Source organism: Nyctereutes procyonoides, unplaced genomic scaffold (assembly GCF_905146905.1).
Source record: "Nyctereutes procyonoides isolate TBG_1078 unplaced genomic scaffold, NYPRO_anot_genome, whole genome shotgun sequence".
Lineage (NCBI taxonomy): Eukaryota > Metazoa > Chordata > Mammalia > Carnivora > Canidae > Nyctereutes > Nyctereutes procyonoides.
Genome location: NW_026575040.1, coordinates 16,271,494 through 16,514,401, shown reverse-complemented (window position 1 = coordinate 16,514,401; position 242,908 = coordinate 16,271,494). Strand labels below are relative to the sequence as shown.

At 42.9% G+C, this 242,908-nt stretch overlaps 2 protein-coding genes across 6 annotated transcripts; one reads left to right on the top strand and one right to left on the bottom strand.

The window, feature by feature from the left end:
* Positions 1 to 7,673: 7,673 nt before the first annotated feature.
* On the top strand, positions 7,674 to 30,085 carry CCNB2 (cyclin B2). Of its 4 annotated transcripts, none has more exons than XM_055319959.1 (9): positions 7,674 to 7,822; positions 10,599 to 10,727; positions 10,832 to 10,942; positions 20,356 to 20,526; positions 20,844 to 21,002; positions 22,462 to 22,698; positions 23,005 to 23,145; positions 28,129 to 28,239; positions 29,953 to 30,085. In XM_055319959.1, the coding sequence occupies exons 1-9, from the start codon at positions 7,799 to 7,801 to the stop codon at positions 29,968 to 29,970; spliced, it is 1,101 nt and encodes a 366-aa protein (XP_055175934.1). In that variant the 5' UTR covers positions 7,674 to 7,798; the 3' UTR covers positions 29,971 to 30,085. The 4 variants fall into 4 exon arrangements, with proteins under 4 accessions (XP_055175934.1, XP_055175932.1, XP_055175931.1 ...); XM_055319957.1 differs by lacking the exon at positions 29,953 to 30,085 and adding an exon at positions 29,730 to 29,930; XM_055319956.1 differs by lacking the exon at positions 29,953 to 30,085 and adding an exon at positions 29,292 to 29,698.
* A 3,852-nt stretch (positions 30,086 to 33,937) lies between these two features.
* On the bottom strand, positions 33,938 to 235,899 carry MYO1E (myosin IE). Of its 2 annotated transcripts, XM_055320041.1 has the most exons (29): positions 235,565 to 235,899; positions 186,730 to 186,841; positions 157,692 to 157,835; positions 150,046 to 150,135; positions 147,778 to 147,872; positions 121,634 to 121,721; positions 117,778 to 117,867; positions 113,436 to 113,567; positions 111,014 to 111,148; positions 109,516 to 109,648; positions 104,007 to 104,203; positions 101,022 to 101,102; positions 100,634 to 100,720; positions 97,737 to 97,823; positions 96,571 to 96,738; positions 95,312 to 95,397; positions 92,799 to 92,880; positions 87,475 to 87,581; positions 78,858 to 78,956; positions 70,809 to 70,953; positions 67,184 to 67,298; positions 66,809 to 66,978; positions 66,581 to 66,726; positions 59,540 to 59,686; positions 58,450 to 58,607; positions 55,819 to 55,911; positions 53,041 to 53,242; positions 40,234 to 40,403; positions 33,938 to 35,033 (listed from the first exon to the last, which is right to left on the bottom strand). In XM_055320041.1, the coding sequence occupies exons 3-29, from the start codon at positions 157,767 to 157,769 to the stop codon at positions 34,957 to 34,959; spliced, it is 3,258 nt and encodes a 1,085-aa protein (XP_055176016.1). In that variant the 5' UTR covers positions 157,770 to 157,835; positions 186,730 to 186,841; positions 235,565 to 235,899; the 3' UTR covers positions 33,938 to 34,956. The 2 variants fall into 2 exon arrangements, with proteins under 2 accessions (XP_055176016.1, XP_055176015.1); XM_055320040.1 differs by lacking the exon at positions 186,730 to 186,841.
* Positions 235,900 to 242,908: the final 7,009 nt, after the last annotated feature.

The window sequence follows — 242,908 nt, the reverse complement described above, 5'->3', positions numbered from 1 at the left end:
ATCCAAAGGCCTGCCCCTCGCCTCTTAGTATGTGGAAATTCTTCCATAATATGGGATACTCCAAACTTGCTATCCTAGGGATTGTATTCTTTGGATTTTCAAGAGCTTTTATAAGAGGAGATAAAGGAATCAGAAGAGATGTGGTAAGTCTCCCACCCAAGGCATCCCAACGTGCCTTTAAAAGGAATAAATGTCTTTACTGAACTGCTATCTAGACTACCATACTGTTAGCATTTGCTCAGAGAATAAGTTGTTACGGTATACCTGGTTTCCTAGAACCTAACAATAAGCCACATACTCCCCAGAGGTTTGTGTTATCTATTGCTGTGAAATAATTATTTATTTCTAACTCTAAAACTTAGTGGCTGAAATACCAAACATCTTAGTTTCTGTGGGTCCAGAATTTGGAAGCATCTTAGGTGGTGGTTCTGGCTCAGGGTCTCTCATGAGGTTACAGTCAAGATGATAGTGGAGGCCTGCAGTCATCTGAAGCCTTTATTCAGTCTGGATGATCTGCTTCTGACCTCACTCACAGGGCTGTTGATAGCCAGCTTTGGTTCCGTGTTGCCTTTTGGCCAAGAGACGGCTCTTCCCCCTGTCGACAGCCATGTGAGTGAACCATCTTGGACCTAGTCCAGATTCAAGGGGAGGGGAGATAGCTTGTTAATAGAAGTGGTAGCAAAAAAATTATCACCATATTTAACCTACCCTAGTTAGGTAAAAACAAAGCCTATTGCTTTGTTAGAATTAGTACTATAACTTCCTGGGCCTATTTAGTTCCCCCTCCCCCCCTAAATCAAAGTTTAGCATATGGAAAAGCGATGTGCACAAAATGATATTTATATTCTCAAGCATAATCATCAGGGGAATCAGTAGCAAAGAACTTTAACTTCTCTGGGCTGATATTTGAGTAAAAGAAACCTACAGGACAGAGATAGCCAGGTATTTCTGTAATTTAGAAATTCTTTTCTGCAGTATTCTTGATAAATGATTATTGTGACGGTTAATTTTATGTGACAACTTGACTGCGCTATAGAGTGCCTAGACACTTGGTCAAACATTGTTCTGGGTATACCTGTGGAGGTCATTCTAGTTGAGATTAACATTTGAATATCTGTAGACTATAAGGCAGATTGCCATCCATAATGTGGGTGGGCCTGTCCAATCAGTTGAAGGGCTGAATTTAAAACAACAAAAAAACCTTGCCTCCTATGCCTCCCACATTACTCCATGAATAAGGGAGAATTCCTCTTGCCTGATTCATCTTTTCTTGCCTTTAGACTCGAACTGAAACATGGGCTTTTCCTGGATCTCTAGCCTACCAGCCTTTGGATTTGGAACTATACTAATGGCTTTTCTGGGTCTCTAGCTTACAGACTAGAGAGTGTAAGACTTGTCAATTTCCATCATTGTGTGAGCCAATACCATATAATCAATCTTTCTTCTGTGTCTCCCTCCTCCCTCCTTCCATTCTCCACCCCCCACCCCTTTCTCTTGACCCCTAAGGCAATTATCATGCCTCTGGTTATATTCTTCCAGTGATAATGACGTCACTACTTATTGAAGAAGCACATTTCTTTTATACACAGTTACAATTATTCTTTATTTTTTTGGTAAATGTTCCTATAACTTCGGTCATGAGGTCCTATTCTACACTCTAGAGCAATGCGAAAATAAATTTGGTGTCTTTCTATATGCTACTACCCCTTCAGATAAAGGGATAGCTATTTTGATTTTTTAAGTCTTCCCCAAGTGAACTATCCTTACTACCCATGACTTTGTTTAACCTGGATCTTATGCATCTTAGCTATTCTTGTCACCATTTTCTGGATACTTCTGGTTTATTAATGGTTCTTCAAAGTGTGGTACCTATAAATAATCATTACTCCAGATGTGATCTGAGCATTTAAAAAATATGGAATTACCTGAATTTAGCTCATGCGAAGTCTTGGAATGGTGGTATTTTCTAAGGGAGCACAGATTTTCTGAAAGACAAGTGTGCACATAGAAGGAATAACAATGAACTGGAGGGGCATCTGGGTGGCATGCAACTCTTGATCTTGGTGTCATGAGTTTGAGCCCCACGTTGGGTGTAGAGATTAAAGATCTTTTTAAAAAATTGGAAAAGGATTACAAACTAAAGGGAAATGAGACATAATCTTTATTCTATCATCTATGTGAGACTGGGATTAGCTCTCATGTCCAAGTAGGCCTGCACACCCCCAGGTGCAGGTAGTCTAGGATTGAGGCTGTTACTGATAAGTCAACTTGATATTCTGACTGGAACACTCCATTCTGCAGCTCCTCAGGATTCTACCAAAGCTGATAGGATATGATACAAAAATTAGAGTTCCTTACTCTAATTAAGAGTTGTAATTGAGAGAATAAGAAATGCATGTTGTAATTAAGAGAATAGGAAATGCATGAATAATTGAACAGCATAATTTTACAACTCTTGAGTCAATGGTTTATTATCCTTAACAGAACTTGTACCTGTTCTAAGGAGGTTTGAATTAGATTTTTATCCTTTCATATATGTTATCTCTATATTTTAAGCACCATGAAGGTAGGGACCCAGCTTTTATGCCTTTTTTCCTGTCCAGTATGTACAGTGCCTTGCTTATAGAACACATTAAGTTTATTTAAAAACAAAGGGTGTGCCTGGTTGTCTCAGGCAATTGACTCCTGGTTTCAGCTCAGGTCATGATCTCAGGGCCATGGAATCAAGCCCCGCTTTGCACTGGATTCCATGCTCAGTGGGGAGTCTGCTTGAGAGTCTCTTCCTCTTCCTCTACCTCTGGTCTTCCCTCCTTGTGCCCTCTCTCTCTCTCTCCCTCAAATAAATAAGTCTTAAAAAAAAAAAAAAAAACTTGGATAATTCACAAGCCCGGAGGTCTAGATTTTAAAGAATCATTTTAAGTGGAGGCCCACGGAGGCACTAGAAAGGTGTTTGTTTCTACCTCTCCGGGTCATTTTGCTTCTGAGCAAGCACACAGGCCCTAGACTGGGACATATCAATGCACTCTGCTCAGCCAGTAATAGGTTACCTGGTTACCTGCATGGGATAGATTATATTAAGGTGAAGGATATCAAGATGGTTGCAAGCAAGGCAGAGGAAAAGGCTTTCTTTTTGTAAGAAAAATGACCTATCCTCCCCCCCCCAAAGAAATTAGCAATGGAAGTTACTATCTTTTTTTTTCTTAGATTTTATTTACTTACTTGAGAGCACGAGCGGGGATGGGGAGGGGCAGAAGGAGAGGGAGAAGCAGACTTGTTTTTCCACAGATTTCTTCCCATTGCTCCCACTTCTTGAACCCTTTGCCATCCCTGCCTGCTAAATTATAACCCTTTCTTCTAAGCTCAGCCCAGATATTTCCTTTTTAGTAAGCCTTCCTTTATCTACCCAGAATTAGTCTTCTCCTTTGTGCTCAGTCTTTTATAGTTCTGCCTCTTATAGTAAGTTTGTTCTAATACGTCTCCCCTTCATTGTTTTGAACTTGAGGCCGTGGTTTCATACTTTATTTTTCCCTGTGCCTTGCATAAACTGATATTTCAATGTTAATATAGCAAATATATTTTGTCTTCCAGCTAGTTGAAAGAAAAGAAATCAGAGATAGGCAGAAATGGGTGAGGATGGGTAAGAGAAATGGGATAAAGGCAACTGAGGGGGAGAACATCATAGTATATTGGAAAGATTGCTGAATTCTGACAAAAATCTGCTGTGAAGGGGGATCCCTGGGTGGCTCAACGGTTTAGCGCCTGCCTTCAGCCCAGGGCGTGGTCCTGGAGACCGGAATCGAGTCCCACATCAGGCTCCCTGCATGGTGCCTGCTTCTCCCTCTGCCTGTGTCTCTTCCTCTCTCTCTCTGTCTCTCTCATGAAGAAATAAATTAAATCTTAAAAATACAAAAAAATATGTGAAAATAGCAATTTTGTCAATGATCTCATTCACAAATTAATGATATATAAATTAAACCAGGCCCTTGATGCCCTATGGTCTGGAATAATAGCCCTGAAACTCACCAAGGACATTAGTGGAAAAGCATTCTTCAAGGATGTAGAAACTATAAACATGAGCTGAGCTTTTGGACTTATATGATATACTAGTAGGTAGCCCAAATGAGAGTCCTAATAAAAATTCAACAATAAATAAGCACCTTATTTATTCCAGGCACTAGAGGTAGAATAGTGCACCAAACCCATATCCCTGTCCTCATGGAGCTTACATTCTAGTGCATTTGTTGAAATTAGCCCCTGAGTTAAGCTTCAGAGGGTCCTAGTGGCCTGCCTTTGGGACTTCTAGAAGGGCTGTTAGATTTCCAGCCCAGAACTAACCTAGGGCAATTTTTGCTGCCTGAAGTTCTTGAGTTCTGCAACAGTGGCTGTGAAGTATTCCCAATGAGGAAAGGTCCTGGAAATCTGAGAAAAAGACTCCTAGGCCAGGAGAAAGAGGTGAGTATGTACCTAAATAAGAAATTGGAAGCAAGGATTGTCTGACAAACAGCAGGCAAATCTTTGACCATTCAGAACAGTCCTGATAGCCAAGGCAGTAAGTTTCTACCCCAAATTGGGGGATTTTGGTGTCAGGAAAGAGTTCCCATCTGCACTCCAGTACTTAAACATTTGTGCGAGATTCTCAGAATCTCTGTCTCTGACTCCCTTTCATGGTATTTGAAGTTACAAGGCAACAGCTACCTTGAAGCCCCGTAGTTCCTGCCAAGCCAAGCCACTCACCTTGTCTCCAGTTATGCCAGTTCGGTACCCATAGTCCGTACTTTTGCTTGGGGTGCTCCATCTGTCTGCAATAATCTCCCTTCACTCTATAAACACTGGAGTTCATGTGTACATCTTTCAAAGCAGTACTTGACCAAGAAATTAAAGTGAATTGATCATGTGGAATTTTACCATACTCTAAAGGACACTGGCCTTGAAGAAATTTAGTTTTGGTTAATATTTGATTTCCTTCAATGACTGTTTTAATCTTTTCCCACTCTTTCTGCCAAATGTAAATACTGTGACAATGGTAAATACAGTGGAAAGAGCACAGTCTTTGGAATCAGATTGGAATAGAAATCCCAGCTTTGAAACTCAGAAGCACTATGATTGCACCCAAGACATTTAACCATTCTGAGCCTTAGTTTCTTCATCTGTCAAGTTGGGATAATACATGATGGATGTTAGATTTATTTGATCAATTTGCAATATATACAAATATCTAATCATTATGTTGTGTATCTGAAACTAATGTTATATGTCAATTAAACCTCAATAAGGGATGCCTGGGTGGCTCAGCGGTTAAGTGTCTGCCTTTGGCTCAGATCGTGATCCTGGGGTCCCAGGATTGAGTCCCCACATCAGGCTCCTCGCATGGAGCCTGCTTCTCCCTCTGCCTGTGTCTCTGCCTCTCTCTCGGTGTCTCTCATGAATATAAATAAAATCTTAAAAAAAAAAACAATTATACCTCTAAAAAAATGACAAACATTTGGATAATACTACCTACTTTATAAAGATTGTTGAGGATTCAACAAGAATATTTATGTAAATTAGTATATAGGAAGTGTGATCAATAAATGTTACCTGAGACAGAATAGAACAGGAAATGGAGAACTAGGGGCATCTGACTGGCTCAGTTGGTAGAGTTTTGACTCTTTATCTCCAGGTCCTGAGTTCAAGCCCCACAATGAGTGTAGAGATTGCTTGAAAAAAAAGAAAAAAAAAAAAAAGACTACAATGCATTAAACAAAAGGTTGAATCAAAAAGTTTATTTGTAAAGTTTCAGGTTAGTTGCAGTGAAGGATACAAAAGAAATATTCCATTTTTAATGAAAATACAATCTAATATGGATTAAATTATTCAATTTTGATAATGTCAAGTCAGTTAATAAAAGCACTTTGCCATTCACAACATTCCTATTTACAAAGCCCTGTGAGTGGGTGAGGATTGTTACTTTCATAGCTTTTTTTTTTTACTTTCATAGCTTTTAATAACAATATTTTAACAAAAATACAATTTTACTCACAACCTCAGTGCACTAAACATCTGTTTTTCCTTCCTAAGACGTTTTCACTGGATACCTAATTTTCAGTAATCAATGGATAAACTGAAATCTTTCCAAGCCAGATAGTAGCTGCAAATATTAAGGTTTTACAGAAGAGGAAACAGGTTTAGAGACGTCAGATGGAAGAGCAAGGGCAGAGTTTAACCCAGATTACTTAACATCCTTCAAGGCCCTTTAGTATCCCCACTAACAGTGCTAAAAATTGGTAGAAATGGGAAAGCTTGCTCAAATTATTAGGCGGAGGCTGATAGCCACTGTCATGCCACTGCCTCTACTGGAGGAGTTGGACCTTTCCTCTCCCTTGTTTTCCTTTCCTCTTTTCCAGCCTTGACCCTGATCTTCCCACTCTTCTGCCCAAGTCCGGATCACACCTTCTTTCTCATTTTAAAGTCTCTACACGTCATAGGGTCGTTTATTCGAGGAGTATTTATTGAGCACCGACCATAATACACACGGGAAAATGTGCGAGTCGCAGGTAATACCCTGGAGGGCTTACATGAATCATGAACCACACAAAGCACATTTACCTTTTTATTAATTCCTCTCCTTGGGAGCCTTAGCTTTTGAGTAAACGCCTCAATTCCCACTCCTCTGGCACACGTTTGAGTCTCAACCACCTAACGGGGTTGCCCCAGAACCGCTCAGAGGCGTCTCCCCCCCCCCCCCACACACACACCCAAGCTGACCCAACCCAAACCCCAACCCACAGTTTCCGGAAGAGGAATAAAGGTCAGAAGTGGCTTTTCCGAGATCCCCGGGGGGGGGGGGGGGGCTCAGCGGTTCAGGGCCTGCCTTTGGCCCAGGGTGTGATCCTGGGGACCCGGGATCGAGTCCCACGTCGGGCTCCCTGCATGGAGCCTGCTTCTCCCTCTGCCTGTGTCTCTGCCTCTCTCTCTCTGGGTCTCTCGTGAATAAATTAAATTAAATTAAATTAAAAATACAATTAAACTAAAAGAAGTGGCATTTCCAAGGTGTTCCTTTCCAAGGTGCTCCCTAGAAGCAACTTCCGTCCAGCCTGTACAAACGTGGAGACACCTTCTTAGGTGAGACCTACTCAAAATTCAGAGAATGCGTCCTACGTCTGATTCCTCGGGGAGACATTTCATTTTTGCTGATCTTAGAGGCCGAGATTTAAAAAAATAAAAAATAAAAAATAAAAAGAAAGGAAAGATAGGAAAGAAAGAAAGAAGAAAGAAAGAAAAAGAAAAAGAAAAAGATAAAAGAAAAGAAAAAGAAAAAGAAAAAGAAAAAGAAAGAAAAAGAAAAAGAAAAAAATTGGGGCAGCCCGGGTGGCCCAGCGGTTTAGCGCCGCCTTCAGCCCAGGGCGTGATCCTGGAGACCCAGGATCGAGTCCCACGTCGGGCTCCCTGCATGGAGCCTCTTTCCCTCTGTCTCTCTGTCCCTGTCTCTCTCGTGAATAAATAAATAAAATCCTAAGAAAAAACGAAGAAACAGTAGGCGGAAAAAAAAACAACACAGCTCGTTGTCATGACAACCAAACGGGTCTTGAAAACCCCGCCAATCCGCCCGCGGGGCTGCCCGCCGCCTGGCCAATAGGAAGAGCACGCCGCGCGGCCGGCCGCCCAATGGGGGCGCGAGCGGCGCGGCATTTGAATCCCGTCACGCGGCGACCTCGCGAAGGTCCCCAGCGGTGCGGGCAGGAGTGCGGGCCGGCGGCGGCGCGGCAGCTGGTGACCTCCCGGGCCGGGCTGGCCTTCCTGCCTGCCCCTTCCTTCGCACATGGCGCTGCTCCGACGCCCGACGGTGAGTGCGCCCGGCCGGGGCGCGGGGGGCGCGGGCCGCGCCTCCAGCCTCCTCCTCCCTTCTGCGCGGGGCCTCTTGGTCCCAACGGGCCCCGCTCTCGGCTTCTGCCCGCCTCCCCTGCGCCCCAGTCGGCCTGCCCTCCTTGCGGCGTCCGCGCCGGGGCCCCGCTTCCTCCCGGCCGCTCCCAGCGGGGGGCGGGGGGTGAGGACGGTGTAGGAAGTCCCTGCGAGGTGGCACCTGTCAAGTGAGCCTCTGCAGCGCTGCACTTGGGCCCCGCGAGCGATCCCCGAGCGCTCTTTGTTGCTAGAGGGCTCTGCGGGACTCCTGGCCAGCTAAGGGATGGCGCGGGGCGGGGGTGGGTGGGGGGGGGAGGGGGGAGGGGAGGGGAGAGGGGAGGGGAGGGGAGGGGCGAAAGGCCTGGAAGAGACTCTTAAGTAGTAAACGGTTCTGATTGGGCAACAGGCGTGGCTGCTTTTCCGATTTTTCACATTTCGCCTTGCCCACGTTTCCCGTTTATTTCTGCCCACGAAGTCTTCCAGGCTAAGTTCACTAACATATGCGTTTGTCACTTTAAAAAAAAATAATTTCTTTAATCAAGGGTAATAGAGATTTTGCATATAATTGGGGACAGTAGGGCAGAGATAAAGAAGGGTCCAGATTAGTTTGTTTCTTCCTTTTTTGCATATAATTGATTTGCATATGATATTTTGCATATAATTGATATTTTGCATATAATTGGGGACAGTAGGGCAGAGATAAAGAAGAGTCCAGATTAGTCTGTTTCTTCTTTTTTTTTTAATAATAAATTTATTTTTTATTGGTGTTCAATCTACCAACATACAGAATAACACCCAGTGCTCATCCCGTCAAGTGCCCCGCTCAGTGCCCGCCACCCAGTCACCCCCACCCCCCGCCCTCCTCCCCTTCCACCACTCCTACCTAGTTCGTTTCTCAGAGTTAGGAGTCTTCCATGTTCTGTAGTTTGTTTCATTTTTGCAAAAACTCCCAAGTGTTAATGGTGTTTTGAATGTTTTTGTTTTTTTCCTGTGGGCTTGATTTGTATCTAAGTCTACTTTTCCTTTGCTGAAAAAAATAGAGGGCCCTGACACACCTGAGTTCCATCCTCCTAGCTGTAAGGCTAGTTTAAAAGCTGCCAGTTTTCCTCTCCAGATGGCTTTAAACTAAGATTACCAGGCTTCAACCCATAAGCATTAAAATTTCAAACACTTTTTATTTTTTAAATTTTATTTATTTATTCATGAGAGACACACAGAGTGGGAGAGGAGGCTCCATGCAGGGAGCACCATGTGGGACTCGATCCCAGGTCTCCAGGATCACGCCCTGGGCGGAAAGCGGTGCTAAACCGCTGGTCCACCCGGGCTGCCCCAAACACTTTCTAAAATTGGCAGTTACTGCTGGAAAAAAAACCTCAACAGTGTGCTTTTGAGAATCCTAATACGTTGTACACATTCAGTATTTAATTCCTGTCCTTTTGTGGATCTAAGTTGAACTGACAAGTAATTTTTGTCTCATCCATCCCATAAAGTTATTTCATTGTGAAATTCTTTCTGTTCAGGGAAGGCTTGAATTTTCCCCTGCCCCTCGGCCTACCCTGGTAGGTCCATTCTGTCTATCCCTGTAGATCCACTCACACCCTACTGGGAGATTGTTTTTTTTTTTTTAGGATTAGGACCCACAGTTCTCAGGGATAGGACATGCAGTTTTTTTCCTCATGAAATGTTTATCACCGCTATAATAAACTTTTTTTATATGATTTTTTTTTTCTAGCAGGCTTTGTTTCTAAGCATATTCTGTCTAAAGTATGTTAAGGACAACTTATAATTTTTTTTATTTCATATCATTTCAACTTTCTGAATTTGAGAGTAAAACTATTTTACCTGTGAAAACGATAACAGCACAATATTATAACAAATAAAAATATGATTTTACACACAACCTCAGTGCCCTAAACATCTACTTATAAGAGAATCCATGCAATGGCAACCTCATTTTAAAAGGCATTATCTCTAAATATCATGTCTCTAGGAGCACTTCTTCTTTGTAGAATGGCATAAGAATCAAAGCTAGTTTAGGTTTTAAACATCTGGACCTACTATAGGATTAGCATTTAAATAGTGTATTAATTGTACTTGTTATTAATCTCTCTAATGAAAAGTTTTGCTGTTAGTGAGAGCTTGCATGTAAGGTAGAGGAGAGGCAGAGGGAGAGAGAATCTTAAGCAGCAGAATCTACCCAGCTCAGAGTGGGGCAGTCTGGCTGGATCTCACAACCCAAGAGAGCCGACATGAGGTGAAATCATGAGTAGGATTCTTTTTTTTAAGATTTTATCTATTCATGAGAGAGAGAGAGGGAGAGAGTCAGAGACACAGGCAGAGGGAGAAGCAGGTTCCATGCGGGAAGTCCGACGTGGGACTTGATCCCGGGTCTCCAGGATCATGCCCTTGGCTGAAGGCGGCACCAAACCGCTGAGCCACCCGGGCTGAGTAGGATTCTTAACTGACTGAGCCACTCTAAAGGATGGGATTATTTATTTTACAGATAAAGTAGATAAGTGATTTGCCTAATTTCAAGTGACATGATCAATCACAAATAGTATTTTTAAACTTTGTAAAAAATGTATCTTTTCTCTCTCACAAATAGGTCACTGCATATTCACCTTCCCAAATTCTACATTTGGGTATCAGACATTAGCAGAGTAGTGTATGTTGTCTCAATTCGTCATTAACTCTCTGTTTTTTTTTTTTTTTTTTTTTAGGTGTCCACTGATTTGGAGAATGTTGACACTGGAGTTAATTCTAAAGCTAAGAGTCATGTGACAATAAGACGGGCAGTTTTAGAAGAAATTGGAAATAGAGTTACAACCAGAGCCACACAAGTAGCTAAGGTAACAGCCATGAGGACCGTACATGTGCACACTAGGCTGATTGTGTATAGCTCTGAAGAGCGACACTGGCTGTCTTGCCCTATTTACATTTCTTTTCCTTGTAGAAAGCTCAGAACACCAAAATACCTGTTCAACTCACCAAAACAAATGTCAACAAACAACTGAAACCTACTGCTTCTGTGAAACCAGTACAGATGGAAATGTTGGCTCCAAAGGTAGGATGCTTTGTATTTACAAACGTACAAAGTAGCTTGTTTTTGGCTAGACTGCAGGGGTGCCTTTATCATTGCTGCAACTTTTTTTTTTTTTAAGATTTTATTAATTTATTTGAGAGACAGAGAAATTGTGAACAGGGGGAGGGGCAGAGGGAGAGAGAGAGGCAAACTCCCTGTTGAACAGGGGACCCAGCACAGGGCTCGATCCCAGGACCTGATTGCATGGGATCCCAGGACCTGATAGCTCATGACCTGAGCTAAAAGCATCCATTTAACTGAATGAACCACCCAGGTGCCCAATCACCTCAACTTTTGTAGAACATTCATAACTAGAGCTCTACTTTGAAAACAGCAGTGTACAAATTGAACATACGCATCCTTTTAATGATGGTACCTTACTATAATGTTTTAACTTTGAATAACAAAGTTAATCACCTTGGTACTCAAATAAATTTAGTGTTCTCAGAGTGAAATTTGGTAGGTTTTATGATCCATTATAAGAATGAACTTGCCAATGAAGGCTGGGGAATCTTACAGTTCATGTAGTATAGGTAAGGTAATGCCAAAATTCTGTGTTGATAAATTGTGGGTCTGTGACTGGTTAGCTCAACTGGAATTAGAATGTTAATGGACCTAATGGCCTGTAATTATAGGACAGGCACTATTGTGCTGAGAATATAATAATAACTACCTTGATCTTTCCAGCTCTTTCTCTGTGTGTGTATGTGTGTGTGTTTGTGTATGTACATTTATTTATTTAATACATATAATGTACATTAATAATATCCATAACATAGTATGAAAATTTTCAAAATAGCACATTGGACATATTCAAGAAATATATATATTGAACACTTACTATACACACCCAGTAGTGTTAAGGCTGCTGAAGAGATTTCTTGCCTTGAGGAGACTATACAGAAGGGGCCTCTGTACCTGAAATTAGTAGTTCCGGGGAATGATGCCAGATGCCCCTGGGCAATGGATGATTGAGCATCAAATGTCTGGAGTAGATGGAAGCACCATCCTTCAGAACATGCTTCTATGGGAGGAGAGAACACTAAGGGATGGAGTGGTTGGGGGAAACTTCATGGAATGAGTAGGATTTTTAAGGTTAGAGATGATGCTGACAGGAAAGAGCACTTTTTTGGTGGAACAAAGCACAATAGGAATCAAGGCACCAAAGCAGAAATAAGCTTTTTTTTTTTTTTAAGATTTTATTTACTTATTCATGAGAGACTACACAGAGAGAGAGAGGGAGAGAGAGAGAGAGAAAGGCAGAGACACAGGCAGAGGGAGAAGCAGGCTCCATGCAGGGAGCCCAATGTGGAACTCGATCCCGGGTCTCCAGGATCACACCCTGGGCCCAAGGCAGGAGCTAAACCGCTGAGCCACCCAGGGATGCCCCAGAAATAAGCTTATAATCTTGTCCTCTGGAGAAGGAGTCAGAACACCTAAGCTGGATCAGAAGGTTTGTGTGAATGAATAAGCAGAACATAGAAGTCGAGAAGGTCACTGTTGGATTTGAAGGCTTTGGAATTCGGATTTTATCCCATTAGGCAATGAGGAGCCTGTAGAAAGTTTGAGAAGGTGGGAAATGATGAAAGCTGTGTAGGCTGGCCATGGGAGGGCCATAAATTAGGAGGTATAGCAGTTGTCCAAGCAGGAGCTGAACTAGCCTGGATCTCCCCTAAGCACTCATCCATATACCCCTATCTATAAAGGTGCTAGAAACAACATGGAATGTGTTGGGGTGTACCACCTCCTTCCAGGGACAGCCTCCTGTATTATAAGGAATTATTGGGTTGTGTTATTTGCAGAGGAAGAAGAAGACCCTTAAGCACTTGTATATTTAAGAAACCATTTATTCAGTAAGGTAAAGAAATGGTTTCTTAAATATACAAGTGCTTAAGTCAGGAAAGGGGGGTGGTTCTGGGGACAGCATCTCACTTGGCTTTAGATTTGTTGAGGTAACAAACATCCACAGGGAATGGCAGTCAGAAATACGCCAACAACATCTGAAGGAGAGGGCGGACTTGGGAGCCTTCTACTTACAGGTGATGGTTGCACGCATGTTGCTGTTCTAAAGCCAGGACAGAGCGCGTCCAATGAAGAACTAAAGCTAAAGCTCACAATCCTGAAGATTGACCTTCCTTTCACGAGCCTTTCCTTGGAGGTTTCTAGTGGTATCCTGAATGCCAAACCCAAAGCAGCTTTTCAGCTCTGACCTCTTGTATGTTTGTTTGTTTTTTTAAGATTTTATTATTTATTCATGAGAGGGAGAGACACAGGCAGACAGAGAAGCACAGCTCTGACCTCTTGACCCTTATGCAACATTTGATACCGCTGACTGTGGTTCCTGCTACATGTCCGGAAAGTGATTTGGCAGTGTATTTCAAAAGGTTATTCTCCATACCCAGCAAATCTGGTTTTAAAATTTATCCTGAGAAAATTATTAGAGGCACACCAGGGGTTTTTAAATAGTGCTGCAATGAATATCTCTTATATAATAGAGAAATATTAGAAAATTGGTTAAAGCTATCTATTTAAATTCAAGTATAATTAACATACAGTGTTATGTTTCATGTGTTCCACATAGTACAGCAATCCTGTCCATCAATCACTGCTCACCATGATAAGTATACCCTTAGTCCCCTTAACCAAATTCAGGGTTCCCTCTACCCAACTCCCCTATGGCAACCACTGGTTCTCTATATTTAAGAGCCTGATTTTTGGGGGGGTTTGTCTCCTCTTCTTCTTCTTCTTCTTCTTCTTTTTTTTAAGTTTGTTTGTTTAGGTATGTAATCTCTACACCCAACATAGGGCTTGAACTCACAACCCTGAGGTCAAGAGTCACATGCTTTTCTGACTGAGCCAGCCAGGTGCCCCTCTCTTTTTTTTAATTGTTTGTTTCGTAAAATCTGCTTGTGAAATTGTATGATGTTTGTCTTTGTCTGGCTTATTTTGTTTAGCATTAGACCCTCTAGATCCATCCATGTTGTTGCAAATGGCAAGATTTCATTCTTTTTTTAGAGGCTAAGTAATATTCCATTATATACACACACACACACACACACACACCACATCTATCATCTGTGGATGGATGCTTGGGTTGCTTCCATATCTTGGCCATTGTAAATGATGTTGCAGTAAACATAGGGGTGCATATATCTTCTCAAATTAGTATTTTCATCTTCTTTGAGTAAATGCCCAGTAGTGGAATTATCAGAGCAGCTTAAATCCATTTAATGAAATGCATTGACTATTAATATCATGCTTTAGTAGAAAGATGTCAAAATGCATGTTAAATTAGTGGAAAAATCAGATTATAACACAATAGATGCAGTACAACCCCAAATTTCCTTTTGTTTTCTTTTTTTAAAGATTATTTGTTTATTAATTTTTCTGAGAGAGATTGTGTGTATGTGGGGTGGGAGGGGGCAGGGGATGGAGGAGGGAGGGCAGAGAGAGAGGGAGAATCTTAAGCAGACTCCATGCCCAGTGCAGAGCTTGATTCCTTGATCCTGAGATCTCACGACCTGAGCCGAAATCAAGAGTTAGATGCTGACCGAGCCACCCAGGCTCCTCCGATTTGCTTTTAAAAATGTTTAAAGTGTGCATTTTCTTTGAGGGGAGGAGGGGCAGAGGAAGAGAGGATCTTAAGCAGGCTCCACACCCATTGTAGAGCTTGATCTTACAACCCTGAGATTCTGACCTGGCCGAAATCAAGAGTCGAAATCAAGAGTCGGATACTTACCCAGGTGTCCCTAAAAGTGTGTGTTTATATGCAAAATTTGATGGTAGTTATTTTTGAGTATTATGTTGGGCATAAGATTCATTTTCATTTTCTTCTTTAAAATTTTCGGATTTTTCACTCTAAGTATATATTACCCTTCCTATCAGAGAGGAAGGGAAAAAGACATATTAGAAGAAAAAAACCCCAAAAAATAAAAAAGAACCAAAAATGTTATGAACAAAACAAAGGAGAGATTTCCTCCTGTGACTTCTGCAACTCCACTGTTTCTGAATTAACTCTGCATTTCCTTGGTAACTCTTTGCTTTGGCTTCCTGATAAAATTGAGGCCACAGTGTTTGAGATAAAGAGTTATGGACCTGTAACTCCGTTCATATAAATATCACTTCCATGGCTGAACTGTGCTGCTCATTTTAGAAGACATCAGGGATTAATGAACAATAATTACTTCCAATTCAAATATGCTTTTCTGGGGGATCCCTGGCTGGCTCAGCGGTTTGGCGCCTGCCTTCGGCCCAGGGCGTGGTCCTGGAGTCTCAGGCTCGAGTCCTGTGCTGGGTTTCCTGCATGGAGCCTACTTCTCCCTCTGCCTGTGTCTCTGCCTCTCTCTCTCTCTTTCTCTCTCTGTGTCTCTCATGAATAAATAAATAAAATCTTAAAAAAAAAAAAAACAAATATTCTTTTCTCTGAGAAATGCAGGACAGAAGAGATCCACAGTTTAGGGAGAGCTCCTCATCCTGGTAGATGAGACCCTCTGCTTGCCTGGCTCTGCTCAGCCATGTGGCTTTTACTTTGTCATCTGCTCTATCTGCAGTCATTGCTGCTCCTTTAGAGCTGGTCCCTGGAGATGTAGAAATGCCAGTTGAGCACAGGGTTCTAGCGGCAGTGAGCCCTGGAAAATTTATAAGCCCTGTGCTCATGAAAGCAGATGTTCCCAGCCAAATCCACTTACTATACTCTGCAAAACTAGGGGCAAGTCTTATTCTTTGTACTGTATGTAGCAACTGAATCACAAAGGGCTCTGGCTGAGAACTTGAAATGGTTTCAGCCATTCACAGATGTTTGCAGAAGCAGATTATCCTGCAATTTTTGGAGAAAACAGTGTTTTTGTTATTTTTTGCTGACCAGTTTGGTTTTGGCAAACACTGAGTTTTTGTGGGAAAGGAAGGAGAAGGCTTTTTTTACTAGTCCCCTTGTTTCCTGGGCACTGGAGAAATCAGGTGAATGAACTACCAACTCTTTCCTCAAGGAGCCCCCAGTCAAATGGAGAAATGTCATCATATGCATTATAATAGGCTGTAGCAGAGATGGATGTAGACTTAGGAGAGGTGCTGGGGAGTCAGAGCTAGAAATTCAGATGAAGTTTTAGATTTACAGATTTAATCTAAGCACTAAATTCAGTGATAGTTGTGGGGGCGCTCTGATTAAATGGGGGCCCACCAAACGTGTGGTGTCCCAATTGGGTGGAGGCCAGCGGTGTGAGTGGTAAAAGAATTCACCCACAGCAGAACAAGAGAGAAGGTCATTGAATACACCACTAGGGAGCAGTGGGCGGGACAGCAAAGGAGAGACTGTCTGCCAGAAGATTGTGGTGAGGGGACACAGTTCATAGGGTGAAATGAAGGAGTATGGGAATGTATGGAATCTTCCCATTTTGGGTAATCTTCAAAACTATGCATGGATGTAATTGGTCAGTTAGGGCCTGTGCCTATTTCGAGGTGGTTTGCTTAATGAGCCTGTTGGCATTCAGCTGGGTAGTCACTGTGGGCCCCTTTCCTTTGATCAAGTTTCACTGCTCAAGCGTGTTGCCTAAAAGTGCCTCAACAGTAGTCATTATTCAACTAGGAGAATGTTTTATGGCTAACCATCCCTAATACAAAAACTACATATAAAGGGGAAATAAGCACACCTCGTCACATATTTTTTTAAAAAAGAGTGCCTTTTATTTTTAATCACCCAAGAAACAGTCATAACAAAGCAAAATACCCAGAAATACATGTTGGGGGAGTGCCTGCCACTGAGTATCTGCCTTTGGCTCAGGTCCTGGGATGAGTCCTGCATTGGGCTCCCCATGGGGAGCCTGCTTCTCCCTCTGTCTGTGTCTCTGCCTCTCTCTCTGTGCCTCTCATGAGTAAATAAATAAAATCTTAAAAAAAAAAAAAAAAAACACCCTCAAGTACATAGAATAGAAAGTCATTTTATTTTTACTACTCTTTCTACCTTCCAAATTACATTTCACTGTGTTCCCTAAAGCTATTCCCAGTGAATGATTTTGCCTTTCTACAATTGTGTATGTTCCTCTGTATGTACAAGTATGCATTTATTGCTACAAATCATGAGCTATCTAATTGGAAGCAACCGTTTTTCTGGGAGTCCTTTCTTGTTGCACTTAATTGACATTATTATAAACTTAGTAAAAAAAAAAAAAAGGAACTCTGGTTGCGAAAAACTTGCGCAAATGCTTACATGTTTGCATATTAATAGTAGTATATTCTATCAACAAACCCAACTTAGTAGTAGGAGAATTTCAGTAGCTTATGCTCAGAGACTCCACCCTGCTCCTGACCAAACAAGAGCTCTCAAGTTCAGCAAAAACTCACATCTTTGTTATTTCTGATATGACTTTTCAGTTGTCTCTGACAACCAACAGAACTCATTCATTAATCTAACTTGAAGGTTTTTATTCTCAGATCACTTTTGTCATTCAAAAGTTTGTGATGGTTAATAGCTGATGAAGCTTTTAGCATGCAGCAGGTACTGGACAGAGGATTGCATAATTGTCCCGTAGGGCTTAGGCTACTACCTGCACAGACAGTGGGGTCTTAGGAAGGATTTTATAATAATTAAATTATTTTGGAGCCCAAAAGGAATGCTTTTAAGAAATTCTAAATTAGGGGCGCCTGGCTGGGTCATTCAGTTAAGCATCTGCCTTGGGCTCAGGTCATGATCTCAGGGTCCTGGGATCAAGCCCCTTACCAGGCTCCCTGCTCCTCGGGGAGTATGTTTATCCTTCTCCCTCCCCCATCCCCAAACCCCCCTCCATCACCACTCCTGCTTTCACTCTTGCTCTCTTTCTGTCTCAAATAAATAAATAAATAAATAAATAAATAAATAAATAAATAAATAAATAAAATCTTTAAAAAATAATTCTAAATTAAGGGCCAGAGCAATTATCCATGTCTTTTCCTGCTGGCTTTGGGATATGGCTAAACTCAGGTATACTTCAGAATAGACACGGGTAAACATTTCAAGCTACTAAGGCAGCACACATGGCACATGACCGTAACTTCTGCCTCTTTAAACCAGGCTACCCAGTACTGACTGTACTTCCGGGGGACAGTGATGATGTTTATCCTTGAAATAAACTTATCCTTGAACTTAACCTAGCTGTATGTGCTCATTAAAATACACATCTGACTCTAGTCACTCTTTTTTAAAAAAAAAGATCTAGGTGATTTCTATACCCAACATGGGGCTCAAACCCACAACCCCGAGATCAAGAGTTGCTTGCTCTACCAGCTGAGCCAGCCAGGTGCCTCTGATTCTCGCCACTCTTGCTCATTTCCTTTAGTGGGTTCACGTCCCTTCGGGTAAAATTTAAACTCCTCACTTGGGTTTTCACTTACCTTTCCAGCCCATCTTCTCACACATCATGCACTAGTGCCTGCCATCCCAAATCACATACGCTTCCCAGAATGGCCTTTATCTCTTGGCTTCCTCTGGGACTTTGTACATGCATACCTTTTGCCTACTCATTTTCCTTGAGAGCCTATCCTCTGTGGTAACCTTACTAGGTTTTTCCCTGGTGCCCTAAGTAGCTCATATTCATTCGAGTTTGTTGAGGTTCTTAAGTTGTTGAATAAATGGCATGTATACCAGTATGACTCTTGCTCCGCTGGCCCTCCCTCAGTTGGAGAACTCTGATGTAGGAGGGAAGGGTTGGTTTTGAACTACTATACATATTTTGCTGCTGCTGTTTCATCCTTCTCTAAGCCTGGAAACTATCATCACAGAGCTTTAATGTTAATTAAAATTGTTGTTTATGGGATCCCTGGGTGGCGCAGCAGTTTGGCGCCTACCTTTGGCCCAGGGCGCAATCCTGGAGATCCGGGATCGAATCCCACTTCGGGCTTCCGGTGCATGGAGCCTGCTTCTCCCTCTGCCTGTGTCTCTGCCTCTCTCTCTCTCTCTCTCTCTCTCTCTCTTTCATAAATAATAAATAAATAAATTAAAAAAATTGTTGTTTATTATACAGCCTTCTCTTTCTGTATTTTATTTCTTTAATCCATAGTCTTTATAGTCTTGCAGTCTTGTTAGGTTTTACTTTGAGAAGTACCTCTTATTCTTTTAAAAAGTAATGGGTTATTTATACTTCATTATTAAACACTTGTTTTAACTTACTTTATACATTTTTAATTTGTGTGATTTTTTTTATAGTCACCCAGTGAGCATAAGAAAATACTGGGTGTGTACTTCCTTGGTCTCTGCTTCCTTCTATTTTATTCATAGGCCAGAATGTGCTTTCCTGCTTTTAAATTGCCAGTTTTTCAGTTTAGAATAAATTAGTTTGTGAGAGGAAATCTGCATACTCCGAGAAGAGGCTCCAGCTGAAGTGAACTATTAGCTCTAAGAGTTTCTGCACCCAGGTGTCTAAGTTTCTTTGACTCAAATATTTACTGAGTGCCTACTATGTGTGAGGGATGATATAGGTATTTCAGAGGCTGAAGGGGACAAAATCAGTTTAAATAAATGTATTACTTATTTATAAAGGTATTGGTAAATTTATTTATTTATTTTAAAATATTTTATTTATTCATGAGGGACAGAGAGAGAGAGAGAGAGAGGCAGAGACACACAGGCAGAGGGAGAAGCAGACTCCATGCAGGGAGCCCGATGTGGGACTCAATCCCAGGACTCTGGGATCACGCCTTGGGCCAAAGGCAGCCGCTCAACTGCTGAGCCACCCAGGCGTCCCGTAAATGTATTTATTTATAAATATCATTTCCTACCTCTTCTATCTCTATAAGCTCTATAGAGCTGACAGTCTAGCAGAGATAGAAAATAATACACGTCATACATAGTAAACTCTGTAATATGTTAGAAGGTTATAGGTTCTATGGGGAAAAACACAGAGAAATGACATGTGTGAAGTGGGGAAATAGGTGGCAGATGGTAATTTGAAAGAGGGGTCAGGATAGACCTAACTGAGAAGGTAACATTTAAACAAAACTTGAAGATGGTGAGAGAATTGCCTATGAGGGTGCAGGGACAAAAATGCGAGCATTGTTGGAAGAGGGAGCACTCTTGCAGTTAGGGAGGCTGCTGTGAGGCAAACCGAGGGGAGAGAAATAGGAGACAGGTGAGTAGAGGAAGAGGGCCAAGCTAGATCATGCAGGCCCTCAGGCCACCTTGAGGACTTCGGTTTTCTCTTGGAGTAAAATCTGAGGATTGTATACAGAGGAGTATATCTCTAAAAACTTCATCTACTACATCTTGAATTCCTCATGTCTTACTGTGAAATTTATTGTTTTGGCTTTCACATATTTTAAAAATGCATATGATACTCTTAAACCTGTTGACTCTGTGCATATGTGGCCATGATTAACGATTCAGGCTCCTGCCGACGTAGTGGTATGTGCACTTTAATTCGTTCATGTAGGGTCCTCCGCCGGCCCTGGAGGAGATCTCCATGAAGGAAGAGAACCTCTGCCAAGCTTTCTCTGATGCCTTGCTCTGCAAAATTGAGGACATTGATCACGAGGACTGGGAAAACCCTCAGCTCTGCAGTGACTATGTTAAGGATATCTACCAGTATCTACGGCAGCTTGAGGTGAGCGCACCTTTTGTGCTTTGACTGTGCAACCAATGTGGAATCTACCACGCTTCCCATTTCTGGGAAGGAAATGAGGTCTGCTTTTTTTTTTTTTTTTTTTTTTTTTAAGATTTTATTTATTTATTCATGAGAGAGAGAGAGAGAGAGAGGCAGAGACACAGGCAGAGGGAGAAGCAGGCTCCATGCAGGGAGCCTGACGTGGGACTCGATCCCGGGACTCCAGGATCTCGCCCTGGGCTGAAGGCGGCACCAAACCGCTGAGTCACCCCGGCTGCCCTGAGGTCAGCTTTTTAAACTTTTAATTCTGCCAACAGGTTCTGCAGTCCATAAATCCACACTTCTTAGATGGAAGAGAGATAAACGGACGCATGCGCGCCATCCTGGTGGACTGGCTGGTGCAAGTCCACTCCAAGTTTAGGCTGCTGCAGGAGACTCTGTACATGTGCATCGCTGTCATGGACCGATTTTTACAGGTAAGTGTGGCTTTGGGGACATTGTACCAGTGGCTCACTGTAATTGCATTTATGCAACACCAGAGGGTGATAACTTGGAAGAAAAGATCAAAAGCCACTTTGTGAGAAACTGAGGAACTTGAGGTGCTAGAAGAGGAAGGAGCCAGGTGTGTCCAAACTCTGATGACGCTGACCAGTGCTAGGCATTTCTGCTGGGTCAGCCTCCCATGGAGTGCTGGGGGCGGGAGGTCAACGCTACATGGCCAGTCATTCTTCAAAGGAAACATAGCAGCAAGAGGTCTGAAAGTCGACTGGAAGCCTGTGGTGCCTGCGGGCACTGGTTTCTCAGGCCTGCTTACGGGATTTCCCTGTAGCTTCTAGTTTGGTACTCCTTGGTGTTAAGTTTCCTCATCTGAAAAATGAGGATTTTAGCTAGAGAATATTGCAGTTTCCAGGCAACTGTGACATGAATCACTGGGAAAAAGAGGACGCAGAATTATTTAAGAAGGATATGTGTGGGGAGTGTACTGAGAACGGAAGTTCTGAAGTGGAGGAATGTCAGAAATTAAGCTGAGAGGTGGAAGTGATCATCGAAATAGTTATCAAATGCAGACACAAAACACTGATCAAAAACAAAACAAAACAAAACAAAAACTACTGATCAGTTAGAAGAAATGCCAGACATTAAGCACACTAGTGTGCTATCCACCAGCCAGTAGCCCTGCAGATAAGGATTTATTAAAGTCAACATTTAGGATACAGTTCAGATATAAATTCACAGTAATAATTGTGTTTATTATAATAATGACTCTGAGATACTACAAAATCCTACGAAAGCATAGATTCAGTGGTTTACATTATACATTCCTCATTGGGTAGGAGAGTAGTTAATTTTAGGTAGATGTTCAATAAGAGTTGAAGCAAGGAAAGCAAAGTCCCCTTAAAAAAAAAAAAAATTAAGGGAAACACTTATACCATGAATTGTGATTTTCCCCGACTCTGAATCTTCTTCCAATGTTCTTTAGGTTGAATAATGAGTGCACTTTTGGTAAGGATTAAGAAAGTGTTTGAGAGATCCCCTTCCTCATCCCTAGGTATCCATTATTTTATCCTGCTTTGGGGCTTGGCCTCATCTTGATGCAGACATGTTGAATGCCAGGTGGGGCTTCACCCAGACTCAAGCTGGGATGATGGGGCTGGAGCACAGACCAGGAGATTGGTTCTCAGGCATAATCTATATACCTAATGTGGGGCTCAAACCCACAACCCCGAGATCAAGTCACACACTCCACCGACTGAGCCAGCCAAGTGCCCCTGATGGTACTTGCTATTAACGTATAGGTTACCTCTGCTTGTAAGAGGGATGCAAGCAGAGACGATGTGTGCTTCTCTGGGATGTGGTCCCCTCTCACTTTCCAGAGCCCCAGAGGCCCAAGTCCTCTTGTTAGATAGGACTTTTGACACGTTCATCTTCAATTAGGTTCAGCTGGTTTCTCGTAAGAAGCTTCAGCTGGTTGGGATTACAGCTCTGCTCTTGGCTTCCAAGTATGAGGAGATGTTTTCTCCAAATATTGAAGACTTCGTTTACATCACAGACAATGCTTATACCAGTTCCCAGATCCGAGAAATGGAAACACTGATTTTGAAAGAACTGAAATTTGAGCTGGGTCGACCTTTGCCACTGCATTTCTTAAGACGGGCATCAAAAGCTGGGGAGGTAAGTGCCTCCAGTCCATACCAGACTTTATTTTGCTGCTTGTTGTCTTATCCTAGAAACATTGATCCAATTAAAAGACAACTTAGGCATTTATAGGAAACATCTTTTCAATAAGTCCTAATGCATATCTCTCAGTTCTTAAGAGAAAAGACCTCATGCTCTGTGTTAGTAACACTGTGGAATTAGGGCAGTTGCTGAGCAGGACTGGTGAGCTGAGTGGATTTGAACTCCTAGGCCTTCACCCAGGATTTTGCAAGAGGATCATAGTAGCCATGCTTCTCATTGTCCTTGGCTGTTCTTTTGTAGGTTGATGTGGAACAGCATACTTTAGCCAAATATCTCATGGAGCTGACTCTCATCGACTATGACATGGTGCATTATCACCCTTCAAAGGTGGCAGCGGCTGCTTCCTGCCTGTCCCAAAAGATTCTGGGCCAAGGAAAATGGGTAAGTGTTGGGTTAAGAAATTAGGTTATATTTCCCGCACTCTTGATATGAAAGGCCTTAGCATTTTCACAACACTATCCTTGAAGCAGTTGTTAAAACTCAGAGGCCTAAAAGAAGGCTGCTTGGAATGCTTCAGATGGAGACTGAGTAACCACGCCATGGCACCAAGTGTGCTTAGAGTTGTGAAGACTGAGGAAGACCACCAACGACTTGTGTGCTAACATTTCTGGGATCTTTGGTTAAGTGAAACAAACAAGTTGTCAAGCATATAAGACAAAGCAAGGCCAAGGCCTGACTGATTTCACCAGTAAAGATAAAAGGAGCCACTTTTAGATTCATATAAGTAGCCAAAGCTGCCAGCAATCTGGGTCCTTATTTCACACACCGAAAAAGGGACCAGATGACTGCAGTGTGAGTCCTGGGATACCCTTCTGTGGTCGAGCAAATTCTAGACTGCCACTAAGCAGTCTTATAGTCTGTAGATGTACCCCAAGAGCGACAGGACGGAAGCCTCATCAGAAGCCAGGTGTTAAGAAACAGTTTTGTAATAGCCTCTTGGCGGGGAGATCCGGAAGGGAATGGGAGCAGCTCCTCCCACGCCTCCATCCTCTGCTGTTCCAGGAGGATCACAAAACATTTTGCGAAGACAATATAAGCTGTGGTTCAGGCCTTTGCCTGGGTGGCTCTATGTGGATACACGCAAGATTGCCAGGGCACCGTAGCAGAGCTGTTCCTCTACACAAGTGTATACGTTTGACATTTTATATAAGATAGAAGGGGAATAAGAGAGAGAGTGTATGTGTGCTTATGTATTTTCTAATTTTTCAAAAACTACATGTAGACCAGAAACTAATGAAAATCATACCTGTGGGATTGAGAGGGAACAGTGTAGTAGGCTGATGATGAGAACAGGACTTCTGGTTGTAACTTTTTATTAATTGGGTACAATATAATGTAACTTTTTTGGGTTTTGAACAATATGAGTGTTGATGCAAAACTCTAAATGGAATTAAGCAGAAACAACAATGTCACTATATATCAAATTGGTAACAGAACACAGGGAAGAATTAATTCACGTAACTTTTAATTTTATTTATTTATTTATTTATTTATGACAGTCACAGAGAGAGAGAGAGAGGCAGAGACACAGGCAGAGGGAGAAGCAGGCTCCATGCACCGGGAGCCTGATGTGGGATTCGATCCCGGGTCTCCAGGATCGCGCCCTGGGCCAAAGACCGGCGCTAAACCACTGCGCCACCCAGGGATCCCTAATTCACGTAACTTTTAAAGGCAATATTCTAACTGTGCATCCTTAGTGGTATGTGGTTAGGCAAATCAAAGAACTAAAAAATGTAACATGTTTAAAGTTTACTTAGGAGATATATTGTTAGTAGTAATCTTATAATTATGAAACTTTTTATGAATATTACAGGATAAAGCAAACATTCAGGTTACCAAAGACTAAAATTTTCACCATAAGAAGAGAGGTAATATATTATTAACAATTGAAAACAAAAGGAAAACCCTGTAACATTAAATCTGTTTTGGAAATATGAGTAAACTAGTAATGACAGGGACCGGAAACAATGATAGCCACGTAGCAATGAACATATGTAGTGCCCACATCTTGGATACTAAATGCCATAACCCACTAGGAACTAGGCCTCCCTGGAGAAACACTAATATCAGGCCTGTGGCAGAGGAAGCACAAGGTGAGCCTAGGTCAATTTGTGTGTGTGTGTGTGTGTTTTGTTTTGTTTTCTTGTTTTTTGCCTAGATCAATTTGTAATAGATACCAAGCAAATTCTCAAAGATCAATGGGGCACATCAAAAGGACATTAGGAAAAAAAAAAGGATATTAGGAACTGGCTTGAAAGAGCTCTTACTAAATCTGAGGTTTTTTCTTTTTAAATTTAATTTAATTTTTTAAGATTTTATTTATTCATGAAAGATTCACAGAGAGAGGGAGAGACGTAAGTAGACGAAGAAGCAGACTCCCCACAGGGAGCCTGGTATGGGACTCAATCCTGGGACCCTGCGATCACAACCTGAGCTGAAGGCAGATGCTCAACCAGTGAGTCACGCAGGTGCTCCTAAATCTGAACTTTAAAAAGAACAGGGACAGTAATAGATTGTAACGCATTTCTAAAAATCCATGTGTTTATAATGTTACAAAAGAAAGAACGGAAGAGGGGGCCTTTTTTTTTTTCTTAAATCAGTAGAATAACAGCTAATTAAGGCAGAAAGAATGGTAGAGTTAGAAATCAAATTGTAGGGGTGCCTGGGTGGCTCAGTCGATTAAGGTCTAGTCTTGATCTCAGGGTCCCGGGATTGAGCCCCATATCGGGGTCTCTGCTCCATGGGGCGTCTGCTTCTCCCTTTCCCCTACTTGCTCTCTCTCCCCCCCCCTTTTTTTTAAACATTTTATTATTTATTCATGAGAGACACCCCCCCACACACACACACACAGAGAAAGAGAGAGAGAGAGAGTCAGAGACACATCCATGGGAGGGAGAAGCAGGCTCCATGCAGGGAGCCTGACATGGGACTCGATCCTGGGTCTCCAGGATCACACCCTGGGCTGAAGGCGGCGCTAAATCGCTGAGCCACCTGGGCTGCCCTCCCTTTCAAATAAATAAATAAAATAAAAAATCGAATTGTAACTCCTAATGCAATAACCAATTCAAGCAAGAATCAACTGATGCTTATATCATAAGGTGAAATAGTTTTGGAGAACAAGATTCACATGGTCTCAAAATATCCCCCCCACAGATCTATAGTAATTCTGAAGAAAAACCATGCCTCTGTGATAGAGCGGTCTGGCACTTACCACCTTAACCTGGTAATCAAGCTTGGCATCACCGGTGGTAGGACCTCTTGATTTGACCGGTCTTCTGGTGCAGTAGGATGTATACATGATCGCCTATGTGAAATTCATACCCAAAATGTTTGACATGAATCCAATTGTCAGGAAACACTGAGATTTAAAATATGGGACACTTTTTTTTTTTTTTAAGATTGTTTGATTGATTAGAGAGAGAGAGATGAAGAGTGAGCATGAGGAGGGGAGAGGGGCAAATGGAAAGGGAGAAGCAGACTACCCCCCTAAGAAGGGAGCCTGACTTGGGGCTCGATTCTAGGACCCTGAGATCACACTCAAGCCAAAGGCAGCCACTCAACTGACTGAGCCACCCAGGTATACCAAAATGTGGGACATTCTAAAAGTAACTGGCCTGGATCCTTCAAACAAGTTGTCATGTAAAGCCAAGAAAATAGGAGTCATTTTTTTAAATTAAAAAAAAAAATTCAGATACACTGCATGTACCTTGGTTGGCCTGGATTCAGAAAGGAAAATCTGTAGAAGATATTTTTGGAACTATGGGAGAAATTTGAGTATGGACTATGTACTAGATGATAGTGTGGAAATGTTGATGTTTTTTCTGTGATAATGATTTGTGGCTAGATAGGAAAATACTTTTTTTTTTTTTTGAAGATTTTATTTATTTATTCATGACAGACACACACAGAGAGAGAGGCAGAGACCCAGGCAGAGGGAGAAGCAGGCCCCATACAGGGAGCCCGATGTGGGACTCTATCCCAGGACTCCAGGATCACGCCCTGGGCTGAAGGCAGGCGTTAAACCGCTAAGCCACCCAGGGATCCCCGGAAAATACTTCTTAGGGATGTTTCTGAAACATTTAGAAGTGATGTGTCATGGTGTCTGCAACTCCTCTTCAAATGGTTCAAAAATTGTATGTGAATACATACATACACAATATTTGCTGAACCATTTGCAATTTAGTTGCAGACACCATGAGAAAGTGGCAAAATGTTAAATATAAATGAATCTACACAAAGGATATACAGACATTCATTATAATATTTCAGTTTTTCTGTGCATTTGAAATTTTTTGAAATTAAAAACAAAGCTGCTGGTACATGAATGATACATGGTCCTGATAACAGTGACTCATTTTAGCTCAATTACTTTACTCTTAGACCTGCCTTCCTTGGGCTCTAAACCTATTAACTATAGGTCTCCCTGTTTTCTGGGAATTGATTTCAAAAGACCAGTAGTTGTGTTATTTGAGAATTACTCATACTACTACTACTACTACTACTACTACTTCTTCTTCTTCTTCTTCTTAAGATTTTATTTATTAGAGAGAGTGAGTGAGAGAGAGGAGTAGAGGGAAAAGCAGAAGCAGACTCTTCACTAAGCAGGGAACCCAACGTGGAGCTGGATCCCTGGACCCTGGGGTCATGACCTGAGCCAAAGGCAGAGGCTTAACTGAATGAACCATTCAGGCGCCCCTATTCTTGCTTCATTCTTTTTCTTTAAACTATTTAAGATTAAATTGTGATTTATTTTCCCAATTACATTGTGCATATGACACAGATGTACTTTAGCCTTTAGAATTTTATCACAGAACTGAAATAAAGTCAGGCTACATACACTTACACACTGACAGTATGGATATCTGGACTCTTGAGCTCCCCACCAGCCACTGCCCAGTAGGGCTTTGATGAGGGGTGGGTAACACGTGAGAACTGCTAGTCCCAGGTCTCTGCCATTCCTGTGAAGCAGGCATTCCTTTGTTGGGTTTTTTTTTTTACTCTGTCCTACTTTCCATCCCTTTTCAGTGTGGTGATAGAGGTTAGCATGAAAGTTTTGTTACTTGGAGGAGCCTACATACCTGTGCAATTTTCTTTAAAAAATGATACAGGACCTTTGACACTTGATTTAGCTGAAGCTGTACATCGTCTTCCTTTAGTCTTGCTCAGAGCCAAAGTCATCTGGCATTTACTGGCTGCTTTGCTGGCAGCATGATAGTGTTTAGGGCTGTTACTGAATTTTCAAAAGGTAAGAATATAGTTTTACAGCTTTTATGTAAGTGATAAGTGATGTCAGCATGTATAAGCCGTGCTTTTCTAAACAAGTGAAGCCTTTATCTTGCCCCTACTCTTTGCATTGTGTTCCAGAACTTAAAGCAGCAGTATTATACTGGATACACAGAGAATGAACTATTGGAAGTCATGCAGCACATGGCCAAAAATGTAGTGAAAGTTAATGAAAACTTAACGAAATTCATCGTAAGTACTCCTTCCTAAACTGTGGAAAGCATTAGATTATGGGTTTTGTGAATGAGGGTATGTGTATGTATGTGTTTGTGTTTTCATGTAATACTGGCATATGTGAGAATCTGTTTTAGCACACTCTTTTTCAGTATAGCAGGGGATGGAGCATACTGATATACCCCAAAAGCGACTTTCTTTAAAACACGGTAGCTAGGCTGTGTCCAGGCCCAGTGTAGGCAGCCAGCCAGGCATTCGGTGCGTTTAGCCATGCTCATCCCTGCATCCTGGGGACAGCACTCAGGAGTCAGGGGAGGTGCTCACCATGACATCTGGAACACCACAAAGGGCCCTGTGGAAGGCTGGGGGTATTCAGGACCCCTGTCCGGGACCTTTTGGGACAATGACCAGAAGGCACCTGAATTGCAAGCATGATGAAGGAGGAGGAGGGGCAAGAAACCCATTGAGAGAGCTTCCCGGGAGGCTGGTATCTGTGGAGTCAGAGCAGATTGGGTGCCGTCCTGTGCTTGTGTGACAGAAAATCACTAGGGATCTGGTGACAAAGAGGCAGCATCTGTGCCAGGTGTCCTCACAACCTGATTCACTTCCTTGCGTGAGCTTTCTGCATAGCTCAGCACACCGTGGAAGTGGGACATGTTTTCAGGCCTGAGGGTATTGTCTGGGATCTGCTGAGCACTGGTTGCCACTTGCTTTTATTGCCAGTTACTGCTCCCATCCTGGCAGACCTGTTATGTCCTGATGGTACTTAGGTATGACAAACACGGCTCCCACCTCCCACCCCTCTGGCCACATAGGAGAGAAAGCCTCCTCCTTGGACCTTGACATCGTTTATGCCTCCACCTACCAGCTGGGCTCTATCTGTTGCTGGGCACAGAAGGAAATTGTCAGGTGCCACACATTATGACCTCAGACTATTTGCTGGCTTCAGTGATGCGGCATCTTCAATTGGAGATTGTGGGTCTGGCCCTTACGTACTCGGGAGTTAGACTAGGAACGAGGTATAAGGTGGGGGTCCTGATGTGTGACCTAATCACAGATGACTTCTGCAGGCCATCAAGAATAAGTATGCAAGCAGCAAACTCCTGAAGATCAGCACAATTCCTCAGCTGAACTCAAAAGCCATCCAAGAGCTTGCCTCGCCTCTGATGGGACGGTCGTAGTCTGCCGTGGCCCTGGGGGGAGAATGCTTCGTCCATGCACTTTGTCTTACTGATTTGGAATTCTTCACTTTGTATATAGTCCTCTGGTCTATTTCATGAAACCTTTTCTTAGACCTGTTTTCTAAGTGTATATTGAGGAAAAATAAAGGTATTAATTTTTCTTAAGGTATCCTGGGTGTATTTATTTGTGTTTTATACTGAATAAAGTCAGCAGAAGCTTAGTCTAACTTCTTTTTTGAGATATTATGAATAGCATGAATTGAAAATGGGAGGCTAACCATGACAATTGTCTTTCTAGAACCTACTCAACTATCTTATCCTATACAGGAACACCTGGCTCACTGGAGTGAGGGCAACCTGAATTGCAAGGAGGAACCCTCATAATGTGTCTCTGTCTCAAAGGCACAGTGGGGACCAGGAACGTCGTCCTAAAGGCCAACATTGGATAACGAAAATGGCCTGCAACACCTTGTTAGAGTTGAAGGTTGGAATGCATTTTCCTATTTAAGCTAATGTCATAGGTTACTGTTTGTTATTTATTTTTTGGCAGGCAGTCAATCACATTTGACATTCTCCGGCAGCCCGGGTGGCTCAGAGGTTTAGCGCCGCCTTCAGCCCAGGGTGTGATCCTGGAGACCTGGGATCAAGTCCCACGTCAGGCTCCCTGCATGGAGCCTGCTTCTCCCTCTGCCTGTGTCTCTGCCTCTCTCTCTCTCTCTCTCTCTCTCTCTCTCTCGGACTCTCTCATGAATAAATAAATAAAATCTTAAAAAAAAAAAAAAACCCCATTATTCTCTAAGGGGGAATGCATTCTCAGTCATAAATGAGTGCCTTATGGCAACAACTTCCCAGGCTCTGAAGCTTTGCAGTAAACTCTAACTCCGCCTTCCCCCAAGGGAGAGTGTGATAAAAGCTGCCTTCTGTGTGACAGTGAGGTCTGCAGGTGCTGGTTCTGTGACTCACCTGTGGCTTGTGACTGCCCCGGGAGGAGAGCCTGGGTGGCTCCAGCGAGGGCTCGCTCCCCACCTCTCTCCCTAGGCAGGTCTGGGCCACCTATGCAAGTCTTTAGGTGCTGAGCACTTAGAGGAACCAGGAGTCTGTATGTATTGAAGTCATGGTGTAAGGTTTTCTAAGTATCCCTTGTTGAGTGAGGCTTGTTCCCATGGCACCCTTACACTGACTTGGGTCACACATGTCAATAGTAATGAAGTGAGACCACGCAGGGAGCTTTCCTGGCTCTGAAAAGCAAAGTTATTTCCCAGGGATGAGTGTGCTCCAACTTCTCATCAAGAAGGGGATGGCTTTTGTGGGAATATTTTATAGCTTATTGCATATTTTGCTTAGTTAAATATTAAATACCCTGACTCAGGAAATTCATACTTCCAGGATGTCATAAAAAAAAGACCTTTAAGATACTTCCTTATGTGCCACGGCAGGCACCCAAAACTAAAGTGTTATAAATGTGAGAGAAGCTGTAAAACTAGGAATCATAATATAAAAACACCGAATTCGAAAATGAGATGATGTAACCACAGTTTGAAGAGCACACATCCTGAAGCTGGATTTCATGGGTTTGAGTCAACTTGACGGCTGTGTGGAGCTGTTTCTGTAAAATGGGGCTAAGAGCGTCTCCCTCATAGTGCTGGAGTACTGGGTAAGATATGGCCAGCCCTGAGCAGTGTCTGGATATGCCCCAGTGTTAGTGGCTATTAGTTGAAGGATCTTGGAAAGAGACGCACTCTGGGCATTCAAAGATATGTTAGACACCATGCTTGCCCATCAAAGGAGTTTGCAAATTTAAAGCTATTGAGTCCTATTTGTGAGGTTTTCTTCCTTTTTAAAAAAAATTTTGATTCTTGCTTTTTGAGAAAAAGAGAATTGGAAGTTGAAAGGTTGACATTAGCCTATCAAACTCCTTGATACTAGCTGGATTGAAGACAAAAATGAAAAGCATGGGCCTCGGGGTCAGATCAACGGTCAAATGATGGTTCCTCTACTTACAAACTACGTGACCTTGGGCAAGGTAGTGAACTGTACTGAGCCTTTCATTGCAAAGTGGTTTTAGCCTAGGCCATGCCTGTCAGAGGGGACAGGTACAGGACTGGAGGACAGAAAGGTGTGAAGTAACTGGTAAGAGTGAAACTCCTAAGTTCAGGAGCAGCTGTGAAGGCCAGCTAGGCCTCGGGAGAGACCCAACACGAGTCAGGAAAGGGAACGAGCAGATGTTGCAGAATGGCTTCCGCTCTCTGACCATAAAAGTGAAGGGTACCAGGAACATCATTAGGTTCTCCACTGAAGATGTGTCCTGTGCGTACTGCATTCCTGAGACCATGCTAAAAGCAGCAAGTAGAGGCAGGGGCCCTTAGTCTGCCCAGCTCCACTCGGGAAGTCTGCGGAGTCTGGAGGGAGTCCAGAAGAGAAAAAATTGGGATTTTCTGTAATCCTCGCTCTGTGGCACACAAGCCAGTGATCATCAGTTATGTGGGCAGTTACAGGATTACATGGTGGCTGGGTTGTCTCGCTCTTGTTCTTGTGGACATTGCTGCTTGGAAGGAGACATGCCTGAAGGGGAAGCTCTCTCCCTGGTGCCCTGGCAAGCTGCTCTCTGCACTGAGGCTAATTCTCCCAGCAAGAGACTCCCAGCTTCCCTGGCAGTGAGGCCACGTGAGTAAGTTCTGGCCACTAGAATATGAGTGGACATGGTGTGTGGACTTTGCAAGGAATGTTCTTTGTTTTTTTTGTTTTTGTTTTTTTTTTTTTAATTTTTTCAGATCTGAGAGAGAACGAGTTTGGGGAGGGGCTGAGGGAGAGGGAGAAGCAGACTTCCTGCCTGGCTGTAGGTGGGGCACATGGGGGCAGGACTGGGGCTGTTCTTGCTGCCTTTGTGGATGTTAGACTCAGTGTCTGTGCTGTTACCTAGAGCCTGAGGGGTCCCAGTTACACGTCAGATTAAAGGCCAGTCATTAAAAGCAGCCGAGACTGATTTTTTCCCTCAGGGAGTTTTTTTTTTTTTTAATGCATAACATTAGGAAAACTAGGTAAAGCCAATAATTTTTGTTCTGAGTGTAGCTGGCACACAATGCCTCAGTAGTTTCAGGCATATAACTCAGTGATTTGACAATTTGATACATTCTGCTGTGTTCACAAGTGGAGCTACCCTCTGTCTCGTCACATCACTGTTACAGTGTCACTGACTGTATTCCCTACACTGTGCCTTCTATTCCGATAAGGGACTCATTCCATGACCAGAAGCCTGGATCTCCCTCGCGCCCTCACCCATTTTGCCCTTCCCCCCCACCCCCCTCCCCTCTGCCAACCACCAGTTCTCTGTATTTATAAATTTGATTCTGTTTTTTGTTCATTCTTTTTTTTCCTAGATTGTACTTACGAATGGGTTCACATGGTATTTGTCTTTCTCAGCCTTATTTCACTTAGCATCGTACCCTCTAGGTCTATCCCTGTTGTCTCAAGTGGCATGATCTCATCCTTTTTTATGAACACATTTTTATTTAAGGAATTTCACAAGTGATTCCTTCCACTGCCCAAGGCCACCATGGTTCCTCCATAGCTTGAGTTAACAACCTCAAGGGAGACCTTTTCAAAATAACCTATGCTTAATTCAGGTTGTCCTGTCATTCGGCCCCAAATTGTTTTATTTTTTTCTTAAATTTTATTTAGAGAAAGAGTTTGGGGGAGGGCAGGGGCAGCAGAGGGGGAGGGACAAGCAGACTCTGTGCTCAGCACAGAGCCCGACATGGGGCTCGATCTCACCACTCTGAGATCATGACCTGAAACGAAATCAAGAGTCGGCTGGCTGTGCACCCGACTCAGCCACCCAGGCGCCTTGGAACCAAAACAGGCTTTAAACATTGGGTGTTACTGTTCTGTTCTTGAACACACACAATTAAGTGGCTTACTGTGTTCCAAGTTCAGATACTATTTTTCCCTCATTTGTAACCCTTGATGATTTTTCCCCTTGGGCTCGGGAATCTTGGAATGACTAAAAGGGTCAAACCCTACTTTCCCAATAGCTTCAGAAAGGCTAAGGCAAGGAGGAGAAGAGGCAGAGAAGTGACAGTCTCCCTCCGAGGACCACTGCCTCACCGACAGTCCCGTTTCCAACTTCTCCCTATTTCTGTCCTAAACGCTGCACTGGCCTGCCAGGCTCCCTTCACAAAGTGCCACACACTGGGGGGCTAGCAACAGAGACGTGTCGTCTCCCAGCTGTGGAAGCCTGAAGTTCAAGATCTGCGTTCCTTCTGAGGGCTGCGAGGGAAGCTCATCTTGGCTGCAGGTGGCTATCCCTTCACGTCCTCTTTCCTCTGTCCGTCCGAGTCCAAGTGCCTTCACCAGAACACCAGGTATGTTGGAGGAGGGCCTACCCCAATGACTTCATTTTATCTCTGTAAAGACTGTATTTCCAAATAAGGTCATATTGCGGGTGCCTAGGGGTTAGGGCTTCAACGTATCTTTTTTTTGGGGAGGGGGGTCGAGAGACACAATTCAACCTGTAACAAATGTCACAAAGGAGCAGGTGGTTCACTGATTCCTTTATTTATTTAGGAGGTAGGGGGAGGGACACAGGGGACAGAGGAAATTACCTACAGGGAAAGAGCTGGGGAGGGTCTGCAGGGGCTGGGCTAGAAAGCAGTAACACTGATTCTATAGTTGAAAAGGAGTAGTGCACATTTGTAAGTACCTGGTGGGAGTCTTGTAATAAAACCTACATTATGAATAAGTACAGTGGAATACTACTTAGTACATTCATACATGTTTCTACCATCTTAAGATTTTTATATATACAGTATATGATCTGTTTTTATAAATGTACAGCTTGAAAAAAAGAGATCCTTCTTGTAATAGGTACAGCACGAAACACAAAACCAACATGGGCCAGCCACATTCCAACTGAAGACCCAGAGTAAGCAAGGCCAACAGCCCAGCCCCCGGCCCCCGCTCAGCCCGGCAACGCGACGGTCCTGGCGAAGTGGGGACCAGCGCCCCTCTACACCCGTGGGCTCCGCCGGCCATGCCGGCCCTCGGCATGTGCATGGCAAGTGCCCGCTCACGCCAAGCCCAGCCTGCAGAGGGCAGGTCCTCCCTGAGGGAAAGTGGCAGAGAGGAATGTGTGTGTCGGGGAAGGAAAAGAAGGATGGGAGAAATGTGCTCTTTGACTAAAGGCACTTGTCAGCGGCCGCCTCCAGCCGTTCCCTGGGCCTGGTGAGCGAGCGGGCTGCTGCTGTGACAGAGCCAACAAGGTCTGGGTGGCCCTCGCCTGTCCTCTCACCAGGTTTAAATACAATAAATAAATCTTAGTACGTGGTTGTTTTGCCCTCCTGGGCTCCTAGGAATAGGCTACCTTTTAGGATCGTTTATGGAGTGACACTCCTTGTCCCCAGCCCAGCTTTTCAATGTCCTCCATGGGGAAGGTGCCAGAAAAACTCTAGGCCTTGGAGAAGGAAGCAACTGCTCGCTATGGATCAGAGAGAGAGCCCCGAATGTCCCCTTCCCTGCCTGGAGCTCCTTCACCCGTGCGTTAGAGTCTCTGCGCGCCTCAGATCTTGGTCACATAGTTGTTGGGGAACAGGCCCTGCTTGCCTCGTAGTCGACCCGTCCACCAGCCAGAAGGATCTGCGGGAGACAGATGGTGAGAGTGAGGGTGGGCAAGGCAGTTTCGCCTGAGCTGCACACCCTGCTCCCGCGGGTGTGTCACATGGGCAAAGGTGATTTGGCTCCATCTCCGTCCTTTTTCCTTCTTCTTTTCTTTTTTTTTTAAGATTTTACTTATTCATGAGAGACACAGAGAATAGAGAGAGAGAGAGAGACAGACAGGCAGAGGGAGAAGCAGGCTCTATGCAGGGAGTCCGATGTGGGACTCAATCCCGGGTCCCCAGAATCACCCTGGGTTGAAGGCAGCGCTAAACCGCTGAGCCACTCAGGCTGCCCTATTTTCTTTTTTGCATGAGAAGCATGGAGCCTGCTTCTCCCTCTGTCTCTGTGTCCCTGCCTCTCTGTTTCTCTCTCTGTGTCTCTCATGGATAAATAAATAAAATCTTCAAAAAAAATAAAAATAAAAAGATTTTTCTTCATTTGAGAGTGAGCGAGAGCATGAGTGGCGGGGAGGGGAGAAGCAGACGCTCCACTGAGCAGGGACCCCGGGATCATGAGCTGAGCCAAAGACAGACATTTAACCCACTGAGCCACCCAGGTGTCCCCTTTATTTTCTTTTACATGAAAGAGTTTGTTGTAAAAAGTAACCCCTCCCCGACAGCAGACACAGACCTCGCACTCAGGGCCCAGTTCAAGGAAGAACTTGCTGCTCCCATGTGCGGCTTTGCTGTCAGCTGGAGGCTGTTGGCTCCCTTGGGGCCCAGGGTGGTGGGGGATGGCCCCCAGCCCTGTCCCCACTTTTCCCCACCACACCCTTCCCTCGCCTTCCTCCAGCGCCAAAGTTGCTGGGAGAACCTGATTCGCAACATCTCCCAGGCCCTCCCTCCACCAGTAATGAGTATGGGGTCTTCATCCTCCCAGACCCTCTGCTGTGATTATAACCACACTCAGGTTCATTTTAAACAGAAACCGGCCACTCTTACTATTCTGCATCATGCTTTTCAATACTTACTGTCTTTCCATGTCTATCTCATTTTTAATTTTTTTTATATTTTATTTTTTTAAAAGAGTTTATTTATATTTATAAATCATATAAAAAGATTTGGATAAGGGAACATGGGCTGTGTCTTCATGAGAGACACACACACACACACACACACAGAGAGAGAGAGAGAGAGAGAGAGAGAGAGAGAGAGAGAGAGAGGCAGAGACACAGGCAGAGGGAGAAGCAGGCTCCATGCAGGGAGCCCGATGTGGGACTCGATCCCAGGACCCCAGACGCTTAACTGCTGAGCCACCAAGGCGTCCCTATTTTTAACCTTAATAATACATACTATAGATCATTTCATATCAGTATATAGTTTCCATATGCTCTTCCAATAGCTGCATGAATTCCTGTCATTTGCCTATTTCTCTACCAGCTATTGGGCTTTATCTTACTGATTAGGAATTCTTTATATATTAGTGAATTTGTCCTATGGGTTGCAAATATTCCTTTGACCCCATAGGTGCCCCTCCTCCCATTTTTAATTATATCTTAACATGTAAGTATTGAATCAAATGATCTATTATCTTACAGCTTCTTGATTTTTCTATCAGTTTTGTACATCCTTTACCACATTGATATTATTAAAAAAAGAAACTTCCCCCATACTTAGGTCTAGAACTCCTATTTTATATATTTACATATTTATGTATTTGGGATTTATCTTGGTGGAAGGGATTAAATATAAAACCCAAGTAATTATTTTGACATGGGGATTTTAAAATTTTGATACATAACTGTTATATTTCCTCCACAAAAGTCGATTCTAGCAGTAAACTCTGAAAGAAGGTATCTTTCTCCTGGACTTACCACAGATATTATAGTTCACCCTTTATTTGCAATGACAAAATCCAGAAAGTTCTGAAAAAGTTCTTAAAAGGTCTGTAAATTCACTGGATGGCAACACTTGACCTGAACTGATGTGAGTTTATGAGATCTCCTCCCACAGAGTGTGAATGCTCATCATGTTGCTCAGCAGAGATACTGAGTTTGACGCAGGACATTGCCCTGGGAACCATAAGGGGTGTTCTAATTTATGATATGATGTATATATTACACATACACACCCTATTATTGTCTATCTAACCATCTCTGATCTCTCAAACTCATTTACCTTAAAGATTTGGATAAGGGGGGACACCTGGGTGGCTCAGCGGTGGAGCATCTGCCTTCAGCCTAGGGCATGATCCTGGAGTCCTGGGATCGAGTCTCACATCAGGCTCCCTGCTAATAGAGCCTGCTTCTCTCTGCCTCTGCCTCTCTGTGTCTCTCATGAATAAATAAACAAAATCTTAAAAAAAAAAAAAAAGTTTTGGATAAGGGAACGTGGGCTGAATCATATCTTAGTCTTTTGCTGGAGCCCCAGGTGGAGTCTTTTTCCATCCCCCTGATGAGCAGGGAGGCTCTGGCCTGCATTGCCTCAGTAGCCTTGGTCCACTTTCAGACCAGACTGTTTCTCACTGTTCATGTGCAGGAGCTATTTAGATGTGGAAAACATTTCCTCCCAGTCTGTTTTTTATCATTTAACTTGGTGTCTGGTGCAAGTCACCATACAGAAGATTTTGATTTCACCTTTTGATGAGGTTTAAATCTTCTATGGTTTGGGGGTTTAATGTCCTCCACAGGAAGACTTTCCCTCCTCAAAGATTAACACAATATTCTAGGTTTCCTTCTAGGATTTTTATAATTCAGTTATATATCTTTAATTCATCTGATATTTATTTTGTGTATGAGATAGAGCTCTAACTTTATTTTCTTTTCCAAATGGAAAGTCACTGTCTCTTCTTTCCCCTGATTTCAAATGCCACATTTATCCTGTATTAAACACCTGTATACACATGGGTCTGTTTCTGGATTCTGTTCTGTCCCATTTATCTATATGTCTATTCATATACTCACACTGCACTGCATAAATTACAGTGACAATTTATAGCATTTTCTGAGAACTTCAAGGACTCGGCATTTCACACAAATATGTAATTACTTTGATTTATAACCAAAATACATATATTTCTGGAAAAATCTGAAATATTGAGAAATAAAGCAATACTCAAAATTCAACACTCAAGGAGACCACATGTGAATATGTGTATACATACACTCAGCCATTTGTTTTATATTTTTATAAAAATGAGACTAAAGTCCACAGTCTATAGCCTTTTTCCCATGAACATTTTTCTATGTCAATAAGCATATTACACTACTGCATCATTATCTACAATAAAAATGTCTGTCACTGAGGTTCAGTGAATGCATATTGTAAAGCTTCTTTAGCTAACCTCAGCTACTGGGTAATTGGTCATCTCCAATATTTTTGCTGAACAGAGCTGGTGATAAAAACTCATTTGTGTTTACTAAGCATTTATTCCAACTTTTATTTTTACTCCAACACTTTCTAGGAAGGATACTAAATGGCTAAAATAGGGGATCCCTGAGTGGCTCAGTGGTTTAGCGCCTGCTTTCAGCCCAGGGCATGATCCTGGAGTCCCGGGATCGAGTCCCACATTGGGCTCCCTGCATGGAGCCTGCTTCTCCCTCTGCCTGTGTCTCTGCCTGCCTCTCTCTCTCTCTCTCTCTCTCTCTCTCTCTCTCTCTCTCTCAGTGTCTCTCATGAATAAATAAATAAAATCTTAAAAAAAAACACTAAATGGCTAAAATATTAAGCCTATAGCAAACTAGATGGCTAAAGGAGGTCAAAATAATCCCTAGAGGCCGATTAGAAGGATGTCGGTCCAGGGACATATACGTCTCCTGAGTGAGCCCAGGTGATGACGGAATTGGTTAAAAACACCATTCTCAGGACTGTCTGTCCTTGGCACCTCTTCTTGAAGGGTAAACTCACCAAGGCCCACTTCCCTCACATGCTGTCCTTGTTCTGCTCATGATGGATGGCTCCGCACTGTCCACGAGTCCTCTCGAGCCTAACATTCAGGGCCACTCCTAGCTTCATCTCGCCTCCTGTGACATCACCTGGGGGATCCTGCCACAAGGCTGAGTTGAGCATCGGCTCATCTTCCTAAAATGACCTGCTTTCTCTAGCCTCTGGCTTATCTGTCTCTCTCCCCATTCCTCACCACAAATGTCATTTCCTTCATGGTGCTTTTTTAACATTCTAAGGAGTTTATTATTGTTATTATTATTATTTTTTAAGATTTTATTTATTTATTCATGAGAGACACACACACACACAGAGAGAGAGAGAGGCAGAGACACAGGCAGAGGGAGAAGCAGGCTCCATGCAGGGAGCCTGATGTGGGACTCGATCATGGGTCTCCAGGATCACACCCTGGGCTGAAGGCAGGGGCTCAACCGCTGAGCCACCCAGGGATCCCTATTATTATTATTATTTAAAGTTTTATTTACTTTAGAGAGAGAGAGCGTGGCAGGGAGGGGGAGAGGGAGAGAGAGACTCCCAAGCAGACTCCCCGCTGAGCCCAACATGAGGCTCGATCCCATGACCCTGAGATCATGATGAGAAGAAACCAAGAGTCAACACTCAAACGACTATGCCACTCAGGCATTCCAGAAGTCATCTTTTAAAAAATACTTCAAAAGGACAAATGTTTGGTCATATGTTTATTACATTCTAACTTATCTTCTCTACCAAATTAGTAAAGCATTCAGCCAAGCTCACAGATTGCTATTATAACAGATGTCGTAGGTCCTCCCCGGCTTCCATTCCATCTACCTTCCGTGTGAAGAGCACATTAAGTTTGGGTGGGATAGTCCTAACTCTTTCCTACAGAAGTCCCTGCCACACCTAACCTACTTCAGGTATAGCCTTATCTTTCTACAGAGATTCAGGGATAGGCACATGGCTAATTTCGTCTAATCAGAGTGAAACCTAGGACTTTTGTCTAATGGCCAATAGAAACTTCAAAGACAAAGTAGATTTCAGACAGTTTGATCTGTTTGCTGGAACTGATGCAGCCATTTTGCTGCATAAGGGAAAACAGCCCAAGAAAGGAGCAAACACAAAGAAGGCAGAGCTGAAAGAAGTATTAAAAAAAAAAAAAGTTAGAGCCTTGATCAAACTGAGCCTGAAGGCCAGACTCCTGCTACAAGTTTCAGTTAGAGGAGCCTATAACTGAACTCTTTGTGTTTAAACTAGTTCTTATAGCAATGTGACCGAATGTTTTTTAGGAGGCTCTCTGAGCCAGCCAGCCACGCACTTACCTTCTTTGATAATATCGATAATGTCATTGGCATTGAAGCTGAGTTCATCTGTGTCCTGAGCATCATAGGCATACAGAGCCTTGCACTGTGGCACCTGAGGCTTAGGCTTGGGCTGGGGCTTGGGTCTGCCCCCTGCTGGGGGAGGCCGGCTGGTCGTTTGTCTCCGGACGCTGTGGAGAGAGTGGAGGCAGATGAGAGACGGGACCTAGCAGAAGGCAGCACCATGTAGTGGTCTGGGGCACGGGGCCAGCTCCGACCTGCTCCGGGTCACATCCGGCTCCATCCTTAGATGATACACCACTCCCCAAACTTTGAGAATAAAAGTAGTCCCACCCCAAACTTCAGAAACAGAACCTTTACCAGGGCCACAGAAGCCTGTAGGTGCCTCTCCCCAACAGCAAGCCTTCCCAGAATCAAACACCACCCTGCATTTTGTATTAATAATTCCGCTTTTGTGGGTTTACCACACACACACAAGTATCCCTAAACAGTACACATAATTTGCCTGTTTTTTTTTTTAAAGAATTTATTTATTATTTATTTATTTATTTATTATTTATTTGAGAGAGTGTACAAGCTGGGGGGAGCAGCTGGCAGAGGGGGAGGGAGAAGCAGGCTCCCCAGGCAGCAGGGAGCCAGATGCAGGACTCCATCCCAGGACTCTGGGATCGTGACCTGAGCCAAAGGCAGACGCTCAACCCACTGAGCTGCCTAGGCGCCCCAGTTTGCCTGTTTTTTTAATTGTATAAAAAGAATCACGTTCTTTTTTTTTTTTTTTTTAAGAAGGACAGGGGTGGGGAGAGGGAGAGAAAGAATCGTCAGCTAGCTCAACGCCCAGCGCAGAACCCGATGTGGGTGGGGCTGGATCTCACAACCCTGAGCTCATGACCTGAGCCAAAATCGAGAGTTGGAGGTTTAGCCTGCTGAGCCCCCCAGGTGCCATGTGTCCTCATGGCCTTACACTCTTCCAGGGCATGACTATGTTACAGTTTACTTACGCAGTCCACTGTTGATGCTCATTTGGGAGGATTTCAGTCTCTAGCATATTTGCAAAAAAATAAAAAGGCTGCTTTGAATATTCTTGTGCGAGAGTTTAACCACAGCAATTTCTCATCTCAGCACTACTGGCCCCCAGGGTCAGCAGTGCTGATAATTCCCTGTGGAGGGGCTGTCCTACACACCGCAGGGTGTCGAGCAGCATCCCTGGCCTCTACCCTCTGGATGCCCAGTAGCACCTCCCCGTCCTCATCGTGGTCATCAAAACCATCTCCAGCACTAGGCCCCTCATCCTAGTCTTCGAGCTCTCAATGTACTCTTTCCACACACTATACTGCCTCCAGGATCCATTCAGACGTTGTCTCAAAAGCACAGAACTGCAGCTTGAGAGATCCTTCCTCTTTCTTACTTTTTAAGATTTTATTTATTTGAGAGTGAAAGCTAGCGAGCGAGAGCACAAGCAGGGGGGAGAGGGAGAAGCAGGAAGCCTGATCTGGGACTCTATCCCAGGACCCCGGGATCGTGACCCAAGCCAAAAGCAGATGCCCAACCGACTGAGCCACCTCAAGAGATCTTTAAACTTGTATCTGAAACAACTGTTTGTTAAATATGTTCTCATACAAGGCATTTAGGAAAAAAAAAAGGGAATAGAAAACATTTTCTTTCCCACTTTGCTTAAGAACAAAACAAGGAAAAGCCTACATTCATTTGCTCACAAAAGAAACAGGCTTACGATTTCTCTAGGAAAAACTGGGCTATACTCAACTCGGTGGGGCTGGCTGTTAGGCCAGGTCTGTTCACACCTGTGGCAGGAAGAGGGGACGGGAGGATCTTTCTTCCAGCCTGAGTTCTGGAGGGGAAATACATACCCAGCTTTGAGCTGTGGTCTCAGGAGGCCAGAGCCAATCCGTCTTTGCTGAGGTCCCATGATAAGAGATGCTAACTGGGTGCTGATGAGCAACTTAGATCAGAGTATCTTTTGGGGGGGGGTTAGGTACTGGCTGCCAGCTGGGGGGTGGGTAGGACTGTTCCTGTCAGGGGTGGGGTTTCAGAGGGCTGCCTGGGGGATGGGGTAGCAAATCCCAAGGTTCCTCAGGCTCCATTCTTCTTAGGTCAGCCCCTGTCCCCACCTTCCCACCCACCACCAAGCACTTTTCTTTCATCATAGAGGAAAGGCATCTTATAGATCATTAGCATGACATCATTTCCTCCCTAGTCTATTGGAAATCCCCACTCCCTGCTCAAGAAGTGCTTGCTTCTCTGAAAGCTGGCCAGGCAAGCAGGCTTTTAATTAAGCAACCTATATATTAGGGATGTGTCAGCATTTGGTTAATAAGAGCCATTAGCCTGGATACCAGAAGTCATCTGATTTCCCAGCAACAAGGAAGGGGAGTGTGGAGAGGAGGGGTGTGCATCAGAATACCCTGGGAGTGAGGAAAGCCTCCAGCCTGGTAATTCCAGGGTACAGGGTTGGGAGGGTACACACACACTCTCCCCAAATACTCACAGGTGGAGATCTGGCCTCTCTGGTAGGGGGGGGGGGGAGACCTACCAACATTAGTGCAGGTTGATGAGGCATCTGGGCCCAAGAGTATTGGGGCTTAGGTGTAGTCTCCAGGGAAAGGGGCCAGGAGGGCCTCTTAATGGGGAGAAGATAGATGACCCTCGGAAATGTAGGACTGTCCTTCCTACAGCAATCCTGGGAGTCACCCCCTGGCTCTTTTCCCCATCGCCCCTGGCTGTTCTTCCTCCTTCCTGTCTTTGCTGCCAGTTGCTTCTTTTCTGGGCTCCCCCACCTCAATGTCTATTAGTTCACTTCACTCTGCATTAAAGATCCTAACAGCTTCTTCCCTGCTCTTGGGAAATGGACCAAGAGCCTTCATGGGTCCTGTCCGGTGTGGCCCCAACTGGCTTCCAGCCTCAGGTCCTGCCACAGGCCACACTGGTACTTTCCTACCTTTCTTTATGAGCCCTGGTTGGGGTTAAGACACCCACCCCCTTCAAGTACCCCTAGCTTACATCTTTAGAGGATAATGCTTGCCCCTAAGATCAGCAACGAAACAGGGATGTTAGCTCTCACCGCTTCTGTTCAATACTGCACTGGGAGCTGTAGCCAGTCAAGAAGAATAAAAGGCATTCAGACTGGAAAAGAAGTAAAAATACCTCTGTCTGCAGATGAGATGATCCTGCATATAGAAAAACCTAAGAAGTACACTAAATAACTATGAGAACCAATAAACAAGTCCAGCAAGATTAGAGAAAACAATTCTATGTACAGTACATACAAAAGAATATACTACATAGGAGTAAATTTAACAAAAGGATAATTCTATTTATACGAAATATCCAGAGAAAGCTAGTCTATAATGAAAGAAAGTAGATTAGTGGTTCCCTAGGGCTGGGGCTGAGGGTTAGGAGAAGGAGGTCTTTTTTGGAGATGATGAAAATTCTAAATTTAGATTATGATGGGCGTGCCTGGCTGGCTCAGTCAGTAGAGCATGCGACTCTTAATCTCGGGGTCATGAATGTGAGTCCCATGTTGGGTGTAGAGTTTACTTAAAAACAGATTTAAAAAATAGATTACAGGCATGATCTCGGGGTCCTGGGATCAAGTCCTCCATGAGGCTCCCTGCAGGGAGCCTGCCTCTCCCTCTGCCTATGTCTCCACCTCTCTCTTTCTCTCTGTGTCTCATGAATAAATAAATAGAATCTTTAAAAAATTAGATTATAAACATGGTTGTACAACTCTGCACTAGAAACTATTGAATGGGGGCAGCCCGGGTGGCTCAGCGATTTGGCACGGCCTTTGGCCCAGGGTATGATCCTGGACACCCGGAATCAAGTCGGATGTCGGGCTCCCTGCATGGAGCCTGCTTGTGTCTCTGTCTCTCTCTGTGTCTCTCATGAATAAATAAATAAAATCTTAAAAAAAAAAAAAAAGAAAAGAAACTATTAAATGGTACTTTAAATGGGTTGATTTAATAGTATATAAATTCTCAAAAAGAGCTGCTTAAAAAAAAAAAAAAGTAAATGACGTAGACCCCTGTGGCTCGGCAGCTCACTGCTGTTACTCTGAGTGACCTCAGGCTGTCTGCATGCTGCAGGTGCTGGATGTCCGGAACCAGGGCAGGTGGAGGAGGACACGGAGGGGGTAGGGACTATTTAAACACCTGTGAGAACACAACCATTGCACGGTGTTTGGTCCCAACGCATCAGAGGATACCTCCTTAGGGTAAATCAGAGTCAAGCCAATCAAAATAAAATCTCAGGGATTACTGGGGGATGTGGGTTTCCTTGTAGGCCCTGGTCGTCCCAGCCCCGGACAGCTGCCACCAATGTAAAGCCATCTGGTGACTTATCACTTGGCTAAACAGGGTTCCCAGTTCTCCATGTTTCGGAGCAGGGAAAGCCCAGGCACCTTTGAGATGAGGCTGTTTGCCAGGGAGCAGCTCTGCATGTTTTTTTTTTTTTTTAAAGATTTTATTTATTTATTCATGAGAGACACAGAGAGAGAAGCAGAGACACAGGCAGAGGGAGAAGCAGGCTCCATGCAGGGAGTCCGATGCGGGACTCGATCCCAGGACTCCAGGATCACCTCTGGGCCGAAGGCAGGCGCTAAACTGCTGAGCCACCCAGGGATCCCCAGCTCTGCGTCTTGCATTAGAGAACCGTCTGTTTAGACACCCAACCCCGAGGTCACCGCGATCTGGCTCTTCCCTGTTTACTTTAAGATTTGATTTATTTATATATTTGAGAGAGAGAGAGAGAGAGAGTGAAAGAGAGCAGCAGGGAAGCGGGGCAGAGGGAGAGGGAGAAGCAGACTCCGCACCGAGCGGGGAGCCCGACGGGGGATCTCCGGACTCCCAGACCATGACCTGAGTAGAAGGCAGCTGTGTCATTGACTGAACCCCCAGGCGCCCCGGCTCCTCCTTGTTTAAACGTCCCCTGTGACCCGACAGGAGTGCAACTGCCCCAAGAGGGCAGCCGGTTAGAGTGAAGTCGCTACTGCCTCGTTCCCACGCTGGGCCGGCTTCCCCCCTTCTGGCGTGTGCCGACAGAGGGAGGTCATCGGGGACCCCTCGCTGGTGCCTAGGGCGGTGGCTGCCCGGGCAAGGCGGTGCACGAGGCGTGTTCACCGGCGCTGCTTCATTTCAGCTCCCAACACTCCAGAAGTGACTGTCGCACGATCCTGGGGCTTCCTGCCGGTCTCCTCCTAGATGGCGCAGTGGCAGGTGCACGAGGCTCCCGGAGCTCCAGCCGCGCTGACCTTGCCTGCCCTTGGCCTGGCCTGTGCTCCGCCGCCAGTGGACACTCATCCCTGCTCAGCCTCCGGTTTGCCTTTCAACCCCCGGCCACGTCCCGGGCGGCCCCCAGCTGCTCAGAGCGGGGGAGCGGTGCGCGGCGTGGAGACTTGGGCATCATCCAGCCGACACCCTCTTGGGACAGCAGGTGCCACGGGGCAGGGCCTGGGCCTCGTTGTGCTCAGCACTGTAGCCCTGGATCTGGCACCAGGCCCGGGGACACTGTGCGGCCTCAGTCTGCACCTTCTCGTGGAGAGACGGTGCGCAGCAGGGAAGGGCCGCTGCACTGGCTTAGGAGTCAGCGCACTGGGTTCGAGCCCCAGCTCGGCCACCCGCTGGCAGGCGACTTGGGTAGGTCGCTTCCCCTTACTTTAAAGATCATGTCTCCATCTGTTCAAAAAGGAGATTCAGGCAATGGTCCAGGTCCTTTTTCGAATTCTTAGGACGCTTTACAGCGCGCTCTCCGCAAACGCCCGCCCTACTGTCAGATGTGGCACGGAGCACAGGAAGCCTGTGCCGAGGACAAGATTGCTGCCTCTACGCTCTACCGCAGTGTAGACGAGATTGCTGCCTCTACGCTCTCTACCGCAGTGTAGACGAGATTGCTGCTTCTACTCTCTACCACAGTGTAGACGAGATTGCTGCCTCTACGCTCTACCGCAGTGTAGACGAGATTGCTGCCTCTACTCTCTACCACAGTGTAGACGAGATTGCTGCCTCTACACTCTCTACCGCAGTGTAGACGAGATTGCTGCCTTTACACTCTACCGCAGTGTAGACGAGATTGCTGCCTCTACGTTCTACCGCAGTGTAGACGAGATTGCTGCCTCTACACTCTACTGCAGTGTAGACGAGATTGCTGCCTCTACGCTCTACCACAGTGTAGACTCGAAAACCATCACAGAAGAACAGTCAGGAGCAACAGCCATTTTCCCGACTCTATCTTAGCCTCAGCCTTAAACCCACACAATCTCCTTTGCATCACTAGGTGGCAATCCTGTGTAATCCATAATGAGGAAAGAGCCTACTCGCTGCCAGAAATGGATTAATGAGGCCTTTTAGGTGCCTGGAGCCTTCCACATGCAGCCCCTGTGCAGCCAGTGCAGTGAAGACAGCCCGCCCAGCAAACAAGACCCTCATGCTCAGGGACTCAGTCCAGCCCAGGAGACAGGGTTGTTACACCTCAGGAATTTTGTGAGTCAGTTGTTAAAACACAGCCATTGTTACAGATGAAATGGATGATACAATTGAATGAATTAAAAGCAAAGGCAGTAAATACTCATCACTCAACCCTTCCTAATTATCTCACTACCTTTTCCTTCTGTCTACATGCTTGACATTATACATAAAGGTCTGGTTGCTCAAGGATGGCGGAAACACTATTATACAGTGGCACGTGGCTACGCATCTCCTTCCAAGTCTGAGGCCAGTGGGGTCATGCTGGTAGCTTGCCCTTGGCCATGGTGAGTGGAAACGGAGTACAACTTAGGCCCTTCTATGTCCAGAGAGCTGGACACACTGTTGCCCCCACACTGTCGTGGTGCCTAAATTTGCCTTGTAACGCACATGTAGGAGTCAGGTCATTTTGGTACCTCTGATATTTTAGGACATGTGCACTCCTAATAAGCTTTACATGATTGAAAACTGTTATAAAAACAATTATTTCATTAGGATAATGGAGGTTGGAGCAAGAATTTCATTCTCACAATAAATTGTTTCCTGTTGCCATTTTGATAATACATGTTCACTTTATACATGTTAACATAGAGTTCTAAAGCTCCATGTCACTGAGCATTCAGTGTTTCCTTCTGTGTAACTTCAGCACAGTATATTTTTTTCTTTTCAAAAAAAGATTTTATTTATTTATTTATTCATGAGAGACACCGAGAGAGAGAGGCAGAGACATAAGCAGAGAAGCAGGCTCCCTGTGGGGAGCCCAGTGTAGGACTTGATCCCAGGACCCCTGGATCACGACCCAAGTCAAAGGCAGATGCTGAACCACTGAGCCACCCAGGTGGCCCTAATCCAGTTTCCCTACGACAACATGACCCATCATATCAGGGGAATTTGTACACACCTACCACGTGAGTGTATCTGTTCCCCACGAAGAGGGCGAGCTACAGCAACCTGCTTTCACAGCAGATCGTTTTTCTACGTAGGGCATTGGACCTCCTGCGCAATCACACCTGACCCACACCGCAAGGTGTCCGGGGAAATCAGGCGCCCCACCTCCAGGTCACTCTGTGCAAATCCGCTCTGCTGGAGAAGTCGTGTCAGTGGCTAGGGCCACAGGTGCTGCCCGTGCCCTGAGACCTCAGGATGCCAAGCGACCGCTGAACCCTCACGGACAGCCGCCCAACCTCATGAGATGCCAAGAGCCCATAAGGAAGCAGAACCCCAAATGACGTCCATCATGACAAGGCTCTCAAAAGGGAGCATTCATGCATTTGCTCTCTTCTAGTAACGTCACTGTCCCTGGGATGTGAGCTGCTCCGGGGAAAGGAGCTAAGGATGTATCACTAGGAAAAGATTGGGGGTGTGGGCCAGCACAGGTGGAGGGAAGTTTGGGGCTTCACTGACATGGTCCAGATGGAGCTAGTGTCTGTCGTACTGTTACCTCGTAGCTCTGCACCCCCAGAGAGCAGCATGCAGGGCACACGTGTGTGAGGGGCAAGGTGCCTCCCGGACCGGTCCCCGTGTCTGGTTTCTGCAGACCGCCCGTCCGCCTCAGTAGAGCCTGCGATGCCTGAAGCTGAGACCTGCGTGGAGTCCAGAGCTCTATGCAGGCCAGAGATTTTTCTCGAGAGAAAAGCCACCTTTCAATCCTGGTGGGATATTACTCTTTCCCCATAAGACAGAAGCACACAGATCACAGTCATAAAACCGATACAAATAAACTTTCCAGGTGCCCAATGCTCACCCCCTACCAAGCCCTGACTTTGGGAAGCCCTGAGGAGTGGGCCTGCACCTCCCTACTACTCAGGCAAGGACACCAAGGTGCAGAAGGATTGTGTGACGCACACGAGTGGGCACAGCTGGTGCTCAGGGAAGCGAGCCAGGAGTCCAGCCCGCCGCGCAGAGAAGGCATGTGGCTCAGCAAATACCTGATGAGCGAATCGACGAAGGAACCAAGAAAGGAAACGGGACAGACACCCAGTCCCTGCATCTGTGATCCTCAGCTCTCTGCACACCACCAGGCCACCTTCCGTGAGCTTCTCTGCAGCTCCCACACCTCTGGGGCAGCGGGCTGTACCAAGTCCATGCCAGGGGGAGCTGGGATTAAGCTTTCTACTATCACCTCTTTGCTCTGCAGATGTGAAATTTAGGTCTTGAAATTCCAAGAAGGAAAATAATGGCATTTTGTTTCATTGGCTCTTTAAAATATGCTCTGTTCCAAAAGGTTGAATCTATAAACATTACTGGAAATGTGGGAAAGGATGCCAGGAATTCCTAAGCCTCATGTCTGCCTGGGCCTGGATACGGCTGCTGCTCCTGTAGATTATGGGTTGAGAAATATTGCTATTGGACACTTGTTGGAAATTTTAAGCCCCTTGAAAATATGGCTCCATTAGGAGAATCTTGTCAAGAGACATAGAGGCAGCATTTGAATTTTTCTATCGATCCCCTCCGCCCTTTGTGGCATGGCCAGAAGCCCTAGCACTGAACACTTTCAATATTTTTCTGTTTCTCCAACTTCTAGTTGGATTAATCTCTAGAGTATCTCAAAATTTCCTAAAGTTGCCCTCCCATGAAATAGACCATAGGATTAAAGAGGCCAACAGAAAAAGACATTTCCAGTCTAGATTTTAATGCTTCCAGTAATGAACTGGAGATTATGTGCACCTCAGATATAGGAGGGATAACATAAAGCATATTTGATTAGCAAATCAAGTGTTCCTGCGAAAAGGCTGATGAATGAACTGTCTGTGTGGTTCTTGCTTAACCTGTTCTCTTTCCTGACGATCAGGAAAGATCTTGAACCTGCAGCAGACATTTCAAAAGGTATGCTAAGAGACTGCAGGATAATGATTCCCTGTATATCTCTCTTAGTCTCCTTGGACAGAAACAATGAGGATGACGCTAAGAATAGCTCCAATGTCACAAACACGGCAAGGCAAGCATCAAGAACCCAGTTGGGATGGTAACTTATGGCGGCTTCTTCTTCTTCTTCTTCTTCTTCTTCTTCTTCTTCTTCTTCTTCTTCTTCTTTAAAGATTTTATTTATTTATTCATGAGAGACACACACACAGAGAGACAGAGACACAGGCAGAGGGAGAAGCAGGCTCCATCCAGGGAGCTCGATGTGGGACTCGATCCTGGGACCCCTGGATCACGCCCTGAGCCAAATGCAGATTCTCAACCACTGAGCCATCCAGGTGTCTCTCTCTCTCTCTCTCTTTTTTTAAAGATTTTATTTATTTATTCATGGGAGACACAGAGAGAGGCAGAGCCACAGGCAGAGGGAGCAGCAGGCTCCACGCAGGGAGCCCGATGTGCAAAGGCTTCTTGCTCTCTCCAAAAAACCTGGCTGAACCTAAAATGAACTGACCAAGACTTCCTTGAATTAACTTGAGGTGCTAATTACACCATTTGATTTTATCCACATTACACGATCCAAAAGAAATGATCGCTTATGTTACATATGTCTATATGGAAAAGTGCACTGGGTTGGGAGAAGGAAAAGAAAGATCTGCCCAAGGGTGTGAAAGCCCAAGCAGCAAAAGACGGCGGTATTCTTGTTTTTATGGATCGGCACATTCAAGGTCACCATTTGGAGCTGTGACACATATAGGAGTTCTCGTGTTTGTGGAAAGGTTTGGGACGCCAAAGTCCACTGTTTATGCCACCAAGCTCCTGTGAAATTAATGCAATTTGTGTTTTCTTGGAGAAGAGGAGCTATTAAACACAGCTAACCTCGAGGCTCCTGAAATGCCTTGGGCATGTCTAAGGTCTCTGACCACATGAAAAATTATTTTAATTTTCACTTTATGTGTTTTAGAAAATAAATACTAAGAAAAAACTCAGCCCTTTGACCGGGTATGATTTTTTTTAAAGGGATATTTGCATCACAGCAGATGTAAGTGTACAACGAAGAGGCTGGCTGAGATTCTCGTAGCTAGCGGGCTCCGTGCACCTCGAAAGAGCACATGCACAACAGGAGGTCAATAACTGCTTACTGCCTGGGAGATGGCCGTGGAGGAGCCCTCCACGCCCAGCCCCATGGCCCTCGCCACGGCAGCACCATGTAGGCTTCATGCATCGACTCAGAGGTAGCAAAGGGCGTGATAAGACTTACATAGGGAGGGAGCCACGCAGCCGAGGGCTGGAAGGGAGCAGCCTCAGTTAAGACACAATGTTCCTAAATTGCCTGCTTTTGGCTGACAGATGCTCCCAGTTGGCTGGTGTGCAAGTCTGTAACTTGCAAAGCAGGGCTGGAAAGATGGTCTTGCTTGCCAAAGCCAAAGCAAGTAGGAAGCTAACAGACAGAGCTAAGAGATTCGGTGCATTTTGTTGGTTGATTTTAATCCCCCTGCCTGCTTTGGGACATCACCCCGGGCCCAGAAAGGCTGTTTGATTATTTTCACTGTGTCTATCCATCTGAATAGCGTAGGTCTCGGTTATAGAGTAAAAATCCTATCTCCTCCTCAACAGCACCCTTTCAATTCACTTGTACACAGAACCTTTTTTGGCTTAATCAATTAGACACCAGATGCCTTCAGACGATTGGGTTTCAAAATGTGGTCCCTGGATCAGCAGCAGCAGCATCTGAGAACTTGGTAGAAATGTAAATTCTAGGGCACCGCTCTAGACCTACTGAATCAGAAACTCTGGAAGTGGTCCAGGAAGTTCTCCAGGTGATTCTGTGCACACTGAAGTCTGAGAAGCAGCACTGTCTTTGACCAAACCAATCAGGTAGGCCGTGATCGTTAGAGCTGGTGGGAGGTGCGAGTGTGGGGGTGGGTGGGGAGAGAGACCCAGTGAAGAGCAGAGACCCCTCGACAGACAGCCATCTGCACAAAACTGAGGTGCTTTCATATCTGAAGCCCAAATGAGGTGCGATTTACAAGACGGAAAGGCACCCCAGGAGAACGTGGTTAAGTTTGTAAGAGCTTTGTGGTCTTTAGAAGGGGGCTGACAAGGCAGGAAAATCGCCCTGCAAGGGGGCCAAGATGTGAGCCAGAGGAGCTGTTGTTTCTCTCCCAGCACGGCTCGATTTCATACACAAGTCCCCTGAGGATGCACAAAACTTCATCATTCTAGAGACACGGAGAGAATGGGAAATGGAGGTGGGCCCCAGGGAGGGGAAGAATGGGCTGCAGCAGGCCCATTCTGGAGTTCAGCAGGGGAAGGTGCTCCACTGCTGAGGATCATGAGGCTTGGACGGCTCCTTACAAGTCACTAGTTCAACCACCATGAGATAATGGCTGGACCACCGTCACCCCCACTGCCAACATCATCATCAGGCCTCGGCTGACCGAGTAGCCTCTTACATGCCCAGTTCCATGCCGGGTATCCTATGTATGTTATTTCGAGTCCTCCCAACAGCCCTGCCAGCCTGTTGGTATTACATCAGTGTGTGAATGAGAAGATGAAGCTCAGAGAGGGTAAGCAGCAGGTCCAATGTTAGATGGGTAACAGGGACTGAAACGAGATCCTCATCTTTATCTGATATTTGACAACATCCCTCCACAGTATTTCTGCCTGGTTATTTCCACCCACCTTTAACTGGATACCTCCAGGGACAAGGTGCTCCTTACATCCCAGCTCATCTTTGGGCTTCTAGGATGCTCTTTTGTTTACTGAAGCCAAAATCTACCACCTGGCAGTAGAATTCACTGACTTGTCTTAAAGCTGGACCGTTTTATGCCTGGTGATTCCACAGGACGTGTCCAACCCCGATCCACAAGGATGACTCTTTGAATACCAATATAGAGTTCCAGAAGTTTTTACTTCCTCCAGCTAAAAACCCGGGTTTCTTTTTTACCAGTCTCCACTTTCAGTTCTAGAAAGGCAGAGAGGCTCTCATTTGGAAGGCCTGAAGATCTGTATTCATAAAAACATCCATACCTCACAGAAGGCTGAGGTGTTCTCCTTAACGTTCCTAATGATTCTTTGAGCTACAGTGTTTATGCAACTGCAGTCAAGGACAGAGATCAAAACCCCAACATTAAAAAAATAATATAAACAAACAAACAAACAAACAAACCCAACATTCCTCAGCCATGCCAGCCAGCAAGACAGGTTACCGAGTAACTGAATCTCAGGGCTGAAGGGGACCCTCTTTGGAGGTTCAAAATAAGCCATCTCCAGAGAATGAGTCATGTGCTATCAACTGGCTGTACTTTTAGAAATGTCAACCAAGGGCCTCATGGTTTTGGGTTCTGGATCACAACATGCAGGTGGTAAAGCAACTTGAGAATCACGTAGAGACTACTCAGAGAAAGCCCTGGACCTTGCTGTGATCAAGAGGGAGGTCACCAGCCTCATCTGTCAGAGGTGGGACTCTTACCCGGCGGCACCCTGGTCTGGGACCTTAAGGAAATCCAAGCTCTCCGGAGTCTGTGATACTCGGTCTGAACCGGTGGACTGCTGTCGTGGCAAGGGCGGGCGGGCCATGGAGGTGGACAGACTTTTCTGATTTAACCTCTGATTTCCAGGAGCATGTGGATGTGGCACAAACTGGTTTTTGATGACTCCATTCTGATGGTATCCTAGAGAGAGGAAAAGGGGAGAAAACAACTCTTAAATGTTCTGAGCTGCCAAAAGGCTCTCCAAATTCCTTCCAGCTTTCAGCCAAGAGCAAGCCACTCAGCTTCTCTGGGCCCCTGTTTTCCCATCTGAAGATACAGAGGGCCTGACTGCAACTGTACGGTGAGGAACAGAGCTAATACACTGCGGGCGGCCTAGCAAGTGCCTGGAACAGAGCAGACACTCACACGTGCTTGTTGAATTTGACATTAGAATCACCAGATGTTCAGGGTTTCAGAGCCCACATGCAAGGAAAGGTAAGCTTGCAACGAGTTGGCAGGCGCATTCTTAGATCTAAGAAAAATTATGAGGTTATGATTCAGGAGGGCTGGCAGGCAGCTGTTTAAACAGTTAGACATCATTTCAAGGGGTCAGCCTTAGGTGTCCTCTGCAGGAGCCCGCTGTGGGAGGTAGAGGGAGCACTCCACACAGGCAAGGGGAAATGTGGTCACTGGTTGGATCAATCCGCAGAGGGCAAGTTCTCTTCGCCAAACAACTGTTCCTAGTCAGGATCACATTATCTGGTAAGTAATGGAATATGGCGATGCGCTCCAAACCACAGGCCCTGGCTGAATGGGGCATTATCATTCCATTGTGTGTATGATCTCTTCTCCTCCCTTATCTCTTCTCCCACCGACAGATCTGGGCAAGAATGCAGGAGAACAAGACCCCCCGAGGCACATTTTGGTGAACCTACCGTAAAACCGCTTCCAGTGGAATTAAGAAAAGCACTCTTTGGTACTGATGGGACAACCCCTCCTTTATAAGAGGGAGTAGTTGGTCAGTTTTGGCTCTGCCTCCATTAGCTCTGTTGACCTTGAGCAAGATATGGGACCCTCGGGTGTGTCAGTTGCATGAAGGAGATGAGGAGTGTGGTGAGCGCCTACTTGCTGCCAGGGTTGCCAAGGAGAAGGCCATACCAGAGAGGGTGAGCCCTAGGGCTGCAATAGTGGAAGTGGGAGGTTCATGGATGGGCCACTCCATGCTGCTCAGGACCCACTCACCCTTCATAAGTTCAGAAATTAATAATAAGCACTTAGAAACATTCAGTGCAGCTTCATAGACATTTTTCATGTCTTTTGAATCCAGCAAGAAATTTGGGCTTTTATATCTTGAATGCTTTTAAAATTCCATTCTTTGAGTAATTTTTATTACTTGCAAAATTATGGTTTGTGATGGGTTGAAAAAGAAAGAAATAAATTAAGAAATGAAAGAGAGAGAGAGAGAAAAAAAACCCACCAACCAACCTTGTTCCTTCACCACAAATAGTGTGAGAAAGGCTGATATAAGGGATTTGGGTCCAACGGCCTCATTTTATTGATGGAGAAACGGTCACGTAGAGAGGCTGGGAGCAGAGCTCAAGGTCAGGTATTTGGTCTAAGGCAACTTTGGCCAACCTAGCTGAGGCAAACGAGCTTTCCAGGTGGTCTGGCCAGGATCTTGCACAGGGGAGGGGTGGGGGGCCAGCAAATAAGTAGTAACACAATCCTACAGTGGTTCTATTAGGTTCCTTTGTGCTTGGATTTTCTTCAAGGGTGAGAGCAGAGGGGAGGAGAGAGAGCTCGGCCAGGCAGCATGGGGACTCCAAGAGAGATGAGAATTACTTTCTTACTTCTAGGCATGGGCGCTCATATTTTAGCATGCCAACGGTGAGATTCCAGAGCAGGAGACAAAAGAAATGCTTTTCACTGCTTACTTCAGACACAGCTACAGATAGGATTCCCTGGTTTGGGATGATTTGTGTTAAGTGTAGTCCTAAGATAACCCTCTCAGACCTAGACTCCTAAACTTATGACCACGAAATATTCTGGGGGCAGTTTTTTATTGGCTGAATTTTGTGAGTGATGGAAAAACATTTTGTGAATTTTGAGAGCACTCTTAAAGCACTAAATGGATTTTTACAGGCCAAAAGGCTCGCCTTTACTCAGGTTTGGATTTGACTGACCTGCATGCTATATTTTTATCATAAAAAATGTGAAATATGAAACGTAAGGTCTAAAAGAATGTTTGTATCAATTTTGTAATTCTTTTAATTACTTTAGTTTTTGGAGCTGTTGTCCTAGAGCCAATCTGACTGAAAGTAAAAGTTTTCTACTTGTTCATTAAGGAATTAACTAGTTGCAAAATATCACTGATATTTGGCTGGAGCAGAATGGTGGTGTCAGGGTTATAGCTGGCAAACTCCTGGCTCTGCAAAGGATGCATCCTACAGCCGAAAAGCTGATAATACTCTGGTTGCCAGGGACAAGGAGCACCTTTTTCTCTTACTAATGTAAGAAGCCTCTCCTAAGGGAGTAGTACTGCTAGGTAATGAAATCCAGATCGTTAACTCAGTCACAGTTCAGTCTCACTAGCTCATCCTTCTGCATTTCGGAGTCCCAAGCAGAGCCATTGTGTTGGTAGAGGTACATCTGGCACTGATGGCTCTTGGCTGGCTGATATGTGTGCATTCATTTGCTCATGGGTTTCTTCCCAAATACATTTTGCAAGTCATGGGTTGTGATTAGTGGTCCTGTTCTACGGCATATGCTCGGTTTACCTGGAGGCGGGGGTGCAGCTCTCATTGGGTAGTTGGCATTTTGCGTCCCACTGGGATAACCTCTGTTTTGAATTGTGTTTCTTCTGGTAGGACCTGAAATAAACAAGTGAGGCAGAGTTAAAATCAGTACCACAGGTTGGTTTTATGGCTTCTGATGGGCTTTTTTTTTTGCTGATAGAAAACTTCTGAGAAGTGTGGAATCGGGTTCCAGCAGGATCTGCAGGAGGTTGCAGTGGAGGAGGGATATTTGGAGGAAGTACTGTCGTGGTGGCTATTGGATGGGAGGGGCTGGAAAATATGTCCATAGACTCATGGTTTTGAATTATTAGAGAGGATGGCTTTAAAAAGAGATATTAACAATATTACAAAAGCGTTTCTATCTTTGCAGGCTTTTGGAAGAGATACAGGGGGCATTTTAATGTTTGCACTTGTGTTCTTCACACAGCACAGAAGCTGCGCACATGGGTGACGTGGGTGCTGTGCATCACAGTCAGTGGCATGAAGCACATTTCAGCACTCACTGCACCTCTGCTTAAGTCAAGAGCCTTTCATGCAAGAGCGTGCATTTTGCAGTCTCCCGATTAAACAAAGGCTGCAAGCAGACTGTGCCCTTGACACAGACACGAGGAGTTAGAAAACAAGCTGGTGCTACACGGAACATCGCTGTGGGCCAGAATTAGGGCTGGGACGGCAGGAACTCTGTGAGGCGGATGACGTCGCTGCAGAGGCATACATACTGGCAAAGGAAACAGATGACTAAGGCCTCAGGTAGGACATGAAGGAGGGTAGGATTAATCCAGCTGGAAGAGAGGTGCAGAGGGAATTCCTTGTAAAGAGAAGGGCTGAGGAATTAAGAGCAGAAAGTGACAATGTGTGAATCACACAAAACAAAGGAGGTGGGTCTGGTGGCCCGGGGGTCTAGGGGCAAGAGAAAGCAGCCTGACGGGGGTTTCCCACTCAGCAGCCAGATTCCTTCCCCCGCATGAAGATATAACAAAACACCGTATTAGACAACATTCCGTTCTGGGGCCTCCTGCACATTGTTCACACACACCCTGCTGGTTATCCCTGCTCTGAGCCCAGTGGACTGCTTCTCACTCGGGCCACGAGGCCTCTGCCTTCTAGTTGGGTTGGGCCAGCGGGAGGTACTGACAGGAGACCCGAGTGGGAGAGGACAGAGGGGTTGGGGTATCTCTTCCACCTGTTTCCCGCCTGTGTTTCAGCTCCACTCTTTCCTCCCTCTGCCCCTTGAGGCTTAGGGGTAATAATGGGGTCCTGCTGTTCTTTGTTGCTAGTTACCTAACCCAGCCCCCTCTATACTTAAAAGGCTCTTCCAAACACTGCCCTCTGTTTTCGGCAAGTACCAGTGGATACGGATACGCAGACTTACACAAACGTTTTCGGAGTGGCCGTTTGTCTGTGTTGTGTTAATGAGCTATAGTACCTGCCAGTGTGTACCTTCGCGGATAGATTTCATAAAGGCCTGTTTTATACCTAGCACACTCTTCTCTCACCATATATATAAAGTCTTTTTTTTTTTAAGATTTTTAAAAATTTATTTATTCATGAGAGACAGAGGCAGAGAGAGAGAGAGAGAGAGAGAGAGAGAGAGAGAGAGAGAGAGAGAATGGCAGAGACACAGGCAAAGGGAGAAGCAGGGTCCATGCAGGGAGCCTGATGCGGGATTTGATCCCCAGTCTCCAGGATCAAGCCCTGGGCGGAAGGCAGGTGCTAAACTGCTGAGCCCCCCGGGGATCCCTCTCTCACCATATACATGGCAAAGGTTTATAAGGATACCTACAGTTTCCGAAAACACAGTATATATGATTATGCTGTGCATTATAAATTTAATTTTACAAATGCCACTAATAAATAGAAAAGGAATCAAAGGTTCTTTGAAATAGAAAGGAATTAGAGCAGGGGAGGGGAGGGGGTTCTAGCGCTCACTCTCCGGTGTGGGTGGGAGCCACTGGCTTCCGGGCACAGTCACGTAGTGAAACCAGGCAGAGGGTTGGTGAGCATGGTCAGTTTCTTTTCATCGATAGAAAAGATAAGGTTTGGGCAGCCCCAGTGGCCCAGCAGTTTAGCGCCGCCTTCAGCCCAGGGCCTCCCTGATCCTGGAGACCTGGGATCGAGTCCCACCTCGGGCTTCCTGCATGGAGCCTGCTTCTCCCTCTGCCTGTGCCTCTGCCTCTCTCTCTGTGTCTCTCATGAATAAATAAACAAAATCTTTAAAAAATAATAAAAGAAAAAAAAGAAAAGATAAGGTTTGCATTGCTGACAAGATCTGACTGGCATGGATGGGCTGGAACTCTGAAGCCGACCAACAGAAATATTTCAAACACAACAAATTCTGTAATGCCAAGGATCCTATAAGGAACTATCAAGTCATTCAGAGAGGCGTAACCTGCCCATTTGCCTCGGTGTTAGGTCAGTTGGAAATGCTTCCGTCGGGGGTTGAGCCCCGCGTGGGGAAGCGCTGGTGGTCTACCCCACCGATCCGCCACCCGCCACCCAGTGATCCGGGCACCCACCACCCACGGTGAGCGCTGGTGAGCAGGGCGGGGAGGGCTGGGCAGGGAGAGCCGGGAAGCCAAGCAGCCGGCGGCCGCGGGGCCTGGGAACACTTACGGGAGTTCTTGGGCAGCCCCGGTCCGATGCTGACCTGCAGCACCTTGTTACTGGGCTTGAGGATGGCCAGGTCACCGAAGCCTTGGTGGAACTGCACTTGCCGGGAGCCCCCGGCACTCCAGGGACCCCAGTTCTCCTTTTTCAACTTGAGTTCAAGCCTGCGACAAGGACATTTGTTGGTAACGGGCAGGAGGGCACCAGGGAGGAACTGGTGCTCGCCCACCCCAGCATGGACTTCTGCTGCCGGGCAAGTGTGCTGTAGAAGGTGGCCATCCCGGAGCCTGGGAGCTGACGCGGGGCCCTGGGAGGGGGACAACATCCGTGGCCTTGGCACAGCGGCATGGTGAGCCCCTGACCAGGGGCAGGAGCCTCTGGGCCCGGCCCCTGAGAGGAGCCGGCTGGCGAGGGAGGACCCCCAAGACAGGTGCCAGTGTCATTCTACCAGGTGACCTCAGGAGCACCTGCCCAGGGGACAGAAGGAAGGGGACACTTTCCAGGTCACACCTACTGTGGAGTGTCCTGTGTCTCTCTGATTTCGCACAGTCTGTGTTTGTAGAGAATTGAGAGAAGCCAGACATGAGATAGCCCGCATCTCGCCGGCATAGAAAGTGGTTATTATTAAATTATAATTATAATTAAATTAAATTATAAATTATAATTAAATTCTGTTCAACACTAGCAACCAAAATCCACATAGAAGGGAAGGTTACTCACAGCTCCAAAACTACCCAGCCAGTTTTTATTGGTCATACTGCCTATATGCCTACATGACACAATTCCATATTCTGCTCTTCTGACTTATTTTCTTAGGCCGTAAGACCAAAAAAAATCTTCATTTTAAGTAGCTGTCCATATGACTTCACAGAAATGCAGAAGTGGCCTTTCAAGGTCTGTAACAGCCATCATGACTATCTTATGCAGGCCCTGGGACTGTCTGGGGGTAAGTGGAGGCAGGCAGGGCTGGGCTTCTCTGAAGCCACTGCAGCCAGTCAGATCCCTGCCACCTCACAGGCCTCCCCTCCTCTCAGTCTGAACCCCAGTGGGGAGATCAAGTTTGACTCAGAATTTTGGGCCTTAGGTCCCCACTTACGTGTTGCTAAATTTCAGAGGTAGTTGTTTCTGGGTTTTTTCCTCATAACGCTTTGCTAAGAGGCTCAAGAATTCAGTTTTGAAGACGGACTCAAGCAAACTGTCATACTCTTGCTCATGAAGAATGAAAATGTCATCCTGCATAGTACTGAAAAGAAATTGGGAAGATTTAATGAAAGTTGCACTTTTATATCCCATTTTTCACATCCTGTGAGATACTACTACATTTCTACAGTCTTTCTATAAGTGATCGTCTTTAAAACAAAACACAACAATGTATTACAGTAATAAAATTGCCGGAATCCATTTATAACCCACCAAAAGCATAGTCAAAATAAATCTCCCATGTGACTTTTTAAAATTGGGAATTTAAGGATAATTTAGTCCATATTAAAAAAATAACTCACTTTTCAAATTCAACTTCTACATTCTTAAGACCCTAAAAATCCAAACATTACAAATAGAATGTGGCTGGAAATGAACGATCCCACCTAAGTGCCAAGTTAGTAGAATTTACAATATACTTGTAGCTGTTATAATATATGCTAACTTGAAGAATTGCAGCTCACTTATCAACAGGGAAGCCACCATCCTGGGCTTTGTATGTACTTATTAGGAATCTTTGGGTATTCAGGGCTCTGCTTAAACTGTGTGCTACATGCTGCTGAAAGTGCAAACACAGAAAATTGGCTACAGAGATGTTGTACAAGGCAGGTGGACCAACAGAAAGCAAGCGGAAGCTTCACCGTCAAGCTGATGAACTTCTCGGGGCAGGGAAAGAACACAGCGTTGCGGAAACTGTGTGTTTGGCTAGGGTAGGGCTGGTGACAAACTTGGGGCTGGAGGGAAGGGCATGTGAGGAGCCACAAAAACAACGGAAGAGGCTAAGGCAAACCCAGTCCTGGGAGAAATGCCTCGTGGAACAGTAGAGGGGACTGATTAGACTCAGTTCCATGTCCAGGCCCAGCTAGACTTCATGGAAACAACACACATATAATTGAGGCTTCTTATTCCCTATTTGATGTACAGCTCAGTTGAAGGAGGCCACCAATCCCAAAGGCTTCATAATATACACACTTACAACTATCTCCAAGCACCACCATCAAATATGGACAACAACCCTCTGAAGAATGACATTTCATTAGGGATGGTGTTTTTCCAGGTATGAAAAACAAAGTAAACCTGCTTCAATGAGTTGGCCACAGTAACATTTTAATCCCCCCCCAAGTGCAGGAAATGCCAACAGCATGGCTTTTTTTTTTTTAAGATTTTATTTATTTATTCCTGAGAGACACAAAGAGAGAGGCAGAGACAGGCAGAGGGAGAAGCAGGAATCTGATGTGGGACTCAATCCCAGGACCCCCGGAACACGACCTGAGCCAAAGGCAGACGTTCAATCACTGAGCCTCCCAGGTGCCCCACGAGTTTGTTTTCAAACTTCCCTACATCACAACTAGTTTTCTGTATACTCTTGTTATAGTTGGGATATAGGTTTTTCTGTCACAATGAAGACGCTGGCAACTGGTGGTTTAAACAACACTGAGTTTTTATCTCTTGTTACTCCATAGCATGTGTAAAAGCAATTCAGGGCCGACATGACCATGCTACGCTGGCTGGGAGCCAGGCATCCATGGAGTCCTTTTACACATGTGACCAGGAAGTTGTACAAGTCACTTCTGCTCACACCCCATTGGCCAGTGTCCTGTCCCATGGTTACTCCTACCTTGCAAGGAAGCCTGGGAAATGCAGTCTTTGGGCAAGCCATCAACCTCTTTGCATGGAAAGGACACAGTTGGTCCTGTAGGACAACTCACAGTGTCTACTACACCTCCTTGTTCATAACCTTTTCCAAATTAGGAATTGGAATATTTTCTTAAAAGTCCAAGAAGGTACCTCAGAGGGTATAGCCACAAAGCTATTATCAGCTTCCTATTTCTAGGCAGATGAAAACTCTGGAACTGTCTCAATCACTTCAATTGTAGTAAGTCAGAACTCTGAACAAAGGTACTTACATAAAAGATATTTGGAATTAATGAAATAACATCCGAGCATCCCAGCATCCTAACCCAGGGGTAAGAAGACTGTTGCATGACAAAGAAAGTGCATGCAACAGGGAGAGAGTAAAACAAGAAGCCCCACTTTTCGGTGTGTGGAGTGAGGAACGAAACTCTTGTTTTAGTTGCTCGATGCAGAGTGCTCTGGGGCAGGTCTGGATGTGTCTGTTTGTCTGGCTGTACTTGAGGCGGGACAGTGCTTATCCAACAGGGCTGAATGAACCCAACACAAGTAACCTTCAGTAGTTTAATGTACTGAGATTTATTAGGAGTTTCATTACCATAAAGAAGAAAAGCAAGCAGGCCAAATCTTTAGGGTCAATTATCAGCAGGAGTCTGGAAATGAGAAAGTGTCTGGACACTTTGACTTCACCCATCAAATTCAAAATCCCCTCCCCTCCGGTGACCCAGGCACGGGAGTCAGTGAAACCGTCTTCAGCCAGGCCTCTTTCCTCAGCCCACGCTCCAGGGTCTGAACACAAAGCTTTTACATTTATTTATTCTAAAAACTCAGACTTATCTTTGGACCTCACCCCTGTCTTATTCATATGCTCAAGCTCCAATTCCTTACAGATGTTTGATGTAGTACCCCGTGTTGAAAGATTCTTTACTAGTCCTTGGGTTTGGCTCTCCACTCAAATTTTATCCCCTCATCTTTGTGGCTTATTGTTGTACTGCTGACAACACTAGAAAAATCTTGTTTCACTCCCTTAACCAATGTCTTTTTCACAAAAAGGTTAGTTACAAAATACTGAGTAAAGACTTAGAGTCTTTTTTTTTTTTCTCCTTAAGCTGAAAGGGCAATTTCTTAGGCCAGCCCTGCCTTTATTTAAACCTTTTTAAAATGTTTTCCTAATTATGAAATATGCTCCTGTTAGCAAACTGGAAAGGACAGTGGTGGTTAAAGAAGAAAATAAACCTTACCCAGAAGTCTACCATTTAGAGAAACCAGGGGCACCAGTTTGGGTCCTACTTGATTTCTCTGAGAGTGTAGACATGTGCTGTGCCAGGTCTAAATAAGGGCCTCCTTGGGAAGGAGGTGAGAAGGCTCATTCCCACCTGTATCCTGTGTGGCACATGTCTACTTAGGTGTCTGCTCCCCTTTCCAGAATGAGAGGGAGCTCCCTGTGGTGGTGACTATGTTCTGAGTCACCTTCAAACCTCAGAGCTGAACAGAAAGCAGGTGGTCAGTCCAAAAATGTTGGGCTTGCAGCTTCCCAAAGCTCAAAGGTCCCTTCAGGTAAAGATTTCAGTAACGCTTCAGGACAGCCAAGTAGTAGTGAAGTAGGTTGTTCTTATTGCCAAGTTTAGGCAATTAGGCAGTGAAACATTCTGGGCAGGTAGGAGACTAGATGGTACCAATCTCATGACCTACAATGCGAGAGCAAAGAACACAGGCTCTCTCACCTATGGCCACTGCTCCAGCAAACTGAGTTTCTCAAACAGGAGTGAAGCTAGCTCACTACTTGGTTAAGAAGCAGCTTTTGAAGGATCTTTCAAAAACTAATGGTCATCAGCCTTCGTGAGCAGACACTCCAAGCCCCGGAAATCCAACATCTCAACTACTTGTTGGTATGGCATCTCCTGATATTCTTGCCAACTCCCCCATAAAGGCAGAAATGCAGGCATTGGTGTTTGATTGAAGTTGCATTCAGATAGGATTTTCCCTTTTCAAATTATTCTAGAGCTCCTTTGAGAAACTGTAGTCTTCCTATCATCCTGAGCTATTGGGCCTATCCTATACTTTTATTGTTAACTAAATTTTTAAGAAAAAGTTCAACGACAATTGAAAAGATTTTATTTATTTAAGGGAGAGAGACAGAGAGTATGTGTGTGTGTGTGTGTGAGAGAGAGAGAGAGCACGAGCAAGGGGAAGAGCAGAGGGAGAGAGAGAAGCAGACACCCACTAAGCAGGGAACTCAACTCAGGACTTGATACCAGGACTCTGGGATCATGACCTGAGCCAAAGGTAGCAACTTAACCCACTGAGCCACGTAGGTACCCTGAAATTTCAATGATAATTTGGTTAGATATATTTCAATCTATTTCTATAAAGGTAGAAACTTCTAAAACTATGTCTACTAGGAGGATTAGGAAAAACTTTTACTATGGAAAATCTCAAATATTTTTTAAAAGTAGAACAGCAGAATGAACCTCCACTCGTTGGGAGGTTTTAACAATTATCAATCTACAGACAATCATATTTGTCTATACTCCTACTACCCCATTTCCACACACAAACTCGTTATGTAAGAGCAAAGTATAAATATTATTTCATCCTTAGATGTTTTTTATTGTGTATCAAAGAAAGGCAAAGCCTCTTTATTTTATTTATTTTTTTAAAGCCTCTTTACTTTTTTTAAGATTTTATTTTTAAGTAATCTCTACACCCAACGTGGGACTCAAACATACAACCCCAAGATCGAGAGTAGCATGTTCTACCAACTGAGCCAGTCAGGTGCCCCAGACAAAGCCTCTTTCGACAAAAATAACCACCATACCATGATCACACCTAAAGAAAGCAGCACTAAATCCTTCATATTAAAATAGTCATGCTCTCATTTCCCAAAATGGCAGTTGGTTGTTTTCACATGGTTGGTTGGTGTGATCGGGAGCTGTGAGCCCATTCAGTTTTCACAGTGGTTGTAAGAGTTAGAGGTGGTCCAGAAGCCCGAGCTTGCAGGCACTGTGATGGTCTTCACTAGAAGAAGCCACTGGGTGATCATTCCAGCCAGTAGTCAAGCACTAAGCCTCAGTTTTCAGCAAACATATACACGATGCAACTTTTTCCCTGAATTACCAGACAAATATTAGAATCCTTCTCTATGCCAGTACTGAAATATTTTGAGAAGACACACACACACACACACACACACACACACACATTTGGTGGTCTGGTACCACAATCAATTTCTACTCTGGGTTTGATTCTGCGCATACCATCACCCATCTGGTTACATTCTTCACTTGGTTTAGATTACTGGCCTAACCCAGTGGATGAAGGAAACGAGGGAGCGGCATTAAATTCTGTGAGTGTGAGGCTCAGTAACTATAACATGCACAGATCACAAGTTACAATGACTCAGACTCTTTTCTTTCCAGAGAGAGCCAGAACAACTTTTAGCCTAAGTACCTCCTTTGATTACATCGTCTCGTAGGAAAGGCCATAAGGGAGCAAATGTCCAGACCATGAATACTCAAGAGGAAGCAAGAGGAAGGTGGTTTTACCAAGAGACACTGTATCCCCAGAGGCTGTGAGAGAAGACAAGACAAAAGGAAAAGATTTGAGTGGGGATATCCCACACCTTGATAAATCGCAAAGACTAGACAAAAAAGATAGCATCAGAGTGGCTGATACAAATGCAGACATAGGATTATTTATGATCAAGCACTGCTTGAGTGGTCTGAAGGTTACACACAGGCCTGGGCATTAATAACACGGGAAGAATAATAACCACTCTCAGAGCAATGAGCACATATGCCCGGGAGCTACGATTCCCTGGCACTCAGCCACAGCTTCCTGTCAAGAGTACGCAGCGTGTTTCGGCTAACCCCGCTTAGCTCAGGTATAGCTGGTCCCCATGCAAGAAAAAAGGAAGCTTTCGGTTGGGTTCCTGGGAACAAGGGCAGCCTCGGAACCCGGCTAGCCAGGAAGTGTGGCCAGCACCTGCCCAGCTCCGGTTGTGACCCAGATGGTGAGCTGAATGCTCAGGAAGACTTCCTGAAACGTGACAGGGCCTAGAGCTCTTCCTTGAAATCCAGGGCATGGGCATTGAGGCCCATCTGAGGTGAGGCTACGAAAAGGCTGCGGATGGACTCATCTGCTTACAAGTTTTACCACATCCTCAGCTGAAATGTTTTAAACACTTAACCTCACAGTACCACCTGGCCCTTTATCAGGAAAACTGGGAACAGAGAGAATCAGAAACCACAGGGACACAGGCAAGAATGGACACAACTCACAATCTGTTTTGGATTAGACACTGGAGCCAGGATTCCCGGCCTGGTAGGTCGGACGCCTGAGCACACAAAACCCTGGCTTTTTCCTGAGAGCAGCAGTTTTGTCTTCCATGTGGAATAAGAGTTGAGAGGTGTTCCAATTCCAGAAAGACATGTTCATAAGCGACCAGAACATCACTAGCTACCTTTGAGACAACGGCGGCCTGCAGCTTGCCCCGATAGAAGCAACAATCTCCTCAGAAGGATCCAGGGATGCAACTAACTCAGCGGGAAGCTACTGAGCTCAACAGGGCCTTTCTTCCTCTTTCCTCAGCCTTCTGTGGACTGGGAGGATTTCCTCTCATCAGAGGGAAATTAGTCTGGAAGATCTGAGCATGGGAGGATTTAGGAAGTCTCCTCACACATACAAGCCCCTCTGCCAAAAGAAAGCCAGAGTGTTGACAGGAAGAGGCAGGGCCGCTGCCTGTGAACTTGGGGTTGAAGGGAGCATTTGGCAATGACTCCAGGGCTACAAATTATGGGGACCATTTGTACTCTCTCCATGCACGAATAGGCCAAAAGGAACTTAAGGCGTCCAAAGAAACCTCCCCCTCAGCACAATCCATGGTCACCACAAACTAAAAAGCAATACTGATGAGCGAATAGCTACCTCTGCTTGGGCCTTTGCTGGTGAAATGGGTCAGGTCTTCGACATGGGTGAGGTGGGCTTGGGGGTCAGGACTGTGGGACAGGACAGGACCCCAGTCAGAGCCGGTATACTCAGTTTCAAATAACAGGTTTTCCCCTCACACTTTATGAGAATAAGGGATCCCAGCACCCCCTTGACTAGTGGAGCTGACCAGGAGGCCACTGCTTGGAATCTCACTCCTGAGACCTATGAAGGTCTATGAAGCAGAAGCGTGGTTCTCTTCACCATGATTTTGACAACTGGGGAAGCCAGCCAGGCCTTTATCCAGCCTGCGTTTGGAAGGGCGGATGGTGATGACGAGGAGAGTCGGGCAGCCCCGCCTCCGACACTTGTCACGCACCTGAGGGACACAGACAAGATTCTCTCCATCTCGATTCTCCGCTTCAGCACCTCCTTCACCAGGCCTTTGTCTGGGCCCTGTTTGACCTTCTCTCGTCCAATTAAGTACAAGCACTTTGGAGTAAGAAGCAAGTCTCGCTTTACACCCTGTAAGGAGAGGGGCTGTAAGAAGGTGCATAGACGTGTCAAAGTGCAACTGTCTCCACGGTGCGCCGTGCCCAGTGTGTACCTTGAACCTCCTGTCATACTTGGTCACCGTGTCTGCAAAATCGATCTTCTCCCTCTTCCCCACAAACTGCTGGAGTTCCGGGTGCTCTTCCATCCCGATATAATCCCCAATGAAGTTCCTGTTAATACTGTTTCTCCTTCTCTCCTTCTTGTTCAACAGGAGGTCTGAGGCTAGGATAACCGGAAGGATAGAGAAGACAGGAAGGTCAGGTACCCCAAAAAGAGGAGGGAAAGTATGTGGGAATACACAGAGAAACGCATGCAAGCTTTTTAACATGTGACATTATATGCAGAGTAGGGTGAACTGTCACTTCATCCACGCTCAAAATTATTCTCGAGATTTGTTAAATGCATGAAACAAAAACAACCAAAATACCTTCTTCTCTCATTTGCACGTATTTCTTCCGGGCCACAAACTTTCTCCATGATTTCTGTATCACCCGAGCATACCCATCATACTTCCTCTCTCTCATTTCTTCTAGAAGAAATAGCTGTGAATGTAAAGAAGGCAAATGTGAGCCAATACCTAAGACCCGGACATCATTTTCTTTGGTTATTTCAAGACATTCAGTTTTTAGTCAAAGACATAACATGGGAAGCAGCTTCTCAGACTCATGAACAAATGTGAAAACATGATTCCTGGGGCATATTGTTTATAATCACTAGAACGTCCTTATCTCTCTGTTTTCTTCCTTTAATAAAAAACATAATGGGAAATAGCTGTATCTGAGCGTCAGTTGGACCCTGATAATGTCTGCCTGCCTTGCTCATAATCTGTGCAAATCAAATGAATGATTCACCATTTATCCACTGGTTCCCTGCCTCGATCCCAAGAGGATATTAGCTAGCTAGATGAAACGAGTTGGAGGAGGCTGTTGTTTACTGCTGCATGTCGCCTCTTAACAGGGTTTCCAGCTTCTGTAGGAGCAGAGCTTGTGCTGCTGTGGAAAGAGGGCTGCCCTACTTTCAGTTCCGTAAAACCATAGACGTCCTGCTGCACAGATTCTCCAAGGACTCATTGGGCCAGAGGATAATAACCAGAGCAATTGGAGCTGGACTTAAGATGTGCAATTAACAGACGTGGGTTCACCAAGAGGGACTCAGACTGTTTTGTTTAAGGGTCCATATCAGACACTGGCAGGTCTTGAGACCCAGGCCATTTTGATAGTCCTGACCGCTCCGCCCAACTCAATGGAGCTCTGAAAGAATGAAGATGATAGCAAATAGCTGTCACGTGCCAAGTGCCCGCAATGGCTCAAGAATCATTCTAGAATACATTATTTCATTCAGCACATCAGCAACACACAGGCCACATATTCCTGTTATCTCCATTTCACAGATGAGAAGATTGGAACTAGGGTTGGGTGGGTCCAGAAAGTGAACTAAGGTCTTCCAGGCCCTGCCAGGCTCTTCTCACTTTGACACACAAATCTTTCTCTGTCAATCTGCATTTGATCAACTCATGAAACGGTGGGAAACTTTCTCGTCCACCTAGGAAGTGGTTTTCGTGTCTGTCTAGGAAACAAAATAAAATGTACTAATAAAAACAAGTAAAGATGATGACAAGTCAGTGCAGAAATGTTTCAGAAGTAAACAAGTGAATTTGGTTTGAAGGAAGCCAGGCTTGATCTGTTGTCTCTGTTTATCTGGGTCTGTTCTCAGAAGCCACATCTGTCCCTTCCTGTCACTCAACTCCTGCTTCTCACAGCCCCAGCTGTGCAAAAACATCTCAAATTCAAAAGGGAAGGGGCTGCTTCATTCTGCAACCTTCAGTGCCATACACAACAGGCTCAAGGACCGTATTTCTAAAACCAAGAGGAATACATGGTTTCACATTTGGACAGAATGTTTCAAATCTCAGCCCTGCGGTTGCCTGTTTGAAGAATATTCGTTGGTCTTTCTTATCTTGTGTGTTGGGTTTCTGAGTAAGCCTTGTTTTCCTTGTTCCCAGAACTATTTTGGGAGTGTCACAGAAAATACACTTGTGACTCAGAAAGCAGGAGGCAACCAATTCCCAACTTCCTATAGATTATCAAAGATTAGCTGAGGTTCAGCTTTTTTTCCCAAAAGCCATGGGGGTTCAAAATCAGGGGGGTTCAAGACCAAAAGGAAGAGAAAGAGAGAAAGGAAAAAAAAATCTAGATCATAGACACATGTAACAAGCAAACACAAACCTTTTGGTGTCTGATGTCTAAAGTGGGTTCTTAAAACAAATGGGTTATTTTGTGTAGTCAGCACATTTACCATAAAAGTCAAGACAAAGTCACAATGTAGATTTTTTAAAAGCCAGTTTTTGTAAAAGTATTTGCAGTGTCAGGGCTCGATGTGGACGGAGAAATGATGGGGAGGGGAGAGTGTATGTGAAGGCACGTGCACGTGTTTGCATGCGTGCATGTGTAAAAAGATGGGGAAAAGGAAAATCAAGTAATGGTAATAAAACATTTGGGAGGAAGACAAGGAAAAGCAAAACCCAAAATAAACCTTGGTTTTGGAAGTAAAACCCCACAGCTCAACTAAATCAGAAAAAAAAAAAAAGTATGAAAAATATTGAGGCTGTTCTAATTATATGTGAAAATCAGGCAAGACAAAAAAGTAAAAACGGGTATAAAACAACAGAGGAGTTCTGCATTGTACTGATAAATCACTCCATCCCATTTTAGAAAGAACAGGAACTGCTCTGTGGGTTGCTTAATGGTGTATGACACAACATTTTCATTTTATATTTGGAAATGAAATTGCTGTGAAGCTACAAATAACTCCAAGTGGAAAATGCTACCACAAACTTTTCATAAACGGGTTCTATTGATGTGTGCCACTTATTTATTTAATAATTTTTATGGTTCTTAAAGCCATTCAGTGACAGCCATTAACAGTTGTAGGTCTCAGGCTGATCCTCGGAGGCAGAACAGTGGCCGAGGGGCCCATTCTAGAGGAGAGAACTCACTGCAAGACCAGGATTTGCCTCAAGTTCAAGTGTTTCCACTATCACCCACGCTGTCAGTTCTCATGTTATTTCCCCTTGATCTGATGACTAATTTTGCTAAGTGCACCATAGACTCTTGAAATGGAGTCTTGTGATTGTTCAAGGAACCTCAGAAAATGATGATGCAGAAAATGATGTTCAAGGAACCTCAGAAAATAACCTTGGTTAATTCCAGAAGTTTCTCCATCTTAAAAAGTAATGTCTCCATTCCATAGCCCCATAGCCCCATTTATAATGGGGCAGAAGGACTGACAGGTTCTGCTCTAAGGAATTCAACTTAGAAACTGAGAGAAATTCCTACAGACATTCGTTAGGCTCATAGAGACCCCCCTCCCCATCAGGAAAAGATAAAGAAGTTCCTCCGATTAATCTGTGGAGGTCTAATAAGTTTGTGAATCGTAAAATGTATGTGTGACTCTCTTACTGGGAAATATTTGTGTTCCATGAACCCAGAGATTTCTCCTCCTCCCTCCAAAATTATTTCCAGGCTCCTTCACGGTCTTCAAGATATAGTTCTGAGACTTCCCACCCCGAACTCTGTTCTACATGCAAGGAGGAAGCCTGTGCCCGTGTGTAAGTGGCCTGTTAGTGTCACCCAAGTGACGATGTGAGGTTACCCAAGCCTTCTTTATGAGACAAAGAAGTCGTTTTAGCTTAGACTCCACTGGACACTATAAATACCTGGAGGCTCCTGCTTTGAGCCACTTTCTGTGCAAGGCTCTGAGTACATAATGGCATATTAAAGGGACGGGAGTCCCTGACCTTGAAAGCATGACCATGTAATGAGAGAGAGACAAGAAGAAAGAAAAGAAAACTATTCTGTGATGACTTCTTTTCATACTCCCTGAGCAATCGGAAGGCCATAAGGAGCAGGGATGTGGGGAGTGACCTATATGGGGGCAGGGGACAGGAACTCAAGGTGGGAAAAGGAAGCCAGCTGCATGGGGAAGGGGCAGCAGAGGTGCTGCAGGGAGACGGGGAGGCACCCAGGAAACGAGCGGGGCAGCCGTGCACTCACAGACTCCGGGGCTTTGATGAACACTTTGCTCCTCCCAAGCTGGAACTGGTCGCTGTCCATGTTGACGGACTGCAGCAAGTGGAGGACACCCTGTTTCTCGTCCCCTCGCCACGAGGGCCAGGTGGCTTTGGTCAGAATGGCATACCTGTGAGGACAACAGGGGAGAGAAGGATCAGACTCACTCTGGACTACCCACCAGAGGCACCTGGAGCTGCTGGGTCCCAGAGATCTGCTCACCTCTGTTCTAGGGCTGAGGGACGGAGCCCAACAGTGGCAAAACCCCACTGGGCCTGGTATTCCCATTTCGGAGCATCCCTACTCTCTTTACCCCATTCGACTGCTTCCATGTCAACATCCCATGAAAATCTGCTTTTCCTTTCTATCGCCATCTAAAAATAGCACTCCTGAAGGTGGCCAATGACAATCTTTGGGCAAAACCAAACATTCTTTTCTCCATAGTGATTTCCCTTGATTTCTTTAGCACGCTTAAGTTAATGCAAAGAGTTTTATAACACTCCCTAAAAGCAGCGGATATTTTTTGTTTGTTTGTTTAAGATTTTATTTATTTACTCATGAGAGACACGGAGAGAGGGAGGCAGAGACAAAGGAAGAGGGAGAGGCAGGCTCCCCTGCAGGGAGCCCAATGTGGGACTCGATCCCAGGACCCCAGGATCACAACCTGAGCTGAAGGCAGATGCTCAACCACTGAGCCACCGAGGCGCCCCAAGCAGCAGTTATTACTAAGCATCAACTTTCACCTTTGGAATTCTGTGCAATTTTGAGTCATGAGGCCCCGGTGATGCGGTCCTTGGCTCTTCTCTCTACATTCTCTCCTGTTCCCTGTGTTCCTGGAAGGACGGCCTCTTCTTCATGCCCACTAAACCTTCCAACTTCACAGCCTTGCCCATGCCGTTCCCTCTACTGGGTGTGCCATTCTGCAAATGCCTCATGTGGCTGGCTCCAGTACAGGCGGACTGCCCTTCAGTGACACTTCCAGAGGGACAATTTTGGACTACCCAAGCAAAAATTGCTGCCCCTCTTCTATTTTCTCTCATAGAAAATAATATTTTTCCTTGAGAGCATATATCATCACTCGTAATTATATTCATATTTGCATTTACTTAATTTGTGCCTCCTCCATGAGGCCAAGAGCTCCACACGTGGATGCCACACCCGTGTAGTTCATATTACCCATCTAGCACCTTCCCAATGTCTGGGGCTCAGTGGTAATGAGCAATCGTCCTACATCTATGGGATGCTCTCTCTGCATCGAGTGTTGTTCCTGGAGCTTCAGATGTATGGTCTCATTTTCTCCTTACAGCCACCTGATTAGGTTGGTCTTAGCATTTTGCTGAGTTGGACACAGAGGCAAATAGAGACTCACCTAGGGTTACTTAGCTGGCAACTGTCAGAGCTGAGATTTGAACCCCAGTCTGCTTCTTTAATCATAACACTACATAGGAGCCATGGATTGGCTTACCCGTAAGCATTTCTTTTAAAGACCATATGGTTGGGTGGCTCAGTGGTTGAGCGTCTGCCTTGGGCTCAGGTCATGGTCCTGGGGTCTGGGGATCGAGTCCCGCATTGGTTCCCCCTGGGGAGCCTGCTTCTCCCTCCGCCTATGTCTCTGCCTCTTTCTGTGTCTCTCATGAATAAATAAATAAAACCTTTTTTTAAAAAAAAAAGACCACACAGTCTACTACACATCTATACTACAAACATTGTAATAACGCAAGAGACTGACCTACGACGAACGGGAAGCACACTAAAGATGTCAAATACAGAAGGTCCCAAAGACTCAAGGTGGCAGGAAGGAGAGGGAGGGAGGAGAAATCAGAGAAGAGTATAGAAGAGAAATTGGAGGGCAAAGCCTCTGCACAGGCACATCCAGAACACAGTCAATGAATGGGCTCCCGGCCTCTAGAGAAGCCAAGCCCTTTGTTCCCAGAAGCTACTATCAGGGTTAGACTGACTTATGGTATCTAAGGAAGAAAAGAGAAGGGAATCTTGGTAAGAAAAGCGGCCATGTCTTCAGGATCCAGAGCTCACTGAGAGGACAGGAACAGGTTATTGCCCTTAGGGTTGGCTGTATGGAACTAAAGTGATTCTAGGGACTCTCTCTGTTCTTCCCAAATACCCACATCTTGCCTGATAATGTCTTTAAATGTCTTGAAGAAGCAAATCCTCCCATTCCTTAATTAGAGATAAAAAGCTTAAAAATGAAAATACCTAGTTGAAGCCACACATCTGCATGAATATATTTCATATGTGGTAAAATGAAGTCAAACAAATGAAGCCACATACCCATGACTGATAGCAGAGCCTTTCTAGATGCCACTCTGGAACCCAGTGAGTAAGCAGGAATGTACTGGGAATCTAAGTGGATGAGGGAATGACCCAGCAATTACACTACAGGGTATTTACCCCAAAGACACAGATGTAGTGAAATGACGGGACACCTGCACCCCAACGTTATAGCAGTAATGTCCACAATAGCTAAACTGTGGCAGGAACTGAGATGTCCTTCTACAGATGAAAGGATAAGGAAGATGTAGTCCGTTTATACACAATGGAATATTACTTAGCCATCAAAAATACCTACTGTTTACATCAATGTGGATGGAACTGGAGGGTATTACACTGAGTGAAATAAGTCAATCGGAGAAAGATAATCCTCATATGGTTTCACTTGTATGTGGAATATAAGAAATAGTGAAAGGGACTGTAAGGGAAGAGGGGAAACTGAGTGGGAAGTGGGGAAATTAGACAGGAAGACGAACCATGAGAGACTCCTAACTCTGGGAGGCAAAGGTTGCAGAGGGGGTGGAAGGTGGGGAGATGGGGTGACTGGGTGATGGGCACTAAGGAGGGCACTTGATGGGATGAGCACTGGGTGTTATACTGTATGTTCGCAAACCGAATTTAAATAAAATAAATACAAATAAAAATAAAATAAATGGATGAGGGAGAAAAATTCCTGCAGGCTATGGGAGAGAAAGAAAAACCCAGGCCCCCAAGGTGACAAGTCTCTAAGAGTCCAAATCTGCCTGGCGCCATCTAATCAAAGTTCTAAAGGGAAGTATCCATATTGTGCAACCGCAAACGGGTAGCTCTTTGCAATTCACATGCCCCCACCCCTATTAAAATAATGCTGCCTTTCTCATTTGATTTTTTTATAGTAAGGAAATTGCTTTGCAGAGACTTTCTCTCCCTTTTCCTGATAGGGCTTCTAACATTTCTGGGCAAGACATGGGGTTTGCGTGGCATTTCCAGGGCCCTCTGTGGACCATGGCAGTGGTCACCTAGCTTTCAAGAAGCCTGATGTGCCCTCCTCACTTCCTTTTGTTTGTTGGAGTTTGTTGGAGAGACCAGGGCACGATTCTAGCATAAGGCTCTCCTACTAAGTAAGCATCCCCAGTTTACTCGTCCTTCTCTGGGATACGGTGCTGGTAACAGGTGGCATGAGGCCATGGTATGCTGCCTAAGTGGTGCCTGCGATAATTTTGGAGAGCTGAGGATCAGAGCTTACATTCCTCTCATCAAGCATTTTCAGTTTAAGACCAAGCTATGCCAATATTTCATCTCAAGGCCTGTGCACTGGCTGCTCTCTTCGGCTCTGACTGCGGGCTGTTTGTTATCTCAGATGACCAATCAATGTTTCCTCCTCAGAGGAAATGCCACCCAGACCCCAGTGACCTCTAGCTGCTGGCACTGGAGTTGAGGATGTTTCCAACATCCAAGGACACCAAAGTCTTGGCAGCTAGTAGGACACCCTTGACACCCCACAGTTTCCTGAACCTCCTTTTCTTTCTTTTCCCTTGCCCAGGATATGGCTTGACTTTCCTCACAAATGTCCCTTTACCCCTGCCCCTACCATTCTGAGAGGCTGGGTCAAGGTCAAAGGAAGGATGTTTGTGAGGAGTATAAATGGTGCCCTAAGATAAATTTCAGAAAGCACTTATGTTCCTACCAGATTTTTTTTCTTAAGAATCAGAACCCACATTTGGGCTTATTTTTCCAGCCATGATAAGGGGCACATGCTACTTAGCTCAAAAAGTTGTTTTCTAAGAATTAGCAGATATTCTCTCATTCCAAGACCCACGTGGCTGCCATTTCTAATAGCTTTTTAGCACTTTCTAAAGATAGGAAAGGTGTAGTGGGGGTGGTGAATAGGGTGTTCTTCTGAAGGTGGGGCAGGGTTTACTTCAGGAGCACATGGCCCACCAGGAGGGATATTAAGGCATCTTTTGATTTTTAGTCTCCAATTCTTAGTCAAGAGGGATGGTTTTGATGAACATAGAGGATTTTTCACAGAGGAAATGAACACACACAAAGGCCCATTTCCCATTTGCTAGGCCCACCCTTTAAGCTCTAGGTTGTGTGTGAACCACCACTGTTAGACCTGTGGGCTTCCCTCACAGGGTGGGGTGTAGGAGGCATGCACACTAGTCATGGTGGGTATGAATACATCCTTTTCCTTCAGGGTAGGTACTTTCTTACTCTACAGGCTTTGTACAGATATCTAGAAAGCAACTTTATAAACAAAGCCTTTTTTCTCAGCCATGAGGAATAGAGGTATGACATGGTTCAAGTATTCACAGAGGATCATGGGATAAGATCAGGGTCTCAGACTCACACGTCTTGCAGAAAACAGCACTGTCTCTGGAGAAATATTCCCGGCCCATGGACATAGATGGCCTTCTAGCCATTTCTGAGTACTTTTTATTGAAAAATTTTCTTCCAAGCTTTATTTTTGTTACTCTCCTAGCATTCTCAAACCAAAAGAGATATGACATCACAAGAGCCTGTTCTAAGACAGGACCACCCATTTGTCTCTTCTGAAAGGAAAAGCACACACAGAAGGGGGGCTAGAGGGGAGACATCCAAGGATAGAATCACTTCAGTGAAAGCCCCTCAACATAAAGGCGCTAACTAACAGAGATTCACTACATGTTTCCTCTGTGTCAGGCACTGAAGAAAGTCCCATGCGTGCTGTCAGGATGACCCTCAACAGAGGTCCGGATATTATAACCAACCAGGTCACTTCACAGCTCAACTACAGAGCTCCTGCAAACATGTAACACAACCTGCTCAGGGTGGCTCAGATGTTCCTGCCCGGGGAACCAGGATTGCCTGCTCTCCCCAGTGAGGAGGTTCTCAGCATTGCTTATGGAAGTCAAGTTTGATGGCTAGTCTTTTTCAAACCCAGTGCAGGGTCTGAATTCATGACCCTGAGATCATGACCTGAGCTGAGATCAAGAGTTGGATGCTTAACTGACTGAGCCAACCGGGGGGGCCCCAATGGCTTGCCTGTTTGTAAATAATATGGAAGGAAGGAGGTCTTTCAGAACTGGTTTCTCCAAAACCCAAACAACAAACAAAACACCCACAAAAAAAGCCGAGTTTAAATTAAAAAAAAAAAAAATCTGATCAGTTTTCAATTTTTTTTTAGACTTTTATTTATTTATTCATGAGAGACAGACAGAGAGAGAGAGAGAGAGAGAGAGAGAGGCAGAGACACAGGCAGAGGGAGAAGCAGGCCCCACGCAGGGAGCCTGATGTGGGACTCGATCCTGGGTCTCCAGGATCACGCCTTGGGCTGAAGGCGGCGCTAAACCGCTGAGCCACCTGGGCTGCCCTGATCAGTTTTCAATTGTAATGTCAACTGGAGAGGCTGTGCACTTTAAAGTTTTCAAATACAGGAAAAAATATTGAAGGAGGATAAAATTATGAATGCTTTGGAATTGTTGAGGGCAGGTCTTTCTGAATTAGGGAAAGACCGAGGGAACACTTTTCATTCACTGTTTTCTGAATTTAATTTTTTTCTCTTAATTAAAAAAAGGGTATTTTTCAAACATGCAGTTTTACAAAAACATTAATGATTAAGCCATAGTTCTCAACTGGCTTTGACTCCTCCCGCTCCCTCCTAGGCAGGGGACATTAAGCAATGTCTGGATACACTTTTGGTTTTCAGGGATAGAGGCTCGTAGGTAGAGGCCAAGGAGACTGTTAAGCATCCCACCATGCACAAGATGGCCCCGCAACAGACTCATCCGGCCCCAAATGTTAATAGCTGAGGTTGAGAAGTCCCATTCTAGCTAGTGTTATTGATCTGTTTAAAGGAGAGTGAAGTCTTTCATAATTAACATCTCAGTTGTTCATCAGCAAATGTTTGCTGCTATAGTCATGCAAGAACTTGACAGATTTATTTTCTCAACTTCCTAACTACCTCTTTCTGTACAGTTCTGCTTCCACTATACATGGAGTGGCCCCTTTAATCAATTCAGAGAGCCATGAGAGTGGACTTTATACCTAATCTAGACTGTCTCCCAAATTATCAGGGATCTTGACTGTGGGGAGACAGAGTCCATGGGGCTTTATTGTATAGAATGATCCACTCATTTGTTAAGCCTCTCTGGACCTTCCACATCAGTGACCTTCCACATATGACAACCCACACTGGTAACTGGTAGGCTGGCCATTCCAATCTCAGGACACAAGAAATAAGAACAGTCTTAAAGGAAACACTAGTTCATTAGAATTACTGTATTTCAAAAACCATAATGAAGCTCTTCTTCAGCCTGCTACCTCTTTGTTATATGAAATTTGAATTAAAAAAAAAACTCTTACATCCTATTCCTATATCTATACCAGAAAGACATAATTATTATCTGATTAATATGCTAAATATGTCTTCCTTCTCTCTTGATGGAAAGTAAATAGACATAGAAAAATATAGTGGGACCCTATTAACTTAGAATTGTTAAAAGAAGTGAAAACTGTACTATTTGAAGGAAGTTAAATTTTATCCTTTTCAAAAAGACAGAATTAGAGAAATTTAAGTACAGGTCTTGCCAAATATACTTTAATGGAAATGTGAAAAATCAGTTTAAGTTTATATATGGGCTCTACAAAAATTTTGAGGTAAAATATTTTAAGCTTATATTCTTAAGTAGGCTAAATATTTTCCTGAAATCATCTTCATACTATTAATTTGGTCAGTTAAACCTTCCTGTGTCACAATTACCATGATTTCCTGAACTTATGTGTTATACTAAGCAGACCAAATACTGTGGCTACTGACTTATTCTACAATAAACAAGGGTAAAAAGAATTCTGTTACAACTTAATAAAAAAGGAAAAATAGCTCGATTTAAAAATGGGCAAAGGAGCTGAACAGACATTTCTCTAATGGCCAATAAGCCCATGAAATATGCTTAACATCATTTCCCATTAGAGAAATGAAATCAAAACCACAAAATACCACTTCACTCCCAGTAGGATGGGTATAATCAAAGTCAGATACTGGCAAGTGTTGGCAAGGACACAGATATACTGGAACCTTCAAATGCTGCTGGTAGGGGCATAAAATGGTAGAGCCACTCTGGAAACCAATCTTGCAATTCATCAAAAAGGCTAAACAGTAACCATCAGACCCAGTAATTCTATTTTTAGGTAAGCACCCAAGAGAAATAAAAACTATGTCTATACAAAAATGTGTATGTGAATGTTGATAGCAGCATTCTTTGTTATTCAAAATAGCCAAAAAGTGGAAACAACTGATGCCTATCAGCCAGCTGATGGACGGACAAGTAAAATGTAATACATTGCAGTATCAGTGCAAATACGTATTACCAGGAAGGATTAGGAATGAAGTGCGGATACACACACTACAGCCTGGATGACCCATAAAAACATTATGCTAACTGAAAGAAACCAGACACAAAGGACACATATCATGTGATTCTATTTCTACGCAATGCCCAGAATAAGGCAATATTTTGAAATTCTTTCTTTAGAAACAGAAAGAAGTGTCCTAGGGAGGAAGGCGGGGGAAGAATTGAGGTTTGGTGACTAGGGAGGTTGGGTTTCTTTTCGGCGTGATGAAAATGTTCTCAAACTAGCTGTGGTGATGGATGCACAACTCTACAAATATATGAAAAGCCGATGAATTGTATACTTGAAAGGAATGAATGCTACGGTAAGTGAGGTATATGTCAATAAACCCTTTTAAAGCCAAAAAAGAGTCCAGAGTCACCAGTTTCTTACCTCTGCAGGAATTTTTGGAAAACGCGCCGATAAGCGTAACCAGCTCTTCTCACTCGGATGTTTTCTTTCAGACCCAGGTACTCTACTTGATGCTTCACCCTGTAAAGGAGAAGATAGAGCCAGGATATTATTGGACACTTCCTTTGCCTTGTTCTAAGAGGCACAACCCCCGGTTGTAAGCAGTAGGACACATTAAAAAGACTATATTTTAGGAGTGCCATCTTATGCAAATAGACTAGATGGGATGCTGCCCAATTCATGAATCACTGAATAAAGCCAATCCAATCTTTAAATGTACTCAGTTGAATTTACACACACACACACACACACACACACACACACATCTATAAAGACTATAGGGGCGCCTGGGTGGCTCAGTCTTGGTTAAGCATCTGGCTCTTGATTTTGGCTTGGGTCATGATCTCAGGGTTGTGAGATTAAGCCCTGTATGGGGCTCCTTGCTGGGTGTGGAGCCTGGCACTTGATATTCTCTCTCTCCCTCTGCCCTTCCCTCCTCCCTGTCTAAAGAACAAATAAACTATAGAGTGTTCAGAGTCTGAGCTGACCCTCGGGTTATATAATATTAATTTTAAAAATATTTTGTTGTGGAATCCAGCAATTACAGAAGACTTTACATATCTATTTCAAAAAATAGTAAAACAAACAAACAAAAACAAACAAAAAAATAGTAAAACAAAAAGCCATAGGCCCATCATTGAGATTATGAACAAAAGTATCAGTTTTTCAAAAGACTAAAGGAAAGAACTTTTAACCCTGGAATTACAATACAGCTATTTTTGTACTCAACCTTAATTTAATAGCGACTCTAGACCTAAGTAGATTACACAACTAAACTTTTCAAATACAACATAAAAAAGGGCATATAAAATGATTAATTTCAATACCTAAATTTAAAATGTTCTAATAGGAGCACCTGGGTTGCTCAGTGGTTGAGTGTCTGCCTGTGGCTCAGGGCATGATCCCGGGGTCCTGGGATCGAGTCCCACATCGGGCTCCCCACGGGGAGCCTGCTTCTCCCTCTGCCTATGTCTCTGCCTCTTTGTCTTTCTCAGGAATAAATAGTAAAGTCTCAAAAAAATGAAATGCCTTAATAGCATACCTAAATTATAGTTTTGGTTTTATTATTTTTTTTAAGATTTTACTTGAGAAAGAGACCGACACAACAACAGAGATAGTGAGAAAGAGCAGAGCTGGGGATGTGAGGAAGAAGCAGGGTTCCTGCTGAGTAGGGAGCCATCCCAGGGGCTTGAGGATGGGATGCTGGGGTCATGACCTGAGCCAAAGGCAGATGCTTAGCTGACTCAGCCACCCAGGTGCCCCAGTTTGGGTTAGTTTTTATGACGGTAAACAACTGTCAGTAGGTTTTGGAAAATGGATGCTGGTCTTACTAGCTTGTGTTCTCACATAGGATTTTATTAACAGAGAAAATGCCTCTGGCTCCTGCCCCTTGGGGAGTCTAGCTTAGGAGGCCTGGTAGGTCTGGGGTGGCACAGACACGTGAACTGCGAAAATGCCTCAGCCTTTCCTGAGAAGCAAAGTGTTGGGAAAGCCGAGAGGCAGATCCTGGGCACTGGCCTCCGACTGTCCCCTGGGGAGGTCAATGGGGTCTTTGCTTACATTATGCAGGATGGTTGAATACGGACGCTTGGAAACACAGTATTTGAGGAAAATGAGAAATAAAAAGTACACTTCTTCTCTCTTGTGATGACATGATGTCAGAACTGTGCTGTGGCAGGGAGGCAGCTGGCCTTCTCCCCACGGGGTACACTGTGGGTCCACTGCACTGGGGGCTCCCCTCGTGACCTGCTGCCCAGGAGAGCTAACTAGCAGCCTCCTTCCAACGTCACTTAGCTGCCTGACACCTGTCTCTCCAGCCAGGCTCTTGGAAAGCCACACTTCCAACACCACACTCCACGCGCTGACACCTGCTACGGGCCATTGCGCACCTCGCTGCGCAAGGTGCTTGGGCAGCAGGAAAGGACGGTATGGCTCCCGCCAAAGACCTTGCAGGTCCAGTGGTTCACAGCCAGGATCTGGGGTTGGGTTTCTGGTATGGGCCTGGCTCTGCCACTTTCCAGAAGTGGAAAGGGAGGGCAATGACGTTAGTTCTTTCTTCCTAGCTGGGTACATTGCACGCAAAGCACTGAGCGGGCTCCTGGCATGCATGACATAAAGCTGCCGTTAGTGGTACTATATTCACAGGCACAGTAAGTAAACCAGGACAGGAAACTAGAGAAAGAAATGGATTTTTCACAGTGAGGGGAGTTTCAGATGGTGACACATGCCTGGGCCTGGAAGGAGCAGTTGAATTTGCCAGGTACAGGGGAGGGACGGGCAGGGGCGCAGTGGCAGCGGAAGGCATAAAGGTGGGAAAAGCTGTGGCTCCGGGGCAGCGGGAGAGAAGCAGGTGGAACACTGAGCTGGAAGAAGGGATGAGGCACTGCAGGTGGAGAGGGCTTTATAGGACCCATCAGACTGGGAAGGACTGGTGGACTGCCCTGGGAAGGATGACATTACACAGGGAGGGGCGTACAAGAAAAGTCTCAAGTCAGATGGTCTTAACCTGAACCAGTATCCAGAAATGTCAACTCCTTGGAGATAATAACTTTAAAAAAAAAACTTTATAGAAAGTAATCCTTGGAGCGCTTGGATGGCATACATCGGGAGTTTTGGCCGCGCTCCTGAATCTGCACCTCTGCAAGAGGCCACAGCCAGACCCAAGCCGGAACCAAGTTTTGCAACCACTATGACAATGATGTCACTGTTTGGAGCCCTCAGGGCAGGATTCATCAAACTGAATATGCAATGGAAGCTGTCAAACAAGGTTCAGCCATAGTTGGTCTGAAATCAAAAATCCATGCAGTGTTGGTTGCATTGAAGAGAGCAGTCAGAGCTTGCAGCTCATCGGAAGAAAATTCTCCATGTTGATAACCATATTGGTATCTGAATTGCGGGACGTACTGCTGATGCTAGACTGTTATGTAACTTTATGCGCCAGTAGTGTTTGGATTCCAGATTTGTATTTGACAGACCTCTTCCTGTGTCTCGTCTTGTATCTTTAATTGGAAGCAAGACTCAGATACCAAAACAACGATATGGCCGGAGACCAAATGGTGTTGGACTGCGTACTGCTGGCCACGATGATATGGGCCCTCACATTTTCCAAACCTGTCCATCTGCCAACTATTTTGACTGTAGAACCATGTCCAATGGAGCCCGTTCTCAATCAGCTCGTACTTACTTGGAGAGACAGATGTCTGGGTTTATGGAGTCCAATTTGAATGAACTGGTTAAATATGGTCTGTGTGCCTTACGAGAAACACTTCCTACAGAACAGGACCTAACTACAAAGAATGTTTCCATTGGAATTGTTGGTAAAGACTTGGAGTTTGCGATTTATGATGATGATGATTATCTCCATTCCTGGAAGGTCTTGAAGAAAGACCACAGAGAAAGGCACAGCCTGCTCAACCTGCTGATGAACCAGAAAAGGTTGATGACCCCCAATGGGGAGCATTAAGTCACAAACCAGTCTATGTGTGTATTATGAAATGCAGGAACCCTTACTGATGACAATAATCTATACTTTGAACCAAAAGACGCAGTGTGGTCTTATGATATGTTTTAGGAATCAGTCCAGATGTGTTTTTCCCAAGTAACTTGCCTGAACCATATAATGGTGTGCATTTTTCTTTGAGAGGGTCTATATAATCATTTTCTAGACAGTAGAGTTATCTGTACTAATGTTTTTATATGAAGAACATAGTGTCTTTGTGGTTTTAAAGACAACTGAAATAAAATTGTTTCACCTGCTTGTGGAAAAAAAAAAAGAAAATAATACTCAATATCCATACTTGATTCGTGACATATATCTGGTTAACTAAAGGAGTAGAAGCTGGGATTTAGGAAAATAATTTTCCTTTCTCCTATCCTCCAAATCCAAAACTCACCACTGGCCTTCTCTCTACTAAGGAAGATACACATGAGGGTGTCAAGTAGATGTGTTTGGTCATTTTTAAAAAAGATATTATTTATTTACTTGAGAGATAGAGAGAGAGAGACAGCACACGAGCAGCGGGAGGGGGCAAAGGGAGAGGGATAGAATCTTAAGCAGACTCCCTGCTGAGCACAGAGCCTGATGTGGGGCTCCATCCCAGGCCCAGTGCTGAAACCAAGGGTTGGGAACTTAACCAACTGAGTCACCCATGCACCGCAGGTTGTTTGCTCATTTTAAGAATTTTCCATAAATACTGGTGTTATCCCCAGCTTTTGAGGCAGGGAATGCATCACCTACTGATTCAAGTAGAAACGCCGCTCCATTTCCATAAACCCCACAGGAAAGAACATGCATCATGTTAAAACACTTTCATTCACTATTAACTTCCATAACCAGGAAATTTTCTTACAGAAATTTTCTTCTACAGGACGATTGGTTTAGCAAATTATGTGCTGTTTAGCATTTTATGTAATCAAAAGATCCAAGTTGATGCTTGGATGCTTATCCTTGGAGTGGTGTCCCCTCCTCAGTAAACATCAGCCCCACTAGTAATGCCCAGTGGGTTCCTCAATTGTGCCCTTTCTTCCCTCGCGCCAAGTCTTCTTCAAGACTTTTCTGGGCCATTAGTGCAAGTAGGTCAAGGCCTGAGAACTCTGCTAGAGCAGCAATTCAGAACCCAGGGCAGGCAGCTTTGCCAGAGCCAAACAAAAACACATTTTCAACAGGAAAAGAAAAATAAACCACACCCCATAAACTTGTGGAATGAGTAACCCCGTCCACCGAGAACTTCAATTGACCGTGTAATCCCTGCCAATGAAGCACAGTGCCCTTTCACAGCCCCTAACTCTCCACACGCAGAAGAAGTGAAACCATCTGTCACACAATAAACCTGACCCAGGGTGGGGGGAGGGGTGTGTCCCAGGAAGCAATCCTCTGCGGACTATAAATCCACACTTGACCAACAAATGCCTTAGACTTCTTAACACCTGTTTACATGAATGTCCAGTATGAAGTTCCTTACTGCAATTCAAATAAGTTAGTATAATTTTTTTTTAAAAAAAGGAAAACACCACTGGGGGGGATTCTATGGGGATTTACTGAATAAATGTATCCCTGTCTTAATTTCTCCAGTTTTTGATATTTCAATGAATCAGCTTGGATTTTATGAGAAGGTAGCCTCAGGGCTGGGAAGCGTTCGACCAGTAGCTATTGACAAATCTCTGTCTTAGAGGGACTTTGAGCAGAGCAATCTATACAGGGTAAGGGAGAGAGTGCTGAGGAGGCATTGCATTTGTAGGGGGAGAGAGATGTTCTCATTTAAGAGGACGTTTATTGGAAAGGGCTGGGGAAGGGAAGCCCGATGGGATTGGAAGTAAGGGGAAGGGTGAGCTAAAGCCTTGTAGCACTACCTCTGCTTCCAAGATGCTGTAGTCTGTTTCTGAGGTTGCCTATCTCGCCACCCTTCCACCGTGTGTGTATATGAGCAGGAGATGTAATGTGGTGTGTGTGCCTGTGGACCTGTGGGTGTGGGAGTGACATGGAGACACGCATGGCAGGCTGACAGCTCACCCAGGTCTGGGAGAGACATTCTATCAGCCTGAAGGAGATCCCATTCTGAATTGAGCCTCTTAGTTTAATGAGGATGAAATTGAGGACAGAGGAGATGAAGTGTCTCACTCAAACCACTTACTGACAGGCCGGCACCACAATACAGTTCTTCCAAGTCCCAGGGCAGCCCTTTGCTCTAGATCAGCTGTTCTCAAAGTATGAGGCCCAGACCATCAGCACTAGCATCGCCTAGGAGCTTCTTAAAAATGCACATTCCTAGCACACGTGGGTGGCTCAGTCAGCTAAGTGTCTGAGGCTTGGTTTCGGCTCAGGTCACGATCTCAGAATCCTGCAATTGAGCCCTGCCTTGGGTTCCACACTCAGCGGGGAGTTTGCTTGTCCCTCTGCCCTCGTCCCACTCACTCTCTCTCCAGTAAATAAATCTTTTAAAAATGCACATTCCTGGGCCCCACACAGACCCACTGAATCAGTTTTAACAAGCCCTCTGAGGGATACTCTAGTGCATCCACAAGCTTGAGAACTAGTGTAGGAAGGCAAAAAAATACATACATAAATAAATAGACATTTTCTATCTTCAGGTGGAAAGAGGTGATAATGCTGGTATTCTCTTAGTCTCAAAGAAGAAACTCTGAGTGACCCATTTCAGAAAAGCAGAAGGTGGGAGCTCCTGGGTGGCTCAGTCAGTTAAGTGCTGAACTCCTGATTTCAGCTCAGGTCATGATCTCAGGATCCTGGGATCAAGCCCCACATCCGTCTCTGTGCTCAGCAGGGAATCTGCTTCTCTGCCTCTCCCTCTTCCTCTGTACCCCCTTTCTGCTTGTGCTTGCTCTCTCTCCAAAATAAGTAAATAAATCTTTATAAAAAAAAGAAAGAAAGAAAAAGAAAAGCAGGAGGCAAATTAAGGACATTCAGGGGAATGATCAGATTCCACATCCAGTTCCTTCAGAGAACCTGCAGTGGGAGAAAAGATAGCAGGGAAACGCGATGACTGCCAGGAACTAACACAAGAGCTGTCAAACAGAAAAGTCCTGAGGAAAATTCTTAGGGCAAATTAGAGATGTTGGATTAGGGTCAAACCAATGAAGAGAAAGACTATAGAGGCTGCTAATAATACAAGAGACATCCCAAGCTGGACTGAACAGCTAGGGGGAGTGGGTCCCTCATTGGAGCCTTGGTATCATTACCCAAGAATGTTTAAGGGGAGTCACGGTCAACCATTGAACGGAAACGACGTTTGAGGAGCATGTATCTACGGATGAGATTACTCTGAATGTTGTAGACTGACAAAACGGAAAGGTGCTGCATCCCACAGCATCACAGGGTGAGAAACAGACTTAGGCTGCACATGACGTAGGAAAACACAAACAAGGACTGGCAGACAGTTAATGCTGGCACCTGGGCACTTTTCTCACCACTCATCTTTTACCTCTGGTAACTGATCGAGTCTCATCTGCCCACCATGGCTAGGAAGGATCTTGCTGGCAGGATGGAATGGACCTATACATGTCTCTTGGGTAGGGGCGGGGGGGGGGGGTGACTGGCAGCCACGGCTTTCCCTTCTGGTCTGGCCATTGTGGAGCTTAACCTTGGTAAGTTGCTTGATACCTACGTCTATCTTTAAAAAAAAAATTATTTATTTATTTGAGAGTGAGCAAGAGAAAGAGAGAGAGCACAAGCAGGGGGAGCAACAGGCAGAAGGAAAGGGAGAAGCAGACTCCCCACTGAGCATGGAGCCCAATGTAGGGCCCCATCCCAGAACCCTGAGATCATGACTTGAACTGAAGGCATTCGTTTACTTAACCAACTGAGCCACCCAGGCACCGTTACCTAAGTCTATCTACTTTTCTCCAAGAGAGGAAAGAAAAAAGATAGTAGTTTTATATGCTCCTGTCCAGGGACTCGACTGTCTGGTGACAATGGTGGGCTCCTCCCTCTGGTCCAATCACCCTAACGCCTTGCCTCAGCCCTGTTTCCTGTGTGCCCACGGACGGTGGGGTCAGGCCTCTTAGGAGTGTACATCTGGACCCCTAGTTAGATAAAATTATATTCTCTTGCCATCCTTAACATTTTCCTACTCAACACCCCATTCCATCCTGCAGAGGCCATGCCCCTAAATTCCAGTGTAGGAGGAATAGTGACACAGGATTTTTCTGGAGTCAGAAACAAGAGGGCTTTGCTGAACACCACATGCCACATATCTCCTGGTGCCTTGTTCCCTCCCAAAGGAAGTCATCACTCTGCTCATAAACACAGTCCCCATGGGCAGGTACTGAACCTAGAGCATGCCCCCAGTATCCCTAAGAGCCACCATAAAGGACAGATTGCTTTTTATCCAGCTCTTTAGACCTTCACTCTTAACCCTGAGCTGAGTATGCTACGCCACATCCTGTGGGTACCAATGAGGAGCTAAGTGTACTAAGAATGTCTACACAGGAGCTCAAACTAATTTTATTTTATTATTATTATTATTACTACTATTATTATTATTGTTATATATCAAACTAATTTTATTTTATTTTATTTTTTAAAGACTATTTTTTTTAAAGATTTTATTTATTCATTCATAGACACAGAGAGAGAGGCAGAGACACAGACAGAGGGAGAAGCAGGCTCCATGCAGGGAGCCCGACGTGGGACTCGATCCCGGGTCTCCAGGATCACACCCCAGGCTGCAGGCGGCGCCAAACCGCTGCGCCACCAGGGCTGCCCCAAACTAATTTTAAAACCACCCTGATTCTGCAGTATTAAGGTTCCCCCCCAAATCTGTCCCTAGACTAGCCAAGATCAACATTATAAATTGCTAATTCTGAATTGAATGGAACTGCTAACATTTTAGGAAAAGACAAGGAGGGGAAAAAAAAGGCCTCATTCATCATGAAAAAGTTAAGACACAAGGATGTGAAACACATCTGAAAGCAATTTCAACTGTTTCTGTCCTTGGCATAGGGTAGCCCATCGCAAGCAGAGGGAACGTGTGCCAGGGCCCACCTCAGCTGGCTTCGACCTCCCCATCGGCCAACCTGACCATACCTGCTTTCTTCCCAGTCTCTGGGCTTCTTGGTTTCGTTTGGTTTAATGCAGCGAATGTAGTGAGGTGTGCATTTCATCAGGGTGCTCACAAGGTCATTGGCTTGTTTCTAGAAAGGAAGAATAACATCAGATGGACACATGGAGCTTTCTCCCAAGCACACCGAATTTCAAAGAGGAACTGTGAAACTCTAGTGTGGAAATATACAGCTAGAAATTAATCTTCGTGACAACTTGCTCATTAAGCTTGCCTCTAGTCTACTATACTTTTGTAAGGCTCGACTGACTTTTATGATGATTTTAACACCTACCGATGAGTTTGAAATTCGATTTTTGGAAACAACCAGGTCTTTTCAGTATAGTTAATAAAATAAAACACACAAACCCCCAACAAACCAAAACAACAAAACCAGTAAATCTTCCCATACAATTCTTTTCATGAGAAACAAGGAAGCATGCCAGTTATTAACTAATTAAGTTTATATTGATTAAGGGCCTTTGCAAACACATTGTTCTCATAAACTTTTTGTGGTGCGAGGGTTGGGCAGCGAGGAGAAATTATTTGTAAGGCTAAAGCATCAAAGGCCCCTGTACTCTCTGGGCAATCTAACCAATGAGGAATCACCTTATTAAAATGATGGAAATTCATAAAGGGTGGGAGAGACATCACAATCTCAGAACTTATAAATCTTTCCAACATGCCACTTCATTCATCTTCTTCCTCAACATGTCCTTTTATAAATCTGCAGCACATGATTGCTTTCAGTGTGGCAGGTCACCTGCTCCTTCACAAAATATTCAATTAAGAAAGTCATCTCTCACTACCTGCCTACCGGATACTAAAAGAAACCTGGCTCAAACAGAGAAAGCCACATAACTAAAGCTGGAATTGCTTCTGATGCCTTTCAAATCATGAGCATCTCAAACTTTAAAGAGAATGGGAACAGACCCACATCAGCATTCCCACTGCCACACAGCAGAGCCCTTGTGAGGCCACACAAACTCTCCTTCCGAGCAAGTCAGTGCAAAGACAGAAAACCTCTAAAGGAAAATAGAGAGAAGGGATCTCTAAAGCCAGCAAAACCATTACAAAGTCAGCAGAAGAGATATGCCTGCAGGAGACAACCCTCTCTCAATTAGGGCTTTTTGTTTTCATGGGTTTGGGAAATCTGAAACCCTTGAGAAAAACTCGAGTAGATTCAAAGCTAGATGTTCACTGGTGAATTCTGTTCTCTGTTTAGATGTGCAGGATATAGCATTTTTTGCAATGCTTAGAAGGACAAAGCTGCAGAGGTCGTACGGTCAAAGCAAAGCCCTATGGTGAAAAAGTCAATGGACTCCCATCTCTTCTGTCGATGTAGATGGTATTTGAGAACAAATCTGATGATCTTTGCAACACAGGAGGCAGGGTTGGGCAGGGCCTGCGTATACCGATGCTTCTTTTTAAGTCCCCAGACTTGTTATTTTTATTTTTTATATTTTAATTTTATCAAAACTTTATTTCCAACAGTAACTTGACAGACTCTTCAGTCCTAAGCTTATAAGAAGACACCTTATTTTCACCTTAGTATGAGCATACAAAGCGGCAAGGATGACTTGAGTGACCTGCTACCTGACATGGCTTTCTCTAGCTCAAAGTAGTAATGGGGTGACATTTACTGAATGTGCACCAGGGGGCTAGACATATGAACCTTCTCATTTCTGCCTCACCATTCTTTTTTTTTTTTTTAAGCTTTTATTTATTTATTCATAAGAGACACATAGAGAGAGAGGCAGAGCAAGGGCAGAGGGAGAAGCAGGGTCCCTACAGGGAGCTCAATGTGGGACTCAATCCCAGGACCCCAGATCACTCTCTGCGCTGAAGGCAGATGCTCAACCACCGAACCACCCAGGCATCCCTCTGCCTCACCATTCTAAGTGATAGCTACTAGTATTATTATTATTTTTTTAGATGAGGAAATGGGACCATAAAGAAATAAAGTATTGCTCAAGATGGTACAATTAGTGACACAGCACTGAGGCTTGAGCTCAAGTGTGCTGCCTCCCAAGTCTGTTCCTTAACCACAAGGCTATCCTGCCTTCCTAGGGAAGACAGGAAATAGTTCGGTGAGATATAAAAGGAATTAACAGAGTGAGCCAGGAGTGGATAAAGCCTTTAGGTTGTGGGAAAATTTGTTTCGGCAAATAGGAATACGCTTTGACCATCAAAATTATCCTGAATTTAGCTATGGGTCAACTTTAGATGTCTCTTGAAGTGGCTGGGAGGCAGCAACTGGATTTATCTGGACTCTAGACCAAAACTGTCCAGGAGTTAGGACAGAAGGCTACCAAAGGCACTTGCCAAACAGAAGCATAATGTAAAATATGCAGACGGGACAGGACAGCAAGAAAAGGCTTAGGGTAAAGGCTCCTCATTCTACCTTCAACACAGATTACTAGCAAGCCCAAGTTGGGGTTCTGCCTCTATTGTTTGTAAGCTACATGACAAATCACTAAATTTCTCTGGAAATTCACAGTTCCCCCATCTGTAAACTAAGTGGATTGCACTATAAGACCTCTAATATCTTAATTTAAGGGTTGGAAAAGATGTGGGTGCCTCAGTCGGATGAGCATCTGCCTTCAGTTCAGGTCATGATTCTGGGGTCCTGGGATCAAGCCCCACATTGGGCTCACTGCCCAGCAGGGAGCCTGCTTCTCCCTCTTCCTCTGCCTCCCCTACTCATCCTCTCAAGTAAGTAAATAAAACTTAAAAAATAAAATAAAGGTTGAAAAGATGTTAAAAGTCAACAAGTACAGTACCCACATCATGCTTTCACCTCCTGACATATCCATTCCTCCAGAGTCTCCTCTCACTTAGATGAAGCCACAGGCCTGTCCACTTGGCCAGCACTAAGTTCAATGCAATTTCCACAGCATCAATCTTCAACTCTAATTGCAAAACTGGTCCCTTCTAGCCACAACAATGTAGAACTTAGTGAAGCTTCAACATCAAGAGGTGCTATTAAATATAGCATATTATGATTTATAAATGAGAAAATAGGAGTTCTCACCAAATACTCATTAATTAGATCCTATAGATCAGTTTGAAATTTTCAAAAATTAGAATATAATAAAATACCTAATGCTAAAACTACCTTGAACATAAATTTAATTTCTTTTCCAAGGAACTCCAGATCCCTTTAAATGTATATACTTCAGGGATATCATTGAGATGATATTTAATATCTGCAAAATGCTGCAGATATGAGAGGTGTAAGAGATTGGCCATGGCTATACCTCTCTAAGAGGTGTTTTAGAGGGGATTATAAAACAGGGAGAATTTCATTCCTGTGTGGAGGTAAAGCATCATACAGACCTGAGTCACACAGTCCATAAACGAGGGTACCCCTGGGGGTAAGAACATGGACAGTATTACAATCCCACTTAAGCTGGCTGACTTGAGGTTGACCTCCTCAGACCATAGCCATCTTTGCAGTCCTTACAATACCGAATATTTTGAGTATACCCAGAAGGTGGCAATTCTGAGCATTCAAGTAGACAAGAATATAGAAGGAAAGAAAGAGGTCAAGTCTTCTAATGAAGAGAACAAGGCCTCTATCTCCACCCTCTGTTTTATAGGGAATAGGCTCAACTGAGTATCCAGACCACTTGAAAGTGAGTCATTGGAACCTTGATGATCTGGGCCCCTTGGATCTGAATGTGACAGTCTTGTGACTAGATTTTCCAGCCCAGAGCTAATCCTTATCCAGGACCTTGAAGTAAAGGCATGAGTCAGAAGCTTCACACAGACATTACAATCTGGGGCCTCATGAGAATGGCATCTGCTCTCTGCCTTCAACTTTCTGCTCCAGTGAACTCAATCCAGGGATCATCCCAGGGCTACTAAATGTCTCTAGTACTTTGAACATGACTGTCCCTAGTCTCAGAGGAGTGTACCCTCTAGTTCAAAGCTGAACTTGTATCTGACTTCCTCCCCTAACCCGAAGGCTGCTCTTGACTGGAATCTTCTTGTTGCTATGAATTTCTGACTATTGTTTCCTTTATTCCAGCCAGTGTTCTTGCCCTCAGGGGCTTGGGAGGCAGGCTTCCATACAGGAAACACTTAGGGAAGAAAGCCAGCCAGAAGAACAGACAGCAACAACCATGGTGTCCAATGGCTGGGGTTGTAGAGAGCCTTGTGAGGAGGTGGAGCAGGATTTGGATACATAGAGCCAGGGAGGGGGCACACAAACACAGAAACAAGAGTCCACTAAGAATGAAGCAGAGATGAGTAAGCATGGCACACAAGGAGGGGGAAACAGAGTAGAGTATAATAGGAGATGAGGTCCATTTTGTGTTTATGATGTTTCAGGCAGTGTGCTGCATGCCTTAGGTGGATTGCTAAATTCAAGACCACAGTACCCCTTGAGGTAGGTGCAAAGATCTCCACCTTAGAGATATAGGAAAAGAGGCAATGAGAGTTTAGGCAATTTGCTGGCAATCACAAGCTTAACAAAAGCCACAGCTGGGATTTCAACACAGGCGATGGACCCCCAGGGACCTACTGTTAATCATTCAACGATCCTATTGATTATAAAATCAGGGTGGTATTTAACTGGTATGATTTTTTTTAAAATAGTTTGGTGACTCAAAGAATTACATGATTAAGTGTGTTTGACACAACCTCTAAATTCAGCGTGTAATTAGGGACAATGGATTTCATCACACAATGGTTCAGATAACACAGTGCACTCTCCACAGGGGCTCCCCCAAAACACTGCAGGAACTCCTTCTGGCGTGAAAGCGCTATGGGACCAGATGTGTCTGTAATTTGCAGAAAGGAGAGGCCTGCAACATCCGGGGAGGGTGCATAAATTGCCCCCATGAGACCTAGTAGAATTTCAGGTAGGTGAAGTTCCATAATTGGCAAGTTTTAGTTTCCAGTCTGGAAAAGGTCATCAAAATCTAAAATCCGGCTCAATCATAAAATTTTCTCTGATAGTTAAATGTGAATTCTTTCAGATTCTGATTAAAGCCATTTCCTCTTAGAAAGTAGTTGATTATCATCTGCTGACTACGAAGCTATGAGGTACTTAATATCCATTTAGGGTTTTAGTGCAGCCAAGTCAAATTCGGCGTGCATCCTGTCACTTTTTTCAAGCAGCAACTCCACTTCTGGGCATCTTCTATAACCATTCTGTACTTGATCTTAGCTAAAAGGCCGAGAAGCAATTATAACCATTCAGTTACATCTCACCAACCTCATCCTGGCCTAAGGGTGTAGTTCTTGACTCCTAGAAAACCCTGCCTCTTAGAGGAATCTATAAACGTCCCCAAATAGAACAAACCTTTATTTTGCTTCCGGCAGTAGTTGGGCGCCCTTTCTTGTCAGCTTGCAGATTTTCCGGAAATAAAGACTTGATAAAAGGTCTGGAAAAGGAGAAAGAGGTCAGCCATCAGCAAGTACCTCAGGGGCTGAAAGTCTGCTTCTGTAAGGAATGGAAAGGAGGGCCAACCAGAAGTGCATAACCTTGCCTCATCGGACTCAGAGCACAGGCCATCAAGGTACGACTCCGGGAAATAAGCAGTGGACAAAAGAAAGGGAGGAAGAATTCTAAGAACTAAGCATCCTAGCGTCAAAGCCTGAAAAATAAATTTTAAAACTCTGCCTTTTGAGAAAAAAAAAAAAAAAACAACTGCCTTTTGAATTTGCCCATGCCCTGGAACCGAGGTATGACTTGACAAGAGGACACACGGACGGGGTTGGTGTAGGTTTACTGAGTTAAGATCCGTAGGACACACTGGAGCTTGGGTTTGTGTATGAATTGTCTGTCAAGATCCAATGCTGATTCTGCTTTGATCTAAGGCAGGGCATCTGCATCTTGGCTATTGACACTGGGATTAAAGGCTGGATAATTCTTTGTTGGGGGTGGGGAGGAGGAGGCTGCCCTACACATTGTAGGATATTTTGCAGCATGAGTGAGCTTTGCCTACTCAATGCCAGTATGACACTGTGCCCCTCGCCCCTGCAAAAAAAAAACTTTGACAAACTGCGCTTTTGAGTACAAGTCATTTTAAGTGAAGCAGTAGTGATTCACCAATCCTTTGCCTGTTAAATATATTTTCATTAGTTGCTCCAATTGAGCTGCATTTGTTCATCTGCCTGCCCCACCAAGACACAGGGCAGGGACAAAATCCTAGTACTCTCAGTGCCCTTGGTGTCTGGAACACGGCCTGGCACTGTGGATGCCAGCAACCATCAATGGATGCTCGATAAATATGTGCTGACTGGTTGAATAAAGTCATCCATGTAAACCAGTAGACTGACACTCAAATTAATTTTCTCCTAAATAGCTTTTGGGCCATCTTGATTTTCTAGGAAGTCTCCCCACATTCTACTTTTAACTTGACCAGATGCAATTATAGATTTTTTCAGCGAATGTGTTTAATGAACAATAGACTATGTCTAGGGACAGGAATTTACATGGAAGCCATCAATAGCTCTCAAACTTGGCAATAGGGATCCCTGGGTGGCGCAGCGGTTTGGCGCCTGCCTTTGGCCCAGGGCGCGATCCTGGAGACCCGGGATCGAATCCCACGTCGGGCTCCCGGTGCATGGAGCCTGCTTCACCCTCTGCCTATGTCTCTGCCTCTCTCTCTCTCTCTCACTGTGTGCCTATCATAAATAAATTAAAAAAAAAATAAAAAAAATTATAAAAAAAAACAACTTGGCAATAACTTTAATAACTAAAAAATAAAAATTAAAAAAAAAATCTGAAAGCAAGTCTGCACCTGACCATCATAAAAACCCACAGGGCAGGACTTGCGTCTTACCTGACTTTTTAAGAGGAACAGATCGATTTTATGTGTTCTCAAATGAAAACAAATTTGAAATCTCCAAAGTTGGGGGCATGAGCACAGGAAGTAGAGCATGGGGAGATGAGAGCCAGAAGAGGCAGGATGGGGAGAAGGGGAAGAGAAGGAAATGGAGAACAACTTCTGGCCAAAGCCTGAAAATCATGCTTGGTTTTCTTAGAAAATTGTCAGACTTAGGGCTATTAACTAAGGAAGCTAAACTTAAATATTTATTATAGCAGCTTGAGTACCAGACTCAAAAGCAGCTATTACTTGGAGGCTGCTCTAAAAACTGTGAAGTCTTGAAAACTGTGCAATATTGTATCTGCCTGGCACATACAGGCCCGACCATGTAAATTACACTTTATATCCAGGATCTTGGGAACTTTTGCAGGGAAGAGGGGAGGAAAGGACATAGCACAGCTGGTCTTGGGGGCTCCTACAGATTGCAAGGGGGATGGACGCCTCTACTGCTTCTACCCCTAGAGCTTAGACAGGGTCTTGGGAGTTCAAATAAATCCCCAAGGCAATCCTTTTTAAGTTGCACCTCCCAAATTTCTTGAGCCATTTCCCAAGTGCTTCAGGGACAATTATCTCACATCCTGCTAAGCCATTAGCAATTCAAAAAATTGAATGACCATAGAAAGTCCTTGGGATAATATTCTCAGGGCAAAATATCCCAGAACCTGAATATTCCACTCTTAGATAGCCAGAAATGGCCATCCCAACCCAACTCCAGGAGCCTCTCCCTGATAACACTGCTAACAATGATGAAACTGTGGGCTTGGAAAGGCATGACACAGCATGCAGAATCTAGTGGCAGAAGATGTTAGGGGCACATGGGACTGGAGAAGAAAAATTAGTTTGAAAAACCAAATTGTGCAATGATACCCCAGACCTGAGAGCTCAAAGAACAAACTGCTGGCCACACCACAAGTTATTTTTTTAAATACTAAAAATTTGATCAAACCTATATCCCATGTCAGATAACACAAAACGCACTTACAGCTCACTGCTCTGCATAAGCTCAATCAGATCCATAAAAAGCACATCACGGTTCCTTTCACAAAAGCCATCCATGTCATAGGATACCTGGCCAAGAATGGAAAGAAATCGAATTTTATCCTGTAAGTATTTCATTGAACAACAACAACAACAACAACAACAACAAAAATCCAAGTTGGCCTGGCTATTCTTACCAGAATGTGAGTATTTCCAGATGTACAATTGGTATTTCATTATGAACTGTCACATTAAGGCCGTGCATGTTTTATTTAACTTGTTAGCTAACTTAGGTGGTGATGGTCTATGGATGCTGATGAATGGTATTCAGCTGCCTACATGGCCCAGATGATCTATGACCAGGACTTTGGCTACCATGATCACATACCCCTTTTCTCCAGTGAATTCACAGGAGTGTCTAAGAAATAGACTTAATTACTTCCCTAAATTTTCACTACAACAGAATAAAACTCCTTATGCTCATTTATCCATTGCAATAGGGCATGTCATCTGAGGTTTTGTAATTTTTTCTACAAATGGCATCATCATTGGATCATGTCAGCCAAAAACTCATGCTCAGGGACCTTCGTTAGTAAGAAATTAGATGGGTGAAAGGTGAGACCTGTGGATTTCCATAGGACTAGAAGACGCCAAGCAGCATGACCTCAACTTACTTCTCTTTGCATTACTGGCACCTAGACAAAGCCTGGTGCCCCGGCGGCACCCAATAATCATGCATCTTATGAGGACCAACATCAAAAGCAAGCCTTATTTTTTAATTAATTAATTTGTTCATTTAAAGTAGGCTCCATGCCTATCATGGGGCTTGAACTCTGAGATCAAGAGTCAGATGCTCTACTGACTAAGCCAGCCAGACATCCCCAAAGCAAGCCTTATGTATACTTCCAGCAGGCATAGGCAGGTGAGGGATACAGGCTTGTGATTGCAGCAAGAGGCAAGACAAAAATCCATTCCTTCAGCAGGTAAATATACACACCAGGGTGATTCATGATTTTAAAAGATGCAGCAGTGTATACTACCCTTTGTACTGCCTCTGCAAAAACTTCATAGGTCCCATGTTGTTGAAGGAATGAATGAATGCTGAATGAATAAAATACAGTGAAGTAGATGAAACTATATGGATATTATCACCAGTTGCCTCATGAGAAAACAGATCACCGACCCAAAGGCTTAAAACATTAAGGTAGGCATTGGAAAGAGTAACTTCTCCTTTCCCCTGGGACCCCTGCTCTCTGAACATACCTTCCCAGCATAATGGTGAATAATGAAGCCTTGATTCCAGCTGTTGAAGTGCTCATGACTCCCAATCTGCATCTGAAGCTTCTGCAGCAGTGTCTGATCTGCTCCCTCACCCACTGCGTGCATCGTGGCACACACGTCGTCCAGGATGCTCATGATCCCAGGAGGGTTCTGATGGGACCAAGAAAGCAAAGCCCCAATTCAGTGACTGTTTAAAGCCCCAGTTGGGTGGCTTATTGGGTCTTTTCTTAAGCCAGGAAATAGTTCCCTAGACTCAAGATACATCTTGAAAGTCAGTCTTTCCCTTTGAGCAAGAATGCCATTAACAATCCCAAATGGGAGTTATCACTTAGATCTGATGGAGGACAGTCCATTTTCAAATAATAATAATAATAATAATAATAATTGTTCAACTCCCTGACGTTTTGTTCAAAGTCATATACAGATCACTATTTGTTGACTCCTATTGGTACTAAGTTGCTTTTAAAAAACCAAAAGACAAATGAAAACATTTCTCTTTAACTCTAATTCATTTCTTAATGTTCAATTTTAGCCACAGAGGCATGGTTTACAGTTACACAGCATACACATTCTCTCACGCATTACTTTTTTTTCTGCATAGCACTATTTTATAAACAATCTTCATGTTTTACATAGTCTTCATACTTACTATTTTAATGGCTATATTTTTCTGCTCTGATACGCTATAGTTTTTTTTAACAACTGAATTGTCTTTGGATGCTTTTACCATTTCCAGTTTTGGACTTTTATAAAAAACAAAATAAAATAAATAGTACTGTGGAGATCTCTGCCTGCATTCTTCTTGTTTTCTTTTGGAAAAATTTTAGGGCTACAGTCCTAGAAGGGGTATAAGATGGTCCAAAAGGCAGGGCTAGTTTTATGTCTCTTCATTCACTATGCCACCCAGGTAAGTCATAGAGGTCTTCTCTCAGAGTTCGGTAACAACTTCCATTTGTAAATCGACACTTTATTCACATCTGCATATTCCTATTACTACATATACTTATATACACAATTGATGTAATCACCAAAACTCTCTGCAAATCAGAATTGTCACTCCCCCTACTCTAAAACAATGACACAGAGAACAAAAACCCACTTGACATAAACCGGTGTGCAGTGAAGAGACACACCAGACTGATACTTACAATTTTGTTCTCGATGAGGTCACACACGATTTTGTTATTAAAGTACTCAATGGGTGTCCATCTTATTCCCTCTTGAACATATTCTTCCTGAGGGACAGAAAGCAAGGATGCACATTACTGCCCAGTGAAGACTAGCTGGAGCTCTGTGCCAGTGACTGTCAAAGGCATACAGATGGCCACCAAAGGAAAATTTGAATGCTCTTTGACATAAAATGGGAACTTTCTCATTTTTTCTAAGAGGGTTAGAAAAAGAACATTTTTTTTTTAAAGTAAATTTTATGTCCAATGTGGGGCTTGAACGCATGATCCTGAGATGAAGGGTCAAATGCTCTACTGACTGAGGGAGCCCGATGCCCCATGCTTGGTCATTTTTAGTTTGAACCATGTGAAATTTGTTACCACACAACCATTCTTGATATACAAACAATGGCCATTTAATATGGCTTAAACTATAGGTCCAGTTAGAAAATATCTCTGAATTTAGCCTAAGGACAGCAGTACAGATTAGCCTCTAGGCATCCAAGGGGAAGGCCCCTTACTCAGGTCACTTGCTCGTTTAATCTGATGAATCCCACCACCTTCTCCTGGTTTCCCTCCTTCCTCACCAGTCTTGCTTTGTTAGCTTCTTTCCAGATCTTCACCTGATGGGAGCCTCTGGACTCAATCTTCCAGCCTTCCTGTATTCTCAGCCCTGCTTCTCTAGGAGATTTCAATCAATCCCATGGTTTTAAATAGAACCTAGAGGCTAATGCCCCCTCAATTTACTTCTCTAGTCTAGACCACCCCACTGAGTTCCAGGGTCATACACATTTCACCCATTAGAGTCTCTGTTCAGATATTGTCATAGGCCTTACAAATGTAACCTGTTCAGTGGAGATCTGATTCTGCATTTCCCCACGATCACCACTGCCTTGCGATTCAAGCTACAAAGGGAGAAGTCATCTTTAATTCCCCTTCCCTTCTTGGCTCATTGTTAATTATTTTGAGCAAGTCCTATTGACTCCCTTTCCAAAACACATGGCGAATCAGACCACTTCTCACAGTGTTACCACCTCTGATGGTATCATCATTGTCTACACTCCACCATTTCTTGCCCAGTCTCCTAACTGGCTTTTATATGTCCACTCCTGTTTGTCTTCTTGTCCTACTCCATAAGTCTATAGAGCCTGAATAACCTTTTCAAAAACACAAATCAGACCATGTCACACTCTCTGCTCACAATTCCCCCACGGTTTCCCATCATACTTGCTACAAAATCTGAAGTTTCCACCACGCTGTGCAACATTCCTATATGATCTAGCCTCTGCCTGCATCATCTGGTCTCAGTCCCTACCACATTTTACCCTGGTTGTGCTGCTCTGACATGATGGAAGACTAGAACATCAGGGCAGAGATTTCTGTGGAAACCACTGGTCACAGAGATATGAACACTTCCATGACCTAATGGAACAACTTTTCATATGTATACTGGGTTACATATGAAGACTTCATGTCCCCCGAGAACTTCGGAATGTGAGGTTTAGAAATCAGATCTTTGAGATATAATTAGCTAAAGATCTTGTAAATGAAACCATCCTGGATTTAGGGTGATCCCTTAATCCAATGACTGGTGCCTTTGCAAGAGAAAGAAGGGGGGAGAGTTGGGCACAGAGAGACACAGAGAGGAGAAGCCACATGAAGGGAGAGGCAGAGCCTGGAGTTGCTCTGACAGGATGAAGATCACTAGGAGCCCCAGAAGCTGAAGAGGCAAGGAAGGCATGTGGCCCTCGGGACACTTTGGTTTCAGATTCTGGCCTCCCGAACTGTGACAGAAGAAATTTCTGTTGTTTTAAGCCACTCAGATGGCAGGACTTTGTGACAGCAACCCTAGGAATTCAAAACAACACGGAACCCAGAATAAAAGTTCAACAGGAACCTGTGCTGAACTTTGAGGAGAAATTATATGCAAGACACTTTACTTCAAATCAGAATAAAAAATATGAACTTTGTTAAGGACATATTTATTATTTTTTAATATTTAATATGAGATTATGGCATTTGTTTTATTATGTTTTATTTTTTAAAAAAGATTTATTTATTTATTTATTTATTTATTTATTTATTTATTTATTTATTTATTCATTCATTCAGAGAGACAGAGAGAGAGAGAGAGAGACAGAGAGAGAGAGGAAGAGACACAGGCAGAGAGAGAGGCAGAGGGAGAAGCAGGCTCCATGCAGGGAGCCCGACGCGGGACTCAATCCCGGGTTTCCAGGATCACGCCCTGAGCTGAGGGCAGTACTAAACTGCTGAGCCACCTGGGCTGCCCGATTTATTTTATTTTTAAAAAGATTTAATTTATTGATTTGAGAGAGAGAGAGGGCACAAGCAAGAGGAGTGGCAGAGGGAAAGGGAGAAGATCCTCTACTGAGCAGGGAGCCCAATGTGGGACTCGATCCTAGGACTCGATCATGACCTGAGCTGAAGGTGGCCACTTAACCAACTGGGCCCCCAGGTGCCCCCAAGACACATTTATTTTTAAGGAAGACTAGGAGTAGAGCAAATCTGAGAAAACCAAAGTTTTTTCTCTGGAACGCAGTCCATGCCATGGACAATTGGGGTTGGAACTAGGTTTCCATTTTCCACTCGGTCAATGAGTCAGAGTAGTAAAAGCAGCCAGTAATAAGTCCAACTTCACAACATCATTTGCTTAAAGGAGAAAGAAACTGTAGCAGATGGTGTTTACATTTCATAGACTAAAATGTCACAATGGCATATGGTTTTTCTGCCTGACTTTATTAAGTACATTTCCTAACACAAGACTAAAACTTGAATCTAGTACCAAAAGAGAGACTTTTGTATCTTTTAAACAAAACACATTAGAAATAAAACAAGGTGAAAGAAGAGGGACTGCTTACCTGTTCTGCCTTTAATGTCAGTTCAATAAAAATCTGCTGTAATTTTTCATTGACAAAATTGATACAAAATTGTTCAAAGCCATTTTTCTGAAAAGAAAAAAAAAGTCACTTGCATGTAATTGTTTCTGTGAAATCATTATGAAGTCACTTCTTAAGTGGTTAAGTGAAATGCTTCCATGTGAGAAGCCTTAACAGAAATGCTGGAGGCATCGGTAGACAGCAACATAGTTTATATTTAGGAGAAACTAATTTAGTAAAGGTACATGAAGAACTCACAGAGGGAAGAATGAACGGCAGTGAGGTTTTTTCCATTACCTAGATTGTGTCTTTCAAGCCAGATATAATGCATCACCCTCCCACAGCCTTGAGTTGTTCAGACCGGTCTTACCTGGAATATTTCAAAGCCATAGATGTCCAGGACACCGATGTTGTACTCTTCATGGTCCTTTTCCATTGCTTTGTTGATGGACTAGGAGAAAGCAACCAACATGGCAATTAACTCCTTTCCTTTTCTCTTAGAGAGGGGCAGGCGTGGGGGAATGGGGAGCAAGACTGTATACAGTAGATGCTATTGCCTGCTGCAAGCAGAGGATGACAAGAAGAGAGGTGACTTGCAGCTTCAAAAAAAGTCTTGGTGCAAGGTCAAGTACTCTGGGAAACCACCAGGATCCAAAAAAACTACGATTGCTTAATGATGAAAGCCATTAACTTCTGGCAGTTAGTTTTTCTCAGGAAGTCTGAAGAATTAGAAGAAAATGTCATCTTGGATGACTGAAGTAAAACCTACTTCATATAAAGAACCAATAAGACAAACATCCATAAATATTATTTATTCCACTGACCCTATTCAGTAGCCATTTAATGACCCCTTGACACAGCTGGGAGGGATAGCCATGCGAAGACATTGTCTGAAGTCAAGTGCTTAGAGAGAGGGTGAGCCGGCAATTATTATTAGAGTGATGGTAAGATAAGCAGCCTCTGTGTATCCACCATTCGCCTGTGCCAGGCTTTGCTCAGTGCTTTCCATGTGCTTCATTTAATCCTTGATAAGATTTTGTCAATGACGGTGACATTAGAATCCCCACGCCTGCCCTGGGCCAGAGGCAGGATCTAGGGCTCCATGGAACAGTATGACATCTACTACATCTGTGTTCTGGATCACTATGAGAAGGGACATGCAATAAAATTTAAAAAGAAATTTAAAAAAAAATTAAAAGAAGGGCAGCCCTGGTGGCTCAGCGGTTTAGCGCCTGCCTTCAGCCCAGGGTGTGATCCTGGAGACCCCGGATCGAGTCCTGTGTCGGGCTCCCTGCATGGAGCCTGATTCTCCCTCTGCCTGCGTCTCTGCCTCTGTGTGTGTGTGTGTGTGTCTCTCTCATGAATAAATAAAATTTAAAAAATTTTTTAAAAAGAAGGGACATGCAAGCCCATGGCTAGACTTCATAAGAGAGGGTGGGTGCAGGTTCCAGGGGCCTGGAGAGGGCGGCAGGGCACGGAGGAACACAGGAGAGAAGTTCCCAGAGGTAGTGAACACCTGGATGAATGTGGAACCACCCCGAGGTGTTTCCCGGGCCAAGAAAATGACGTGGCATCGTTTGTGAGCTAATGGGTAATGACATACAGCACTCAGCCCAGTGCTTGGCACATGCTCAGTGCCCAGTAAATGTCAGCTCTAATTACATGGGGTGTCCATCTGCTTTCACCACACAAAAAATAAAGGGCAGGCAAAAAGGAAATGAGGTAGGAAGCCCAGCACTGGAAGGCATGGTGAACAAAGAGACAAGAGATGTGGGTTCTACTGTCAATTTGGTACCAATCTCTTGATGAATGGCCTCAGGTAAATACACTGATCCTTAGGCTTAAGATTCCCTTGTCAGTAAAATGAGGAGTCTGGACAAGTTAAAAGCATGACTAATGTTTAGTATAACCCTGACCTTCCACAGAAAGTACACAAAATAATTACCCTATCCTGCCCTGCCCTACTCAACCCTAACCACACCTAACCACACTTTAAGCCTTATATATAGAGACTGTTGCCTGGATTCAAATAGACTTTTTAGAGCTAATGGCCATGCTGCTGTTCTTTCCCTAGGGTCCCCCTATGGTTCTTTCTAGCTTGAATAGATAAAAGGCAGAGGAGTAGGATGGTTAGAACACTCCCAAATTACCTGGGTGTCATTCCCCTAGATTTATCACTTAATAGTGCTGTGACTTTGGCTAAACTCCTTAGCCTCCCTATGCCTAAGTGATCTATAAAATAGGGATAATTATACCTAAGTCACATGGTTGTTGGAAGAATTGCATTATTTTGTACTGAAATACTTAGAATGGCATCTGGCACATAGTAAGGCCTAGATAAGTGTTTGCTATTTCATTCTACCGTTTGGAGGTGATGGTGATTAACATCGATTGTCACTGGCAGTTCTACACTGCCAAAAGACTAATTTTCAGAATCTATATGTAGTATACATATGTAAATAAATAAGTATATATGCACATGTATATATAAGTATATATGATTATGTCATTATAAAAACAGTCTATGGTAGTTTTAAAATCTATCTAAAAAGCCTTTGATACTCTTCCCTTCAAAAGGCAGAACCTAATTCTCCTTCCCTTATCTGTGGGCTGTATTTAGTGACTCGCTTCTAATCACTAGAATATGGCACAATGTCAATATTTGAGCCCAAGCTTACAAATTAAAAGCTTTGTGGCTTCTTCTTTGTTCTCTCTTAGATCACCCCATCTGGGGGAAACCAACTGCCATGTTGTGAGGATATTCAAACAGCCTACAAGCAAGTTCATGCAGCAGGGATCTGAGGCATCCTGCCAATAGCCATATGAGTGCACCATCTTAGAACTAGACTTTCCAAGCCTAGTCAAGCCTTGAGATGACAGTAGCTCCAATCAGCATCTTGACTTTGGCCTCATCCCTAAGTCAGAACCACCAAGCTAAGGCACTTGCAAATACCTATCCCACAGAAACTGTGACAGAATTAATGCTTATTGTTTTAAGCCATTAATTTTTGGGGTTTAATTTGTAACACAGCAATTCATGACAAATACAGTATTCTAAAGCTGTAGGTTCAAAAGTCAATAAGGTTTCACCACCACAGGTCTCTCCTTTTTATGTTCTGTAGTTCTGGCTTTACCATATATTTTTTCCAAAGAAGTTGTTACCATATTAGTGTCTTGCCAGACACCTCTGTAAGTAAAAATGGGAGTAAATGATCCCAGGGTCAAAGGATAGAAAGTGGAGGAATGAGCTAATGGTTATAAGGAACAAGCCAAACATGAAAGCAAAGCCCTTAGTAGTTTTACTCTCTAGAGCTAAGATGTGAAATACCACCAATGTTAACTTATGTTTACTTACATCTACCAAGAAATCAAAGACCCGGGCGTGCAGAGCCTTGGCAAGTGCATCCCTGGTGTAACAGGCCTGCTCCACATTGAGGGTCACATGGATAGACTCCGACTTGCCTCCCCACTTGCTATCCATCTGCCGGCTTGTGAGCTTCTCTTTCAACCTGTCCTGGTTTATTCCCAGAAGATATGCAGGAAAAGCCAAAACTATGAAAAACAAAATAAAACATGATTGTCTTTCAGAATCTAAGCAATTTATTTCATAAACACATGGAAGCACTTTTGTGTGTGTATGCACACACACACGTACAAACGTGCACATACAAGACACCATTATTGGCCCCCAAAAACTTTCACTCTACTGAAGACTGCTAAGCAGCAGTCCCACACACATCCCTCCACTTTGTTTTTCTCAATTGTTCTATTACATGAGTCAATTCCTATGACTGAGACTTCCAATAATACAAATCAGTGATCCAAGAAGGATGGTGACCCAATCCCCCCTACTGAGATCACAATTAAATGCCTAAAATGGACATCTTTCCAAGCTTGCAGCAAGGTAGCCCGGAAGGAACTAAATCAAGAAACATTTCTTTGGCTCCAAAAAGTGTTTTCTTCCTTTCTGATATAGTGTTTTCATAGAATCATTTCCAAAGATGTTGAAGCACCTGGTACCACAGAACTAATAATCATAAGCAATCTCGTATTTCTTCAATGCTTACCATGTGTAGAGTTACTAGAAAGGACAACACACAAAATATTAAGAAATCTTGAAGACAACCTAGATGAGGCATGGATAGCTTACCAAATTAAGAAGCCTACTAAAAAGTTCAACAGGGATCCCTGGGTGGCGCAGCGGTTTAGCGCCTGCCTTTGGCTCAGGGCATGATCCTGGAGACCTGGGATCGAATCCCACGTCGGGCTCCCGGTGCATGGAGCCTGCCTCTCCCTCTGCCTGTGTCTCTGCCTCTCTCTCTCTCTCTCTCTCTCTCTGTGTGTGTGTGTGACTATCATAAATAAATAAAAATTAAAAAAAATCTTTAAAAAAAATAAAAAGTTCAACAGGTGATACAGGAAGACAATAAAGTCCAGGAGGAATCTAGAACAGGAAGCTGTTATGGCTTGCTGGGGTAGTTGAGGAAGATGAGGGATTTGGATGGGGCCTTAAAGGATGAATAGGATTTGTACAGATGCAGAGGAAGAGAGAAGAGGGGAGGACAATGCGGTATGCACAAGTATGGAGGCAGCAATGTAAGAGACATGGTCAAGATGCAGCAAATGGACTAGCATAGGCTTTAGCTGAAATGGTAGGAGATTACAAGGTTATTAGGGTGCCTCTGACACCAGAGGCCCTTGAATAGTATGAGAAATTTGGGCTGAGGCAAAGGGAGCCTGAATGGTTTCTGGGGACGTGTGATCCATAAGATTTCTCTGGGAGAGGCATATGGAGTGAAATGGGGGGCATTTGTGCTATTCATGTCACAGCACATCCATCCCATCCTATGGATACATAGTAACATAGTTTTGGTCTTCCAATAGAAAAGCTGAATAGATGGCTTAGTAACTTGTTTCAGGTCATGAAACTTGCCAAGAGGAGGGCCAGAGATATAAATGGATTTTCTTGATTTCATCTCCAAATAATGTGACTAAATGATACCATTCTGGGTCATGAAAGAATGCTCAGATCTTTTTGTACTATGAATGAAAGATTTTCATGGACACAAATCCAAACTCTAAACTTGGATTTGAGTCTTCTTTTTCTTACATAAAACTGTATCAAAAGTTTCTCATAAAAGGATTTTGTTAAAGACTTTATGATAATGCTTAAAAATCACAAGCCTCCCAATAAAGGATAATCTGAATTTCACAGATGGTGTTAGAATGAACGGGCTGACATTTCTCAGTATATACCTTCCAATGAGATTAAGTCAATGAATGCGTTTGAAGAAGTGTAATGTATCTATTTGCTATGCTAGCATTCTGCAGAAATGCTCTGACTAGTAGACGGGCTTCCTTTTACAAAGGACACGTGAACAAGATCAAGTGTACTCATTTGCCAATGGACAATTCCTTTAGTTTGGTTTTAATGTTAACACATATGTTTAGGAATCTGGATGTGTCTTCCACTAAATTGAAAACCTTTGCACAAAACAAGGACATAAGATGTCCATAAGCCACAGTAGACATGTGCACGGTTATTGGGAAAACCAAGAGACATTTACCAAAGTATCTGACATATAAAGTGGCCTTTACTAACGGGAAGCTATAATGTTGGTTATTATCACACCACCAGGCAGTTAGATACATATGTCTCACTTGATATAGTGGATATTATTACCAATGGTTTGTAGTAAATTCACAGGGCCCCTCACTGTTCATGGTAACTACACAGTACATACCTTGATACAATGAATAATTAGCCTCCATTTGTCGGTTTTGTAAATATGGGCTTCTCCCAAGCCCCTAATCATGCTAAAATAGGGACACGGTTAAAATATTTCGTAAAAATGTTTATGCCATTATCTTTATGATCGTAACTAAAGAAATACAACACTAAGCCCCTGGGTCATTATCTAAAACTGAAAAAGAAATATACTAACTTCCAAATCCCACTGCTTCTGTAGAAGGCAGGAGTGAAGGACCATAGGCACCTGGAAAACGAGGCATGGAATCTGGCCAAGAATCAGAGCCACAAGCTTAGGGAAACCATTAAGAAGTTTAAAGAGGAAATCTAGGACTTGCTTAGATTTCCATGTTTTTGGAAATCCATGCCATGTTTTTCAAGTACAAGCTTTTACGGCCCTATATTTTCACCAGTGGCTGCCCTGGTGCTGAAATGATAGGGCTTCTCATATTGACTTCCTGCAGGCTGTGAATTTCCATGAAGGTGTGTGCAGGTGTGGCTGCAGAAGAACCTCAGTCCAGAAGTACAGGGTTGTGGGGGAGTGACGGGGCTGGGGGGAGGAGGCTTGGCTTAATTTCAAAATGCTGATGTGACTGCTGTAGTTAATCAGAGTTACACAGAACATAAAAGAACCTGCTAGAAAGTAATGTTTCAACACATTTTGATAATGAGAACAGATTTCTCTTATTACATTTAAGTGTAAAGCAAAGTTGGACTAATTTTTCGGTTGACATCTGAAGTACAGAGAAGATAAGATAAAAAGATGTAGCAAAAACAAAATACTGTTTTATAAATATAAAATAAGTGGCAAGGTAACGTGGGCTGTCTTTGGTGTTGAGGTTCCATGCACTCTAATGCATCAGTAACACCGCAGAAAAGATGGGCATTGTCACTTGTACTTCCCATTGCTTTTCATGCATTTTTTCCCCTTCAAAAAAATTCATAGGCCAAATGTCTTTTGAGCAAGACTTGTTTCCAAAAGTATGTCACATCTTACTGCAGTGATTACAACGGATACCTATGTGCCTAAGTTGAGATTTGTTTGACTGCTCAGCAATGTAAAGCTTTGGCTCAGAAAACCCTAACAGCTCCATTAGTCTAAGGTCAGGTCAACAACAAAACCTATTGTCACTGATGTCTGTTTTGCTTTGTTAGGTCAGCTGTGCCGGGAATCTTACCGTCTTTTTCTACAATAGCTTGAGAAAGTCTGCTTTCTTCTGTTATAAAAACATGGGCTAACACTTGCCTCTAAAAATTTATTCCACAGGATATACTCAAACACGAGAAAGATGATATAAAGTAGGTTATTCATTTTAGTGTGTTCATTCAGTATTGTACTAGCAGAAGTTCCACTCTGATATCCACCAACAGATGATTGGTTCAATAAAAGTACACATAGCCAAGCAGTGGAATACTATGTAGCTAAAAAAGGATGAAGCTCTTAATGAGTAGAATAATCTTCAAGACATAATGTTAAGAGGAAAAGCAACTGTAGAACATTATGTTCTATGCTCCCATTAATGCATAAAAGTGAGAAAAAAAAATGGACAAGCATCATTGCTCTGGAACACATATCCCCTGAAACGGATACAAGAGACTGGAAACTTTGGTGCCTTCTGGGGAAGGGAACAAGATGACGAGCAAAGGGGTAGATGGGAAACTCTTCTAAGGTAATGACTCATTTTAACATATACCAACTGAGGAGGAAACAAATTATCAGAAGGAGGGTCCAATTCTTTGTTAGATCTCTTTGCTCAAGCACAGCCTCTCCTAATCTCCATCACTCCACCATGTCCACATCAGGGCATTTAAAGGGAGTTGCCAATCCTGGGCCTCACCCCATTGGCTGAGGAGGCTACTTCCTCCAGACATCAATGTGCAATGAACCACTGCTTGGCTCATGTATACGGGGGAATGCTTGCTGTGTCAGACTTGTTTTGTCCTCCAGCATAAAGAGGAGATAAAAGATTGTACTATCCAAAAAGACAAGTGAAATTCATTCTGCTTCCACAGCAACCACCTAGCAACCCACAGTGTCAATGTTAAAAGGACAAGTGTTAATGACCCTCCTGGATGCTTATGTGCATTTGTTAAATGTGAAGGAAAATGTACATAAGTCTGGAAACATAGTTATTATTAGGTCCTGTTCCTAGACTCCATGCACTCCACATATATTTATTGTTTTCACCCCACTCACTTCCCTGGTCAACATAATTCATCTTTCTCTTTATCAGATAGACATCAGAAGTTAGAACTTCCCTCTTTTATCACAAAAGAAAACAAAAATATAATAAAAAAAAGAACCTTATTTGGAATGGAAATAGCCTCCCTGCATTGTCAGCAATGAGTGGGATACTATTTATTACTAAGCATCTAAATTTATCATTCTGGAAGAATGCTGAGAAAGGAAGAAATGTCTTCCTGGGTGGTTAAAGGCTGTGTGGGTTCTGAGAGCAGCCTGGAAAGCCATCTGAAGCCTCAGATTGCAGCTCGCACAACCAATAACGTGTCTCTGCAGGAATGACTGGTATCTTCCTTAAGAGTACACGTGATCAGTCTTTAGGCTCTGACTACTACAGAGGTGACCAAAAAAGGTGATCGCCAGATCACCAGCAATTTCAACATAATAGCCAATGCCCGTTGTTTCTGTTTTCAGAATCCAATCTAAGGTAACCCATAGGCAAGCTCAATTTGTGAGCCTTCCATATTGACATAAATCCAATCAATTGCTCTTCAGGACCTTTAGGTGAATATAGACCCTGAAGGTCAGGTACAGAGAAGATTTTTATTAGGAGACAAATCTTTGTGGAGTTATTTAGCTACTACTCTCATCTTCATTCAAGTGTCACTTTATTTTTATGCCAAGGTGTGAAATTTTGCCAGATTCCCCCAAGGTTGATGGTAAACTGAAACTCAATCTCATGAATGGCCTACTGGTGTGGGCTGTGGTGAGGAGGGCAGGTGCACAGGAGAAGCTCAGCAGGACATGGGACTCCTCATATCTTCCCCAAATCCCTGGCTGAGACCCTAGCAAAGGACATCAGCGGGTTATACTTGGGATGGAGCTAACCGATCGTTCACCCCCACTCAACCGCTATGTGCCAGAGTTACTCACACTCCTCACTCTCCACAGCTGCGTAATTGCCAACTTCTTTGAAGCTGATGTTCCCCAGGTGGAGGATGCCTGCCACTATCTGCAGCACCAGTGTCTGCTCCTCTGCGAAGATCCCAATCACATTCATCGCATGCTGGGAGAGAAAAGACAGATCATCTGGGTGAGCTGGTCACCAGCTTCCTAAGCACGTCATAAAGAAACCAAAGCTTGGATTGAGTTGTCAATCCCCCAAAGCAGTTACATGGGGCTTAGCCGACAGTGGCAGCTGGAAGGACACTGTCACTGCCCAATGCACCCATCCATTTCTCTCAAATCTCAGAGGCACGCTGGAAAGGCAGTTCTGTCTTTAGTTCCTCTATGCGATCCCCCCAGCTGGAGATCTCCATAAGCAAAGATATACAGAGGGAGCAGCAGCTGTACCACAGTCAACAACCTGTCCTTGTGCCCTGGGGTATCCTTACTGCCACCTCCCTCCCTCCAACGGCACTGATGCCCCTTTTCTAGTTATTCCAGGGAGCCTTTGGAGATCTTTCGCCTCATCTGGAGGACGAAAATAGATTGTACTTGCGAAAAGGATCTTGCTTAAAAATCTCCAGCAAATCCAATAGAAGCGTCAATACAAAAGTCTTGTTTCTAAGGTCTGTGAAATTCAGTAAAAATTTCACATTTTGAAATGCCAAGACTTATTTATCTGAATCCTACGAGAACCATATGCTAGGACTAATGTAGGCCCCTTGATGCTGTCTTCACTCCTGCACCCAGGATGGAGTCTGCCTGAGTAGCCTGCTCCCCTCAAGCAGGAGGTCAGCTCCCCTCAAACTGCATCCCGACTTGCCCTGTCAGGGTCCCTGCCTCGCACCTGCATCTGGGCTGAAGGATGGGCCCGGCTGCCTCCAAAAGCAGAGGTGATGCAGTTCTTTGAAGCTAAATGGGTACACAGCCCAGCTCCAGAAAGTTCTAGATTGACTTCCTAAGTCGTTTCCCTGAAGATGTGACCCTCCAATCATGTACTTGGGTTGACCCTTTGTACCATAACACACACACAGAGTGAGGGCATGGGGTAGAGGGTCGCCCTCTGCTCATTTAGTGTGGAAGTGAAGGAAAGCACACGGAAGTGTTGGAAAAGATCAGATGGGTAGTCTCGGCTTCATCTGTCTGGGGAAAATGCTGAGCAATTATATAAGCTATAAGTAAATAGGGATGGTAAATGGATTACCTACAATAATATTCACTGGTTAATTGGAGAACCTGCGGGATGTGGGTGGGGGGACGAGGAATTCACTTTTTTACCCATTTCAACTCATTCAGTGGTCCTCAGGCAGCTGGCCCAGGGCTATTGCAGAGTGCTTATGCATGTTTTTAAGGAAATGAAGTGCTTACAGCAGAAAGCGGTGGAAATTGCACACTTCTCTTTGCTTTTACCCCTCCCTGCCCTTTCTACCACAGGCAACGCCAGGTCTGCTGAACCCACCCTGCCTGCTCATGGGCCAGCACTTACCAGTGTTTCCTGAAACTCCCGCCTATCGTCAATGTCATCCACCTTGTAGGACCCAGAGAGGCTCAGGTAGTAATAATAGTCCATGCTGGTGATGCCGAGGCTGTGCTTCTGCTCTGCGGAGGCGCCCTCGATGAGCTGGAGCAAAAGGAAGCAGGGTGTGTGTGGTGTGGCCCACACAGCAGAGGCACCACTCCCGGGCCCAGGTGATGAGCATGTTCTGACCCTGACTTCTAAAATGATGGGTGGTCCTCGACTCCAAAATATGGGCTTCAGGACAGCTGCCCCAGGTCACCTCCACAAATTCTAGTCCTTAATGTTGGTATGACCTACAAAAGCTGAGAATATCCCCTCTGTCCAGTAATGAGAATCGCAGTGCTGTGTTGGTGAGATCCCTCCGAAGAGTGGAAAATAAGCCAGATTATAATTACCTCATTTCTGCTCAGCTTGCTTCTGGCTTTACAAAGTGCAGCTGCCCCTCCATGCTTCTCCCTCTGGATGCATAAGGAACAGCAGCCCCAGGGCCCCCTGCTCTGGCATTCTGAGACCTCCTAACCAATGGACTATCACTGGCTTTCTGTTCTAGCTCTGATATTTGCCTTTGAGTAAGACCTTCTTACAAGGGCTTTCACCAGTGGTGTGCTAGAAAAATTTTCAACGATCAATTCTTGGGAACAAAAATGGATTTGTAGTGTTTGCTGACTGCCATGGTGTAAATACTCCTACCACGACTGATTTCAAACTACCAAGAAAATACCACTGAAGGAGGAAGTGGGAAGGGATGCACGCAGCCCATGCAAGCCAGTTCTAGCAACCTGAGGGATTTAGGAAAAGAGAGGGGCTAGCCACACTTCTCCATCTCTGTCAAGTTCCTCATGGCATCTCAGCTCCACACCCCTCAAGGAGGGAACATCATCGCCATTACAGAGAAGTTCTAGGTCACCCATGACAACAGGGTCCCTTAGCTTTCTTCCACCTCCTCAAAATACCTTTGTGCCTTCCTATTTTTCCCCTCTTGTTTTTCCTCCCCATCCACATCACACAACCCCTCATTTGCATCTTCAACCCCCTTGTCTCCACCTTCTCAACCCTCTTCTGCCTACAGACACATGCTGCTCTTGGTTGTAAGCTTTTCCTTGATTGTGAACTTCTTCAAGCCGCAGAATAAACTTCCTCATCATGTGCTATCCACCTGGAAGAATGATTTGCCATCATCTGAGATAGCTACCTAATTGAAAAGACTATGTATGAGCTCCTGACACAGTTTAACTTCCTTCTAATCCAATGATCTTCAAACTATAACAAAGTAAAACTAACACAAAAAACAGCTGCAGGCCTTTCTTCAAAAAAAAAAATCTGACATGGATCACCAATATAAAATGCTAATACATAAACTCATATATAAAGAAATAGTTTTGGTATCATTATATTTCTTAAATACTTAAAAACATTAAAAAAAAAGTAGTCGAATCTGAAGATTCCTGAAGCCTCGGAACACAATCAAAAAAGCAACCCTGCACACTGCTCCAGCCCCTTTCTGTGGCTTCTGGACATGCAAGTCAGAATTTCCTGACCAGGGATTAAAGATCCTTAGCCTATCTCTAGTCTTTCCTCCAACAGCTCCCCTTCAGGAGACTTCCGCCCTTGCCAACAGGTCCAGGCCTGACTGCCACCTCCACAGCATTGTTCGGGCCACCTGACTCACCAGAGCAGCCTTCCCCATCATGTTCCTCTGTGGACCCTGGGAAACTCTCCTTACTGTCCTGGCCATCCCTCCCCATGTGAATTCCTGCCTGGCAAAGAATTAAACATTCCTACTTTTGTTTATTATTTTTGTTGTGTTATTATTACTTTTTAATATGATTATTTATATATATATATTAATACTGCTATATTATGATTATTTTTGTTTTTTGTTTTTTTATACATATATATATTTTATATTTTTGTTTTTTTTGTTTTGTTTTGTTTTGTTTTTAAATTTTTATTTATTTATGATAGGCACACAGTGAGAGAGAGAGAGAGGCAGAGACACAGGCAGAGGGAGAAGCAGGCTCCATGCACCGGGAGCCCGACGTGGGATTCGATCCCGGGTCTCCAGGATCGCGCCCTGGGCCAAAGGCAGGCGCCAAAGTGCTGCGCCACCCAGGGATCCCTTGTTTTTTAACACTTTCTTGATTATTTAATTTTTGGGAAGTGTTTGCCTTCTGTCTCCAAAACCTTACTCTCCTTGCAGGTAGGGACATCCTCCCAATTTTTTGCACATTGACTTATACATACTACAGTAATGAATACTCCTTGATTTGGCAGACTAGATTGTCTAAACCTGAGAGCTGAAAGGTTATGAAAAAAAAAATCTTTTTTTTTTTTTTTTAATGTGGAGAAAGAATAAGGAAATAGAAAAGAAAAAAACATAAAGGAAAACCTGGTAAAATATGTGAAAACTCCGCTCTCCGGGGTTCCTCATCACCACCCTGGATTTTTCCAGAAGGAAGTTGGAGATCTTTCCACCATCTGGTTCCCCACCTGGACTGAACTGGATTTCAAAGTATTTTCCCTGCAAGAAAGTTAGGGATTTCCTTCAATGGTTGGTGAACAGAAACATGATGTTCCAAACAGGCTTTGAATACAGTACATAATTCAAGGAAATTCATTAATGAAAGATACATTCTGAATTATTCCCAGTTCTGATCAAGACTTCCTTACTTCTTCCTATCACAAAATAACCAGGGCTTTTGTCCAGTCACACGATTCTGTATTGAGAGAGAATCTATCCTTCCAGCCCAACTAAATAAGGCTATGCTGTATTCCTTGCCCATTTCCCCTCAAGTGGGTGCTTGCCTGCTAAGCCGGAAACTGTAAAGAATGGGATAGAAAATCTCAAGGTTCCCTTGATCTAACAAGAGAGAACTCTATCAGCTTCTCTCGGGGAGAGCAAATTCCCCCCTCTGCTAGACTTATCTTGATGGCTTTGAGCAAAAGGAATGCCTTTTACCTCTGGATCATGTAGCATTATTCTATAAAATAAAAACACTTGATTATAAACAATGTTCTTTCCAGCTAGTTGTGGGTGTGGAGATTTTTGTTACTGTTGTTAATTATTTCCTTTTAAATTACTGCTAAGAGGGAACAAAGGAGAATAAAGCCCTGGAATTCAGCTGGAAAGGTGTCCAGATCATAAGGAAATGCCATTATTTTTCTTGCTAGAATCTGGTTGCTCTCCCATCCTCGGAAAGGGCCAGGCGAGAGTAAATGTAACTGAAGGAAAAGATGAGACAGTGGGTGTTAGGGAGTGGTACGGCCTAAGGTCACACTGGAGAGCATGCCCAGCCTAACTGCATTTCTTTTTTTTTTTTTTTTATTTTAAAACATTAAATCTTTTTAAAATGTGTACGCTGATGAAATCCACCCATTTCAGGGCCGGCTCCTGCCAGGCCGCAAGTCTGGGACTAGAACCATAAACTCATTAAGGACAAGAAAAGCACATTTTGTGTTTTTCCTGCTGCCTACAGAATCCACTACCTACTGTGTTCCTGCTAAGTCTGTTGCAGATTCCAAGCATCACAAAGGCTACAAAAGAAGGCTGCTCTCTACCATCTTCTGATGACTCCTCCCCTGTTCCCTCTAAAAAACACAAAAGCAAACAACAATAGAGGCACCAGACAGAGAGAAGGACCACAAACCACTGCTCTCCCAAATTACAGTGGTTCCTGAGAAACGACTGCTGAACAAGAGTCCCCATGCTTCCTATTATTATAACTATTCCTTCACCATCTTTTGCCTTTGGTACATTTTGGAGGGATTAAACCAGTGTCTGTCCACATACATCTCTTAATCATTCCCCATCAATTTGGGGGTGGGAATGAAATCAAACTGGACATAAATCCAGGAAGGGCAGATGCAGTAAATGGCAAACTCTTCATGCCCTTCTAGAAGTGGCTCAATACTTCGGCCACCAAATTGCAAAAACCTGGGGAGACTGAGAAATGCTGGTGCCCAGGGCCACCCCAGAGAAGTAAATCCATCTCTAGGGACTGGCACAGACTCGAGCACTTCTAAAAAGCCTGGGTGATTTTTATATGTGGCCAAGGTGGAGAGCCACGGTTTCAATGAACAGAAGTGCTAATACACAATTCACATTTGTTATATGAAAGGTAAAACCCTAACAAGAGACCAAAAGTTTAGTTTTGTAGAGCAGCCTGGGGAAAAAGAGGAACTTGTATAAAGAAAGGAAGTCGTGTTTTCATAACTAAATGGAAAGCAACGTTGATTCTTGGTAATGTTTTATTTCTTAAAGCTAGATACTAGCTACACTGGTGTTCATTGTATTATGTAAATGTATTATATATATTGTTCATGTATTGTAAAAATAGTATTTGAAATATTTCATAATATATTCCTTAAAATTTGACAAGACTTGTAAGTGGAAATATGTGAGTTCTTGACAAGACTTGTAAGTGGAAATATGTGAGTTCTTATACTGCATGCATACTGCATGTCCATTTTTTTAAGTTTTTATTTTTATGTAATCTCTATACCTAACATGGGGTTTGAACTCATAACCCTGAGATCAAGAGTTGCATGTTCTACAGACCGAACCTACCAGGTGCCCCTGCATGTCCATTTTAAAAAAAGAAATTACCTATATTCCCACCCTGATACCTCTTGTATTGCCCCCTACTAAATAATGCCAGTTAATAGCATATTCAAACTTTAATTTTGAGACACCTTAGTTAAGTTTTATATAGTGTACCTTTTAAAATAAAAATGAAAAAAAATAAAATAAAATAAAAATGAGACCATATTGTATTGTTCTATAACCTGTTTTTTAAATTTAACAATATATTATGGATATCTTTTTTTAAAAGTCATTATTAACAGGGAACTTAGATATAACACCTTAAAAGTACTCTTGGGCCAAAGAAAATGAACGTTAAAAAAAATTTTTTTTTTTTAAAGTAGACCCCGTGCTGGGCATGGAGCCCAATATGGAGCTTGAACTCACAATCCTGAGATCGAGACCTGAGCTGAGATCAAGAGTTGGACATTTAACTGACTGAATCATCCAGGTGTCTCTGAACATTTTAGATGTTGATAAAAATTGCCAAATTGCTTTCTCGGGGGAATGTGTTAGGCTTCAACCAATAGCATTTTTTTTCTCTGGTATTATCAATATCCTTAATGTTTGCTCTGAGAGATAGAAAATGATATATGGTTTTAATTTACATTTTTCTCATTATTAATGGAAATATCTTTGGATGCCCCATCAGACATAATTCTGTGTGTGTGTGTGTATATGCATACACAAGCTCACACACAAATTACCCATCCATACTCCTTCTCATCTTTCCTTCAGGATTATACCACATTTTATAATCAGAAAAATAATAAATACTGAGCATCTTTGTTTTGTTTTACAAACAACGACTGATGTATCCTCCTTTTCCAAGGAAAAAGAATAATTTATACTGGAAAAACCGAAATACTGATTTAATTATTCTTTTGCTCCCTTAGGAAGGCAAAGAGGAGGGGATGGGTAGCTAGAGAGTTAAATTTGGTCAAGTGCATTTTTACAGGGCAGGCTGCGACAATTAGGGAAAAAAGGTCAAGTGGAAAATTGACTCACATTTTCTTTTGTGTTTCATTACCTAGAAACTTCTTCAAGATAACACAACCCAGGCATTGAGCAGAAAAATATGAGTGGTGAACTAATGAGTAAATAGAATAGTATTGAACATCAAGGAAAACGAGGGCAATAAGGACAGATTATAACTCACCAGGGAATCTAACAATCACTGCATGAGAACCTAGTAAGAATTCTCTTGGAAATAGAAGCTTCCTTCCAAAATAGAAGGGTGAAAAAGAAATTGTTTTTCTCCAAAATTCCCACTATTTATTTTAAAATGGTCCGGAATCAGCCTCACAGATGGCTCCCTGAATGCCTTACTGCCAGACATAATCTATGGTTGAGATAAGATATAAAATCTACATAAATCAAAGCTACTGGCCAAATACTCATTTCTTTGTAAATGTGGCTTTTTGTCAAGGGGAATATATTCACATGCATCCTTGCCAGCTTTCCAATTCACCCCTCAGGAGACACTCAGGCAGAAAAATGTCTAAATGGGCATTTGTGACAATGCATTTGGCTGACATCTTCATTGCCTCGGGTAAGTGGACCAGTTAAGAGGCAATCTGACAGGCCATCCAGTTGCCTTGGGATGTTATTAGGTTACATGAATATATCTAAAACAAATACACAAAGCTCTGAGGGGAGGGTAGACAATTGGCTCACTCTGGCTGACAGTGAGGAGGAAGGTTCTCTCCAATGTATGGGATCGAAGTATCTGCTCCCTTCCATGTCCGTGACCCAAGTTCCATGAAACGGAAGCAAGGCAAGAAGACCAGCAAATCTAGTTGACTCATTTATTTGTCTGGGAAAGGAGGTCTTTCCCCCAGGGCACAACGCAGACTCCTCCAGGACAAAAGCTGACACTTTTATCGATTTTTATTTTCTCTAGTAAGGCAACTCAAGCTGTGAATTGTTTTCAAAAATTATCTTATATCCCAAGGCTCAAAAATAGCTTCAGTGAAAGGGCAAATTGAAGCCTGACTATTGAACTGCTATTGAAAATGAAGAAAAGATTGAAATGGCAGCCTCCTGATGATAGGTAAAACAGCTCACATTTCCTTGGGGATACCATACTTAACCCAGGAAAATTAACATCATTTCAGGTGACGGTCTGTGAAATGGGGAAGAGACTTACAAATCGGCTAGAGTTGTTGTTCCGGACGGTCTTGGCGTTCCCAAAGGCCTCCAGCAGTGGGTTGGACTGCAGGATGATGTCCTTGACGTGCTGTCACAGCAAACAGGCCAGAGGTTAGGACAGTGCAAGCATCAACCACTGACCATGAAGCCAAACTTTCCCTAAGGACCTGGTTTCTGAAGGCAAGGTCTCAAATCTCAAACCTGGGGTTTCTGCAAGATTTATGCTTTTCTCCCAATAGACCTAGACTGCTTGTGTGTTCGTGCCTTCCAGCTCCTCTGACTTGATGCATCATGCCCTGGAGCCAGGGTACCAGCAAAACAGGAGCTATATATGTTCCAGGACTGGGTGTCCAAGTTGGATGGTGTAGCTGTACCCCGCAGTCACAGGCATGCCAGGAGTCATAGCAGGAAGGAAAGATTTGAGGTAGGAAGGAGCATCTCATTGCCACATTGATCAGTTTTTACCAATCATCCCCACCCCTTTTTTTACCCAACTTCTCCACACCTGCCCTCTTCATTGCAAGGGAGAGGGAACTTCAGGGAAATTAAGTAGTTTTTCCTCCCTGACAAGGCTGTGGGCACATAGTCTTGTGCTTCCCAAACTTTCATGTTTGTTAATCACCAAGGGATCTTGTTTAAATGTAGATACAGATTCAGGAGGTCTGAGGCCGGGTCTGAGAGTCTGCATTCCTAATCAGCTCCCTGGTGCTACTGGTTTTGCCAGCATAGAGCCACATTTTGAGCAGCAAGGGCCAACACAGGATTGTATGGAACAATTCCTGGCCTACTAGGGAGGAAGAATTTGGTTTTCAAACAGCCCACTTCAGTGCCAGACTGAAAGTGTGCAAAACACTCTATGGGCAAGACAGCTCAACAGATAGGAGTTGATGTTGGAGAGGTCTTTCAACAAGTGAGTCATTCCCTGTAGTTCTAATTATTCACATGCTATGGTTAAACATGTTCCAGAAATAACAAGTCTTTGGTTTGTGCTCTTCAGCTACCGACTAATTTCAAGCCAAGAGCTCTGTATCATTGTCCTCATAGAAAAACAGGAAGAGAAAAGTCAACAATAAATGTCTGCAGTCTGGCCACTAGGTCGTGGTCTGTAGCAAACAGGACCAGGTTAAGGCACTAACTACTTATTAACTATGTAACAGCCGAAGTGTTCCTTCGGCACCCTCCTGAACATTCAGAAGAGGAATGAGAACAGGAATTTCACTAACTGGGACAATAGCACCAAAGGCAAATTCTGGGTGGTCCCTCCATGGGGTCAAGTTCAAAGCTTAGAAATGGCTTCCAAGCTGCCTACCATCCTTTAAAAACTCATGGATTTATACAAACAAGGTTTGCTTTGTAAAATTAATTTTGACTTTGTGGCTCTTCATCAATCCTTTATATCTGTTGTTTGACACCATTTATCAACACTCAGCTTCTCAGAGGGGAAGAACAAAAGAAAGGTTCTTCTTGTCTCTTCCTTTCTTTAATTATTGACTGTTAAGCTGAGAATCCTTATGCATGTATCCATCATCTGTCCATCCATCCATCAACTATCAAGATGTCCAACAGAATTTTGTGGCACATGATCAGCATTTGGGCAAAGGATAAAAAACAAATTAAGGCAAAGGTGCAGCCCACCCATAAAACAGTATTCTGAATTTGTCTTCATGTCAATCTTCTAGGGATAGGGCAGGATCACATGAATAGAGACAATCAAGTGGCACCACACCAACCTAAGTTCTTGAATCATCCCCACTGTCCAATACCAAAGCCATGAGCCACATGTTGCATTGAGTTTCAAGAAGGCTAGTCCCAATTGAGACGTACTATTAAGTGTAGATTACACACTGGGTTTCAAAGACTTAATATCAAAAAAGAATGTAAAATATCTCATTAGCTTTTTGATATTGATAACATTCTCAAATAATCATGTCTGGGATATGTTGAATTAAATGTATTTTTAAAATTAATTTCACCTGCTTCTTTTCACCTTTTTAAAAATGTAGCCACTTGAAAATGTTAAATTATGTATGTGACTAATGCCGTCTTTCCACTGGACAGTGCTACTTGAGATCCTCCTTTCATTCAGTGAAAGAGACCATTCTCAGACCCTTTCACTGTGAAAAGAGTTCTGGATGCTGCCTGAAGTCTTCTGACCCATCAGGACATAACAGAACACCATTTAATTAGCAGCCAGAACATGGTGAAGAGAATTTGGATGTATCTTTTTAAAGTCAACACAGGACTTGCAGTAGTGACATCACTTATTCAATGATTTGGATTAAAAAATTCATCTTTATGGTGAAATCTACCTGAGAGCGTGAGTTCCAGTAAGAAACTGTTCCCAGGAGTCTGTGCCAGAAATGAGCCCTATGTGTTTGGGTGGCCCCCTATGGACCCTTGCCCATCTTCGCCATCATCCATTGCTCTTCAGGAGGGGGCTTCCCCCATTCCTGCTGATGCCAATTCTGCTACCACGACAGGTAAACTAAAGACAGATGAAGCTGTAGCTACCATTCTCCATGCTGCACTCTCAAACGTGCTGCTTCTTGGTCCATATATTTTTCCCCCTTTTCATCTCTCCTGTGTCCTCATTTCTCTGGATGTTCCTGCTTTCCTAATGTTACCCTCTAATGTTTCCTTCTTCTTTCTCTCCCCTACTCTCCCCCACTCTATTTTAAGATTTTTGTAAATGTCTTGAATTGGAAATGCAGTCACATAGGTCAAAAGAGAAAAGTTTCGGGCAGCCTGGGAGGCTCAGTGGTTTAGTGCCGCCTTCAGCCCAGGGCATGATCCTGGAGACCCGGGATCGAGTACCCACATTGGGCTCCCTGCATGGAGCCTGCTTCTCCCTCTGCCTGTGTCTCTGCCTCTCTCTCTCTCTCTCTCTCTCTCTGTGTGTCTCTCATGAATAAATAAATAAAATCTTTAAAAATATATATAAAAGTTTCAAAAGGTTATAGAGGAAAATGTACCCTTCCCCTCAGTCTCCTAGTTTCCACCCCTGAAGAACCTATCATCAGTTTCTTATAAATCCTTCCAGAGGTATGTTATACCTATCCAAACAAACACGGATATACCTTCTCTTATTCTCCTCAAATGGCAACACATTATGCACAATGTTCTGAACCTTGCTTTTTTGCAATTCATCATTATCTTGGAGATCATTCTCAAAAATGAAGCTTCATTTTTACGGCTAATATGCTATTCTATTATGAACCATAATTGTATCATCAATCTCCGATTGATGAACATTCAAGTGGTTTCCGGTCTTTTACGTTTCTAAAGAATGCCATATTAGATAACTGTTTCATTTTGCATACATTTCAGCACATCTAAAGGATACATTTTCTTAAGCAGAATTAATGAATCAAAAGGCACATCTACATCATAGAGTTGATAAATTCTGCTGAAGTGTCCTCCATAAAAGTATACTGATTCATGCTCCTACTAGTAATGTATGAGAGGAGCTATGTTCCTATGTTTTTACCAACAGTGTTTGAAACACTACAAAATTTTTGCCATTCTGACGTTAAGAAATACTTTTTTGGTGAGGTTTTAATTTGCATCGCCCTTATTATCATGAGGGTGAGCATATTTTCATGTTTTATAAGTTGGCCCTCATACCCTTTATTTATTTCCTTTTCAGATTATTGATCTTTTTTATTGATTTGTAGGAGCTCATTATATACTTGGTATCTCCATCTCATGCTATTTCTTTGCATATTTCAAGCTTCTCAGTTATAGAACCAATGTCTTTTCTGTGGGAAAAAAATTCTTTTTTTTAAAACAGCAAATGGAGGTTTTTACCTCTCACATAATACAGAGCCTCAAAATGGGCCGTATCACTAACTCACCTGGACTTTGGGACCCCCTCCAGATACTCTAGAGATGTAACTCATGATGTATTTGGCAGCCACTGTCTTTCCAGCACCACTTTCACCACTAAGAAAAGAAAGACAAAAATACCCACCCATGAAGTGGATTACAACCAGTTCCCTCCCCAACAAGACAAACATACAAACAAACAAACAAACAAAAACCAAAAAGAAAGTTAGCAGAAAGGAATTCAGCAATAAATGCAAAACACCAGTTGAGAAAGACAAATCATGGGATCCCTGGGTGGCGCAGCGGTTTGGCGCCTGCCTTTGGCCCAGGGCGCGATCCTGGAGACCCAGGATCGAATCCCACGTCAGCCTCCCTATATGGAGCCTGCTTCTCCCTCTGTCTGTGTCTCTGCCTGCCTCTCTCTCTGTGTGTGACTATCATGATTAAATAAATAAAAATCTTTAAAAAAAAAAAAAAGAAAGACAAATCATGGCAAGATGAGGTCACCTCCTGGACTTGTATGAGCAATGTCAACATGGGTTGTGGACCAAGGTCTTGGTCACGATAATGTCCAGAATAGACAATTAGTCATTCTAAATGCCCAATAATAGAGAACATGATTAGGAACAATATGGGATATCAGAAGGATGGAATATTATACAGAAATGACAACTGATGGGAAGATTATAAACTCAGGGGAAAAGCATATGAAATAATGTTAAGTGAAATAAACCAGATAAAATTATATATGAAAATATGGTTATAAAACGTAAAGAAAAAATACATTAAAAAAAAAAAAAACCAGACTAGAACTACCACAAAATACTAGCAGAGGTTCTGGTGAAGACAAAAATAACATGGAAGACTCCCTTCGGTTCATTATTTCCCAAACTTTAAGTAATGCGTGTATTACTTCTGTAATTAAAAAAAAAAAAAAAAAAGGAAAACGTAGGCACTCTCAGGTTTCAAACTGTGTGCCTTGAACTGATGCAAGCAACTTTATTTTAGAAGTTCTAAAATTAAATGATGAGGCAATATTAATCACATCCTGCATAACAAAGACTACCTTCCGTTTTAATGGCCTTACTACATGGGGAAACCCTTTTGTTAACAGTGTATAGTCTGCTCTTCAAAATACCCATTCTTCCTTCAAAATCCCCTTGAATTGATGATGACCTCAACTCACAACATGCCTAAGTCAGTCAGATTTCTCAGCTCTCTATTGGTTGTCTTTGTCATTCAACAAAATAGGAAGCGTCTGCATAGGGTACATCCAGGCCAGATGACCCCTTACCTTCAAAAGGAAACTGAAATAAATTTGGAAATAATTTGATATTTTGAAACAAAACAAATACAAAAAGGAATGATGTAGCCATCAGAACAAAACTCAGAACTCGGTTGGATTTCCTTGACGTAATACATGTTTAATTAGGGAGATCAGAGGGAAGAATAAAGGAATGACCCTCTTTGCAACTGACTCATTCGCCATCCCAGTACTCAGAGCTCCCCACTTCCAGCTCACATAACTAGGGAGACTAAACTGAAATTCCATAAGATGCGGTGGCAAGAAGAAAATCAGCAAGTCTGGGATGAAAATATCACACTATTTTTAGAGGACATGATTACTGGCAGGAACAAGCTGGTATAGTAAATATTTCAGCTCCATGAGGAAATGATCTGTTTAAATAGTCCAGGTAATCAAATGATTTATATACAAGATCCAAGGTCAAAACATGCACTCTTGCTCATTTGAAGCACAGGTTTTGTCAACAAATGAAAGTCCATTTTATGTTGCAAATAATGTGAACATTCAAGAATATTGTAAAGTCTAAAAGTGCAAAGGTACAACCACCCAATCTAAATCACAAGGACCTTTAAAGTAATTAGAAAACTATGGGGCAACATTCATAAAGACTGCAGCTAAGGCTAATGGCAACATAAGCATAAGACAATGTACCTATAATGTGATCACAACTATGTAAAAGTAATGTATGGACAAGAATAGAAGTGGAACAAAGAAAAATATTTTTTGACTTGGGGCGCCTGGGTCTCTAAGTCAGTTGAGTATCTAATTCCTGACTTTGGCTCAGGTCATGATCTCGGGTCATGGGATCGATCCCCGCATTGGGCTGCATGGTGATCATGAGTCTGCTTGAGATTCTCTGTCTCCCTCTTCCCCTCCACCCATGCTTGTGCATGTGCTCTCTCTCACAAATAAAAAAATAAATAAATATTTTTTAAAAAGAAATATTCCTGATTTATTGAAGGGCTGGTATATAAATGATTCTTTTTTTCTTTTGATGTAGTATCTCTTAATGCTTAAATTTTTGAAACAGGTAATTATCTATATATTTTAGATTTTTAAAAATAGCATTTCTAGAAAACGTGAAACCACACATCATAGTGATAATCAACACTGATCAATTTCTTTAGATTATTCTTCAACTTCCTTTATCAGGATGAGTAAACATATTTTCATGTTCAGAATTTCTTGGAGCAAGCTGTGTGTGTGTGTGTGTGTGTGTGAGAGAGAGAGAGAGAGAGAGAGAGAGAGAGAGAGAGAGAGAGAAGCAACAAATCCCACTAGAATTATAAAATAAACGTATAACAATACCCCACTGTGTCTTTGGTTAATAGTGTGATCAGACATGAACTATTTTATCTCTTTTGTTGGAAGTGAAAGAACAGAAGAATAATGGAACATAATTCATTTTATGTATTAAAATAAGTATGCCAGGTCTAATAATAGAACATTGACATTCTAGTAATTGTGGTGTTTTTCAGAAGCTTTAAAATAATTAGTTCTGACTGAACATTGACTGGAAGTTTCATTTCTTGGTCTCCATTTACAAACACTTAAAAAAAGTTCTATTGATCCAGAGGCTGGTAATTTGCTCAGAATATGGTACAATAATGGACTGTTACATAATTATTTGAAGCTTACAGTATATACAACCATAACTATACTGGCCCTTTTGGGATGGGAAAATATCTTTTCTTCCTCTGGACTAAAACACAAGTCAAAAGAATGTGAAGGTATCAAACATTATACAGCACACCCAAAATTATTTGCTTTGCATCTCACAGCAGTTAGGGAATTTGCTTTGCTTATCGTTATAGGTAGTCTTTCTTAATTCAGTTGCTTTCACTTAACTTCTTTTTTCTTTTTTAATTTTATTTATTCATAAGAGAGAGAGAGAGAGAATGAGAGAGAGAGAGAGAGAGAGAGAGAGAGAGAGAGGCAGAGGGAGAAGCAGGCTCCATGCAGGGAGCCTGATATGGGATTCGATCCTGGGACTCCAGGATCACGCCATGAGCTGAAGGCAGGCGCTCAATTGCTGAGCTACCTAGGTGCCCCGCCTTCACTTAACTTGTAACGTGGAAAAAACCCCAACAAAACCCTCTAGAAATATATGTGCTTTTAATTAGAAAAATGCCCCATTGGTCCCTAAATCCAGCATCCTACCAGAATCCTCAAGGTACTTTTAAAATGCTCATGTTTGGGCTCTTTTCTGACCTGCCTCCAATCCCAGTCTCCAAGGACAGGACCTAGAAATAAGATTTTTAACATCCCAGCTTATATAACTGGCTGGGAACCAGTCAAGCAAATTTTTATTTTTTTAGATTTTATTTATTTATTCATGAGAGACACATAGAGAGAAAGAGAGAGGCAGAGACACAGGCAGAGGGAGAAGCAGGCTCCATGCAGGGAGCCCGATGTGAGACTCCATCCCGGGACCCCAGGACCAAGCCCTGGGCCGAAGGCAGGCACTAAACCGCTGAGCCACCCAGGGATCCCCCCAAGCCAAGCAAATTTAAAACAAAATTAAGACAGACTTCATAGGAAATATCAATTCAAATAAGAAATAATGTTCTGTGTACATTAACTACAGAAATGGAAACATATGCTAAAATTTCAAAGAAATAGAAAGAATGTTCTGGGGGTAAAAGCTATTTACAATGGTATATTAATAATTGGATTCAAGAACCATAATTGCTTTTATAGGTCTGGAAGTTATTCCTCACTTAAAAGTCAATAGTGTTTTCAATTCACTTCAACCCTACTCTAGCAAACGTAAAAACATTTCCATCATATTTTTTTGGGCGGATTTTCCATAGAATAAGGAGATTCAATCATTTCTACTGCTCGAAGATTCAACAATCTACTCTCTCCCCACCCCTAGTCACAAAATATCTGTAACAGTTCTTTTTTATTTTTTAATCTTCTTAAAGATTTATTTATTTGAGAGAGCGTGCATACATGCATGTTAGTGCAAGCTAGGGGAGGGGGAGAGGGAGAGAAACTCAAGTAGATTCTGTGGTGGGCATGGACCCCTAGGCAGGGTTCAATCCCAGGACCGAGATCATGACCTGAGCTAAAACCAAGAGTCGGATGCCCAGCTGACTGAGCCACACAGCTGCCCCTAACAGCTCTTACTATAGTAACAATTGTTCCCTTATAACTGATGAAGTTAATGTGATTGAAATGTTGCTTTTCCAACTTTAGATTTGTTTGCACTTTACAAAGGATAAACACTTAAAACAAATATTGTTGTGTGTTTGTTTACTCTACATGTGCTGTGTAGGCCCCTCCACATGCCAAGCTCGGGCTGGAGGATGGAATGAGACGTGGCTCCTGCCCTGAAGGAGCTCACTGCCTGCTGGGGATGATGAGTCACACATGCTATAATAAAACTGTATAGATGGGGTATGGTTTTAGGGACTCCTGGGGGGCATGTATACCTGATTGGAGTGTGTGTAAAGAAAAGATCCTTAAAGGAAGTCACAACTATTTCAAGTTCCAACAAGACAAGTAAAGTTAGCCAGGTGAGGTGTGTGTGTCCCTGTGCAGACAGACCAAGGGTAAAGGGTAAAGCCTAAGTCCTAGCTGGAGACAAAAATCCTATTGGGTGCAACTGAAAGGAATTACCAGCAGTCAAAAAGGAGCTGGAAGGATAAGGAGGGGGGCTGGAAGGGGATGAAAAGTCCATGACAATACCTTGGGTATCAGTTTTGAGCAAGGACCAAACGCTCTGGTCAGCAGCAATAAGTGTCCTACATTTTATACAGATCAGACTCCAGTCCTTTCCGCATCATATTCATGAACTTTGCCTTTACATCTCCTCTAATGACAAGCTGATCTAGCATTTACCTAGTATTTTTCTCTAAATTGACTCAATTTACTTAAAATTAATTTTTTTACTTAAAATTATTTTTAAAAAGAGCATCTATATGACTACTATAAATAGAAAACCACTATCGCTTATCCCAAATTAGCAACCTTAAATACAACAAAAAATAGTTATTTGTGAAAATAATTAAAATTTCTACCAACACAGAATAGACAGATAAACTGTGACATATTCAAAAGTGGAATACTTTTCTGGGGTGGGGGGGGGAAGAATCATAGCTACTCAGTCCCAGTAAATTTCAATATTAATGTTGTGTGGGAGAAAAAAGCTAGCTGAAGAAAAATACATGAAACGCATATAGTAGGATTCCATTTACATCAAGTTCAACAGCACAAAAAAACAGTGAAGAGGTTGGTTAGAGAAGCAAATGCAAGTAGTAACACCATAAAGAAAAGGGAAGTATATATTCAAAATTCAGGACAATGGTTATTTCCCTGTGAATTGGGATGGAAAGGATGGATTGGAGAAAGGAGAGTCAATTCAGAGGATATTCGTTTTCTTTTCTTTTTTTTTAAGATTTATTTTTTAAAAAAATTTTATTCTTATTTATTAATGAGAGACACAGAGAGAGACCTGGGAAGAGGGAAAAACAGTCTCTCTGTGGGGAGCCTGATGCAGGAGTCAATCCCAGGACTACGGGATCACAGACTGAGCCTAAGGCAGATGCTCAACCTCTGAGCCACCCAGGTATTCCTAAGATTTTAAAGAATGTCTACATCCAATGTATAGCTTGAACTCACAACCCCGAGATCAAGAGTCATATATGCTCCACCAACTGAGCCAATTAGGCAGGCCTCAGGGGGTGTTCTTTTAACTTAAAAGTGAAGTGGTGGGTGATATTTTTGGGTCATTACTCTTTAATGTACTTGTGTTTTATAGAAATAATTTTAATGTCCTCATTAACTAACATGAACCACTCTGGAAGTAGTTGAATTCTAGTTGGCCTGCCAAAAGCCTTGAGCCTGAAGCCCACTCATTTTAACAAAGAGATCAGCAAGAGGTTTTAAAACATACCAGCACAAAAACAGACTTACTCTCTGATAGAAGCGGGACATTGAAATAAAACTAAACATGGAACCATCCTCTGTGCATACTTTAATATTATGTACACCCTACATAGGTGGAAAGTGTTGCAGTCATCAATGGGAAGCACGTGTGGAACATGGACACCATGTCGGAAGGAGACAGCCAGGTTAAAAGAGAGTGCAGGATCCTGGTAAAGGGGATGAAGGCCTCCATTAGGGCTGTGCTGGTGGTAAAATGTGTAAGAGGGTAAACTCTTGCCCTATTAGGAAGTATAATTGGTAGAACTTGGCAAGGGATGGGTCTTGACAGAAGATGGATAAGAAGGAATCAAGAATGGCACTCTGGAATTCTATCAAACGTTTAAAGAAGAAATCATACCTATTCTACTAAAGCTGTTTGGAAAGATAGAAAGAGATGGAGTACTTCCAAATTCATTCTATGAGGCCAGCATCACCTTAATTCCAAAACCAGACAAAGACCCCACCAAAAAGGAGAATTACAGAGCAATATCCCTGATGAACATGGATGCAAAAATTCTCAACAAGATACTAGCCAATAGGATCCAACAACACATTAAGAAAATTATTCACCATGACCAAGTAGGATTTATCCCCGGGACACAAGGCTGGTTCAACACTCGTAAAACAATCAATGTGATTCATCATATCAGCAAGAGAAAAACCAAGAACCATATGATCCTCTCATTAGATGCAGAGAAAGCATTTGACAAAATACAGCATCCATTCCTGATCAAAACTCTTCAGAGTGTAGGGATAGAGGGAACTTTCCTCGACATCTTAAAAGCCATCTACGAAAAGCCCACAGCAAATATCATTCTCAATGGGGAAGCACTGGGAGCCTTTCCCCTAAGATCAGGAACCAGACAGGGATGTCCACTCTCACCACTGCTATTCAACATAGTATTGGAAGTCCTAGCCTCAGCAATCAGACAACAAAAAGACATTAAAGGCATTCAAATTGGCAAAGAAGAAGTCAAACTCCCCCTCTTCACCGATGACATGATACTCTACATAGAAAACCCAAAAGCCTCCACCCCAAGATTGCTAGAACTCATACAGCAATTTGGTAGCGTGGCAGGATACAAAATCAATGCCCAGAAATCAATGGCATTCCTATACACTAACAATGAGACTGAAGAAAGAGAAATTAAGGAGTCAATCCCATTTACAATTGCACCCCAAAACATAAGATATCTAGGAATAAACCTAACCAAAGAGGTAAAGGATCTATACCCTAAAAACTATAGAACACTTCTGAAAGAAATTGAGGAAGACACAAAGAGATGGAAAAATATTCCATGCTCATGGATTGGCAGAATTAATATTGTGAAAATGTCAATGCTACCCAGGGCAATTTACACGTTCAATGCAATCCCTATCAAAATACGATGGACTTTCTTCAGAGACTTAGAACAAATTATTTTAAGATTTGTGTGGAATCAGAAAAGACCCCGAATAGCCAGGGGAATTTTAAAAAGGAAAACCATATCTGGGGGCATCACAATGCCAGATTTCAGGTTGTACTACAAAGCTGTGGTCATCAAGACAGTGTGGTACTGGCACAAAAACAGACACATAGACCAATGGAACAGAATAGAGAACCCAGAAATGGACCCTGAACTTTATGGTCAACTAATATTCGACAAAGGAGGAAAGACGATCCACTGGAAGAAAGACAGTCTCTTCAATAAATGGTGCTGGGAAAATTGGTCATCCACATGCAGAAGAATGAAACTAGACCACTCTCTTGCACCATACACAAAGATAAACTCAAAATGGATGAAAGATTTAAATGTGAGACAAGACTCCATCAAAATCCTAGAGGAGAACACAGGCAACACCCTTTTTGAACTTGGCCACAGTAACTTCTTGCAAGATACATCCACGAAAGCAAAAGAAACAAAAGCAAAAATGAACTATTGGGACTTCATCAAGATAAGAAGCTTTTGCACAGCAAAGGATACAGTCAACAAAACTCAAAGACAACCTACAGAATGGGAGAAGATATTTGCAAATAACATATCAGATAAAGGGCTAGTTTCCAAAATCTATAAAGAACTTATTAAACTTAACACCAAAGAAACAAACAATCCAATCATGAAATGGGCAAAAGACATGAAGAGAAATCTCACAGAGGAAGACATAGACATGGCCAACATGCACATGAGAAAATGCTCTGCATCACTTGCCATCAGGGAAATACAAATCAAAACCACAATGAGATACCACCTCACACCAGTGAGAATGGGGAAAATTAACAAGGCAGGAAACAACAAATGTTGGAGAGGATGCGGAGAAAAGGGAACCCTCTTACACTGTTGGTGGGAATGTGAACTGGTGCAGCCACTCTGGAAAACTGTGTGGAGGTTCCTCAAAGAATTAAAAATAGACCTGCCCTACGACCCAGCAATTGCACTGTTAGGGATTTACCCCGAAGATTCAGATGCAATGAAACGCCGGGGCACCTGCACCCCGATGTTTCTAGCAGCCATGTCCGCGATAGCCAAACTGTGGAAGGAGCCTCGGTGCCCATCGAAAGATGAATGGATAAAGAAGATGTGGTTTATGTATACAATGGAATATTACTCAGCCATTAGAAACAACAAATACCCACCATTTGCTTCAACGTGGATGGAACTGGAGGGTATTATGCTGAGTGAAGTAAGTCAATCGGAGAAGGACAAACAGTGTATGTTCTCACTCATTTGGGGAATATGAATAATAGTGAAGGGGAATATAAGGGAAGGGAGAAGAAATGTGTGGGAGATATCAGAAAGGGACACAGAACTTAAAGACTTCTAACTCTGGGAAATGAACTAGGGGTGGTGGAAGGGGAGGAGGGCGGGGGGTGGGGGTGAATGGGTGACGGGCACGGAGGGGGACACTTGACGGGATGAGCACTGGGTGTTATTCTGTATGTTGGTAAATTGAACACCAATAAAAATTAATTTATAAAAAAAAAAAAAAAGAACTTATTAAACTCAACACCAAAGAAACAAACAATCCAATCATGAAATGGGAAAAAGACATGAAGAGAAATCTCACAGAGGAAGACATAGACATGGCCAACATGCACATGAGAAAATGCTCTGCATCACTTGCCATCAGGGAAATACAAATCAAAACCACAATGAGATACCACCTCACACCAGTGAGAATGGGGAAAATTAACAAGGCAGGAAACAACAAATGTTGGAGAGGATGCGGAGAAAAGGGAACCCTCTTACACTGTTGGTGGGAATGTGAACTGGTGCAGCCACTCTGGAAAACTGTGTGGAGGTTCCTCAAAGAGTTAAAAATAGACCTGCCCTACGACCCAGCAATTGCACTGTTAGGGATTTACCCCAAAGATTCAGATGCAATGAAACGCCGGGACACCTGCACCCCGATGTTTCTAGCAGCCATGTCCACAATAGCCAAACTGTGGAAGGAGCTTCGGTGTCCATCGAAAGATGAATGGATAAAGAAGATGTGGTTTATGTATACGATGGAATATTACTCAGCCATTAGAAATGACAAATACCCACCATTTGCTTCAACGTGGATGGAACTGGAGGGTATTATGCTGAGTGAAGTAAGTCAATCGGAGAAGGACAAACAGTGTATGTTCTCATTCATTTGGGGAATATGAATAATAGTGAAGGGGAATATAAGGGAAGGGAGAAGAAATGTGTGGGAAATATCAGAAAGGGAGACAGAACATAAAGACTTCTAACTCTGGGAAATGAACTAGGTGTGGTAGAAGGGGAGGAGGGCGGGGGGTGGGGGTGAATGGGTGACGGGCACAGAGGGGGACACTTGACGGGATGAGCACTGGGTGTTATTCTGTATGTTGGTAAATTGAACACCAATAAAAATTAATTTATTAAAAAAAAAGAAAAAAAAAGAATGGCACCCTGGTTTGGGGCCTCAGGAACCAATGGATACTGTATCACTAACATAAGAGTTTACATAAGCTGCAGGGCAGGGTTGGGGATTATATCATGTGCTTGTAGGAGCCCAGAAACTAAGGATGCAAAGCAGGTGAAGGGCATTTGAGGGCCACCCAGGGGTGGGGGCCAGTGGGCATGGTGGGCCAGTCTCAGAGCCATCAGGAGGCTGAGGGGAGCACGGAGGTAATGAATGGAAGAGACGGCTGGTGATTGGGGGACTGATTAGATTGAGCACATATATTAGACTGAGTAATAAACAGACAAATACACTGAAAATAATGTGAAACAAGACTCTCATTGTCAGAGAAAGTATTAACAAATTTGAAAAGAAAAAAAGAACTCTGAGGGGTTGGATTGGTTTTAAGGCATCCATTTTAACTGTTAGAATGAAAGGTATCAGTACACATGCACACACAAACTGTTAGAAAGTGTGTGTGTGTGTGTGTGTGTGTGTGTGTGTGTGTGTGTGTAGTGTATATATATCTTATAAATAAATAAAAGGGACCAAGGCTTCTTGGAGAGATGGCCAATTACAGGGCTGGACCAGGGAAAATGCAACCTGAGCCTAGAACATGTAGCTGTGATAAAAGGTACAGTATCTGATGTGGGCATGTCAAGCGCACAAGAGCCAGTTTGAAAGGGCTCCCACTGATCAAGATAATGACAGTATTGGATTATGATCCTGCCATGAAAACAAGATAAATCAATAATAAGGGGGATGGGAAAACTTTTCCTTATAGTTGAATGCCACATAATGAATGTAGAAGAAGTGATGGAAATAGATCATCACCATTTGGCAACTGTCATTTAGGTGACTGATTTGGGCCAGAGTCATCAATGGATGCTATGGTGGGTGGAGGGTTGATGAGAAGCAGGATTGCTGCCATAATCTCAGAATATGCCCACAAAATGCTAACTAGCCCTAGAAGAAAACATAGTGAACTTAATCAGAAGAAACAGAGCAGACACGTACAGGCCCAACCAGCTAATCAAGAGCACAATGTTGTTTCTAAGGAAGTCCCACTTAGCCGGAATTACCCGAATCTGGTCGAAGGCATCACCAGAAAGACCCAGGCTGAGGTTGACCTCCTGAATTTAATGCCCAAAGTCTTTAAAACTCTAAAAAGCAGAAAATGCACACACTGGGTAAACCCCGCAATGTGTCCCCTGCAATCTGAGGAACTGTTCCAAAATGATGGAGTCTGAAGAGATGCGTATTCCTGGGAAGAACAGGGATGGTCAGCAGAGAGTTGAAAAGAGGAGTCTGAAGCACAGGTAAAGGTTCTGGATGAAAGTACCATGTGAGTAAGTGGGACTACCGAGAAGCAGCATGCCTGGATACAGGCCATACTGGGACCTCGGGGACTGTAGTGGCCATTACTGGTTCTTACCCAATCTACCACCTCTGCCTCCCCTTCCCTAACAATGTCCTGATATGGTTAAGGTGTCTTGCCTGGTGCACCAGACAGAGAGAAGCTGGTCCCAGGCTCAGCTGAGCCCACCTGCACCTGACCACCACCCTCAGGAACTCAAGAGTCCATATTAACAAAGCTACCCAACTAGACTGAAGGGAAGGGCTCAGGAGAGAGGCTCCTCTCTCCTTGTGGCTGTAAGGAAGTACATTACTCTGACTGCCACTGGTAGCCACTTGCAAGGAGAGCCAGAACAAATCTCAGAATGTCAGGACTGTGAAGCAGAGAGCTGGAAAGAACCTGGGTCCTTGATGACATCAATGGATGACTGAAACCAGCCCTGAGGGCTGCACAGCCTCTGCATGTTCTTTTATGGGGAATGATAAATTGTCTTAATTTCTCAGTCAGTTTGAATTAGATTTTCTGTTGCTGGAAGCTCAATGCGTGTCAAATGAAATGGGGACCACTGACATTTTGGGAGTGCTGAGGAGGATGCTCCCCATAGAGAACAAGCTGGCAAGGTTGGAGAGGCATGAGGAAAAGGATGGGGACAAATGTAGCATTCATGGGAGCCCAGGGAGCTGGAGGCCAACTGTGTCAACCTGGTGGGGAGCCTGAGAAGACAATGAAGTTCTGAAATATTCCTGCTGGGACTGATTCTCTCAAACCTTACTTTTTGATACAGGGACATAGTAGTATTGAATTTGACTATTTCAAAAGGTATAACCCAGGATTAAAAAAAAAAGAGCTAATTAAAAAAATTTTTTTTGCCTAATTTGAGAGTTCAAAAGATGAACATATTTGTGTCTGAGAAATAGTCCAGAAGATGAGAAATAACATCAATTCCAAAGGAGATTTGAAAGGAGCAAACTAGTGGATGTAATCATTGTAGCACTGGCCAGTGAGTGAGCAGCTAGCTAAGGCACGTCATGGACCGCTGTATAGGTTTCACATCTATCAGTCATTTGATCTCAGTGATAGCCCTGTAGGGTAGGGGCTCTTATCCCCAATTCTTTGATGAGAAATGCTACACAACTCCCTAAGGGGCACACTAGTGAGTGGCATTGCTAGGAAAGAAGCCTGACTCTATTGCTCCAGAATAGGGCATATATATTTAAAATCCTCATATGGGTTAGCCAGTCGATTAAAATCAACAGTGTTTCGCAAAATAACTCTATGAATAGCACGGTTCGTAGCATAATCAAACTTTTAACTACACCTGAGTCTTTACTGATAGACACCTCTTTAATTAAGGCTTCTGCCAAAAACATTTATTATCTCACACAAAGTGGAAACTAAAAAATAACAGCCTGCACCACTGTGATCACGTGACAATGTGCGATCAAGAAGGAGAGACACATCAAAGAAGATTCTGGACAGCCTTCTCCAAAGGAGATTCACATATTCCCTTCCTGGCAGTCCTAGAAGATCTGGGGGAAAAAAAAGAAGTCTGGGGTGAAACATCTCTGTTGCCCACCTGGGGGGATTCCAGGGCTGCAGAGAAAGGGGTGATCTGTTGGACTCTGTCATGACACTGAAAAATAAATCCTCAAATACATGCAATAGCTAAGCTTGTAACATACAAAATCAGACAGACATGTCGAAGCTGAGTAAATGATAAAAATTCATTCTTTAACATAATGAGGAAAGTGTGAACAACATAGAGAGTTCTTATTTCTTCCCCATCAATGAGTACAGTCAAGCAGACAAAATTTTCACCTAACAGTCTGCCAAGAAAATGGCCCCATGGCAACTCTCTCCTCAGCCCAGGCTGATGCAATAGGAAGAGCCCAATATTTAGTCTGAAGACCAAGTTTAAGCCCCAGTTCAACTATTCATTAGCTTAGAAATTCTTTTCAATATTATTAGCAGATATTTTATAGCACTCCTTAACAATTAAAAAATATTTTTGGGGTGCCTACATGGCTTACCCGGTTAAGCGGCTTGCCTTCGGCTTGGCTCAAGCCCAGTGTCAGGATCCCTGGTCAGCAGGGAATCTGCTTCTCTCTCTGTCTTTCTCTCCCTCTGCCCCTCCCACTCCCCTGCTTGGCCTTGGTCAAATAAAATCTTTTTTTTTTTAAACATTTTTATGTGTATTTTTTTATTTGGCTTTCCCTATGTTGCTTTAAGGCATTAATCCTCATTTTGTCGATGAAGTGACTGAGGCTTGCAGAGGTCACACACTTGATACAGAACCAAACAGAGTCCACCCTGTGACTCAACCCCCGAGGTCTTTCTTTCCACTACAGCACGTGACCGTGGGTGCTAACGGATCATCACCCAGATAACCTAACACCTGCTGGCTCAGCGCAACAGGGAGCAATGGAAAGAGTATAATAATAGAGCCAGGCAGCCGTGGCTGGGAGCACGGCTTTGCCACATTGCAAATGTGAGATGTTTAACACGGTTCCTTACCTTTGAGACTCCATTTCTTGAGGTGCAAAAAGTGGGGTAGTAACACCTAGTCTGCCAAGTTGTAAATGATATAAGTGAAAGATGGTGAGACTTAAAGCAAGTACTCAAAGAGCCACTACTCTGATTTTGGATACTATAGTAATTAGCTAGTGAATCAGCCTTCCTCAATAACATCCTTTGATGATAAAAGAATTTCTACAATCACACGGGCTGGAAGGTAAGAGCTGCAGCGAGCTTGGGGGAGAGGGCAGATTTGAGGTTGGCCCTCATGTAGACCCCAGTCAGGGGTGTGAGCTAGACAAGGCCTCCCAAAGCCAGGCCAGAAGGACAGGGAGCCTCAAAGGCCAATGCTGCTGAGATAAACAAGAAGTTGGGTGGACCAACAGAAACAGAAGCCTTCCAATGCTAATAAGAAAAGGTTCCTGAAATACATCAAAGACAGGAAGACAGCTTGAGAATCCAGGAGACACTTGATGGTGCAGATGCAGAAAGCAGAGATGGGACACAAGCCAAATATTGGAGGTGCTCTGATTTTTAAAAAATCTTTTCATCTTTAACCTTTACTATTCCAAATCTTAGGGCTTCCAAATCCAAATCGTCTTCTGAAGCAGATCATTCAGAAATCTTAGACCCAATAGTGACAAGTATCTCCTTTTCCTCTATGAAAATATTCATATTCAATCAGTCACCAAATGCTAGTGATATACCTTCAAAATATCTCTCATGTCTTTATTCCTAAAACAATATTCATTTGGCACGGATTTGGGATGCAACCCACCAAGACTTTACAAACTGGTGTTGGATACATTAAGGAAGGAATGCCCAGTCTTTAAGAAAACAACTCCATCAGAATATTTTAAGCAAAAATAAAATTAGGAACTGCACCAAATGCTCTGAAATTGACAACACATTTTTAAAACCAGCCAGGATGGCAAGAGCTGATGTGGGCCAAAAGTGATAGGAATTCACTTTTGTTGGCAGCAATAAAACTGCCACAGAAATGTTCTCCACGGCCCCATATGTCCCCACAGAGGTCAGCTGGCAAGGGCCCCAGAAACGGCTCTGGTCACACTGCCAAGATCTTGTCTGGTAATATAGAGCCAGCACAGAATACAAGAAAAACTTGCTGGTTCTCCTTCCCCTTTTACCACACCATTTACCTTTAACCACATGATTATTTTATTAAATAGATTGGCAATGATGTCTCAGAGAGATCCAAAGGTAACAACTATGTAATTCTATAACATGAGTCCAAATTCTGGATTTTGTAGCACAGAAGACAAATGAGCTGGGCAGATGTGGGTTGCTCATGTACTGGACTCACAGGTGTCTACTTGTGTCTCCAGGAGCTCACCATCGTCAGTGCTGCTAATGGGGCTAGAACGGTTGTGTTTATCTGTTGGCATTGTTCAGAGTCCACATTCAGGCTTACTGAATGTCACACATCAGATTCCTCTTTGCCTTTCCAGTTCAGGTCAGGCCCTCATAACCTCACCAGCTATCTGTATTCTCTCAAGATCCCATCTCTTTTCTACCAATAGACTTAGTTTTATGAACCAGCCTTTTGTCCATCATGTCCCTGCTCAGAGACCTACAAGACACTGCCAAGCCCACAGGTTTACCTCAGATCACGCAGCCTGTCATTCAAGGAGGGACCTGTTATCCAATCACAATTACCTCCCCCAAATCAACCGATCTGCCACTGATATACAAATGCTATGTGGAAATACAGAAATATAGAAACAGAAATGGAAGGTCCAGTGTTAGTCCACAAGGAATTTACAAGGACAATTTGTCAATAGAAACCCTTAACAACCACACAGACATCCTCCTCACTCCCCATCACACAGTGTGGGCTCCAGGGGCTCTCAAGCCATTCATGTTTTCTTCCTCCTACTCATCCAGTGGGGAAGGCTCAAATCAAGACCCGTGACACCTTTGCTGACTGTTTTCATCCAAAGTGATCGCCCCTTGACCTAAAGGCAAATAGCACTTATAGCTTATTTCAAGTGTTTCAGTTTCAAAAGTATCATTAAATAAACATTTATTGTGGAGATAAAAGAAAGCAAGAACCCTAACACATTTCTAGACAACAAAGAGTGAAAAACTACTTAAAATAAGCACATGCAAATTAAACAATACTACTACTATATCAGGTGCTACTGAAATTCAGGAAGTGGAAAGATCACTGGGTTGAGATTGATGAGAAAGGTTTGAGTGGGAGATGGGGAGAACAAATCAGTCAAGGACTTGGAGGCAAAAATGAACCTGACCCATCGGAGGGAAAAGGGTAGAGCCATTTGGTTAGAATAGCAGAAAACAGAGTGGGAGGTGTCCCAAACTAGGGACTTTGGTCTCTACTCAAGCAAGGGACTTTGGACCCTATGAGGCAATGGAGAACCACTGAAATATTTTAGCAGAAGTGAACACAGTTTAAATATATAATAGTTAAGAGCATTCATCTAGCGACTGTGTTTGGAAGAGAGAGTTGCTGAAGGAGTAAGCTTTAGGGTAAAATAAAAAGAACCATTATGAATTTGCAAAGTTGGAGATGCTGGTATGTCATATAAATGGGATTATTACAATGATAATTTGTGCCTCAGGCAGGAGTTGGTTAACTTTTCCTGTAAAGGCCTGGATATGGTCTCTGTCACTATTCAACTGTGCCATTGTAGCACAGAAACAGTCAAAGATAATAAGGACACAAATGGATGTAGCTTTGTTCCAGTGAAACTTCATTTACAAAAACATGCAATGGGCCTTAGTCTTTGGACCTGCAGGTTAGGAGAGAGGCCTACACTGGAGATACAGGCTCTCTCATTTCTCATGATTACAGTTCTTTCTCATGTCTTTACTTAATATGATAGTGTTAACACTCATTTGATAAAGAATGATCCCAACTTTTAGTTGAGAAGAACTCAAATAACTTAAATATGCCTCCTTACAAATTTCTTAAAAGAACATATCCATTGAAACTTTTTAAGATAGCTTCTTAAAGAGATATTAACCACGTACATCATAAAGAGATTTCCTAAATTCTGAAACGATTAACAAAATGAATATCTATTGTTTATTTAACATTTATTGGAATTATATTATTTCATATAGGTCAACTTTAAAATACACTGTTATTTTATTTTTATGTGCCAAATATGCATAATTTTTTATAGTACATGAGGATATCTTTGATAAATGCACACATTTAAAACTACATGGCTTGCAATGAATAAAGTATGGGGTGAAAAGCAGGGTTATCTGTAAAACCGACCCCTGCTGACTTCCTCTATAGACGAAGTCCTCTTTAACAGAATGCACCAAATGCACATCAATGCCAATCCATAATTCCCTCATTGGCGTCCAAGGCTAAATAAATATCAAGATAATGAAATGGCCCAGGTATAGCCATCTAGTGTATAGATAGATGCATCTTCACTTCTCAGAGAGAAATTGAAATTATTGTATTCATAAGGTTGTGTTCTTTTTTTTTAAGATTTTATATATTTATTCATGAGAGACACAGGTTTGGGGGCACAGAGAGACAGGCAGAGGGAGAAGCAGGCCCCATGCAGGGAGCCCGATGCGGGACTCGATCCCGGGACTCCAGGATCATACCCTGGGCCGAAGGCAGGTGCTAAACCACTGAGACACCTAGGGATCCCCATAAGGTTGTGTTCTTTCAGTAATTCTACCTGTCTGTCTTCTACTGATGACAAGGCATGATCATCAGCCACCTGGGTTGCAGAAGACATCATGGCCAACAACCTATAAGGGATTAGGTTAAAAGAAGCGCTATGTTTTGGGGTGGAGACTTTCACCATAGGATAACTAACCTTAGCTCATAGTATATGGTAGCTCTAACACCTCCCCTGAAGTGTGGGACATTTCAGGCACAAAGAGGTGTCACTTACAGTGGGGGGTAGAGAAAGTACATGGGGTTTAAAGTCAGTCAGGGCTAAGTTCAAATAGAGACTCTGCTATTTACTAGTTTGAGGATCTTAGAATTCTCTTACGCCTCCTTTTCTGGATGAAACCTTGGGAAACAATCATGCCAACAGCCAGAGCAGCTGTGAGGATAAGGCGAGACAACCCACACAGAGAGCGCCCAGCAGAGGGCAGGCACTCGGGAAGCGTACATTGCTGGCTCTAATGGTGCTTCAGGACAAGAGGTGACCAGGAATTAGGATTCAGGTTGCCTTCATCTTGCTTTTCAACTAGAAAAATTGGGGAGCTTGAAAAAAAAAAAGCCACTGATGCTCTGGACCTACCACCAGAAATCAGTTGGCCCAGAATCTCTAGATGCAGAGCCAAGATCTCTTTATAGCCCCTCAACTAATAAGACAATTTGAGAATTGGAAATCTTTTTTCCCTGGAAAGTTAAATGAGAGGATGCAAGGGCTGGGACGAAATTAGCATCCACAGCAGCCACTCTCCCAGCCTGTCTGCCAGTCTGCCGGTGGGCTGTTGGGGAAGACTCCGGGAATGCCTAAGGCAAATCCTGGGTGTTTACTCCTGACTAGGATTTACCCTGAAGGAAGGCCGGGGCTGGCAGGAGAGTGTAGGTTACTAAGAGGGGGTTGACTTATATGGGAGTGGGGACAGGAAGATAAACAGCAGAAATGATGGGGTTTCCTGAGGCAAATAGTCTACTGAGGAGTAGAGGAACAGCCTACCTCACTGTCTCCAGATAGAGGTAGGGGCCGTGATCTAATGACATGAGCCAATATGATCATCCCTCTGCTCTGAATTCGACTCTAAAATGGGACTCTGGCTCCCCTCAAATGATCCAGGGAAATAATTAACTGAACCATCCAGGGCCAAATCCTCCTTATAAAATCATGATATGGGGTACCTGGGTGGCTCAGTGGTTGAGCGTCTGCCTTTGACTTAGGTCATGTTCCCGGGGTCCTGGGATCGAGTCCCGCATCAGGCTCACTGCAAGGAGCCTTCTTCTCCCTCTGCCTCTCTCTCTTTCTCTGTGTCTCTCATGAATAAATAAATAAAATCTTAACAAAAATACAAAATAAAATCATGATATGAAGTCTAATTCACATATTTGTTGAGTGTTGTTGGCCAGACTCCATCTCTCTGAGCTGCACAACTCGAGCTATTTTGGCAAATCAAGTCTATGAACATTTGCAAAAATCAGGACCAAAGCTTTGAGGGAGACTGGTACTTGAGAAAGCAGCCTGTCTCCTTCCTTGAGCTCTTTCTTTTTAAATTCAACTGCTACACTGATTTCTAGTCCCAGACTAGTCAGCCGCCAATCTACCCTGTGCCCATATCCACCTCTTAGGAAAACGTCAGTCTGGGAGGAAACTGATAATACTGCCTCTGTGTGCTGCCATCAGCCCCTCTAAAGAGTGTGCATTTCATCATGGAGACCAAGTCACACCTGGGAAATTGGAAGCTGAAGGTCTAAAAGAACATGGGAAAGATTAGGTAGTTGTTCATTTTTACTTCCTAATGAAATGATTCTACAAACTCCCAGCTTTGGGATACCTGGGTGGCTCAGGGTGTGATCCCGGGGTCCTGGGATCCAGTCCCGCATCAGGCTCCCTCCCTGCAAGGAGTATGCTTCTCCCTCTGCCTGTGTCTCTGCCTCTCCCTGTGTGTCTCTTGTGAGTTTATTAATAAAATCTTTTTAAAAAATAAAAAAATAAAAACTCCCACCTTTACCACCTTTGACAGAAGCCCTTAATAGCAGGAGCAGGCTTCTCTTCCAGCCCCCAGGAAAATGGGTTTGTTTTCTGTTCCCAAAGGCAAGCAGCATTCCACTCAGCCCCGAGTTGAACAAGCGCCCAGCACTCCCAGTGTCAGTGGCTACAAACCCGGGTCTCTCTGGAAAAAAATTTCCCTGCTTTCCCTTCCCTCCAGCATTATTTGGAAGAAAGAGTTCCCAAACCCAGAAAGGCCTTGGAGGTCATCTATCTGGTCAATCAGTTGACCCATAAAGGAAGAAACTAAGGCCCAGACAAGTTTAGGTGTGTTGCCCAGGATCATGGGGCTGGTGAGAGTGAACCACAGCAGCTCAGAGAGAGCAAAACTACTTTTTCAAAGCAGATGAACCACAGCTCTTAGGTAGTCAAGGATTAACACAAAGAGAAGTCAGGCTTTAGCCTCCTGCCTCAGGAGGGAATCTCTAGGGCCCTTGAATATCCTGCCGGAGTAAAGTGCCTCTGTTTGCCTGGGGGCTTTGGGAACTGGACAGTGATTTATGATAAGGGCTTTAAAAAACTGTAAGTACTGACCCCTGGAGGAATTAGAAACTACAGGTATTAGCCCGGAACTTCATGAGGGTCTGGAGACCAAAGTGAGCTGTGCAGGCAGTACGTGACTGAGCCCAAATGAAAATTCTGGACAACAGGGGATCCCTGGGTGGCTCAGTGGTTTAGTGCCTGCCTTCAGCCCAGGGTGTGATCTTGGGGTCCTAGGATCAAGTCCCATGTCAGTCTCCCTGCATGGAGCCTGCTTCTCTCCCTCTGCCTGTGTCTCTGCCTCTCTCTCTGTCTCTCATAAATAAATAAATAAAATCTTAAAAAAAAAATTCTGGACAATGGGGTGCCTGGGTAGCTCAGTCGGTTTAGCGTTTGGTTTTGGCTTGAGTCATGATCCCAGGACTCTGGGATCAAGCCCCACTTCGGGCTCCCTGTTCAGTGGGAAGTCTGTCTCTCCCTCTGCCTCTTCCCCTGCTTGTGCCTGTCCCTCTGCCTCTTTCCCTGCTTGTGCTTCTTCTCTGTGTGTGTGTGTGTCAAATAAATACATAAAAATCTTTAAAAAATAAAAAATAAATAAAATTCTGAACAACAAAGGTTTGGTTGGCAATGCTACTAACAACTCACACATCATAAAGGAGGTAACGCCATCTATGACTCCAGGGGTGGGGGACAACCAGAAGCTTCACATTTGGATCCCTCCCACACCTCACACCTTCTTTTTTTTTTTTAATTTTTATTTATTTATGATAGTCACACAGAGAGAGAGAGAGAGAGAGAGAGAGAGAGAGAGAGAGGCAGAGACACAGGCAGAGGGAGAAGCAGGCTCCATGCACCGGGAGCCTGACGTGGGATTCGATCCCGGGTCTCCAGGATCGCACCCTGGGCCAAAGGCAGGTGCCAAACCGCTGTGCCACCCAGGGATCCCCCTCCCACACCTTCTTTTGTCTGGTTCTCATGTGTAGCCTTTTGCTACAGTAAAACTGTAATTGCAAGTGCAGCACCTTTATAAGTTCTGTGAGCCATTCTTGTAAATTACTGAACCCAAGGGGGTAGTGGGAACTACTGAACTTGTATCTAGCTGGTCAGAAGTGAGGGTTTGGCCTGGGAACCCCCAAACTTGCAGCTGGTGTCTGAAGTGCAAGCAGCCTTGTGCAGAGACTGTACCTTAACCTGAGAAGCTTGGCCTAACTCCAGGTGGTTAGTGTCAGGAGCCAAAGTAGCTCCTTGTTCCTCTATCTCCTGAATTATATAGGACAGCCACCACCACAGAAATCTGGGTGCCTGGGTGGTTGAGCATCTGCCTTTGGCTCAGGTCATGATCCCGGGGTCCTGGGATCGAGTCCCATATCAGGCTCCCTGCATGGAGCCTGCTTCTCCCTCTGCCTATGTCTCTGCCTCTGTCTCTCATGAATAAATAAATAAAACATAAAACAATAAATAAATCATTAAAACTGCCACCTGAATAGCTGAAAAGGGATTCTAGAAAAGGCACATTTCCTACTTCAGTGTCCATGAACCTGCAATGATAGTAAGGGTGGGAGAGATGTGGGCCGAGTTACCAAAGCAGATTCCAGACTTGTGGAGCTCAGGCAAGTATCATCATCACTCAAGTATCCCTTCCGACGGGGCTTAGTCTATGTCTAATTAATTTTTTTAAGAATTTATTTATTTGTTTGACAGAGAGAGAGAGAGAGAATGAGCTGGGGCAACAGCAGAGGGAGAGGGAGAAGCAGGCTGCCCACTGAGCAGAGAGCCTAATAAGGGGCTGGATCCCAGGACCCTGGGACCATGACCCGAGCTGAAGGCAGATGCTTAACCAATCGAGCCACCTAGGTGCCCCCTAATTAAGTATTTAGATCTAACTTTCAATTTACAGAAAATCCAGTTGAAGGAATTAGTGTAATCAGGCCATCAGAGAGCAATTAGACAAATCTAGAAGGTGTTTATAGGGAAACAGGGTTGCTCTCTTCACCAAATCAACATCATGAAAAAACAATAGTGAGAATAGGGTAACTATGGTAGGAAAAAGAAAAAGAAAAGAAAAATTCATGACCATGTGCAACCAGCGTTCCTCGATTTACATAAACCTGCAGGTAAGGACATGTTTGTAACAACTAGAGAAATTTGAACATGGACTGCTTATTTTTAGACGATATTAAATTATTACTAACTATTTAGTTGAGATAATGATTCTGGTGTTAAGAAAGCAAATGTTTTTTTTTTTTGTGTGTGTGTGTGTGTTTTTTTTTAAGATTTTATTTCTTTATTTTAGAGAGAAAAAGAGGGAAAGCAGGGGAGGGGCAGAGGGAAGGAGAATCTGAAGTGGACGCCAAACTCAGTGTGGGGCTTGATCCCCAATTGTAAGATTAGGACTTGAGCTGAAACCAAGAGTTGGATGTTAAACTAACTGAGCCACCCAGGTGCCCCAGAAAGAAAATGTTTTTATTTTCCAGAGAAATATATGGAAATATTTAGAGGCAAAATGTCACAAAGTCTATATTTACCTTGAAAGGTTTCAGTGTTCTTGCTTTATAGTTTTGACCTTGGAATCATGTAGATGTTTTATACATTTATAAAACAAAATTAAAATTAAAAATTTTAAACCCCTAAAATCCAAAATAAAATAAATGAATCTGTTAGGTTAGGTTGGCACAAATGACACAGAAAAAGATTATTTTAAGTGGATTTTTAAAACCCAATATTTTGGGATGCCTGAGTGGCTCAAGGGTCGAGCGTCTGCCTGTGGCTCAGGGTGTGATCCCGGGGTCCTGGAATCCAGTCCCGCATCGGGCTCCCCATGGGGAGCCTGCTTCTCCCTCTACCTGTGTCTCTGCCTCTCTCTGTGTCTTTCATGAATAAATAAATAAATAAATCTCTTTTTTTAATTTTTTTTCTTAATTTTTATTTATTTATGATAGTCACAGAGAGAGAAAGAGAGAGAGGCAGAGACACAGGCAGAGGGAGAAGCAGGCTCCATGCACCGGGAGCCCGATGTGGGATTTGATCCCGGGTCTCTAGGATCGCGCCCTGGGCCAAAGGCAGGCGCCAAACCGCTGCGCCACCCAGGGATCCCAAATAAATAAATCTTAAAAAATAAACAAATAAAACCTGAAAAACCTGATATTTTGACTGTACGTGCTAAGACCTAAGGGCAAAAAAGAACAACAAATTTTAAAGTGAGCTCAGTATTGCTATTAATAATATTGGTAGTTACTTTAAAGCATTAACAAGACTATTTGCTTTATCCATTGTATAAATTTATTTATTTATGTTTATACTTTTTATACACAGAGTACAAAGCAAATAATTGTGATAACGTCATCAGGAACCAAGATATTCAGCATTAGAAAAATAGGTACAGGAGTACCTGGGTAGTTCAGTTGGTTGTCTGACTCTTGGTTTTGGCTCAGGGCATGATCTAATATGGTTCCAGCCAGGTCATGATCTAATATGGATCCAGCCCAGGGTAGGCCTCTTGCTCAGTAAGGAATCTACTTTCTGCTTAAAGACTCTTTCCTGGGATGCCTGGGTGCTCAGCGGTTGGAGCATCTGCCTTTGACTCAGAGGGTGATCCCAGGTCTGGGGATCGAGTCCCACATCAGGCTCCCTGCATGGAGCCTGCTTCTCCCTCTGCCTGTGTCTCTGCCTCTTTCTTTCTGTGTCTTTTATGAATAAATAAATAAAATCTTAAAAAGAAAAAAAAAAGATCCCTCTGCCCCTCGCCCCATTCACACCTGTGCTATCTCTCTAAAAAAATGGATAGATCTTAAAAAAAGGAAAAACAAGAAAAATGGGGTGCAAACAAAAATCAAAAAAGTAAAAACCCTATAATCTTAAAAATGAACTGGAAATTATTGGCATGGACTCATGTTTCATTGTTTTTCTAAAAGGAAGTTCACTTTCTTTGCCTTTTAGCACTCTTAGTGACTAGATTGGTGGTCTCTAAGTGCCATTTCCCAGTAAAACGAACCAGGACTTTTTGGTGAAATGGCTGACTCCAGGGCTCAGCAGAAAATGTATAATAGAGCCTGACATTTTTTTTTTTTTAAGATTTTATTTTTAAGTAATCCCTACATCCAGTGTGACGCTTGAACTCAAAACCCTGAGATCAGGAGTCACATGCTCCATGAGCCAGCCAGCCAGGCACCCTCAGAGCCTGACATTTTAAATAAGGAAACTACCAAAAACTACTAGGGTCACATCAAAGGGGCATAGGAGCTAATACAAGTGCTCTCAATGTCCATAGACAAGACCATTTGAGCCCCAAAGAAAAATTGTAAGTAAACAAGATATTTTAAACCTATTAGGGTGGAACGGTATCGAAAATAACATTTTACCTCAGGAGGCTGCTACGGCATCAACTCATTGCTTCAAAAATTGGTAAATAAAGATAACAAATTAAGCTATGTATCTAATTTTCCCATATAAACTGTATTTTAGGATAACCAAATAAAATAATTTTGAGTAATAAATGTAGAAGGAATAAGAGAATTAGAAAATAACTATTTTTTAACCACTAATTAAACCATGATGTGAAATGAGAATTTATAATGGATGGACCCACTGGCAATCTGAACATCACACAAAGAGAGACCAACAGGCATTAAGTGCACAGCATCATGGATGAGACATTTTTGTCAAAATAATCAATCTGAACCTGATAAAAATTTTAGAGCCAATAACTACAATTTTACAGGAAATATAGGCAACAGTGCAGTGTTATGGTGTACAACCAGCTAATCTCAAACTGCAGAAAATACTGCAGGACAAACTAACTTCTCCTCTAATAAGTAAGTGCCAAGAAAACAAAGAGAATCAGAGATAATTGTTAATGATTAGGAGACTTGAGACACAGACAAACAAGTGCCATGTGTGAGCCTTATTTGGAACCTGAGTAAAAACAAACCAATTTCAAAAAAGGATGAATATGACAGATATGGAATTGGAATACTGGTACTACTAGATAATGTTAAAAGAATGATTCATCATTCAGGTATTGTAAGAAATTACCATTGAAAGGTACATCCTAATTCTGTGACTAGTGAGATGATTCGAGACCTAGGATTTGTTTTAAATAATCAAATAGGGGCAGGGTGGAAGGACCAGGTACAGAGGATTGGCCATATAGTAATATTTGGACAAGCTGAGTGACAGACCCACAGGAGCTTATATTATAAGACTCTTTCTCATTTTGCCTGTTTGTAAATATCCTGAACTTAAAAATTTTCAAAAGTGCTTCCATTAAAAAAAAAAGGAAGAAAAAGATGAATGCAAATATGATAGAACATTAACAACTGTCAAATTCAAAGTCATGGAGATATGGATCCTTATACTTTCTGTATGTTTGAAATGTTCACAATAGTAAACAAAATTGTAAAAGTGCTTAAACCCAGCAAAGACTCAAGAGTTGGCTCAGGTTAAAAGGATTTTGAGATGTAGCCACAGACACCTAAAGCTGGTGTTTGCCAGTGATGCCCTTAGGAGATTAAAAGCAAATGACAAAGTATACTAAAAAAGTTCAAACATGAAGTACTAAATTATTAGGGAAAGGAAAAAGAGGAACCCAGGGGAAAGGACTCCAGCTGACACAATAGTGAAGCATACTTACTCTACTTATGACATAAAAGATCTTCAATTCAATGAAGCCATGATACAGTCAAAATGAGAGGGGAGATGTTTTATATTAGTTCAGAGCCCATCAGAGAGAGGTCAGGTTAGAGCCCTCGAGCCTTAATGCTTTAAGCAACAGAAGTATAAACCACAAACCCATAGAAGCACAAAGCTTTTATGATTCAGAATTATAAAATAAACTAGGACAAGGCAGACGGCTTGCTTGTTACTCAGGTACGTTAACCAGCCTCTGACACCAGCAGCTACAGAAAAAGCACTGTTCCTGGACCATGAATGCTAACTCCGGCCTGGTCTCACCCCCTCTCTTCCCAATAAGGCTCTTTCCCATACCTGATGATGACACACTGGTTCTCTCTGTCAATGATCATGTTTCTGTACATATTATCTGCAAGAGCATAGATATGTGGTGGGTTTTCATACTGTGCCTAGAGAAGCAAAAAAAACAAAACAAAACAAAACAAAACAAAAGTAAAACCATGGTCAGATAGAGCAACACATCACATTTCTTTTGTTGGTCTTAGAAATGAATCGGCCACTGTGCTGTTCCCATCTTAAGCGTTGTGTAACACAAGAATTCATAAGCTTGTCTAGGTCATCAGGACTAACAAAATGAAGATGGGATTGGGAAGGACTCCTCTGTAGGCAAGTGTGTGTGATTCAGCCTTCAGACGTGAACCATGTCTTCAGATACTCCAGCACCACACCCTTCCACCCAACACGCCTCTGCACATGACATTCCATTTCTAAACGTTTCTGAAGACATCTGGGCAACAGGTCTTAAAGAGAGGCCTACTAAAAACCTAGATCTGACTTTTACTAGACTTCTAAATTCCCACATAATGCGTTTCTAAGAGGTAAGTTGGACATGTTGGAACCCCAGAGGAAATGAAGTGAAACTGTCTACAAATGAGGAGAAAAAACTTAAAAATATTCCCTAAGAAGAGGGCAAGAGGTGTAGTTCTTTAAAGGGATAAACTGGTTTGACCAGTTTGTTTCATCTTCATAGGTGGGGGTGGAGGGGGGCGGTGTGGAAATCCTACCACGCCAAGCTATTCTCCTGGTGCTTTAGTCTCATGAGCTATCTTAGCTATGTCTGGTCTGAATACAGATTCGCCAATAAAATCGTCGTGTCAGGACGACTTCGGCCCTACTTTTCTCAATTTCTTGAAGTTTAATAGCACTACCTCAAAAATTACCAAAAATTAAGAAGACTTCGTGTGGTATAAAGCTGAAGAACAAATGTGCCTTACACTTAAGACTACCTAACATTAAAGAGTGAAGAACATGGTGGATCCAGTGAGAAGCCATTTAGATTGTCTGATCCTTCCCTGGTCCCATCTCTAAAGTTGGGATAATATTGTGCCACACTCAATCAACTGGAGTACTTAACTTCTCTGAGCCTTATTTTTCTTATCTGTGAAATGGGGCTGGACACAGTCAGCAACCAGGGACGTTTTATTTTTGCTGTAGCATAACACAGGACCTAGCACTCAGTAAATATCTATATTTTACAACACTCTTCCACTAGCAGTTAAGAATAAATCTGTTTCTTAAAACTCGAGGCCATTTCTTTAAAGAGAACTTTTTAAGAGATAAATGGTCTAAAAGGGACCCGAGTGACAATTTTCAGAGAACTGGAGAGAAACAATATGAATGCATAGCACTTCCAGCACCCTGCCTTGGCCTTGGCTGTCATTGAGGATGTGGAACCAGCTCCGTGCCTGCTGCCCCGGGGCCCCACTGCTCAGGGCACCAGGGCAGGGCCTCGCCTCTGCTGACAGTGTTTCCCTTGTGCTGGGCTCCCATAAAGGCAGCATTATCAAAGGTCTTTCGCGTGGCAGCCTCCTTAGGCTCCAGCTACCAGCACCATTCATCTGGCAACAATGGGGTGGGCTCTTGCTCTGGGTAAATTGCCTTCCACTTCAACTGATGAATTTGTGTGGGCTCCCTTTTGTTTGTTTTCCAGGGGTCAGGATTAATGAACGCTCTCGTGCTTCTGCTGCAGAGGAAGGAAGGGAAAAGATGCAGAGGAGCGGAGTCCTGGCGAAGTGCTGAACCATGTAATGAAATATATTCATTAGATTTACAGTTTCTATTTTTATCGTACAACTAAAGTGGCTACAGAACTGGATCTGAATAGGGACCAGAGTTACATTAATAAAGAAGTAATGAAAAGATTCATTTTTCATGTTCCATTCATAGCCACTAAGGTTCTGATTTGGAGGGAATGGTTCTCATTGCCCTATTTATTTTTTACCCATTACTGATTTTTCAGTCTTTAGAATTCTGTGGCTTGCGGGGAAGGAGGAATCGCTCCCGGCCACCAAGCTGTAGGTCCTACATCCTAATTTTGTATATAATATTTTGTATATATAGTACATATACTAATTTTGCATATAATGTTCTGTCCTATGCTTTTCTGAGCTGCATTCTAAAAAGCAGCACATCATTAAAAATCAAACAATGTCACCTACTTGAGCTTCCCCAATAAATAATTCACAACAAGAAAATGCAAATGTATTGCCAACTTAAAGAAAAATTACCCATGCATCATAAAAGCCCCAAACACTACAGTAATTTATGTGGCATATAACTTACCGCTCCTTGGTACATTTCAATTTCCTTTTCCCCAAAATATGGCATCTGCTTGAAAGGGTTGACTGAGATTAATACGGATCCTATATATGTCTGAATTTATATCCAGTTAAGGTCCAGCATTAATCTTCATAGCTACACATTTTTCAAATTAAGTAACCAGATGTTATCAAGAATTCATAATGACTGTTCAAACAAAAACTCAGATACTTGTGTTCTAAAAGATTATAAATAAAGACAAAAGCAATTACCAACTAGCTCAGGTTTTGTTCCTCTCCAGGAAGAGTAATGAGCTTAATTACCAAGGTGCTACAAAAAGAAATCATTATTTTAAGTGATTTGAAGCACACCCTTTTAACTGACACGTATGGCTAGGAAAAAGCAAAACAACCCAAAATAGAAATGACCTAGGACTGAAAAGAGCAGTTATCATTCCTTTTCTCAAATAATATTTTTTCCTGGAAACTTGCATATCTCTTAGGTATACTAAAAATGTATTCACTTACTCATTGAACAAATAGAGGGATACAAGATGAACTAAACAGTCCTACTCCTTAGAAGCTATGAGGAACTGAGTTATATCTGTAAGACATTATTTGGAGCAGAAAATCACAAACCCACACAGATCAGATTTAGGGAAAGAAGGTATTATTTCTGCATGGGGAATCCAGGAAGGCCTTCCAAAAGAGAAAGCATTCACACTGAGTCTTAACTGTTTTATACAACACATTTTAACGTGCCCCAATAAGTAAAGTATTATTATAACATAAAAAGTATTTCCATTTATTCAGTAATCAACTAGTTTGAATTGGGTGTCCACAACATGCCAGGCACTGTCCTGGATACTGGGAATACAGCTGTGAACAAATTAGAATCGTTAAGCTCCCTCTTCTCATAGAAGAAAACAATTACTTAAAAAAGAGGGGGGGGCACCTGGGTGGCTCAGTCGGTTAAACAACTGCCTTCCGCTCAGGTCATGATTGAGCCCCACGTCGAGCTCCCTGCTCAGCGGGGAGTCTGTTTCCCCCCTCTCTCTCTCCTTCTGTACTCCCTCTCACTCTCTCAAATAAATAAATAAATAATCTTTTAAAAAAAATAGAGAACAAACACAACAAAATTCACATACTCAAAATTGTTTCTTTTAATCAATGATTTCAAAATGTTTGGATAATTAGAAGTTAAAGACATAAAGCTGTGATATTTCCTCTCCTGAGGGGATATTTATATATTTATATAAAGGACCTGGGTGTCAAATAGAGCAGCAAAGGGAATTCAGTCAGATTGCCTAGCTGCCCAAAGCCCACTTTGACTCTGACCTTGGGCAAGTCACATCTCTAAGCTGTGGCTAATGGATGATGGGGTCCAATAGCACTTACTTGATAGGCTTATCATGAGAATGTAATCAACAGTACAGAAGGCTCAGCAGTTTCCTTAATTCATGTACTTCGAGATGCTTGTCTTGTCACGTGTTAACATCTTTGAGACATGGCTTTGGTACTATTATTGAACACAGATGAGCAAAATATGGGATAGACCAGTTAATATTTGAAAACTAATATGTAGACAAGGTGAAAACATGGAATGATTCGGTTGCAATTTTGCTTCCCTTTTCACTGACTAGAATGATCATCAGACTTGAAAGGGCTGAACATGGGATCCCTGGGTGGCGCAGCGGTTTAGCGCCTGCCTTTGGCCCAGGGCGCGATCCTGGAGACCCGGGATCGAATCCCACGTCGGGCTCCCGGTGCATGGAGCCTGCTTCTCCCTCTGCCTGTGTCTCTGCCTCTCTCTCTCTCACTGTGTGCCTATCATAAATAAATAAAAATTAAAAAAAAAAAAGAAAGGGCTGAACATGAAAGAGCAGGAGAGGAGAAACGGGCCATTGTAAGAGCATACCCGGATGCACCCAGTGCTAACCTGGGGGCAGTTCACGGCAGAAATAGCAAATGCATGTGACCTGTAGAATCCTAACTGGAAATCACCGAAGAATCAGAAGAATGGCCAAGTCTAAGTGCCATAGTCAGGTGAGGCCAACGACAGATTAGTAGTGGTCTAGTTTCTTGAGGCAAAATTTAGAATAGGTAAATTTATCATTAAAATTATGAAGCAGGGGCATCTGGGTGGCTCAGTCGGTTAAGCGTCTGCCTTTGGCCCAGGATCCTGGGATCAAGCCCACATTGGGCTCCCTGCTCAGTAGGGGAGTCTGCTTCTTCCTCTACTGTTCCCCCTGCTTGTGCTCTCTGGCATACTCTCTCTATGTTAAATAAATAAATAAAATCTTTTAAAAAAGAAATTAAAATTATTAAGCAGATAAGAAATGTTTTAGCCAAGACTCCGGAAGTGTTGGTAATATGAACACTGGTCGAATACACACACACACAGGGTACAAATTAAGCTCCTAATGATAACCCTATTACCCTTTTACTCTTTTTTTACTATGAGGAAACTAAGGCAGAGAGGAATTTTAAAACTTGCTTGAAAAAAAAAATTGAAAAGAAAACAAAACTTGCTCAAAATAAAAAAAAAAAAAAAAAAAAAACCTGCTCAAAATCACAAGCTAGTAAGTGGCAGACCTATGATTCAAACCCGGGCAGTCTGGTTCTAGAGTCTACACCTTTTTTTTTTTTTTTAAGATTTTATTTATTTATTTGACAGAGCACAAGCAGACCAGAGGGCAGGAGAGGGAGAAGCAGGCTCCCCTGCTGAGGTCTCCATGTACCTCGGGATTAAAATAAACCTGGCCAAGTATGATCTGTCCATGGAGGAGGGTGTGCCTCCCCCTAGCTGTAAAGGGAATGCAGTGAATGCCACCTCTCTTAGACAAAGCAGCACTGCACTCAAAGAAGAGCTGCCAGAGGACATGAGCCAAAGCTATCAGCTCCCCACCAACCCCTTCTTACCCACCAAGTCCTTGGCAATTGGACAAACATGGACTAGACTGCATGAGAGCTCTTATAGGAAGCAGTATTTTAACTATTAATAATCCGCTATATAAAAAAAATCTTAGAAAGTCTGGATTTTCACTAAGTCATCCACATAAATTCTAAAGGATTTAAGGGCCTGATAAGACAGAGGGGGAAAAAATCTCTTTCAGATTATTCCAAGCCAATCTTGAATCAATGACTCATAGAAGAGGGAAAACTATTAACTATTCCCTCAATCTCCCAGTAGGGTTCTCGAAGTCAATTATTATTTGGGAGGATTTCTGAAAAATAAAGTTTGGTTTGAGATGAATAATGCAGCTCTTGTCCATGCTAAATCACTACGCTTACTTAAATCAGAAGAACTGAGAGAAGACAATTAATTTAGAATTTGAAGAAAACAAACATATTTTAGTTATTTCAGGTGTGAATTTGGCCTAATCGTTTCTCTAACAGTCTGCCCTGTTTTTCACCAGGCTATGTCTGCAGAGACCTCAGCTACTTTTTTCAAAGCACAGGTCTCCTACTGGGTTGGGTTATTTCCCAGATAACTCACTCCCACTCCCTACTACATAATTCAAGTGTGCCTTTGGAAAAAGCTGCTTGGGCAGGGTCGGAAGGTAAACTGTCTCTACCCACGTAATCTTTGGCTGTGAAGGTGTGGCCCAAGGTTAATTTTCAAAATATATGGAGATATGAGACTATGATATTATACACATGCATACCAACCAGACAAAAACAAATACATGTCATCTTGTCTAATAGAATATATGGAGGAGGAAATGGAGGAGAAGACCCAACAGATCTTTGATTGTTTCTTGTACGCTTGTGGTGGATCTATGAGTTTTCATTGTTCTGCAGCAGGGATGACAAAAAGAGAAACATGCCCTGAATTTTTCATAAAGCTCAATGTATTCAATACAAAGGACTGTCCTTTATTCTTAGATTATCTCCTTTCTACTTCTGGGGTATTAAATTTTTCTTCCTTTTATGAAATGTGATGGTAATACAACTTCTATAAGTTTGTTTTTAATGGTCTTACAAGCAAAGTTTGGTTTGACTTAAAATTTTTTTTAATAATCAGTGAATTCCCCAAAACCACCTACACTGATCTAGTTGACTTCCCTGGATTTATCAGTTAGGAGGGGCGGGAAGGTGAGGTGACTTGCCTGAAGTCACATATGGGGAAACTTGTCAAGCTGGAACTTGAGCCCCTGACTCCAGCCACCAGACCAACACCCATGTCACTGCAGCAAGCTGCCCCCTCCACTTGTACTGACTGCCAGGGGCCAAACCTCACTCAAAAGAGCTGCACTGCCTTGGGCCCTGGTTGGTCGGGCACAAGAGTCTCAACTAATTCAAGGGCTGAAAATGCCAAACACACTTGAGTGTGGTCTTTGAGTAAAAACAAGTTGGAGTGCTTTGCACAGGAACTATTTTCGTCATCGAAGTGGCTATAAATGATGTCTTGCCACGCACAAGAGTGAATACTGCAATGTTTTCCCCATGTATTTTAGAATGTAATTTTAAGAAGTGTGGCAACATTCAAGAAAAAAACGGATGGTAAATTAAACCTTCCTTGTCTTAGGATAAATAGCTGAAAATTACAGGGTTTTATTGGTAAACAGTGTTAGCATTTTCTAAGAGGATTTTTTTTCCTAATGTAGAACAAAGAAATGTGCATGCAGCCTGAATGCATTAACAATTGATTGTTCCAAATGCTGACCTTCAATGTGAAACTGTGGTGGTATGAGATGTAGAAGAGGTGCAGTAAGCAATGTTATAACTTAATATGAAATTGAATCTCTTCTTGCCTTAACTATTAAGCTTAGGAGTGAAAGGGGGAAAATCCTCTTCTTTAAAATAATGTTATTCTATGGTAATAATATTCCCATAGCACTGAAGGTTAAAGAGGATTTTATCACTTAAAAGAGGGAAAGATCTGCATTTAGACCCTTGGTATTATTTCATAAACATCCAAAAGAATCATCAAGCTTTCTCAAAGCTGAAAGGTGCTCTGTGCTCTTGATGGAAAGCACACGGATGCGGAGTTTCTCGTGTATTGAGTGGGTAGAGATTTCTAAAACATGAAGCCATTAGTGGTCAACTAACTCATTTCCTCGGTAGAACACACGATTAGTCAGCCATTGATTCAAAGGCATTAATTCAAAGACTCGTAATCAGCCCCCTCTGTGTGAGTCATTTGAAACTTCTGCTGTCTGAATATAAAAAGCAAGTCTTGATAGTCAACAGATTTTCAATGAATGCTTAATACAATGCACCATGCCAAGAATTATGCATGAAACTAAGAAATATATGAGGCAAGATGATGCCATTTTTGTTAAAATTAACAAAAAAGCACACATACACACATATGCATATATGTATGTGTTTAAATTGAAAAACATACACCAAGAGGTTATGGTGGGATCTTAAACGATGTTAGTGTTCTCCTTCCTTGACTTTGTTTTATAAATCATGTTAAATGAACACGTTTGCTTTTTAAGAAGATATATGAAAGAATGTCCCTAGTTTTAGGGGTAAATCCTCTTTATGGGGAGAAGTGAGTCTGCCCAGCTGGACAATGGACTGGCTGATGATAACCACTAACATGTTTTTTTCAAAACCCATGTTTCTATGTAAATAACATAATAAGTTGAACCCATGTTCTAAGAACATTCCAATAAATTTGTTCAACTATATTCAGTGGAAATTCACCTTTTATGGGCTTGTCAATAAACCAATTCTCCAATTAAAACAGTTTCTATGGTAAAATGTATTTGAATTTTCAATAAGCAACTTTAAAATTGAATTTTTGGAACGTAACTCAGAAATGTGGAAGGAACTTATACACTTGCCTTAGTATATGCTAATAATAAGCAATATTTACTGTTACTTACTGCATTCATTATTTCATTTAACCCTACAATAGCTTCATGTGGGACATTTTATTATCATTCCCATCTTACAGGCAAGGGAATCAAGGCACACAGATCACAAAAGGCATAAAAGCTGCAGGAGGTCACCAAGCCCATGTAGAGTTCAAAGCCAGGTAGTCCAAATCCATTTCCTGCATCCATCCCTTATCACCTGCCAGTTCCCCTGTGCCATGGGGCTTGCACATCAAAGGGATTAAAATGTTTTCATTGTGATAAGCCCAGGTAAAGTGAGTATGTTTTAATTTTTTTGACCAAATAAAATGAAAATTTACCACTGAATACAACTGCTTCCCTACAATTAAATTAAAAGGAAGCTCTGCACAGATAACTAGAAATCAGCAAATGTTTTCTGTAAAGGGCCTGAAGGTAATGATTTTAGGTCCTACGATCCAGTGGCAACTACTCACCTCTGGCTTTATAGCTTGCAAGCAGGCACAGACAATAAGTAAAAGAATGAATATGGCCATATTTCAATAAAACATTTGTTATATAATGGGCAGTGGGCAGATTTCATTTGCAGGTGGTAGGTCACCTCTCAGATCAAGATGCTATTATTAATGTAGCTAACAAATCCAAACATATCTGTTAATAGTTAAAAGGAGGAGTTTAGGCATTGAACTACCCAGAGATTAGGTAAAAATTTCCTCTGGTAAATAAGAAACAGCACAGTACTGGTCAGAACCATCCAAGTGTCTTGGAATAATTTTGTTAATTAGTATTGCTGGATGTGTTGAATATATGTATTAGTATATCCTGTTGTGTTGAACTCCCCACTCACGAATGATGAGAAAGGCAGTCCCTGCAAAAGTATCGTTGCATATGTATGGGCACTTTTAACTAATAGTCAAATGAGTGGCATAAATAATAAAGAACAGAAGCTACAGATGTTAAAACTATATATACCTCTTCAAGCTTTGGGGGTTAAAATCTAAAATGTATGTAACGACAGTTGCAAAGACACCACCTTTAATGGTCCTATGAAATACCTTGCCTTCAGAAGTCAACAAGAGCATCACAGTTAAACCTTCTGGTACTGCAATATAGATTTGCACAGACCTTCGCATTATCTAAAATTCTACAATAATTTCACTAAGAGATCTTTATATAGTTGTACCAAACAAAACTGAATCCTGTAGGAACTTAAGCAAATATCACAGTTCTCTGTTTATAATGAAGTCAACACACATTTGAATCAAATTTCCATTCTGAATTTTTTAAAGCCCCATAAAAAATGGCATCTGGCAAGCTAAAATTGAAACATAAAGAACAACTCAAGAATGTCAGGCATTTTCAGTAGTTGATCTTCACTTCTCATGTTTCCTTTAGTAAACACAGAATGCAGAAAAACTGGCAAAATTGCATATTTTTTGCATGAGGCAATCTTTTTAAAACCTTTTAAGTCTGGACTTAACTGCTTTGTAATTGGGGAGCTCTATCGATAGAATTCTCTGCAGGCCAGGACTTTCCCTAGGAACAGCAGAGGTTTTAGAAACCACGTGTGTGGCTAAAGTACGTCAAAGGTTCAGTGCCATCGATTGAAACAGATGAATATTGGCTGCATCCTGATTTCGTGAAATTCCAGACAAATAATTTAGCATCATCTTTGCCCTTCTCACAACCTCAACTAAGGGACAGAAAAGTACAAAACCATGTTCTGAAATGGTGAAAATGACTTGAGCACATAGTATCAGTTCAGAATTTCAAGTGGATCTTCTCATGCTAGGAATACGCCACGTTACTATGGATATGGTCATCTCAGAATAAGTCCAAAGAAACTAATAAAGGATACAAAAATGTAGTCATCCATGTATCTCTTCTTTAGGTTCTCCACGATGGCGTTCTCTGTGATCTTGGAGAGCAGGACCATGTCATCCACGCCACTGTGTTTAACATTGTGGCTCTGCCAGTGGTACCGGTAGGCACCTTTGCTTCCCTGTGAACATAAAATGCACAATTATTAGGATGGTTTATTTTCTCCTGGTGAAAAAAAAAAGCCACTAAGTTCCCAAATATTCCTTATATCAAATGCTGCAGAATGAGCACAACAAAGACTTTGTTATCAACAGATCTGAATTCAAATTTCAGTTTTGCCATCTACGAACTAAGAAAAGTGGAGAAGAGTCATATAGGTTCACTGTGTCACTTAAGCTGCTCTTTTCTCATTTGTAAAATGGGAGAAATTAAGACCCACTTCATAGAGTTGCTGTAAGGATTAAGGAAAAATACGAAATCCCAAAGAGTATTTCAAGTATAATACAATAAATGATTAATGATATCCAATAATTCCTTCAATCTTATTGTTTTGTAAAATTAACAACAAAACAAGCAATAAAACAGAAACTTTCTAGACTTGTTTTGCAAATTATATGACAAAACTCAGAAGCAGAAGCAGTATGTATCACACAACAGCTAGGTCACCTCATCCTAACTTCTCAAGCCATCTAAATTATTTTCCCTCCATAAATTTATCACTATCAACATAATATTGGCCTTCCAGATTCAAAAGATAAGCTACACTTTGATGGCTGATCACTGCTACATTAATGAGGAAATGGACAAGACAGCCTAAATGTGATTACAGAACATGCTGTGGACAGGAGGACCTCATCCAGTCCCACAGCCTCCTTGGAGAGATGAAGCTGTAGCCCTTTTCTTCTTATTGCATTTACAACCTAACACCAGAGGTGGCCTCTGAACACCCTGTGGCCTGCAGGAATTCCTTTCACTTGGCCTTTCTATAGTGGAATGTCCATATGTTCAGCTATGTGCAAGTCCTGGAGTTAGAGGCAGATGGGAGCACCATGGTGGCTGCACTTGGGGAGCTCATGTCCATTGAAGGACACCTAGATATTGACAGGAGTAATTCATGAATCAGCAACAGTCAAAATGAAAGCTCATATAAAATGGATGTTCCAGCAGTGCAGAAGACTTCTTTGTCTTAGGAAAGACAGAAACAACTTCCTGAAGAAGGTGCCATTTGAGGTGGATCTAAATTATTTTGAATTTGCCAGAAAAGATGAGACAAGGAAGGATAGTCCTTATAGTCTACACTCACTAGGGCAAAAATCTAATATATATGTGATAATGGTAAATGATATATGACAAGTTATTAGAAGATCCTCCCTTGCCTTCACAGCCTACAAGCATCCTACTGGAGATGTCATGTGCTGCACATGTGTGGTGTGCATTGAACTGAGTGACACTTGGCTCCTGCCCCCATCCTAGGAGTTCACTTTCTTTGGGGGATTTAGATGAAGGAGAAAAAAAATTCTGAATAAGGGTAATAAGGGTATCTAGAAAGGCCACGTGCTCAGACATCAAAACTAGGATGAGAAAAGGTCATAAGGAAGTTCTTCGAGATAAAGGGAAGGTGGAAGGAAACAAAATAAATACCATTTAAATTCCACTTTTAGAAATTGTGTAATGTTTTCTCTGTAGGAGATGTGAGTCCTTCATAAGAGCAATTCTAAGAAGCTCTAGGAAAAACAGTTTTTAAAAACCAGCCAGGAAAGAGTTACCATAGGAAAGGCATACCAGTGCCAGGGCTGAAGCTCCAGAAAAGGGCTCTGGAAGGCTTGCCACCCATGCTGCCTTGCAGAGGGCATCTTTATATGATATATTTGGCTTTTGCAGAACCACATGCAGCATCAGTTCTACAAAACTACCCCAGACCTCACCACACCTTCTTCCTCTTGTGGCACAGCAGAAAGAGAGAAAAAGCATCCAGCATGACTCACTGGATCTCAATCAAATGTCCACAGTCTACTTCCAACCAGATAAAGACTCCGGGCAACTCCTCTCCTTCTCTGTCCTCCCTTCTTTCCTTGATTATTTTTCTGGGCCCTCACAGAAATTATTTTGCCTAGAAAATTAGGGCCACAGAGTAACTACCCAGTAGGTATGTTTGTTTGCTTTTAACCCTTATAAATACCCACCTACTTAAAAGGCCAAAAATGTTATTTTCTCTTTGAAAAATGTAAGCACGGTTTAATAAAACTGAAGGGTATTAACAAGCTGTTATTTAACTCCTGCAAAGGACAAGAAATGGAAGGGCTCTGTGTCACAGTGTATGTGTTGGTACTGATCCACAGAAACTGCCTCCTCAAGGTAACCCCAGTTGGTCTTGGTATCCAACCTAACTGTCTTGATTCTGTCTTGCTGCAGAATGATGTATTACTGTCTGTCCCATTTCAGAGGCAGTGTCCTTTTTATGGTAACTATTTCTCATTAAAACAGGGCTTTGTGGAGTTCATTGACTCTCATGGTCTCAAATATCCCTCGATGCCAAAGAGTCCCCCTTGGGGGCCTTCAGACATCTATCTATAAAAGGATGAGGAACCAATAGTGAGACTGAGTAGTTACTATAAGCAAAGCAATCAGCCATTTGATTTGTGGTGGCTTTTATTATTGCAATCAACTCAATGATAGAGGGTTAACATTCCCATGCTACGTGGAAGGAAACAGACTTCCCAACTAGCAAGCAGCAAAAACAAGATGTGAACTCAAGTCTCTATCATGATGAATTCATTCAAACATCATTGTTTCTTCACACTGTCTCCCTGGAGACTTTACTGGGTATTTCCACCTGTTAAGTTTAAGATGGCCACAGAATGATAGACTGTCTCCAAAACCGAATTCATCATGAAAGAGACCTATAATCTTTGTTAATGACCACTTTCTCTTAGCATCAAAGACTAAAACACTGGAGTTATTTTTTATTTGACGCATTTCCTATATCCAGTTGGTCACAAATACCTTTCCCCCTCTTTCACCTCTCTGTCCCTCCTTCTCCCATGTGATGATATATGAGAACTCATTCAACCTTCACAATTATCCCCCATACTGTGTATTATTCACTCTCTTACTAATGAAAAAAACTGTAAATTGTCCAAAGTCTTCTAATTGTAACATCTCTAATGTTCCCCACCTTGCTATTACTTTCTCCTTCCTCTTCCCTCATATCTCTGCCCTTCCTCCCCCCAAAAATCAATTCAGATGAGGTAAAGGGAGAGAGAGCTAGAAAGGGTGGGAACAATCAGAGTCTTTGAGGGAAAACTCACCTGTTTGGATTGCCAAGGACAAGATCAGAGCCCACCCCATGGGTAAATGAAAGCTGGGCCAGGGCTGGGCCAGGGCTGGGCTGGGCAATTCTAGTACAGGGTGAGAACCTGGGCAGGGAAGCTAGGAACCGAACATAGATGCATAAGCTCTCATCGTTGCCCAGACAAGCTTGATAGTTCCCCACAGTGAAACAGAAAACTGTTTTCTGATTTTCTGTAGGGGACAAAAGAGTTGGATCATAGCATGACTTTTCTAGAGGTGTTCCTTGGAACACAGCTGAGGACAGGCAACAAGTGGGGAACCCAGCAGGAAAATGGTTAACATTTTACAATCCTAGACAATGTTTCCGGGAGTAGGGGCCAAATGTGACCTTCAGACCACAAACTACTGTGTTACAATTGCAAGAATATGTGTTGTATTTGTGGGGCAAATAGCCTTGACCTCTTTGCTTCTTGCTCTCACTCCTGACTGGGAGGGTGGGAGGCAGGATTGGCTGCCATGCACGCTGGGAGAAGGAAGGACAGTGACAGGTACTTCCCCATCTGCTTGAGGAGGGCCACTTTCTTCAGTTGGCAAAGGCCTGGCTTACCAGGCTCTCCCCTCAGCAAGAGTCAGCTTCCTTCTCTTCTGTGGGCTTCTTTTTTGGATGGGTAACTCAAACTTTTTGCTTTTTTGCACTAAAAATAGGAATATTTTATTTACTTATTTTATTTTTAAAGATTTTATTTATTTATTCATAGAGACACGGGGGGGGGGGAGCAGGGGCACAGGCAGAAGCAGGCTCCATGCAGGGAGCCCGACGTGGGACTCGATCCAGGGTCCCCAGGATCATACCCCAGGCTGCAGGCAGCGCTAAACTGCTGCGCCACCGGGGCTGCCCAAAAATAGGAATATTTTAAACAAGTAGGGGTACTCAGCAACTATGCATCCAACAGTCCTTAAAGAGCATGGTCCTTGTACCAAGGAAGGAATACAGCTACTGATGTGCCAGCTAAGAAATAAAAATGAAAATAACAATAATGATGATGATAAAAGTTACCCTTAGCCCTGACAATTATTATAAATTATGAGGGAAATATTTCCCATTAAGAAGGATTGAGTGCAGACTTTCTTGGGCCTATATTTGGTTTCTTTCTTTCTTTTTTCCTTTTTAAGATTTTATTTATTTGAGAGAGAGAAAGAGCACGAGTGAGCATGGGGGTAGGGATGAGGATGGGGGGAGAAACTCAAGTATACTCCATACCGGGCACACAACCTGATATGGGGCTCTATCACAGGACCCTAAGATCACACGACCTGTGATGAAAAAGTCGAGTCCGATGCCTAACCGACTGAGCCACCCCATCGCCCCTCCATATGTGGTTTCTAATGATGATTCTGTTTATTAAAAAGCAATGGATTCACACACAAGTTCTAGAAAGTTGAGTATACCCATATCCACATAATGGCCTGGTTTGTTCCTCACACTTAGGAGGTGGCACCAAGACACAGGAGTCCCTCGTGCAGAGGAAGGAGCCCGCCTGCTGATTCTCTGATTTTAAAAGGCAGAGTGTCACTAACTCACATGTGTTTACCAGGGTGGGGACCAGGAAGAGCAAAGGTGAGTCAGCACACAAAGGCAGGGATTGTTCTACCCTGAAACCCTACCTTCCCTCAGCCTTGGGGGGAGCCCCTGCCTGCCACAGCTTCGGTGCTACAGACAGTCTTACTAGTGTCTCAGGGAGCACTGTTCTTCTTTGGTTCATCCAGGAGAGAGGAGGAGACCATATACTGGGTGACTACAGTCTTCAACACCCTTCGGACACCCAAAAAAGGGAGGCCATGAAATGTGCTGTTTAAATACAATAGGCCTAGTGTTGGGCAGGGCCTGGCTGGGAGGGGGTGATCATAAATATCTTATAGCCTTCCAGGAAGAGGAAACTGCACAGTATTTTTAGAGAGTAATGTGGAAATAGCTATCAAAATTCTAGCCACGCCAACCAATGTAAAAATAGTTACTTAAATAAAAATAAAACTCACACTCTCTTTGTTCCAGCAATTATTTTTAGGAATTTACCTCAAGATATACCAAGTATGTACACCATGACGTATGTACAAGCCTGCTACTACTGCAGAATTTGTGATGAGGAAAACTGGACACGTGATTCGGGGCCACGGGTCAAGAATATGGCACACCCTACAAAGGAGTTCCAGGGGGTCATTAAAAGGAATCTGACAGAGAAAAATCTTCAAGATACCCAGTTTCATGAAAATCACAATCAATATGTGGATCGAAGCACAGAATGACTGCAGACTGCAATTGTCTCAAGTTCTTAAGAGACATCTGTTTGTTTTTTTGAAAAATACACAAGTTTCCATTGGGGAAGAAAGCCTGGGGTTTGGGACAAGGGTGACTGCTACTTTCCATTTTGAACTTTTCTGCAATTTATTTTCTTTTTAACCATACATGCATGTGTTAGTAAAATAACCAAATAAATAGAAATGTTGAAAATAATGCTGATACATTGGAGAATTTTCTGGGGGTGGTGTTGGGTATTGATGGGACTATCCCAAAGCTGGGATCATCATTGCAAGCCTGGGTTCTGTGCCACTTCCAGGTTTGAAAAGTGGATTGGGAGGTGTTGCCTGGATGACAAGATATCACGTCTGGGATGTTTAGCTGGTCCATGAACACAATAGGACGGCAGATCTGATTGCCAGAAAACCTGGGACTAGAAAACTAGTGTATCACCCTAAAAAGCTGATAAACCATATTCTGATTGTGAACAATGGACAATGGGTAATGCTCTAGCCTGCTGTTGAACAGGGCTTGTTTTTTAATGGGATTTTTCTGTCCTAGTGAGTCATAACAGGAAAGGAACAGAACTATCTGTTGTACTTTAATCGTTTAGTTGACAGTCTAGGATTTCTACCTTTTGAAGTTCTGCTATTTAACCAGAATGAAACACTTCTATGGCAGATGATGGGGAAAAAAAAAAAATCAACCATAAATATTTGTTTCCTCTGAGCCAGGCACTGTAAACTCACACTGGACTTGCAATGTCTTTCAACTTTATGGAATTTAGACACCCCTCTCCACTATGTTGATGATGTGAACATGTATGTGTGAAGCAAGCATACATGGGTATGTTGAACTGCAGTGAAGAGAGTACAAAGAAGTGTTTCTGGTAGAGTGGAGGGTGGGGTGGCGATGAAGCAGTCTGTAACCAACAAATATCCTCATTCCCTTAATCCTTCGAGTAAATGGAACTAACATTTACTGAACCCATAAAGATGTGCTGATATACTTTACATGATCTCATTTATTCTCACAGCCCTGCAAGACATGATTATTATAATCCCTCTGTCACTATTTTACAAATGGTAAAGTGAGCCCTAGGATTGTAATGTACCAAGCTGCCTCTGCTTAGAGGGGCTGGGGAATGGAAGCACACTGTGTGTTTGGCACATAAAGTGTTAGGAGTCCTCAATGAATACAGAATATGTGCTCACTAGCTATCATTCATGTTAAGTACATGTGACCTGACCAAAAGTTTGATATTTGTGTAACATTTCTACTGACATGATCTCAGTTAATCCCTGTGACAAAGGGCCAGGGGTTGACTTCCTTGTCTTTGTTCTTTCTGCCACACTACAGTCACTTCCAATGTGATCGTCAAGGCCAAGTGTAGATAGGTGCTGGCTCCAGGATCACTAGGGCCAGAGTCTCCTAGCCAGGGTTGGCCCAAGCCAATCTTCCTGGAAGCGACTAGCACAGACATAATTTATCATCTAAACAGGGACACTCTGAGTGCAGAAGGACTTAATAGCTTTAATAATAAAGCTGGAACATGATGCATTAACTGGGGCTGTCTTGGGTTGCATGGCTCTATCTGTGACCAACTTGATCTCAGGGAAGTCATGGACAGCTTTCAAAGACCAGCCCTCCTAGCTAGGATCCTGAGCTACTGACTCACAGGTCTCCCACAAATCACTCAGTCTCTTAGCCCTCTGACCTACCCACTCAACAGAAGGAGGTTCCTGACATTACACTAACCCCTGGGGGCTGCCATGAGGAGCCTAAGGATTGAATAAGACTGTCAATGACCCTAGCCCCCAATGTCTCTCAGGGTAGAGTTGGTTTTACGTGATGACATAATAAGAGGACAACATGTGGATGGTATATACCAGGCAGGTAACATGGAGTTAGGGAGGGAAAAGAAGTTTGTAAGAAAATAACAAGAGATGGGAAAGTGCCCACATTTTGTTTTAATTGCATGTATGATATTTTTATATAAAATATCTATGTGGAAATATGTTTCTTAAAATATTGCAGTTGTTGCATCTCTAAGTGTCCTTTCTGTATGGTTTTATTTTTCGCCTGAGCATATATTTATAACATGTGCACACACACAAATATCGGTTTTCAGTGAAAAAAGATAAGATTAAGGGACATGAAAGAATCCTGTGAAGTGAAATGAAACACATATGACACTATTTTCTGTACTTTTTTGATAGTCCACATCAGCTCAAGTCTCCAATTCCTGTTATTTACTCCAGGTTGCAGCTATAAGTAAACTCTTTATATATATATATATTTTTTTTAATTTTTATTTATTTATGATAGTCACAGAGAGAGAGAGAGAGAGAGAGAGAGAGAGAGGCAGAGACACAGGCAGAGGGAGAAGTAGGCTCCATGCACCGGGAGCCCGACGTGGGATTCGATCCCGGGTCTCCAGGATCGCGCCCTGGGCCAAAGGCAGGCGCCAAACCGCTGCGCCACCCAGGGATCCCATAAGTAAACTCTTTTAAACACAAATGGATCCCCAGCAGGAAAAGAAGCAGCCTTTCTTTGACTTATGACTTACTCAACCTGGAACGTTGCTTCCAAAGCACCATTTTCTGTGTCAAAGAACAGTTTAAATCTAAGATGTTATAAATCAACAGTTAACATAGTTCATCAATTCCAAGATGCATTTTCTTCACATTCTAATATTCTGAAATTAGGATGCCTTTTTTTTTAAAAGCAATCTCTACCTCAAACATGGTGCCCCAACCCATGACCCCAAGACCAAGTGTCTCATGCTCCATGGAATGAGCCCGCCAGACAGCGAAGGATGTACCTTTATAATCAATGTCGTGTCACAGCTTAACTGACACTGGTTTCTTTTTTCTGGAGTTTTTTTTTTTTTTTTTTTTTAAAGCAGAAGACTAAAATAATGATGCTCTTTTACAACTAGTAGCATCTTTGGGCTTGATGAATCATGGCATATAACCCTTAGAAGGGGCCAGGCACTATTCCATGCACTTCACAAATATTAAGTCACTGTGTAGTATCATCAAAGATAAAAATATTATAAAGATTTGCATTATTCTGGAAGCATCACACCATGGATCAACGTCACTTCAGGAACTACACAGTAGTTTTACCGATGGGTTGATGATTGCCCAGTTCTAGAAGCTTCGCTATGAAAAATGTTTGCAGCAGCAACGTGATTTCCTCTCTGATTTGTAAACGTGTGTTCTTGATTTGTATCTCTTTCACCCTAGAAGTTCCTTTAGCATTAAGATTATTTGAAGCAAGAGGTTTCCCCGCCTCTGCCCCCACAAGATACACCAACCGTGGCGGTTTAAAATTAGTTGTGACCTTTATTCACAGACAATATCCTCCAGAGTTTCCTAAACCCAGAGTCATCCTCAACTATTTTCACTTTTCTATACTGTTTCTATGCTTTAACTATTTCTATAAACTGTCCTTTTTAATTCGACTAAATCGTAAACAATCACCTCCATCAAATCACCAGTTTGGTGTGTTAGCTTTATTTCCTCCATACATGTTAAAATAATAATGAAGGCGTTCAATTTAAAATACACACCGTGGGGTTGTCCATACTGATCTTTGTCCATCTTTCTTTCTTTCTTTCTTTCTTTCTTTCTTTCTTTCTTTCTTTCTTTCTTTCTTAAGATTTTATTATTTATTCATGAGAGAAGCAGAGACATAGGCAGAGGGAGAAGTAGGCTCCCTGCGGGAAGCCCAATACAGGGCTCGATCCCAGAACCCCGGGATCATGACCTGAGCCAAAGGCAGATGCTCAACCACTGAGCTACTCAGGTGTCCTGGTGCCATGTTTCATATGTGGGGACCCACTGCCATTCTCTCCTGGGTCCCTCCCATTAATTTCAAGTCTAACTGTTGAGTATGTATGTATGTATGTATTTTTATTTTAGGTAGGCTCCACACCAACATGGGGTTTGAACCAATGACCCCAAATCATCTGCTCTACTGACTGCGCCAGGCAAGTGCTCCTAGCCACAGGGAATTTAAATGGCTCTATTCTATTTCTCAGGTGTATTGTTCTCTGTTGTGGAAAATCCTGCACGGGGTGGGGGGGACCAGATTCCCTTTTGGATAGTAGGTGAGAGTAGGTTTTGTTCTCATAGGTAGAAACTACTCTGGATTCAGGTTTTTTTTTTTATTTTTTTTTTTTATTTACTTATGATAGTCACAGAGAGAGATAGAGGGAGAGACACAGGCAGAGGGAGAAGCAGGCTCCATACACCGGGAGCCCGATGTGGGATTCGATCCTGGGTCTCCAGGATCGTGCCCCGGGCCAAAGACAGGTGCCAAACCGCTGCGCCACCCAGGGATCCCACTACTCTGGATTCATGTTCCAAATTCTCTGTTCTTCCCATCAGGGATCCCAAGACCCCTCCTCTAGTCTTCTCTCGGTCAGAAAACCCCCCGAGCCACATGTGGGACATTTTAGTGGATCCCAGGGTAAGGGCTTGTCTTGAGGCCGAGGAGGTAATTCTCTCTTGGGCACCTGGAATTTATTCTTTCTAGAGATCTGGTAAGCACTGTTCTTTTTCCCTCTTAGTCTCTAGGAAATCTAGAATGGTAGCCCTCTCCTCTTTGGGAGAATATTCTTCTTCTCGCACAACAGCTACTTCCCATTACATGCCAACACTGTTTTGAGTATTTTCTACACGATAATTTATTTGATCCTCACCACCTCACCAGGCAGGGAAACTGAAGCACAGAGAAGTTAAGTAACTTGTCTGGCTCTTTCAATCCCAGGCCATCTGGCTCTAGAATTTTCGAGTTTAACCATCATATCTACTGCCTCTCATAATAAGGTGAGTGGCTGCTGGAAATAGCAATCATTCTAAAGTTAATAGTAATTGTGTGATTGCATGCTTACTATCCACCCTGTATCAGCCTCTTTCATCTGCATGACACCACGAAGCAGACACTTTTATAATTAGTATGGAAGATACGTTGTGCAAAGCCCAGCACCAAGGAGCCCACAGAGCAAGCAGTCTAGCTCTAACATGGCCCTGTACAAGTCAGAGAAACCTCAGTGCCATAGAATCAACCTTAGGAGAACATCTGTTCCCTGCTGTGTCCCCAGCATGCAGGGCAGTGCCTGATACCTGGCTGGACTCAACCAATACTAGCCAGGTGAATGAATTCCAGGCCACTGCGCTCATCTCAGGATTAGATACATCTCATTGAGGCAGCTGTCGGTGGGGAAAATGGGATTTCTGGGCCCAGAAACTGTCACAGGTTTCCAAAACTCTCCTATTGCCCCACATTGGGAGATCAAAGGGAAGAGACTTTGCCCCTAAAGACAACTCACTCACCTTAATTGTTCATTGTCATCCAGGTAAGGAAAACAGGGTATTCTCAACCAATGGATGAGGACATTGCATGCTACAGCATAAAATCAACAACTGTATAAAATCCCCTCATAAGACAAATGCTACTTTTACTTCTGCCCCTATTTATATTTTAATCGAACAAATGATGAAGGGTCACACAGATGTCAGTCTCTATCTTTGCAGCTGTGGCTCTGCTAGCTTGACAACATCCTCAAACACTAACTGGTCCTCTCAGGGGCTTCCTGGTCAATACTCCTTGTTTTTCGAGTACAAAGGTTGGGGAATACAATTCTTCTTATTAATTCAGCCTTGATTAGTATCAACAGACTTGAGTTCAAGGACAGGATCTACCTCTGTGACCTTGGGCAAGGTGCGTTTCATGGAATTTTATTCTCCACAATTAAGGCAATCTATTAAATGCTATATACTTGAATGTAATTTAGGGTTTGTATCTCTACTGACAGGACTTTCATTAACAGAAAAACCAAGCAAACAAAATCTTAACAGACTACGTGTTGTAATTTTTAGTTTGAAAATATTAGTCCCAGAAACAGTGGTAGCTGTTCAGTAAGTTTCTTTAACTGAATTCAGAAGTCAAAGTGATAATGCAGGCAGACCAGCATTACCAACACCAGTGTCTCTTGTTCATATTATTAATTGAATTGGAAATAAAAATAGGGAGGTAATAGAACAATTTCTTGACACACAAAATGAACTATTGCTCTGTACCAAAAAAGAAAAAACAAATCCTAATTTAAATGCTGTTCTGCAGAAAAATAAATATGCAGAGACTTGCCAAGAGACTGCAGCAGAGTTGATATCAACTTGATTAAAAATAGTCTCCCAGGACTCAGTATCATTTACAGCATCTTTCTATTCTGATTGCAAAATATGCATTATTTATATCATGCAAAATGGTGGAGGCATGACAACCCAAGATAATCAACTGATTTTATGTTTTAATATTATTTAATTTTTTGGGAAAATGAACTGTTTGGGCATATCTGAATGAGAAAATTGAATATTAAAAAAAAGTTGATAATTCGTTTCTTACCACAAATTTTTTTTTAAGCCCGTGTAGAAATACCAAAAAGGAATAAAGAGTAGGATTTTCAGTGGATATGCACAAGGTACAGTGTTGCTGTATCATCTCCTACTCAGGGGTGTCATTTCAGGATGTGCTAAGAGAAGGATCATGGATGGGATGGGCTGTCTCAGAGACACGGACAGCCTTTGTCATGGATTAGCCATGGAAATAGAGTCTAAAAGCAGAGCTCAGGGGTGAGTGCTCATCCCCTGAGCACCACAGTCACTAGCCAACACTGAACAACAAAGTACAGAAATGAGAAATACCTTCTACAAGTAGAGATTACTCTGTGTTCATGTTCCAAATCCTCTGCACTTCCCACCAGAGATCCCAACACCCCTCCCCTAGATGGTGAAGGCTCAGAATAGCTCCTGGTGTGGAGACAAAACACTCGATCTAACCTCTCACTCCTTTTCATCACCCTGCAGAGGACACAGAACCCATCCTGCTATTTCTTCTCAGGACTCACATGTTGAACTTCAGGACCAATGGGGCTGGACTGAAGGGGGCAAGGAGAATCCTGTGTACACTTGATAATGTCATTAAAAGCCCCACAGTAGACAGCAAAGCGGGTGTGGTCTCCTGATGCCCTGTTCTCAGCAAGTCACACCTCAGAAGCCACACCTGGACTGTGCAGGGCCAGCGGCAGGGTGTGAGTGTCTGTGCAGCAAGGAGGAGCCAGAGACAGATCTCATCAAGTATTGATGTGTCCCATCCCTACAGAACTTCCAAGGGGCTTACTACCTACTGCTGTGTGCCCCCCTCCCCAGTTGAGTAAGCAAAGTTTGGGGATGAATTTGTAATAAAACCAATTGGGGGGGGTGGTCAGCACAGCTTCACTCTGAGCTTATCCAAAGACCCCTGCTACTGTGTCCTTCCAGGTTTGGGGGAGGCCACCCACAGGTAGACTTTGCCTTCCTCTGACCAGCTTAAATCCTTAGTAAAGATTCAACTGTCAACAATTACAGATTTGTAAAGCTATAGAAATTGGGAAGGGAGGTAAAGGGAGAGGGAGAGAGAAAACCCTCTCTCCGAGGGGAAGAGGAAGAGCTTCTAACAGAACAGAGATCTTAGTAGCCCTACGCCTAAAAAGACTTTTTTAGGAAGTGCTTCAGGGCTATTTTGTAAAAGCAGCATTGCAAGGACTCTAATCTCCATCCTTGGTTTCTTTTTCTATAAAATGAGGATAGTAACAATATCTACCACTTTTGGGCTTTTGTGGGAATTAAATAAGATAATGCATAGAGGGTTCATATTACACTGCCTGGCCTACCATTAGTGCGAAGTTGTCAATAATAGTTGTCAATAATAGCAAGTGACCTGGGGAGGCTGGGAGCCAGGAATCGTGCTCTGATTGGATATCTGATGTTTCAAGAAAGAACTGGGGAACTGTCTCATCAGGCTGATAAGAAGATAACAGCAGAGACAGGACTCAATAAAGAAATATGGAACTTAAAAAGTTTTGTGATGCTCAAGTGATACATAATTTTGTATGGCATGTGAGACATTTGAACCCAGATTCTGAGAATTGGGATGTACTGCAGCAGAGCAGAAAAAAGACAGTCACTGCCAGAGAAGACACATAGAGAGCTGAAGAGGCTAACTAAAAAGGAAGTAATACAGTAAGGATCATTTGAGCAATAGATTAATTCCTTACATGAAAAAAGTAAAGGTGTTCAAACCGACTACAAAGGAAAAAGGCTGAGGGTGGAACGCTTCTATATTTACATTCTGAATCCTAAATTTTTAGAGCTGGAAGGGGCCTTGCCTATAGATCAACCTCCAAGTTTTTCCTGTACTGATGAGAAATCTCAGACCAAGGGAGGTGCATGCATGTCCATGGTGCCAGCTACTTAGTGGTAGAACCAGGACTAGAACTCCGGTCTTCCAGCCCCTTCCCAGCACTCTGCAGCTCTCTGCAGCCAACCCCTCCTGAGCAGACCTGTAGCAAAGGTTTTTTTTTTTTTTTCATTTCTTTCTTTCTTTTTTTTTTTTTTTTTTTGTAGCAAAGGTTTTTATCACCCACAGAGGTTCTGGAAAGAACAAATTAAGTCTAAGCATATAAATATTTTAAATTTCTCAAATAATAAACACTATCATTTGTGAACCTTGACCCTCTGGCAATCAGACTACATGAGCGTGCTGGTATCCATCCAAATATTAAATATTTGAAGAGCTTAGTTTCTTAGTTTTTAATATTAAGATAAGCATAAGTTTTAAATGTGCCTTCCAGGGGGTTATCTTGCATACAAAAGTGCACAGACCCCACACTTTGGGGGCCACTTTCCTGGGACCCTCTGCCTTCCACCCAAGATATAGGCCTCCATTTATGGGTGGCAGAGGGGGTAGGGACTGGTGGAGGGAGGAAAATCCTGGCATTGGCTTAAAACTTAGAAGTAAGTAGGTAAAGGCAATCTCCAGAATATGGGGAGGAATGTAAGAAGAAATTGGAAAGCCATAATCTAACTAGAGATCTCTGGCTGTAGGATTCCATGGTGCTCCTTCTAGTTGTAACTTTCTGCTGCCATAATCACTAAAATTGAAAACAAAACACAAGCTAACCATGTCTGATGTGATTATGGGCCATGGGTGGGTCACACCAACTTAAAGTTCACAACTCCACAGAAAATCCAAGAATTCCCTTGCTCCCTGTATCCTGCAAAATGTGATACAGCAGGCAACCTCTGCCATCAAGAAGTGTGATCCACAATGTTTGGGCAATAGGAAATGGGCACAGCTACCTACCACAAGTCAAACACTATGTTAGGTGCTTTGTTTCACTTGGTCTCAAAAGAATTGTAGAACCAGAGAGGTGCACTGATCCCTACGTAACAGATGAAAAAGTTGGCCAGAGAGAGTGTCACAGAGTCCAGATCTGTACTTGGGTTTGGTGGGTTTAGAAACCCAAAGCAGCTCCCTTTGAGGCTGTGGTGGAAGACAAAAGAAGTAGATTCTCCATTCTGGGAAACTCCCCCAAGGAAGCCACGTCTTCTGACAGCAAGGATTCATGTACAGCACCGGAAGCTGCCTGTAGGTCCTTATGTGGCAAGTTGGATGAAGGATCACTTTGGCTATGGAACAGAGGTCACCACTCTACACAGAGGAGCATTTCAGGCACACTGCTAGGACTGACTCATAGAGAGATAATGGGTGCTACGACTGGCTCCTCACTGGAGCTCAGAGAGCAGAGGGTTAGAGCTACTCTAAGACATTGTGCCTCTGCCTCTGCTCCGTCTCCTTCAAAGTACTCCTCACACCCAGCTTCAAAGATGGAACCCCACCCTCTGGTCTTCAGTATGTGTAGGTTTCTCATTCAATGTTCTTTTGGGAATAGATGATGGTTTCCCTTTGTGGCAAAGGTGCCTCCTACCACAACGAAGACACTTAAGTATGTTTCAAATAACCTCACAGAAATTCTCACTCAGACAAAATAGGCAAGACAGACGTGAATTGCCAAAACTGTTGCTGCTAGGGTTCCGCTGCAGGAACCTGCCACATAGCCATGCCAGGTGTAATGGCATGGCTACCTTCAGACCTGCAAAGTCAAAAGCAAGAAGGAAACTCTGGTCTTCCTTATAGTAGGGACAGGAATGGGAGTCAAGGGGGCTGGGACTGACACTCAAATGATACCAAGGCAGTAGTGAGAAATCACTGTAGACAAGGAATCAAGACAAAGTGAGACCTGCTCTCTGTGTTAGGCAGAGTGTGCCTACCTAGTTATGGAGAAAACTGCTCAATTTGGGGCAGGACAGTGAATGGACAACAGGTATCAACATCACCACCTCACAAAGAGGGTTGTGCTCAAAAACTGCCAGCAAGACCACACGTAGATTTGTAAATGCATTTGCATGGTTTCTGGTTGCAAAAATGCTGAGAGAATTTGACCACACTCTGCTTCCAAGGGCACAAAAGTCCCTTTTTACCTGAGTCCCAAACCCAAAATATGAGGACAAGTAGCACCAGAAGTCTTAAAATATGCTCTCTCCGGCTGTGACCTCTTCTCTTCCTGGGAGTTGCGTCAAAAGCACAGTGTTACCTACTAATCAAATAGCCAACACCCCTAGATACCTGGAAGGGACCACATATCAATTAAGGCTCACTGGAATCAAAAGCAAAAAGTTTCACTGTTTGTTTGGTGGAATTTGGCTTTAAGATGCAGAAGTAGCTACTGGTTTTACATTTACAAGAAAATCTCATTTTAATTTTTTTTTAATTCAATGGAGCAAGAGTACAAAGGTTAGGAAAGAGAAACAGTTTGAAATCCTGAGAAAGATAAAAGGAAAATTATTTAAATTAAACATGTGGGAAACATTAAAGGAGAGAAAGACATAAAACAACCCTAGAGATCTAAATATACAACATAAGAAAAGTTGTTTGATCGTAGAGCAAGCGTGTGAATAAATAAAATAAAATACTATAAATGCTCTCAAGGAAAAAAATTAAATTAAGAAAAAAGCTTCCTTCCGACTTCCATTCTAAGGAAATCACAGTTCTTTTGCTTGGTACAGCTACAGTTTACACACTAACTGGTTATAGTCAGCTTTGAAAAACCTATGCCACATTCTCTAGTTAAAAAACATGTAAGTGAACCAATCATTGTTGGTGGGTAAATCTTGTTTGGTGGATGGGTTTATTTTGAGCAGCTGTGAATAAAGGCAAGAGTGATTTTATTTTATTTTATTTATTTATTTATTTATTTATTTATTTATTTATTTATTTATTTATTTATTTTATTATTTATTTTTTGGTCATTTAAAATTTTCACCCTTAAAAAAAGATCTGTAGTGGTTTTAGAGGGCTCAGCTTTGAAGAGTGCTTTGAATATTTTTAAACGTACTCAGTTGGTGCTCCCCCTGGTCTCCAAATCAAGACTCTGTACCACCTTTTCCTAAAGGTATTTTTTCTACAGGATTTTGTACACTTTCTGGCTGTAGAACTGTTGTTATTATTATTTAAACTTACATCAAATGCACTTCAACTGGCAGGTATGTGAGTCGTGAAATTAAAAATGTTTTTGGGAGGAATGAAAGTATAAAGTTGGGCACCAGGATGGACAGGCATGCGCAATGCTACAGATGGTGATGGGAGGCCTAAAACAATGAGTCGTTCCTTTCTATTCTGTTTTGTCCCATTGTGTTTTGAATAGACTGAATCACTGCCCAGCTTTGGGACCCAGCCTCTGAAAGGCCCCATTGTAAGGGATATGCTTTCCCCCAGCAGAGTTAAGGTTGCTGTAGTAACCTTCACTATGAATTTCCTCAGCAGTGTGATGAAAATCTCAACTGAATTGTGACATTACTATAGTTACAAACAAGACTGCAAAATGAGCATGGGCCCATTTCGGGGGTCTTTTCTTATCTGAACATAACCCACTATCTGCTGCCCAAGTCATCCACATAGCCAAAGAAGAGATGGAATTTCAAGCCAGAGCTTGAGAAGTGAATCTGTAGAGTATAAGGGAGGGTCTCTCTGATTTGTGTGCGAGTGGTAGGAAAATGGGCGTTTGCAGGCCAAGGCAGGGACCCCACAGTTCATTAACTACTTTAACCATAGAGTTTGCTGGGTTAGGAAAGCCACTTTTCTGTTGCTGAGCAGAGAGGCATGGGTACCCAAGGTCCAAACGCCACAAGCAAAGAATAAGTCTGCACTTTGTTTGGAGAAACAGTTCAGGATTCAGCAGTGCCCCTCTTACTCTGCCATGAAAAAGAGACAGAAGGGGACGCCTGGGTGGCTCAGTGGTTGAGCATCATCCTTCAGCTGAGGGCATGATCCCAAGGTCCTGGGATCGAATTACGCATCTGGTTCCTGATAGGGAGCCTTCTTCTCCCTCTGCCTGTGTGTCTCTGCCCCTCTCTCTGTGTCTCTCATGAATAAATAAATAAAATCTTAAAGAGAGAGAGAGAGAGAGAGGCAGAAAGCAATCATCCCAATTTACCAGATGGCATTAAACCAGAGTGAAACCCCTGTCCAGTGACTTCTGTAGATGGCTCACTATGTATCAAACAACATCCTAAGCTATTTTATATATTAACTCATTTACCTGTCCCAACAAACCTATAAAGTCAACATTATTATTAATCCCCATTTTGAGGATGAGAAAACCCAAATACAAAGAAGTTACATCACTTGCCCCAGAGCAACACCAGTGAACAAGTATTCTCCTTCCAGCATCTATACTCATAATCTCTTCTTGTTTGAACTTTTCCACGTTAAGCACTTGGTGTTCAGATCTGGAGCTCTGGAACTTAGGAGCAAGAAATGGGCCAGGAATATCAATTAGAGAGTTCACCACTGGCTACTAAAAAGTTGTTGCCATGGACATGCATGAGCTTGTGAGGAACAAGGAAGAAAACAGGAGATAAGAAAACCAAGGATAGAATGCACTTCATTCGTTTGTTCATTCATTCCAACAGTTATATGCCTACTAGGAGGAGCCAACCACTGCTCTAGGTGCTGGGGTAACACTTGCACACTATACAAACAAGGCTCCTGCTTTCATCCTGCATACTTTCACTGGTGAGGCAGAAAATAGTTAGGGTAGCTAGAGAGATAGGAAAATAGAAGCAGCCAAGCAAGGCCAGAAGGCTAAGGCTGAGTACTTGGCACTGGAGACAGGAAACAGGCAGGCAAGATGGAATCCCCATCAGAGGGTGCAGCCCAGGTCACACAGAAACAGTCTGCCTTCCAAAGGAAACAAGCCCAGACTCCCGTAGTCAGATCCCCATCCAATAAGAGAAATAAGGTCACCTCTAATCTGTATATTGCCTCCAGTGTCTTGCTACTTAGCTGCTGATCATCCCACAGGAGACCTCAAGTGGCTCCAAGAGGTAGGCCAGGAACAGGTATCACAATCTACATTTTATCGGCTGGCAAAATGTCCCTGATACTTTAGAGGACCCTGAGGAGTGGTGGGGATTTGGGGAGGACCAAAGAGCAAATTTCCGGTTAGGCTCATCAGCTTTAGGGGACATCCCTCTGTTTATCTGTCTAGCACGATAATGGCTATGCCACTCATTGCGGGTTATTATTAAGCTGGGCTGTGAGCCTCGCTGTGTGCTGCGTCTCGCCTACTTCGAAATAAAAGAGGGGGCAGGAGGAAGGAACCAGAACCGGCAGCAGAGCTAGCCTGCTTTTAAATCTAGAGACAAAAAAAATAAAAAATAAAAAATAAAAAAAATAAATAAATCTAGAGACAGGGTGAAAACAAACAGCTCTTTAAAAACACAATTCCTAAGCTTACTGAAAGGTAGCAATCCCAGCCTAAAAGCCTCTTAGCTGGGTAATACGCTTCACCAAAGAGAGGGCAAAAGTATCAAGGCAAAGAAAAGCAGGAGACGTCAGGCTGTGGATGGAGGCCCTGCTCCATGCCAACTTCTAAGTCAAATGAGGAATTACAGTAACTCAGCCCACAGTGATTTCCCGTTTTAACCGATGTTTCCTGTTTTCTATGCTGGGCATCGTAAGAATATTCAGAACCAGACCCAGAGTTCACAGGCTCTCCCTTCACTGGGCTACATTCTTTTCTGTTCACTCATCGCGTTATGTGCAACATGACAACCCAAAACAGATCTGTTTTCCTAGCGACCTCAATTTGCGACCACCACTACTGCTGCTGAAATGCGTGGCTCTGGGGGCTGAGACGGGGAGAAGAGCCCTCCTGTCTAGCGGTCCCCCAGGCCCGTGGCCCTTGAGACAGAGTTGGGACCTGCTGGTTGGTGTCTCCGCAGGAATCATCCACAACTGCCTGGGAGGTTATGACGCAGGAGTCAGCATGAGGGACAGAAAGGGAACAAAAATCTTTCCAGCCCTTTGGGCTGATTGCTGTCCCATCCCAGCAGAGAAGAGACAACTGATTTTCTGTTCATTTTGTTTGTTGATAATGGTAGAATTAGAAAAGTATAGTTTTTTAAACCCATTTTTTAAAAATAATTTCACCGTTTCAGAAAAGTTACAAAAAATCTACAAAGGATTCTTCTACTTGTTGCTGATCTGTAACATTTTGCCAGACTCGCTTCCCTCCTTCTCTCTCCCCACCTTCTCTCTGTATATATGCAGTTTTTTTAAATATAAACCTGTTGAAAATCGGTTGTATGCATCATGCTCTTTTGTTCCTTTATACTTCAGCATATATTTCAGCATATATAAGGGACTTTTCTTATATAACCAGAGTGAAAAAATCTCAGGAAATGGAACATTGATACCATAGATGCCATACTTTTTATCCAAGTCAATAATCCAATTTCATCAATTATCCCAAAAATGTCCTTTGACAATATTTTTTTTGGCTTCGTGCCAGATCATCATCTGTTGCATTTAGTTTTCATATTTCTTTAGTCTCCTTTAAATTTTTTTTTTAAGATTTTATTTATTTATTCATGAGAGACACACAGAGAGAGGCGGAGACACAGGCAGAGGGTGAAACAGGCTCCCTGCCTGATGCAGGACTCAATCCCAGGACCCTGGGATTACGACCTGAATCAAAGGCAAATGCTCAACCACTGAGCCATCCAGGCATCCCTCCCCTTTAATTTCTAACACCTCTTCAGCTTTCCTTCATCCTTTATAATGTTGATATTTTAAAGAATTCGGGCCAGTTATTTTATAGAATTTCCCTCAATTTGGGTTTGTCAGATGTTTCCTCATAATTAGATATAGCTTGTGCCTTTTTTTTTTTTTTTGGCTAGACTTCTAGTCAAGTGATTTTGTGTCCTTCTCAGGGTATCATGTCTGGAGGTACATGATGTTTGTTGATATTTGTGGGTGATACTCATTTTTGTTACTTGGTTAAATACTATCCCATTTCCCCACCGTAACTTCTATTTTTTCCTGTTGTAAATGCTAAGCAATTTGTGAGAAGAAACTTTGAGACTATGTAAATATCCTGCTCCTTATCAAACTTTGACAACCAACTTTGATGGAATTAGAATTTTAAACCCAGTTATTTGGCATTCAGGGAGAATGCATTACGCTCAGATGCTGAATGTTTCAGACAGACAAGGGCTATAGAGCATCTATGCGGGCTTCTCCAAGACATGGTAGCTGGTTCCTCACACCTGCTGGGTTCCAGATAGATTGAGGTTCCTTGAGTGGGCCATGCTCCTCATCTGTGACAGCGAGTTACACCTCCACAGGGCATGAAATAATGCATTCCTAGAAGCTGAACTGAAAACCAGAAGTATGAGTCAAGGTGATTCCTAATGGCCCAGACAGCACCATGGAAGGAGGTGTACAAGGAAATCAGGTCTGCCCATATGTAAAGCTATTACGTGAGGGATGTTTATCTCTGATTTCCTTTATCAGTGTGCCTCTGATATAAACCTCAACCCCACCTTAATCCCACCCCTCTTCTCTTTAGCGCCAGTGCTGTTGAATGAATATCTACTTAGATGGTGGACTTGGAGGAAGTCCTTTTGGACCAGAAAGCTTAAAACCAGGTAGGGACAAGTGGGCTGGGGGTAAAGAATGATGTGAATGGAAAAGATGAAGTCCAACCAGTCAGTTCAAAGACGTTGCCAACAATTGTTTTGGAGACCTTTATGTCCAACCTTAGATTCCAGACATTCTTGTTCCCACTAGGGAATCCGCCACCACCTGGGATAGTCCTTAAACATTTTCTTTTTGTTGATTATTTTTGTGTGGAAATATTACCTCAGAGGACTTTATTATATAAGAGCCACCAGTAGATGGCCACTTCCACAACCAGAGTGGCTGCAACAGAACTTTGGGAAGAAGCACGAACAGTCTGAAGAACAAATTATCACAGAAATAAAGATCAGTGAGCTTATCTGGAGATCAAAGATTCTCCTTCCCCTGTCAGAATTACAGCCACATGTTCTAAGCCTGGAGCCCATTCCTGAAAAGTATGTGTAGGTTAGTGATTTTAATAGCTACTGCTGAACCAACGCTGGAAAAATAAACCTTACACCTTCCAGATAAAAAGTTTATATATAAGATTCATTTTTTCCTCTCCTAGCTAGAATAATGAGATACAAAGTATTGGTAGCGTACTCCAAAATTCTGAAGGATTTATAAACAGGAATTGGCAACAATAATAGTCATTGCAGGGATGGTATTCTTTTCATACCGACTGTACTCTGTGGCCTTTTTCCTCAACCACATCCTATGTTTTTGTTTTCACTGATTCAGTCATTCATTGATTCAGTCACTTAACCCAGGCAACAATACCTGTTGGGTACTGCACCAGCCCTGGGGACATAATAATTTTCTTAAGAGATATAAAAGGTTTACAAATTAATTACTCAAGTCTGCAATTGCAACTCAAGTGTGAAGAGTGAATTCTATTGATGTTAGATTCAGTTCTTTGTTCACATAAAAATACTAAATGAGCTGGTGGCTACCAGGAAGAGGAATGCCCAGCACAGCTGACACCTAGTTGTGAAATATTACACTGGCCGCCAGGTGAGCTGAGGAGACATGGTGCACACAAATCATTGATCCTGATCTTTGGTGACAAGTGAATTCTAACCTGAATGACCCCATTTTAAGAACTCTGTAGTTAATTTCATTTTAGGGGCAGTCCGGGTGGCTCAACGGTTTAGCGCCGCCTTCAGCCCGGGGCGTGATCCTGGAGATCCGGGATCCAGACCCACGTCGGGCTTCCTGCATGGATTCTGCTTCTCCCTCTGCCCGTGTCTCTGCCCTTCTCTCTCTCTCTCTCTCTCTCTCTGTCTCTCATGAATAAATAAATAAAATCTTTAAAATAAAAAAAAATGGTAATTTCATTTTAGAAACACCAACCCAGCTCTGTCAGACAAAGATTAGCTCAAACCATTAATTATTCCATTTAAATTAAGTTGGTTAGATTTCCCCTGAAAATTGTGGGTATTTTTTTTTCCACTTCAAACATTTTTTTTTTTTAAATCTCAATGCCCAACTATGAAACTCAGAAATTTGGTGTGAGGCATGCTATTCCATCTCCCATCTGGCGAGAGGTTTCAAATATCCTAACTGGAATCCCTAAATCTTTAATGTGATGTAAGATCTTTGTCAGATATACTTTGTTCCCACTAAGAAGCTGAAAAGGCATTTGAGCAACTGTTTACTACAGACCAGTTAGCTACTCCATAATTCATTACCAGGTAAAACACTAAGTGTTACATGCCAGGCTTTGGGTTCTCTCGAATCTCTTCTAGAGGAGAATCTAGGGCAGCTCCTCCCAGCCAGTACCAGCAAGACCAGTCCTTGGAGCAAGGCTGAGGGTGGACTGGGATTTCCTGTTGCCAGGGCTCTCCAGCCCATGCTGAAGGCTCTCCCTTATCTGACATCTTTATTGGCAAAAGACACTACCAAGCACTTAGAACCATTTAACAGAATCTACCACCATTCTCAGCCCCCCATCCTTCCCACCTGCCCCCTCACTCTCAAGACTTAATCAAGAGAGGAAGCGAATCTACCCAATTACGCCATCATAATTTTTGAAATCTGGAAGTGGATCCCATAATATGAAAGGAAGTTAAATGCTAGTGGAAGACCATGAGTTCCTACACCTGTCTAAAAACCTGTGATTGCCTTCGAGTTATAAATCTTCCAGGGTTCTAATTTAAAAAAACATTCCCCAAATGCCTCCTCTGTTTGGAGGTATGGTTATCAAGAATTTTGTCAGGCTTTCTTGAGAGGGCTCAGGGACTAGCTCTAAGAGGATATCTAAATGATAGAAATATGATAATAACAAGAGTGATAGAAAAAATTAACTCTTTGAGGGGACTTATACCTTTTCTTTTTCTTTTTCATTTTATCAGTAAAAGCACATGAAACCTTGAAACCTGTTTAAAATGTCTCCCTAGTTAATGACCTACATTTGTTAATGTACCCATAGCCCAGGAAGCGACCTCTGGCAGAAAATCTGGACTCCCAAACAGATCTAAGCACTTTAAAATAGATAAATTTCCCCATTTGGATTGTGACAACTTGTCACCAGAGTTCACCCTTCTCCTTCCTCAGAACTGTCTGCATTCCTAGGAAGTCTTACCCATCTGCTGCAATGCTGAAAGCTAGCCTTCCTTCCTGATGGACTCCATCCCCTCACAGACTTTCCAACAGGAACCTATTGGTGAAAGCGCTTAGTATTGTCCCCAGGGCTAATCCCAGAGGTTTTGGTTCATAATTGAGAAGTTTCTCTTGGATACTAGGAGAAATAAAGTAACAGCCACTCTGAGTACTTGAGTCAACTTTATTAAGGTAAAGTCCATGTTCTGACACAGTCTGGCAAAGAGCGAAGGCCCGAGACTGAAGAACAGACTCCAATTTCTTCATCTGCCACTCACTGACTGGGTGGCCTGGGAGATTTACTTAAACTCCCGTTTTCCCCCCACCTCTGAGGGTTACTGGTGAGAAACCAATGAGATCGAGGGCAGGAAAGTCCTTTGTAAACCTTGTGGTGTCAACAACGAGTTCTGTTGATACACCAAGAGAGAATGAGGACATTATATAATCTGTTAGTTTCTCCTAATTTATGCCCTTACACTCATTTGTGATACACTTTGTAGAGCCTACCTTCCCCCATTCTCAAACCTGTTTCCAAAAAAATGCAAGAACACCTAAATGAAAGTAAACTTGTGCACTGCCTGCCAGAGGTAAAGCCTCTACTGCAGATACTGAAAGAGGATGGGGTCTGGCAAAAACTCCAGTAAAATCCTGGGTGGGATGAGTGTCAGATACAGGAAAAGGTGAAAACAGTACACCTCAAAGCTAAAAGAAGCTGGCATGCCAATGGTAGTTAGCTACCAAGGAAGATTTGGGGACATGTCCAGATATCTCAGGTGCTACCAAGGAAGATTTGTGGATATGTCCAGATACCTCAGGCACCTTCCTAAATGTCTGGAGGGAACAGTCAACCCAAAATATAATTTCTATATAATCCACAGAAATGAATCTGTCATCTTGATACGACAACATGCTATAAGGGAATGCTGACAAGGTAAGGGAGATGGAGCAGCATGCCCAGGTGGAGAAGGCTGGGCTTATAAATCAGACCCCCTTCGCTGGGTGACCACAGCAGCCACTTAAGGCCACTTGATCTGTCTCACTTTCCTCCTCCATGAAGAATTTGTCACAACCAAACTCACAGGGCCAGTAAGAGAAATGTGCTATACCTGGAACCCATCTCAACTGCTGGGTTTGACATGCTGTCTTGATGTGAATTAGATGTAAACACAACTGATTCTCTAACTAGTCCTTGACTGCCCCGCAGGCAAGGATACCTGTCTCTTTTTCTCTTTAATTCCCAGTCTACTCATCTCAGTGTTCGGCACTCCTTGGAACTTGATCAACTTTATTAAATTTATAGTCAGTGAGGTGTAAGTGCATTATGAACTGAATATAAAGGTCTATAAATACGTAAAGGTAAGGCTTGAAGGCAAACCAAAGACCCTTGCCAATTTAAAAAATAAAAATGGTATTTGGAAAGCAAAGACTGGTTAGGGTCTCTCTTCTGCCCAAGAGACAGTGACATCATGACCAGGGCACCCATGAATTTTGTCTGCTAGGCTAGGGCATCTATAGGGTGGAGAAAGGAGACTCTCTCAGGTGTTGTCTGGGGAAACTACCCCTTAGCATCATTCCAAACTACCTACCATATTAACTGATTCCCACATAAAAGAAAATGTGACGCCCTGGCTGGTTTTACTAGAAACTATCCAGCTTGACAGGGAAGCTCCATGCTGCAAATAAAGCCTTCAGTTTCTGATCCCAGTCAAATCTAAATCTGACTGGTACAATCTGTTGCCAACTTGATAAAAATCTATTGTCTGAAATATAAAAGAGGCCATGGTGCCTTCTGGGTTTCTGCTTGGAGCATGAATTGCATCACCACAGCTAGGTTCATGTCTCCAAGCAGCAGCACTAAGGTAGAAACATCTCCTCTAACATGGCCTTTTACGTCACTCAAAAGAGTGGTTAGTGAAATAAAGTCTGGGCTCAGAAGCTGCTGATTATCCTGAACCAGCTGTGTTCTCCTAATAAAACGGCAACACCAGGAATGTAATGGTTCCTTTCCTGAACATATGGCACTCCACATTTAAGTTCTCACATACATATCCTATCAGAGTGAAGCCTAACGTAGTTGTAAGGCAGCCATCCCTATATGCTTTTTTGAAATGAGGAAACTGGTAGTCAGGAACTTGGCCAAGATCCCAAATAAAGCAAAAAACAGAGCTGGATTCTTACTCCACTGCTTCAGGTAGCTTCTCTTCCTCTTTCCACAAAAGTGGGGTGACAGTGACCCTGGGAAATCACTAGAGCTGAAATAGGTCTTGGTTCTAGGATTTTCCTTTAGACTTCAGAAGCCCCTGAAAACTTCACAGAGGCTGTTGGGGAAGAGTGCTGTGTTCTCATTATTTAGGTATGACACTACATAAGTCAAAATGTGATTTTTGCCTTTTGTTTTTTCCATTCAGATGAAATGGAACTTTCAAGAAGGCCCTGTTGAAACTGCCCTGGTTTGTGTAGAAATGCCCAAGAGTCAGGCTCTTGATTCAAATTTCCTTCCGAAGTACAGAAAAGTAGGAATTATTAATGCAAATGTCTTACTGATGTAAATTAGGCTATAAATTGAGCTATTCATTAACCTCAGCTCAAAGAAAATCTTAGAAACACAGAATTTGCCATTATTTTCCCTGTCATAATCAAAACTGAGCACCTCAGATTTATGAAGTGCAACTTAATTCGCTTTTTCTTTTTTTTAAGTAGGCTCCATGCCCAGAGTAGAGCCAAATGCAGGACTAGAATTCACAACCCTGAGATCAAGACCTGAGCTGAAATCAAGAGTCAGATGTTTAACCAATGAGCCACCAAGGTGCCCCAAGTGCATCATAATTCTAAAAACCACTTTCATATCTTTCATATAATCTTCCCAATCTTGTAAAGTTGATCTCACCATCTATGATTTACAGATCAGGAAACCAAAGCTTTTAAAGGTTTAAGAGACTGGCCCAACCTGGCAGTGAGGTCTCCTCTAAGTGAACCCAGAGGTTCTGAATCTATAGGGCAGGACTGCCCCTTCCACTATACAACACGTCAATGTCTTCCAGCCAAAGACCACCAGGAACACACTTAACAGCTGCACAGTCTCACTCATTATTCATCACAGTGAGGGAGAGTTGGCACAGTGGGGCCCCAAGGACCTCCTCTGTAAGAGGGTATTAGAATCTCTTACAGGATTTGGACTTTGGTGGTGGATTTGGGTGGAGGTTTAGACCTCCAAGCTAGAGTTTGCTCTAGATGGGGTGCTGTCAGAAAGTAGGGCAATTCTATGATTGTGTATCTCAATAAATGTTATCTGCAGGGAGCTGCCCAGAGCACAGAGGGCGGAGGAATGGTAAAGCAGCAGTGGCCACTCCTCCATTAGCCACGTCAGGGTGGGAGGGGTTGACAGGTATATCATGGGTTGTAAAGAAGCCTTGGTTTTGTCTGTGTTTAGATGAAATTACACCATGGCCTTGCTTGGTCTGATTTGACCATGGTTTTAAGAGGGAATTCGTCTGAGGCTCGTGTTGTGTACACTTGCCCACATCCAACAGGAGGACGACATCGCCTAACTGTGAGTGCCAGTCCACCTTCTAACAACACTGAAGCTTAGCTGTGTCCAGCCAGAGGATGTCAGGGCTTGCTTTGTTCCTTTCTCAAACAACTTCCTCTGAGCAACCTTTACATCTAACAGAAAGTCAAGGAAGATCATTCACAAATAATTTAATTTAAATGAAAAAAAATAATTTAATTTAAATGAAACCTTTACATTGTGAAACCAAAAATACAATCAGCATTAAACTGCTGCAGGAACTCCCTAATAGATGCAATAACACTTGAGTCACAGTCTTCTTGCACGGTCTTGTCTCTCCTTCCATTCAAACTCCCTCCTGTCTGAACAACTGGTTCACGGGAAGAGAGGGTTGAACTGTGGCAGCACCCCGACATCTAGGCTTCCTTTCCTTTGGTAACACAGTGTCTGGCTTTTAGTTGGGCACATGGACACTCAGAATTATGTATTCATTCCCAGATTCTTGTGCAGCTAGGTGTGGCCAGTGATGTAAGTGGAAGAAGTATGTGCAAGCTCTCAGGCACATCACAAAGTGGGGAGGGGACACGACCCCCTGACCCCACCCTTGCTCAATTTTGGCAGGTGGTAGCCAAAGCTCCACAGGGGCCCATAAGGACCAGTGCCACACCCTCAGGGTGGCAGAGCAGGAAAAAGTAGTCTGCACTCCAGGCCAACCACAGTGCTCCATACCAGCCTTGCACAGCCTATACCCAGAATGTTATAGAATGTGGGAGAAAAATAAACCCACACACCACAGTAACAATTAAAAAAAAAATTCACTCAAGTCAATTATACTTCCATAATAAATTAATAAATAAAAAATATTAACTCATAATTGTTGCTGCATCTTCTCAGGTGGAAGCTTTTTTTCCATTTAAATGTGATAAAATTAAATTTAATACCAGAAGTTCCTCTATAGCTCCAGGCTTACACAGATCTTCCCTACTTGAATTCTTTTGCTTTGTGCTAGCCCCAGCTCTCTCTAGTAAGGCAAGATACAGGTAAAAACCTGTTTAAAACGTTGCTGTATATTGCCGTGCTCACTGTTTCATGAGTATATTTATGTTTTATCTAATTATATACATCTAATTTTCACCTTTTTGTCTTACTCTTTCCCAATAACACAGGCTCACTGATGGGGCGTAAAGAACTGAGCAAATGTCTGTTTTAATGAGCCTTTATAGACTCTATAATGGATTCATATTTTAATTTCTTCTACTTCATCTATTCACCTCTTCTCATCTTCCTGTGGGATCATCACATTCATGGATGGATGAAAACATATACCTCAGCTAAACTGCAAATGGCTATGGGATTGCTCCTTAGGTTGGCAAAACCTCAAATGTTAAATTTGTGAGGGTCAAGAGTTTAAATACATAAAATGCCTTTATTTGTAAAAGGCCTCAAAGGTTTTTTTTTCACTGTTGAGTCATTATATCTCCTACATTTGTAAAATCATTTGCAATTTACAAAGTGCTTTCATACTTATCATCTCATAGTCCTTGTAGTCAGGCTGGATATTAGTAATTTCTGTGTTACAAACCAGGAGCTAGAAGCATCCTGAGACAGTGAGTCACTTGCTTATGGTCGCATTCATCTAAAAAAAAAAAAAAAAAACCAAACCTGTCAATGGCCCTTTGGGTTATTTTCCTGGTTTCTTCATTATGAGCAATATTGCAGTAAGCCTTCTCATACCTGTATTTTTGCCCCTTGGGCTAATATTTCTGTGGGACGAAGTCTAAGGTGGAACCTCTGGTCTAGGATATGAGGATGGGATATTGAGCAGGAAGAGAGGGCACTGGGAAAGCATTCCCTCCAGCAGCTGCATCAACACCTACATCCCAGAGGGAGGAGGTTCTGCAGAGTTGTTCTCTCTTGTAGAAGATGATCCAGGGGCTCCAGCTTATAGATAACAGCAGCTGAGTGGCTGGGACCATCTGCTGTGGGCAAGGGACAGAACGAGCAACAGATTCCGCGTCTCGAACTTGATCTCCACTAATCCCAATTATAATTCTGATAGTTCCTTCTCACCTTCATGCTCACGGTTTGCTACAGATATTGCCATATCCCTGATCCAGCCCACGGGGTGAGTGTGCAATTGATAATGATTCCATGGAGTTGAAAGCAAATTCTCTGCAGGACTTTGTTTATAAATGTATTTCTCTTTATTTATCTGTGTTTTACTTCCAGAGGGATAGAATGGCAGAAAGATTGGCCATTCTGGGCCTAAGATCCTGGAAGGAGACAGAGGAGGAAGATTGAAGAGGAAGGGAAATGGAATGAATAGTGTGGGCACCAGCTCTGAGTCGTCACCTAACACACATCAATTGATATTTATCCTCTCAATAATCCCGTAAGGATGGTGTTGTTGGTCCATTACTGATGCAAAAATGGAGCTTGGGGGGCACCTGAGTGCCTGCTTCTCCCTCTGCCTGTGTCTCTGCCTCTCTCTCTGTGTCTCTCATGAATAAATAAATAAAATCTTCAGAAAAGAAAAGAAAGAAAGAAGAAAGAAAGAAAGAAAGAAAGAAAGAAAGAAAGAAGAAAGAAAGAAAGAAAGAAAGAAAGAAAGAAAAGGAAGAAAAGACAATGGAGCTTTGAGAAGTTAGAGTCTTGTCCAAACACTAACCACCACCTCTGAAAAACAACGGGATTTCTGCCCTGCAAGAATTTTCCATGGTTCTACAATTGGGAAAACCAAATGAGATGGTGGATGCAAAAACTAGCTCTTGTAGGGTGAGAGAATATTATGATGGTAATGCCAGGACCCTGCAACTTCTGTTCTCCAAGAAGGTCTGAGGTTCCCTGGAGGTCAACCAATTGCCCAGTCTGGCTGGCTGAAGGCTGCATGATGGCTGGATGAGGCCTGGATAAGGGCTGGATGATGGCTGGGAACTGACTTGCACAAAGGGCCCACTGGGCTGCCCTTGGCAGGTTAGTGGTGGCCAACGCCCTAGACAATCACACTGTGTTTACAAGAACCTTCTCAGGTTGGTTGTGGGCCAAAATTTGAGTCTTTTGTCCCCTTTGCCTTTAAAAATCTTTAGATTATCCACAGATTTCTAAGATTGCTCCTTACTTTCTCCCATATTATTTCCTTTTTTATTACTCTCCTTTTCAGGATAATGAAGCATAATTGCAGTTAACTCGGGAAGGACAAAGGAAGAGAAAGCCTCCTCTAGAAAGCCTTGTTTATCTTCAAAACACGATCATATATACATGTATAACATATAGATAGTTATCATATACCTATACACACACACACACACACACACACACACACACATTTTTTCAACAGGTTAAGAATTAGCCTTAAGCTCTTCCTCCCTACACCCAATCCTACTAGTTCTACCTTGGACCAGTTCCTTCATGCTACCCCTCTTCTATTCTCAAGTCACTGCCTCACTCAGGGTCTCGTTATTTCTCACCCACAGTAGGGTACACCTGCAACTTCTTATCTCCAATCCTAACTGGTCTTTGGGTCAGTGTCCCACCTCCTGCTGCTTTGCTCCTGTGCTTCCTTCCTTCCTAATTACTTAAGTGAGCTGCCATTTCACTCAAGGTGGAGGAAGCTCCCTAACTCCCAATGGGCACATTCCTGAGGCCAGTAGATGAGCTGGATACAGCAGCAAAACCATTACTATCTTAAGCCCTAACATACCTAAGATGTAGCAAAGTAAGTGTCTGTTATGGGTTGAACTGTGTCCTCCTCCAAAAAAAGATATGCTGAATTACCAACCTCCAGAACTTGTGAATGTGACCTTATTTGGAAACGGGGTCTTTGTAGGTGTAATAAAGTTAAGATGAGGTCATTAGGGTGGGCCTCCATCCAGTATGACTGCTGTCCTTATAAAAAGAGACAGGCATGCACAGAGGCCATGTGATGACAGTGGAGAGATAGGAGTGATGCAACTAGAAACCAAGAATTGCACAATACCATGAGCCAAAAGAAAGACACGGAAGAGATTCTCCCCTAGAGCCTTCAGAGGGCGCATAGTCCCGCTGAAAGCTTGATTCTAGATTCTAGCCTCCAGAAGTGTTAAGTGAATCAATTTCTCTTGTCTGAAGCCACCTAGTTTGGGTCATTTGTTAAGGTAGCCCTAGGAAATGAACACAGGATCTTTAAAAAGGAGGGAAGAGTTGACCGTCAAGAAAGAACCCTTCAAGTCAAAGCTCCTTCATTAAGTTTGCCTCTGCTACTTACCTACTCCATAAGAAGCCAGTGGCCTCCAGATCTATGGTTCTAAAAAACATACTTGATTATGTAATTCCCTTTTATAAAAAGCCTCCATTTTGTGCAAGACAAAGTCTAAGTCCCGAATGTGCCACAGAACATCTTCACAGTCTGGTCCCAAACTGCCTTTCCAAAATAAGTGCTATCTTTCTGTCTCCTCCCCAAACCCCTCCTACATGCTGATCCCCCAGTCATCACACTGCTTTGGAGTCCAGTGACTGATTCACAGGCATGGTGAAAGCAAACTGGCCAGGGTGGCCCTGGGAGTAGGCCTGGGTATCCACCATACTGAGCAAGCCCGTGATCCCCTTTCTCCAGAAGACCAAAAGCTGGGTAATGCTGAATCAAACAGAAAGATCTGCTGCTTTGGGCATGGAAGACACAGGGGATTACCATATCAGAAGCATAATTTGGTGCGTAAGTATCAGGCAATACCACATAATGGGATGTGCAGCATTCTATTCCTCTCTGAATTCACTTTGGACCTTCATCAGTCAATAAATTATTGAGTTACCTACCATGTACTTAGCCCCATGCTCAACACAAGGACACACAGAAGAGTACAAGAGGTGTGTCAAGCTCATTAATCCAATCAGTCTGGTCTAGTCGGGGAAAGGACAAACACGAGATGTGTGTATGACACAAAGCAGGAGATTCAATTCTGGGGCTTTGTTGAAGAACTGGAAGAGCTCAGAGAAGGGAAGTGATCTGAGTGGACTGGAGCAGTCAGGAAAGAGTAGGTGGAGGAACGGGAACCGAGGTAGGGCCTGAGGTGGGGCCTGGCAAATGCAGAGGACTTGGCTGGCCAACGGGAGGAGGGAGACTGCAGGGACAACACAAATCTTCATCTGTGCACAGAAGCAGGAGAGGCAGACATCACTACTATTGGGGAAATTTGGTTTTCAAAGCACCGTTCTTGATTTGTTTAGTTCACAAAGGGGGGCTCCACATCAGCAGTGCCTGCAATACCTGGAAACTCGACAGACTAGGCAAAGTCTTTGCCCTGCACCCTCCAACCTAGTGAATAAGATGCTCTGGGTGTGGGGGTGTGTTTCTACACATTCTCCAGGTGATTCTCAGGAAAAGACATGTTATAAACAAATCTATAATATCTATTCCTACAGAAGAAACCTTTAAGTCCTCTCCTACCTCTAATTCATTTCATTTAGGTTTTGACAGAACCTAAACGGCAGCACAGAGACTTGTGCCAAGCACAAGGCAGAGACAGCTGTGCGCACACATGAGGATGTGTGTGCCCAAAGACCAAACCAGCTATCAGACTGCCAGGAAGCAACTGTTACTATACATCTGAGAAAGATCTAGAAAAACCATTTAAGGAAGCAGCACTGGTCTGCTGTCACAGTCCTATAGGCTAAGAGATTTTATAGACTAAAGATAAAGACAGTGATTTAATGTGGTTACCACCCAGGCCCCAGAAACGATAATAGTATAGATAGAACTACTTCCCTTGTTACCCCATCATCTTTCTGTGATCATCTGATGACTAGTTCTATTTCCTCACACCAGAGATAAGACCTGCACACTCCTTCGTGTTTGAAGCTTCTGTATTTGAGGATCGCTGACAATCCCCTACTTTCCCCACTCCTGCCAAACGAAGGTTGGGTTTATTTTGATTTGTGTTGGGCCTACAGCTCCTCGCTAAGTAAACTAGGACTCCGCGTCTGGCCAATGCATTCAAGAAGAGAAAAAGAGAAAAATAGAAGGAATCAAAGTGAATTGTAGGGAGGGAAGGAGGGGGAAGTTCCCTGGAAGTCTAAAAGTAGGAACCAAGGATGGTATTTTTGGCTTGGGACTTTCTGTACCACATGAAATTATGAGAATGACTTAATTGTTCCTGTGCATTCGAAACCGGAGAGAGACCATAATGGCTGGGTTACACCCAGACAGGACTGGAGCAGGAGTTAGACAGAGTGGCCTCCTGCCAACCAAACCTGCTCTGCAAACATGACAGACTGGCTGCTTGGTTGTGTTTTCAGGGCCAGGCCAAGTCTGATGATGGCCAGCTTTGCTTTTCCTCCTCAATCTCCCCAGAGTAGACAAGGTGCTAGGTGACAGATGGCTCCCATTTTGGGGCTAAGCAGAGGGCAAGGGGTGTGCTCCAGAAAGCCAAGGCTCTAGTCTTTTTCTCTATGTAGTGGCTAAGGGCACTTAGGCAGCAATTTTTATTTTTCTCTGTCTTGTCATCTACTGGAAGAGAAAGGTATGCTGTATGTGCCTTGGCTATATCACAGAATGGTGGGAAGAATGAAGAAGAAAAAAGACATAAAGGACATCCTTTGGATAGTGAAAGGGAATAAAGGGGAAAGGAGAAAAGATGAGTGGGAAATACCAGAAAGGGAGACAGAATATGAGAGACTCCTAACACTGGGAAACGAACTAGGGGTGGTGGTGAGTGGGTGATGGGCACTGAGGAGGGCACTTGATGGGATGAGCAATGGGTGTTATTCTATATGTTGGCAAACTGAACACCAATAAAAAAATAAATTTATATAAAAAAAGAACATCCTTTGGAAAATTAAGATTGTTAGACTATTGGGAATTATTCCTAGACTCTCGTTTTCACCTGGTATCTTTTGCACCCCTCTTCTCACAGTGGATGCCTACCGGGCTGCCTGCCCTGCTTCCCTTTCTGCAGAACGTCATGGTCATGATGACTAATGCCTCACCACCTGGCCACAGGAGAAGACCCCTGACCCAAGCCAGACCAATCAGATTATCATTCCCAGGAATTTGTAACAGAGAAGCTTAGCAGGCTGATTTCCTGGTGGCTTAGATTCATTACACTAGTAGTTCCTATAGGGGGCACTTTTACTCCCCGGGGGTTGGGGGGTGGGGGGTGGAGAGCATTTGGCGATGTCAATTTTTGGCTGTCACAAGGAGGAGGGGCTGCTATTGGCATCCAGTGGGTAGAATCAGGGGATACTGCTAAACATCCTCCAATGCGCAGGAATAACAAAGAATTATCTGGCTCAAAATGTCAGTAGTATCAAGCTTGAGAAATCCCGCACTAGAGAAGTGGTTGCAAGGCCAACAGCTTCTGGGGCCAGGCAGATACAAAAGGGATGAGGCAGGCAGTGAGGAAGTGAGCTGACTGGCATTGGAGGGTCTGAATAAGAGAGCAACCACCCTGCAGCTCCCCAGCCAATTGTCACCACAAGGGAACGAGACTTAAACTTGTCACTTCTCAGTTTTCTAGACAAGCTGGAAAACTGTATTTTCATGTGAAATCTGATTTTTTTTAAAAATTTGTTCTTTTTAAGTAAGCTCTATGCCCAACCTGGGGCCTGAACTCATGACCCCAAGATCAAGAGTCGCGTGTTCTGCCAACTGAGCCAGCCAAGTGCCCTGAAATCTGATTTTTAAATGCCAGCTCAGATTTTTTGAAACATATGGGCCAGGGATCCCTGGGTGGCGCAGCGGTTTGGCGCCTGCCTTTGGCCCAGGGCGCGATCCTGGAGACCCAGGATCGAGTCCCACGTCGGGCTCCCGGTGCATGGAGTCTGCTTCTCCCTCTGCCTGTGTCTCTGCCTCTCTCTCTCTCTCTCTGTGACTATCATAAATAAATAAAAATTAAAAAAAAAAAAGATTGAAACATATGGGCCAAATGTGTACATCTCCAGGCCATGTGGAGGCTGAGGTCTGTCACTAGTTTATAACCTCTGATCTAGAGAGAAGACTCAAAGCCTCCTTCATTTGAACACCTAGAAGCTTCTACCTCTTTCCTCCACTACCTTGGATTTGTGAAGGAGCCCAGGAGGTACCCTTGTGCCCCAAAGTCTTCTCTAGCGCACACACCTACCATTCTCTCTCACACTCACTACACTTCAGCCAACATCTTAGACCTGATGTGCCATCTCCTCCCAAATAAGAATTCAATCATTCAGGATTGAAAGAGACCCTGGAAAAAGTCTAGTCTCGACCTGCCAGGAAAAATATTTGATATCTTACTTAACCCCTCTGAGCCTCAGTTTCCTCATTTGTAAAATTTAGGTAATAATAATAATAATACTTCTTCAGGCTGTTGGGAAGATCGAATGAGTTCATACATCACTTCAACCTCCCTCTTGAATCCTTAGCCTTTGGAAAATAATGCTCCAATGCTACTGCTGCTGTTAATAAAAATAATAAAACAAGCACACTTAGATGAAGATTAATGTTAATATTTGTTTGAGGCTTAACCTAAAAACTCACACAGGGTGGAACTTGAACATTAAATCACTTTCCCAGGACAAATAAGCCATGTCTCATCAGTAACTTAGACACATTCTTGGAACCCTTTACAGACGCCAAAGAATATTTTGTGTTGATGTATGGTAGACCAACAAGTACCAGGGTGACTTGGCTCATGGGGATTCTGAGAAGGGGCATGAACAGCAGGAGAGACAGCGAGTAGAGAGCAGGCAACTGTCAAGCCATCCAACCACCACTCACAAGAAAAGAAAAAAAAAAGTATACAAGAAATTCTCGAGCCAAAGTGCAACAATCTCTCACCATCTTAAGAATTTAGTGAATTCAGGTTTATGGCAAATCTAACCTGTCACAAGGGCTGTGGCATTCTTTACTACAGCCAAGCCATTCTGGCCTGAATTCTTGCCAAGGCTACTTGACCCTCATAAAAATCCTTGACAGTGGAGTGGGTGCCATTTTTTTCCTTCTGCCTTTGAAAAGCTTCCTTGACACAACACCCGTTACAAAGAGAATAGGGTCTGCTCTCCAGACTGGAGGCCAAAATGCTAATTAACTAATACCCAAGTCTGCCAAAAAAAATGTGGATAGAACTCTCTCCTTCCAGCAGAATTATAGAGAGAAAAGAGAGAAATGGGATGAAAATGAAGAAAAGCCAGAAAGAATTCTGATGTTAAGACCAAATGGAAAAAAAAAAAAAAGACCAAATGATAACGTATCTTTTCACAGTTGTCCTTCCTACTTTACTTCTGATCACTTTTGCCAATGTAAACTGGTCTTCCAACGACAAAATCATTTCATCACATGTGGATTGGATACTGGTTCTGTTGCTTTCCACAGCCAACCTCACAGAAGATGTTTGAGTCTTCTGGGTTCATCAGCAATTCTGTTTCATTATTTCTATAAAAGCACTGTGCTATGTCAGGAAGATATCTTATAAAGCAAATAATGCATACTAAAAATTGAAACTATATTAGGAAAATAAATCTGGATTCAGTCCAAGTACTGGTGAAAGCCAATATTATTAAGATATCACTCATAAATGCTAACAGCTAACTTCCCACAGCTTTGGCAGTAGCAGGGCCCCCCAAATAACCCCTATAGCCCAGGAGTATTTTTGGAACATTAAGTCGCATTCTTGTGAGGAGTGGTTTCCTCCCTAGGAAGGAAAGGTGAATCCGATGCTTTGCAATTTGGTAATGCAAAGGGGCCATTATACTTTCCAATCTTGCTTTCTCCATCCATTCACTAAATATCCACTGAATGCCTATTACGTGCCAGACAGTGCTATGAGTTGGGTGATGGAGATGAACAATACACGTATTTTGTCTGCCCTCGTAGAGCTTACAGTCCAATGAGCCAAAGAGACAGGTTAACAAGCAACTCCAACGGTTGGGAAGAGTCATGTATGGCAAGACAGGCCCTTCTCTTTCTCCTCCCCAAAGAAACTTGGAACAAGGGACTGCAAGAATTTAATCTGATGTGAGTCATGGAAACAGTGAAGAGTCTGGGAGCAAACTCTAAACTCACAATCACCAAGGCAAACCAACAGAAAAAATAACTTGAGAAGAGAACAGTGACGGAGACCTCCATAAGGAAGAGGAAGCAGAAATGAGGGACAGACTTTGGAGATCAGATTGTCTGGCTTGCTGGGAGCCTGCAGTCCTAAGAAAAACAATGAGAGCAGTGCCAGGAAAGAGAGTTGGTGGCGCATCAGGGAAGGCGTGGGATACTTTTTCCAAGTCCTGTGCACAGGCTAATTCAACCGTAGGATAACCCCGCAAGGCGGGTACTGTTAGTATCACTCCTGTTCTATGAATGAAGAAGCTGAGGAAAAGAGGGTACACAAAACGTGTCAAGCTTGTTAGTAAGTCATGGTGCCAGGATTCAAGCATAACCAGCCTGGCTCTAGAGCCTTTGATTCATGCTGAATGTGTGTCAAAGATTTTAGACATGCCTTAGTGGAAAATGAGAGTCACAGAGGACTTTTAAGCAGGGTACCATGTAATTTAAACACTGGTTTCAGAATTCATGTAGTCACTGAAGGCAGAATGAACTGGAGGGGAAAGGGAAAGGCAACTGGCATTTAACGAATGCCTCAGGTGTGCCCCGACCTCTTCAGACATTATCTTATAACTCTACATCAGTATCCAACGATCACTCCGGAAGAGACAGGTTTCCATTTTACTGACACCAGAACTTAGTCTCAAAATGGTTCAGTAACTTGTATATTCACACCTGTACGTGGTGGAATCAGATTTTGAACCCAAGGGAGGCTACCGTTAGAGTCCCTGCTATTCCTACCACACTGTCCCAGAAATGCTGGAAGCAAGTACTACCAGGTGGTGGATTTTTAAAACTGTCAAAGTGAGTGGTCATGAGAATTAGAAGAAGGGGTGGGTGGCAGACCTGATAACTGACTGGACACTGAAGTCAAGGGAAAGACTGAGGCAAAAGGCCAAAGAAACGACATAGGATTGTGAAATTATTTAACTTGAGTTTGGGAGGCAAGAAGTAGTAGGAGCAGCCTCAGAATGCTAAGAGTACTGGCATTTACTGAACATTTACTGTTTGCCAGGCATTGTGCTAAGAGTTAATTAACTTATTTCTCACAAAACTCTTCGTTATCAACATTTTAAAGACCAGGCAACTAAGTAAGCTACCTGAGATCGCATAGTGAATAAACCGTGGAGCAGAATTTGAGCTGAACAGGCATGTTTAACGTCACATCTTATAGAAGCTGGACATTTCCTATACGTCTCAGAGGAAACAGATGACACGATAATGAGTTAAAAGATTTGCATGGCTGGGGAATTCCAGAGAAGCAGAAACAGCATAAATGGATAAATGCCACAAAAATAAATAAATTTTGCTCAAACATGAAGTTTCTGTGGTAACCCATATTTATGCTAATTTCAAAAGTAAATGGATTATACAAAATTCTTTTTAAAAAGAAAGATGAAAAAAACACAGTTGCCTTCACATTTCTAATGAGTTAAGCCGTTGAAAAATAAACAGGCTCCCTTCTGAGACATGAGCTCTTAATCACTGGAAATATTCAAGAATGCTGTCAGAAACTGTCAGAAGGATTTCTGGACAAGGCAAAGCTGTCACAAGAACACTGAGATAGAAATCTCCCAACTGGAGAATCCTTCCTGCCTTTTTTATTTCCTTCACTGGCCATTTCTCAATGTCACCCTTCTTACAGGATGATGTTACCAGACTCTACAGAGAAAGTGTGTCCTTTTTGACACCTTAAGCTATAAAGAACCTGCCACAGTGAAGTACCTATGCGTACAAATTGCTTTGACAATTTTGACCTTATAAGCTATCTCTCAGGTTTTTTTTCATTTTTAAAAAACATTTTTAAATTTTATTTATTTATGAGAGAGAAAGGGAAAGAGAAGGAGAGCAGAGGGGCAAGCAGACTCCCCACTAAGCAGGGAGCCTGATGTGGGGCTCGATCCCAGGACCCCGAGATCATGACCTGAGCCAAAGGCAGAGGCTTAACCAACTCAACCATGTGGGTGCCCCTATTTCTTAGTTTTGAAAAGTGAAATGAAAAGGAAAAAGAAGTCCACAGCATATTTTTAGATAGAAAAGCCCTAACCTTTTCTGGTTAAACAATCTAGATCATGTGAGAATATAGTCAAGTGGTCATGTGTTTTTCAGGTTCAAAGAGCTAACATTGAACGTGGGTAGGAAGAAAACCCAGCGACAGTGATTAGCTGGAAGGAAATTGTCCTGCTTACCTCGCCATTCTAAAAACATAAGTAACTCTGTCAGAGGGAAAGTGAAATCTAATTGAGTCCTGATCCAGGTTTTATCAATTCTAAGAAGCAACTGGGGGTGGGAAGGAGGGAGACACATCATTTTGTTTTTGGATTTTAACACATCTGAAATCAGACTCTCGATTACCACCCATCACATGTCTCAATTTTGCTAGTGGCATTTTTCTTTCTTACAAGTACATAAAAAATGGTGCTTCTTAAAAATCAATGGCCATAGAAACCGGAAATAAGGTTGACAGTAAACATCAGGGTCTTAAAAATAGAAACAAATAAGCCAAAGGAGTCTGAATCTTGATGAAATATAGTAATTTCTGAACTAGCTGCATAGAGAAACAATTTCCACATGAGAATTACATTTCAGACTTAAGCGGTAAAGCATGTGTGACTCTGGATCTCAGGGTTGTACGTTCGAGCCCCACATTGGGTGTGGAGATTATTTAAAAATAAAAATCTTAAAAAATAAAATCCAATGCGTAAAATAAAATTCAGAGTTAAGAATTAAGGACGTGGGCAGCCCGGGTGGCTCAGCAGTTTAGTGCCTCCTTCAGCCCAGGGCGTGATCCTGGAGACCCAGGATCGAGTCCCACATCGGGCTCCCTGCATGGAGCCTGCTTCTCCCTCTGCCTGTGTCTCTGCCTCTCTCTCTGTGTCTCTCATGAATAAACAAACAAACAAACAAACAAACAAATAAATAAATAAAATCTTAAAAAAAGAATTAAGGACGCTATGGAGAACATCTGTGTGCACTTGTCTGATGACTGCATGGGCACTGGTGTGTGTTGCAGGGTCCTACCGTACTGAAAGGGGTATGGGAAAGCAAGAGGCTTGGGATCTGGCTGGCCCATAAGAGCATCTGGGGAGCTGTCACCTTCTATTATTACTAAAACTTTTGGGGGCTCTGGATTTCTTAGTTTAGAGCTACAGAGACCCTTCACATGCCCTGTGTGACTCCTCTGGTCCTAGAAGCCAAGCCGGCTACCTGGAGACAGAGGAAGCATCAAAAAGCAGAATGAGGGGCATCTGAGTGGCCCAGTGGTTGAGCGTCTGCCTTCGGCTCAGAGCATGATCCTGGGATCCAGGATCAAGTCCCACATCAGCCTCCTTGCAGGGAGCCTACTTCTCTCTCTGCCTGTGTCTCTGCCTCTCTCTCCGTGTGTCTTTCATGAATAAATAAATAAAATCTTAAAAAAAAAAAAAAAGCAGAATGAAAACAGAATCCGAGTTATCTGAAGTTCAGGACCTAAGGAGGGGGTGGGGGTCGGGAATCTCCCCTTGCCCCAGCTGTATATTTGAATGAAGTGAGGCATCTTTCCACGTGCCCTCAGTCCCAGGTGGCAGGACCCACACATTGGCCACAAACCATGAATAGGAAAAGGAAGCTCAGCCAGAAGAAGGAAGGGTAACTAGATTTTCTGAGGTCAAAGAGCATGGCATGAAGTCAGACAAGTCATTCACTTGTACGGACAAGAAGGCAGAGCATAGGACACCTGAACTGCTAGAAAACAGAGTTAACTCTGCTAGACAGCATCCTCAGTCTGTTAGCACACAAAAGTGCCAGTGCTGATCAAATCAGTGAAATCCTGAATTACATAAAACAGAAATAGTTTGCTTTTTAATTTAAAAAAAAAAAAAGAACTTTAGCATATCAGACTGTCTTGGGAATCGGCCAGGTTTGGGGGAGTAATGGGGTGCTGGAGTATCTGGGTTACTTCAAGGTGGGAACAGGTGGGGAAGAAGCATCTCAGAGACAGAGCAACCCAAATTCAAGGAAAACATTCTCGTCCCTGAAGCCTGTGGGTAGGAGAAAGCCTGTGTTTATCCCTACTCAAGCACCTGGCCCAGAAAGCAGCACACAGCGGAGCCTCAGAATTACTGGCTGAATGAAAGTCCGCATGTTGCACCCACTACTCCGGAAAGTTGAATGAACTTTAGATGTGAAATGGGGTCTTGTGTCCTAAAGATGGTAAGAGGCTCCTAAGAGTCTTACTTCTAACAGGGAGTCATGAAGCACAGGGAGGAACCCAGGTTATTTCAATTGCAAGTTGCAAATTTAAAATAATTGTTGGATTTGTTTTTATTTTTGGCATTCTAAGCCTTTTTGGAAAGAACTGACTTTAGTCTGGGGAACTATATTCCCTTTCAGCAGGGTTTCACAATCTAAACTAATTCAATTTTCCTTTCCTATTAGGACCAAAAAAAAGCCTAATTACATAACCAGGGATTTGGGAGAAATGGTCACAGCTTGACAACAGAAGGCCTTAAATTCCTATATGAGTCCCAGTCAGCAGGGTGTGTGAGCAGCTGAGTAGCAACATCAACTGCTGGTTGAGATGATTTATATTTCAACTCAGGGTCTTTTGGAGTTTAGTGCAATCCTGTAACATATCCTTTAAAACAGAAGTACATGGGGATCCCTGGGTGGGTCAGCGGTTTAGCACCTGCCTTTGGCCCAGGGCATGATCCCAGGATCGAGTCCCACACTGGTCTCCCTGCATGGAGTCTGCTTCTTCCTCTGCCTGTGTCTCTGCCTCTCTCTCTCTCTCTCTCTCTCTCTCTCTCTCTGTGTGTGTGTGTCTCTCATGAATAAATAAGTAAAATCTTAAAAAAATAAAAGACAGAAGTACTAAAAATGAACGTCCAGTCGCTTTGCTGAAGGCAGAGTAGCAGCTATTTTTAAAAACTAACCCAGCATTTCCTTCTTATATTTTTAAAATTAATTAGATTCATTAAAATCAAGCCAGCATTTCTTTCCTAAACTGATCAACCCAGAGTAGAAGAAAGCTGCTGAGTGTGGAAGCAGGTGTTCTGTTCACGGCACCTATCGGAACCCTGTGTTAGTTTAGGCAAGTTCTTCGGACTCTCAGTACGTGGCCCCGGTTTTCTCACCTGTCAAATGAGGGACGCAAATTGGCCTCTGCAGCCCCTTCCAGTGCTGACCTCTGGGACCTGCCACCAGGGCTGTCCAAGGAAGCACAATGTGGAGGTACTAAGTATCTTCTCATAGCACAAAAGGTAACACTAAAGCTTCACACAAATGGGAAAAGGAAAGCCACTCCCCATTCTTCATGGTTTTGAATATGTTAGTGTCCAAACTCGAGGCAAGCTCAAAGGTCCAGTTTCTCATCATTGGGTACATTTTTTATTATCAGGTGCCTCCAAGGGGGAAAAAAAAAACACAACCCAGACAGTTATCTATTTCTCTCAATACACAAGTAATTCTCACTTCCTCTAGAAAATTGCCCAGAATTAGGTGGGTGGTCAGCCTGAACCTACTTTCCAATTTAAAATCATAAGATGTTTCTCAATGTCACATCAGCTGACGCTACCTGTCATTTCAGACTAAATGGCTCCTGCACAATGGATATACATTTTTATGATTTTACTGGTTTTTTTGGTCTATGGACCTTCCTTTTGTGTTAAAATATGCATTGTAACTTGCATATTTTATAGCTCTGCTTTAATTAAAGATGATGTAATCGCTACATAAATTCCTCCCTTGGTCAATATAGTAGAAAGGACACTGGAAAGTGTCTCATGGGGGAGGTATTTTCCTACTTGAATTTTTAATCATACTACTCTGCAGGAGTCTCCAATCTGGTCTTCCACTTTGTGAAGAATAAGACATTGCCTCTTGTCTCCACGCATCCATCACAAGTGCTGCCCCAGGTCACTACCGGGCACTGCCAAGACTCAATTCCCGCTTAACTTTCCCTATACCTATGTCATTTTGTAAACATTTTCAAGAAATCTAGAACTGAGTATTACTTCATATGCTGGCAGATAGTAAGTATTATGTAAATGCATGCATTTATTTACTTTAAAAACAGCACCACTCTGGAAAATGCAGGAGGGCAAGTGTGGAAACAGAGAGACCACTGGGAATAAGGATATTCTAGGTGAGAAATGGTGGTCACTGAATTAGGATGGCAGCTATGGAGTGATGTAAAGCTGTCAGATTCCGTTATCTTTTTCTTTTTTTTTTTTTTTTTAAGTAGGCTCCATGATCAGCATGGTGCCCAACATGGGGCTTGAACTCACGACCCTGAGATCAAGCCCTGAGCTGAGATCAAGAGTTGGACACTTAACTGACTGTGCCACCCAGACACCCCTCCATTATTTTCATAAGTAGAAATAACAAGACATTCTGACTGAGATGTAGGGAGTGAGGGAAAGAATGAAATCAAGGAAAGGCTAGGTTGGGCTGCCATTTCCAGACACATCCTGGGCAAGGGTGAGGCTCCCCATCAGGGGGCAAAGGAATGTTAACCAAATGGGCCTCCTCTTCCTCTTCCCTCCCCAGCACTATGAGAGCTGTCTTGAGAGAGAAGGTAATGGGCTCAAGAGCACAGGCAGGAGGTGTGGAGGCTCACCTCTTGCTGAAAGGAGGCGGAGGAAAAACAAAGCCCTACAGAGGTTCCTACCTCCAAAGAAACGAAGCTGGCTGATGGGACTAAGATGGTGGGGCTGCTACCACCAGGAGCAGCTATGGTGGTGACAGTTCCTGATTCCTTTGCACTGTACCCAACGGACATAGGGACAAGTGTCATCAGCAGAGAGAGTCAGAGAAAGAGAAAGCTGACCCCTGGGGATTAACTGGGCAGCAGAAGGCCTAGCAAGGTTTGGCCCTTGTTTAAGCCAAAAATAGGGAGGTGGGGGATCCCTGGGTGGCGCAGTGGTTTAGCGCCTGCCTTTGGCCCAGGGCGCGATCCTGGAGACCTGGGATCGAATCCCACGTCGGGCTCCTGGGGCATGGAGCCTGCTTCTCCCTCTGCCTGTGTCTCTGCCTCTCTCTCTCTCTCTCTCTCTCTCTTTCTCTCTGTGACTATCATAAATAAATAAATTAATTAATTAAAAAATAAAAATAAAAAAGGAGGTGGGAAGAGACCAGTATACTTTCTTGCACTGGGAAGTGGCTTTTATTTGGACCTGTGCCACCTCCCAGAGTGGATTGCAAGAGAGACTCTGCAGGAGGAGAGAGAACTTGATCCATTTCTAGGCTCAAACTATACATTGAACCAAAAGGGTGTAGGGAAAGTATCAGAACATGCACTTTACAGCCTCTGTGAACCCTTAGATATGTTGCTGTTGATGGTGGTATCTCTCCAATTCATATGGCACACAATAATACTAGTAGTATTTTATAAAGACAAACTGTGGAAACTTAAAGGACATATACAAAGCCATATACAATGCTTTTCATAAATGAGCCTCATCAAAAACACAGATGTTGGGCAGCCCAGGGTCTGATCCTGGAGACCTGGGATCGAGTCCCACGTGGGGCTCCCTGCATGCAGCCTGCTTCTCCCTCTGCCTTTGTCTCTGCCTCTCTCTCTCTCTCTCGCTCTCATGAATAAGTAAATAAAATCTTAAAAAAAAAAAAACAGATGTTTTGAGCAATGTGGAAAGGAAATGGGGCCACTCATCACAAACCTTCCAACATGGCTGTTCCCTGGGGAGAGGACTGCACCAGACCTCCATATATTGAGCAAATGTGCAATGGGCTCCAGTGTGGAGCATACCACACCCCCAGGGTTAAGCTGTAAGGGCATGTGATAATCCAAGAGCTGGGAAAAGGAGTAGAGTAGGTACCAGGGTCATTCATATCCACATATTCTTGAGAAAACCAAGGCAAAGAGACAGTACCCACTTAACCTCTGTGAGCGGACACTACCATCCCAATTACAGATGAAGAAAGTAGCTCCGAACTTTACCCAGCTAACGAGGGCAGATCAGGATTTGAACCTAGCACTCTGTGGAGAGCACAGCTTCATAAAGATGACTGTCATCAGCAGAAAGGTAAGGAGAGGGACTCAAAATGGAACTTGAGTCTAAGGGTAACATAAGAAATAGTAAATATGAGAGTAATATTAATAATAATAACTTTTACTGAGTGCTGTGTAATAATTAATTTATCAAATATTTCTTGAGTTCCTACTATGTGCTGTGTACCGTTATAGACGACGGGAATACAGCTTCCCCATGGAGCTTACATTTTCATGGAGGAGATCCCATGCTAGGTCCCATGAGTTATTCCTTCTAATCCCTAAGCAAAACTATGTTGTACATACTATTATAACCCCCATTCAGCGAAGGAATCAGAGGCGTTAAGTGACTTGTCTAATGTGCCATAGCTAGGAAGTGGTATGAAGCCAGGACCAGAACTGCCTAGAATCATATGACTGGTCCAGTTCATTAGCTACCCCAAAAGCGACCCTCAATGTACACTGCTGGGAGAAAGATGGATCAAAGGCTCAGAATATAAACATTTGGGGCAGCTCCAAACCAAAAGATTTTGACGTCTGTTCAAAAGAGCTGCAAGAACACTTTAAAGGATATCCCAGGACCTCTGCAAATAGGGGAACAGGGAGCCCACCCAAACGTTCCCATAATTCAGTGTTCCTTCCAAGTTCATGGCATCATATGACTCAATATGGAAACTGCCAGCTGTCAAATACTGGGCAGGGCTGCTTCCTGTATAACCTCAGCTTTTTTATTCTCTCTTAAGGTCTTTCAAAGAGCAAACCACAGCCATTCCCACTTCCCAAAACCCTCTGCTGATTACAGTGAGATCAAATCCCCCATGGATAGGGAGGACTGGTATTTCAAACATGAAACACTGGAACGCAGATTAATAATTTACCAATGACTCTAAACAAATATCGTTCGTGGGGGGAGAAAAACCTTCACTTTTAAATGGGAAGTCACAGATTACCTCAGTACTTTAAAAAGCAAACTGCAAAATAACCTTCTTAGAATTCAATATTTATTAATGCTGATGGTTCATTTTTTAAGAATTAATCATTCCCAGCTTCAATATTCTGCTTCAACATAAAGTTCACTTTATTCGCATGTGGATTCCTGTACTCCCTGCCCAAATAAATTAATACATATTCCAGAGTCTGGGGCCATGATCAATGAAAAACCACAGTAAATTCCTAAGCGGTAATAGATATTCCACATGGCTTGAAATGGTTGGAGGAGAATTTTCTTAAGGTTAAGAATCAAAGTACTGTAATTGAAGATCTTAAAAATCAAGCAGCAACAGCTTCTCAAGGTATCTGATGTGGACTTCAAGGATCATTTAAGGTAAATTTCCTCTCCTAGTCTTTCTTTGCTCTCTTTCTCTCTCAGCTTCCAGCTCTAAGAGTGGTATAGAGTTGGCATTAGGTCAGTGGCATTAATTTAAAATGTCAGTGCAATGTGAAAAATGGCAGACTACGTGTGCAGAAAAGTAAATACTTGAGAAACTATTTGAGGAAAAGTAAACACTTGAGAAAAGGAAATATTCCTAAAGTCTTGCCAGGCCTTAGCCTAATTCAATCTATAGGTACATAGTGTGAAGAAGAACTGAAAACTGTGACAACACAGTCTTCTGTAGGTCAGTTCCTTAGCAAACTGAAAAAAATCTATCTTTGATTCAACTTTAGGGTACTGACAAATTAATACCGTAAATTAATTAAATGTATTCCATTGAATACCATTAAGTACAGCTGTCATATCTGTGTGGAAATGATGTAGAACAGGGATCAGCAAATTACAGTCTGTGGGCCAAAATCTGGCCCACCGCTTGTTTTTCTAAGTAAAGTTTTATTGGAACACAGCCATGCCCATTCATGTGTGCATTCTCTGAGGTTATTTTCATACACAATGGCAGCGTTGAGGAGTTGCAACAGAGACCATATGGTCTACTGAAATATTTCCCATGTGACCCTTTATAGAAGTGTGCTGACTTGATGTGGAAGAAAAAATTGAGGAAAATCACAAAAGATATTAGAGCAGCCTTGCATAGTTCATAGTTGTGCTCCCGGTATTGTGAAAGCACTATGTGGAGACTGAATCATCCAGAGAAGTGACAAGCCTTTTTCAAACTGTACTCTGCAATTATTTTTTTTAAGATTTTATTTATTTATTCATTCATGAGAAACACAGGAGAAAGAGAGAGAGAGGCAGAGACACAGGCAGAGGGAGAAGTAGGCTCCGTGCAGGGACCCCGATCCCGGGTCTCCAGGAGCACGCCCTGGGCTGAAGGCAGGTGTTAAACCACTGAGCCACCCGGGCTGCCCTGCACTCTGCAATTAAAAGAAGCAAGATCTTGAACTAAGGGAAGAGCACTGATACGTGGAATTAGAAGTCAGCAAGATGTCAGAGGAGAAACACTTTAGAACTGAGTGATTGCTCCATATTTTAGGATGAGATGGAGGAGGTACAACACTATATACAAAAGGCAAGACCAAGATGGGACAGGATCCCTCTCCTATGGATTGCGGTCAATTTGATCATCAATGTCAGCCCCAAATTTTTTTTCTTTTTTTTTCTTTTTAAACGTGCAGCTTGAACTCACAACCCTGTGATCAAGACCTGAGCTGAGATCAAGAGTCAGACGCTTAACTGAGTTGCCCAGGCCCCAGCTCCAAATTGTTTCTTTCTTTCTTTTTTTTTTTTTTTAAGATTTTATTTATTTATTCATGACAGAGAGAGAAAGACAGAGAGAGAGAGCAGAGACACAGGCAGAGGGAGAAGCAGGCTCCATGCAGGGAACCTGATGTGGGACTCGATCCCGGGTCCCTAGGATCACGCCCTGGGCTGAAGGCCACGCTAAACCACTGAGCCACCCAGGCTGCCCATCCAAATTGTTTCTTAATGGGAAATTATATAGGCACATCAATCTCCTACCTCCAAAAATATTGAGCTGGAAAAAGAAATTTGTGTCCCAAATTATCAGTACATATCCCCCACAATTTGAAATTTACATCTGTAATTTGTGCTCCACAATTTGGGAGCATATCTCTAAAAAAAATATAAATAATCCTGTTAGAGCTATAGCAGTCATTTTCACCTTGATGAGAGTAATTTTATTTTTAAAGATTTTGTTTATTCACAAGAGACAGAGAGGCAGAGACACAGGCAGAGGGAGGAGCAGGCTCCATGCAGGGAGCCTGATGTGGGACTCGATCCCGGATCTCCAGGATCAGACCCTGGGCTAAAGGCGGCGTTAAACCGCTGAGCCACTGGGGCTGCCCGATGAGAGTAATTTTAATCAGACTGCTTTTCTCTTTAACCTATAGCGAGTCCTGGCTTTCCAATTCTATAATTTCACAGTTTGATTTCACTACTTGCGGTTCTATTTTATTATTGAAGGATAGGGTGATGTTCAAAAGAGATGGAAGAAATGGGCTAATTTAAAATAAGGATAAAGTAGGGCTAATTCAAGGAAAATGAATGCTGAGAGCTCTCTTTCTTAGCCTAGAATCTTGGCCCTAGATAAAAATTGATGCATGAGTACAAAGCAATTTAAAAGCAAAAAGTACCCTACAATTTTGCAGTACTTTAGCTTTTATCTTCTTTACCATTTTGAGCCCTCAAGCCACCCTGTGACTGGAAGTAGACATTATTTCCATTTTGCAGATGGGGAACTGTGTTCTCAGAGAAGTTAAATCACCTGCTCAAAGTCACGGGTTAAGTATTCAAAGGTCCTCTAATTATTGCTACTTTGCTCGTGAGAAAAAGTGCCTGATGGGATTACAATGTAATTTAGTGGAAATGAATTCTGGGCCTTTCTATGTCTCTTACAAACACATTTACCTTCTCAAAATCAAAAGTAAACCCAATATTTCCAAGTTATGACTCACAGACCAGAATAACTGACCCAGGGCTTCCATTATTTGGTCGTCACTAGGGAAGGTGATTTTTTTAAACCTTTTCTTTTAAAAAAAAAAAATTATTTATTTGAGACACACAGAAAGTGGCAGAGACATAGGCAGAGGGAGAAACAGGCTCCCGGTAGGAAGCCCGATGCGGGACTCCTAAGACTCCAGGATCATGTCCTGAACCAAAGGCAGACGTTCAACCACTGAACCACCCAGGCATCCCAGGTAGGTGACATTGATCCTCACTAGAATGTAGATTCCCCTAAGTGACACCAGGAGTTTATAGTTATGGGTATTTCTAGTTGTAGTATTTCCCATCCTATAAATCCACAGGAGAATTGTCATTGACCTAATGCTAAAGCTACATAAACTAAATTTCTTCATCACTTAGGTCACCTGGATGTTACTACTTGACAGAGATTTCAGGAATTGACTTTGTTGGTCTTCTACTGGATGCAGTCAATTAGACTGGCTCCATAGTGTCTTTTAATCAGGTGTTTCCCATTATGTAGACAAACCTAATAGCATCCTCCTCCATGGCCTGTACACCCTATACCTCAAAAAAAAGGTGTTGAGCTGAAGAGAGACATGAATCCCTACTTCTTTCCTTTTCATGAAGAATTGATGGTCTTCTTTATCAGGACTGGCATGTACAGTAACCTCACTAGCTGACTGTTGCTTAATAAACACAACCTAAGCGTAGTCTACTATAAAATGTCACATTTCCTCTAAATTCCAAAATTCTATATTCCTACTCCATGTCTTGCTTGCCAAGTTTCTGCTGTAACTATCCAGCCTCACTGCCATCTACTTCTATAGTCCATCCACTTAACCTTCTGTACACATTGTAAGACTTCCTGCCACCAGTGGGGCAGCTGGGGGGTGAAGGGGGGGGCACCTGGCTGGCTCAATCAGTAGAGCATGTGACTCTTGATCTCAGGGTAAGAAGTTCAAGTCCCACGTTGGGTGTAGAGATTACTTAAAATAAAATCTTTAAAAAAGACTTCCTGCTACCACCCATACCCCACTGCACACAGTAGACATATTTTCCATCTGAACAAACTAATACCCCACTTCTTTCTAGATCTATTCTCTTCCTGCCTTGATTTCAGCCTGTTTTTTTTTCTTTATTCCTATAATGTTTGTGTGTGTTGTCTAAGTAGGCTCCATGCCCAGCATCAATGTGAGCCTCATGACCCTGAGATCAAGACCTGAGCTGAGATTGAGAGTCAGATGCTTAACCAACTGAGCCATTCACGTGCCCCCTATAATGTTTATAGTTGAAACCTGAACCACAAGAATGGTTCAATAAATGCCTTTTGAGCTTCTATCACATGTCTAAGTAAAACTTTGGAATAGCATATCTTCATAGGAAAGAGTTACTTTTTCTCCCTATGAAACCCCCTGGAAATATGCCCAGGTAATGGGGAACAGCATGAAAGGTAAGAGACTTCTTCTCTTCTTCACTGGATAGACTGATTACATTAATCGGTTAACTATGTGGTGGAGGATATAAAAGAAATATAAAGAACCTCTTACCCTCAAAATTTCTGTGAGCTTACAGGCAGTTAATTTTTAGCTACTTGGAACTATCCTCCTCCAATTAATTCCAAAATGTCACCCTATTTCCATAACTCTCCACTCATTAATGCCCTTGTTGTTTATGTAAATAGACAACTCCTTTCTGGAAGCCAAATATAGGATTCCTCTCAAAATGCCATAGGCATATACCCTAAGAATCAGCAATACTGTTGCACAGTCTACCTAATAGAATACTAGGGGAGTGTTTAACAAAAATGGAAATAACCTAAACCTAAATGTCCACCAATATTGAATATTTCTGAGTAGCAGAGAACAGCAGCAAGTGGGGGACAAAGTGGTGGTTGATGGTGACACTCAAGATCCAATATTAGAGGTGCGTGCTAAGAGTGGGTAAAAATCAACTTCATTCCATCCACTGCGTCACCAACAAACAACAACCATATAAAGACTGGAATCTAGTGGATTTTCCCCACTCTTGGTCTTTGAAAACCAATGATCCAACCAAAAAACCCACCCACCCACCCACCAAACAAACAAAAAACCCCCACACAAAATGTAATTAACTATAGGAATTGCTTATTTTTGCAGCTGCTCCCAGGAACTCCTTTTCTACTTGATTTTTTATTTACTCACTCAATTCAACAAACTGAGCTCCAACTCCATGCCAGGCACTGCACTAAGTACGGGAGAAACAGCAGTGAACAAGACAGAGCTTCTGCTTCCCTGGGGCCCAAAGGCTTGTGAGACTACAAGACCAAATGGAAGACGAGGCCAAGGGGACCCAAACATATCCCCATGATCTTCTGTTAGTTCATCTTACTCATTCTTAGGATGGACAATATAATTTCAGATTAAAATAAGTTATCAATGTCTCAGACCCAGTCAACAGCAGCTGAATGCTTTGCTCTTCGACACATGGCCATTATGGACAAATTCTGAGATGAATACAAGGAAACAGCTACTGAATGTCATCTTTTTCCACTCTGGTAACAGCATTTTCTCCTCGTTGGTGACAAACTGGCAGAAACTGCTACAGGCCCAAAGCAGAATCAGATGGTAGCAATAAAACTGCCACCAACTTCACCCAAATATTCTCCAAAGCCTGTGAAGTCTCCATAAGATGACTACACAGAAATTGCTTGGCAGAGCTAGCCAGCCCCTTCTCATTACATTGGTAGGTCTTTGGGTTCAAATGGCAGAGTCAAAAATAGTAGAAGATCTGAGAAAAACCTGTCAATTCTCGAATACTGATGATTAGAACTATTTATTTATCAGATTGGCATAAATGTCTCCTTCATTTTGTGCTCCATTTACCTGTACGTGTCATTTTTGGGTACAGGTTCAGAAACCTGAAAGGAAATTAGTAAGCAGACAAAGGCAGCTTATTCACAAAAGACACATCCACTAACCCCTCCTTGCTGTGAATATTGCTGAAGAAGTTTTAAATAAATATGTTAACAGTCTTTAGCATCTCCTATCAGAAATATGTAACATAATCAAAGACTATCAAAGAGAAGGGCATTCACAGGGGACCCGAGCCAGCCTGGAATAATCTTTACTCATTCCCTGCACAGCTCATGGCCTTATACTTTTATTATCAAAGTATAAATTCGATGTTAAAATTTTAAAAAGAACAAGATTTGGCACGACTTGGTGGGTATATGTACTATTCTCAGTATGTTCTGAAAGGTGGACTCTCATCAAAGAGTTTGTTAAAATTACTTGAAACCACTTTCAGACACTTTGCTGGCAGGCACAGTCTACTGCAGGATGACATGTGATCCGCCAAATACCATCAGAATACAAGATTTCAGGGATTTTGAAAGAAGCAAGTGATGATTCAGTGGCCACATTAGGAGTGTGTGTTTTTTGCATCAACAGACTTGTGCTGAATATGAATAATAAAAAAACCTGCTTGGTTGGGCATCAAGCGGGCTGCTTTTCACTGTCATCCCATGCACATGCCACATGATGATCATCAGGGCTGGAAAGGTAGAAGAGGCCTGACCAGGCTCACTTCCAGATCTCTCTGAAGTCCAGCACCTGTTTTTCCCAGCTACTTGGAGGCTAGGACAGACTAACACGTAAAGTATATTGTACTCCATGCCCCAGAGAACAGCCACTGCTGAGCAATCTGAGTATTTATGTACCAATAAACTTTGGCAGGCATGACAGGGGCGACAAAGAAAAAATAAATAAATAAATTCAAATGACTCCCCTTGAGGATGGTGCAAAAGAACTGCTATCGCTTGAAAGTGTGATAGCCCGAGTTTACATTTTATTTTTATTTTTTTTTAGCCCGAGTTTATATAAAGGATGGTACAAGTGTCATTTAGGATATATATGGAGTACCATTTGCACATGTGTTTCTGATATTCTTCCCATGTGACAACCTCCTGGTGGTGTGATGTGGGTATCACTCTGGTGATGTCAAAAGATGGGTCCCTCGGTGGTCCCTATTTGCTACTCCTCTTCCCAACTATACCCAGCAAAAACCAAAGCAAAAGAAAATCTTGAAGCTTCCTCATGGATTAAAAAAAAAATCATTCAATGTTTATTTATGTCCTTTAAAATCTTGATCTCAGGGGCACCTGGGTGGCTCAGTCAGTTGGGCATCTGCCTTCAACTCAGGTTGTACGTAGTCTCAGGGTCCTGGGATCAAGACCCACGTCAGGTTCTCTCCTCAGTGGGGAATCTGCTTCTCCATCTCCCTCTGTGCTCATGCTCTCTCTTTCTCTCAATGAATAAAATCTTTTAAAATAAATAAGTAAAATCTGGATCTCAGAATGCCATGACAACTGTTTTTTTATTTTTAAAATATGTTTTTATTAGGACTTAAGTTTTGGACACATGTTGGACCATCTGGAAAATTCTCTGGTACCTCCAGCAATTCATACATCACACCCCTAAGAATCCCCAGTTTTAGTTTTAAAGCAAATCAATGCTTATATAATGCTTCCTTATAATTATTAAATTATTTAGGATTTACAACATACTTCTAGATAACTTTATTTTATTTGAACCTTATAACAACTCTAGGAGGTGATTTATTATAGGAATATTATGAACAAACCAAAGATATTGCTCTAAAATGACAAGAGCCAGGACTCAAACCAAGCCCTACACTACAAATTTCCACTGGATAGTTTTTAAGTACAACTAAATCCAATTTACTACAGATATGAAAATAAAACACATAAAGGCAAGCAATTAGGATGAAACCGACTTCATTTGGCAAAAGCGTTGTGTTAGCCATATCTACAAATAGTGAGCTTGATTATGATTTTTCTAAACATGAACATCCATCAGATTTAACTTTTATAATGTAAAGCACATGGTTTTATTCTGTTCCACTGTTTCACATTTGGCAGAAATTAGAGCCTTAGCGTGCAGTACCAGAGTTAAAAGAACATTCAAACTACCATAGCCTAAAATATCTTGCTCATAAAGTTCTTAAAGGACAAGGTAAAAACCTAAGCCAGAAACATCTTCACTTAAGTAATAAGGCAAATAAATCACTTACACACACTCCCTACATTTCCCCATCCCTGATGTGGCTAATGTGGTTAAATTAAACTAGTTTTTTTCCTCCTACTCAACTGAGAAATGTCACCCAACGGTGTAAATTAATCAAACTAAATCCTTCTGAAGGAAGTAAAGCTTTGTGGTATTTGCAGATTCAGCTCCTAGATGTAACTAAAGTGGGGCCATAGCAACAATTGCACTGTGAGGCAAAGAAAATCTAGTTAAATTTGAAAAAAAAAAAAAAAAGTAATAGATGGCTTAGGAATTTGGTAGCCTCTTTCATTTCCATCCAAATTTCTGTTTTCATGAACAGGAATTCTTTCTCTTTCCTTTCTTTCTTTCCTTCCTTCCTTCCTTTTCTTTCTTTCTTTCTTTCTTTTTCTTCTTTCTTTTTCTTCCTTTCATAATAATAGCCACCTAAACTAAGTTAGTGTTCAAACTCCCCTTTAGCTTCAAAGAGGAGTTGAGATGCCATTTCTGACTCCCAGATCTGTGCCAAGCAAACATTCTGTTTCAACCTGCTGGTCAGAGAGGAATACAATATCAATCCATGAAGGCACATCCTCTGCTGAATTATGAAGTGGGAGGTTGTACACAAAGAGCTGTTTCCTCTGTGGTTTCTGAAGACCTCCCACTAAGGTTGCTCCATGAGAGGCTGAGCGAACTCGGCTCCTCAAGTGGTACCCCACTCCCAGCCAGGACTGTCTCTACGGGCTCTCAGGAGGGCTGGGGCTGGTGACCACCTAGAAGGGACTAAGGGAATCTCAATCCTCTCTACCCTGTAACCATTTTAACATTCAAAAACAATCTCACGTCTACTTATTTCACAGAGCAGAATATAATGTAAAAATAGGAAGATGAGAAGAGTAATTTAATGGCTGCTTCTCCCTCTGCCTATGTCTCTGCCTCTCTCTGTGTATCTCTCATGAATAAAAAAATAAATTTTTTTAAAAAAAAGAGAGAGAGAGATTTTGTTTTGAAGCTTTGACATGATGATTCTAAATTTTATCTGGAAGAATGAATGAAGATGAACTGCCAAGGATTCATTTAAGAAGGAATATAAAAAAAAAAAAAGGAAGGAATATAAATAGGGAGGTCTTGCCCAAACAAATATAAAAACATATTCTAAAACTAGGGGATCCCTGGGTGACTCAGTGGTTTAGCGCCTGCCTTCGGCCCAGGGCATGATCCTGGAGTCCCAGGATCGAGTCCCACATCAGACTCCCTGCATGGAGCCGGATTCTCCCTCTGCCCGTGTCTCTGCATCTCTTTCTCTCTCTATCTCTCATGAATAAATAAATAAAATCTTTAAAAAAAAGAAAAAAACATATTCTAAAACTAGAGGAATTGCACAGTATGGTATCAGGGGGTGGCTCAAGAATAGAGAAAAGAAATAGAATAGAAGAGGCCAGAAACAGAATACAGATGTGAATGTAATAAAGGATAAAGGTGGCACTTCAGAACAGAAGATGAAGAATGCATACTTTAATAAATTATCTTTAGAATCATTATTTAAATATCCATTTGGAAAAAGTTCATGGGGGTGTGGTCTCTCACACCAGAAAAGTAAATTTTAGATGATACAAGGAGCTAAACTTTAAAACTACATAGAAGTTCTAAGGGCACCTAGGTGGCTCAGGGGTTGAGCATCTGCCTTTGGCTCAGGTCGTCATGATCCCAGAGTCCAGGGATCAAGTCCTGCATCGGGCTCCCTACTGGAAGCTTGCTTCTCCCTCTGCCTATGTCTCTGCCTATTTCTCTGTGTCTCTCATGAATAAATAAATTTTAAAAATATTTTTTAAAAAAGTTCTAGAGAAAATATGTGTATGACTGTATAATTTAGGGGTAAGAAAAACAATCTAGGAAAGACCCCTGCCCACCCACCCCCCCAAAAAAAACCCAATGCTTATGATACAACACCCACATTGTTTTCAGTTCCACAGACGTGCAGAGCAGTGGTTCTCAAGCTCTCAGGAGTCACCCAGAACACTTGTGAAAATCAGATACCTGAACCTCATGCAAAGGTGAAAATCACCTTCCCAGGTGGAAGGAGTCCCTGCCATGTTTCGGAGGCCTCTGTTCTAGGGCACACCACCACAGTGGGGAGGAGGTGGAAGGCTGCTAAAGCCAGGCCACCACTAAGGGCCCAAGTGCTGTTCGCACAGAGGTTCTTCTTTTATAAGGTCCCCTGAGAGCTAGTTTCCCTTTTACAAAAGTCAGATGCAGTCACCAACACTACCCTGATATATATTTACTGACTGATTTGCATTTGATGTTGCACCAAAGGATGGCATAATCGACAATTCGTAAATTTCTACTACTAACACTGAATCTCAAACCTGACCATTTTTAGGAATCACCCAGGAAATTTTGAAAGGTAATAGAGTTGAGTTCCACCCAGGGAGCTCTGATTTTAACTGGTCTAGGATGGAATCCAGAGACTAACGTTTTTAAAAGGTCCAAGAGTGCTTCTAAACTAGATTAAGACCGCTGGCTAGTGTGCAAAACAAGCCCTGCTCTCCAGAAGTCCACATCCTAGTGAGACATGGAATCCTGGGTGTTCTAATACCAGGTAGACCAGGATGCATGAGATGAGGACATTTTCAACAGGTGTCATGATCTCAGGGTCCTAGGATAGAGTCCCACCTTGGGCTCCCTGCTCAGCGGGGAGCCTGCTTTGCTTCTCCCTCTCCCTCAACCCCTCCCTGCCCCATTCATGCTCTCTCAAATAAATAAAATCTTTAGAAATTTCATTTTCATTAGCAATTAATTCTTTTATTTTCCTACCGTAACTCCTGTGATGAACATCTAAGTATGTATACATATGCCTCTTTTATTTTTTCTACTTGTAATTTTAATTTTCTAACAGGTGATTTTTGTCATATTTATGAAAAGGATATAATCATGGGTTTAGCATGCTTCTAGGCAAGGCTGTCCTTCCTCCAGCCCAGGAATAAGGCTGAAAAGGGTGTCTTTCCGCACTTCCAATAATACACTTTGAACAATCTACCATATATAAAAGGCTGAACTGAACTCCCTCTATTCAGAAAATTCAAATGCAATAAGCCTTCTTTAAATTACCCAGCCAATTATGGAGGAGGGTGATGGAGAAATTTTGCCAAGAATTTTTCAAATAGGCAAGCTACCCTGCCCAAATTCAATGAATTCATTACTAATTCATTTCATTCTGTGATTTCTCTTCTCTGCCATTCATTCCTCCCCAAACTACTAAGATGTGAAAATTTGAGGCTGAGCAGGTCAAGCAGAGACGTGCCTATTTTCTTGAAACATTTCTAACTTTACTCAATTGATTCCAATTTTGATGCATTTCCCTAACAGGTAACACAAAACTCTTTCAAAGACAATCTGTTAAAAGACTGGAGATAACCTCCATAAAGCATAGTGAGCCAGGCCTCCCAAGGTTGTTGGAAAAATACTTCTGTAATAGCTGTATTAGGAAGAGTTGCCTGCAAGCAGGAGAGCCAGAAAGAAGGGGCGTACAGTACAGAGCTTCAGCTGTGATAGAGTTGTGGTACTTTGCATGTCACAATGATTGTATTCAAAGCATTTTATAATGTTCTTATTAATACTCAATGCAGCACCACTAGAAAAGAGAATGTAGGCTATTCTTACTTCCTTTTTCTTTTTTTTTTTTTTAATGAAATTCAAGTACAGAGTCAAATACTTTGTTTACTTAGTTCCAGGAAACATAAGGGGGAGAAAAATCTCTTTCCCCATCACCAGATAGGCTCCTGCCTCCCTCTCAGAGTGGAACAGGTCCACTACTGCTGCCTCAGTGGCTCCTGATGTACATTCACATAAGGAAGATGCATGGAGTCACAATGGCACTGACTTTTATTACCTATGATTGTACTTGGATTAGTGGAGAAGTGGGAGTTCCATGGACTCAGCAGAATGAAAAAGAGGGACATAAAATTCAGAAGGACAAAGCTTATAGCATCCATCATTTCAACAAACCGTAGATGACACAAAGAGAAACCAGATGATGCAGGACCTGCCCCAGGGACCCATGCATTCCTGAGAGGAGGGGTTCCTGACCCACAAAACAAGCCTAATACCCAACCCAGGTGCTGTGAATGAGCTGCCAATGACCTGAGAACAAGAAGGGCAGGCAGGAAAATGTGAAAAGGCCAAAAGGAAATATGCTCAATTCTGAAGAGTATAAAGAAATGCAAATCTTTTCTGACCTAGAGGGTTATAGTCTATCTCTGCAGCATGATTCACACACATAGAGAGCATTGCAAGATTACACATGATTAAGTACCAAATAAATAACTCCAGGACAATGGCTATGATTTGAAGAAGGAATGAACTCAGTGAGCTAAATCAAAAGTTTCCAGGAAATGAGCCTTTACGTGGGCCTCAGAGGATTCTGATAAATGACAAGAAAGGGAAGGGAGGCCAGTCATGAAGAATGGCCTGACCAAGGAGTGAATTTTAACCCGACGATAAAACATTGACAGGAGAATCTGCTCACTCATTCATTTGTTCAATCAACCAATATTTATTGAGAACCTATTATGTGCAGGCACTATGTTAGGAGCTTATAGCTAGGACAAGGCATTCAGGCAGCCCCATAGTTGTTTACATATTCCAGAAGGACTCCTGGAAAATAAGAGTTGGACAGGAACAGCCTGCAAGAGATTTGAGACTACCAAATTTTGGCCTTTGGCCTGTTTTCTATAAGAGCTGAGAGTTTTTGAGTATGAGTGACAGGTGCAAAGCTGTACTACCAGGAAAATGGTTCTGGCAATGCTGTTTCTGTGAATTACAGGGGGAAAGACAGTGAAGATCACTTAGGAAACTTTGTGACAGTCCCAGTGTCAGACAATGCAGATTCAAACCAGGGTGACAGCTGGGAAAAGGATGACACACTCACAGGGTTTGGGACCAGCAAGAGTCCAGAAGGGAGGAGGGCAGACAAGAACCCAGGCATCACCAGTCTAGATTCTGGGGAAATACTAAAAGGAAAACCAGTTAAGAAAAGAAAGTAAAGAAAGGACTTTCTCTAGCCCCAGGATGGGAATTTCTGGAGGCTGGGCTCTTTTCAATGACCTCCTCTATTTCTGCTACTGAATTCCCACTCTGGATCTCTTTCTCTGTGTCCAGCCTGACAAAAGCTGTTCTTGGGTGGCTTTAGAATGTTTGATAGAGCAGTTCCCGGTAAGGTGCTATGAACCGACCAACATTTTATCAAGAACAACGCAGTAGCTCAGAGGGACCAGTAATGGTAAAGCTTGGCACTGACAGTAGCCACCGAGGAGCCATTCTGGGTGGAGGGCTTTCTAAGCATGGTGTCAATGGCCATTGATTCCATGCGTCTGACTCCAGAACTGCCTCAGTCCCACTCCTGAGCATTGCCCTGTCATTTTTGCTTCAATAAGATAATTAGAGATGATTGATTGGTTGCATCCCTATCCTTGTCAGATGATGTGCTGGAAGACAACCACCAGACTTCCTCTGAGGACATGTTTCACGGTATGTTACCTTGCTTGGCCTGTAGGGTTCCTGTGCACTAGTGCTCTCCATCACCTGGGGAGCTTGTTGAAATGCAGATTCAGAATCAGTAGGTCTGGGATGGGGCCTGAGAGTCTGCAGTTCTCATGAAATCCCAGGGGGCACCTATGCTGCTGGCCCAGGGACCCACACTTGTTCCTTGTATAGGAACAGACAGCTCCCCTCCACAGTAGACCTTCAATTTAGGTGACCCTGAATTTAAGTCCGTCCTCTGCCACTTTTCAGATGAGTGACTGTGAGCAGGTTACCTAACCCATGTATTTTGTTTCCCGTCTGTAGGAGGAAAACTAATACCTACCTCAAAGGAGGTACTACAAATGCAGGACAACACAGAGTGGGTCCTCAGTAATTGTTCATTCCAATAACAGATTTCTCTTCTCTTCTCTTGGATGGTGTGAAAAACTGTTAAATTTACAGCTGCATACTCCCACAACAAAAGATAAGGTCTCCAGAGGGAGTTACTGACAATGCAAAGCACAGAATACCTTCAGAAACTAGATAAGCCACTGAAAACTTTGATCATCATGTAACCCTGCATGATTACAAACACAGCCAAAAATAGCATGAGCCCACATTTAGCAGTGATTTATAATATCAAGATCTGCTACCTGATTTCCTAGCTCTGAAATATATCCATACTCCAGGTCGTAGGAAAGAAAGCATTTCTTTTCTTTTTTTTCAAGATTTTACATATTGATTTGAGGGAAGGAACAAAAGGGCAGAGGGACAGAGAGAAGAGACTCCCTGCTAAGTGTGGAACCCGCTGTAGGGCTTGCTTGCTGGGCTCCAGGGGCTGGGGGGCGGTGGATCCCAGGACCCTGAGATCATGACCTGAGCCCAAAGCAGGCATTTAACCAACCTCATTGTATTTAAGCTTCTTCAACCTTTCCTTGTAAGAGTCTTCTCTTCTCCAAAGTCAGATTCCACCCTGAATTACTGTCCTAACAAATTACAAAGTTTTTTGATCCAAAATGTGTCACATGAAACTTACAAAAAATGCATTTACTACATGAACCAGATTAGTCTCATATTTGGAATTCTTTGTCATAGGTGAAGAAATAAACCTTCTCTACATTTCTACGTTTTGAAAAGCAAACCACAGCTCTGTAAATGCACGGTTTTTGTCAGGCTAAATATCAACATTCCTTTGCATGCATTAATCTTTTAACCCCAAAAACTCAAGTATGTGAACCAAGTGAACATAACTGCATAAATATCAGGCTCCAAAATAATCTACTGCTTGTTGTGTAGATAGAGCACACAATTTCTTTTTTAAAGCCCTCCCTTTCACTCTCCCTATCCCACACCCAGAAAAACTCCTATTTAGAGAAAGCCACACCTATCACTAAGAGCTAACCAACCTTTCAAAAAAAAAAAAAGAAAGAAACACATTAGGAGCAAACGTTAGGAGCCATTCAAAACCGAAGGAAATGCCAAGACACACACACACACACACACACACACACACAAATTGGTCCTAGTCTCAATGCAAATGAAGCCACCGGAATTTGGGGGGAGCAGAATAAACAAAATGATTAACCATTAGCATGTCTCCTTGGAGACTGGCCTTTGGAAGAGGGCAAAACCAGATCCCACTCAGGCAGGTGAGTGGTGAGTCCACTAAGAAGAACAAAGGCAGCAAATTCTCCTCTTTAAACCTGAACAGACATAAAGTTGGTCAGGTAATAATTTTACAATCTGGGGATGCCTGGGTGGCCCAGTGGTTGAGCATCTGCCTTTGGTTTATCATGATCCCAGGGTCCTGAGATCGAGTGCCACATCAGGCTCCCCGCAGGGAGCCTGCTTCTCCCTCTGCCTCTGTCTCTGCCTCTCTCTGTGTCTCTCATGAATAAATAAAATCTTTTAAAAAATAATAATAGTTTTACATTTTGATGGTTCACACAGCTGAACGAGGAAAACCTTATCTTCTCTGGTAGTGATCTCTTATATCACCAAAAACGGTCCAACCATAACCCTGCAACAGAAAAAAGCCCAAAAGCGAGGTCCCAAGTCACACCTGATGTGGAATTGGCTCCCTTTGGAGTTGGGAAACTTTTCATCAGATGGCCTGGGTGAATTTTGTTTCCCTGTCAGGTAGGAAGGAGCCGCACTACCCCTTAAAGGGGCCAGTTGGGGCTGGTTGTGTGGCCTCAGGCAATCCTGTAACCTCTCTGGGTCTCAGCTGAAGGAGGGTTATCCTGAAGAGAGTAAGAAGAATCAGCTATAGAAGCCATTCCAGCCTACCAGCTTCCCTCTGCAGCCTCTGACTTCCAGGAGCTGAACTGAAAGTTGCTAATATCCTGTTCTATTAAAAGAAAACTCCAAAGGAAGCCCTACTGATTTTATTGGAGGGGGCTATTTTTACCTTCGAAAAACATTTCCAGTTTTCAATTAGTTAACTGTCTACTTTAATCCACCAGCTCTCACCGCTCATTCGTTGGAGGCATTCGACACCACCACCAAGTTGCACTGGAAGGCTTTCCACTCTCTCTGCATTTTTGGCCTACTGGGAACAACAGTTTGGCTCCATTCAGCAAAGTTGCGGCTTCCACTGTGCCAGGCGTTTTGCCAGGTGATGGAAACACAAAAGTGAGGGTGACACAGTGTCCCCTTTAGGAGTCTACAGCCTAATTGTGATGTGGGAAGCAAAAGCAAAAGAAAAATTCATTTCCTTACCACTTAAGGCCCTTTCACAAGTCCTCAAAACAGGCAGAGTGACATTCCTCTAGGAACTCAGCTGCCTTCACATTAATGCTTTGCTAAAGTCAAAAGATAATCTCAGCTGGACCCTCCAGGATCCTGTAAGTCTCCTTCAACATGTAAAAAGCCCTCTGGAAACTTCCTTTATCTCTATCCCCCAAGACTCATGTTGGCAATCATTCCCCAAGCATATGGCCCACCGATATAGATCTAAAGGGTCTCCTAAGGTTTCATATAGACAGTAACAAAAAAACTTTTCCCAACAATAAGTTGCCCCTCAAGGTCCTGGAAACCCTGCTTCCAAAATTCTGTAGAGACTTACATTATCCCTAACCCTCTCCCAACTTGAAGTACACACAGGCCACTCCTCATGACCTCGTACACCTTTCTACCCTCGGGTCCTGTCCCTGTGCTTTATTAAAACCACCTTTTTGCACCAAAGATGGTTCCAGAATTCCTTCTTGGTGGTTGGTGTTGAGACGTAACATCTTTCTCCCATCAGTAGGACAGGACAATAAACAAATATTTAATGAATTAATATCACTCAAAAACCTCCCATTGGTAGGAGGACCCCAAATAACCTTGCCTGTCTCAACCGTGCCATTCTTGGTCTAGAAGCCACTTAAAATCTCACTCAGAATGCCTGAGTGGCTCAGTGGTTGAGCATCTGCCTTCAGTTCAGGGTGTGATCCTGGGGTCCTGGGATCAAAGTCCCACAGCAGGCTCCCTGCAGGGACTGCCTCTGCCTATGTCTCTGCCTCTCTGTGTGTCTCTCATGAATAAATACATGAAGAAGAAGAAGAAAGAAGAAAGAAGAAGAGAAGAAGAATGTTCTAGCTGGTGACCATTCATATCTTTCCAGACCCCACCAGTTATTCAGACATCCTCCCCTTCGTCCTGCCTCACCTTGGAGGCCATTTCTTTTATACCCTGGAGAGCTCAGAATTCCTCACACCCCATCCACCTGGAGCAGAGTGTGGAAAACAGATTCCAAAAAGCTCACAAAATGCAAGTCTGCCCATTCTGCTATAGTTGATGAGCTCCAACAGAAAGATTTCATGAGGACAGTTTGAATGTACCAGTATTCGGATTACCTGTGAATTTTAAACATCTGAATTCAACCTGTCTCCAAAACCACAAGCAACTTAAAAAAAAAAAAAAAAAAAGCATACTGTCTGCTTCAGAATCCCCTTTCGATTCTTTCAGTCCCTTCTTCCCTCTGTAACTCTGCCTGTTCCCGAAACATCCACACTTGTGAAGATCACTGGCAACAGATACAATAGATGCCATTTTCTGGGAGAACTACCTCTTTTTACAGATTCTGAAACAGCTGGGGAGCCGGGCGGGGGTGTTTGCTCTGGTTTCAGCATTACAGCTGGCAGGTGAGTGAAGACAGGTCTGATGGGCAGACTGATTCTCCTGCCTTTAGTGAATGAGCGGCTCGGCTTTCTGGTGCCCTTTTAGGTATCTTCTCCTCTCTGTCCTCACCGGTCCATCTCTCCAGAAGCAAGCTGAATGAAGTGAAGAGTGATGCTGACATCAGACAACTTCATCGTTTCCAATGAAATCAAAGGCTCTGGTAATATTTGAATCACAGGGTGCTTTCACAGCTTCACCCCTCCCTGGGTCACTCCAATAGCCGAGTAACCAAGAGCAGCGGTTTACTGGTGGGATTTAAGTTGCATTACACTGTGTCGGGTGTTCTATCCACTGGCTACTCAAAATAGAGACCAAGTGGGTGGTTTTAAAGACTATACTCACACAGAGCAGAAGAAAATACAGCACGTATTTCCCCCCAATATGTTTAAAAATAGCACTGGGGATGCCTGGGTGGCTCAGTCCATGAAGCATCTATCTTTGGTTCAGATCATGATCTCAGAGTCCTGGGATCAAGTCCCCTGTGCTCTCCCTTCTGAGTGGGGAGCCTGCTTCTCCCAGTTGCTCTCCCTCTCCTTTGCCCCTCCCCCTGCTCATGCTCTCTTGCTCTCGCTGTCTCTCAAATAAATAAATAAAATCCTAAAAAAAAAGAATTCAAGTATTGAGAAAGTCATATGGAATATGGTTGAAATAAACTTAGGTTTATTTAGCAAATGAAATAAACCTATGTTTATTTCAAACTTTCTAAAAAAAAAAAAAGATAGCGCTGTATATCTAGTAGGACAAATCACAAAACAAGGTAGGATACAAAGATGAACAAGGGCTCTACCTGAAAAGTAACTGACCAGAAGAGAAGATAAAACATGTATAACACAGTCATGAAATCTTTGCAGCTAAGACAGTCATGGGATTTTGAAGATAACTTCCAACTCTAAGACTCAATAAGGTGGAATTGGGACTCGCCTAAAAGGAGAATTAGACCATTGGCACGGGGAATTAATTGTAGCTAAACATCAGCCAAAGTGAGAATATCTAAGCCTGTAAGGGGCACACCAAGTAGTTGGACTTGGCCAGGTGATCCAGGTAAGACATAAAAGAATAAGGTAAACTGAAGCAACACAGCAGAGGTCGAATCCATAGGATTCAGCAACTGGTGGAATTTTTCATTTGCTACAACCTTACAGTACATAAAATACACCTTTGCCACCTGACAGTTACATACAACTGCTGCAAAAACTGAAGACTGTTTCATCGCCCCAAACAAAGATGACAGTGTCTACTGTCTCTGTAGACCAGACAACAATTGACAGGCTGGCACTCCCTAGTCACGGGAGAGGTGCTAAGCAGGCTTCCACCGAGGACAGGAAAGAGAGCTGTGACCAAGGTGGGAGGAGAAAGCTGCCTTTCTTTTGGAGGCCTTAATTATGTGTCTCACTTCTGGGCAAGTGCAAACTTGGTTTCCTGCCTTCTCCAACCCTTCTGCATCTAGAAAGGCAAGGACCTTGTGAAGAAAGAACAGGACACTAGATGGATAGAGGATGTGGTTGGGGCTTGGGTCAGGAGAAAGATGGAGGAGGTTATCAGAGCTCCAGTTTTTTTTTTCCTACACTCCAAGCCCTAATCCTAGATAATAGAAACAGGACACAGAAATCTGTGCCAGAGTCCAGTTGTTGAAGCCCAGCAATTTCCTTCTCATTATGTGCCCTCAATTAATAAATATTAATTTTATAATTAATAACAATAAATCCTTACCAGGAAAATAATGAGCTTTCAATTATTTATATAAAGTCAAAAGTTATGCCCTTGATTTATATTTGAAAGTCTATATTGCAGGTATAGACTCTTCTCTGTGATCACTGGAGAATTTAAAAACATAATAAATATAAGACCAATGCTGTGATTCTGTTTTTATGCCTTATTTTTATTCTGAAAAATCAAGTTAGTTGCCAACAAATGATACCTACCATTACTTCATATTGGTTTAGTGTCTATGGAAATCTTACCAAAAAAATTTGACTTACCACCTTCCACCTCCCTTCTCTCTAGTGCTTTATTATGTTTGATTTTCAAACCTTTCCAGTAAAAGCATGTTTTGGACCAAGATCCCTGAATTGTGGCTCAAGAGACTTATAATTCTAAGTCCATCTCTTCTATTAATTTGCCAAGTGACCTTGGTCAGGCTATTTAAATTCTTTGGACTTTAGAGGGTCATCTAGGGAGGCCATAGACCATTTTGGGGATTTATGAATATTCTTCCCAGGGAAAAAAAAATGTGCAAAGGAACATAGACACAAACTTCAGCAAACAATTTCATAGGACCCCCAAGGAGTCTCCAGGATATTTCTTATCCTGACAGTATACATTTAAATGCATCTGATCATTGAAAGAAACAAGTATTATTTGTAGAGCTATCACCATGATGCAGGCACGTGGAAGAAGGAATGAAGAGACCAATAACCATGAACTGGTTCTACCAATCCTACCTAAGCAAGTAGTGCCTGAGTACAGCTAGGACTGCAGGGTAGGGAGCCACCCCTGTTCTGCAATCCAAGACAATGTATGCCAAGATATCACTGCTCCATACTCCTGCAGGTGAAACGGGGACAAGTATCAAGAAGACTGCCCAGTGACTGGAGATGTCTACATTATTCTATAAAACAGAGCTCCTACTGTTAAAAGTCAAGTGGAAGCCCAAAGAGTAGTTAGCGCCAAGAACTGAGTTTTGCTTATTTAAAAGCCAACCTAAATACAGATATAAAGTGATATCTAAGATTTGCTCCAAAACAGACTAAGGAAAGGTGAAAATACAGAAAATGGGGTTGGAACAAATTGCATGCTGATAAATTAGACAACTGAGAAGAAATGCATAAATTCCTAGAAACATACAACTTATCAACACCAAATCATGAATAAATAGAAAATCTAAATTATTGGCAAGGAGAACGAATCAGTAATCAAAAAAATCCCAACAAAGAAAAGGCCAGCGCCAAATGGCTTCCCTGGTAAATTCTACTAAATATTTAAAAAAGCATTTATACCCCCCTCAAACTCAAAAATGAAGGAGTAAGGAACACTTCCAAACTCATTTTACAAGACCAGCCAGCATTACCCTGATACCAAAACCAGACATGAGCACCACAAGAAAATTACAGGCCAATGTCCCTGATGAACAGAGATCAAAAATCCTTAACAAAATCCTAGCAAACCAAATTCAATAATACATCAAAATGATCATACACCAAAATCAAGATTTATTCCAGGGATTCAGGGATGGCTCAACATCCACAAGTCAATCACTGTGATACACCCCATTAACAAAAGGAAAACAAGATCAGCCATGAGTTGCCCAGTGTTGAAGTTGAGGGATGAGTTTTCTCTCCATTTGTGTAGTTAAAATTTTTCCATTTAAAAAGACAGGGAGAAGGAGAGAAAGTCAAAGTGAAAGATCCATGATTTTTGAGACTGTGTTCAAAGCCAAGTTAATCCTCAATTTACATCTTGTTCAGGAGCTCACAGACAGGAGTCTGTGGCTCACAGAAGACGAAATTGACACGGGGTTATTTGGGGCCCCATCTTACTGTCCGAAAGATATGACTTTCAACCAAGACCAAAAAGTATTTTTGTGTGTGTGAAGTAAGTCTTTGTCCACATGACAGCTCAGTGCTGGCTGAAAAGGCAGAAAATTAGGCAGGGAACAGTATTGTCCCCACCTGTTCCAAACAGTATTGTTCCACCCTTATGTCCAACAGGCCATCCAGCCCAGTCTGGTTTGGCATGATTCACTGCACTCCCAATTTGGACTTATTTCTAAAATATCTGTTATTTTCACAAAGCTCCCCTTAACAGATAGAAAATTATTTTTCTTTTGGTTGTTAGCTTCTGCTTTTACTTTTTTCCTCCAATAAAAAAAGTAATGTAAAGATCGTACTGAGTCTCCATACTGCAAAAGAACTGCAGTTCCAATTCCTTGTGCTTTGAGAAAATAGGAGCAGTGGACCTATCAAGAGCCATGGTGGCTTCTGTCATACAGAGGGTCAGCCAGGGTAAAGCTGAAGCTGCCAGGGAAACCATTCCTGCCTCAATGTATTCACCCAACTAAGGCAAGCTGAAAGAAAGGCTGAGGGTGGGGAACTGTAGCTCAGCCCTAAGGTCCTCTTCTCCCACACTACTTTGGGCTTGGCCATGTGACATGCTTTGGCCAATGGGGCAACAAGCAGGATGCAAGCTGAGGTTTAAAAAAATGTGTGTGTGCTGGGGCTTGCTTTCTCTTTCGCTAGTTCTTGGGAACCCTGTGTCCACTGCTATGTAAACAAGCCAGGACATGGCCAAGTCATCTCCACTGCCACAGCTGAAATCATGCCAGCTATCTGACACGGATGGGAGTGAGGACATCCTAGATCATCCATCCCTAGCCAAGCCATCAGCTGACCACAGGGTTCTGAGGAACCAGTCCAGCCCACAACTGCCCAGCCAATGCACAAATCATGAGAAATAATGTTTATTACTTAAACTACCAAGTTTGAGGTGGTTTATTGTACCAAAAGCCAGCAGACACAACAGGACAAAAAAAAGTGACTAATGTACTGAACATCCTGGGATGTAATCCCTAATGACACTTTATATAACACTCAATGGGACTTAATAATGATCTGATCATATGTCAACTGTCATTAAAATAATCTGATATAGATCCAAAATTGACCATACTCCCTAATATTCATCTCAACACAATGTTTGTTCCAACTTTTGGAATGAAATAGTATGGGTTTCAGAGGTTTATGAACCTCCTAAAATTATATGAAGAATTTGTATGTTTATGTGTCTTTTCTTAATTGGAAAAAGATGTCAAAAGTACGGAGAATAACATAAATATTTATGCACACACTGGCCAGAATTAATGATACAATTTTACTGTACTTGCTAATATATAAAGCAAAACATTACCAATAGTGTTAAAGTTAGTCAACTGACCCGGTCTTCTTCCTTTGCTCCATGTAATCTCTACATTAAAGTTGAGGCTCAAACTCACAGCCCTGGGATCAAGAGTCAGATCCTCTACCATGTGAGCCAATCAGGAAGGCCCCCTCCTTCCCTCTTTAGCAGCTTGAATTTGGTATCTTCCCAGTCCACTGGTTTGTATTTTTAAAATAATATATACATTAATATATATATGAATATGTATCCCCAAACAATATATATAGGATATATAGGTTCGTGTTTTTAAATTTTCCTTATATGATTTTTATTATACATATTTTTCTACAATTTGCTTCATCACCAAACACAACTTTTCTGAGATCTATCCATATTGATACCCAATTATCAGTAAGATGCATATACTTATGCATTTCTCTACTAATGGATATTCAAATTATTGCTGTTTGTTTTTGCTTTTACTATTACAAACACTGTCAGGACAGGTCAATATCTTCCAACATATTTTCAGAGGACCTCAGGACAGCCTCAAATATTAGGAATCTCTGATAATCTGATGGGAGAAAGTTGAGTTGCTATCATTTTGTAGACATATTTCTGCATTTGAGTGTTCCCAAGTTCTGGAGGAAGCTATCTTTATTTACATTCTAAAACAGCTCAATGCTTTTATATTTAAGTCCAAAGGTCTGCATCTACTTGGGACACTAAAAACAACCTTATTTCTTTGTTGTTGCTGAAAATCCCTACAATCAGACAATGATACTGTCCAAATCACTCTGTTACCAAGAAATGTTATGCTAAGTTGCTATCAACATCAATTGCTAGTCACGCCAATTAAATCACTAAGAGACTAATGATACGGTATCCTAGTAGTTTTTTGTTTTCTGTCATGTACAAGGACTAACAGGCTATATTTCTTGTGATTATCTTGTTTCCCTTATTTTCTCCTTTTTTGACCTAATTGAGGTCAGAGAGCTTTCTAGCATGACTTTTCCTTTTACACTTATTCCCAGTGTGATAGCCAGTATCCAAACTTTATGATATGCAAAATCCCAAAACAAGGAAATTAAAGCCCAGACCCTTGTGACTCATAATAGGCAATGTTCTTGGGTCTAAATTATCCCACTGTGGTACTACTGAGTAAAATTAACTAAGTTTATTTTTTAATCAACCTTGCCTTCCCTCAGAAGTGTGTGAAATAATTAAACATTATACAGATACCTGGATTCAGAAATTTCAAATTAGAAATAATTTATTCATTTGCTTGTGAAAGAGCATAAAATTAAAATGTGGCTCATTACTTACAGAGGGTGTAGGTCCCTGAACAGTTCTCTTTCTTTACCTTGCTACATTTGGGTTTCTTACCTACAAAATGGCAACAAAAACCATCACTGGTGTTAAGAGCGAAATGAACTCATTTCGCTCATCATTTGTCCATTAGGCCATGACCTCCTCATAAAGTGGTGCTAATTCATCAGTGATTTCTCAGTGGTTGCCACCATATTCGGTAAGGATTCCTACATATTAAGCAAGTCTGCTATAACCTCTTTTGCAACTACTGTTGTCTTTTCCACTTCGGGGTTCAAAGCTCTCCATCTCCAATTACTTGCGTTCTCTGATAAGAGAACTCATACTCATCAAGTTGGAACCAGAGGCCTGAGCATCCAGTCATGTCACACATTTGAGTGTCAACAGCATAATCTATGAAGAACACCAATAGCACCCACCTTTGAACCAGGGCTTGGGAGTGTGGAGTGTCCCCCAAGCCTGCCTATCCTGCTTCTGACTGCACCAAAGAGGGGGCTACCATGGCTTAGGAGCAACAGGAGGCTGAGCAGTTCATTACTAACCAAAGAGACTCCAGGGGGTACAGAGAGGGTCTCCCTGCCCTGGAGGCAAAGTCTCTGTACAGTTATGACAGGCTGGACAATCAGGCTACATGGGAATTATAATGTCACCACCTAAATATGATAAATATGCTCATCAAAGAGAAGAATTTATAAAATAGGTGGGAAAATACCAAGCCCAAATTGTACATTTGCCCCATAATTACAACTACAGAAAAATGATGTGCATTTGGATAGGCTGGAAGGAAACCCAGAGACATGAAAATAATAACTGTTCAGGTAGTGGTATCCTGGGTGAATTCTCCTAAATTTATTTCTTATAATCTTTTTTTTAATTTTTAAAAAAGATTTTATTTATTTATTCATGAGAGACACACAGAGAGAGTCAGAGACATAGGCAGAGGGAGAAGTTGCCTCCCCACAGGGATCCCGATTTGGGACTTGATCCAGGGACTCTGGGAACACGTCCTGAGTCAAAGGCAGATGCTCAACCACTGAGCCACCCAGGCGTCCCTCTTAGAATCTTCTAAAGTTGATACAGTAATGAATCAAAAATAAATGACCTTCTACCTCCAAGTAGGCTTTTTTGCAGGAAAGAAGTAATTTCCAGAAACAGCTGAGAGGGACTTGGTATGAAATCTGGTGAGTAAGATGGGTAATCAGGTGAACACTAACATTTTAGGTCATAGAGGAAGTTAAAAAAAAAAAAAAGATTTTCTTAAATGGCCATTGAGAAGTGCTTTGTACATTAATGACATTGTTCACTGGTGGCAACTCAGAGGGGAGGGCCGACTTCACTGGGATGTACAGTTGCAGGTTTCCACGGCTTGTCAGAGCCAATACCTCTATTTTAGGGAGCACTCTTGACTAGTTCTATTTCTCTCAAGTGTGGCTGTCATAAAGATAGGTTAAAAAAAAAATAACAAAGAAACAACACTTTGCTAGGATGCCCAAAACCCTTTTGTCTCTGCCAATATAAATTGTGAGGTTGAAATTCAAAACACAATTTGCTTATTACCATTATTACAGAATGTGCTTGTAGGGCCAGAATGTTTATTTTTAATACCTTTGGCATTTAACCTTTAACCTCTTATTGCTCTGTAAATATTGAGTCCCAGCAAGGTTTAAAAAAATAAAAATATTAAAAACTCACCATTTTAATCACATTTGATGAAAACACAATTGCTGCATCTTTGTAAAAAAAATAGATGACTCATACTTGGAAAATCATAACAGTACATAATTTGTACATATTCCATAATGAAGCTCATAATATCTTGCATTTGTACACCAGTTTCAAAATATTTCTGCTTTTTGAAGCTGATGAAGAAAGCTTTCACAAGTTCTTACCAAGTAATGAGACGATCCTTTCATTAGGAAATGCAAAGTACTGCACATTCTCTCTTTTATTTAATCTCACAAAAGCTCATGACATTAACACTTGAGTACAGGATCAAAAAGTCATATTCTGAGTCATAGTTACCAAAATGCTCATTATCTAGCCCCAAGGATAACCCCTGAGACAGACCTCAAATCCATGAGATTCAACTGGGAAAGGAGAAGTAACAGAGGTCTAGCGTGCAGTATAGGGCAGGGGGGCATTTTCATCAAAAGAATGGGATGACAAGTTAAGAAAGAAAAATACGGGATCCCTGCCTTTGGCCCAGGGCGCGATCCTGGAGACCCAGGATCGAATCCCACGTCAGGCTCCCGGTGCATGGAGCCTGCTTCTCCCTCTGCCTATGTCTCTGCCCTCCTCTCTCTCTCTCTCTCTCTCTCTCTCTCTCTCTCTCTGACTATCATAAATAAATTTAAAAAAATACAATTAACATCCTCACACTCATACAACTTATGCATCTACACTGGTGTTTAGATAGCTCCGAATCTGGATGCAGATTTTCCCTGTTAATTATTTGGAGGTTCCATGGGCTGAAAATACCAGGCAATTTCCTCTCTTAAGGGAAACGCTGTGGGAAGGTGTGGATGTATCAACAAAACACCTTTACTGGTATATGGCTAAAGTTTAGACATTCCTGTTGGTGAGTGAAGAGAAGGAAGCATGTGGTTCTCAGGGATACCACTTTGAGACTTACAGTAGAGTGGCTACAAACAGCTGACCTGCAGGTGTTTGGCCTCTCAGCAGTGATCAAAACACTTCAAAAAGTACAGGTCCGGCAGAACCATTTGGATTTCCACCTTCCCTTGAAATATGTAATATGGGATGTCTGGGTGGCTCAGCAGTTGAGCATCTGCCTTCGGTTCAGGGCATGATCTGGGGGTCCTGTGATGGAGGCCTGCATCAGGCTCCCTGCAGGGAGCCTGCTTCTCCCTCTGCCTATGTCTCTGCCTCTTTCTGTGTGTCTTTCATGAAAAAATAAATAAAATCTAAAAAAAGAAGAAAGAAAGAAAGAAAGAAAGAAAGAAAGAAAGAAAGAAAGAAAGAAAGAAAAAAGAAAGAAAGAAAGAAAGAAAGGTGTAATATGGTCAATGTAACCATGGTAATATGGTAGATAGAACTAACCATGGCCTAAGGTCAAGTAATTGTGTCTCTCTGTAGAGGGGTATATATTTACTCTCTAGAGGCCAGCCTCACCCCATCAAAAATTGCATCCTGTAGATACCTGAGTTTGCAACCACTGATAATCAAGCTGAAATCTCCGGCAAGAGTGTGGAAGAGGTGGGCTTTACCTTCCACAACTGTCTGCTTCCTCCATTTCTCCATCCCTATCCATCTACTGATCCACTGGCTTTCCCTTCGTGCTCCGCACAGAACAAACTTTTCCCATGAGGCTAGCCAACTCACACTGGCCCCTAGATGGTATCGTGAGCTCCAGATCTTTCCCTAACCCCTTTGCCTCCATCACAACTTTTTTGGGGGTGCCTGGCTGGCTCAGTCAGTAGAGCATGCAACTCTTGATCTCAGGATTATAAATTTGAGCTCTATTTTGGGTATAGAGATTTCTTAAAAATAAAATCTTAAAAAAAAAACTTTTTTGTACTTCAATCCATTTTTTTGTGTGTGTTGTTTTGGTTTGGTTTTGTATTATGTCGTTTGGGCCAGGAAACTATTAGCAAATCTGATAAACTAATAAAGGGGAATGGACTAGGTTACCTTCCCAGAAAACATATTTGAAATGGATTCCAGACTTTCTGAATATATGCCCTGCCTTCACCCAAAGGAACTTACCTACCTTGTAGTCAGCTGACAGATTTCTAAGTTCATAAGTCTATTCCTGTGTATTTTTTATGAATAACATCTGCAATTTATTCGCAAGTAATATGGAAGTGAGGAAAAAGGGATGTATCCTGACCGCAGTCTGAGCAGATGGCCAATTCAGATTCACTCAAATAACTTAGTGTATTGAAGTCAGAGAAGCCCTATGAATAACTGCTGTACCTAGAGTATGTTAGAGCTACAGACATGGGTTCCAGCCCATTAGACAGTCCAAACTGTCACGGCCACAAAAGCACAACCTCCTTTGTAAATGATAAAGCCAGATTCGACAAAGGAAATCTTATAAGGTAAGATTAATTAAAAGACAAGGAGGGACGCCTGGGTGACTCAGCAGCTGGGCACTTACGTTCAGCTCAGGTCATGATCCCAGGATCCAGGATCAAGTCCCACATCGGGCTCCCTGTGGGCAGCCTGCTTCTCCCTCTGCCTGTGTCTCTGCCTCTCTCTCTCTCTGTCTTTCATGAATAAATAAATAAAAATTTTAAAAAACAGATAAGGAGATTGTTGTACCCTCCTAACTAAGGTACATACACTAAATTATAAACACAGGCTATTTTTTTTTCCCAGTTCTTCCAAGTCTCCTATGGAAAAAGGTACAAATTAATATTGCCCGGTAGTGTTGCTGCTTCTCCAAAAATGGAGAAAAGTATTCCGAAGTGAACTTTCAGGAAAAAGATACGGGATGAACTGTAAACTGGACATTGTGCTCATGAATCAGAAAATGACAATACTCCTTATGAGTCACAAATGAATGAATCTCGGTAGGGCCTTGGGGACGGGTGGAGAGTCTTCCTCACGTGCTACCAGACTTCCTAAAAGAACACACACACACACACACAAACATGCAAACAGCAGTACAGGTGCTCTCCTACAACCCAGTCAAGGGCGATGAATTATATTCTCCATGCTAACCCTCAGCCACACCCACCGAAGGCAATGCCCTTTCTCTTCCTGTTCTGAGCAGCTGAAGGATGCAGCTGGGCAGACCCAGACAGATGTGAAACACAAAATGAAGTCTCATTTGACCCGAAGGCATCTTATATAAACAGTACACATTATAACTGAGGTTTCTGACTATTTAGGATGGGCGATGCTCTGTTCTCAGACAATTTCACATAGCTAATGAACAATTTCTCAAGCCGGTCAAGAAACGATTCATTTAATTTTTGCCAAGTTACTTTACATCTAGTAGACTGAGTGATGGCACATCTCCGATTTCAGGACAGCAACAGTTTCAACTTTTTTCTGATGCACTGATAGTCTGGCTGCCCACAACAGGGCCATCTGTGCTACTGGCAGGGAACCCATCAATAGGTAAGTCACACCCTGTCCTCCCACAGACACACTACACAACTCTGGAAACAATTCTCTTCCTTAGAACATGCCTGCTCTGAACCCACTTGATCAACCATCTTCTTCAAAAGCAATGCCGCCGAACTGAGCATGGAGATCTCGAGGTCTCCAGAAGACACCTCATAGTCTACTTGGTAGGGTGTCCTGCAAGACACATGAACTAACTAAGGGAAAGTTAATGTTCTCAAGGTAGCACTCAAGTATTTGAATTCAGTTAAGTTTCTTTAAGCTCTTGACATAAACACATTGATTTTTTTTTTTTTTTTTTTTTTTTTAGAAATATTGAACCATGGAAAATACTTAGGGCCATTCCAAAGTACTGGGACTATCACATTGCTTAAATTCAAAGTGGCCAATTAGGTAGTGGCCCAATTAGGTAGCTCCTCCACCCAACCACACACTCAGTGTAATAAGTAAATGGTTCTCTTACAGGGGTTCCAAAAATAATGTAGGTTAGACTGACTTCTTAAAACCTGAAACTTAAAGAGGAAATTTATTTACAGATAAAGTGTCCTCTTAGGGAGAAGCAGAGGTGACACAATGTTGGACTATGTAAAACGACCAAGCTTCTGTCAAAGATGCCCTTTTAAAGACGGTTTTGTTTTTAAGCATTCTTCTGAATCAACACAGACTAGGTCTTGAACTGCTTTTGTGTTGTGTATGTACGTTCAGATGGGTCTTTGCCACATTTCTCAGGCTGGTCATGCGGCATTGATGTTTAAATCGGGGTGGTACCAGCTATCCTCTAGGCCTAGGTCCACAGCCACAGTCATTAAAACATTAAAACAAACCAGAAGAGGATCAGGTCATCCACCCGAGCAGGGTTCTTTGCAAAGAGGAAAGTGGGGATCCCTGGGTGGCTCAGCGGTTGAGCACCTGCCTTTGGCCCAGGATCCAGTCCCAGGATCCAGTCCCACGTCAAGCTCCCTGCATGGAGCCTGCTTCTCCCTCTGCCTGTGTCTCTGCCTCTCTCTGTCTTTCATGAAAAAATAAATTTTAAGAAATCTTAAAAAAAAAAAAAAAAAAAAGGAAAGAGGCAAGTGTGGAAACTCTGAAGCCTTGCAGTAGAACTTTTTCCCCCCCTGCTCGGATAGACTGTCAGTCTTTTCAAAATAGAGTCCTCGCTTCTGTGCTGCGGGGAGAAGCGTACCCCCCGCCCAGGACCCGGGGGCGCGGCTCAGGTTACCGCGGGCGGCGGGAGGCAACGTCGGACCCGAGTCAGAGACCAAGTCGGCCACTTCCACGTATTCCCAAAGTGCCAAAGGAAAAAGAACAAAACATCGACTTCCTCCCGGGCGACCCATTCGCCGGACACCCGCAAAGCGCCAGGCACCTCGCCCTCGGGAAGGGGGGGGTTTCCTCGGCCTCCCCGGCGCGGAGACTCCGCGGGGTCCCGGCCGCCGACGCCCCGGCGGCGCGCGGTCACTTTCGCTCCCGGCCGCCCGCCCAGCGCCAGGTGCTCAGCCTACCTGGCGCCCCCGCCGGCCTTTGTGCCGCCCGCCCCGCCCCCGCCGGCGCGCGGTTGCACGGCTGCGGGCGGGCAGGGGGGCGGCGGGGCGGGGAGGCGCGGAGGCAGCCGGCGCCCGTGCGCGCGGGCGGGGAGGGAGCCCGGCGTGCAGGGGAGGGGGCGCGCAGGGGAGGGGGGGCGAGCAGGGGAGGGGGCGCGCAGGGGAGGGGGGGCGAGCAGGGGAGGGGGCGCGCAGGGGAAGGGTCGAGCAGGGGAGGGGGGGCGAGCAGGGGAGGGGCGAGCAGGGGAGGGGGCGCGCAGGGGAAGGGTCGAGCAGGGGAGGGGTCGCGCAGGGGAAGGGTCGAGCAGGGGAGGGGGGCGAGCAGGGGAGGGGGCGCGGCGCGCAGGGGAGAGGGCGCGCAGGGGAGGGGGCGCGGCGCGTAGGGAAGGGGGCGCGCAGAGGAGTGGGGCGAGCAGGGGAGGGGGCGCGGCGCGCAGAGGAGGGGCGCGGGGACCGCGCTCCCCGCCGCCGCCGCGGGCGGGACCGCAGGGGCAGGGGCGCGGGCGCTGCGCCGCGGTCGGGGCCGGCGGAGCGGGGTCCCCCCGGCGGGCCGCGCCCCCGGGCGCAGAGCTGCCCCACGCTGCCTTCCGACAGCCGGCGGCCAGAGCGGCCCGGCCACGAAAAAGTTTCGCGGCGCCCGGAGCGCCTCGGAAGAAAGTTTTGCTCGGCGCCCCGGCCCCCCTGGCCCCCGGCCCCCCGGTCCTCCGGCCCCCCGGTCCCCGGCCCCCGCCGGGGAGGGGGGACGCGGCGGGCGCTCGGAGCTCGCGACGTGCCGACGGCCGCGTCCACCTTCTCCACCCCCGGCCTCGGCGGGCGCCCCGCGCCGCGCTTCCTGCCGGTTCCCGGGGTCGGGCGTCCCCGGGCGCCGCGCGGGCAACTCACCATGGTGACTGGCGCCGCGGCCGGTCCGCCTGCCGGGGAGCGGGGCTGCAACGCAGGCTCCTGGGCGAACTTCAAAAGTTGGTCCCCTTCGCCAAAAACAGGCTCTGGACACCCAAGCACTCACGGGAGCCAATGGGAACCCTGGGGGGACTCCATCCAGGCGGGATCGGCGGCGCTAGGTGAGGGCGACCAGGGGGCGACTTAGCAGGCGGGGCCCATGCTGCCGAGGGCAGGCCCCTCGCGCCCGCCCCTCGCGCCCGCCCCTCGCGCCCGCCTCGGTGAGCCCCACGCTCCCGGCGCGGCTGCCTCGCTGCCCGGCCGCGCTGCTTCTTTCTTCGGCCACTTACTCTGCACTCCTCCGGCGGAGCCTCGGCTCGGGCCGGGCAATCTGTCCATAAATGGAGAATTCAGCTCGGGCCTGACCAATCAGGGTTTGTTTTCACAGCGTCACTCCTCGGGGAAACCGTGGCAGCCAACGGGCTTGGAGCTGCTGGAGTTTCCAAAGCCCTCTGGATGCTGTAGTCCTCCCCGCGGAGCCGGCTGCCCCCGGGGCACACCTCCACTGCTGGGGGGAGAAGCCCTCCTTGACAGAGAGGTAAGCCCCCCCCCATTCGCGCTCTCTCTCTCTCTCTCTCTTTAACGCGAATATTACAGTAGGTGTGGCTCCCAAGCTCAAGTGGTATGATTTTCCCATAACTTTTTTTTTTTTAAGAAGGAAATATTTTATCAGCATAAAAGATCAGAGTCGTGGCAGCAGCCCAAAGGAAATCCTTTTTCTTTCCAACGTCTGGATTGTGAGGAAAGTCAAAAATATCATTTCCCCTACCCCTCCTTTTACCTGAATTTCCTTGGAAAACAAAGAAAGGCTCCCCCCCCCCTTTTGGACTTTTGAGTGGTGGAGAGGTTGCACTGCGGTGAGCAGAGACACAAGGGAAAGAGAAGTGGGAAGAAAGCACCATCCAACCTCAGTGAACCCTATCTGTTGAGAACGGTCAGCAGTACAATGGTAACTGCGAAGGGGTGTGATTAAGGAGTGTGGAGTTTTCAAGACATCGGGTGGGCAGTGGGGAGGAGATTGGAGGTGGGGGAAGAATCCTGAAATAAGGTGTAGAGGGTCCGGCTTTATGGTTTTACAAGGTCAGAAGATAACCGTGGTGGGTTACAACAGGATTGTCCTCCCAGGATCAATGGGAGGTAAGATTTGAAAACTTCAGGCCCAGAGAAAGTACGAAGCAGAATGATTTACTGTGATTTACTTTATGAACTTTGGTGGTAGGCCTTGACTTGGTATTGGATTCTAGAGTTGGTATGGATGTTAAAAGCCATCTTGCCTGGAACGGGTAAACAAAAGGTGCTATAGCCTTACAACGGAATACAATTCAGCCTTTAAAAAGGAAAGAAGTCCCAACACGGGCCACAGCCTGGACAAACCTTGGAAACATTATGTTAAGTGGAGGAACCCAGGTACAAAACCACATATTACATGACAACATTTACAAGAAAGTAAAGAATAGGGAAATCTATAGGGGAAGGGAAATCTATGAGGAAACTAAATTAGTGATTGCCAGGGACTGGCAGGAGAAGAGGATGGGTGTAATTGCTAGTGGGTATGCATTTTCTTACTGGGGGTGAGGAAAATATTCTGGAATTAGATAGTGATGATGGTGGCACAACTTTGTGAATATTCTGAAAGCCACTGAATTATACATTTTAGAAGGGTATGAAAATTGTTTCTCCACTGGGGCACCTGGGTGGCTCAGTAGGTGAGCATCTGCCTTTGGCTCAGGGTGTGATCCCAGGGTCCTGGGATCGAGTCCTGCAATGAGCTCCCTGCACGGAGCCTACTCCTCCCTCTGCCTATGCCTCTGCCTCTCTGTGTGTGTGTCCCATGACTAAATAAGTAAAATCTTTAAAAAACATTGTATCTACATTTTATAAATTGAAAGAAAATCATGTTGACTAAATTCTTGTAGTGATCATCCATGCAGTGAGGCAATAGGTATAATTGAATGCCTACTATAGGTCAGCACAGCGACTGTGAGTACAATGGTTTCTTCCCTCACCAAGCTTAAGTTTTAGAAAGAGTAAGACAGAAGATAACTTTTTTTAAGATTTTATTTTTATTTATTTGAGAGAGAGCAAGGGATATCACAGAGGGAAAGGGAGAAGCAGACTCCCTGCTGAGCAGGGAGCCCAATGTGGGGCTCCATCCCAGGACCCTGGGATCATGACCTGAGCCAAAGGCAGGTGCTTAACCGACTGAGCCACCTTGGCACCCCAACAGAAGATAATTTTAAAACAATAATAATAGGAAAGGTACAAATATAACAAGAAGTGAAATCGTTTTGTGCAAGGAACTGCCATATTTGGAATTACTGTTTAGGTTAGAGAATTCATCTGGCAGCAATCTGTAGCATGAATTGGAAAGGAGTCAGCATTCACTCTGTCCTAGGCACTGAGGGGGTACAGACAGACAGGATCTGCCAAATTCTCAGGTAAACTGATTCTGTGTTTCAGGGGGCATGCCAGAGTATGATCAGGTGTCTTAGGAACTAATGAACAGAGATTACCAAGAGGAATATTGGAGCTTACCAGTTATACAAGAAGCACTGCTTGTGTTGGAAATGACATGTTGCCTATGCCCCCAACCCATCCGGGGTCAACCCTGGTTAGTAGACAGATTGACATGGGCTTCAAGGTATACAGGCAAAGATTTGGTTGTTTCCCCCAGGGTTATTTTTCCTGGTATTATTTCCTGCAATGAGACACTGAAAAATCTTTTAATAATCCATCAACAACTTATCAATCTTGGATTTATCTAAAACTAATGACACTAAATGTTGGTTGTATTATTTAAAGATTTTATTTATTTATTCGTGAGAGACACAGAGAGAGAGACAGAGAGGCAGAGACACAGGCAGAGGGTGGGACTTGATCCCAGGTCTCTAGGATCACGCCCTGGGTTGAAGGTGGCACTAAACCACTGAGCCACCCAGGCTGCCCAAATGTTGGTTGTATTAACATGTGAGATTTTTTTCTTAAATGCTTACTTTTTTTTCTTTTCTTTTTTTTTTTAGGGGACTCCACACCCAATGTGGAGCCCAGCATGGAACTTGAACTCACAACCCTGAGATCAACACCTGAGCTGAGATCAAGAGTCGAATGCTTAACCAACTGAGCCACCCAAGCACCCCTAAATGCTTACTTTTATTTGCCCTAATAAACTCTAGTTTCAAAAGGTAAGGTTAAGATTTTTTTTTTTTATTCATGAGAGAGGCAGAGACATAGGCAGAGGGAGTAGCAGGCTCCCTGCAGGCAACCCGATGTGGGACTCTATTCCAGGACCCTGGGATCACGACCCAAGCCAAAGACAGACACTCAACCACTGAGCCACCCAGGGTTCTCTAAATATATGTATATATATTAATAGGTATGATGGAGTACCTGGGTGCTCAGTCAGTTAAGCACCCAAGTCTTGATCTCAGCTCAGGTCTTGATCTCAGAGCCGTGAATTCAAGCCCCAAGTTGGGCTCCATGCTGAGCGTGGAGCCTATTTAAAAAAAAATTGTTGTTGGGGCACTTGGGTGGCTCAGTGCTTAAGTGTCTGCCTTTGGCTCAGAGTGTGATCCTGGGATCCGGAATCAGGTCCTGCATCAGGCTCCCCATAGGGAACTTGCTTTTCCCTCTGCCTGCGTCTCTGCCTCTCACTGTGTGTCCTCATGAATAAATAAAGTCTTTAAAAAAAATTGTATGGCTAAGCAGTACTTAGATTGTAAGATTTAGTGGCACATAAAAGTGAATTTAAAGTCTGGCTTTGTCACTTAACTAGCTGTGAGATTGTAATTTCTCTGGGCTTCAATTCCCTTATCTATAAAATAGATTGATGTGCATATGAAATGAAATACATGTAAAAGTGGCCAAGAAATATTGATTCCTTTCTCCTGCCAACTGCCATGTGTTCTAGGTTAGAGATTCAGACCTGGGTCCCTGGGTAGGATCAGACAGATTGAGGCCCTCTGAATTATATGCCAAGTCATGGGGGCTTTTGTGTGTGCCCTTTCCTTCAGGGAGAGTTAATAGCTACCATCAAATTCTCCAAGGTGTCATAACTGCCAAAATATTATTAAGACCCACAGCTCTTGATCACATTGGTTATGCCTTCCTGGATCTTTGCCTTTGTGTTTTTCTTGAGGTATAGGGATTAGAACTGAATCTGATAGGAATCTCTGGGTGGCTCAGTGGTTTGGTGCCTGCCTTCAGCCCAGGGCATGATCCTGAAGACCAGGGATCGAATCCCATGTCAGGCTCCCTGCATGGAGCCTGCTTCTCTCTCTGTGTCTCTCATGAATAAATAAAATCTTAAAAAAAAAAAAAAACCTGAATCTGATACTATAAGGGCAGAGCTTGGATTCTCAAAGCAGAACCCATAATTCACACTTTGAATCTAGAGAATAGAGTATGAGTGTATGACAGAGCCTATCATTTCACAAAGAACCCCTTCAAGCCCTGCCCTGCTCCATCCCCGTCTTAAATACATTGTCAGTTTTGGCCTGTCAGTCTTACGCCCTGGTGTACCTGGGAGAGTCCTAGTTTATGCCTTTATCTTAGTGAAATTATTAATTGAACCCCTCTTGCATTCCCAAAACAGCCTGATAATTTGAACAATAAGTTATGGTCACTCTGAATTTTTGGCCAAATTGCACTCTCTGCAAAATTCTCACGTTATATAAAGTTTTTCCAATTTTCTTAATTTACACCTATATTTGAGAGTACTCATCAATACATTACCCAATATTCTTCGTTATTTGAATTCATAGTAGCAATGAAATGAAAATTACTTGTAAAATTGTAAAACTCATTATAGACACATGATGGAGCTAGTCAGATGAGACTTTACACATACGTGGGCATGATTTAAAATGTGGTTTTATCTCGGCTTGAATGAAAAGGAACAAAGAAAAAAAATCCAATTGGATACAAACCACAATTTCATATGAATCTAGCAGTGAGGGAATCCCTGGGTGGCTCAGCGGTTTAGCACCTGCCTTCGGCCCAGGGCGTGGTCCTGGAGTCCGGGGATCGAGTCCCACATCGGGCTCCCTGCATGGAGCCTACTTCTTCCTCTGCCTGTGTCTGCCCCTCTCTCTGTGTCTTTCATGAATAAATAAATAAAATCTTAAAAAAAAAATCTAGCAGTGAAAAAAATTACTGCTTATACATTTTCCAAATGTAAGAAGACAATATAAGGCAATGAAACTAGTTTCCATGTCAGTACCATAAGAGAACATCAGAATGCATTCACAACAATACAATTAAAGAAAAATTTGTCAATGGGAAAATTAGGCAAGAAATCTTTAACAAAGCACAAGTGAAAGAAAGATTTGTATCACATCAATGTGGAATGTTCTGGGCAATCACTGTTTCTACCATAACAGGCATTTATTAGGTTCAAAAGGTATCAGCTATGTGCTAAGTGCTTGCCGCATAATAACTAATCCTCCATATAACCCTATTAATTTCATTTGCAGTCAAGAAACTAAGCTAAACTTTGCAACCTGGACCAGACAGGCCAGCTCCTGTAAAGAAGAGTGGCAAGAGAGAAATGGGAACTTGAGATGTGTCCATTGATACTAGACTCAACAAAGCTATCAGGGCCAACAGAATAAGGAATGTCCCATACCATATCTGTATTCACTTGTCCAGAAAATGTAATAAGGATGATGGTTCACCAGACAATTTCAGGTTACCTGTATACCTGTCACCACTTGCAAAAATCTACAGACAATTAAGTGGATGAGAACTAACTGCTGATTCCAAATAAAGCTATAAAACTGAAAAAGAAAGAAAAATAAAGATACTAAACCAAGTTTAAGTAACTTGCCCAAGCTGTTACTCAGCTTTTCTGCACCAAATCTATATATTTGCCCAGGTCTGAAGCCCTAGCTCTTATCCTATAAGTAGTGACTCCATAGTAGGAATGTCCTACTACAAATTTCAGAAGAAATTTTCTCTGATGCAGGCCCAATATGAGTAAAAACACATTTATTAAAACCCTGGGAGCCTCTCCATACCAGGACTCCTGGAAAAATTCTTGCTTCTTCTTATGTGACCAAAAAATCACATTTGTATTTAAAAAATTACATTTGGGGATGACTGAGTGGCTCAGCAGGATCCTGGGATCTGGATCAACTCCCACATCAGGCTCCCTGCGAGGAGCCTACTTCTCCCTCTGCCTGTGTCTCTGCCTCTCTCTCTCTCTCTCTCTCTCTCTCTCTCTGTGTGTGTGTGTGTCTCTCATGAATAAATAAATCTAAAGAAATTAAAAATTTTAAATTACATTTGTTTTTTTATTTTTTTTAAATCACATTTGTATAGAGAGTTTAACTCAAATTTAAACAACTTTGTCTTTTCCTAGTATGTTAATATCAATGTGTACAAAGGATATTGCAGAGAATTTCAACAGTTGGGTAACATGTGATACTACTTCTGATTAATATAAGAAAAGTTTTGTGAGGTACCTAGCTGTCCCAGTTGGTAGAGCTTACAACTCTTGATCTCACAGTCATGAGTTGAAGCCGCATGTTGAGTGTAGAGATTACTTAAATTTTTTTTAAAGATTTTATTTATTTATTCATGAGAGACACAGAGAGAGAGGCAGAGACACAGGCAGAGAGAGAAGCAGGCTCCACGCAGGGAGCCCGACGTGGGACTCGATCCGGGGACTCCAAGATCATGCCCTGGGCCAAAGGCAGGCACCAAACTGCTGAGCCACCCAGGGATCCCCCACTGAGATTACTTAAATTAGTAAAACTTTAAAAAAAAAAAAAGTTTTCTATGATGCAACTATTATTCTACTGAAATAAAGGAGTGATTTTTACCAAAATAAAGGAACCTGGGTGGCTCAGTCCGTTAAGCATCTGACTCTTGACTTTGACTCAGGTCATGATCTCAGGGTCTTCAGCTCAGGGTTATGAGTTCAAGCCCCATGGGAAAAAAAGAAAAAATTAACAGCTTATTAAATGGATTTTTGTTACTATGTTTTCTCTGATTTAAGCCAATATTTTCTTTTTTTTCTTTCTTCTAGTTTCAGTTTGACTTTTACATTCAGAATATAAACTCTGACCTTCCTCCAGATTTAAAATTGATTCCATAATGAGTAATACCAGTTATGATGCTCTATGATCTATCAAGGAGTGAGGTGTATTTCACAGAAGTGAGCTTTGCAGATAACTGAATCTCCTGAATCAACTTCATATCCACCCTGGTTTTCTTTCTTCCTCCTCTTTCCTGTCAATTATACGGTCTTATTGGATTTTGTGTATTTTTATAAGTCATCTTTAATCT

Coding starts and splice junctions, on each gene's coding strand:
- CCNB2 (XM_055319956.1), top strand. CDS start 7,799: ATGGCGCTGCTCCGACGCCCGACG. Junction 20,527..20,843: donor AGTATCTACGGCAGCTTGAG/GTGAGCGCACCT, acceptor TTCTGCCAACAG/GTTCTGCAGTCCATAAATCC. Junction 21,003..22,461: donor TCATGGACCGATTTTTACAG/GTAAGTGTGGCT, acceptor ATCTTCAATTAG/GTTCAGCTGGTTTCTCGTAA.
- MYO1E (XM_055320040.1), bottom strand. Junction 111,149..113,435: donor GTTTTCACATATTTTACCAG/GTTTTCCTTTAT, acceptor CTTTTGCTCCAG/CTCATCGAGGGCGCCTCCGC. Junction 53,243..55,818: donor AGCTGCACCCCCGCCTCCAG/GTAAACCGAGCA, acceptor TCCTCTCTCTAG/GATACCATCAGAATGGAGTC.